The sequence below is a fragment of the Callospermophilus lateralis genome, chromosome 6 (genome assembly GCF_048772815.1).
Source record: "Callospermophilus lateralis isolate mCalLat2 chromosome 6, mCalLat2.hap1, whole genome shotgun sequence".
Lineage (NCBI taxonomy): Eukaryota > Metazoa > Chordata > Mammalia > Rodentia > Sciuridae > Callospermophilus > Callospermophilus lateralis.
This window is the reverse complement of record NC_135310.1, coordinates 40,609,366-40,849,346: the sequence shown is the minus strand read 5'-3', so window position 1 is coordinate 40,849,346 and position 239,981 is coordinate 40,609,366. Positions and strand designations below refer to the sequence as shown.

The window sequence follows — 239,981 nt, the reverse complement described above, 5'->3', positions numbered from 1 at the left end:
TTTGTTGATTCACTGAAAGTGGCTTCATGATTTTTTTATAATTCAAAATACCTGTTTATATATTCTAACAATGATTCTTCAATTACAAGAAAAATAATTTGAATCTGAAAACCTGAGTAGCTGGAGAATATGCTGGCTGCTGAGGAATAGGGGTGGGGGGGGCAGTCAGCGTGCTTTAATGGACCATGTGCTGCTATGTATGCCTGAAGTACCTGAAATGCAAATTTGGGATGACTTTGCCATCTAAATGCTTGGCTGGATTAAGCATCTGATGAGGATGGTTTTCAACAAGTTGGAGTAAGCAGGCAATCAGTGCTTTGGTCTGAAAAACCATATGAATTCATCTGGAAGTACCATAAGGAAAATTGTTACTAACTTATCTCTAATTCCGTATCATAAGAGTTCAATTTCAGCTGTGCAACAGAGTGGAGTCCCAACCATCCAGGAAAGGAGGCAGCGTTGTCTTTTGCTGATATTGGATGGGTAGCCACAGAAGAAGGAGAGTAGAGAACTCAATAAGACTAAGGACAGAGGTAAGGTCAAAGCCACCTCTTCAAAATGACCTTCCTTTCTTTAAGAAGCCCCCAAGTAGGCATATTTCCTTACCAAAGACTGCAACCCTGACCAATGAGGAAGCCCTGCAGAGAAGATCCATGCACTTGTAAATGAACTTGCTGTATTCAGACCTCGGATTACCAAAAAGTGACCCTGCAAGAGCAACAGAATCTCACTGCAGTAGATGCCTTGGATTCTACCACATCTATTACCACAGCCCCAGCACCACCACCACCTCCCATCCACCACTCCACTAGGGCTCCAGCAAAGTAAATCTGATACTGATCTGATTAAAGAGTGAAGAGAGCAAAAAGCCAATGCTGGAAAGATTTTGGCTAAGAATAATCCAAAGAAACCAGATGTGCCAAATTTGCTAGAGATCCTTAAAAAGATGGATAGTGTAAAACTTCAGTCAGTCAAGAGTCAGAGGAAGATGTAAAGCCCAAGCCAGTGGGTGCTACTGGCCCTGCTGCTCTCTCAGCAGAAGCTCTGAAAAAGAAGTGTGCTTATGGATATTGAAGCAAGGTGAATTTGAAAATGGAGCTACAAAGCCTGAATCAGAGGCCACCTCACAGACAGCATTGTTGGGACCACACATGTTGAAGGCTAAAGGAAAAGTAAAGGCTTTAGTTGAAATGTTTCAAACTCCTACTAGACAATGAACTGAGAAAGACTCCTGTTTCAACTGGTGGGTGAGGGCTGAATTTGGCTGGTAGAAATCAACACTCTTTAGTAAATACCTGACTTTAGTATTCCGTGGTCTCCTTTTAACCTTGGGGATTAAGCAATGATAAAAGCACCATAACTTTGTTTTGCTTTTATGCTATGGTCAGTTCTGGAACTTCCCACAACCTACTGAATTCTCACGTTTTTCACAAATAGCCAGGATGTAGAGGTTTCGAATCTTGCAAACATTTGTAAGATTTCAGAACATAGAAAGGACATTTAAGGATTTTACTATGCCTTTTAAAAATTCTTAACACTAATTTATCTGGAATAATGTTTTATATACATATATTTGGATCTAAAACAGTTCAAAAATTGTTACTGAAAGACAAGAAAGAAAAATAATTTAATAATAATAATTTGTCTTCCTCATTAATAACTTATTTACTTATACATTATTTAATAATAATAATATTTTGTCTTCCTCACTAATAAGTTGTTTATCTGAAGTTTCATATGATGATGGAATTTTTTCTATCACTGCAACTACATTGTGTAGGTTTAATTTCTATTTGTAAGGCTATGGATATTTGTATTGCAGTGTTGCAGTAGTTTTTAGAACTAGAGACTCTGAACTCTTTCACCAATTCTAGTAACTCTCTGACATGCTTTATTGCCACATGCATGAGTTTGCTTTTACTTTGTAATAATTTACTGACAGAGTCTATTGCCTGAGCACCAGAGAATAATTGGGCAGGAGCTGCAGGACTTACTCTCCTGGGAAACTGACAGTCTTATGTTTTCAAACAGTTTGGGTCCCTTTTATTCCCTGGATACAGCTGTTGCTTATGTTGTTGTTGCTTCTGTCCCCACTGCCAGTCTAGGCTCCTATTCCTCCCCAGTCACCTGTTCAGCCCACTGGCTCCCTGAACTGCCCAGAAGCCCATGTGTTCATGCGGGGTGGCAAGGCCAATTGGTCTGCACACTGTATATACCCAGGACCCTGAGCAATGTCACTGGGATCACAAACATTTGCATGGGTATCCCCTCTGCTCACTGCATGCTCAAAATAATATTTCATGAACAGGTCTATAAAGTACCAAATCTTCTGAGAATGGGGACCACGTGCAACTGCACATCACAAGTCCATGAAGCCAGTCCCGCTTGCTAGAGAGGCCAAGAGCAAATCTTTCCACACCTACTGCCACTTCATCCTTATCCCCAATTTTTTACTAACATATTACACTTGTTAGTGAAAATATTCCTCGGATGCTTTCCTAAGAACGATGAATGATTATGTTTCCAAAACGTCCAATGTACTGGGTGCAGTGGCACATGTTGAAATCCTACCTACTCCATAGGCTGAGGCCGGAGGATTGCAAGTTCAAGATCAGCCTGGGCAATTTAATAAAACTCTGCCTCAATACATATATACATACAATACACACACACACACACACACACACACACACACACACACACACATATTATGTGTTCAATCTCCAGTGCTGCCATCCCTATCCCAAAAGGAAAAAAAAATATATGTATATAGATAGATAGATAGATAGAATACCTTGTGTACTAAGGCTCAAAACTTTCAACTCTGGTTACATGAAAAATGAGTCATGTTTTTATTACACTTCTATTAAAGAGATTTTATTTGGATACCTGAAATTTATTATATTGCATAGGTATTAACATTTCATGTTTACAATATTTTTTGGAGGGGAGGTACTGAGGATTGAATTCAGAGACACTCAACCACTGAGCCACATCCCTGGTCCTATTTTGTATTTTATTTAAAGACAGGTTCTCACTGAGCTGCTTAGCCCCTTGCTTTTGCTGAGGCTGGCTTTGAACTTGCCATTCTCCTTCCTCAGGCTTCCAAGCCACTGAGATTAGAGATGTGTGCCACCATTCGGCCATGTTTAAAATTTAACAAAGCAATTCTGGCTCTGTAAATTGAAGAAAGAATTTAAAACAAACAAGGGTTATTTCTTAATAAAATTCAATAGAATTGTACAAGAAGACATGTTGAGTTAATCATAGTATGTTCCCAATGCATTTGAAATAAGATGGATTTGTTGTTTAAAAGCATGAAGAAAATACACAACTAATTATAAGGACTTGAATTGAGATGTCAAATGACTAAATTGATATTTGTGTAACTGAGGATTACCCTTCTTTCTTCATATTTTCTTTGTGGATATACTTTGGAAACATTAACATGCAAAAGCCCCCTTATATTTTTTCTCTTTTGTAATTTCCTGCAACGTAAGATAACACTATTAAGTATAGAATAAGTTTCATACAATATTCTGCATGGTTGCTACATCTAAATGGAAGACCCAAATTCTACACCTAGTTATTCTGTCACCAACTCCTCAGTTCCAATCTCTGATGAAATGTCCAGAAAGTAGTTCATCATGCACATATAAGTAACTACATTTTTCTTTAGAATGTGAGACCCTATCTCTTTGAATAATGTCAATCTCACTCACTCAGAATTGATAATTCTACCCTATTCAAGGAATAACATCTGTTCATTCTACTCCCACTCTCTCCTCCCACAGAAACATTCAATTTGAACAAGAAATGGAATTTCTTGATAACAAGGGCCATTGTGCAGAGAGTAATACAGAAAGAGACTAGAATGATCCCTCCCCTGGCTTCACTGTGGTCCTACCATGACCACAAAACTCCTTCACAAACACAATTTCCCTGTCTGCTCAGAGAGAAATAAAAGCACAGTCAATCCTGGGGAAAACATGGCACTTATAGTATACCATGTTAATAAATTATCTTCTCCGTCCGTTCCACTCGTGCTTGACATTTAAACTTGAAACTAGCAGAGAAGTGCTGAGCTATAACAGAAAGACACCTAGAGAGGAGCAAGCCAGTTCATGTAAAGTATTTGTTTCCAGTGTCATTTATTCTTTTTTAACATATTTTTTTAGTTGTTGATGGACATAATACCTTTATTTTATTTGTTTATTTTTATGTGGTGCTGAGGATCGAACCCAGAACCTCACACATGATAGGTAAGCACTCTACGCTGAGCCACAAACCAGCCCCCACTTCTTTCTTTTGATACAGGACAGTGTTGAGTTTAGGCTGAAGACAAGTAGAAGTGCCACCGTGAGGCCCTCGGGCCACTGTTATTTCCACTGCATCATACGGTTGCTGATGATGTCATATCCAGCCCATTTCCAGTAATTTGCCCCTGAAGACTGGATGTGACGCAAAGAAGAAAGTCTCTAAAATTGATCAGCTATCTACTTCTAAAATGTTTATGAGAGTTTGTTGTAATATTTGCATAATCTATCCATTGGGATTCACATCAGTTTAGAAAAATATAGATTTTTTTATAAAACTGAATATTTGTCAGAGAATCATAACCTAATTGACTTTTAAAGAGTTCACTATAATACAAACACATGCTTAAAATGTAAGTACTACAGAAATGTATAAAATGACAAATAGGTCTTTCCCCTGCACTCATGCCTCCTTTCATGTACATTTTCCATGTAGTTAGTTCTTTGTGTGGTACTTAAAAGTGACAGAAATGAAACCTGGCACATGCCATTCTTTGCTTTTGTTCACTTACTAATTTACCTATACCCTTCTCCCTCGCTTTTAAAAAACAGATGGCAGAGTATATTCCATTGCATGGAGCACCATAATTTATCTAATTATTCTTCTATTGATAAACCTTAGGTAGATTCAAGGAGGTGGGTATCTAATTATTCTTCTATTGATAAACCTTAGGTAGATTCAAAGAAGGGGGTGTTTTTGTTTTGTTTTTTTAGTAACAGAACATTTTTGGAACATTTTTATTATAATTACTAACACATATTAATTATACAAATTGACACTTTGATATTTCTATTCATGCATAAGTCATGCATGAAACATGTCTATCCAACCTCCTCTATTTTTTTTAAATCAGGAATTTAACCCAAAGGTGATTAACCACTAACCCACATCTCTACCCCTTTTTATTATTTTTTTATTCTGAGACAGAGTCTTGTTAAGTTGCTTAAGGTCTCACTAAGTTGCTGAGGCTGGCTTTGAACTTGTGGTCCTCCTGACTCAGCCTCCTGTGTTGCTGGGATTACAGGTGTGAACCCCAGCATCTCTTACTCTTAGCCTCACCTTCCCCCCAGCATACTGTCCAGTCATTGTAAGTTCTTCTTAATTATATTCTGTCCCCGATCCTTTTTCCCATCTTTAGTGACCACTATTCTGTTCTGTACTTCTTCAAGATTGACTTATTGGTTGCCTTAAATAAAGGAGAACATGGTATTAGTCTTTCAATGTCTGGCTTGTTTCACTCACCGTAATGTTCCACTGTTACATCCATGCTGCTGGAAATAGGAGGATTTTATTCTTTTATGACTGAGTAGTATTCCATTGTGTCAGTATATCACATTTTCTTTATTCTTCATCTGAGAAAAGACATCTGGGTTGATTCCATATTTTGGCTATCATGAATAGTCCTGCAATAAACATGGAAGTACAATTATCCTTTTGACACAAAGATTTTAACTCCTTTGAATATATACCCAATAATGAAATTGCTGAGTCATATAGTAGTTCTATTTTTAATTTTTTGATGAATTGCTGTTTTATTTTCTACAATGGCCATACTAACGTACATTTCTACTAGCAGTGAATAAAATTTCCTTTAACATCCTCACACCATTTGTGTTTTGTTTTGTCTTGTCTTGTTTTTGATGATGGCCATTCTAACTGGGGTAAGATGGTATCTCATTGTGGTTTTGATTTGCAGTTCTCTGATCACTATTGACATTGAGACATTTCTCAAAAGAAGGTATATAAAGGGCAAAAAAAAAGACATGGAAAATGCTCAGTAACACAGAACTTTTTAAATGTGTCACTTTTATGAATATTCACTGTTTTAGTCAGCTTTTCATTGCTATGACTAAAGAACCCAACCAGAACAACTGTAGGGGATGAAGAAAAAGTTTATTTGAGGGCTCACAGTTTCAGAGGTCTTAGTCCACAGAAGGCCAGCTCCATTCCTTAGGGCTCATGGTGAGGCTGAACACGATGGTGGAAAAGTGTGGCAAAGGGAGGGAGCTCACACCATGATCAGGAAGCAGAGATAGTCTCTACTCTCCAGATATAAAATATATTACCCAAAGCCATGCCCCAATTCCCACCTTCTCCAGCCATACCCTACCACTTCAGTTACCACTTAGTATGTCCCTATTGAAGGACTAAATCACTGATTGGGTTAAGACTGTTATAACCCAACCATTTCCCCTCTGAACCTTCTTGCCTTGTCTCACATGTGAGCTTTTGGGAGACACCTCACATCCAAACTGTAACATTCACATTAAATAAGATATGTACTCAGTTAAAAATCAAAAATGTCCTTTACCCCTGTCCCTTAACACCTGGCTTCTCTTCTTCAGGTAAATTATAGTTATACATTCCATGGGCATCCTTCTTCAGAATGTCTATGAATTTGTAGGTACTTATTTCATAACCATACTAGACCATTGTTCTGCACCTGACTTTTCTTCACTTCACAAAATACACTGAAGATCTTTATGTGGCAGTGTTCACAGTCTTCAATGAGATCTATTTCATATCCTTTGATTATCACCAGCTCTCATTTTTAATGAGAATTTCTGGTTTTGCTTCTTATTTCTAAAATGAGAATTATATATTTGTCTATGATAATTTGAGTCATAAGTAAAATGACCAAAATTTATTAATAAGAAAAATCTATTCTGCAAACCACATTTGTCACCCATTCGGGGATTTTAACATACCTTCATTCATGCCTGCTTGAAGTGCACTTTATAGCAATTTGAGCTCATTGACATTTATTTTATATTCAGTGAAGACTTAAATGGCTGTGTATTACCCCCCTATAAAACGGTAATAAACATTTCTTATTTTAAAAATCTCCATCACATAGGATTTCATTTGTTTCTTGATGTTTCACAACAACTCTAATGTTTGATATAATATATCAGAATGGGAAGCATTTACATCTGAACAAAAAGCAAAGAGAACCACAAATAGTTCTATTCTAGGATGGAGCACACAGAAGAGAAAACGAATTACTGACACGTGCAGTAAACTGCAGGCAAGAAAAGAGGCAGGAGTCACTGTCTCCATCAATAAGAAGAAATTGATGACTAAGGGTCTGTGCAGAGTTTATATGTTCAGTTACAATAGAATTTGTACATAAAAATCATGTTTAACACTCAAATGAATCTGTGATATATATTTTCCTCTATTGATAATGCAAAGTTAGAAGACAAGCTTTGAAATATATCATCATTTTTGTAAACGTCTCATTGCTTAAATAAATGCCCACTTCACAAAAATAGGTATTTTTTTTTTGCTGAAATATTATCACATTATCCACCAGATATTTCAGTTGTAAATGTCCATTATGCCATTCGTGTGCAATGAATCTCAAATTTTCCAATTGAGATTATCAATGAATTTGAACATATCCTATCTTTCATAGCTATATAAATCAACTCGTCATACACATTAAAGACCTACAAGTACTATAAACTCTGATGAAATATGAAGAAATTTTAAGATTGAGATTTCTGTCTCACTAAACATAAAAAAATTAATATATGGTAAGTATGCACTAAGCACTGTAGATATCATTGCCAATTGAAACTGTTTATAGCTAACAACAAACAGCCTAAGTTTCAATGATTTATTTCCTGTGCATGTTACTGAGATTCTACTAAGCAAATAAGAATGAATGTTTTTAGTGATGAAAAAAAATACATCTAATGACAGGCACTTATATTATGAAAAACTTACAAAATTCATAATCTGGTATTGTTGAGAGGTAGGAAGAATGAAGTAGTCCACTACATAAAATGTAAAGTCCGTTTTGTCCTCATTCTTCTTTCTATCCTGTCTTGTCTCTAAGCCAACTGCAGAGAGAAAGAAAGAGAGGGACTTTCATTATGCAAAAGTTTTCCATCTTTTCTATTGTATTTTCTCACTTTTGAAATAGTTGAAGAATCATAAACCCCTATTCTAGTCCTATTTGTACGAAGCCAGAGGTTTTCCCCCAAGTGTGTGTTCATTCACACACACCACAGGATCAAAATTTTAAATGGAATGAAATGTTCCTCATTTTAAGTAATGAGAAAAAACACATTAGTTTTCATGTTGGATACACTTGAAAGTTAAAGCTCTGAAAGACTAAGTGGAATGTTTGGTTTATGTAGTAAAAGCAGTAACTTCAATTTTGTGTCACCGCCATTAGACCTGAGTGGGAGGCAGTAGATCTACGATTAAGGCTGGATCTTCAATAAATCGTGCTTCTCAGAGCTAAGTGCAGTTTTACACTCATCTAAATTAATGGAGGCATGTCACCTCTCACTGTTGTTACTGAGATTCTCTTCGGAAGTCTTCACACACAAAGGCTGCCTGTCACCCATATCTCGTGTTTTGGGGGCATTCTGGCTGATGTAGGCTTCTTTCTCACCAATTTCACCTCCATAACTTCCCTTCCTTTATCCTTCTTATTTCAAAACCCCAAATAGTCTGAAGTGGACATTTATTAGGCTTTACCACTTTCCACCTATCCTTGTTGCTATGATCTGCGGTATTGTAGACCCCCTTCTTCTTTTCTTAGTGAGGATGTCAGCATCTCTCTTAAGCCCATCTCTAGCCCAATTCTTTTTTATTTATTTTTTGTTAATTATCTGAATTTAATTTTTTATTTATATATGACAGTGGAATCCATTACATTTTTATTACACATATACAGCGCAATTTTTCATATCTCTGGTTGTATACATAGTATATTCACATCCATTCATGTCTTCATACCTGTACTTTGGATATTAATGATCATCACATTCCACCATCATTGATAAATTCAGTATCCATGTACATGATCCATCTGTCACCATGATTCCTTCCTTCAGTGACTTCAAGATCCTTAGTTCCTCTGTTCTGCACTACTAAGGTCATGCCCCACTTGTTCCTTTGGAACCCAGTGGCTCTTGATCTCTAATGTCCAGTCAAACTCACAGGCTCTGTCATTCGGCAGAGACTAGCTCTCAGACTGTGTAGCCTGGGCCATTTTTACTACAGCTCAGCCTTCATTTCCGGTGTTCCTTCTGGCTCCCTTCTAGAACTGCTTCCCCAAATCAATCTTCTTTTGCTTCCATCCAGGTACTTGATGCTTATATTGTCTTCCTTCCATCCTTTGCTGAGGTGTAACTATGACAGGTTCAGAATGCAGGATGACTGTGGGGATGCCCTAGCATGTACACTGGACACACAAGATAAATTTATTAATATGCTATGTGACAATAGGTAAGTCTCTACTCTTTGCATCAGTTTTCATATTTATAAAAAAAGAGGTGGGTAATTTTCTTCAATATTGTTTCAAGTTCCAACATAAGTTACCTGGTACTTATACAGAAACATAAAAGGAGAATGAAGCTTCAAGCCCACAATCTGTGATTCAAAGAAGAAGGCAAATCAGCAATCATTTGTACATAATTTTAAATCATATTAAATGAAATTAAAGGTTTCTTAATGAAAAGTGATGATTTATTTCAAGATTGTACTGTTTTCCAGGCAATTTTATCAACATTGTTTTTCTCAATATTTTAATCCTTTTAAAACATATTAATAGCTAAACAATAAAGAAATAAACTGTATCATGATCAAATGTCAAGTTTTTTAGTACAGAGGAAAATAATATGACTAAAATTTTATAGCTATCTTTTTTTATTAGTTGCTCAAAACATTACAATGATCTTGACATATCACACATTTGATTCAAATGGGGTATAAATTCTTATTTTTCCACGTGTACAAATTGCAGGATCACACTGGTTATACAGCCACGTATATACATAAAGCCATACTAGTGTCTGTTGTATTCTGCTGCCCTTCCTATCCCTCGTCCCCTCACCTCCCTTCCCATCACCTCTCTCTACCTAATCTACTGTGACACATTTCTCTCTCTCTTTTTTTTCCTTCCCCCTCACACCATCTTATATGTAATTTTGTATAACAATGAGGGTCTCCTTCCATCTTCCGTGCAATTCCCCTTCTCTCTCCCATTCCCTCCCACCTCTCATTCCTGTTTAATGAAAATATTTTTCTCATGCTCTTCCTCCCTGCTCTGTTTTGAGTTGACCCCTTATATCAAAGAAGACATTCAGCAGTTGTTTTTTAGGGATTGGCTAACTTCACTTAGCATAATCTGCTCTAATGTCATCCATTTCCCTGCAAATGCCATGATTTTGCTATTTTTAGTGCTGAGTAATATTCCATTGTGTATAAATGCCACATTTTTTTTTATCCATTCATCTTTTGAAGGACATCTAGGTTGGTTCCACAGTCTAACCTTTAAAGAAGAACTAATACCAATACTTTTCAAGCTATTTCAGGAAATTAAAGGTTTTATTGGAAGTGTTTAGACAAGTACAGAGGCAAGAGGGCAAAGAAACAGCATTAAGTGATGTCATCAGTACTACTGTCTTAGAAAGGAAGAAAAGGTAATAAATGAATTGTATTATCTTTTCTGAAGGTATTATTGTATTACCATTCCTTCAGAAAGAATTGTTAGGCTGGGGTAAAATGGAATTCTTTTCTTCAGAAAAGGCAATACATGGATTGGTAGAAGTACAGTAGGAACAAGGTCTTTAGATTAACCAGTTCACTTCTCTAACTTCATGACACCATAAAATTGACCCAGAGGACTCAGACCAATTGTCCCTGGAAGATTAAAGTCAACTCTAAAAACTATACACACACACACAGACACACACATATATGTGAGTGTGTGTGTGTGTATATATATACACACACACATATATATAGTATATGCCAAAACTGTATTAAAATCAACAAAAATTACCATATTTTTGTGCCCCTGTTGTATATTATCCCTGGGGTTTACCTTTATAAAAAGCACTAGAGAAATTTTTAAAATTCTTTGAGCATAAAAGTAAAACTTTCTGCCATCCAGGAGTGTACTGTCTGAAGGACGATAAACATGGAATTACAAGAAACAGTTTTAAAACAACTCAGGAGTGTATATAATTAAATGCCAAACTGAACCTATATAAAAACCATCAAGTTAAACAGTCTTTTGGAAGAATTCACTTCTTGAAAGATTGAGAGGAATTTGGAGACTAGTTAATTTGTTTCCTTAGGAGAGAGACTTCTCACACCCCGTGACACTCTTTCTCCTCCACCAGTCTTAAGGAAGTCCTGGCAGCAGTCAGAGCCCTTTCAACCTATCCAAACGCTGGCTGAGGATCCCCTCCCAGAGTAGTGCTCTCACTCCCATTCCCACTCCAGCGGTTCTCGGGAGACCTCCTAGATGTTGTCAGGACTAGCATCTGCCCATTTAAGAAATGTGAAATTTCAGTTGTCCCCTCTGATCATACTCTTGTCATTAGTGCCCTCTCATGATCCAAGACTGCCTCCCAGTGTGTGATTTCAGAGAGAAATCCTGATCCTTCCATGTTCCCCCAGCGTACAAATTCTTTCTCCCTAATTTCTCAAATATCATAGGCGCCCAGTATTCCCACACTTTGAATTATTTAGCATCCCTAGCTTCCAGTTACTCTAATACAGCAAAACCTTTCCTCTACCTTGTGTGTGTGTGTGTGTGTGAGTGTGTGTGAGTGTGTGTGTCTGTGTGTGTGTAGTACTGTGAATTCAACCTAAGAGTGCTCTACCACAGAACTACATCCCAGCCCACTTTATTTATTTATTTATTTATTTATTTAGAAATAGGTTCTTCTGAAATTGTCACATCTGGCATCAAACTTGAGATCCTCCTGCCTCAGTCTTCCAAGCTACTGGGATAATAGGAATGTGCCACCAAACCTGGTTTTTCATTTATTTATATTAAATCAAGCTACAGGTTTAAAATTTTTTTAAAATCTAAGATCTTGCTAATTGGTACCACTGAAAGCATATTTTTCAATTTCAGATGGCTTGCAATATTTGCCATCAATTGTTTCAATTGAATGCTTTTCTCATTGTTGCATTCTTTTGGCTATGGGAGCATGAGTGTTGAAATACAGCGGGGTAGAGAAGTAAGTCATCCAAAAATCTAAGCTGCCAGGTTTTTTGATGGTTCATTCACACGGAGTTTACAACCTGAGGGCTTGGTGCAGGAAGATCATGGCCCAAAGGACAGCAATTAGCAAGAAGATAAGTGATGAGGAAGAGTTTAAATGACCCTCGAAGCTTAGCATAAATCTAGAGCTGAGCAACCCAAAATGATCTACAGGTTTAATATAATCCCTGGCAAAATAGCAATGGCATTCCTCACATAACTAGAAAAAAAAAATCCAGAAGTTCATATGGATCCACAAGGGGAAAAAAATCAAATAGCCAAAGCTGTGAGAGCAAAAACATCAAAGCAGGAAGGATTATATTACCTAATTTCAAAAACACACTACAAAGATACGGTAATTTAAAAAGCATAGTATTGGGATGAAAACGGACACACAGACCAGTGAGACCAAATTGAGAGCTGTTTTTTTTTTTTTTTTTTCCTGTGCCCAAAAGTCCTAACAAGAACAATTAGTGAAGGAAAAATTTATTTGGGGGCTCATAGCTTCAGAGATTCAGTCCAGAGATGACCAACTCCATTGCTCTGGGCCTAAGTGAGGCAGAACATCATAGCAGAAGGGTGTGGTAGAGAACAACCAGCTTGGGACACAGCACCTGGAAGCAGAGGAAGTGAGCTCCACTCACCAAGAACAATATATAAACCCCAATGACCCACCTCCTCCAGCCATACCCTACCTGCCTACAGTTACCACCCAGCTAATCCCTACTAGAGGATCAAGGCACTGATTAGGTTAAGGTTCTCATAATCTGATCATTTCACCTCTAAACTTTCTTGCATTGTCTCACACGAGCTTTTGAGAGACACTCATGTCTAAACCATAACAAGAGCTTAAAGGTAAACCCATATATCTACTGCCGGTGGATCTTCGACAAAGGTGGTCAGAAAGTTCGCTGGTGAAAGAGAAGTTTTTTTAATAAATGGTGCAGGGAAAATTGGATATCCACATGCAGAAGAGTGAAAAAAAGACCCCTACCTCTCACCAAACACAAAAATCAACTCAAAATATGTTCAAGAACTAAATGATTAGACACCAGTTACTCTCAGACCGATGGATTTTCTCTACCCGAAACTATGAAACTACTTGGAGAAAACATGAACATCAATCACTTCAGGACATGGACTGGGCAAGGATCTTCTACATGAAAAAAAAAAAGCAAAAGTAAACATGGACAAATGAAGCTTCATCAACTAAAGCCTTCTGCACAGTGAAGGATATCATTGTAGATTGAAGAACAATCTACAGGATGGAAGAAAATATTTACAAAAACACCTGACCGGGGTTTATATCCATAATATATAAAGAATTCTAAAAACCTAATAACAATAAAAAATGAATAAGCCAACTGAAAATGGGCAATAGTCCTAAGTAGATATTTCTCCAAAACATACAAATGGCCACCAGGTCTATGAAAAGCTGCTTAGTGTCATGAATTATCAAGGAAAAGCAAATCAACACCATAGTGATACATTACCTTGCCCCAGTATGAATGGCGAGTATCAAAGAAACTAAAGATTGCAAGTACTGGTGAGTGTAGGAAAAAGGAATCCTTATATAATGTTGTTAAGAATTAGATCAGTATAACCATGGGAAGCAGTTTAGAGATTCCTCAAAAAATTAAATCTAGAACTACTACACAATCCAGCAACTCCACGTCTGGGTTTAGAGACAAAGGAAATAAAATCAGCACGTCAAAGAGACATGTGCATCCCCTTGTTCAATGCAGCACTTTTTAGGGGAACTGAGAAAGGGAAACAAATTATGTGTCCATCCACTGATGAGTGGAGAAAGAAAATGCAATGGGTATACACAGTTGAATACTGTGCAGCTACAAAAAAAAAAAAAAAAAGGATAAAATCCTGTCATTTGTGAAAACTTGGATGTGAAGTAAGCCAGACACACACACAAAAAACAAGCACTACATGATCTCACTCCCATATGGAATATAAAAGAGTCGATGTCACAGATGTTGAGAGTAGAATGGTGGTTACCAGAGGCCAGTAAGACTAGAGAGAAGGAAGAGGTTAGGAAAGATTGATTAGTAGGTACAAAGTTCTAGCCAGATGGTAGAAAGAGGTTCTGGTGTTTTGTTCTATTATGCAATGTATTGTCCATAGATAACGTACTGTTTACTTTAAAAAAAAAAAAAAAAAAAAAACTACAAGAAAGGATTTTGAGTGTTTTTGTCATAAAGAAATGATAAATATTTGGGGATATAGGTAAGTTTACCCTGATTTGTGCGTTGTACAGTGTATACATGTGTCTGAACATGATGTGGTACTCCAAAAATATGTACAGTTTTTAGGCATCCGTCAAATTAAATTAAAAGAATAAACTAGAGGGCTGGGGTTATGTCTCAGTGATATAGCCCTTGCCTAGCATGTGTGGGGCCCTGGGTTTGATCCTCAGCACCACAGAAAAATAAATAAATAAAATGGAAATATTGTGTCTATCTAGAATGAAAAAAATATATTTTTTTCAAAAGAGAATAAACTACAGCTGAAATTGGTAAAATCAAGGTCCATTAACTGTACTTCTGAGAAAAGTGAAGAGTGTTTAACCACGTCCCAATTTAAGGCAAAGGCGATATGGGAGAATCACAAGCGCCTTAAAGGCAGGAGACTACCACCCAGCTCTCAGTCTTCCTCCTGACTCTGCCTTTCCCTGGTGGCATCTTTCATGATGTAAACATCTATGTGAATAACCTATCCCACCCCCCATCCTCTTGGTTCCCAGAATGCTTCACCTTTAACTTCTTTTTAGCCATACAGCCCATGGACAATCCTGGAACCTACCTGCAGTAAACACAGATGAATCACCTAGGTTTCCTTTCTCAGGACTGAAACAGTCATTTGTCCAGCTCCTGAAAGTGTTGGTGACTAAGACCATCCCTGGGACATCCTTTTGGCTCAGGTGAGCCAGCTCATCCAAGATCACACCACCCTCCCATCACCCAAGCCCACATCCAACAACTAATCAATATCAGAACCAAATACCCGAGGCCCCTTATCTCAGTGTGGAAGGACCATCCAACCCCAATTGCCTATACATAAACTGAATCTTTAGTTTTGATTCTAACATAGTTACACTTCTCTCTCTGCATAATCATGCCTCCTTCACGATCACTCAGGTATTAGTTCTCAGAGCTCTCCCCAGTACATGGTCTATACTCCAATATCTTTTTCAGATACTGCATCTCAGGGGATCTCACCTGAAACAATATCAACAGCAAACAGTTGCAGAGCTGAAATGCAATTTTTGTTAGAGTCCTTCTAACTACAGACCTCTACCCACCGACTGCTCCCAAGTGCAGATGCTCACCTGCACTGGTATTTACACTAATCACTTGTTATTTGGCTATGCTTCCTCACTGACCATCATATTCTTTCTATCTTCATTATCCCAGTGAAAGTCCAAGTTCCAGAATTTCATTCCTCTTTTTGCAAATATCTGATATTCACTCCATATTGTTTTTCTATTAAATCTATTTGAGATTCAAGCACGTACCTTCTCTAGGCTCATACCAAAGCTATTGATAGGACTACTGTAAAATCCTATGGTCATCAATCGCACTGAGCTCCAATGCCCCTTTGCTTAGGCTAGCTTTTTTTTTCATGCTCCACAATAACCATTTCAAATATATTGCATATGTCTCAAAAAGCTTCTATCTTACTACTCCCTTCTCATTCTCAGCAAATGTTCTCTTTCTACCATTTTAAAATGAAGTATAGTTAACGTGAACCATACAAATTGTCTATAGCTCAACTATTTTTACATTGATCATGCCTGTGTGATAGGCATCTAAATCAAGATGTACTTTGTCAGCACACACAGGCTCCCTCAGGATATCACACTGTTACCATATCCCTTCCTCATCCCCTTAAGTAAACCGCTCTAATCTCTAATCAGCATAAATTCAGGTTGCCTGGGATTAGACTTCATGTAAATAAAATCACATAGTGTAGACTCTTTTATTTGGGCATTGTTTTACTCTGATTGTTGCCAGGGGTAGCATTGGGTTCTTTTTCTTACTATTTAAGACACCATTATGTGAATATACCACAATATACTCATCCATTCTTCTACAGAAGATATTTGGATAATTCCCTGATTCAAACTGACGTTTGTGGATACATTTTGAGGAGTTGATTGCTCAGTTATTGAAAATAGATTATAGATGGATGATAGATGATAGATAATAGAATATGATCGATAGATACACAGACTGACAAAAATTGGAGATATATATATATATACATAAATGTAAATAAGTTTTTTCAAAAACTTTTTGGCAGTATCTATCCATCTTTTCATCTATCTGTCTCTTTAAAAGATGCTGACAAATGGTTTTCAACTTTTGTACTCATTTATCCTCCAGTCAGCAAAGGTGCTCCACATCCTCCCAGCAGCTATGATTGTCCATAAATTCTATTTATTATAGCCATTGTGGTGGATATGGTGTTGTGTCTTATTATGGTTGTTTTAGCATTTTCCTGATGACTAGTGTTATGTGGGTCCATTTCCATGAGCATAATGGCAATTTGGATATATTTGTGAAGTCTTTTCTTCATTTTTATTGAACTTTTATCTTGGAAAATATCTTGCCCCAGTCTGTCTTCTTGTCCTATACATACTGTCTTGTGATGAAAAAATTCCTAATTTAAATGAAGTCCAATTTTATCAACCTTCCCTTTCATGATAGTTAACTTTTAATCTGACCCAATATCTTAAAAATACTGTCTTAAATTTTCCTCCACAGCTTCCTTTATTTTCCTTTAACATTTATGAAGCATTTTGAATTTGTTTTTTGCTGTCTATTGTGAGGAAGGAGTTAGAATATTTTTTTCAAATTAATATTCAATTGATACCATTCAAAGTATTGAAAATGCCTTTCCCTACTAATTTTGGTTTGCAATTTTTTAAAAAAAAATCTGGTGACTATATTTTAAATTTTTTTTAGTTGGTGATACACCTTTATTTTATTTATTCATATGTGGTGCTGAGAATCGAACCCAGTGCTTCACACATGCCAGGCAAGTGTGCCACTGCTAAGTCACAGCCCCAGCCCCAGCCCCTGGTGACTATTTTTGTGTGGGTCTGTTGAGACTCTTTCATCTCCTCCATTGGTCGATTTGTGTATCCTTGTAACAATTCTATATTATTCTAAATGTCACAGATTTGCAATACAACTTGATATTTGATAGTATGTATTTTATAGCTCTGTTGTTAATGTAAGGTACCTAAGCTAACCAAGGTCCTTTCCATTTTCATATAAAATTTAAAGGCAGCGTATCAGTTCCTAAGAAAAGATAAAAACAAAACCCACTGTTTAGTCAGTTTTTTCACTGCTATGACTAAAGGACCCAACCAGAACAATTATAGAGGAGGAACAGTTTATTTGGGGTCTCATGTTTTCAGAGGTCTCTGCTCATAAACAGTTGGCTCCATTCTTTGGGGCTCAAGATGAAACAGAATATCACAGCAAAAGAGCATGGCAGAGGGAAGCAGCTCATATGGTGATCAGAAAGCAGAGAGAGAGACATCTCCACTTGCCAGACACAAATGTACACCCCAAAGCCACGCCCCCAATTCCCACCTCCTCTAGATACACCCTATAACTTCAATTACCCACTCAGTTAATTCCTATCAGAGTATTAATCACTGATTGAGTTAAGACTCTCACAACCCAATCATTTCTTTTCTGAACCTTCTTGCATTGTCTCACATGTGAGCTTTGAGGGGACTCCGTATCTAAATCATAACACCCACTTATTTATTAGCTGGGATTATGTTCAATTTATACATGATCAATACTCATAATTGCTGCTCAATTTGATTATTAATCTATTTATATATTATGATTTTTCTATTCATACAACCATATCTTCTGCAATGTAATGATCTTATTAATTTTTTCAATAAGAATGTATTTTACTAACTTTTAAAATAAACTTTATTATAATATTGAATAGAAATTTTGATAGTGAACATTTTTGTGTTTTAATTTCAAGGGAAAAGCTATGGAAATTTCAACATTGAATAAGATGTCGTCTGTACCATTTTTGTAGGGTTTCTTCATCATATTTAATTATTTTGTTTCAATTATGATTATCTGAAAGTTCATATTATCAAATACTGAACTTTACCAAACTGTTTGAACTTCATCCAGGATAAATGACCTTTACTGTGGTTCCACATGAAAATAACCTAGAGAATTAGGATGAGTCTGGGTCCAATCAGGAGACATAAATCACACAGTAAAATGGACAGGCAACATTCAGTATAAAATGTTAACAGAGCCGGGCACAGTGGTGCGTGCCTGTAATCCCAGCATCGGGAGGCTGAGGCAGGAGGATCTCCAAGATCAAAGCCAGCCTCAGCAAAAGTGAAGTGCTAAGCAACTCAGTGAGACCCTGTCTCTAAATAAAATACAAAATAGGGATGAGGATGTGGCTCAGTGGCTAAGTGCCCCTGAGTTCAATCACAGTACCCCCAACCCCCCCCCCCACAAAAAAAAGGTAACAGTGGCTTGAATAGTGACAGATTGGGTATGTTATAGGAAATATAGCAGATATGGGAGGTAGCCACTATTTTTAGAAATAAAGAAGGAAGAAGAGGCCACCTCTTCCCAAGTTTGATGCACAGACCTCTTTGGAGAGGGCATGACTGGCTCACTAGATGGCCAAGAAGTTCACACCACATGAACAGAATTCACTGCAGAACTCATTTCTGAAGGCCTAAGGAAGCTGCAGTTGTCATGTTTCAGAACTGACTGTAAAACTTCCCTGCAGGGAATCATAGAAACCATCCAAGAGAATAATGTACCCCCCACCCAGGCTCTCCTCCACAAAGCCACCTGATGGTGGCATACTGGGAGAAACCAGTCATGGAGACTCTACAGGGGCACCCCTCTCTTTAACAATGTCACTTCACCAGGAAGCCATTTGAGAGTTATATCAGCAGCTACTATCCACAAGAAGCCAGGCTATGTTGTTGTCCACCAAGAGGTAAGAAAAAGGAAATGTGTTGCTACAGGAACATAATGATAGGAGCACAGTATAATCAGCAAGAGAACCTTCCTTTTTCTTCCAGGTCCCTTGAGTACTCGCTACTGCAAAACTTAATATACTACTTAAAGGTCCCAATTCCTTAAGGCAAGGCAATTAATAAAGGCTGGATTTGGAGACAAGAGGAAATAAATTGATTAATAGCCAGAGCTCACAGCTTTTAACCACATATTTACCAGCTTCTTTCCTTCTCTGTAATCCATACCCTGCTCTCTCCACTTCTGTTTGATGAAATCATCTTCCAAATAAACCACCCACACTTTAGCCCTTGCATTAGGGATACTTCCAGAGAAAGCCACAGTAAGAAAAGGGTCTATATGTGTTCTTGTGGCAATAGCCATATTATTTATTCAAATATAATTATATAGTTTTTACTTCAGCATCAACAAATCACTCTCTTATCTTGTGCATCATCCTTCCCTTCTCTGCTATATTATGTTCATTAATATATAAACATTATACCTTTTATTTACATAATTATTGTTCTCTTTTCCCTACTTTTCCCTCTACTTAATGATTGATTTTATTCCTCCCCTTTGGAGAAAAAGTCCTTGAGAGACATATTAGTCAGGGTTCTCTAGAAGAGTAGACCCAACAGGATGGATGATTATAAAAAGAGGATTGATTAGATTAGCTTATACAACCAGAAGCTGGATAGTCCACAGTGGTCATCTGTAGGCTGAGAGTGGAGGAACCAGTAGCTGCACAATCCAAGGGGGATCAAATGTGCTATACCAGTCTGAGACTGAAGGCTTCTGGAAACTCCCTGGAGAATCACTGGCAGAGTCCTCTTTGGAACAGTGAAGGAGCGAGAGTCTGATGTTCTAAGGTGATCACAGCAGCAATCAAGAACATGTTCAAGAAGGATTGAGCTTGCATCTGCATCTGTTCCCTTGCTCTTTCAACTTGTATTCCATCCAAGCCTTCAATCTATTGGATGATGCTGCCCACACTTAGGGAAGGCCTCCACTTCAATTCATCTTGCTATACCACATGCCAGTCATTCCTAGAAACACCCTCACTGACACACTCAGAAGCCTCTTAATCTTTGGCATCTCTTAATCCAATCAAGTTGACAATTCAAATTAACCATTAGAAGTCCACACCTTGTCAACTTGATATCCAAACATGACTCTTTATATATTTAATCTTCAAATAAAAACAATAACAAGGCCATAATTCTTTCTACCTAACACAACAGAACTATTCTTCATACAAGTGAAAATATATTAATTCTTCCTCCAGAATAGAAGGGAAAACAAAAATATCACTTAAAGTACTGATATTAAGTCAGTTTGATGAATGATGAATAACAGGAGGGTAACAAACATGTCTTCTTAATGCATGTGTAAATATGCATAAACATATTCTTAACAGAATAGGGAAGAAATATTAATGGCAATCACAATGCTCGTTTCTATAACTGGTCACATGGCCATAGTTGGTATTTTTGACTACCTCTTTCTGCTACCATTCTGTATTTCCTCTACCTTCAACAAGCACCTCAGCAGGTCTTGGCTCTTTGGCTGGAGGTGTGTCCCACACCTTCATTCTTGAAGAGTCTGAGACATTAATCATCCTGCCTGGATTGGGTTGCTGTAGTTTCCCATCAATTATAATAACAGGACAGGGTAATACCAAGAGACACTCTTAGGGATCTCCTGCACCCCAAGAGTATGCTTTCTTACTTCCATTGTGGAATAATAGTCCAATATTTCCTTAGTAATCTGAATCAGTCACGCCCACAGCACCATAACTCCCTTCTTAGCCTGTTGACTTAGAGATATGAGAAGACCAAAGTGAACAGGGGAAAGTCTTAACTTCCAGTTTAATAAAACCATTGTTATACCTCATGGCAGAAGAATTCCTCCTCTGAAACTAAGACGCCTAGGTGAGCAAAGCATAAGGTTTCAGGGACAGGAAGTAAAAACTTCTAGTGAGTAACTGGGGGTATTGGTAAGTGGTACTACTCCTGTTTCCACCCCTAGATTCCTGGAGTCATGAATTCTAGCAATAGGAGAGAAAGTAACACATATAGTGGATGCTAATTTAGAGTAAAGACAGCCTTCTGAAGAACCTTGCCCCAACCCTGGAAGGTATTGCCACCTAGCTGGCTCTGTAACTGCATCTTCAAAAGTCCATTTTATCGTTCTATAGCAAACCAGCTGCTTCAGGATGCTGGTGAACACACTAAGACCAATGAAGCCCATAAGCATGATCCCACTGCCTCAATTCTTTGGCTGTGGTGTTCCTTGGCCAGAAGCAATGCTGTATGGAATAACATGATGATGGATACAGCATTCTGTAAGTGCATGAATGGTGACATTGTCTGAAGCATTATGTGCAGGAAAGGCAAATCCATACCCAGAATAAGTATCTGTTCAGGTAAAGACAAACCTCTGCACCTTCCATGATGGAAATGGTCCAATATAATCAGCTTGCCACCAGGCTGCAGGCTGATCTCCCCAGTGAATAATGCCACATGAGGGGCTTAGGGTTGGTCTCTGCCACTGGCAAATTTGGCACTCAACAGTGACCTTAGCTAGATTACCCTTGGTGAGTGGAAGTCCATGCTGTTGAGCCCATCCACAACTACCATTCCTGCCATCATGACCACTTTGTTCATGAGCCCATTGGGCAGGAGTAGCTGGGGAAAGAGACTGACTTCTATCCACACATCAAGTCATCCTATCTACTTGATTATTAAAGTCCTCTGCTGAGTTCACCTTTTGGTAAGCAATTACCTGAGATATAAATATCTTCAAAAATCCTTTGCCCATTCAGATAGGTCTATCCATATACCTCTTTCCCAGATGTCCTTGTCACCAATTTTCTAATTATGTTCTTTTCAGGTCCCTGGCCAGTCAGCCAAACCATTGGCCATAGCCCATGAATTAGTATACAGTCACAAGTATGGCCATTTTCCTCCCAGGTAAAATGCACAACCAGATGCACTGCCCAAAGTTCTGCCCATTGTAAAGATTTCCCTTCACCACTCTCCTTCAGGGTTCTTCCAGAAAAGGCAGAGTGCTATAGCTGTCCACTTTCATGTATTGTGCAGAACCATCTGCAAACCAGGCCTTAGTTTTCTCTTCCTCTGTTAATTGACCATAAGGTATACCCCAGGAAGCCATAGGTTCATGCTGAAGGACAGTAGGTATTGTAACAGGAGTAGGAACCATGGGCATTTGGGCCAATTCTTCAGGCAACCTATTTCTGCCTTCAGGTCCTGCCAAGGCCCCATCACATATGAACCACTTCCATTTGATGATAGAGTGCTGCTGCGCAAGTCCAACTTTATGGATTGGTGGGTCAGTTAGCACCCAGTTCATGATGGGAAGTTCAGGTAGCATAGTAACTTGGTGACCCATGGTCAAGCTTTCAATTTTCACTAAGGCCCAGCAGCAGTAGACACTTTCTCAAAGGGACAGTAGTTGTCTGAAGATGATGGCAGGGCCTCGCTTCAAAATCCCAATGTCCTTCTCTGTGATTGACCTATGGGAGCCTTCCAAGGGCTCCAGACAGCATCCCTATCTACCACTGACATCTCAAGCACTACTGGTTCTGCTGGATCATGTGGCCCAAATGGCAGAGCAACCTGCACAGCAGCCTGAACCTGTTGCAGAGTCTTCTCGTGTTCTGGACACCACGCAAAACAAGAAGCTTTTCTAGTCACTCAGTAGATGAGCAGAAGTAACATCCAAATGAGGAATGTGCCGGCTCCAAAATCCAAATGGGCCCACCAAGCATTGTGCTTCTTTGTTGATTTTAGGAAAGGCCAGATGCAACAACTTATCCATTACCTTAGAAGGGATATCTCAGCAGGCTCCACACAACTGGACTTCTAAAAACTTTCCTGAAGTTGAAGGCCCTTGAATTTTAGTGGTATTTATTTCCCATCACAAATGCTCCACTAGCAAGTCCAGGGTGGTTGCTGCCTCTTGTTCAGTTGGTCCAATAAACATACTGTCATCAAATTAATGGACCAGTGTAATACCTTGTGGAGGAGAAAGGTGATCAAGATCTCTGTGAACTAAGTTGTGACACAGGGATGGAGAATTGACAAACCCCTGAGGAAGGACAGTGAAGGTATATTGCTGGCCTTGCCAGCTGAAAGAAAATTGCTTCTGGTGATACTTATGGACAGGGATGGAGAAAAAAAAGCATTTGCAGATCAATAGCTGCATACCAGTTATCAGAAGAATTAATCTGCTCAAGTAAAGAAACCACATCTGGTGCAGCAATTGCAATTGGAATCACCACCTGATTCAGCTTATTATCATAACCATTATGCTTCAAGACCCAACTGTCTTCTGCACAGGCCAAATAGGAGAGTTAATTAATAGGGGGATGTTCTGGGAATCACCACCCCTGTATCCTTCAAGTCCTTGATGGTGGCACTAATCTCTGCAATTCGTCCAGGAATGCAGTATTGCTTTTGATTTACCATTTTCCCAGGTATAGTCAACTCCAGAGGCTTCTATTTGGTCAATAATAGCCCTCACTCTATGGGCTAGAGAACCAAAGTGGGAGTTTTGCCAAGTGCTGAGTATATTTATCCTGATTATACATTCTAGGACTGGGGAAATAACCACAGGATGAGTTTGGGGAGCCGCTGGAACCACTATGAGTCAGAACTTGGCCCAAACTCCATTGATCACCTCCATAAGCCCCTACTTTTACTAGTGGGCCACAATGACATTTTGTGTCTCTCAGAATCAATGTCAATTTAAAGCCTGTGTCTGGTAGTCCCCCCAAAAGTTCTGATCATTGCCTTTTACCCAATGCACAGTTACCCTGATAGAAGGCCTTAGGTCCCTTTGAAGAAGAATGAGAGAAAGATTAACAGTAAAGCTTTTTGGTACTGTATGAGGGTCCTTCCACCAGGGAACAAAGCCACCCCTTCATTCAAGGGGTTCTGGATCTGTAAACTGACTCAAATCTGGGAAGTGGTTGAGGGGCCATGGTTCTCTACTGTTATGATCTAAGGCAGACTTTTGCACATTTACCCTCGAATTTTCTGCTTATATAAGAAAGTATTTTGTGGGTTTCCCATCTATTTGGCTTCTAGAAAGACTGTGATTGATTAGCCAGCACCAGAGATCTACATGAGTCAGAACATGTTCATTTCTTCCCCTTTGCTGTCCATTATGGTAACTATGACTACCCTCTCTTTGGGGATTGAGTGCTGCCTCTTGGCTCCTTTCTCCCTGGGTTCCAATCATTCCCATTGCATTTAAGTCTCCCAAGGGATTGATTGTAGTTTGCATGGTAAGGTCTGGCATAGAGAAGAGCAATGACAAAGTTCCTCAAGGATGCTGATCCTCCCATCATAAATTTGTTTCTTATAGTTTTGGTGAAGGATCCATCTTCTGGATCCTCCCAGAATGGAGAAGGTCAGATGCCACAGATCTACTCCAGCATTCCAATATCTCTGAGCCTCTGAATTCCTTCATCCTAGTAAACCAAAGGAGATCAGGCATTTCCAGCTCACTCACCCTAGGCCACCTTTGGACACATTCTTGAGCCAACCATCCAAACAAGCTATTAGTACCTTAATATTTTATCACTGCAAACTACTCTATTATATCTAGAATCTGTTTAATGGGCCCATATCAATAAATTCAGCCTGATCTAATTTTATATTCTTTCCACCATTATCCCACATCCTTAAAATCCATCCCCAAACATGTTCCCCAAACCTCTGCTTATATAAATTAGAATACTCAAGAAGTTCCTTTGGAGTGTAGTGTATTTCCTTGTGGATCATACTCTATCTCATCTCTAGGAGCCTGCTTAGACTTGGATCTAGTTATAGGCATAGAAGCAAAAATGGGTAGTAAGGGTGGGTCCTGTGTAGTACCAACATTTTAATGCTGATCAATAAATCATGAAATGTCAGTGCTATTTCCACAGCCAAAGCAGGATTAGTTTCCTCCAACGGAGGTGGAGAAGCCAATGTGACAGAGAATGGGGGTAGGAATGCATCAGCCATAGATAAGGGTGAGGACTCAACAACTTCTGGCAAAATAAATGCATCATAATGTAGGAGTTTAATGTCCCCAGCCCCCTCAGTCTCCTCCCATACACCACCATCCCAATTAAAAGGATCCCATTCTTTTCCAAGCAGCGGCCTCCCTTTAACCGCAGATACCTTTTGAGACTGAGAGCTAAGCTTGCATCCTAATTCAGTCAATTGCAAGATGAGGGTTTGTGTTTGGTTTTCAGCAACCTCAGCCCTATGACTAAAAGAGAGAATATTCTCCTTCACAACATACTGATCAGCTTTCAGATCAGTTATGAGCGTCTGCAGCTGAGAAACTAAATTTCTGAGCTCATCCTTCTCCTTTGTTACTTTGTCTATGGAAGCCAGAAGCAACCAACCAATATCGTCGTATTTCTTAGACTTCCAGAAGTATTCAAAAGTATCATGTATAGAGTCATTAAACTCCTTGATTTTTACAAGTGCCATACTGGGAGCATCATCAAATGTATTCACTTTATAAAGTTTTAAAAAGTTTAAAGTTCACACCATAGATTACCAGTGTTCTCCATAGTAACAGTAGGATAGACTTAGCAACTTTAGGCCTAACCATTTGGACAGCCAACTCCAAAAACCACAAAACAAACTAAGGAAATTCATCCTTAAAATTCTGTTTCTCCAGAACGACTCCAGGTACCAATTTCTGTAGTAGTCAGGGTTCTCTAGAAAAACAGAACCAATAAGAGGTAAGATTATAAAAAGGAGATATAATAGATTATCTTCTGCAACCAGAAGCTGGATAGTTCACAATGGCTGTCTGCAGGGTGGAAAGCTGGAGAAACCAGTGGCTGCACAATCTAAGATGCTAAAGCCTCAGAACAAGAGGGATCAACTCTCCGACCCCAGTCTGAGACTGAAGGCTTCTGGAAACTCCCTGAAGAATCACTGGCAGAGTCTCTCTGGAAGAGTGAAGGAGCAAGATTTTAATGTCTTCAGGCAATAACAGCAGCAATCAAGAACATGTTGAGTTTGCATCTGCTGCAGCCTTCTTGTTCTTCCAACTTTTATTCCATCCAAGTTTCCAACCTATTGGATGGTGCTGCCCACTTCAGTTTGCTATCCCACATGCCAATCATCCTAAACACAACCTCACTGACACACCCAGAAGCCTCATAATCTTTGACATATCTTAATCCAATCAAGTTGCTAATTCAAAGTGACCATTACAAGAGAATTTATGCACTTGCTCTTTTCACCACTGTCTCTTTAATTCACAGCAAACAAACTTTACCCTCAACATACAATGAACATTGCTTTGCTCAAAGTTAGCAGAACTTCCATTTAGCTGAACCCAGTGGCCATTACTCAGTCTTCATCTTACTTGTCCTACCATTAGCAGTGGAAATCATTTGCCCCTCATTCCTATTGAAACATTGTTTTCATTTGGCTTTTAGGATATCACACTGAACTGATCTTAATCCTACCTTCATGTATTTTTTTTTAACAATCTCATTTGCTAGTTACTTTTTATATTTCCATGTTCTAAATGTCCAGAATGTCCCATTGTTCAATCACTGGATTTTTTTTTTTTTCTTGACTGTGTAAACTGTCAACCTAGATTATTTAACCAGTATCTCATCTACAAACTTAATGACAACTTGAAGAATTCCAGAACACTATATTATTTCACTGTGTAATAAATATTTCCCAATAAGCACTATGCCGCAGTCTGGCTGGACACAAATCACGAGCCACTGAAGCAGGAACAAACTTTATTTCCAAAACTCCCGCGAATTCCAGGCACGCTTTCTCCCAGGACACACTACACCAACAGGAACTCCCTCCTCCGGAATTCCCTCCTACCGCACTTCCCCAACCAATGGGAACTCTCTGGGAGTCCTGGAGAGAGCTCCAAAGTAGCAGGCCTAGGCAGACAGCAGGGGTCTAATCTCCAACTGAATGCACATCTTAACATAATCATTATCATCTCAATGGCTTGCTGGGGTCACCTTTCAACCAAAAATGCCATGCATCATTCCTACTTGGCTATGGCTCTCAGTAGCACAAAACATAGCTTTTAACATTTATCCCCAGATGAGCTTTTTGACATTTTCCTTGTCTTCATTGATGTAACATTCATTCTACCAATTTGCAGAAGCCAAAAAATCATGATGTCAACTTTGCCTCTTCTACTCTTCTCATGTCCCAAATATGATTCATCAGAAAATGTTAATTCAGTGCTATAAATTTCAACTTCAAAATGTATTTACAGATTGAGAGTTTCTCCTCACCCCTACTGCTATACTCTGATCCAAGCCATCAATACCTCTGGATAGGTACAAAGGATGCTATCCTATACCACCTAGATCTTCCTTTAGGATATAAGGAAGAATATCCCCAGATTCTGGGAATACTTCCAGCAAACAGAAACTCAAGTGCCAGCCCTCTCTGGGAATTTCATTCTTGGGGTACTGTCTATATTGAGAGAGAACCACAATTTTTATAAACAAGCAAGAAAACAACCTTTTTCTTTTTTTCTGGGAGTCTTTGATTGCTACAGATTTTATTTGAAATATAAGACCAATACATTAAGAATTCAAATAAATAAGCAGAGAAAACCATGCTGTGGCCATCAGGTAAAACAACTTTCATGTATCCTTTAATTTAATTCACACATTTTTATGGGTTGCCTATGACGTATAATGAACTGTGCTAGGTACTATAAGGGACAAAAGGTGGGTAGGGTTTAGGCCTTCATCAGCAAGTTAAGAGACCAAGAAGAGAAATAATGGATGCATAAATATATATAATATGTACATAGAAATATGTCACAAAAGAAATAAAGATATGTTTTTGTAAATGATGGAGAAATTATTCTTGGCCGGCTTGAAGTAACATGGAGGTTTAAAGGAGAATTCAGAGCCCTTTTCTTAGAACATGTATGAACTGTGTCTTGAAGATCCATCTAAGTAGAAATCAGAAAGGCAATACCAAAAGATTGGAAAAGGCATTAAAAGTAAAGAGAGAAAGAGAGAGCACAACAAAAACAGAAGCCTAGTAGTAAAATAAATAAATAAATAAATAGATAAAATAAAAATAAAAAGCTGCTTGGAATATGAAAAACTCCTTTTTAATAGAGATACAAGGTAAATGGCTGAATGTAGATAAGACCAGAAAGTTAAATAACCAGACATTAGCAGGAACTAAAAGGAGTTGGAGGAAGAGCATGAGAAGAAGATCACCATTAAAAGGAGTTGGAATAGAATGGATTCATATGTGTACAGATGGGAGCTACATAGTTTTTAAAGCCCCTATCAAAGTAAAAGAATCCAAAGTTAAATATTTTTAAAAAATGAAAATGTATTTTGAAGGAGAAAAAAAAGTCTCACAACAAATCAAAATCTTTTAACATCAGACAAATATTACAAAAATCACAAGAAACTATTGTAATGCTCAGAATACTTTTATCATCTGACACACTCCATCTACTAGTTACAATGTTCAATCGTGTCTCCATATGACAAAAAAAAAAAATTAATTCAGTTTTTCCTCGGGTGCAGCTGATTCAAATTTGTTATTGTTGATAGCATATAAAAGTTTCTATCAGCTTTACAAGAATCATAATGGATGGTCGTAAAATTTTTGGAATACTGTCAAATTTAGGAAAGCCTTAAAATTGTGAGATTTGGGGGAATTTCCAACTATCCTGTGCAGTGACTAACTGTACATATCACTTGGATTGACAAAAGACTTGTCACTGATGTTCTCTTGTAGTGTTATACTGTTAGTTTTATGTTATCTTTGTTAAAAGAAGTATTGTTTGTCAAAAACTTAAATATTTTCCCAGTGTGCTTTATGATTTATTTCTTATAATTTATCAGACTATCCAACAATTCAAGACCTATTCATTATTTTTATTTGCAGTGTATTTCTTCTTCTTAGGGAATTCCAAAGAAGCAAACTCATGTGATAAAAACAATTAATATATGGTGCTATCTTAAGCCAACAAAGTAACACTTTGAATAATTCCTAACTAAATATAGTGTACTTCTACAGTTTTGATAATATTATTTCAATAATCAATGCCACTAGTAGAACATCCTTAAATTTTTTATTTTTAAAAACACTACTAAAGAAAGCACCATCTTAAGTGTTCAACAAATTATTAATACGATCTCATGATGAGCACAGAATTTATCATGATGTGTTTTAGTGCCATCTAGTGTTTAAAAAGTATAAATGAACTTTTAATTTAAAAACTTCTGATAAAATAAACAATTTAATTTTTATTTTTGTCAATATTTTTCTTGGGTTCTACATTTCAGTGATTCTAAGATTTTATATGAAAACTTAGCAATTAAATAACTGTACAGCCATATGGGCTTCTAGGAATTTCTAAATTATCAGGCAATAAGAAGAATGGAGCCATTCCCTTACTATTCTGACAGGAAATTTCAGTCAAGACTTAAAGATACCATTAAGACAAAAAGCTCAGTTCTGACTGAAATGTCCAACCAGATATTTTTCACAGCATCTTAAGTCTAGAAATATAGATTTGATTCAAATCAAGTTCAATCTAAGCTATACATGATATCTTTTAAAATAATGATTTATTTTATGACTAACTTTACAGCTCTGTTAAAATAAAAAAAAAAAGTCTTATTTAAAAGACCAGTTGATTTATTATTATCCTTACCCAAGGTAGACAGTTAAGTTCTTTTATTTTATCAAAATAATATAACTTGGGGCTGGGATTGTGCCTCAGCGGTAGAGCACTCGCCTAGCACAGGAGGGACCCGAGTTCGATCCTCAGCACCACATAAAAATAAAGGCATTGTGTTGTGTCCATCTACACCTAAAAAAGTAAATATTTTAAAAAATAATAATAATCTAACTTATTTTGTTTTACTTTTTTAGTTCTATAAAACAATGCTACATGAGCAAAACAAAAACTTATTTAAGCTATTTTAGTGTAATGTGTGAAGCATAAAACTAAAAATGAGAAAAAATTTCTACAAAGTCAACATGAAAAATAACGAGACTTGTTTTTTATCTTTCTACTATTAATTTATTGACAGTATAAAACAACTGAATTTATTATATTAAACTCATATTGCCCTTTTATAGGAGACTTTCGAGTGAGAAACAAGTTTATATTTTTTCAAAACCTGATTCTAACTACAAATATCACAAGACCCAGAAAATATTATAAAGTAGAATGATTTTTTTTTTTTTAAACTCAGAGTAGCAGACTACACTCCAATCACTCACAAAGGTGTTTTGAAAACCCAGCAGTGTCACACAGTGATGGTTACCATGGTACACTGGCAGGATGGTTTATTTTATTTATCAACTTGACTAGGCTAAAAGATACCCAGATAGCCAGTAAAAACATTTGTGGGTGTGTCTATAAGGATGTTTCCAGAAGAGATAAGCATTTGTGTAAACTGGGTTAAAAAAAAATCACTCTCACCAGTGTGGGTTGACATCATGCAACCATTAAGGGCCCAAATGGTACAAACATGAGGAGGAATAGTAGGTTTGCTCTTTATTTGGAGTTGGGACATCCGTGGTCTCTCTTCTGGGACATCAATTCTCATTCTTGAGCATTTAGGCTTGAACCAGAGTTACACGACTAGCTTTCTCAGGCTTCTAGTTTGCAATGATAGTAGTTTATGGCATTTCTTAGCCTCTGTATTGATGTGAACCAGTGCTTCATAATACAGTTCTTTCTATGTATCTATGCATATCCTATGGGCTCTGTTTCTCCAGAGACCCCCAACTAGTACAACTAGTGCTTCTAATATAGGTGGAAGCTTGCTGTTTGGTCATTTGCAGATTCATCCAAATAATTCATCACCTCTCAGTTTGTCACCCTAGATTAATCAATCTTGTACAGATCTACACTATGCTAGGCATTGTAGGACTAAATCTTCATGGCCCACCAGAAAGTCATGGAAATATGAAATTAGTTATTTCCACTAAATTGTCTATCAATCAATAGATTGGCAGTACTGAAACCCAGTCAAACCCAGGCGGAAAGAAGGGAACATAGGCAGGTGAGTAGTTCCTGGCTGGAAAGCCGCTTGATTAAACTGAAAATTGGGTAACAAGAGTAGCAGTGGTGTGTGTGGGTGTACGTGAGAATCCATGTACATTAAGTGACAAGCAACTCCAAGAAGCCTCTCTGACTAATAACCCCATAGAGTACGTTTTTCTGTGAATTCATCTCTGGTCCATAACTGTAACTGATATTTCACATGGCAGGCTCTCTATTACTCTGCTATACCCTCGAGCTACTTGATAAAAGCCTATGAATGATTTCTCCCTTTAAAAAGAGTCAGTGCAAATGAGAAAAAAAAAAATATGTATCTAGAGAGGAAGCAATTTTTTACCTTATTAGTTTCTGATTAATCCAGGTGCTATTAAATTCCACCTGCTGATTAGAGTTGCAATATTAAAAAAAAAAGCTCTGAGAAATATTTCCTGAATTATTCATCTTTAATCTGAAATTTATTCTAGTTACAATAGTGCATGGTTGAATCTTGGCTGATAATTCCTGTTCATAATCTATTATTAGAATACTAGTTCTCCAGCTGAATATAGAAACAATAAACAAACAAAAAATGAGTCATAAATTCTCATAAATTTTACTTGCTGCTTGGTTTTGATCATAATTTTTTACTCTAAACACCACATTAAAAACTGATGCAAATATGATATAATGCTATTTATTACATAATAAAAAGGTTAGAACATTTTAATTGCACATTATATTGTCTTCAAAAATAAATTTATGGGAAAGTCAAATCTTAGTTGTACCTTTTATTTGTAAAATATTATTTTTATTTAACCATCTATTCTATCCTGTCCACATAGAATCACAAAAAAGTGGTCTCAAACAGAGGAAATCAAGTTATTTTAAAGAATCACCTAAGTCTAAATCAAAACTACCTTCATTGATCTCTTCCAACATGTCACAATTTTATCTGCATAGAAATTCTTTCTAATAAATACCTATTGTATTCTCCATATTTCTAGTAAATATGCAAGCTTACTTTCTAAGTCCCTGTGTTTGAAGACTATCAATATTAAAGCTCTACTCCCTTTCTTATACATGAAAAGTAAGCTTTAAAATGTTTCATGAAAAGCTGGGAATGGAACCACCATTTGACCCAGCTATTCCTCTTCTCGGACTATACCCAAAGGACCTTAAAACAGCTTACTACATGGACACAGTCACATCAATATTTATAGCAGTACAATTCACAATAGCTAAACTGTGGAGCCAACCTAGAGGTCCTTCAGTGGATGAATGGATTTAAAAAAACGTGGCATTTATACACAATGGAATATAACTCAGCACTAAAAAAGAATAAGATCATGGCACTTGCAGGGAAATGGATGGCATTAGAGCAGATTATGCTAAGTGAAGTCAGCCAATCCCTAAAAAACAAATGCCGAATGTCTTCTCTGATATAAGCGGGGCGGGGGGGGGGGACTCAAAGTGGGGTAGGAAGGGAGGAAGATTACCTCTAGATAGGGAATAGGGGTGGGAGGGAAAAGAAGGGAGAAGGGGAATAGAAAGGATGGTGGAAGGAGACGGTCATCATTATACAAAATACATGTATGAAGATGTGAATTTCGTGTCAACATACCTTATATACAAACAGAGATATGATAAAATGTGGTAAAAAGGTGTATTAAGAATTGTAATGCAAAAAATAATAATAAGAGAGCTCATGTATAATGGCATAATTTGGCGTAAACATACTTTATATACAGAGTTACAAAAATTGTGCTGTGAATGGACAGTTATGAATGTAATGCATTCCACTGTTGTCATGTATGTAAGAAATAATAATTTTTTTAAAAAAACCTCACAAATCAGGTCACAATACACCCCTGCTAAATTTCTTACAATATCTTTTCACTCTACAGACTATTGAAGGCATTCTTCTCTTTAGCTTCTGCCTATTTTCTGTCTTCCTTCAGAAACTTCTTCCTCATCCTCTGTTAGTAAGATGTAGTAGCAAATGCCTTCAGATAAGAGGCAGGTTAATCTTCTGTTGTGTAATTCAGGATAAACCAGTTTCCTTTTTCTCTTTCCTAAACTCATTTTTTAAATTTAATTTTAATTTATTTTATTTTTAGAGCCTTTGCAAGTGCTTCAGTATCTTCCAGCCTTAATATACCTGGTGAGCTCAAATGTCACCTTCTCAGGTCTTTTTTAACTCCCCTCTGTCTATTGCTGGTCACATCCCTTCCACTTGTTCGCTATCCTGTGAGCATGTATCAATTAGTTTTCAGAATATAATTGTCTAATGTGTTTATTATGAATCATCCACACAAAAGTTTAGCCCTTATAGCATAAAACTTATCTCTCTTATTTACTGCTGTTTTTCCAGAACTTTAGTGGTACTTGAAATATAGTATGTAGTTTTTTTAAGCATGTGTTTAATAAAGAAATCTGTTTATTTGTCAAAAAATAAATAAAAATAAAAATGAAATGTTTTATGAAGCCCTCCTCTGTAAGATAAGTAATCCTTCCCCAACCTGGTCTTTACTATAAACCTTCTAAGACATCCAAGGCCAGCCTCTTCAACTTAGCAAGGCCCTAAGCAACTTTGCAAGACCCAGTCTCAAAATAAAAAATAAAAAGGTCTGAAGTGATACTCCATAATAAAAGTGTCCTGAGTTCAATCCCCTGTGCAAACATAATAAAATAAAGTAAAATAAACCTTCTAAGTACTTTATTTATGTAAATGGCACATGTTAATTTGCTTGTTCATTCATTTCATATTGAAATCCTTTCTTGATTTCAAAATAGCTGGAAGTATTTTACAGATTTAAAGGATTTTTTTTTTTTTTTTTTTTTTTGCCAGAATAAAGCATAAAGAAAAGCAAGTACAAGTGAAATGAAGAGTACCATAAGCAGAAGAGCAAATGCCTTCGGATAAGAGGCAGGTTAATCTTCTGTTGTGTAATCCAGGATAAACCAGTTTCCTTTTTTAAAGTTGTAAGATTCCCACAATGGTGAGAATCGTTAACCATGCCTGGAACATAACACTAAGCAGCCCACACAAATCCTCCACGTACTTGTGCCCACACCAGCTCAGCCAACTCTCCAGGAGCAGACTCTTATTCTCTGGTACCTCCATCACCAAGGTGAGTTCACCCAGGCCTGCTTGCTCAAGAGACCAAAGAACATATTGGGGAGGATTCTATATAGAAACAGAGAATCATCAAGGCTTGAGTAATGGGTCCAAGCCCCACAGATCAGTGTCAGAGGGCAAGAAGTGTGTTATTTTCACTTTGGAGAGACAGCATATATGCGACAGATGACATTTTATGAATCCAGTGAGCAGCAAGAGATGAACATGATAGCCTGGTGAGCAAATCAGACTGGCTTATTTGGAGTGGTGAACCACCCTCTGGTCTGTAGGCTCCACCTTAAAACTGTGCCCCAAATATGGCAATTCTTAGTATCTCTGCCTCCATCACCCTAGAGCAAGCAGCTAGATTCCCTCTCCAGAATCACTCTCCTAACCGTCTCACTAGCTTTACAAGCTTCCTGTCTTGGCCTCGATCGAATTCTCCACTTTGTAAGTAGAAGGATGCATTTACAATATAAATTACATCATGTCACATCTTCTACCTTAAACCTCTTTAATAACTTCCTCATACGCTTGGAATGAAATCAACTTACCTGACCACGACTTGAAATCTGACCATGACTTGAAAGACAGTCTCCAGGCTAGCCGCAGGCTACATATCCAGCCTCATTTCCTACCACCATCTCTCCAGTTCATAGTGTCTCCCTTTGTGTTTCTCAAATACATTAAAATACTCCCACCTCGGCCTCTTATGGTTTCTGTATAGGAGAAATGAGCACTCTGAGAAAAGCAGAAGCAGAATATGTCTCTGAAAAGAGAATAGGGCATCTCTTTCACTCCATCTGATTTCATATGTGTTTGTAACACACACACAAAAGGAACCTAAGGATACTGATAGGGGAAAGGAGAGCAAAGATGAAGCAGTACATCAGGAATAAAGAAAGGAAGAAAAAGAAAAGCTAGACCTTGGTCATGACTTTGTATTCGTATTAATTTGCTATTTCTGTCATAACAAATTACCACTTACTGAGCTGCGTAAAACAACACTATTTTACCATCTCATAGGCCTGTAAGTCGGAATGTCTCTAAACTTAGATAGTTCTCTGGGACCTACCTAGTTCAAATCAAAGTGTTGTCAAGAGTTCATTTGCTTCTGAAGCTCTGGAGATGAATCTGTGGATATTCGCTGAGGTTGTTGGCAGAATTCAGCTCCCTGCAATTGTTGGACGGGGGTACCTGTTTCATGGCTAGCTGTTGGCCAGGGGTTGTTCTTAGCTTCTGGAGGCTGCCCACATTCTTTGGCTCACAGCAGCACTGGATCACATTTTATTCATGGTTCAGATGTCTCTGACTTCTCCTTTAGCCGTCTCTCTCTGAGTGATACTTTTGTGGCTTTCACAGACTCCTGTGATGAAAGTGGACCAATCTAGATAATAAAAGGTAATCTCTGTTTTAGGGTCAGCTGATATGTAACCTTAACCACTTCTAGAAAGCTCCTTTCAGGATAGTGTCAGATTAGTGTTTGGTTTAATAATGAGAGATTAGGAAACTTGGGCAGACATCTTCAGAAATCTGCCTACTACGACATCAAATACCAGCTGAGTGTTTTTCATACATTAGGAAGTTTAATTTTCCTAAAACTAATATAACCAGGCAATAGGTCCTGTTATCACTAAAAACAATAGGAGTAAAAAAAAAAAGAAAAAAATTTAATATTTTTTTTTTATTTTCAAACCAAATGAATATACCTATCAGACTATTTTAATATACCTGTAACTGGATTTTACTGTGTAAAGTTTACACACACACACACACACACACACACACACACACTAAACTCCATGGAATACATCTATTGCATATGCAAGGGACAAGTATAACAGGTTACTTTGGATCTCCTGTTATCTAAAATCTCAACTTGCCTTCCCTCTATGCTCATTTGAATAGTGTGGCCAAAAATTCTAATGCTGAATCAGTGATCATGGCATTGCCATGGCAACCCAGCGGGGCCCTCCAGCCTGAAGCCACCTTCACTTAACTGCAGCATAAACAATTCACCTGATTATGGGCTATTAAGAGGCAACACACAAGAGCATGTGAATAGAAAAAGAAAAGAAGGGTTTTGGTAATGTACTTTGAAATACATTCTGGTAATCTCTAATAAGCCAAGATGAAAAAAGAAGATGCTGAGAAAAATGGCGAAGAATCCTTCCCATAGATTTTGCAAAAATTGGACAGGTTCACAGCTAGCTGACTTTGTGGAAGTGCTTCTGTGAGATTTCATGATAGTTTTTTCACTGAATTTTGCAATATTTCTCTCTCCTTTTCCCTCATTTCACACACACACACACACATCCATACACACATAATCCTTTTCTCACCACATTAAAAAAACACAAAAGTGAGAAAGTTTATGTTATTTTAAGCTAGGGAAGAAGAATATATATGTGTGTGTATACACACACACACACACACACACACACACGCACACAATATTTCTGATATTGGGTTCCTGATACAAGAACAAAGCCCAGGAAGAGAATGACTTTTACAAAACAAAACTCACAAATATTTCTTTAAGCCCATAAATTTATAACACTGTCCTGAGAGATGCCCTGCTACATGTCAGAGCAGATAGCCCCTCACCTCTGACTTGAGAATTTCTAGGCAGACCCCTCACGGAATATCTACCCTTGCCTAGGCTGTCAACTAATGCAGACATTTCTGCCTAGAGGAAATGTGTTAAGTCACATTAAAGTTAATGAGTTTTATCTAGCATAGTTTCTTGCTACCAAAATGTTTATAGCTTACCACCTTCCTTTTTAAAAAGGAGGGAGAACTCTTTCTTCAGGCACACACTTCCCACATATCTCCTAGGCTGCCTTTTCTTAAATTCTTCTCCCAAGGGTAACTGTGCAGCCCCCACCTCAACTTTATCCCACCCACTAATCACCCTGTGTTCATACACCTGTGCACAGCTTTCCTGAGGATGAATTTCAATGATCTATACATGACCCCATCATTAAAGTTTTAATACAAAGGATACTTTGTTCTCTGACAATGACACCATTTTACCAGGAACTCATCAGTGAAATTATTATTCAACAAGGTCAAGACTTTGATCTGATGGAGCCTTACAGAAAGGACAGAATATTAAGCAAAGACAATACAGCCTTTCAATATGAGCCTTTGATATGACCTAGCAAAGCACTCTGTGGTGATCAATCTACAAAGTAACCAAATGCAGCCATTTAAAGAGCTGTTAGCATTCATGAGTAGTTGCATCAGGGAGACCTATGTTTCATTTTGAAAATGGAATTATATTTTATGGAGAACGTTTAACTGCAGTTATGACTTAGCCTGTAAAGTCTGCAAGATAAGCAATAAATCATATCTCTCAAAGAGTAAAGGAAGGTAAAGAATGTCCTGAAGAAATTCTGGAGATGTTACAGATGGACACCATCTTGGCAGCTTTAGGGTCAGGCACAATTTTCTTCCAGTTGCAGTATTGGACAATTTAGAAACTGGTTACCTTGGATAAGTTGTTTAACTTCTCTGGCCATGGTTCCCACCAGTGTGGTACACAGATGATTAGAAAAACACAGACTAGATTAGTCAAATTGAGATACTTTGAACAGTGAAACAGGGGGCATTATTAATAACTACATCCAGACAATAGGAGTGACCAAGACCACTGGGGCAGGCCAAATACATATGATTTTCCTGTCTAGATAATGAAAAATCAATGCCTCCACAACAACACTAAATGCTGACACAGATGGGGAGCAACAGGAATTTGCATTTGTTGCTGAAGGGGTTGCTAAAAGGGTTTGACTACTTCAGAAGGCCGTTTGGAAGTTTCTTTAAAAATCAAACAAATGCTTTTTGGCAACAGGGTTGCAGCAGGAACACAAGTGTTTTGGAAACCATCACTAAATCAAAGCCAAAATGGAAAAGGAAAAAAATTGTATTGACATTGTTGTCATTGGACATGTCGAATCAGGCAAGTCCACCACTACTGGCCATCTGATCTACAAATATGGTGGGATCAACAACAACAACAACAACAACAACAAAACATTGACAAAAGTGAACAGGAGTCTGCTAAGGTGGTAAGAGGCACCTCAGTATGCCCAAGTCTTGCATAAACTGAAAGCTGAACATGAGCATGGTATCACCGTTGACATATCCCTGTGGGAATTTGAGACCAGTAAGTGTCATGCAACTAGAACTCTTGCCCACAGCCATGGAGATTTCACCAGAAACCTGATTACAGACACATCTCAGGCCAATTGTGCTGCCCTGATGGTCACTGCTGGTGTTGGTAAATTTGAAGCTGGTATCCCCAAGAATGGGCAAATCCCTGAACATGCCTTTCTGATTTACACACTGAGTGTGAAAAAAACTTATTGTTGGTGTTAATAAAATGAATTCCACTGAGTGACCCTAGAGTCAGAAGAAATACAAAGAAATGGTTAAGGAAGTCAGCATCCACGTTAAGAAAACTGGCTACAATTCTGACACAGTGGAGTTTGTGCCAATTTCTGGTTGGAAGGGTGACAGTATGCTGGAGCCAAGGCTAATATGCCTTGGTTCAAGGGATGGAAAGTCACCCGTAAAGAGGGAAGTGCCAGGGGAATCATGGTCCTTGAAGCTTTGGATTCATCCTACCACCAGTCCATTCAACTGACAAGCCTTTGCATTTGTCCTTCCAGGATGTCTACAAAATTAATGATATTAGTAATGTGCCTGTGGGCCCAGTGGAAGCTTTGCTCCAGTCCATGTCACAACTGAAGTCAAGTCAGTTGAAATGCACCATGAGGCTTTGAGTGAAGCTCTTCCTGGGGTCAATGTGGGCTTTAATGTCAAGAACGTGTCTATCAAATATGCTGATCATGGCAATGTTGCTGGTCACATCAAAAATGACCCACCGATGGAAGCAGCTAGTTTCATTGCTCAGTGATTATCCTGAACCTGCCAAGCCATCAGTGCCCCTGTCCTGGATTGTCACACAGCTCACAATGCTTGCAAGCTGCAGAGCTGAAAGAAAAGATTGATCATCATTCTGGTAAGAAGCTGGAAGATGGTTCTAAATTCTTGAATTCATCTGAAACTGACATTGTTGATTTGATTCCAGGCAGGTTATGACAGTCCAGAAAGCTCAGAAAGCTAAAGAAATATTACCCCTAATGCCTGCCACCCCAGACTTAATCCATTATGAAAGAACAGTCTCAAAACTTGTTGTCCCAATTGGCCATTCAGGTTTAATAGTAAAAGACTGGTTATGATAACAATGCATCATGAAAACTTCAGAGGAAAGGAGAGTGTTTTATGGACCACTGGGGCATTTTTGGTGTATGTGTGTATGTGGCAGTTTTCAGTTATTAGTTTTTTTAAATCCATACTTTTTAATGGAAACAACTTGACTGAAAATCTGTCACAGAATTTTGAGAGCCATTAAAACTAAAGTTTAGAGGAAAAAAAAAAAAAAGCTAAACCTACTCTTACCATACTATCCAGCATTGTGCCACTTGTTATTTACTCAAAAGTGGTGGAAACTTATGTCCACACAAAAATCTGCACATGGGTGTTTGTGACAGCTTTATTTAAAATAGCCTAAACTTGGAAGCAACTAAGGTGTTCTCTGGAACTGATAAACTCTTATATCCAGGCAATGGAATATCATTCAACATTTAAAGAAATGAGTTATCAAGCCATGAAAACACATGGGGCCAATTTAAATGCTAACTATTAAGTGGGAAAAAAACATTCTGAAGAGGCTACATAATGTAGGAGTTCAAATATAGAAATTTCTGGAAAATGTAAAACTATGAAGACAATAAAAAGATTGGTAGCTGCCAGGGATGAAGGATGAAGGTAAGATGGATACATGGAGTACATTTTTTTTTAGTTCTGGGAAACTACTCTGTACCACATAATAATGATGGTTACATGTCATCATGTATTTGTCTAAATCCACACAGCACCAGAAGTGAACCCTAATGTAACCATGGACTGGATATAATGCTGTGTCCATGTAGCTCCATCAGTTGAAACAGGTTTGTGGATAAGAAGGAAGTGGTGGATGGGGGCAGGGCAGTGGTACATAGGGATCCTCTATCCCAAATTTTGCTGTTAATCTGAAAATTCACTTACAATTAAGACTGCTATATACTCAGAGGTCTTAAAATCAGCATAATTTAGTGATGCAGCCATATCAATGTTTATAGTAGCTCAATTCACAATAGCAAAGCTATGGAACCAACCAAGGTTCCCTTCAACAGATGAATGGATAAAGATAATGTGACATAAATACACAATGAAATATTACTCAGCCATGAAGAAGAATAAAATTATGGTATTTGCCAGTAAATGAGTAGAACTGGAGACTGTTATGCTAAGTGAAATAAGCCAGTCCCAAAAAGCCAAAGACCAAATGTTCTCTCTGATATGTGGATGCTAACCCAAGATAAGTGGGGGAGGGGAAAGTTCATTGGATTAGACAAAGGGGGATAATGGAAAGGGAGAGGGAATCAGAATAGGAAAGACAGTAAAATGAATTGGACACAACCCTTCTATGTTCATATATACATATATATACAGTGAAACTCCACATGGTATACAACCAAAAGAATGGGATCCTAACTAGAATAAATTATATTCCATGTATGTATAATATGTCAAAATACACTCTATTGTCATGTATATCTAAAAAGAACAAGTTTTTTTAAGAGAGAGAGAGAGAGAGAGAGAGAGAGAGAACTTTTTAACATTTATTTTTTAGTTTTCAGTGGACACAACATCTTTATTTTATTTTTATGTGGTGCTGAGGATAGAACCCAGTGCCTCACATATGCCAGGTGAGCGTGTTACTGCTTGAGCCACATCCCCAGCCCCAAAATAGAACAAGTTTGAAATTGTCAAAAATAAATAAAATATTCTTGGGTCTTTTATTTTAATACAATCTATCAGCCTTTGTCTTTTGATTGGTAAGTTTAGGCATTTAATAACATTTAAGGTTATTATTGAGACATGAAAAATTGTATTACCGGTCATTTTTGTTTATTTTTGGTATTTAGTTTGACTTAGTTTTTCCTTTAATTGGCTTTTCCTTTATTGTAGTTCTACCCTTTGCATATTTTTATCATTTTTCATTTCCTCTTTGTGAAATATTTTGCCAAGAATGTTCTGTAGTGCAGGCTTTCTTGCTGTAAATTCTTTTAGCTTTTGTTTATCATGGAAGGTTTTTATTTCATTTTCAAAATTGAAGCTTAATTTTGCTGGATATAAGACTCTTGGTTGGCATCCACTATCTTTCAGGGCTTGGTATATGTTGTTCCAGGATCTCCCGGCTTTGAGAGTCTGGGTTGAAAAATCTGCTGAGATCTGAATTGGTCTTCCTTTATAGGTAATCTGATTTTTCTCTCTTGCAGCCTTTAAAATTCTATACTTATTCTGTAAGGTAAGCATTTTCATTATAATGTATCTTAGTGTAGATCTGTTGTAATTCTGTACATTTGGTGTCCTAGGCCTCTTGAACTTGATTTTCCAATTCATTCTTCATGCTTGGGAAATTTTCTGATATGATTTCATTGAAGAGATTGAGCGTTCCTTTGGTTTAATTTTCTGAACCTTCTTCTATCCCAATGAATCTTAAATTTGGTCTTTTGACGGTATCCCATAATTCTTGGATATTTTGTTCATGGTTTCTTACCATCTTCACTGTGAGGTCAACTTTATTTTCAAAATTGTATATTTTGTCTTCATTGTCTGAGGTCCTGTTTCCAAGTGATCTAGTCTGTTGGTGATGCTATCTATTGAGTTTTTTAATTGTCTTATTGTTTCTTTTGTTTCAAGGATTTCTGTTTGTTTGTTTGTTTGTTTGTTTCAGTATTTCTATCTCTTTCATGAAGTAATCTCTTGCAACCTATATTTGGTCTCTTACCTTTTTGTTGGTTTTATTGATGGTCACTAGTATTTGTTCTCTTATCTCTTTGTTGGAGTGATTGATTTTTGCCTGTATCTGCTCATTTAGGTCATTCTTTAATTCCCAAAACATTTTAGTTATGTATATTCTGAACTCCTTCTCTGACATTTCACCTACTGCACTATCTATGGATTCTATTGTTGTAGTATCTTGGTTTGTTTGGGACGCTTTCCTCCCTTGTTTATTCATGATAGCTATGTGTCTTCCTCTCTTTCAGTGTAGATCTGAGGTATTACAGTTTCTGCTCTATTGTCTTATAGTGTCCCTATAGGTTACCAATACCTCACTTTTAAGGGAGAGATTGATATTACAGCACTCAATGTACCCAACGTGCAGCCATATATCAGTTAGCTTCTATTTTTACATTTACAGTTTTGTCACTATAATCAGAAACGATGAGTTCAGTTATCTTCTTACCATCTTCAATAGGTAAGAAGATACCATCTAGTCAATAAGTTTGCCTAATGATTTATAGTTTCTAATGGTATAACAAGGACCTGGGGGGTTGGCTGAGATGTTTAGGAGGTAGGATGTGAGAATAGGGAGGTATATGATTATATGACTAGTGAGAGGGTAATCATAAGAAGTTGACTGTTAGTAGAAACAAGAGATAGGCAACCCCATGCAAGACTCCCTGTTACCTCAGCAGCAGGATAAATGTTAGCACCCCTAATAGAGAAACTTTTGGTGCAGCCAGGCCAAAAGGGACTTTAGTTATGTCCTACCAGGTCCTTATTGTTGTCCCTTGATGTCTGTGTCAGCCTCAAGCCTGTACCCTGATGTTAGATTGTGAATCCATGCTTTGATAAGTAAGGAACCCCAGTTCAGGGTGGCTCTCCACTCAGGCATCTTATAGGAAAAGGCACCCACAAAATGAAGGTGAAAGTTTGGGATAAAATATACCATTCACATGGTCTACATAAACAAGATGGAGTTTCCATCCTCATATCAAGTAAAGTAGACTTCAAGCCAACATTAATCAAAAAGGATAAAGATAGACATTTCATACTGCTAAAGGGAACCATACATCAACAAGACACATAACAGTTATAAATATATATACCCCAAACAATGGAGCATCTACATTCACAGAGCAATAGTAACAAAAACAGCATGGTATTGGCACCAAAACAGACTGGTAGACAGAATAGAGGACACAGAGACTAACCCATATAACTATAGTTATCTTATATTAGACAAAGTCACCAAAAACATACATTGGAGAAAAGATGGCCTCTTCCACAAATGATGCTGGGAAAACTGGAAATCCACATGTAACAAAATGAAATTAAACCTCTATCTCTCAGTATGCACAAAACTCAAAGTGAATCAAGGACCTAGGATTTAAACCAGAGATCTTGTGCCTAATGGAAGAAAAATGTAGGCCCAAAATCTCCATCATGTCAGATTAGGCCCCAACTTCTTTATTAAGACTCCTACAGTGCAAGAATTAAAACCAAGAATCAATAAATGGGATGAATTCAAACTAAAAAAGCTTCTTCTCAAAAAAAAAAAAAAAAGAAAGAAAGAAACAATCAGTGAGGTGAATAAAGAGCCTACAGAATGGGAGCAAATCTTTACCACAAGCATATCAGAAACAGCACTAATCTCCAGGATATATAAAGCACTCAAAAAACATTAACATCAAAAAACACAAATAATCCAATCAATAAATGGGTCAAGGAACTGAACAGACATGTCTCAGAAGAGGGTATACAATCAATCAACAACATATGAAAAAATGTTCAACATCTCTAGCAATTAGAGAAATGCAAATCAAAACTACTCTAAGATTTCATCTCACTCCAGTCAGAATGGCAGCTACTATGAAGACAAACAACTATAAGTGTTGGTGAGGATGTGGGGGAAAAGGCACACTCATATGCTGCTGTTGGGACTGCAGATTGGTGCAGCCAATATGGAAAGCAGTATGGAGATTCCTTGGAAAACTTAGAATGGAACCACCATTTGACCCAGCTATCCCACTTCTCAGTTTATACCCAAAGGACTTAAAAACAGCATACTACAGGGACACAGCCATACTAATGTGTATAGCAGCACAATTCACAATATCTAAATTGTGGAACCAACCCAAATGCCCTTCAGTAGATGAATGGACAGGGAAATTTTGGTATATATACATGATGCAACATTACTTAGCATTAAAAGAGAATAAAATCATGGCATTTTCAGGCAAATGGATGGAGGTGGAGAATATAAGTGGAGTAAGCCAATCCCAAAAACCCAAAGGCCGAATATTTTCTTTGATATGAGGATGCTGGCTCATAATGACAATGGGCAGGGAACATGGGAGAAATGCAGGAATTTTAAATATGGCAAATGGGAGGAAATTTAAAGGAGGGGACATGGGGTAAGAATGATGGCAGAATGAGATAGACATCATTACCCTAAGTACATGTGTGAAGACACAAATGGTGTGAAAATACTTTGTGTACAATCAGTGACTTGAAAAATTGTGCTCTATATGTGTAATATGAAATGGATTGCATTCTGCCATCAGATATAATAAATTAGAATAAATAAATAATTTAATTAAAAGAAAGTAAATAAATAAACAAATAGATTAAATAAAGACTGCTAATTTTTTTTAAAAGGAAGAAAACAGTGATGCCTAACCGGCTGTTGTGGCAATTAATAAAAATAAAATACATAAAACACTTAGCATGTAGCTGGCATTGTGTAAAAACTAATATCTATCTTCTTCTCCTATGACTTTTGAAAAAGGATAAGAGCACCAGTTTTAGTAAACATAACTATGTCATGAAGAGATTATCTAACAGTATTATAACTGTCTCCCAATTAGGATATTAGAAATTAGATCGTATTTAAATTAGTTTTGAAATGTATACAATTCACAAATCTAACCTTGCTTGTTAGATGAGTAATTGAATAAATGAGTCACAAACTCTTCTCTGTCTCTTTTGTCACTCTTCTGCTTGTCTCTATCATTTTTCATGTAGGGAAGGACAGACTTTGGGATTAGGAAGACTGGATGCCTGGCTCTACCAGCTATGTAACTTTGAGAAAATAATGGTGCTTCAGATTTTTCATCTGTCAAACCAGCAACCATTGAGATCTTCGAGAAGATGGCCAAGGGGTTCCTAGCACTTCAAATGACATACGATTTTGACTCCTACATATAAGCATTTTAGAAGCTTCTGCTACACCCAGTGGTTCCTGGTCAGCCACATTGTACTTCAGATAAACTGCTAATTACTAGCTATTAAAATTAGATAGATTTCAAAAAATTAATAACGGATATAGAAATTCTGACCCAATCTTCAAATTTGAGGATAGGAATAAGAATTTCTCATACCTATTGGTAAACAGAAGAGGGAGCTCTAAGATTGGAATTCAAACTCTGGTTTTCATGCTAAAGTTTTATCACATTTCACTATAAGCAAACTCTAAACCAAAACATCTAAGGTACATAATAAATCCAGAAAGACAGCAAAAATATAAATTCCGAACCATTATCCAAGGATTTAAATATGGGGTAATTTATTTTTTTTCCAAATGAAATACAAACTTTAATGATATTAACATAAACGCTTTCTTTCAATACACGTTTATTTTAAAATATCCATTTATGTGTTAAAATATACACAAAATTGTACAAAGTTTCCTAATGTATGACAACATGAAATATCTACTTTTTGGCACTGGAGAGTGAATGAACCCAGAGGTACTTTTCCACTAAGCTACACCACCTGTCTTTTTTTGTTTGTTTGTTTTAAGACAGGGTTTTCCTAAGGTGCTTAGAGCCTTGCAAAGTTGCTGAAGCTGGCCACAAACTTGCAATCCTCCTGCCTCAATCTCCCAAGTCACTGGGATTACAGGCATGCTCCTCCATGCCCACCTAACAATGTGTACTTTTTGGTGTTAAAAAAAAAAAAATCGGGGGAAGGGTACCAGGGATTGAACTCAGGCACTGGACTACTGAACTACATCCCCAGACCTATTTTGGATTTTACTTAGAGACAGGGTCTCACTGAGTTGCTAGCACCTCGCTTTTGCTGAGGCTGGCTTTGAACTTGTGAACCCCCTGCCTCAGGCTCCTGAGTCGCTAGGATTACAGACATGTGCTACCAGGCCCGGCTAACAATTTTTGGTAATTTGTAAAGGATGAAGTTGTTTTTCCTTTTGTTACATCCTTCTTCTAGCCTGATTTCTCCTTATTGCTAAAATTTAGGGACACAAAAAATTTCTAAGGCTGCCAAGTGGCCAAGTTCTGATTCTCAGTCTTTTATCCACTTATGGTCAGGCTCCGACTCCTGCTGTTTGTTTCTAATAGCATCTGTCATCTAACTGTAATTTCATCAGTTCAGACTGCATAGCCTAAGTGGTCGTAATTTATCAGAGATCAACCAGGAACTACGCAAAACATAATTATTTTGTGACTTATTTTTAACATTGTTACATATACAACAGAAAGAGTAAAAGGAGATTAGTGCACAGATAGCTTCAAACCACCTGAAGTATCAAAAGAAGAAAAAAAAAACAGACTCCATTCAATCAATAATAGGGCTTAATCACATTTTTCTACAATAAAGTAAAAAAAAAATGGGGAATTAGGGGGTTTTTAAATGGCTCTGCCACTGATGGTTTCTCTGACACAGATTTTACTTATCTCAACTCTGAAATGAGAATAGCCACTGTTCCACAAGGCTCCGAGGCAGGTTGAATGAGAGAGCATATGTGTAAGATCCTTTCTCAGTGCCTGTGACACAGCTGCTAAATATAAGTGACTTTCTTCCTTTCTAATTTTACACGACCTCTCGTTGAAGGCTGTGCTTTGACACCAACTGCGTACAGAAAACTATCAGTCAAAATACTCCATATTAAAGCTTTCCCATTAATAGAATTGATGGTTGATTATAAAGTGACAGCAGCAAGAAAATGTCAAATTGTAGTGAAACCTAACTTTTTTTTTTTAACACTGTCTACTAGGCATTGAATGTTACATTGTCGTGAACATGCTGTCATTAACCTATACCAAACACTGTTGTGTCTCTCCACAATGTCAACATTTATTGAAAAACAATAAATTCACAGGTTATACCACTTTCATCAGTGGCAATTCACTGAATTCTTGTGGGTCACCTGTAAGTCATCAGCCAGGAGAGAGAGATATAGAAGACAGAAAGGCTAAGAAAGGGTTGAGGCAGCCACAGGGTTTCAGGAGGGTGAACTGAGTGCCAAGGCAGAGAGCAGATATAGACACAGAGAGTCACTACAGGGGGTCAGATAAGATTATGAGCTCGCCAAGGAATTGTTCAGGGCACAGAGCTATCAATATACAAGTACCGGTTCTAGACCAAGGTCTGGAAGGTGGTAGCTTCTCAGTGTATGCAACTGTGGTGATTTTCCTAGGAAAGGCTCCTGACAAGTGACCAGGTAAAGGGGTCAGGGTGCCGCTCTGTCCAGTCTCAGGGTGTCCCTCCTTTTATGGGCCTCTAACGAGGGTTTGCAGCATTTGGTGATCTGGAGTGCTTGATAAGCTCATGGGCCTGATTTTCCAATATGAGTTTGATACGCTTAATTCAACAAGTTCACAGTGGTCATTCTTATTAGCAGGATTAACTTATTTATCAGTTTATGTCTTATGATTGTGGATGGTTGATTATTTGTTCAAACAGGATGTGGCAACACACCACCTCAGCCCTTAAACTGAAAATGAAGTAGCTTATGGCAAGCTACTGCCTCACAAAATGGAGGAACTCAGATGTAGACAGCCTGAATGCACTGTTCTATCCATCATGAGCAGCTCAGCAGAGCACAGAATGCTGTCCTTACACAGGCTAGAGTTAGGCAGTCTTCATTCTTTTGAGGTGGGTCATTTTATTGTCACCTTTCATTCACGAAAGCAGGGAGACACTTTAACTACCTCAAAACCAAGCAATTAGTGGTCCACAAAGCAGGTGTCTTTGACCATGAAAGTGCGGATTCTGAATCATCTCCCTTCACTGCTCAAGTATCTTCTGAAATAGAAAATTTTCCTAATTGTTCTTTGCAGTATGGTTTAAATACTCGATAAATTTTAGCAAATCGGTAAACAAATTGATTGAATCTGTTGTAGTTGTACTGACTTGTATAATCTAAGCATCACAGTCTCCATCTCTTTGATTTGAATCAGAGATTACGATAGCATTATTATAATGTTGTTCTAGGAAACAGAAAACGTAGTAAATAAAAGTGAATTAAGAATAGTTGTAAATTTATTGACTTGGACACAATATATTAATAAATAAATGAATTGGGGCATCCCCTTAATTCACTATTGATTAAAGCTCAACAGATACTATCTGTGCAAATACACCACCTTTGAACTATATTTAAATGGAAATTATGTTGAGTGGTTCTCACCTTCCTAAAATCAATAATTAACTCTAATGCTGAGCCCTTTGTTCTATCTATAACAGTGACTTCCCTAGAGAAGCTAACTTATTTCATTTATCCTTGAACAAAATTTCTCTTTAGTAAGCTATGTGTCAGGGTAAAATGTTCACTTGTTGCAGTACATACAGAGTTTTATGTAACTGAACCATTAGGCTACTCTTTATCACATGGCCTACTAAGAATTTGTACAAAACAAAAGCTTTCACTCTTAGTATCAGTCTATTTGCATTAGTTGTCTGTCAATCAATCTTTCTGACCTGTAGGTGTGAATTTTGCTCTTCCACAGGATGAAATTTTATACCATTTTCAGGCTTCGGTTTGCTTTTCTGAAAAGCAATTCCCCTTCAAAGTGTTGCTTTTGCCTGAGGCCTGGGATCATAAACCCAATTGAACAGGACACACTTAAGTATTCAGCAGATATCTCAAACTCCCCTGTCCCCTAAGATAGAAACCTCAGACTCATTACTAAACCCCACCTCCACAAATCCCTCACACCTTCCATAACTGAATCCAGAGGATTCCATCAGTCTCTTGAGTATGGTTTTTCTTCCTGTTCTTTAATTTCAGCCTTTACTGATAATTTATATTTTCTATCTCCTCATCTTTCCATACTACATCCAGGTCAATTTTCTCATACCTTTCTGGTCAATTCTTTCCTGAATTATGCCTAATCTTCTATTTTAATCCACTCACAGAATTCATTTTATTCAATATACTTTTATGTCTATACTTTTTAATAGTTTGTCTATTCAATCCTTCTGTTATTTTCCAATGTTCTGGATTAACATTTTCTTGTCCTCTTAGTATTTCCTTGAAAATTTTGAACATCCTAAGTTAAAAGTTTTTCAATGTGTTCTATATCAAATTGTTGGATATAAATCTCTTATTTATTGCATCTACTGACATTATTTTGTAGTACTTCATTTTCTCAATGTGGCTTGAAATTCTTGATCCTGAGCTCCTTTGTAGTAGTATTTGCAGATTTCTAATGAATTGGATTAGTGCCCTCATGAAAGAGGCCCCAGAGAGCTAGTTCCTCTCTTCCAGCATGAGGAGAAAGAGCTAGAAAAGTCACCATCTGTGAACCAGTCAACAGGAGCACACATCAAATCTGCCAGAATGTTGATCTTGGACTTCCCTTGCTCCCAAACTGTAAGAAATAAACATCTTTTGTTTATAAGCACCCAGGATAAGGTATTTTGTTACAGCATTTCATAAGTGCTAACAGTGATGTTTTCATAAACTAAGGGTTTCAAGGGGGTCTGCATTGTAGAAGCATTTCTACAGAGTAGTTCCTCACTTTTCTTTGGTTTGTTTGGTACTACAGGTTTCACCAGCTCAAGATCAATTTTTTAATTGAAAACTTTATTGAGAAAATTGTAAATTTGCATATAGTTGCAAGAAATAATACTATTGCAAGAAATAATACTGAGAGATCCTGTGTACTGTTTGCTCAATTCTCTTAAAATCGGCATCTTGCAAAATGATAGAACAGTATCATAACAGAGATACTGACATTGACTAATTTACTTAATTAAGATTTTCCCTATTATTATATTCATTTCTGAGTGTGTTTTATATATCATTTGCATATATGTCCAAATTTAGTTTTACAGTTTTAGCTTTGATGTTTGTTTTCATTTTGAGTTGTTAAGCAATATAAGATTTAGGTAGAGATTCATTCGTTAGCCTATGAATATTCAATTTTTCAGAATACTGTTTCTACCATTGTTGAAAAAGCTATCCTTCTGCAACTGAATTGTTTTTGTGCCTTTGTCAAAAATAGTTGAGTGTATTTGTGTGAGTCAATTTCTGGTTTTTACTCTATTAATCCATGTTCATCTCCTAGCCAACCTCACTTCTTGAATAATATAAATGGTAAAACTTTTCATTAAGTTGGGTTATTCCCCCCACATTTTTCTTTAAAAGGATTATTTCAGCTGTTCTAGGTCTTGTGCCTTTCCATATAAATTTTAGAATAAACTTGTCTATGTCTAAAAATTATGTCACAGAGATTTTTATAATAAATCTGTACCTCAATTTGAGTATATTGGCATTTTTACTGTGTTAACCCTTTCAATTCATTAACAAGATAGGTCTATTTGTTTAGGTTTTCCTTGATTTCTTTCATCAGCATGTTTTAAAACAGATGCTTTACACATTTCATTCAGTACATACTTAAGTTTTTAATTTTCTTTTTAATGTTTACAAATATTGTGTTTTTAATTTCTGCTACTGAGTCTTTCTTGTTCGTATAAAGAAATACCATTGATTTTTGTGTGTTGTTCTTGTATCCTACAACCTTGCTAAACTCATTATTGTAGAGGTATTTTGTGTTTTTTTAAAGATTTATAGATATTTTTTAATGTAGACAATCATTTTTTTACAAATAGATTGTTTATTTTCTCATTTTTAATCTATATGTATTTTATTTCTTTTTCTTGTCTTATTGCTGTGTCTAGAATTGTAGTACTTTGTTGAGTGAGGGGAAAGATAACAGAATCTTTGCCTTGTTCTCTATCTTATTCAGTCTTTCAGATTAAGCATAAAATTAGTTGTGGGTTTATTTATTTATTCATTCTTTAACAAGTTGAGGTGATTTCCTTCTACTCCTAATGACTAAGTTGTTTATTTTTTTAATCCTCAGTAGATGTTAGATGTGAACAAATTATTTTTTTATGTAATCTAAGCATTGATATGATCATATGAATTCTTCTCCACTAGCCTGTTAATATCATGGATTATGTTGAATGTGAGTGAAATGTTGAAATAACCTTGTGTACCTCAACAAATGCCACCTGATTATGGTATACAATTGGTTTATGGATTGTTAGATTCAGTTTGCTGACATTTTACTGAAGATTTCTGCATCTAAGTTGATGAAAGATGTTGGTCTGTAGTTTTCTAGTTTTTTTTCTTTCTTTCTTTTTTTAAAAACTATTTTTGATGGGTTTTGATATCGGAATAATACTGATTATGTAAAATGAATTGGAAACTGAATTCTTGTCTTCTGAAAAATGTTGTAAGAAATTGATGCTAATACTTCTCTAAATGTGTTACACGATTCACTGGTGAAGCCATCTGGGTTTGGAGATTTTTTTTTTCTTTTGTTCCTTTTTTTAAGAGCTTTATAACTGTGAATTCAATTTCTCAACTGATTGCAAGTCTACTTAACTTTTTTCTTGTTGTAGTTGTGGTAATTTGAGCTTTTCAAAGAGCTGGTCAACTTTACTCCAACTATAAAATTCATGATTGTAAGGTTCCTTTCTTCTTCTCTTATCAGCTACAATATAAGTAGTGAAATCTTCTGTTTCATTCCTGATATTGGTGATTTCTAGTTTTCACTTTTTATTTTTATCAATCTTATTTTAATTAGTCTTGTTAGTTGTTTATCATTTTCATATACTTTTTTAAAAACCAGCCTTTTTCATTAATATTCTGTATTTTTATCTTATTTTCAATTTCAATGATTTCTGCTTCTTATTTTATTTCCTTTATTATGTTTGTTTTGGGTTTATTTTGCTATTCATCTTATAGTTTCTTAAAGTAAAAATTAAATTACTGATTTGAAAACTTTATTTTCATGCAAACATTTAATACTACATTCCACTTATCTGATATACTGTATTTTCATTTTGGCTGTATCTGTCATTTCTTTTTTACTTACCTCTTAATCCATTAATATTTATAAGTGTATTATTTAATTTATAAGTATAAGTGTATTATTTAATTTATAAGTATTTGAAAATGTTCCTGTTGTCTTTCTGGTATTAATGTCTAGTTTGACTTCATCAGGACTAAAAGGACTATATAATTTCAGTTTTTGTTTGTTTATTTGTTTTTTAGTTCAAAATATGATATATCTTGATTACTTTTCCACAGGTACTTTTAAAAATGTATATTCTGCTTTTGTAAAGTGCAGTGTTCTTGCATGTCCATAGATCTGTTGTACTTGTTCAAGTCTTCTTCAGTCTTGATATTCAAACTTTGAATTTGTTGCCTTCCATTTCCAACTCTACTAATTTTTGCTTTGTAGTTTTATTTTTTCTTTAAGTATATTTTTGGACTATATGCAGTTAGGTTTGTTTCATCTTCCTGTTGGGTTGGTCCTTTTGTCCTTACATAATATTCCCACTTTGATAATTTTCAGTGCTCTGAAGCCAAATTTATCCAGTATTAATAGGCCACTTCTTTCTTTTTTAATTAATATTGGCATGGTGTATCTTTTCTCATCTTTTTTTCTATTGATTCTTCCCTATCAGTGTGTTTCTCATACATAGTCTGAATGTGGATCATTTGGGAACAGCTTATGTTTATTTTATTGGCTTAAAAATCTGAACATTGTGGCAAATATTAATTATGACTGATCCACGGCTGTTTTCCCTACTTTCTTTTTGAAGGTGACACTTTGACCTGAGCAACTGTATCAAAGAAAAATGTTCTTGTCACACCTGATACAACAGTGTGTAGAGATTTTCTGGACCCATTTTCATAGATTGAGCACCATTTCACTGCTTCTAGCATTTCAGGGAGAACTTAATTGCAGCTTTCTCATGTACACATCTTGAAGCTGACATCTCCATCTCTTGGACATCCTGACCCTCAGCCATCGGCTCCAGATCTGATTTGGATACCCGTGTGTCTTTGTGCACATTTCAAGCTCACCTACATTAAAAAAAAAAAAAAAAAAAAAAAAAAAGTAGTTGTAGAAAGACAGAATGCCTTTATTTTATTTGTTTATTTTTATGTGGTGCTGAGGATGGAACCCAGTGCCTCACACATGCTAAGCAAGCAGGCTGCCATTGAGATACAGCCCAGCCCCAAGCTCACCTACATTTTAAGCACTACTGTCATTTTATTCAGACTTCTCTATAACTTTTTACCAAATAAATTTCCAAAGTCAAAAGAAAAAGGAAGAATTATGGCCTTTAAAACCTTGCTCTCTGTGATCTAATCTTAAATTCTCATGCTCACACTTTCTAAAGTGTCAAAACCAGCAAACTTGGAAACAGCTGGAAGAAAATAGAGGATCAAGAGAATGCAGCCTCTGCCTCCTCTAGAAAAAAAAAAGGAAATTTGCCAGTGACTCACATTTGAAAACCAATAACCACTACAGACAAATCCATATAATATAAAAGTCCTCATTTTCTGACCCTAAACTACAACAGTACTTCTTCCAAACAAGATTCAGGGCAGAGGGTGGAGTTGTAGCTCAGCGGTAGAGCACTTGAGGCATTCCATTCCATTCCTAGCACCACATATAAATAAGTAAATAAGATAAAGGTCCATCAACAACTTTTAAAAAAAAATTAAAAAAAAAAAAAGATTCAGAGCAACTTATTTAAGTTGCTAATTCTTCATAGCCAGGTGTTAACAAATGGCCCCCACAGAGCCTGAGGACAGAATATTTTATGAGGAGAAAAATAAATGGATAAAAGTTACTGGAGAATAGATGTGCCGCCAGATTACCATTTATAGAACTGACTCACCATGTACCCTTAGACACACTGGGTAGTTTCCCTATTTATAACACGGGGTTCATAGAACTTGTCGGCAAGAATGTGTGAACCCTCAAGTAAAATCTAGTACGTGGCGCCTAGCGCTCAAAGAGTTATCATATTATTACCCAAATTGGAATTGGCTTTGTGACAGATTTCAAATACCAGAGTCCTGCAAAGCAACTGCGACAAGTCTGTACATTCCTAGGAAACCTGAATGCGCATTGGAGACATGGGTGCATCTGGTTTTCCCTGAGGCAGCAGCTGCAGCTGCTCAAGTTGCTGTGGAATCCGAAGTGACAGCCCCCTCCTGGCTGGCAGTGTCACTGTCATTCAGGAGAGAGATCACAGAGCCTGTTCATTTCTGCCTTTGAGGTGGCAGGAGACCAAAAGGCCTGTGGGGCATGAGGTTAAAAACCTGCAAAACAATAATGCCTTCTCCTCGGCATGGAAATTCCACCATTCCTGTGGGTCCTGGGGAAATCCGGGACTGAGAGAAAAATGTATCTGAAATCCTTTCCTTAGGGTTTCAACAACAGGAGACAAGCAAATCCAAATGCAGGAACCTGGGTGGTGAAATTTGTTTTAAAAAAAAAAAAGTGAGACTTTATCTTCAATGGCTCCCTGAGAGGGGCAGGAGTTTAAGAAAACATAAGCAGGCTGCATTTTTTCCCCCTCCTTTTTCAATGACTTTTTTTCTACACAGGATTTCCTGGTCACATCATGAGGAACTAGGTAAATATGCCCCCTTCGACTGAGTGGCAAGAATCATTTCCTGTCCGTTCTTTCAAGGAAGAAAGAAAAAGACCCCCAGCCACCCCAAAATAGAAAAGTACAAATTGTCATTTGAAATTTGATCAGGAAATTCATTTAATCATGAATAAATAAATTTGATCATGAAATTATACTGTAATTTGTTTTTAACTTGGTTGTTTGTTTTGCTTTTTTTTTTTTTTTTTTTTGGTCAAATACACGGCCTACATTGTGAGATTCACTGCCGTTTCTATCTCGTGATCATTGCTCAAATACATGTCATTTCTTGAAATGTTTGGGCCTACGTCAAGCCCACTAATTCATTCTGAAAATCACTTCTCTTGCTCTCCAACCTCATTCCCACCTTGTTTTATTTATTGTGAAAATAGGAAATCTTCAGCTGACACAGAGGCAGAAGGATCCCAAGTTTGAAGCCAGCCTTAGCAACTTAGAGAGACCCACAGTAACCTAGCAAGATCCTGTCTCAAAATCAAAATTTAAAATAAAAATGACTGGGGGTGTATCTCAGTGGTAAGGTTCTATCGCCAGGACCAATAAAATAAAATAAACAAATAAATAGATATCCTTTGAATCATATTCAGTCTCAGGCTGGCAAGCAGAAGTGTGAGGACAAAATGTTACTACTGGTGTAACATGTGGTGTTTTGTGGGGAACTAAGTTCTATGGAACTCTTATTGTAAAACATTTCTCAAAGTGTTTCATTAAAAGAGAAGACCCCTGCATTAATATTAAGAAAGAGAAAAGAGACTGTGGTCAGGAAAATGTAAACTACTCTATGCCACATAAGTCTCTTGAAGATTTATAATGCACCATCAAATCTTTGTATTAAAGAGAGAGAGAGAGAATTTTAATATTTATTTTTTTTAGTTTTCGGCGGACACAACATCTTTGTTTGTATGTGGTGCTGAGGGTCGAACCTGGGCCGCACGCATGCCAGGCGAGCGTACTACTGCTTGAGCCACATCCCCAGCCCCAACACCATCAAATCTTAAAGACAATAGTAAAGATCCCACTTTGATTCTTTAAAACCAATATTTTCAAAAGTTTACAGGGAAGCTTTTTAAAAACACAATGCTTATTAATACTCTATAGAGTGTATGTTCTTTAAAACGCTTCTTAAGTATAACAAAAAAAAGTATCTAAACTGCCTCTGAAGAAAAATTCTAATCATTTTTGAAGGATTTGACATTCATTTTCAAGATTATAAATTATGTATCATTTTCCCCAATTAGCTCACTCCATTGACTTACTACGTCACTTGCTGCCACTTTAAATGATGTATTCCAAGTTCACCCCAAGAGGCTTCATTGTCCTCCCATTCCTGTTATTCCACAGAAGAACTAAATGTTTCCACCATGACAAGGTGCCTTCTTCAAGTGATCCAAAATGTAAGTTCTATGCAGTGACAGAGAATGAGACACCAAGAAGACTCTCCTTGAGGTTGAACTATTTATTAAGTCAGTGACATAAAGTGGTTAAAAATGGAAATGCTAGCGTAAATATTCCAGAGACAGAAATGCTTACTCCTTTTTAATCGGAATTCACACTTCAGCTCTTTTCTCTTCCACTAAACTCTATTGCACAGTCACATCTCTCCTCAGCAAACACCTGGTTCGTAAACTGATGTTTGACATTAAAATATTTTGGGCTGTGTGTGGTGGCGCATGACTGAAATCCCAGCTAGGGAGGCTGACACAGAAAGATGACAAGTTCAAGGCAAGCCTCAGCAACTTATCGAGGCCTTAAGCAACTTAGCAAGATTCGTTCTCAAAATAAAAACTAAAAGGACTGGAAATGTGGCTCAGTGCTTAAGCACCTCTGGGTTCCCCAAGACAAACAAAAGAAATTTTGAATGAGGATGTTACCCAATCACAGAGATCATTAGGCAGGATCCTTAACCCATATGCTTTCAAAATCTATAGATGGAGAAGATGTATAAACAAGTAATAACTGAACAGAGTAATAAACATCATACTAGAGGTTTATAGAGGTGTATGCAGAGGCAAAAAACATAATTGTATATTGGGGACTTTCTATGTGGATGAGATGGTAGGTTGTATTAAAATTGTCAGAAGAAGCTGGAAAGCTAAATGGGGGCCCTTGAAGAGGTCAAGAGCATTAGCATACTGATAACCAGAGAACTGATATGAAGGGATTGCTCTTTTTCTTATTTCAACTGTTCATTAAATCAGACTTACTGTCTCTTCACATGCTTACATACACAGCAGAAACCAAAATAAAACCAAGTTACTAATCCATGTCTCCCAGACAGAAAACTTGATTAAAGTTCTCAAATAAGAATTGCGGCTCCCTATTGCCTGTAAAAAAAAAAAAAAAAAAAAAAAAAAAATACACTTCTTTCAACAATTTTTTTTTTTTGATGGTGGGGGAGGTGGCTACTAGTAAAGTACAGCTTTAGTCTACAGACAGTTTTACTTTCTTAGTGCAAAGTCTGTTGCTAAGTAGAGGATGGATCTCTTCATCCCCTGAGACAAAGCAGACTTGTTAATATCAGAAAGACACAAGATCTTTATTAGATAATTCCAATTGGTTTGAGACAAAATACAGACATGAGCATATAACTAGTCTAATACCTTCAAAATCTCTCTCTTCTTTTCTGGCCAAGGTTGAACCTTAAATCCTTAAACAGCCCTAAAGCAATTAAGATTCTACTGAGCAAAATTTGATGGTGTGTTCAAAAAACCGGACAGTTACAGCCTGGTTATTATTGCAAACATACTGTAAAATCCCAAATGTAGCATATGGAATGTAGGAAGAACTAGAAGAGACAACTAAAGGAGAGTTGACATTCCTGGCTTGTTTTTAGCTCCTTACTGCTATACCCAAACAAACAAACCCTCTTCTTATCTGTCAGTTCATCAGTCATGTGTGAAATGGGAGAGGAGTAGGGCCTTCCTACAGGATGCATGCCAGGGCTCAAATGAGACAGAGTGCTGAAGAAAAGCACTCTGGAACACCGACTGCCTTACAAGCTTAGGTTGTTCGTACTGAGTAACTGTGACTGTGTGCCTCTGACCTTTTAGACACTGGCCTACAGAGCCATTTCCCTTCTGCTGTCATCCCACGAACCAGTTGTGCACAGCTCCTTGGAATGAAATGTACTGATTCCAGAATTTTCTGTCTGATTCATCATGACCTAAGGCCAAGGTATTTCTGGCCTCCATAGTCAGGGACTATGAGAAAGGTTTAGTGATAGAGGACTTAGAGGTCTATCATTTTCTATTCTTAAGATCTTTTCTACACCCAGGCTGTTGCCTTTCCCTGAGATCTTCCTATTACAGCTGACCTTCAGAGCTCTCCCTCTTCTGGACTTTGGGCATCCTACTGACCCTTTCTTTTGCATTCCTTTAGGCAATGTCTTATCTTCCTCACTGGGCAGAGCCTCCCTCAAACAAGGATTCTGGTTATTTTCTTCCTTCCTGAGAAAGCCCATCTGTTTAGGTCTCTAAGCCTTCGTTTTTTTGTGAATGATTTACCTACTGACCCCTAACCCCACCAAATCCCACATTTCTTCCTGTTTTCGGATGGGTGACACCTTCTGACCACCCTGTCAATGGAAAAAAAGATAAACACCAAAGTCTGTTTCCTCCCAAGGCTGTTCCAGTCTCACAACCTGGACTGTTCTCAATGGCTCTGAGTCTGTGGAATCATCTCCCTTTCCTCTGCTGTCTCCCAAGAGCTTCTTTTACCGCATCACACTTAATAATCAGTGGCCAGATTTGCTGCTCTTTCCTCTGTGTTATCTTGGAGATCTGCTTCTTCCTCTGGATGCAACAGACAGATACCTGAATCTGATTTTCTCATCTTTGACTAAATTGTCTCTCATTTTCCTGCAAGGAGCAAGTCCTAATTTTCAAAGTTTTCAATTAAAAAGAAAATCAGTTCAATCAGCTGTTATACCCACTTCCGTGGTTGTGTTTTACTCCAAGCTTTATTTCACTCTGTACTCAGTTCTTTGTTATATGTACTTTGTTAGGAGATCTACCTCCAAAGCAGTCTGCAAACACTATCTGTCTTCTTCACACCCCTCTTCTTTACATTCTGTTGGGGAAAGCTTTCTCCCAATACTTCACAACTAACTTGATCTGGAGTCTACAAACAGTATCACTCTCTGAAATTTCATGGCTGAAAGTGGCCTCGATCAGTGCTATTTAATGAAACTTTGCCTGATGATGCCAGTGTTCTCTATTTGTGCCCTTCAATATGGCAACTACTACACACCCATGGCTATTGGGTCTCAGAAATGGGCTGGTGCATTAAAAGAACTGAACTTTTAACTTTACTTAATATTAATTAATTTAAATGTAACTCACCACATCTGGCTAGTAGCTACTGTACCAAACAATACAGTCTCAATCCAGGACCTAGGTGGGTCTGTGGAGCAATGGAGAGCACATTGGACTTCTAGTGACGAAAGAGCAATTCAATCTAGGACCTAACAAATCAAACCATATTAAATATAATGTAAGCTTTTCAGGGGCAAAGGGAAATACATGAGACCTGAAAAAACTAGTTTTACAAAATAAAACTCATAATCAAAATTAAAAAAAAATAAAACTCATAATCAAAATTAAAGGACATTTTGATTTAGTATGATTAAATATTAACATGTCATTTTGTCAACTTAAAAATATTCAAATAAAAACTCAAGAAAGTTGTTTTATTTTTCCAAATAATTTGTTGGTTATGTCTTTCTTCTTCACAAGAATTTCCAAATACACATAAAAATTGCCACAAAATCAAATCATGGCCAATTGTAAATTAAACAAGTTTCTCATGGCCAAATTCTATCAGAAAAAGAAATATAAAAAATTCTTAATATTTTGAAGCAAAAAAATAAATACTTAATGTGGTACATTTTTCATGTTTTACATGGTGTTGGGTGAGACCTCTACAAGAGTGCCTAATCTATGCCCAATTCAATATCATATATTTTACACTGGCAATAGTATATAAATAAAATTAATTCACCTGCCATACACCCAGTCTCTCCTACGCCTTTACTCAAGTCCACCCTTAGCATGGACAGGATAAGGCAAAGGTGTAAATGGAGGTGCCTGCCCCATGTCCACCTTCCTTTCCACTTTATTTTGTCATGGGCCAAGAAAGACCTCACATTCAAGCCTATGAACAGCTTAGTCTGGTCTTCCTGCTTCATCTAACAGTTCTGGAAATGTGCACATCTGTAGCTCACTCTTTTTTAAAAATACAAACCCTGCCCTGGGAGCAGGGAATTCTGAGACTGCTGTTTTGGAGAGTGCAGGACTCCTAACCCCAGGGACATTTTGCTTCATGGGCAAAAGTGTAAGAAGAAGGTTCTTACTGTTATTTAAGGCATGTGGACTGGTAGTATTATTCTTACCTTTCTATATTTATATCACAGAATTTAGCACTATCTGAAATGATATTGTTTTGTTTCATTGACTTGTTGTTGTTGTTATTATTATTATTATTATTATTATTAGGTGCTGAGGATCATACCCAGGGCCTTGTGCATGCAAGGCTGAGCTATAGCACTAGCCCTAGTTATCAATTTTTAAAAAAAATATTGCTACTGAGACTACAAATAAACTCTGGTTATCATAATACCTGGAATCACAATGTTCCTAATGCTAGAATACTATCTGGTTTATAGCAGATGCTAAATAAATATTTACTGAGAAAATAATTATTTTTCTCATGATTTTCCTAGAAATTAATGGTATTCCTATGAAAAGATTATAGGCTTTAAAACTGCATAAATTAAAATTGAATTCCCTCTCATCCTATTATTAGCCATGATCTTGGTTAGTGGGCAAAAAAACAAATCTAGCTCAGTGATGTTGCTTCAATTTCTCCTACCTTTCCTTCTTTTTCTATTTTGTTTTTGGTTTTCTTCCTTATTATATTCTCTTTGTGAAACCCAGGTCTGTCACCTGTTGGGGGGTTATCAAACCAACTTAAGTGTTACAGTTCCCAAAGTTTAGACTATAAAGCCCTGGGGATCCAAACACTTTCCAGGAGATCTATGAGGTTCAAGTTACTCACAGTGGTACTGACACATCATTTACCTTTGCCGTGGTGTTGACATGTGTACTATGATACGAAAGGAACTATGGGTAAAATTGTTGTGTCATTGAGGCCCATGATAAAGTTCAAGACGTCAAGCAGAAATTGGAACTTTGGAAAACTTATATCCATCACTGTGAGCCTGAGAGCTTCCCAATAACTTAATGATTTTTTTTTCACATGAGATGCATGGTAATACTAAGACATGTGACTTTTTGATATTATAAAATGAAGTTTGAAACATTTGGAAAATAATTCAATAGATAAATATTTTCCAAATGACCAACTCAGGGTATTCCCAAATCACATGTGGTTAAAAGATCCATTAGACATCTCGCCCAGTGTACAGGCAGGTAGGTAGGTACACATGTATTGTCCTAGCTACTTGGGAGGTGAGGCAGAAGGATCAACTGAGCCCTGGAATTTGAGACTAGCCTGGGCAACTTAGTGACTCCATATCAAAAACAAAGAAATGAAGTCCAAGATAAGCCAACGAATTATAATGAAAGTACACTAATGTAGACAGCCATCCTCCATGGGCTGTGTGTTGACTGTCATATATCACAACCCAGTGAATAGGAGAATCTGGTGTCTGGGATCTTCCAGTTGACATTTCCTCTGGTTGACTGCCCAGACACACTGTGAGTCCTATTCAGTTTGATCCAGGTCCCACATAGCACTGGAGATGGAGTGACCTGCTGTAGCTGCACAGCCACTCCGAGATAGATGTGACCTGCCAAGATGCCATCCACCTGCTGCCTGCAAGAATCCGCCCCTGTAACCTTACCCCTGCCTTTGATGTACCCCCTTAAATAAACCACAGGATCTATTTTCGAACAGTCTGGTTCCAGCTTCTGTGTGGATTGGACCTATCAGGCACTCCAGTCCTTTAAATCTAATTCTGACTTCTCTTGTTCTTCACTGATTATTGTAGGCTTTAATTTCTCAGGTGGCTTACACCCTCCTCGGCAGGAAGAAGAACCCTTTAACAAGGCTCTGGCCACTTGCCTGTACACTAAAAGCTCATCAGCACAGTTTCAGATTCTATGAGGCAGGTAATCTCTAGGAAACATATTTTGAAGTTTTGTATAACAGAGAATATCAACAATTACCTTCAAAAAGCCTATTAAAATTCTCTCCCTTTTAAACTACAGACAGTCCTTGAGTAACAACGGTTTGATTTATAATTTTTAAACTTTTTGTTGGTACAAATAGGATCTCGCTCGTGTGAAATCTAAGAGTTGATTGCACAGAAGTTGAGTGTAGAGGAGTGGTTCCCAGAGGCCGGGGAGCACAGAGGGAAAGGAGGGCTGGGGAAGACGGATCAATGGGTGCTAAGATGTAGTTAGATAGGAGACGGAAGTTCTGGCGTGCTATTGCACAATAGGGTAACTGGATAGCAACAATGTACTCTACATTTGGAAGAAGTTAGAAGAAAAAAATATTGAATGTTTTCATTACAAAGAAATAAATGTTTGATGAGATAGATTTTCTTAGCCATGTTTGAACATGACACAATCTATGCATATATTGAGACTCTACAAGGTACCCCAGGCTTATGGATAATATTTATGGGTCCATTAAAAATGCTTTGAAATTTAAAAATAGAAGTTTCAAAATGTAACAAAAGATAGTGACAAAGCCATATGTACCCAGGGGAAGCCATACTTCTAATATTGAATTGTTATCTTTTCCCAGGCTAGTGATAGGCAGCATGACTCTCTTGCAAAGTGGGACAGCAGCAGCAAGCTGCAGTTCCCAGGCAGTCACACCTCAAGAAGAAAGAGGTGGTGCTTTCCAGTGTACTCTCAGTCTAAACTACGATGCTTGGAGGGTTAGGTGTGTAAGAGGCATTTTCAAGTTCCAATATGCTCAATTTACAATGGGTTTATCTGAATAAAACCTTATTGTAAGTAAAGTCCATCTGTACTAGTTCTATAAGGCCAAATTTTCTTGGTATACTTCAATTAAAATAGCATATCTCAACAGGATGAAAGTCAGAAGGTTTGGGAATCTAGCTGTTTTATACATTAGAGGAATTTGAAAAAATATATAAACAATGCATCTTTGAATTAACTTCTTTTAGGTTTTCTTTAGAATATTTCATTAAAGTGGGTATTTTACTGGCAAATGCCATAATTTCATTCTACTTTATGGCTTAGTAATATTCCATATGTACCACATTTTCCTCATCCATTCATGTGTTGAAGGACAACTAGGTTCATTCCATAGTTTAGCTATTGTGAATTGTGCTGCTATAAACATTGATGTGGCCGCGTCACTGTTGTATACTGTTTTTACATCCTTTGGGTATATAGCAAGGAGTGAGATAACTGGTACAAATGGTGGTTTCATTCTAAGTTTTCTAAGGAATCTCCATAGTGCCTTCCAATCTGGTTGCATCAATTTTCAGTCCCATCATCAGTGTATGTGTGTACCTTTCTCCCCACATCCTCCCCAACATTTATTGTTACTTTTATTCTTGATAATTGCATTTGTTGGTAAATGGATGGGACTGGAGACTATCATGCTAAGTGAAATAAGCCAATCCCCCAAAACCAAAGACTGAATATTTTCTTTGATATGTAGATGCTAACACACATAGGGGAAGAACAGAAGTTCATTGGATTAGACAAAGGGAATGAAAGGAAGGGAGTCAACTTGGGAATAGGAAAGACAGTAGAATGAATTGGACATAACTTTCTTATGTTCATATATAAATACATGACCAGTGTAACTCCACATTGTGTATACCCACAAAAATGGGAAGTTACACTCTCTGTATGTACGATATGTCAAAATACATTCTACTGTCATGCCTAACTAAAAATAAAAAATTAAAATAGAAAAAATAGGTATTTGAACATGTAATGAGCACATGATTGTCATTTTAGATGAATTAAATAAACTTTTAATTATCCATTTTAATTTATAACATAGTAAATCTTGATAGGTATAACCCACATAAACAAATGCTCTTTACTTCATTCCTCAAATAATTTTTAAGAAAGAAAAAATTTGTGAGACCAAAATGTATGAGAACCACTGATTTAATGTATTGTGACCAGCATTTTTAAGGTGAAATAGAATATATAAGAACATTATATTTTAGTATTACTAAAGTCACTTTTCATATGAACTTTATGCTTTATATTAATACACACTATTTAGGGAAGTATATACTTGAAATCTTTCTTTCAATTATGCAGATACAAATAGGTGTCTGCAGGTAACGGGTCACAGAATCAAATGTATTTTTTATTTGTGAAGTCAAAAGTCTGAAAAAAAAAAAAAAAGATGTACTAGATCATTTGCTCCTTAGGAGCAAGAACTATGCTTTTTTATCTTTCTAGGCCAAGGTATTTAGCACAATGTCTAACACGTATACCAACTAACAAATATAGAATGAACCTTGTGTGTCTCTTAGTTTCTGTATCCTATGTATCAGCACATCCTGTCAACTCTGCCTTCAAAACCAGTCCAGAACCTGCCCACTTACCTCAAAACCCAGGCCCTGTCTTTTCTGCCCTGGATTGCTGTGGTGGCCTCCTAACTGTTCCCCTTGAATTCAGCTCCTCTTGTTATAATCCATTCTTGATACATATGCTGGGGTCTTCCTATGTTTATAAATTTCCCCATCTCTAAGAGCCACCCCTGTTTTCTTCCCTCTACTCCTTCCCCACCCTCCTGTTCCCAGAACATGCAGACTGTGTTAGCCAGATTTGGGTGCCGTGACCGAAATATCTGACCAGAACAACTTAGAGGAGGAAAAGTTTATTTGGGCTCACAATTTCAGAGGTCTACATCCATGGTTGGCCCACTCCACTGCTCTGGGCTCAAGGTGAAGCAGAATATCATGGCAGCCAGGAAAGAGAGGGGGTTGGGCACCAGGGATAAAATGTAAACCCCAAAGGTATAACCCAGTGACCTATTTCCTCTAGCCCTATCCTACCTGCCTAAGTCACCACCCATTGCAGTGGTCCTTTCAAATTATTTACCCCTCAAATGGATTAATCCACTAATTAGGTTTCAGCTTTCATAATCACTTCACCTCTGAACATTCCTGAATTGTCTCACAAAAGAGCTTTCAGGGTAACCTCATATCTAAACCATAACGCAGCCTGTGGGTTGGGCTCAGATTTCACCATCATCAATTTTCCATTTACAGAATCACAGTCAGAACTCCCTTCTTTTGTCACTGCTTCCCTATACCACAGTTTCCATCAGTGGTCTCATGTCCTTTGTTGAATTCCTCCACTATTCCCTCAAATCCTACTTTGCCACCCGTACTCGTCTTTTCAGAACTAAGATAATGGTGATGCCCAACCTTGTCATTGGATCAACTCATCTGAGAGCTTGTCAGAAATTAGTGGAGAAATGAGCAGCCCTCACATCTGTATATTGTCCATAAATCAGCTCCCAACATGTACTAAAATAGAAATTTAGTTGAGGTAATGTGAAATACGGTAATAATGCAATATTATTTTCTGGAATAAAAAGCAAAATTCTTCGGACACACCAGTTCTAAAATAGAAAATAGGAAAGTTAAAACACAGAAATGCAAACCAATAATCTTCTGTAGGGGGATATCAAATGTTCCCAGTACCATTTATTTAAAGAGTATGCAGTGACACAGCCACATCAATGTTCATAGCCGCTCAATTCACAATAGCTAAGCTATGGAACCAACCTAGGTGACCTTCAACAGATGAATGGATAAAGAAAATATGGTATATACACACATTGGAATATTACTGAACCATAAAGAAGAATGAAATTATGGCATTTGCCAGTGAATGAATGGAATTGGAGAACATCTTGCTAAGCGAAATAAGCCAATTATAAAAACACTGAAGGCCAAATGTTCTCTCTGATACGCAGATGTTAGCATGCAAATAAGTGGAGGATGGGGAAGATAGAAGTTCACTGGATTAGACAAAGAGGGATGAAGGGAAGGGAGGGAGGATGGGAATAGGAAAGACAGAAGAATGAATTGGACTAACTTTCCTATGTTTATATATGAATACACCTTGGTAACTCCACATCATGTTCAACCACAAGAATGAGATCCTAATTAGAATAAATTATACTCCATTGGTGTATAATATGTCAAAATATACTCGTATATCCAAAAAAAAAAAAACAAATAGAAAATGAAAAAAAAGAGATTACATTCCTTATTTTTTAAACAATGTCCCTTATTGAATTTTTTAAATTCCAAAATTAGATCAAAGATTATGCACTATCTTTGGTTGATATTTAGTTATAGCCATAAACTTATTTTAAAATAAATGATAATGTTATTAATGCATAAAATTTCAGGGCCAAGTTTCTTGAGGTAGCTATGCCTCTACTACCTGGTCATAGGACAGAGTTCTCTGTCTTTCAAAACTTGATTCACGTATTTGTAAGCTCAGAAGTTTAATATCATCAGTTATCAAAATTATCATGCTTGAGGCTGGGGACGTAGTTCAGTGGAAGAATGGAAGAACACTTGCCTGGCATACATAGGGCCCTGAGTTCAGTCCCAGACACTACAAAAATTAAATAAATAAATAAATAAATAAATAAATAACTTTGTGTATACATATGTCATCTACTTGTCAACCTATCATCTTATTTTGTACTGCATTGAGACACCATCTTCTACAAGGCAATTCATTTCTGTTGGTAAAGTGGCTGTGGACTAGCGTCCCTATTCTCTTTTCTCAAATCGTTCTATAATGTAGCATTAGGAACTCAAGTTTTTCAATCACCAGTGAAGAGTGCTGTATCCATACACATGTGGTATCCATCCTCTATGAGTTCACTAAGAGAATGGCTCTAGCGCACTACAATGATATTGTAACATATCTGTCATCTAGCCCTAAAAGCGGAAGCATTTTGTAATCAGGAATGGTATGGGGCTGTCACCCCAATGACAGGTTTTTCTTAGCGTCTAAATGGCAGACTCTAACCTCATGGCAGTACAACAATCACTTCAGAAGACTTGAAGCAGGACATTAGAAGTGTGGGATCCTTCTCATCTTGCCCGTGGAATCTTTGGTAGAAAACTGTACTTTTCTTGACCTGGAAGGAAGAATGTGTTTCCTCCCTTAGAGCAGTACTGGTTTGAATCATTATCAACTTTACTTCACTGAATTCTATACAAAATATAACGAGGGAGAAGAGTTAGCTGCAAAGCTAGTTTCAACACACAGATTCCAGTATTAACATCTTTCTTAACATCTTGATCAACATGTAATTCAACATGCAAAGTGTGCAATTAATTGGGTTTTACTATATTCACCAACAACCACAATTTTAAAACATTTTCATCATCCTGAAAAACAATCCTATACTCATTAGGAGTACATTTCCTCCCAGTCTTCCCTGTCTGGCCTTGACAACCTCTAATCTACTTTCTGTCCAATTTTCCTGTTCTAGACATATAAACATAGATGACAATATACAGTAAATGAGCTTTTGTGAGTGGCTCCAAAAGTTAACATAATGTTTTCAGTGTTCATCCAAATTCCATATTGTTGAAGTATCAATACTCCGTGCATTTTCAGACAATAATATTCTTTCATGTAGATATATTTTGTTTAGACATTAATTAGTTGAGAGACATGTGGGTTGTTTCTACTTTTTAGCTATTATGAATGATGCTACTATAAACATTTTGCAAATGTTTTGGGTGAGCATGCTTTCATTTCTCTTGGATATACCGAGGAATGGAATTGTTAGGCCATGGTTACTCTATTCTAAATACTGGAAGGAAGCACTAAGCTATTTTCCAATGGGGCTGCCCCAGTTGACCTTCCTACCAGCAGCGTATTAGCATTCTAATTTTTCCACATCCTTGCCAACACTTGTTATTGTTTATTTCCATCTTACAACCATCTAAGTAAATATAAATCAGTATCATATGATGGTTTTAATTTTTACTTTCCTAATACCTAATAATGTTGAACATCTTTTTGTGGACTTTTGGTCACTTATCTATTTTCTTTGGGAACGTGTCTATTCATATTCTTTCCTTGTTTTTCAATTAGTTGACTTTTTGTTGTTGAAGTGTAAGAGTTTTATATATTCAAACTGTAAGTTCCTTTTTAGATGCATGACTTACTAATATTTTTTTCCATTCTCTGTTTTCTCCTCAATTGAGCCTTTCAATTCATGAACATAATTTACCTTTTTAGATCTTCTTTAATTGTTTTCACCATCAACACTTCTTTTTCAAATTTATTCCTGGAGATGGGGTGTATCTTAGTGGTAGAACACTTGCCCAGCTTGTGTAAGCCCTGAATTCGATCCCATGGCACTGAAAAAAATGATAATAAATAAATGACTTTATTCCTAAGTGTTTTATGCTTTTGGATGCTATTGTAAATGAATTGCTTTTCTTAACTTCATTTGTACATTGTTCCTTGCTAATGTGTAGAAATACTATTGATTGTTATATATTAATCTTGTATCTTGCTGAACTTATTCATAATCATTCCAATTTTTATGAAATTGAAGCAGTATGTTTAGATGTGAAAATCTGCATTCTAATATTTCAAAAGCTGCTGATGTCCTGGACTGCATGAAGGACACCAACTTCGTACTTAGTGTGTACTTTGCTCAGTTTTAAAATGCAAACTGATGTTTTTACATAACAAAATAATTTTCATGTAAGGGATTATATTAATCCTCAACTAATCTTTTAATGAAAGAACTTAATCAAAATAATAGTACATAAAGGATAAAGCTCCTTGGCACATAGTAAATACTCAATCTTAAAATATTAATTCAATGTTAACTAAAAATAATTATCATTTTTCTCACAAAACCAGGAGGTTTTGTTGTTGTTGTTTTTAAAATATTTTCTTAGTTGTCGATGGACTTTATTTTTTAGTGGTGCTGAAGATTGAACCCAGTGCCTCATTCATGCTAGGCAAGTGCTCTACCACTGAGCCCCAGCCCCAGCCCCAGCCCAAGTTTTTGTTTTAAACTTACCTTTTTGGTCTGTTTCTACCCATACTCCAGGTTAGATCTTTTTTTTTTTTTTTTTTTTTAAAAAAAAAAAAGAGGACATGAATTTTTAAAACATGATTAGTGGACAATTTCATTAGCAAAGACGATTCAGTTTATTATTACTTCTCTAGTTCATTCTTTTATTTATTTGACCATTTCATAATCATCTATTGTGTGCCTACAACTATGGTTGCAGAAGCAGAGATGAGAAAAAGTTGTTTTCTTGAAGATCCCCCAGTCTCCTCTCTGGCTGTACCTGCAAACATCAAGATACTATAGCTAATAAGTTTCTAACGTGCATAAATAATCATGAATGTTTGTTGTTTAATATCTCTTAACTCTTTTAAAAAATGTACAGAATATCTAACAATAATATCTCAGCACAATTCCCTAGACATTTGAACCAGAAACTTGGTGAACACAATCCACAAATAAGAAAAAAAAAAAAGTTCATAGAACAACTATATAGCTTTAGAATTGTAATATCATGGGCATTCTCTAGAATTTTTTAGATGAAAGAAACAGAAATAACAAGAGGGTCATTCCACCAGGCCATCTAACAGTAGAAGTGGACTGTGAAGAAGGCAGATCTGATCCCATCTGTAGTTTGGCATAACCCAGAGAATAGGACTAAAAGGTCCTTTTGAGATTTCCTAAACTTTTGTTTTTTCCTCTACTTATTATTTTTGTGTATTTTCCTATGGTGAATAGTAATAAAACCCCTAAGTGATAAGAATCATGGAGGAAGAGGAGTACTTTGGTGAGGCTGACCCAAGGAACATGGTACACTGAACTGGGTTGAAGAGAAGAAGCCAGAGAAAATGTTCTGTGGTTTGCCAGCAAAAAAGAAGAGCAAGGGGTGTATTTAAAGAACCCTAAGACTGTACTCCACTTCCTGAACTCCTGCCTATTTTCCTATGTTCCCATCTCCCAGAGGAAAATATTTTGGCTTTTCAAGAATGTATTTCCATTGCACCCTTCCCATATATTATGATAAATATATTCTGATAAATTTATGAAAAGTAAGCAAACAAACTCCTTCTTTCCTTACGGAATAGATAACATTGGATTACATACCAAAGGTAAACTCTGATAGAGTGCATATCCTGTGCCACTCTGTGTGCCCTATCTCATTTAATCTAAGAGGAACTCTATAATGCACACCTTGCAATTAACCTTAATTCACAGAAGACAGAAGCTAGCAGTTTGCTGTCCCTATCCTGTAGCCACTCAGTGCTGTGACCAGGAATCACAGGCTCCAAAGTCTCAGATCCTGTACCTGCTTCTTTCAGCCTTGACCTAATCCTGTTTTCCTAATGACTGTGCTGTTTACTGAATGCGTCAGTGCTGTACTTTGTCTTGCTGGTTAATGTGATTTGCACCACAAGTGTTCTCAGCCCTGAACCTCCTGGCTTCTGGTAAAGCAGTCATGCTATGGGACCCATCTGACCCATCGCATCACCAGGCAGCTGTGTTATCTGCTCAGGTCACGAAATCCCGCCGCCCGCCCCAGGCCTCTGGGAAACTCAGGAGATAGATTTGATTATCTTTGAGCTCCAGGCCTCTGTTGTTGATTTTCCATTCTGGTATAAATTATAGACATCACAGATGCTTCCAGAGTCTAATTGATTTAATCTCACTAGATCATGTTGTTCGTGAGGAAGGTCCAGAAAGATGCTAATGAATGTAAGATAAAGAAGGGAAAATATGTCTTCTCTTCAAATTTACTCTGAGGCAGCTAAGAAAATAAAGACATGAGGCTGAAGAGCAAACATCAATTTTTATGGTAAAAAAAAAAAAGTAAAATATAAAATGTACATTTTGACCACAGAAGGATACAGATCTATGACATTAAATACACTCAGATTGCCCTGTGGCCACCACCACCCACCATCCTCTTCTTCCTTTAATTTCCCCACTGAGTTAAGCAGTCATTCCCCAATCCTCCCTTCTCCAGCACCTCGCATCCATATTCTACTTTTTGTCTCCATAAATTTGACTAATTTAGGCATCTCATACGAATCATACCGTCTTTGTCCTTTTGTGACCGATGTACATCATTTAGCATAGATCTTCTCCTTCCCTTTTTAGACTGAATAATATTGTGTGTCTATGCATATGTTGTATGTCTATATATATGTGCTATATTTTGTTTGTTCATTTTTCTGTTGATTAAAACATGCATTTTTCTCTATTTTGGCTATTTTAAATAATCCTACTATGAACATGGGTGAGAAACATCTTTTCAAGTTCTTGCTTTTCATTCTTTTTTTCTTTTTTGGTACTAGGGATTGAATCCCTCTGAGCTACATACCAAGTCCTGTTTTTTGTTTTTTTTTTTTTTTTTTTTTTTGGAGACAAGACAGGGTTTTGCTAAGTGGCTAAAGTTCTTGTTGGTTTGCTGAGGCTGGCCTCAAACTTGTGATCCTCTTGCCACAGCCTCCCAAGTTGCTGGGGTTACTAGTGTGTGCCACTGTGTCCAAGAGAGTCCTTGCTTTTCAATTCTTTGAGGAATATACTAAGTGCAACTGATAATTCTATCTTTAACTTGTTGAGGAACTGCTGTAATATTTTCCACAATGGTGGCCATTTTACTTTCACACCAACAACACCCAAGGTTCTTGCTTTCTCCGAGTTTGCCAAGACTTGTTATTTTCTGGGGTTGGTTGTTTGTTTCCCTTTGTTTGGGTAATAGGTATCCTTATGGCTGTCAAGTAGTATCTCTTTGTGGTTTTATTTGCATTTCCCTAAGGAATGGTATGTTGAACATCTTTCCGTGGGTTTGTTGACAATTTGTAAATCTTCTTTATTATTTCAAGTCCTTTGCCTGTTTTTAAATCATAATCATTTTTTGAATTGTAGGAATTCTTTATATACTTTAGATATTGTTCCCTTAGAAAATATATGACTTGCAATTTTTTTTTCCATTCAGTGTGTGTGTTTTAACTCTGTTGATAAGGTCATTGATGTACAAAAAAATTTAATTATAATGAAGTTCACTGTGATTGGACATCCAAAAGTAAGAAAAAAACTTTTTCATTCATTTTCTGTTTAGTTGGTGTCACATCCAAAACATCATTGCCAAATTTAATGTCACTAAGTTTTTTCTTTTTCTAAGGTTTGTCATTTGTAGCTGTGAAATTTAGATCTTTGGTCCATTTTGAGTTAATTTTTGTGTATGGTATAAGGATCTAATCCAAATTATTCTTTATTTTTATTGTTCACTTATTTTTTTGCATGTAGATTTCCAGTTTTTTTAACATTATTTGTTGAAAGGATTATCCTTTTCCCATTGAATGTTCTTGACACAATTTTCAAAGATCTTTGACCATGTAAGAATTTATTTGTGGACTCTATTCTATTCCAATGGTATATTATCTGTCCTTATGCCAGTACCACACCATATTGATTAGGGTAGCTGTGTAGCAAATCTTAAAATCAAGAATTATGAGATATTCAGTTTTGTTTTTCTTTTTCAAGATTTTTCGGGCTATTCAGGAAATGGTAATTTTTAGTGAGGAAATAAACAGACTTAAAAGTATTATTAAGATAAACATTTTATCAGAGGTAATATAAAATAGTTTATATTAAACTGTTTTATCTCTGAATTAATAAATATCATTGTCAAAGAACTATTTCTTTGGTCGGGCAATACATTCTTTTTTTTTTTTTTTTAAAGAGAGAGTGAGAGAGGAGGGAGGGAGAGAGAGAGAGAGTGAGAGAGAGAAAGAGAGAGAGAGAGAATTTTTTAATATTTATTTTTTAGTTCTCGGCAGACACAACATCTTTGTTGGTATGTGGTGCTGAGAATCAAACCCAGGCCGCACACATGCCAGGCGAGCGCGCTACCACTTGAGCCACATCCCCAGCCCAATTATTATTATTATTATTATTATTTTTATTATTTTTAGTTTTCGGCGGACACAACATCTTTGTATGTGGTGCTGAGGATTGAACCCAGGCCGCACGCATGCCAGGCGAGCGCACTACCGCTTGAGCCACATCCCCAGCCAGGCAATACATTCTTAATGGGACTCAAAGTAAAAGAATAATAAAAGAAACTAATAAATAAGCAAATTTCAGGGAATGAGGAATTATTTCTGGTAAAAGTAATAAAGAAGTTAATGGGGGAGGCACAATTTGAAATGAGTCTTTTTAAAAAGGCTAAGATGGGAAGGTTATATTTGTCATTGATCAGCTCTTCTACCTTATACTTCTACCTTGATTTCATGGGCCATGTTGGATGTTTCTAATGTGCTCTTACATTATTTTTAAAGCTGTAGTTAAAAATGAAAACTCAAACTGGGCAAAGTAGTATGAGATAATAATCCAGCAACTCGGGACACTGAGGCAGGAGGATTGCAAGACTGAGGCAGCCAGCCTGGAAAATTTAGCAAGACCATGTCCCCAAATTTTAAAAAAGACAAAGGCCAGGGATGTCGCTCAGTGTAGACCTATTCTGAGTGCAGTCTTGTTATTCCAATATGGGGGTGGGGGAGAAAACTCAACAACTACTTAGGCAATGTACTATCATTTGTTCCATCATATACTTTCCAACCTTCAAGGAAGAGCTGCACAAATGTTTCAGCATGCTTTTAGAACTAATGATTTTAAAAGTCTTATTTTAAAAGGCCTTATTTGAATTTCTGTTTGGGATGATGGAAAAATTCTAGAAATATATAGCAGTAGTGCTTACTCACCTTGTGAATGCATTTAATACCACTGAGTTGCACACTTAAAAATGGTTAAAATGGTCTTTTACCACTGTTTTTCATAAAAGAGAACTTTTTAATATCTCAGATATAATAAATGTTTACTAGAAAAAACTCTTACAGATTTTCTCCAGAATACACACACACACACACACACACACATCCATATCAACTACCTGCATGGATGTGTGGGAAGTATGAAACCTATGATAAATGGCATAGAAATGTTGGGTGTATGGTATCAAACTAAAAAGCTTCTTCATAGCAAAGGAAACAATCAAGAGCAGGAAGAGAGAGCCTACAGAATGGCAGAAAATTTTTGCCACCTGCACCTCAGATGAAGCATTAATCTCCAGGATATACAAAGAATTCAAAACTCTTAACACTAATAAATCAAATAACCCATTCAACAAATGGACAAAGGAACTGAACAGGTACTTCACAAAAGAAATACAATTGGTCAACAAATATATGAAAAAAATATTCAATATCAGTAGTAATTAGAGAAACATAAATTAAAACTACCCTGAGATATTCTCTCTCTCTCTCTCTCTCTCTCTCTCTCTCTCTCTCTCTCTCGTGATAATGGCATTATTAGGAATATAAGTAACAATAAATGCTGGTGAGAATGTGGGGAAAAGGTTTCATTCATACATTGCTGGTTAGATTGCAAATTGGTTCAACTACTATGAAAAGCAGTATGGAGATTCCTCAGAAAACTTGGAATGGAACCACCATTATCTAGTTATCGCACTCCTTGGTATATACCCAAAGATCTTAAAATCAGCATACAATGACACAACTACATTAATGTTTACAGCAGCTCAATTCACAACAGCTAAATTATGGAACCAACCTAGGTGCCCTTCAACAGATGAATGGATAAAGAAACTGTGATGTATATACACAATGGAATATTACTCAGCCATAAAGAAGAATGAAATTATTGCATAGGCTGGTAAATGGATGGAACAGGAAACTATCATGCTAAGTGAAACAAGCTAGTTCCCAAAAGACAAAGGCCAAATATTCTCTCTCTGATATGTGGATGCACAGTAAGGGGGGTAGGAGAATAAAAGTTCATTGGATTAGACAAAGGGGGATGAAGGGCAGAGAGAGGGATAAGAATAGGAAAGACAGTATTATGAATAAATAACCAGTGTAACTCCACATCATGAACAACCACAAGAATGGGATCCTAATTAGAACAAGTTATACTGCATGTATATATAATAAGTCAAAATACACTTTACCGTCATGCATATCTAAAAAGAACAAACAAACAAAAAGAAATGTTGGCCATTGTATGGGCGGATTTAAATTTCATGGTAGGTAAACATGTGGTCTTACAAAGAAACAATAGGGCTGCTAGAAAATTCTGGTAAGTAAAATTGATGAATTTTTAATTTTAGCTCTAAGTTTAAGAGAGAAATGCTCATTTAATTTCTCAGGATAAATTCCAGATGATATATATGCAAGTTGGAAAGTCAAATAGTCCATGTATATTTAAAGTAAAAATAAAGAAAGAACACCTAGTAGTGCCCTTTCAATTTTTTTTTTTTTCTCTAGAAATCCACAGGATTAGATAGGAAAGCTCAATTCAGTTCTGGGAGTCCAACCAGAAAGCACCACAGAAACCTGCAGCATCTTCTCACTGGTCAACGTGTCCTCTCTCCCTCATGGCTCCTCTCAAGAGTGATGGGCCTGTGCAACACATTGCCCTTCCGTGGCGGTCCTCCAAACAAGCATTCTAGATCAAGCATTTTAGATCAAGCCTTCTAGATCAAACCTGTCACAAGAAGTGAGGAAGGATACTTGGGTGCTTTAAAACAATGCCAGGCTGCTGGAGAAGTTGGAGGCTGTGGGCCTCTCATTCCACTCCATGATGGGCCTTCGGAATTTGCTCCTTCACACTCCTTACCGCTGAGGTCCTGATGTGCTCTGGGCTTGACAATATTAAGAGTATACTTGTATTTACCAAATATTGGTTAAGCCCTATTTTATGGGATGAAGGGAAGAAAATGCATAAGATAAAAGGCCACTGTATCAAAGGTCTTTCAGCTTAAAAAGGAAAACTGACATTAATCAATCTCTGCAACACAGCTCAGTGTTAGACTTGTGGTATGTTCATTCAATCTGTGATCTCTGACTAAGCACTGCCCGTGACCTCTGATGGTTGCAGGATACCAGATGATCTAGATAATATTGGGCACGTGAGCAATGGAGGAACCCTGGAGGATGGTTGTGATCATAGAACATAACAGAAGCAAGGGCTCTGGATAACATCTAGCATTTGTTGGACTTCCTCATCCATATTCTAGTCACTTTACGAAACTTTTTGCTTTTAACTCATCTAATCCTAATCAAACTTCTTTGAACAGAATTAATATCCTCATTTTACAATTGCAAGCACTAATGTGTCAAGAGGTTAAGTAATTCACCCCATAAGTACATAATTTTCAGTCACAGTATTCCTGTCAAATAAATCCGACCCTTGGGACTGGGCTATAGCTCAGTGGCAGAGTATTTGCCTGGCACATGCAAGGCACTGGGTTCTATCCTTAGTACCACATTAAAATAAATAAATGAATATAATAGAGACATTCTGTCCATCTACAACTGCAAATTTTTTTTGTTAAATAAAATAAATGTAACCCTTTTTTAAAAAAAAAAAAAACTCTTCCACCTGATGAAAAATTATTTTGTATGAAAAAGTCAGTATGGGCATATTTGTAAATATGGTTTCTTCTGGGCTGCAAGACTAAAAGGTAATTTTTACTCTTTATTTCTTATATGTGATTTTACTATTTTTATTACAACTATCAGGCATTATTTTGTAATAAAAATGTTTTGTTGGAGGTAGAGTTCAAACCCTGAGTTATCTAACTGCAAATATTATACTCAGGCACCATATTGTTTTGCAACCCATGTTCAGTATAAAGAGAAGTCTTTACCCCTCACAACCAACCACGTGGGACAATTCTGCCTTCTTTCTCATGTGTACTTGCTTGTTTGTTTGTGGTGCGTGGGATCCAACCCATAGCCTCACACATGCTAGGCAAGTGCTTTACCTCTGAGCTATATCCCCAGCCCTTTTTAATTTTTATTTTGAGACAGGGTCTCACCAGGTTTGCCCAGGCTGACTTCCGGCTTGCTATGCTCCTGCCTCAGCTTCCCAAATAGCTTGGATTATGGGTATGCGCCACTGCGCCTGACTCTCACTTGTAGTTCTTAAGAAGAGTAGTTGAACCTGCTGGGAAAGCCACACCCTGAAGTGCAGGAGAGCTGACTGGAACACCTGGCCTCTGATCCAGCCCCCTTGAATGGTTGGTCCAGGTAGCGTTCCTCACAATGATTTCTGGCCTTCCATTGTTCCTTGGGGCTCCTCTGTGAGCAACAAACCAGATTCATGTAACTTGCATGAGTGGGTGTTCTAGCTCATCAAACTCAAGACACGTTACATAGGCTTAGTGAATCTATGCTTGACACCCCTTTTGGAATAATTCATCAGAGAAACGCCTCAGGCCCCTATTTGACTACAAAGAAACCCTGTTTGTTGAAAACAAAGGAGAAAGTTCTTATTCATGTTCAACCATGTTCAAATGCGCCCACTGAGCCTTCAAGACCTCTGGCTGTGGAGAAAATTCTACCTTTTAAGAGACAGTGTGGACATTATGCTCTGAGTGACATCACGCACCGTGTCTCTTTTGTTGTTTATGGTTTGATTTTGTTTTCTTGACATTAGGAAACAATCTACATAATTCTCTGGGAAATATTTACAATCACTTCAGAAATAAAAGAGACCTAGAAAAGAAGAAAACAAACATAGCAAGAGACTTTACATTTGCAGAATTATGCTTTCCGTACAAAAACAGATGACTGTTTCTTTGTCTCCTCGATCTAAGCTAGGTTAGAATTATCTTCCCTTAGAAGCTAAAGTAATGGGGGAAATCAAACAATTAGCATACGATTGCAGAGAAAAATAAATATATGAGAAACCCTTTCATTGGGTGCTACCATAAAGTCATTCCCTTTCTCTCTTCAGTTGCTGAAGAAGGATTTTCACTGGACACAAAGAAATCATCCAGAGTAAAAGGCTTATTAATGGTAAAAGCCAAGCTGGAGGATTCAGGGTTCAGGATGTGACTCAAAAATAGTCATTATATCCTTCTTTCATGGTAAACTTTTTAATGCATTAATAAGCTTAGAATTATAATATTGTAGCCTAACTTCTATTCAGTGTCCTTTCTCGGCTTAAGTAAAAGCGATCAGTACGTCCATTTTCTCTTTCCCTTGAGCTTGCCTTCCCTAATTAAGGGAGATAGTAATGGCACTTGGATTTCATCTCATCTGGCTTTAGGTAATTATGGTTCATTGTAGCAATTACAAGTTACATTTATAATGAACAGTAAAGGGAAAAACCTTTCAAGTGCTGTTTATCAGGCTTTGAAAACCCGCAAAAAATGGACAGTCAAAATATATTTACTGGGCAATCAAATTCTTTAGTGAAAATGTTGAATCCTGTCTAAGAATTCACATCCGTAGCTCTCTTTACACTGCAACTCCCAAACCATTTCCTCCTCAATCCTCCCCTAATTAACCCTGAAATAGCACAGCCATTCTCATGCTTCCCCGGCATTCCACATGAACAATCCACAGTATTAATTTGTATAAATTGGTCCTTTTAAATATTTCATGCTTTTTTGGAATAGTCTTTCCACTTACATGTAAGTTCTGTGAGGGCAGAAATTACCATCTTTAATTTTTTTTTTTTTCTTTTTGCAGATCTGTGCCATCTTCCTTGTCCCTTTACTTTTCCTCACTGGGCCCCTTGGTCATCTCAGAATCCAATGAGGAACCTATTCCTTTGAGTTCCTCCTGACCATTCTAAGATCAGCAATTTCTTCTACTAATTACCCACATGCCTTACATCTACCACTTATTTTCTCTTATAATATATTGTCTAGTATTATTAAAAGTTGTAGTTACTTAAAAAGAAAAATTTTTTTTCTTTCGCTTATCTGCCCTGTCATGAGTTATCCAACCTTGCCCATCCATTAAAAGAGCATGAAATTTTTATGACAATCTCAGACCCCAATCTTTTCATTCTAGACTTTCTATCTGGCATAATCTTATGTAATTTAAATCTTTATCTACCATCTATAGGCCATCATCTTCCAGTAACCTCCATTCGGATCTTTCTTAAAAGATACACACACACACACACACACACACACACACACACATACACACATATACATATATATTACATATATACACATATGTATATAGTTTACTCTCAGTATTTTCAGTTGAATATTCCATGAACACATAAAATTTAACCAATCAAAAACTGAAGTAATCATCTCTGCCTGCTGTATACATCCATCTCATTGTTCAAGTTAGAAACTCAAGTTTCAACTATCACCTCATCTGTCCTGTTGTTTGACCAACCATATCCAAATCTGACTAACCTGTCCGAGAAATTCCCTTTTTTTATTTGCATTTGCTACTGCTTTAGCCCAGGGAATCAATATCTCAGATAAACTACTATCATAGATCCCTAACTCTTCTACCTCAGAAATATATAAAGTTCAGCATCCTTAAAAGGCCCTATAGCCGGACATAGTGGCACATGCCTATAATCCCAGCAGCTCAGGAGGCTGAGGCAGGAGGATTGTGAGTTTAAAGCCAGCCTCAGTAATTTAGTGAGGCTCTAAGCAACTCAGTGAGGATCTATCTCTAAATAAAATACAAAATTGTGGCTAAGTGCTCTGAGTTCAATCCCCAGTATCTCCTGCCCAAAAAAAAAAAAAAAAAAATTGCCCTATAAAAAACCTCAGGTGGCCACACCCTTCCCTACCTTTCTAACCCAGCTTTTGCCACTCTCCCCTTTTATAATTGTTGTCTAGCCTCTTTGGACTCTAATAAGCTTGGTCCTTCCCAGCCCAGAGTTTCCACATGCTATTTCCAGACCTGGAAAGTTCTTCTTCCCCTCTGCTCTCTGAGCTGGCTCTGTGAATGTATTCAGCTCAACATTCTCCCACACTAGGTTATTCCCTCATTGGACGCTTGCTAATGCTTCATGGTACTTATCATGTTGGATGTTATATATTTGCCTATTTCTCTCTTCTTCACTGAGGACAAAAAAGCATGGCTATGTAGCTCACTGCCATATCCCCAAGCCTCAAAAAGTGCCCAGCCAGTAAGAAGGGTTCAATAAGCATTTTCTGAGTGATTAGTTAATAAGTTAACCAACTATTTGATAATTTAATACTATATCTGCTATTTTCTGTGTTCCCCAAAATTTGTATGTTGAGACTTAGTAATTGGTGTTACAGTCGTCAGAGGCAGGGCCTGTACAAGACAATGGAGTAGTAACGGTACAACCTCATGAACTGGATAAAGGGCCTTAAAAATGAAGTGTGCCAATCTGCCCCCAAAAGACAAATGCTGAGTGTTTTCTTTGATTTAAGGAGGTTGACTCATAGTGAGGTAGGGAGGGAGAGCATGGGAGGAACAGATGAATTCTAGATAGGGCAGAGGGGTGGGAGGGAAAGGGAGGGGCCAGGGGATTAGCAAGGATGGTGGAATGTGATGGACATCACTATACAAAGGACAGGTATGAAGACTTGAATTGGGTGTCAACATACTTTATATACAAACAGAGATACAAAAATTGTGGTGTATATGTGTATTAAGAATTGTAATGCAAAAAAAATGTACATGTATAAAGGCATAAATTGATGTGATCATACTTTATACAGAGATACAAAAAAATTGTGCTCTATTTGGGTAATAAGGATTGTAATGCATTCCACTGTTGTTGTATATTTTTAAAAAAATAATAAAGATCAATAAAAAAGAATTGCAATGCAAAAAAAAAAAGTACATGTATAAAGGAAAAAAAGGAGTAGCGTTACCTTAGATTACCTTAGATTAGGTAGAGGGAAGTGAAAGGAGGGGAAGGCAGGGGATGTGGGGATAAGGAAGATAGTAGAATGAAACAGACATTATTACTTTATATAGGTAGGTGACTATATAAGCAATGTGATTCTACAATATGTATAATCAGAAAAATGAGAAATTATATCACATCTATGTATGATATATCAAAGTATATAAATGCATTCTACTGTCAGGTATAACTAACTAAAACAAATAAAAATTTTAAAAATAAAATAAAATTACTCACTTTAAAAAAATAATGAAGTGCGAGGGTGCCCTTCTTCCCTTTGCCTAGCCATCCTTTCCACCCTACATAATGCCATCTGTAAGGAGTGAACCTTCACCAGACACCAGACTTACTGGTACCTTGATCTTGAACTTCTTGGCTTGCGAAACTGTGAGGGATTCTTTCCTTTTTTGCGGGGAAGGGAGATTGGGGATTGAACTCCGGGGCACTCAACCACTGTGCCACATCCCCAGGCCTATTTTGTGTTTTATTTAGAGACAGGATCTCACTGAGTTGCTTATCACCTCACTTTTGCTGAGATTGGCTTTGAACTTGGGATCCTCCTGTCTCAGCCTCCTGAGATGCTGGGATTACAGGTGTGTGCCATCACACCCCACGAAGGTTACTTTTCTATTGTTTACAAATAACCCATGTCTCCCAGACTTGGTTACAGCAGTATAAATGAACATTGATAATACCCTGTAATTCTTTTTATCAATCTCCCTCAACAAAATGCAGCCAATAATAGTTGCTGATGCAGGGTGTTGTAGTGAACAATGCCTGCCCCATAGTAAGCACTGTGTGTCTGCTCATGTTTACTACTAATGTTTGTTTTTATATATATATATATATATATATATATATATATATATATATATATATATATATATAACAAAGAACAAGAGTTGTTTTGAGTATTTTAATCTAAACTTGGCCACTTTTTAGACAGCTAACTTAGGCAGATCTTCAAATTTTCTATTCATAGATGGATGATTGATTGCACATGGTGACTCTTTATAAAATTATGTCCAAATCCTACTATTTTCAATATTTTTTTGTGCTCAGTATTCTTAGCATGAGTTCTACTCCTTTTACAACTTTTAAGGAAATAATATAGTACAGCTAGCCACAATGTTAAACAGAAGAATTCCAAAATTAACTATCTTGCATAACTGAAACTTTATATTCATTGTTAAAAGATAAGATTTGGCATATTAAATTTTAAAATGTTTTACTTGAGCCCACAGAACTCATGAGTTGGAAAGCTCCAAAGTGAAAGTGTTCAGGGGTTCTGCCAGTGGGGCAGGAGGGGAGGTCTTTTATAGGGTGAACATAGTAGCCAAACAAAGAAAGCATTTGATTGGTAAAAGTGGAGCAGTATCTTTGGATCATTCCAGTGGAAAGTCACTAGTTAAAGTGGATTGGCACCTCTGGATTGGTTCATCTGCTGATGCTGAGTTGGGTTTCCACTGTAGGAATCCATCCAGGGCATTGGAGTTGGCTAATTTCCTCTCAGGTATTTGAACACCGCTTAACAGCAATTCCTTGTGTTCCTTGCTCCTGTCTCTGGTAAGTACCACTCTACCCTGTTTCTATGAGCTTGACCACTTTAGAGAACTCATGAGAATGGAGGCATGCAATATTTGCTCTTCCATGTCTACATTGTTCCATTTATCGTAATGTCCTACAGGTTCATCAGTGTCACTGAACAGTATTCCATGGTTTGTACTTGCCACATTTCCTTTATCAGTATTTCATGGTTTGCACGTGCCACATTTCCTTTATCCAAAATTTTACATGAATTCCTGAATCATAAATTTAAGCTCTGAGTGAAGCATTAATACTAGGAATCTCTTAAGCACTTCGCCTATTATTTTGCAAATATCTCAAAATTGATGAGTAAACTTCTGAAATTGTTCTAGTAAAACTTTTCTGCAGTATATTTAAATCATTACTGTGCTATCACAAGAAAGTATAGTTTAGGGGCTGGGGATGTGGCTCAAGTGGTAGCATGCTGGCCTGGCATGCGTGCGGCCCGGGTTCGATCCTCAGCACCACATACAAATAAAGATGTTGTGTCCACTGAAAACTAAAAAAAATAAGTAAATATTTTTAAAAATTCTCTCAAAAAAAAGAAAGAAAGTATAGTTTAGTATTTTCTGTCTCTACTGTATGTTCTCCTGCCAAAATATTGTTTTTCATTTTTTATATTATACATAGTTTAAGGAACAATGTGTTAGATGCCATCTGTTTGGGGCAAAATTTGGCTATGGTGTTGAAATTTGCAACTAAGATATTTATCTTTTCCTACCCTTACATGCCAAGAACTCATCAAAATCTTATATCTTGGTACAAAGCTATCCCTATTTTTCAAAGATTAACATCTTTGTTAATTAAGACATATAGTTTTATTATGGCAGCTGGTTATTAAATGAATGAAATGAGAATACGCCACCCTGTAATATGCCACTTTGGCAAAAGATTACATTGAGCTGTAGGCAACTGGGAATCAACAAATACTGAAAAGAAACCTTCTGCTTCCCTTATCTGACCAAAAGCCATAAGCACTAGAAAATAAATTCCTACAGATTCCCTCTTCAAGGTGGATCTAATCACAGAAGGAATGAAGTGAATAAAATCTATCCCAAACCCCTTTCTTGAAAGAGGTCTATATCCCTAGTGAGGGAAAGACTACTCATACATGTATAGACAAATGTTATTGCAAACGTTTTTATTTCCAGTTTATTCTCCTAAAATCCATTCGTCTTTCAAAAAAAAAAAAAACCCTTTTGTGTTCTCATGAGTGTATTTTCTTCCCCCACCTTCCCCCCTTTCACCTACTAAACTAGGTATGCAAGTCTAACCTTAATCATTTTGTGAACTGACTACTACTTTGATGGCTCCTTTCTGCCTACTAATAACCCTCAACTTCCTGTTAATCTGTCTTTTGTCAGTTTGATTCATGGACCCCCAAGAAACAAGCATAATAGGATAGAGAAAAAAATTTTTTTTTTCTTTTCCTGTAAAAAAAATATTGTTACATTATCAAATAATAAAGCCAGAGACTTGTAGTCATGCTGACCTTTAAAGCCTTACCATGTGACCTTCTTTTAGGAGAAAGCACTTAAGAAATCACTTAAAAACTAAATCCGTCTATCTGACCCATCAACAGATGTATTAACAAAGTACTCTTGGATAAGGCCCCACATTAATCAGTGAGATCAAAGTCTGTTCTGTGCAGGAACTGTTAACATGGCTGTCCTGCTATTCTCTTTTAGAAATGTGGTGCTGAGGTAGGAAGGGCTGTGTGATGGCCTGGCTCCTGGCTGTGCCTGGGAGATGTGTCTGGCAAGTGCTCCCTCTTCTTAAAGCAGACCATGCTCTGCCTACCCTCCTTCACCAAGTTTTTGCTATGTTTCTTTAGCCACCATCCTCACCCACCTTCAAACATGTACTCAGTCTTGTCAACCTATTTCCTTTTACATGTTTAATGCCCCAGAGACCTAATAAATGACAGGTATCCTTTGTACATATTTGACTTTTAACTCGTTTGGCCTCTCAAGCAAGTTAACAGCATGACAGATTTTGCAGATCAATTAGGGAGAATATGTTTTCTTACAGTTCTAGGTAGCATTTCCCTCTTTCTTCCTGTCTGAGAAGGGAAATTTTACAATAAACAGTGTTAACTTGCTCCTGTTAATTAGGTCTTTTTTGTACTCTATGAAATTAATGCTTCAAACACTAAATATTTGGGCTTGAATGTGCTGTGTTTTGTAATATTAAAGAGACAGAAACAAAATTAAATGTGAAAAAGAACTCCTGAAAAGCAGCATAAAGAAGTATTATTTCATTATTTTCTTGGGCACAGGGACAGGGTTGGCATTAAACTCAGGAGTGCTCTACCACTGAGCCATATCCCCAGCCCTCTTTATTTTTTTGAGACAGGGCCTTGCTAACTTGCTTAGGTTCTTTCAAAGTGCTGAGGGTGGTCTTGAACTTACAATCCTCCTGCTTTAGTCTCACAAGTTGCTGGACTTATAGGCTTGGGCACCATGACTGGCTCCTGTTAAATTCCAGCAGCACAATCATTTTGGAGATGGTTAGGGACTACTTATATGATATGACATCAGTAGGATTTACTTCCTAGGCAAATTGTCAAATGATGCAAATAAATGAATTTAATAAATAAAGCGTCCTTAAACCTGTAAAATATTTTTGAAATTTTAGTCTTGCAAATGTACATTTTTTTTATCTTTTATTGACTATTTTTTTAATACATGACAGCAGTGGAATGCATTACAATTTTTATTACACATATAGAGCACAATTTTTCGTATCTCTCTATATAAAGTATGTTCATGCCAATTTATGCCCTTATACATGTACTCTGGTTTTTTTGCATTACAATTCTTAATACACATATATACCACAATTTTTCATATATCTGTTTTTATATAAAGTATGTTGATACCAAATTCAATTCTTCATACATGTACTTAAAATACATTGAAATTTTTCTTACCCTTCTACTTTCAAAGAAATAAAAGGACTTGTATCAACCTATGTCATACAACAAAATTGTTTATCACTTTTCTATCAAGAATCCTTTGATTTTCAGTTAATAAGAAGATATTTCTTCAATCACTATTATTTTACTCACAGCATAGCTAATAATGCAGAGAATCATTCCTTGGGGCCCCAAATTCCAGTCCTCCTGATAGGATACTATGATTTGAAAGTTGGTGTCCCCTTCAAACTTCATATTGAAACTTAATCCCCGATACAACAGTATTAAAAGATGTGAGGCTTAGAAGTTTATTAGTCCATGAGGGCTTTGCTCTCGGGAAGGTCCTCATCAGACACTGAATGTTGGTGCCTTGATCTTGGACTCCCCAGCATTCAGAACTGTAAAAAAAGAATTTCTATTCTTTGTAAATTAGCCTTGGGTGTTTTGTTTTAGTAACACCAACAGAATAAGATAAAGACCCACTAAATTGCAGTCTGACTCAATTTTGACCTTTCATTCTCTTTCCTTGCTTTGTTTTCTTTTGTTTGTTTGTTTTGTTTTTTAATTCCTCATGATTTAAGATTCCTAGAAGTAGTCACTGGTCATCCTGTGAGCTTACATGCACCTTGCTGGACATCGGTGTGCATGTCCCTCAGGAAGATAGTCTAGTTTCTATAAAATTTCATTATATCTAACCTAGGACACATTAATATAATACACTGACATTTGTGCTTATATCCGCTGGTTTTATAATTCCATTTAAAAACAAGAGTTGAGAACTTTTGTACAAAGTGTGCTTGCAGTAAATGCTTTAGAAGTAAGACAAATGGGTCCCACACTCAATTGCCTGTGTCCTGCAGTGTAGAACAGAGAAGGAGAGCATGCCTGGCGGTGCTGAGGTACAGCAAACCTCACAACGGGGTTTCTTTTGAAATGTGGGGGCTGCGTTTTGCTCTGCACTCTTAAATACCCTGCAGAAGGTCAGGCTCTCATTTGCCAGCCTTTCATACCAGGGTAATTTGAAGCATGCCTCTCATAGTCCTCCCTTCCCCCCATGCAATGACTTTTAGCCCACAGAGCAGATTTCCCTGAGAAAGAGACGTCTGTAGCTCTGCCATTACCCAGGCGTCACCTCAGCATTCCTTTCTACCTACCAAAAACTTTTTGAAAAAGGAATTCATTTAATCCCTTCTTAATGTGACCCAATATGTTTTCACAAATGGGAGATTTTCTCAAACGTGGCTTTCATAACCTTCTGCGTGGTTTTATGTGGCATGAGTAAATCAAACAGGGACCTCACCATTTTGACAGTCTGATTTAACTGGACCATTTTAACGCACTGTGAGTGGCAAGAGCAAACAGACACAATGACCAAGGAATTTTTAAGCTGGCCCAGTTGAACCACAGATTTGTTCACACAGACAACCTCGATCACCTGAAAAACTCTGAATTTAATTATATTCCATGCTTTTAGGGATTTCATTAGAGATTTTAAAGACAAGATTTTACTCTGTGCCCTACCAAAAGAAATATTGTGGTTAGCATGTGCCTGCATGGTCTAGATCCATGGCTCCTACTGCATCATCTTTTCAAAATGCTCCAGAGAACATGTTTGGGCCAAAACTATTCATAACTGTTTGGGTAATTCCATACAAAGCTTGATTGAATTTAATTTGAGCCAGTCAACACGATTGATTTTCTTTTGTCTTAATTGTTTGATTTTAGTTATACATAATAGCATAATCTATCTTGATATGTTTATACAAGTATAGAATATATCTTATTCTAATTAGAATCCTACCCCTGTAGATGTACATGATGTGGAGATTCACTGTGGTGTATTCATATACGTACATAGGAAATTATGTCAGATTCATTTCATTGTTTTTTCTATTCCTATTGCCCCTCTCTTCCCTTCATTCTCCTTTGTTTAATCTAATGAACTTCCTGCCCACCCTTATTGTGGGTTAGCGTCTGCATGTCAGAGAAAACATTCAACTTTTGGTTTTGACAGACTGGATTATTTCACTTAGCATGATTGTCTCTATGTCCATTCATTTATTAGCAGATGTCATAAAAACATTCTTCTTTATGGCAAAGTAATATATATATATATATATATATATATATATATATATATATATATACACACTACAATTTGTTTATCTGTTCATCTGTTGAAGGGCACCTAGGTTGGTTCCATAACTCAGCTATTATGAATTGTGCTGCAATAATAATTGAGATGGCTGAGTCACTGTAGTATGCTGATTTTAACTCCTTTGGATACCGAGGAGTAGGGTAACTAGTTAAATGGTGGTTCCATTTCCAGTTTTTTGAGGAATCTCCATACCCATACTACTTTTCAGAGTGGTTGCACTAATTTGCAACCACTCATACACCAATGAGTGTAATGTTTTCCCCTACATCCTCACCAGCATTTATTGTTACTTGTATTCTTGCCATCTGTACCTCAGACAGGACATTAATTTCCAGGATATACACTATTGGTTTTCTATGTAAGCACCAAGAGGCAAATAATTCAGTTGTGTTTTATATAGAAAAACTTGTTCATAACTTTGTTCATTTAAACAGAAGACTGACCTAGAGAGACCAGCTTTACCAGGCTGATTCAATCCAAGTGTGTACAACCTCCATGCCAGTCCTACAGTTTGATGACTTTGTATTTGAGGCTACAGTTTGCATTGCCAGGTCCTAATCCTGTGAAGATGTACTTGGGTCTACTTGAGGATCCCAGAGAGATAATCAAGAACACATATTCCCTCCAGAAGCCAGTTAGCAATCTTCTGGTTACTCAAGAGAGAGGAGAAATTCTCTAGACCTTCCAGTCAGTTCTTAAACTTTGTGGTTTATGAAAAGGGAGGAATTAGTTACTGAGAAATCAGAGTCTTTTTACTGTGGCTATGTGTGCAATAAGGAAATCTATAGATAAATTATGATGAGAAAATGTAGAACTTTCAACTCCATAAAAATACTGAACAAAAAAGGGAAACGTTGTTGTTTCTTTTTGGGGGGTGGTGGGGATATACCAAGGATTGAACTCAGGGGCACTCAGCCACTGAGCCATATCCCCAGCACTCTTTGTATTTTATTTAGATACAGGGTCTCACTCAATTACTTAGCATCTCACCTTTGCTGAGGCTGGCTTTGAACTCATGATTGTCCTGCCTCAGCTTCCCAAGCCACTGCAATTATAGGCATGCACCACCATGTCCCGCAAAGGAAGGAAACTTTAGACAGAAAAATTAAAAACTACATATAGGTTAAAAGAAGGATGAACATATTTGACCAAAGGGAAGAAAAGAAAAATCCACTCCAGAAATATTTGATATAGAAGAGAATTCATTTCTTTTACATGTTAGAAATTAGCTTAACGGGAAGCCACAGCGAGAAGAGTTTTTAAACATTGTCCCCTTTTAAGAATTCAGGCCTTTATATTTAAGCATGATACGATTGACTCGATAATAGTTTGGACAATTTTTGCACCAATTAAATATATGTTCTGAAAGGGATTACTATGTGCTCAGTTCTGCTTATCTTTGACAATATATTACATTTTTTTCTTTTTGTTCTTTTTAAATATACATGACAGTAGAGTGTATTTTGACATATGATACATACATGGAGTATAACTCGTTCTAATTAGGATTCCATTCTTGTGGTTGTACCTGATGTGGAGTATCACTCGTCATGTATTCATATATGAACATAGGAAAATAATGTCCAATTAATTCTACTGTCTCTATTTCCATCTTCCCTCCTTTGCCTTCATTTCCCCGTATCTAATACAATGAACTTCTATTTTTGAAAGTGAAAGTTCTTGTGATCTTATTCCCTGAGAGAGTTATGATACCTACCTTATGCTTTAGTCCACTTTATACCTATGAGTAGTTTTGTCACTTATTTGCCTTGGAATTCCATTTCCTTTACATTGTTTTGGGCTCAGGACCTAAAGCCAATAATACCCAAATTTGAATCCTGTTCTAGATATTTAATACCTCTGTAACTTAAGGCATAATTTTTAATGTTGATAAGTTTCAGTTTCCCCAGCAGCAAATGATGATAATACAATAGTATTTTTTTTTCTTATATGAAGATGAAGTGAAGCAATCCTGGAAAGCCTTTATAAGGCGGAATAAATGCAGTCATGCAAAAGAAATTTTTTGATTCTTATAGAACTAAAAGCATATATGTTTTCATAAAGCTTAGGTTCTGTCCTCAGAGAGGTTATATTTTCATGGACCAATCAGTGGATCGCATAATTCCAGGTAGTGAAAAGTCCTGGGAAGAGAAGTAAAACAGGATAACGGCATGAGAGTGAGGTAAACAGGAGGCCAACCTACAGGGTAACAAGTCAGAGTCCTAAGCGGGGTGCAATGTTAGCTATGCTTTTATCTGGGAGGAGCCATGGAAAAGCCAAAAGGGCAGGATATAGACTTCAAGGAGGAAATGATCTTGGGGGAAAAGTCCCAGAGTCCACGGTGGAGGAGGAAAGGACTTTGTAGAGGGGTCGGGTGACCTCACAGCCATGGAGGACGTTTTGTTTTACTCAACCTTACAAAGCCATTCTCCTGCTGAGAAAGAACAGGACCTGATCTAAGATGGCTCTGATGACTTCCTTCCTTCCTTAGATTATTAAAGATGACTATACGTTTGGGGGTGTTATTTCTTTCATTCTTGTACCTTAATATGTCTTTTCCCAAGTACCTATTTTGTCTCCAAAAAGACTCCTGATTCTGTTCCCAAAACACCATAAAACAAACAAACTAACTAACAAAAAAAAACAAAAAACATATTTATGACTGGGCTATCATGGTCTCAATTCAGTATGTCTTTAGATGAAATGGTACCTTCTTAGATGAAATATACAAAACTAATGTTTTAAAGTGAAACCTGTAATTTTAGTTATGTGAATAAAATCTTTTTCTAAGTTTTCCCCATATTATCAACAGTATTTACAATCCTTATGAAACTCACATGAATGTATTGATCAGGGAGCTACTGGAAGTAAATTACTATAACTGTGTATGTAAAAATTATGTGTTTTCAAATTAAGATGCTGCAAATTTATAATTGTCTTTAACATTAATGTTTAAAGAATCCATTTTTAATGCATACTTTAATACTGTTCAGTTTACTGAGCCTTAGTTCTAGAGCCAAGAAGTCACTTCAACCATGCTAGCTAGCTATGTGACAGAAAGCAAATGTCTTACCCAAATATAACCTTGATTGCCTCATCTACAAAATGAAGACAAGAGATAGATAATGGTAGGCTTTTACCCCATGAATGTTTTTCTTAGTAAGTTGTAAACATTTGACTTAGCAATTATTCAGCATGTTTTTTATCCGTTTACTTGGTATCTTAGTTCATTTTTTGCTTCAATAACAGAATACCTGAAGGTGAGAGATTTTCTCTGACCTATTCAGAGTCTCACCTTAAGTTTGCAACACATGAACTTGAGGGACACAAAGCATTGCACTCCTTTAGTCTTCTGATTTAGTCTAACTTTCCAATGTGTCAGTTAAACTATTCATTATTAAATTTTTATATAGGTTCTTATTTCTTAAGCAATACCTGACCAATTCCATGTCAAGTAAAAATATTTTTTAAATTAGTATTATTCATTTATGAGTTTTTCTTATATTTCCCCAAAATCAGCTTTCTTGATTTTCCTACATGACACTATATTTCTTATAAATTCTCAATAGAAACTTATGTTGAGCAAATTATTGGGAAATGATATAATGGTATTCTATCCTCATTGAACTTTTTTTTTTTTTTTGCCTGAACTTAAAAATGTCTTATATGCTATGTTATAAACCCTAAGCAAAGTGACCCATACTTCAAAATGCAAAAGAACTAGTATTTTTAAAGTTAAACCTATTTTAATTACCTATATTACAAATCATATATTGAACATCTTAATAGTATATCTTCAAATCTTGTGCCTGGAAGATTTTTACTGCTGAATTTCTTCTCCTGGAAAGCTGGTCTTAATTTGCATTGAATTTCAATGACTTCCTTAAGCAAACACCTGGAGGTCTTCCAGTCTAATGGAAATGCGTGTCCACACAGACAATTCTGCAAACACAGTGAGCTCTTTGGCAGTTTTAGAAAGGTTGAGGGTTGGCCACCATCCAGACCTCAAGCTGTCCACACTGTTATTCCCAGACAGAAAGAGCTAGCAAGGTACAATATGCCTCTCTTGAGCAAAAGGATTAGAGCCCAGATACTGCTAAAAACAGGTATTTGTACTACAGAGTAGTTCCATTGTTGTGATGGGTAGTGTTCATGTCTTGGGAGGCTCCTAAGCACTAAGCACTGTGCCTCTGGGCCTCTGCCAAGTCTCCCCTGAAATGCCACACTTTCCAGAGGTATTTGGGTGGTCTGACTGAAGGACTGTTTAAAGAATGGAAGAATAGAGCACACCCCAAATGCTCTGTTTTTCTGCTCCTATTTAAAAAGCCTAGGTCTAAGGCTATCTAATTTCCTTTCTTCTTCTATAACAGACCAATTCCAAAAGTTAGAGTGCATCCAGAGAAAAACAAGCATTGGTAGTGGATTTAGAAAAAGGAGAATTAATAAGGTTAACTGCTCAATTGCAACCCAAAGGCGAAATAGAGTAATGCTCCAAATGGAGAATGTTCACTGCATGTCTGAAAAATATTAAATGATGCAGAACAATGAGAAGTTTAGATCAAGTTGAAAAAAAAATAAAAGCATAAATCTGGAGAAAAGAAATGGACATAATCAGACTAGATTTTAGATGAACATTTCTCAATTATAACATGCTGTGTCCCATCATGTTACTGAGAATATTCTGGGAACTTCAAAGTACTTTGTAGAGTTCTTTCAAACTTTATAGTGTGTAAAATCATTTCTCTTATAAACACACCTATATAATATTACAATATGAACACAAGTGAGTAACTTGACAAAATGAGATAAAGCTGGTTCTAAGGAAAATATCAATATATTGTCAAGTACAAAGGATGTTAAAAAAAAAGTCATGTGTTTACAGGGATAGGCAATACATTTGTTTGGTAAGCATAAGACAGATTCGAGCAATGAGGATTTTTTCCTCAAAGGCCCAGTTCAGCAAAGGAATCAAATTAACAATGTGGTGGCTACAGATATTTCTAAACTGTGTATTGTTATAAGCATGAATGTTTTTATTGTAAATTTTCCTTATGTGTTTGGAGGCTTTCAATTGTTCAAAAATTCCAACGATATTTTTGTTTCAAAAGGGTGTCCCAAGTACAAAACGGTTGTGAACCAATGACCTTGATTTTTATTTTTGAATAGGGCAAAGAAGTACCACTCTAGCCCATTTCTGACTCAGCCACCAAGGGACCAGGCTACCAAGACCTTTTGCAAAAGAGTTTACACAGGCTAGAGGAAAAGAACAATTTTTAATTGAAAAAGTTTTTTTCTGAAAAATGTTTCTAATTTGTGACCAATTTGATTGTGATTACCTGTCCAGTCTTTTAACACATCAAGGAATTGTGTAAAATGAAACTTACGGTATCTCTATACTATATGTTATGGGTATCAAGCTAATAAAAAATAGAAGCAATTTGTGGTGGTGCATGCCTGTAATCCCAGCAACTCAGGAGGTTGAGGCAAGAGGACAGTAAGTTCGAGGCCAGCATCAGCAACTTAGTGAGGCCCTAAGCAATGTAGTGAAACACTACCTTAAAATAAAAATTAATTAAAAAGGGATAAAGATGTGGGATGTGTTTCAGTAGTAAAGCACCCCAGATTCAATCCCTAGTACCAAAAAGAAAAAGAAATAGAAAAAAAGAAATGAGTATATAAACTATAACTTTTTCCATAATATTGAAAGATAATTTATTTTTGGACTTAATTTTGTTATTTTAGGAGTTAACAAAGTTATTGAAATTTAGCTCAGAGCACTCATTACCTTAAGATTTGTACTATAATTAACAGATAAGCTTTGTAGAATAAAGTGAATTTCTTTGGGAAGCAAACAAAATATCTGGAATCAGGTGATAAAGGAAGTTTTATTTCAACCAATTTATACTGGGTCTTCTATTTTTAAAAAATTAATTCTGAAGGAGAATTTTTCATGAGGAAAAAGAGAAATGTATTAAAATTGCAAATTTGAACATCCCATGTATCCATACAGATTTATCATCTTTAATTGCTTAATTTGATCATATTCTAGAATATTTTTAAATTATTAACATTGTGAAACTCTTATATTCTGAATGATGAAATGGTGTTTTAAAATATTGCTACTCTAATGAATCTTTTACAAATGTTCAGTGCTTAATAAGGTTTCAAGTAAAGGAAAAACTATACAAGGGGAATGATAATAAGAATGGCTGTTCTGTTGAGAATTATACATGATCCAATTTAGATAATACAGTGACTTAGTCTTAATTTGTTCCAACATTCACTTGTATATTAGAATGAACAGCTGGTTAATTTAATAATTTCTGCTATAATTATTTGCTTCTTGGTTATGATTTTCATCTTCCTGTTGTTTGTCAGTTAGTACTATGGAAATGTTTAATTCAAAAAAGATTGCCCAAATATTTCCTCTTTTGACAAAAAAAAAAAAAAGTTGGTTCCTAATATATGGATTCTTCTCATGTGTTTGCAACTCTAAATTAGATTATCATTTTAGATTTCTCAAACAGCTCTGCTAAAAAATACAAAATCGGGAAAAGTCCATTCGATTTGTTTCTACAATTTGAGTTCTAAAACTATGTGCTCATTTTATTTTGTCATTTTGGTAGTGACAAATGTCAAGACAACCCTTTTAAGAAAGCCTCTTCTATTTCTCTGCCGAAGCAAGCTCACAATAGTTCTTTTCTTTCCTTTACTCTTTTCAGGTACCTGTTGAAATTCTGACTCTTTCAACACTGAATTCTTGAAGGATGAAGTCCTGCATGCTGGAAAGCATACACAAAGTGTGACACATCAAACATGATTGTTTGGAAAAGAACCATGATGAACTTAGACGTAGAGGCACAGAGAAAACATTGCTGTAATCCTGGTGGTCCACATAAGTAATGAGGAACTTAGAAAGTCAGAGCTTGTTAGAAAATGCATATGAGCCCTTTAGAGATATTTCCTGTGGCTACCGCTCTATAGGTTTGCATCTAACTTGTTACACCAGTAAAATCATGGGTGCCTATAAGGAAAATCATTTTTTAAAAAAATGATTGGCTAACATGAGCTTGCTCATCTACAGTGCAAATTAATATATCTATAATAGATAACAGGTTAATTTTTTAATGTAAATAAACCAATAAGTAGAAGAATGGCCAAAGATTACTATCAGACTATTAAAATGAGAGTTAAAAATAGTGAATAAGCATGCAAAAATATTCAACGTCACTAGTAATTGAAGAATTGTAAGCCAGTTGGAAAAGAGAAGAACAAGTTAGTAAATTAAAAGGGCAAGGCATTCTCTCTTGATTTTGTGGAAAAATGTGTCTATACCATGTTATGTGGAAATTCTTTTGTCTCCTATCTTTATAGGAATTAAAATCATTGCTTCAAACTCTCTGTTTTGACTGTTACATTTTGGTCTTTAACAATAAATATAATTTAGGGATAAAATGAATTGGGAAAGTTTTATTTTGGATTTACTTTATACTTTAGTTTTTGAAAATTCTACTAAAAATGCTGTGTGTTTCATTTATTAGGCAGTAAAAGAAAAAAAAATAAACATTTCCAGGGAAAATAATTAAGAAATTAGGAAATGATTAAAGGATCTGGCACAGTGGAATGTTTTAAAAAGAAAAGACTATTCAGTGGACTATGTATCTTAATAGAAAAACTAATTTATTGCTTATATGTTTACATTCAGACTTCTTTAACTCTCAGTGAGATCATAGAAATCTCGGAGGTCTACTCTTCATCACTTAAACATAAAAACTGAAATCATGAAGGCTAAGTAATTTGTGCAAATTTTACAACCAATTACCAGTCAATTTGGCACTAAAATATCATGTTCTTTTCACTAAACCCCAACTTGATTGGGTTGATCATTTAATTGATTTAAAAAGAGGTGTAATTCTGTTTTTTCCACTCGTTCCCATGTTCTAATGCTCCAGGAAACCTTGCTTTCCTCCCAGTAAGTCACCCAGGATACCTAGGGTAGGTTTCAGTAAACTATGCCTCTCTTCCTTCTTAAGATGGAGTGGAACTGTCATGAGCTCTGTCTCAGCTCCTTACCTATAAGCATGACATCTCTTCTCTGAGATCTCTTCAGTATCTCCCAATGAAATATTGCACAACATTCTGGAATGGGAAAAGGAGGGACTCTATGAAAAGGAAAGATAGTGAAAAGTCTCAAGAAAAGAAAATGAATGAAGTGCAAATAAATGGAGAATATCCAGATGCAATTACACTTGAGAAAGGCAACAGAAATACATTTGTGTGGATGTTCCTTCTGGAAAATCAGGTCAGACAACTTAGTCCATTAAATCACAGTAATTTATTCAATATTTTGCTTGCTAAGGAAGTAAAAGGAATTTTTAATACCAAACACTCAAGCTCTTCCAGAATACTTCATAATCATGGTTTCAGTAAAACTGTTTCTTCTATCCAAATCCTTGGCTCTTACCTTTTTAAAATTCTACCTTCCTTTTTATCCCACTTCCCCACTCCCATACCAAGTGAACATTCTCCTGGTTTTTTGTTTGTTTGTTTGTTTGTTTGTTTGTTTTTGTTTTTGTTTTTTAATTTTTTACCTCTCCTGCTTCCCTTCACAATTCCTTGCCAGGATTCTCCACTCTTTTTCTCCATGCTCAGTGTCAGTGAGGGGTTTGCACCATAATTTCGTCGCTGGGTTAACAAGTGCCCAAACGTCCTGTTCCTTACTGCAGAATAATCCCACAATTTTAGGTGTATCGTGAGCCTCTCCTTACATGAACCACCGTTAAACAAACAAAATGGAGCTGGGGATGAAGAAGAACAGAGAAGCGCTCTAACCCAAAGTGCTTACAGTGCGCTGGAGATCATAACAAATGGACTGGCAAAGGATGAGAAAACTATAGAAGATATTGGTAGATGATAAATTTTATTTTTTTTTAATTAGAGCATTATATTTTCACATAGTTGTTGGGTTCATTTTGACGAAATCATTCAAGCTGGAGTGAGGTTTCAATCCTGTTCTCCACCCCTTTTCTTCTCCTCTCCCTTCCCCTTATTTTCCTTCCTCTAGTCTACTGAATTTCCTTTCTCTCATTTACTTATTTATTTTTGATTGGTACTTTCTATATATACCCAAGGGTGAAATTTCCTGTGGCACGTTTGTATGTAATGTGATTTTGTTAAATTCATTCAACATTCCTTCCCCTTTCCCATTCCTTCTCTTTCCCTCTTAATCTCCTTCTAATCCACTGGTCTCATATCCTTACAATATCCAAGCCCCCCAACACTGTTTTTTTTCCCTTATTTTGCTCTAGCTTCCACCTCTGTGTGAAAACATTTGACCCTTGATTTCCTGAACCTGGCTTATTTCACTTAGCATGATGTTATCCATTTCCATCTACTTACTAGCAAATGCTATGCTTTCATTATTTATAGCTGAGTAAAACTCTACATTTTCTTGATCCATTAATTTATTGGTGGGCATCCGAACTGATTCCATAATTTGGCTATCAGGAGTTGTGCTGCTATAAATATCAATATGCCCATATCTATAATATGCTGATTTTAGTTTAGTTTAGAAGTGGGATGGCTGGGTCCTATGGTGGTTCCATTATAGTTTTTCAAGGAATCTCCATACTACTTTCCAGGGTAGTTGTACTAACTTGCAGTCCCACCAACTATGAATCAGTGTATATTTTCCCCACATCCTTCCCAGTATTTATTTTTATTTGTATTTGGATGATAAAATTTGAAAGGTGATGTCATAAGGCTGAACATGTTCCCAGAACTCTAAATATCAGTGTATGTATAAAGAGGCGATAGAAACAGAATACTGCCTTCTGTCCTTAGTCATTCATTAAACAAATATATTTGAGGCCTACTATATGTGAGACATCTTCTAAGCACCAAGGCTGAATTTATAACAGTAAAGAAAATACAAGCAGTGAAAGTTGCATTCAAATGGAAAAGTCAACAAGTAAACATACATAAGATTAAAAAGAGAGAGAGCATCGTTGTTAGTAAGCGCTAGAAACAAAATTACTCTGGCTGACCTGATAGAGGATGACTGAGGAAATTATATTTGGGCTGAGACCTGAATGTGGAGAAGGAAACAGCAATTCATAAATGGGGAGAGGAAAACGCAATCTAGGAGGAATCAGCAAATTCAAAAGCCCCGAGGTCGGGATAACCTTGGCCTATTGGGGGAAGAGAAGGCATCTAGATGTGGAACACAGTTTAGAAGAGAAAGTTATAAAGTTGAAACAAAATCCAGATCATTTGGGTCTTTGTCCAAATAAGAAAATTGAATATTGATTCAGTGATGGCAGTAACTCGATAATACTTTATTTTATAACACAGCTATTGAATATGTCAGAAATGAGATAATCAGATAACTAGAGGGGGGATAACAAAGCGAGAGAGAGAGAGAGAGAGAGAGAGAGAGAGAGAGAGAGAGAGAAAGGGAGTGAGAAATAGAGATAGAAATTCAGAGAAGCACAATATCTATTAATGTTTAACCAGTATTGTTTAAGGTTCAGAAACATAAAGATAGTCATTAGACAAATGTGTTCTTTACAGACAGGGACACTTCACCAGAGGTTAGGTAAATAAAATCCAAAGCATCTTTTGATTGAAGCTTCAGTTTTCCAGGGATCTTGATACCAGGAAGGGAGTTTTCTTTGAAAGGGGCTATAGCAGTTTGGGGCCTTAGGTAGGATCTCCTGGAATTGGTTTCTTTGGATCAAATTACAAATTAATAAGTTGATATTGACTTTTTCTTTTTTGCTACTTTGAATTTTCTTATCTACATTTCTTCATGTACTAGGCCAGTTAAATCGTATTGAATTAACAATGTTTATTCATTTGTTCTACAAATGTTTACGGCATTCTTTCTATGTGACTGCTGCTATGCTACAGACTTGGATCACAAGACATAGTGATGACCCTCCTTCAAAGAGATTACGGTCTGATGGGGAAGTGAGATGAGCAAACCATAGTGTTAGAGGTAAGCAGTGAGCACGGAGTGTGTGAATACTGATAGAGCTCAAGAATAACTTGAGATCAGGCCAGAAAGGGGAAGGAATAGGAGGGAATATTTGCTTAAAGAAACAAATATTTCAACTCCATAAGAAATATAATTTATTTTCTTAAAACTGAGAACATGATGCTATAGATAAGCAAAAATAAGCTGTATTAGTCATCTTTGTCACTGTGGCAAAAATACCTGACCAGAATGACTTAGGGTTGATTTTGACTCGTGGTTTCAGAGGTCTCTGGGGATGGTCAGCTAATGCCACTGCAGAAACATCATGGCAGAAAGGCATGGCAGAAGGAAGCTTCTCAGCTCATGGCTGCCAGTAAGCAGACAAAATAGCGAGGACCAGGGAAAAGATGGACCCTTCCAGGTTCTGCCTCTCCTAACCTACTTCTTTCAATTAAGTCCTGCCTCCCAGTAGTCCATTCACCTATCACCAGATTAATTCATCAAAGGAGTTAATCCACTGATGAGATCAGAGCCCCATACATTGCCTAAAAACCCCACCTCTGAACCTTGCTGCATTGGGGACCAGCCTCTCAACAAATGTACTTTTGGTGGAACATTCCAGATCCAAAACAAAACATAAACGATATCATGTAATTAAAATTTATATTAGCAAATACACATTTGGAGAAGAAATTATCCTAAAATCAGTGGCATGATAGTGAATGTTAGAGTCACTACCTAAAAGTACTCCACAAGAAAGGCTCTACATACTCTTTGCTGAGTAGTACAATACATGTCATAGGCCTGGGCCATCTGTTCAGAAGATTATTCATTGTCTTCTGGATCAATTGTCAGATGGTTTAGTCATATGTGAAAAACTCCCTTTCAAAACCATCATCAGAAGTTGCAAAGGTGTAACAATTTACAAGATTTATATATTTAAAAACAGAATATATCCCATGCATTTATGTCTACATTTTTATAGAGAGCCAGGCAGAGCAGGGAGACATGTGTTTCTGGACAATGCCTTTGAGGGGTTCCGAGGTTCTTCTTCATATGAGAACCTGTTTGGCTACATTTCTCCCAGACCTGTCTTCTCAAGTTTTGACATTGCATTAAGACTGAACTTCTATAGATACAAAAAAAATTAGATCTAGTTTGTACTTTCCTCATCCTTTTTCCATAAAGAAATTATTTTGTCTTTATCTGTAAGTTATTAAAGAATTTGTTGATAATTTTACAGTGTTATTAGAATTAGCTTCAAGATTCTAACAATTAATATGAAATTGAATCTTCCCCCCAAGCTAAAGTAGTTGCACTGAGTACGAAGAGGTTTCTAAAATACCTTTAAGTAAATTCAACAAGAATTAAAAATAAGCTGAACTTTTAGTTGTGTACATAACATAATTACTAATTAATAATAATCCTAGTTTTGATTTCCCCCTCAATATTTTATTATAAAAAATTTAAAGAAAATTTAAAAATAATAATAAACACTCATATACCCACCACCTAGATTCTACCATTAACATTTTACTATCTGTGATTTACTATTCATTTATCTTTCCATCCAGTAACCCATCTTACACTGTTGTCACAATTCAAAGTAAATTGCAAATACTTCAGCATGCATATTTAGGGTTCAGTTTTGTTTGTTTCTGAGCTTTGATAAATGTGCATCTTAGTATAACCTAAACCGCACTAAGACATTATTATCTCACCAAAATGTTCCTTGTACTATTTTTCAAGGAATCCTCCATTCATCCCCAAAGGCAAGTACAGTTTCTGCTATGTATGTCAACGTGTATATCAAAATTTTTTTATTTCTGGGTGGTATTCCATTGCACAAATATGCCATGAGTTCTAAAATATATTCCTATATACCTTCTGTTTGGGGCTAATATGAATTACATTCTCCTGACCACATTTCTACTAGTATTTTTGTAGACATATTTTTGTTTTACTTGGATAAATACCTAGGATTGGAATCCCTGGGTCCTATGATATGACAATGAATTATACATGTTTACTTTTATAGTCATCTGTTATCATATGATTTTACATTACCATGCAAGTTTGAGAATTTCATTTGTTCCACTTGTTTGCCAACATTTGTTATCATTATTCAACTTAGAAGTTTTAATTCTATCTATTCTGGTGGATGTGTAGTAATAGCCCCTGAGGTTTCAATCACATTCCCCTAATGACTAATGATGTTTATACTTTTGTGTGTGTGCACATTAATGATTATTATGTCCTTTTTTGCATAAAATTTTCCCTTCAGATTATTTATCCATTTTTATTTGATTGTTTTGATTTTTTTATTATTGAGTCATAGGAGTTATTTGTATGGGCAGAATACCAGTCTTTTATTATCATATATGTTTTTAAAATATTTTCTCCTTTATACCTCATTTTTATGATTTGGGTGTGTCTTTTGATGAATAGGTTTTAAATTTGATAAATTGATTTTATTCTATAGTTTGCCTTTTATAATTTAAAACACCTTTTCTATGCCCAAGTCACAAAGATATTCTCCTTTGGTTTCCTTAAAATCCAATGAATTAGACTCTTGCATTTAGGCCTATAATATTTCAAATTAATTATTGTCTTTATCATATTACTCAAGGATTTTTGTTAAAAATAAATGACAGTGTAAAGCATGTGTTTATTTGGGGGCATTTACCTTCTCTGTTGCCCTCTTGGTGGACCCTATGCCAATACCACAATGTCTTGATTAGTGTAGATTTGCAGTGAGACATGAAGTCAGGTCATACATGTCCTTCAGCTTTGTTCATTTTCAAGATCGCATTTCAATACAAATTTTTGAATCATCTTGTCAATTCTTAAGAAAAACACAATTGTCTATGGGGTAATGATTGGTATTTTTTTTTATTTATTTTTAGTTGTAGATAGACACAATACTTTTATTTTGTTTATTTATTTTTATGTGGTACTGAGGATCAAACCCAGTGCCTCACATGTGTGAGGCAAGGGCTCTACTGCTGATCCACAACCCCATCCCCATGACTAGTATTTAATGATGTTAAATTTGATGTAGTACTTGTTGACATCTTTTGTCAAATGTATTGCCATTTATTTTATGTTTCTGACACTATTAAAAAATGATTGTTAATTTCATTATCTAATTGTTGCTAATACATAAAAATACAAAGGATTTTTCTTTTTGACTTGTATCTCATGAGATATCCATTACTTCTAAAAGTTTTTAATAGATTTTGTAGGATTTATAGGATTTTCTTTGTAAATAAAAACATCAGTTTTTGTAAATAATAAGGGCATCTTCTTCCTTTCCTGTTATCATCTTCTTTTCCTTACTATACTGGAAAGAACTTCCAATGTAATGTTGAATAGAGATGTGAAGTTGAACCCCTGACTTGTAAGATAGGACACTTTAAAACTGATAAAACAAAAAAGGGCGCGAGGGCCAAGAGCAGAAGAAGGGTGAATGGACCTGGTCAATGTGTGATGGATTAATGAGGGAAATAGCACAATAAATCACACTAATGTGCACAGTTAATATGTATTAATAATTATTATAATAATAAAAAGAAAATGGAATAACCTCAGACTAGAAATATATTTCCCAGAAAACAATATCATAATTTTTGCTTTAAACACTCATATGTAGCTTAAAGAATTTAAAGAAATATTTTATACTTACAGTACACAATGCCTTTTTTTATGTTTTATTTTTAAGACAGGATCTCTCTAAGTTGCTGGGACTGGTCTTGAACTTATGATCCTCCTACCTCAGCCTCCAGAGTTGCTGGGATGTCAGGTTCCTGACAGGGTATCAGGGCTCATTTTTATTTTTAAAGGATATTATTTTTATTGGTTACATAATTCTGAGTTGACATTTTAAAGACTGTTTTAAGTTGTTGTTTTAACACTTTCAAGTTGTTCTTCCAGTGTCTTTCGGCCTTCATGGTTTCAGATGTCAATAGTTGTTTGAAGCAGTGTTAACCTATATATAATGTGTCTCTTTTTTTCCTTTAAAAATATTACCTTATATTTATGGTTTTCAGCAACTTGACTATGATAAGCAGAGGTTAATTTTTCTATACATTCATCCTGCTTGAGGTTTATTGAAATCTTTTGATTATAAAAATAGGAAGAATTTTGAATATTATTTCCCTAAGTATGTTTCACCTCATGATTTCTCACCTCTCCTTCTGCAACTCTAGTTACTTGCATATCAGATATTTTGCTATTGTCTCATAGTTGCCATTTAAAAATATTTCACTTTTTCAGATTAAGTAATTTGTATTTATCTATCTTCAAGTTTTACCAACTCTTTCCATTCTTTTGTCCATATGGTGAATTTTAAAATTTCAAGTTATATTTCTTTCTACTAGGTTCTGATTTGTAATATCTGTACTTTTGCTGAAATTTTAAAAATTCAACACAAAAACCAAAGTGCATGTATGAAGACATGAATTGGCGTGAGTATATTTTATATACAAAGATATGAAAAATTGTGCTCTATATGTATATTAAGAATTGTAATGCATTCTGCTATCGTGTATTTAAAAATAAAATCAATTAATTTTTTTAAAAAAACTAGATAAACATAAAAAAAAGAGAAAGAGAGAAGATACTTCACTGACCATAAGTGATATAATAATAATGTCTGCTAATTCCAACTTCTGGGTTGTATTGCAGATGTTCTCTGTTGTTTTGTCTTCTAAAAATTGATCGCATTTTTCTCGTTGTTTACACCAAGCAGTTTTGTATTAAATCCCAAGTATAGAAATTAATATGTTGTAGAAACTCTCAATTCTGTACAGTTTTTCCAAATTGTTAATTTCTTTTTCTTATCAAATGATTAACCTAATTGGGCTCAAACTATGAACACTGTCTCTGTGTAGGATTTTGCATCTCAGTTTAACTATTATCTCATTAGTGGAGGTGTTTGCAGTCTGCCCTGCGCACATGTGTTTCAAGGTCAGCCAGAGATTTTAGAAGAATCAATACATAGAATTTGTGGCTTACCCTTCTATTAGGATTTCTTCTTCCCTGTGCCACATAGACCATGCCCTGCCCTCAGGTTAAGCCAATATAAATAGGAGGTGAATTAAGAGCTAGTTACATCTTCCAGTGTCAATCCTCTCCTCTCAAGAATTGGATATCACTGTGTTTTTTTCATTGTATAGAGCTTTCAGATAGTTGGTGTGTGTGTGTGGGGGGGGTGTTGTTTTCGGTTTTGAATGAGAATTTATAGCTGTTATATGAGAGAACTTACATGGCCATAGAATTAGAAAAAAATCAATGTAATGCCTTAAATGTCAAGAAAAGTAAACATGTATTTAGAAAAGTTGTATTTTCTATTGAATTAGACCATAAATTATTTTCATAAGTTTGGGGAGAGTCATGAAACTCCCTTGCAAAAATTTATTGTAACAGAATATTTCAGACCTCAAAGATAATTATCTGCAATTTGGCTAGTGTTGACATTTAAAGGTATATGGCCTTATAAATTAGGATAGATTCAAATGATCCAGGTAAACATTCAACTTTACATAAAAGAAGATGAAGACCAAATGATTATGTGGTTTAAACATTAAAATACATTACCCTAAGTTTCTTAATGGTTCATATCCAGTATGAAGTACTTGGAACATATTCTTGAGATTTTACTCTGTAATGTGTCACTCCATATAACTACTACTTTCTTTCTATTGGGTGTAGTTAGGACCATATGATTTTGTTAGCTATGAAGAATCACAAGGTATTCTTCAGTTCTACACATAGATTAATATAATAGGCAATACAGATATTTATTGAGAATCTCAAAATTCTTAATATTTGCATACAAAAGTACACCTGAGAACAATTGATACAAAGGAAATATCTACTAAATACTTATTCTTCATCTTCTTTTAACTCCTCATTCTTACTATTAATTTTTCATATCTCAGAAAAAAAAATAGTACTCTTACCCTTTATTTAGGGGAGGATCTTTTAATTAGTCTTTAAAGAAAAATTTAAAGTGAAAGGTTTTTAGCTTTTCATTTATAAGTAGCTTTGCCTTTGTTTATTCATCTGGTAATAAAGACAATGATACTTGCCTAAGGTGGGAAACTTTATCTGTAAAGTGACACATAAAATAATTTTAGACTTTCTGGACAAGACTTTGTTGTCTATTCTTGTTTGTTTGTTTGTTTGTTTGTTTGTTTTTGACAGGTCCTTTAAAATATGCCAATCTTAGCTTGAAGGCCTATACAAAAACAGGCAATGGACTGTAAATTGCCAACTCTATACAGTAGACATTCCTATTGTGTAATGTTGTTGAAAATCCAGATGGGAGAATGCAAGTAAAAACATATTGTAAATCATGCTACAGATATGCAAGATATTATTATTAATGGAACTAATTAGTCATTGTTATTTGAAGAAGAACACAAAGGCCTGAGGGAATTAAACAAAGCTAATGTAAGTTTAGATGGGGGAAGAATGCAGGAAAATCCTGGATCTTGCCAGACTAATATGGCGAGAGAGAGAATTTTTCATATAGAAACGTGTGATCCTAGCATGTATACCGTGAGCAAAGTAAACACTACTGCACACATTATTTCACAATATTTCTCTAAAGCCAACTTTTATCCAAAAGAATTTTATTGCTTTAGGACTAGAGGGGAAAAAAAGCCAAAATCAACCATCTTTATCTTCTCTAGGTAGATATACACTATAATTTGCCTTTCTTACAATTGGATCTTAATGTATAATTTTTCAGTGATTAAAATTCTCCTTCATTTCCTGTTTTTAACTTTTATTTCATAGTCTTTCAAATGGGTATTATAAATTTAAATGTAAAGACTCTTAACTAGAGGCTTTCACTGCTAATTTTTAATAGACAAAAAAATAAGAATAACTTTTATGTCTGAATTTTAAAATATTATTAACAATGATTCTCTAGGAGGAATACAGAAACCAGTTTTGTCAAGAATCTGGTCTTATTTAACTTAATTTTACTGACACTAGCTTATCATTGATAACTTTCAAAATCACCCTAATTTTATTTACTCTTCCTATGAATTTAAAATGATTCTTAAAATAATAACATATCATAATCTCTAGGGCAAGGGACTGAGAGGCCTTGCATATTTGTGACTCACTATGACTGTCAGAGATCAGCAGATTCTGTCTTTAATATGTGGTGGAAGATCCTGCAGATGCCACTGTGAGGAACAAGGAATGCAGGCACCATGCTGGCCGGAGTGTTAGGTGTGGGAAAGCCTATGCTGGTGAAGTTGCAATTTCACAATATCTCTTAGTCATGTCTAAAGTTGGAAGCAAAAAATTAAATAACAAAATCATGCATCATAGAACAAGCTGGATAATCATGTTAAACACACTGACTAATTTTCTAACTTAACTATTTGATGAAAAGATGGGAAAATTAAGTCAACTGATGATGCATAGGCATAATAAGTACATGAAATTAAGAGAAAGGGGGGAAATGCCCTAGAACTTCTAGCTGTGACCTACAGTCAGAATAGTATCAATAGAATGTGTCAGTAGAATAACGACGTACAGATCAGAAGCACAACCTTAAAAAAGTGTTTTATGAGTCACACAACCTACTAACATTTTTTCTCATAGGAACCTAATTTTTATGACTAACATTAGGAGTTTAGAATGACATTGGAAATGAAAGAAACTACTTTTCAAATTATAAATCTCAAAAATAACTAAACTGGTTTAGCAAATCTTGCTTTGTAAAATAGGCATTAAAAATTACTTGTATGAGGGCTGGGGTTATGGCTCAGTGCTAGAGGGCTTGCCTAGCATGAGTGAGGCACTGGGTTTAATCCTCAGCACCGCGTAAAAATAAATAAATTAAATCAAGGTATAAAAGATACAATAAACATTAGAAAAAAAATGTACTTGTATGACATCAGGACTACTCAAGAGAGAGAGGAAATAACTGTGGAATCAGGTTTAATTTCTTCCCTGTCACTCATGACTATATTATATCTATTATCATACCTTATAGATTCTGTATCTAATGGTGACTGCAATTTAATAAATGTGTATTGAGTACCTACTGTATGTCAGGCACATTTTTAACACTTGAAGTTAGAATAGCAATAAAGAGAAACAGCCCTCGTTTTCATGGAGTTTAAAAATCTAAAAATGGATTAACAACTAATAAATATAAAAATTCAAACTTATCGAGTTGGTTGGGTTAGTACTCTAAAGAATAAAACAGAGGAAAGGGAGAGAGGTGACGGTGGATAGATAAGGTGTTGGAGGGCAGGTGCTGTTTAGGGAAGATCTCTCTGACAAAGGGGTGGTCAGCATGTAGGACAGAGAGCAAGGGCACACCAGACAGAGGCAACACAGTCTGTGGAATGACTGGGGAGAAAGCAGGCAAAGGGCTGCCAGAGAGAGTGCCATCAGGTGAAAGGACTTAAGGAGACTGAATTTGACTATGGGCCACTGTCAGCCACTGGTGCCACTGGTGCCCCCTCCTACTTCCCACTTCCATCATATCTCAACATAAAAATGTGACATAATAGTGGGTTATCACCTCATATCTTTTTTCCTGAGGCCCCTTTCTCTAATGCCTATTTTTACTTGGCCATAATACCTATTTTTTCTTAAACCCAGAATGGATCTTGATTTTTCTGTTAAAATTATCCTACTGTCCAAAACAAAAGCCGGCCAAATAATTTTAAAGGCAATCAAATCTGTACTGTTAGAATCTCTGAAGAAAACAAACTCTATTTAGGAAAGCTTATTAATGGGACCAATTACAAAGTCTGAACAGGGCTTTGGTTTTGCATATGCCATAGTGCAGTACCTTAGGATTAGAAACTATGGGGGAACAGTTACGTCCTGACAAGATGAATTGTTCGTGTGTGTTACTTCAAAAGATATGTAAGTCTTAACCCTAAGGTCTTCAGAATGTGGATTCATTTGGAATTAGGAATGTTGCAAGTAGAATTTATTCAGATAAGATCTTACTGTAGTAAGATGGGCTCTTAGTCAGGTATAACAGGTATCCTTACAAGAATAGGAGAAGAGCAGGGCTTGGTGGGTCACATCTATAATCCAGGCGGCTCAAGGGGCTGAGGCCCTTGGCAACTTGGTGAGACACTGTCTCAAAAAATAAAAAAGGACTGGGGATGTTGCTTAGTGGTTAAGAGCTCCTGGTTCAATCCCTGGAAGAAAAAAAAATAGAAGAACAGACACAGAGACAGATACTCTGGAAAAGGATGCCACGTGATGATAGAGGCAGAGATTCAAGTGCTCCATCGATAAGGCAAGGAATGCCTTAGAAAATACCCACGACTAGAAGAGACACGGAAATATTTCTTCCAACAGTTTTCCAAGAGGCACAGCCCAGTCAACATCTTGATTTCAGACTTTGAGGCCCCCAAATTACTACGAGGCAACAAATTCCTTTTGTTTTAAGGCATCCAATTTATTTTAACACGTACAGGCTGTTACTATTTACAATAATCCTAGGAAACAAATACATTTCCCTTTAGTCCAAAGAAAGAAACTCTTAGAACACAGAGATGGTAATACCCATGGCCTTCAATAGAGGACAGAGATAACCCACAGGGGCCTGGAAGATTAAATCTGGAAAAATAAATACCCCAATCTCTGATCACGCACTCGGGATGTTCACTGGTTGAAGTGACTTGGGGGACAGCAGGGCGTTGAAGCTCTTGATGTGTGTCTCTGTGGGTCAGCTTCCAGGAGCACAGAGGGTAGACCAGCAGAGAGACAAGATCTAGAAGGGCAAATGGAATTCTGCTGCACAAAGTCCCTAAACAAGTGTGTGTGTGTCAGCTTCTCTTTCCTGTCTTCACAAGGGACTAGGACCTGCCATTTCAGGCAGCTGTCACCATGTGTTCTGTCACCACATGTTTGCTGACATAGTCACTTCTAAATACTGTCTTTAACACCTTCTTCAACTATAAAAATTGAAGTCCCCTGCCAGGCCCTCCGTGAAACTTAATATGACTAACCTAAGTAGAAATCAGCCCTGTTCTGTCACTCTCATAGTGCTAAGTTTATAGTTCTAGATTGCACCCGCAAAATCTGTCTGGTTAAGATAAAATTATGGTTAGGGATCTGTTGTCTTGACTTGACTGAAGGATTCTTCAAAGCTTGGAATAAGTTACCGTCCCCTGTATTTCAAAACCATAGTGCACAAAGTAAGGATTAATATGTAATCATTAAATTGAAAATGATACTTTTAGTACTAAAATGAACCCTAAAGTCATCCAGTTTGAGATGCCCATTTTACAGAAGTAAAAACCAGGGCCCAGAAAAGTGCAGGTGAATGGATACTCATTGGCAAGACAAGGCTAGAACACAGATGTCCATTTGCTCAATCTGGCACTTTTCCCATAATTATGGAACAAATATAATTCTCATGATGCTAATAGTTATAAAATATAACTCCAAAATTATATAAATATTAAAAAATAAAATGTGAACGAGTTAGAAATATGTGAATAAAAAGCTTTTTAAGATATTTGCATGTTGAGAACATTTTTTAAAGTATTTGAGAAAAATATTTTGAGTTTTATTGATTCCACAGTGTTTAAGAAACAGCTTGTGGTATTCATCATCCCCCAAAGGCAGCTTGGATCTCCCATTCCAATTTGGTAGCAGTATGTTAAAAGATAAATAGATAAAATTATTTGCCTTAATTCTAAAATAAATATTACAGAATGGCTTAAGCTGGTGGCTTAAAAACTTTCAGAATCTGATCCTCCTGCTAGATTTTGTCACATGAAATGTCATCACTAGTTTCAAGTAGACCTCAAATTGAAATGGCCAGTTTCTGATCTGTGTTATCTGAAAAAAAAATCAACTTTATTTTGTGACAAGAAAAAGGAAATTTGTACTACAGTAACACAGCCATATCAATGTACATAGCAGCACAATTCACAGTAGCCAAACTATGGAACCAACCTAGATGCCCTACAATAGATGAATGGATAAAGAAAGAAATATATATATATATATATATATATATATATATATATATATATACACACACACACACACACACACACATATATACATATATTCACACACATATACATACATATATATACACACACACAATGAAGTATTACTCAGCAATAAAAGAGAATAAAATCATGACATTTGCTGGTAAATGGATAGAGTTACAGCATATCATGCTAAGCTAAGTAAGCCAATCCCCCCAAATCAAAAGCCAAATGTTTTCTCTGATAAGTGGATGCTAATTCATAATAAGGCAGGTTATGGGATGAGTGGACAACCTCTGGATGGGGCAAAGGGGAAGGGGGAATGGGGCATGGGGGTAGGAAAGGTGGTGAAATGAGATGGACAACATCATCCTATGTACATGTATGATTGCACCAAGGTGTGACCCTACTTTGTGTACAACCACAGAAGTCAAAAATTGTGTTTTATTTATGTACAATGAATTGAAGATCATTCTGCTGTAATGTATAACTTAACTGATTAGAACAAATAAATAAATTTTTAAAAAGAAAAAGATAATTCATTTTCTTTTTCCATACTGAATTGTCTTACTCTTGAATTACCAGAAGCCAAACCCTCTCCATGACATCTTACCACTTGGGATAATCAGGCAAATAGAAACTATGAAGGTAATGGACTTGGCTTTCCAAGTGCTATAATTTGGGAAATTCTCAAGACTGCCCTCAGTTTCAATTGCTCTCTGGAAGAACTCACAGAACTCAGCAAAGTGACTTACTTACAGTTATGGTGTATTACAGTGAAAGGACATAGATTAAAATCAACAACAGGAAAAGGTACATAGGGCAGGCTGAGTCCAGGGAAGGCCAGGCACAGAGTCACTGGTTGTCCTTTGCCAGTGAATCTGAGCAGACCATGCTTTTTTCTCTCTGCAATGGTGTGTGACCGTATGCACAGAGTATTGGCAATAAGAAAATTCACCCAAGCCTTGGTGTCTAGGGTTTTTACTGGGAGTCAATAACGTAGACATAGCTGACCACCCACATAGTTGACCTCAGTTTCTGACCCTTCCTGAAGTCAAGCTGATATCACATGACTCAAAGCCCCAACCATAAATCACATTGTTAGCACAGAGTAGATGGCATGGCCAGAGGACCCCAGGTAATACTCACCCAACAGGCCATTCCAATGGCTTAGAGGTTACCTCCCGGGAATTTGGGGCAATGGTCAAACCTTTGTTTGGTCAAGGTTAATGCTTTATTACACATGTGTCTCCTAAATTTAAATTTTAAGTTTCTAGAAATCAGGGTCTCTACCTCATAGTTTCTACCCTATGCTTGGGATTTTCAACCAGAAACCAACTAAACTCTCTTGGTTTATGATACCTTGATGTCTCAAGTTATTTTTCACAGAGCTCTTTAAGCCAAAAGAATTTTCTCATAGTAATCAGGTCCAAACAGCTTAGCAGTAGTTTGTATAGTATTTGAAGGGATGATGTGATTCCTGCAAGAATTTTAAATATCCCATAGTGATCCTATGAGTTTACTACATTTCAGACTACTTTGGTACACAATTTGGAAACTACAGTTCTATATAATGTTTCAGTTATTATAGAATATTTTTTTGTTTCCTTTAAAAATATTTTCTTGGGATCTAAATATATGCAGAATGCTAGGTACCGGGCTTCCATATATAGATCACACCTGCTCTGGATAGTTTGAAGTGTTTTATAGATGTTAACATAGTTAACAATAAGGAAAAAATTGGGAGTACAATTATTTTCTCCTTTGAAAAAAATTAAGAAACTCCATTTTCCAGAACTTGACACAGAATCTAATAGATATTTGAGAAATGTTTGAATGGAATTATAACAAGGAAGGAGGACTTATGTACCTTAATTTGTCATGAACATGCATGCAAATAATCATCTTTAATAATTAACCTATTTTTCTGTTCATTGAGTTAAAACTATTTTACTCTTTGAAAAAATCTTCTTTGGGGGCTAGGGTTGTAGCTCAGTAGAGCGCTTGCATGAGGTATGCATGAGGCACTGGGTTTGATCCTTAGCACCATATAAAAATAAAATAAAGGTATTGTGTCCACCTACAACTAAAATATTTTTAAAAATCTTTTTTTGTTCATGTCCATTATTAGAGCAGAAATGGATAATTTGCATTGTGGGCTTAAAAGTATTAATGATGATTAAGTTTAATTGATTACAATATTATTGTCATTAGAAGAGATAAAGAAGAAATTAAAAAGAGATGAGAAAGGGATGCTGTCAGAATCCTAACCTTAGTAACAGAGAACCGTTTACATACATGTTAAATTGTAAATAGAGGAGGATTGAGAGTTAATATTAGATTTACCCTTTTTTATTTTAAAAAAGTATCCACTCATTGAAATTGTCATATTATGCATAAAATAAATCTCCTTAGAATGATTCAAGTGCTATCTTATACCCACATTATTGATGGGATTATAAATTCATGATAAATTTCTGGAATGATATGTATCAAAAGCCTTCCAAGTCGTCCACCATTTTTTGCAGCAATTTAATTGTTAGGACTTTTCTCCTATTGTATATTAAGAATGTACACAAAGGTTATGTTACAGGTTAATATAAAATATTTAAATGACATGAATGTTAAACATTTTATTAAAATTATAAGTGATCTATTTTTAGTACAGTAGAATTGGTTAAATAAGTCACCACAATAGTGTATATAGTCAATGTTATATGGTCACAATTCAGGATCATGTACAGGGATATTTGTAGTATGAAAGGGTTCAGGATACAGCACTAAGTAAGAAAAGGCAGAAAAGCAGAAGAAAAAGTATTAAAATTTCATATACATTTTATACACACAGATGCAAACATAAGAATGAAACACACCAATGTATTAAGTGGTGTTTAAACAGCTATTTAGAGTACTGGAGAGGAGGTAAAATCCTTCCCCACTCCCAATCTCCCCTCCTCCCTCCCTTCTCTTTGCCTCCTCCTCTTCTTCCTCCTTCTTAGTTTCTTCTGTTTCATGAGCATTTGGACATTTGTTACTTTTAGATTCTGAACAAATTACACTGCTTTGTCAGAGTAACTTTTCCATAAATTTTGCTGTTTGGATTTTTCTTCGTGATTTGGGTGGAAAATAAAGTGAAATGGTATGTTCTCTTTTCCACTTCTTTTGGGATTCCAGGTTTTCTTCTTCCACAGAAGAAGGGGGGGGTGGAGATAGGAGAGGAGGACTTTTCAGAAGTAGGCCCAGAAGCCATTCTGCTCCTTCATTCCTCTTCAGCACACAGATTTCTTTTAATTAAAGCATTTCTGTTTCTTTTTGGATGTTCTGATAATTGAGGGACTGTTGTGGACAAATAAGTCAGATATTTTCTATACAATGTTTCATGGTCTTAAAATGTTGTGTATTCCTTCTCCTCAACAGTTAATAAGAAATTCATTTTAGCTTTAACATGAAAAAGTAAAATGATTCATAGCTTCTCATATGTCATATCATTTTTCTAAAAGTTAATAAATCTAGGCTTTTTAATTGTCTAGTTAATTTTTGCATTAAAAAAAATTAAGGGGCCAAAACCAAGCTATGTTTAAAAGCCAAGATAAGAAAGGTGGCAGCAGAAAAAATAGCATTCAATAATGATCAAAAGCAATTGCCTGTCACTTCTCAAACTGACAATTCTAGATCTGAGGTAGTCTTCTGATATTGAAGTCTACATAGTTCATTGCAGATTAGGACGTGCTGAGAAACTGGTAGGGGCAGAATGTTATTGAGAGTTGCTATACTAACATTTTATAGAGCCTGCCATCAAACACATTGTTCAAGTTTTGAGAACATTAAGTTTGTGGGAGGTAAGTGGAGTTTTTACTACAGTAACTCTATATTGAGTCAATCCTTTTTGTTTGTTTGGTACCAGGGATTGAACCCAGGGGTACTTAGCCACTGAGCAACATTATCAGCCCTTTATTATTTTTATTTTGAGACAGGGCCTTGCTGAGGCTAGCCTCCAATTTGAGATCCTCCTGCATTGGCATTCTGGGTTCCTGGGATTACAGGTGTGCACCACAAATCCCATAAGTGCAATCATCACTGGTGCTTTGTGCATTCTGAGGAAACTGATGTTAGAACAACCTTTTTGACCTTATGTCTTTCAACTAATTTCTCCACTTTTGGGATTCTGCATGCCCCACACTGGATGTCAGGAGTGCTGGGTCCTAAATTCAGTGCTGGGTCTACTTGAAGGGTGAAGATAGGGTTTTATTTTCACAAAGGGCAGCTAAATCCTGTAGGAGAGAAGCCATGGCAAGGAAAGGGGAGTCCATTGAAACCAAAGTTATGGGTAGCATTCAGGAATCCCAACAATGACTTATAGTTGGTTACGTGTCAAGAGAAGCCACTTCCAGAGAGATGAAACCTATGGGATAAAGAACAAAGTGGATACTGGAAGATCAAGTTCTCAGAACTCCAGCGACAAGTGTGTGTGGGAAGGAGACACAAAATTATGGGACTTTGAGTGGTTTGATTTTTTACAGATGTTGGGAAACATACATTTTTGTATCTATTATTGTTACTCTGGCCTTATTCTCAGCCTGTTCTCATTGGAAAACGGATTTTTTTAAAAAATGTCCATTTGGAAAGAGCAGGGAGAGAAGTTTATGACATAGCACATACAAAAGGTACACCACGTAAGTGGGCTTCTTGTCCCTATGCTATGGTTTAAATGTGAGGTATCCCCAAAAATTCATGTGGGAAATAATGCAAGAAGCTTAGATGTGAAAGGATTGGGTTATAAGAACCTAAAACTAATTAGTGTATTAACCTTCTGATGGAGATTTACTGGGTTAATTGCAGACTGGTAGGGTGTGCTGAAAAAGGTAGGTCATTGGGGGCATACCCAGGGAATCTCTCGGCTTCCTGGTGCCATGTTCTGAATTGCTTCCCTTTGCCACACTCTTCTGCCATAATGTTCTGCCTCACCTGGGGCCTAGAGTGATGGAGTCAGCCATGTATGGACTGAGACCATTGAAATGGTGAGCCCCCAAATAACCTTTTTTTTTTTTTTTTTGTCTCTAAAGTTGTTCTTTTCAGGTCTTTTGGTCACAGCAATGAAAAGTTTACTAAAATAAACAATAAGCACTGGGGACGAAGGGTATGTTTCAGAGAAACACAACAGTTTTGAGGAAATCATTGAGCAAAGATGAAAAAAATTTTTCATCTTCAAAATAAGAATTCACCATTCATGGGTCAGACCAATAAATGATATGGCACTTGGAGTGATCAAATTTATCCCTTCCAGGTGCACCTGAGCATTGGATACATATGATGGAAATGTTCTTTGGTGTTACATTTCTTTCTTAGTACTGTGCAGCTAGTCACCTTGATGACATTTGCATCTAATTTGGAAAATATTTTTAAAAAACCAATAACAACTTTAAGATAGAATAAAAAATTCGACACACTTAACAGCTCCTTCCTATCACATGAATGTGTAAATTGAATTCCTTCCCAAGATAAAGTTAAAAAAAAAAAAAAAGACAAAACAAAAAAACCCCCAAAGATTGGTTTCCCAAAAATGTTTTCATTGGCTTTAGGGAACTAAAATACACCAGTGTATGGGTGACTAATACTTCCTGTATAATAAAGATAGATCAACACATAATTAAGTTCTGGCTCAAATATAATTGTTGTCCTGGAAACAGTTTTGGGGATGAATATGGTTATGTTAATGAAACTCCTCAAGATTTCCACTAATGATCCAATTTATTAATTAGGCCAGATCATATAGTTACCTTGTGTTGCCCATTTAAAAAAGGTTTAGGGAAAAAAAAATCAAAGAAACACACATACAAAATTTCCTGAGAGAACACTGGGGAGAGAGAGAGAGAACACACATACAAAATTTCCTGAGAGAACACTGGGGAGAGAGAGAGAGAAAAAAAAAGAAATAAATCGCTGATCAGTTATTAGCCCTTGTCCTTACTTCCAGCTGAAGTAGATTGAAAGTGCTTCTTGGATTTCTTGTGGGTTTCAAAGATCCTTGCCTCACTGGGCAGAAAACAGTAGTACACAACAGCATTTTGAATAATCCTTAGCATTGTGTCTTCCAGTCCAACATCCTTAAGTAGTCTAGTTCCAGCTCGCAATATTCAGTAGTTTTGTAGGAAGTTCTACTTAATGTGTAGCCCAAAGGAGAGTCTGCCTGACCTGAAGGGTTTTGTTGAGACCGAGTGTGAACTCTGGGCGCCAGAGCGCATCTCAGCTCTTTAGATCACACCCACTCGGGTGTGTGAGTGTGTGCGCGGGTGCCTACGCGCGTGTGTACGTGTGGGGAGGTGTGCGCCAGAGGGGTGGGGTGAGGGGTGGCGTGGAGGGCTCTAGGTGAAGCTCGAGGAGAGGGAGGTCGCCCGCTCCGGCCTCTCCCCCAGGGGCCCAGGCGGCTGGCTCGAGCTCCAGCACCTACTGGTGCCTGCAGCCGTGGCGCCACAGGCCCCTTGACTCTCCGACCACCGCCCCCCGGCCCCGCGTCCCGTCGCCAGGACCCGCGATGGCGCGGGACTGACGGCCGCCTCCTCTGGGACTCCTCTGCCCCGCCCAGGGTTCGCGGGGGCCGCGGCACCGCCCCAACCTGCATGTGGGGCGGGCGCCCCCGCGCCCCGAGCGAGCGGCCCTCCGCGCCCCCGAGGCGGTGCCTGGCCGCTCCAGAGGACGAGAAGGAGGAGCGGCGGGCCGGGCCGGGCTCCCCACGCACCGCGGCCCGGGAGCACGGGCTCCCTGGAGGGAGCTTGGGGCGTCCCAGCCCCGGAGGAGGGACCCGGAAGCAGAAGCGGAGCCGCGAGTGGAGCCGAGCCGCTGCCCCCGCTGCCCGCCGGCGCCGGGTGGGGGTCCCGGCGGCTGGATGGGCAGCGGCGGCGCGGGCCGCGGGCGGCGATGGGCGAGGAGCAGAGCACGGTGAGCGGCGGCGGCGGGCCCCAGGAGGCGCGGGGCCCGGACGGGGGCTCCGCGGGCCACCCTGAGTCCCCGAGGCCGCGGGGGGACAGTGCCGGGGCTCCCGGGCCGCGCGGCGACTCCTCGGAGTCGAGCGGCGGCGGCTGCGGAAGCGACTCAAGCTGTGCGGACACCAGCGCCCCGGAGCCCACGAGGAGCCGGGGAGCGCCCGAGTGGAGGAAGAGCCAAGCACTGGGGCAGCCCGCGGGACTGGCACTCACCGGGCCCCTCAATCCCCAGACTTTGCAACTGCAGCTGAAGCAGGAGGAGGAGGAGGAGGAAGCTGGGGACCGAAAAGAGAGCGGGGATGAACAGCAGGAGGCGTCCCCCAGGGAGGAGACGGAGCCCAGGACCCACGCCGTGGCTCCCGATGGAGTGGTCTTGGACATGCTGGGTCAGCGGCGCCTGCCCCCAGCCAAGAGACAAGTCTTTTGCTCTGTGTACTGCGTGGAGAGCGACCTGCCGGAGGTCCCCACCGCCGAGAAGCTCTCGCCACCGGCGTCGCCACTTCGGGCTCCGCAGGTGCCCAACACCTCCAACCCCCAGTCCTCCTTCCCCAGCCCCAGGGTGTCACTCCCAGCTGACCCCCTTTCCCCCGACGGCGGCAGCATCGAGCTGGAGTTCTACCTGGCGCCCGAGCCATTCTCTGTGCCGGGCCTGTTAGGAGCTCCACCCTACTCTGGCCTGGGCGGGGTAGGGGATCCCTATGCGCCCCTCACGGTGCTGATGTGCCGGGTGTGCCTGGAAGACAAGCCCATCAAGCCCCTGCCCTGCTGCAAGAAGGCCGTGTGCGATGAGTGCCTCAAAGTCTACCTGAGCTCCCAGGTAATGTCACCTTTTTTGTACTCCCTCTGCTTCCCTTTCATCATTTCAAATCTCTGGCAAGGAGGTCCCCTTTCAAGCTACCTACTAAGGGAAGAGCTGACAGGACACATTAATGAAGACTGTAAGATCAGGTGAGGCAGGTAGCAACCAAAGGAAGCAGATTTAAAAAGGCCACCGAAGGAGGCTTTATTGAGCTATCACTCCATCAGACTACAGAGTGGTCAGGAGAAGGGTCTGAGGAGAAACCACAGTGGGAGCTCTACTGGAATGGGATTTTAAGGGGTTCACTGCAGGAAGGGAAGGGATTGGGACTGGAAAGGGGATTTTTAGGGTCCCTTGTCCTGCTGGAGTTGCTCTTGGGAGCTGGCTGAACTCCAGGATTGGCCAGGGGGTCCTGCTGATTGACAGGCATTAATCAGGAGATCCTGCTGATTGACAGGCATTTTGGCTGGCGCCTGATTGATGTTTCCTTTCCCTCGTGGGCTACAGTCACTGCCACTGACCTAACATCCCGGTCCTTTTTGGTGATACAGGTCAGCTAATTTCCTCTAGCTACTTCCTGCTGCTTAGGGGGCTGGGGCAAGGGGATGGCTCCGGTGTAGGTTCGGTGGGTAGGCGACTGCAGGGGTGTAGGAGCATCTGGTTGTAGGTCACTCTAGCAATTTCACTCAAGCACTTTTGAGCTAACCTGAGGAGGCAGAGAGCAATCATTAATAGAAGTCCTATTACTACTGTAGGAGTGAGAATGGGAGTCAGCCACGAAATGAAGGTTGAGTTTAGCCAGCCTGGCCAAGGGTCATTTGATTGTTGCTGTTTAAGCCTTTCACCCAAACGACAGAGGGTGTCAACATTCTCTTCGATCGATCCAGTTTCATTGATATAATAGCAGCATTCTTCTTTCAGGGACAGGTTCCTCCTTTGTCTGCTGTCAGAAGATCTAGAGCTGAGACTTGGGCAAGAGATGTTATTTGCCTTTGTAGGGAAAAGACTGATGCCTCTACTGCTTCCTGAAGTTGTTGTTCAAGCTTTTGAGTAGCGGTTACTGCATAACCAAGTCCTCCTGTCCCGAGTCCAGAGGCAGCAAGGGAGGAGGCCAGGGAGAGTCTAACTACTACAGGTAGAAAGACTGGAAAAGGAGGTAGTAACGAGTCCTGGAAAGGGAGGTAGTAACAAGCCATGTTCATTCAGCTTCACTGTGCAGAGTTAATTGGGGGACCAATGTGGAAGGAACACAAAAAGCAAACAGCATGTTGAGGCTTAGATTTTTTTGTTAGGGTACCATTGCACCAGAAAAAGAACCCAGGTGGAGCAAGGTTAAGGAAGAAATTCAAACAATATGGTTACAGGGTGCTTAACTGAGGAAGTGTAGCAGCAAGAGAAATTCCCTGATGAGTTATGAAAAAGAGGTACTTCCTCAAGGGCTGGAGAGGGGGGTCCTTAGGGTCTAGTTGAGGTATTGAGCAGAAAATCAATGGAATTGCAGTTAATGGAGTATGATCCAAACCTGCGCAGAGGAAACAGTCTGAAATGTTATTAACTTTGGACAAATTGAGAAGCTGAAGGCCCTGATGATTAGGGCCATCCACGAGAAAGGGTCAGCTTTAGGATGGGCAGCTGCATCCAGCTAGTGTTGGAGCTCCTTCTCTTGCTCCTGGATGGTTATGTGAATTTGAGGGAATACTTGTATATAAGTTCTCCATATTCTGATAGAGGCTGAAGGGTGTTTGGCAAAACCCCAAGAATAAAATTTACCATCAACACCAGAAGCCCATTTTGGGTCCCATGGGTCCCAAATAGTTAATTTGGTGTATGCTTGATTCTCATCACAAACTTATCTAGGAAGTGCTTCTTTCATGAATTATAAGGGCACTCGCCATAGGTGTCAGGCCAGCGCTTACAGGATTCTTCTATTTGGTGTATTATGAAGCATAGCATTGCTGAACATAAGTGGGATGAGGTGGCCTGGTTGAATCCAGTAATATTAAGGGTGACGGTCCAATTACAGCCAGTGAAAGGGCAATCGCCTTGACCCATAAACTGAGAGCTAGTGGTGCCATCCTGCTGCCATGTCGCTTGGGTGTAGAAACACCATCTATGGGTTGGGATAGAAGCTTGAGAGAGATTAATGATTAGTAATACAAGGAGAGGGTTGGCGAGAAATCTTGAGTTTGGTGGGCCCCAACATGGTGGAAGTCCAGGACTGTACATTTGGAACCGGTTCTTTTTTAAGGCAGGAGACATGGTACCAGGGGGAGTGGCCCAAGAGTTTGGCTGCCGTTGGGATAGCAGGTATGACTGTATGGGGTCCTGTCCAGCGAGGTTTCAACAACTGAGGATGCAGCTCTTGAATTAAGACTGTGTCACCCAGTTGAAGAGGGTCCGATTCAATTCCTGATTGTGCTGGGACAGAAGTAATGGAAGGTGCAGGAAGACACCCGTCTGCGTGTTCCCTTAGGAGTTTATGTAGAAGTGTGAGATAGGGCAGGTAGGACACAAGGGGAGGAGGAGTGACAGGAAAGTTTTGGTTGATTAAGAAAGGGCACCCATAGAGCAACTCAAAGGGGCTAAGGCCTGAGGGGGCTCTAGGGGTTGCCTGAATTCAGGTGAGGGCCAATGGCAGAAGATTGGGCCAGAACAGTCTGAGTTCAATAGCAAGTTTAGTGAGATGATCCTTGAGAATGCCGTTAGCCCTCTCAACCTTACCACAGGATTGGGGTCAGTGGGGGATGTGGAGCCTCCAAGTGATGTTGAGGCCTTTGGAAACTAGTTGAACAACCTGAGAATTGAAGGCTGGACCGTTGTCTGACTGAATGTTGGCGGGAAGTCCAAACCTGGGAATGATCTGCTCAGTGAGGATGGAGGCGACGGTGTCAGCAGTTTCCCTGGAGGTAGGGAAGGCTTCTGTCCAACCTGAAAAAGTATCAACCAAAGTAAGTAGGTACCGCAGCTTTTTGTGCCTAGGCATGTGAGTGAAGTAGATCTACCAGTCTTCGCCTGGTTGGTGGCCTCTCATCTGATGTGTAGGGAGTTTAGGTTTGATGCTCCCTTGTGGGGATACTGTGGAGCAGACAGAACAAGTCCAGTGGACCTGCTGGAGGGTGGTTCTCATTCCTGGGAAGTAGAAGAGGGGTGTGTAAAAACTGGAAAAGGGGCTTGGGGTCAATATGAAGAGAGTTATGTATGTCCATTAATAGGCTGTAAGCTTGCTGTTTAGGGAGGGCAATTTTATCCCCCAGGAAAATCCAGCCATCCTTTCCGAAATGGCCACCTTGGGTAATTAGGTAGTGTCGTTCCTGTGGAGGATAGTTAGGTTTAATTGTGGTGGATAAAAATAAGATACGAGCTGCTGAGAATTTTGTTGTTAGTTCCCGTGGCTATAGAGTCTGCTTTGTTGTTGCCTATAGCTCTAGGGTCAGAGGGATTTTTATGTCCTCTGCAGTGTATGATGGCCACTTGTGATGGCAGTTGTAGTGCCTGTAAGAGCTTGGAGATGAGAGAGGCATTGACCACTGGTGATCCTTTTGTGGTCAAGAATCCTCGTTCCTTCCAAATGGCTGAATATGAATGAGCAATTAGGAAGGCATATTTGGAATCTGTTAACCTGTTTGCCTTTGGATAAAGTAAAAGCCCTGATAAGTGAGAAAAGTTCAGCCTTCTGGGAGGTGGTTCCTTCAGGAAGGAAGCCGGCTTTCAGAATTGAGGCAGCAGTGACTACTGCGTATGCAGCTCTACGGTGTCCGTCGCAGCCCATCACTGAACTGCCATCCACAAAAATGGTTAAGTCAGGTGAGGGAAGTGGGTAATCAAAGAGGTCCTCATGGGGTGATTGTAGGGCCTTTAGCACCTGTGGACAGGAATGGTTAGCACTTGAAGGGGGCTGGGATAGTGGGAGGAGTGTGGCTGGATCGAGAGGAGACGAAGAACAGAGGGTAATGGTGGAGTTCTCTATAAAGAAGAGGTGGAATTCTTGAATTCTTGAAGGGCTCAGAAGAGGAAGACACTTATGGTTTAAAAGGTCCTGCAGTTGATGAGTGGAGAATACAGTTATTGGTTGGAGCAAAGTAAGTTTTAGGGCTTCCTTAGTTAATTCTGCTGCTGCTGCCAATGCTCGGAGGAATGGTAGCCATCCCCGAACCATAGAGTCAAGCTGCTTGGAGAGGTATGCCACCGGCTTATAGGAGGGTCCAATTGGTTGAGCGAGGAGGCCAGTGGCGATACCCTGTCTTTCATCCGTAAAGAGGTGAAAAGAATGGTTAGGGTTAGGAAGAGAAAGAGTGGGAAAAGAAGTAAGAGCATCCCTGAGCTTGTAAAAGGAATTGGCTACTAAGTTAGGGGAGGTAAGGGGCCCGAGAGGAGTCTCCTTAGCTGCCTGGTACAAAGGTTTGGCAAGAAGTGCAAAGTTAGGAACCCAATGCCTGAAAAAACCTGCCAGACCCAGGAAGGAAAGGAGGTAGTCCGCTGTTTCGGGTGGCTGCAAGTCACCGAGAGCTTGAATCCTGTCCGTTGTCAGGCTTTTAGAGGTTGGAGTGAGAAGTATACCTAAATAGGTCACTGAAGAGGTAGTAAGCTGGGCTTTGGCTGGAGAGACTCGATAGCTCCGGGACCCCAGGAACTGAGGAGCTGAACAGTGTGTTTGGGAAGCAGTAAGTGATTAACTGTATAGGAGGAGGTCATCCACATACTGTAAGAGCGTGCTGTCCCCCAAGTCACAAGCAGTTAGGTCCCATGCCAACGCCTGCCCAAAGAGATGGGGACTGTCCCTGAAGCCTTGGGGTAGGACTGTCCATGTTGGCTGTTGAGACCTAAAGGATGAAGGGTCTTCCCACCAGTGGGAACAATGGGAGAGAGTTTTAGGATTTTTTCTAGCAAGGAAAATTGGGCAGTAGAACAGATAGAACAGAAGGTGGGACCGGAGCAGATGTCCCAAAAAGCCTGAATATAAGGAATTTGTACCCATTTCCCTGTCCGCGACAGAAGTTATCTAAATCAGTGAGGACTTGAAAGTCAAATGTTCCCCCTGGGGGCCATCTTGACCCATTGTCCAATTCATACTGGGGCCAGGCCACAGTAGAATAAAAGACCAGGCGTTTAAGGCGCAGGTCTTGAGCAAGTCCTAGTTTGGTAAAATTTGTATATAAACAGCCCAAAGGGGTTGTGGGGTCCAAAGAGGATTTCATGTTTCCCATGACCTTCCAGCACCCTTGGGGGTGAGTGGGAGCAGAAAAAGGCGTCCCAAATTCGTCTCTCGCTCACCTGAGAAACGGATAAGGGCTAGGTGGAGGTTGAGGTGTCCCTGCGCCTCCGTGGGCCCAAACGGATCGGGAAGCTCTCAGGAGGACTCGGATGTCTCCACAGTTCCCGGAGCCCTGAACAGAACGGGCAGGGCTTATGGCAGGCGCGTGACCTATGGATAGAAAGGTTCTGGAAGGTCAGGGGAAACGAACTTACCCTACTCCTGTTGGCCCAGAAAGAGCAGCTTAGAAATTTCCCGGTTCATTTCAAGGGGGAAGGGATGGACTTAATCCCCTGAGGGAGAAGCCCAAAAATCCCTTCCCAGGTGTCAGCACCAGATGTCAGATCAGGCGAGGCAGGTAGCAACCAAAGGAGGCAGATTTGAAAAGGCCACCGAAGGAGTAGGCTTTATTGAGATATCACTCCCAGGCGGAACTCGATCAGACCACAGAGTGGACAGGAGAAGGGTCTGAGGAGAAACCTTGTGGGAGCTCACCGGGCCTGAGATTTTATGGGGCTCACGGCAGGAAGGGAAGGGATTGGGACAGGAAAGGGGATTTTTAGGGTCCCTTGTCCTGCTGAAGTTGGTCAGGGGAGCTGGCTGAACTCCAGGATTGGCCAAGGGGTCCTGCTGATTGACAGGCATTAGTCAGGAGATCCTGCTGATTGACAGGCACTTGATTGATGTTCCTTTCCTTCGTGGCCACCGACTTAACAAAGACCTCTATAAAATTTTTATTTCATAGTTTTTGCTTAAGTGTGCTTGGTTCTCAACAGTTTACTTGACTGGAATTTAACTCGACTCTGAGCTTCAGGTTTTGGTTGGCATCTGTAGGAGCAAGGTACACAATGAGTTGCCTTCTACTTATTTCTTTTACTACATTGCAAGCAAGAGCTTGCTCAGAGGAGGGCATTGAGACTGCCTCATTGGCCTGGTATCCCAGATACTAACAGGCAGTGGGCACAAGATAAACATTTATGGACCTAGTGAAGAAAAGGGTTAGAATTAGTATTTCAGTTCCATGATAACTGATTTCCAAATTGTGTTCCCTTCATATTTTCCAGAAAAGTGAAAGTAAAAAAAAAAAAAAAAATATATATATATATATATATATATATATATATATATATTTACTTCTTATATATTTACTTCTTGGCTCTTGTCCACTTTCAGTTTTCTTTTTCTACAGTAAAGTTGAAGTACTTTTCTTCACTTAAGTTTTAAGCCAGCATAGTACTTTGTTTCTTTAAGAGAGAAACAACACAGAAAGAGCAAAACAAAGTAAGAGATTTAACTAAACAAGTACTGGTGGAACTTTCCTTCTCACCTCCTCTTTGAGAGTATGTTTCTTTTCTTGGAAAGCTTGAGAAACAGAACAGTTTTCCTTTACTGGTGGTGAATGTGTTTTTCCAGCCATTTTCAATTTGTGATGTTGCAGCCAGTGTTTTGCACAATCCATAATGCCCTTTGATCCCGTGTCTGATTGTCCCAGGCCTATTCATCTTTCAAAACCCTGTCTGTTCAGGTGCCAGCTCTTCTGTGAAGCCTTACCTCATCCTCTAAGCCACTGCTTATAGACTTTTCAAAATACTTCTTCCTATCATACATGCACTGAAGCTGTTTTTCACATGTCTGTCTTGCTAGACTGTCTGGACAATGTCTTGTAGTTTGAAACTAATAGTTTCACGTGGAGTCCCTTTCACGTAGTAGTGTTTAACACTGGTTAAAGTGAACTGAACAGGGTTTCATACAGTGTGGTTTTTCTATGTTTTGTGGTTAAACCATGCCTGGGTTTAGACTGAAAGTGTGTATTCTGCCCAGCTGAAAATGCAGAGGGAAACTTAGACAAAATGGAATGTTACATGAAGAGTAACTTGGCTGAGATTAACCAAAGGCCTATGAGAGACGATGATGTCTCTTTCAGGCTGTATCCACAAACGGATACTTCAAACAGGAGGAATGTCTGCTGCTTGTTGTGGTTGTTTCTATGACATCACCATCAAACAGATATTGCTGCTCTCCACGTGCAAAGCCCTGTGGTGGATTTCAGACATTCCCCCAATATGGGCCTTGCTCCAGAGAAGTCACTGTGAGAGCAGATGTGTACACAATAATAATACAAAGTAGCATATAATGAGATGTCAACAAAATAACAAGGCCAGGGAGCACTTAAATATTAAATGCAGGATACAAGTACCAGTGGGTTTAGAAGTTGGAAGGAGGTGGGCATTGTGGTTTGGGTACTCTGCCTGCCAATTTGATTTACTTGAGGTGGACTTTTTCCTCAAAAAAAAAAAAAAAATTGCTTTTTTTTTTTTTCCTTTTTAGTCACCCTAAGTTAGCTTTTGGAAGTTAGTGTTTTGATTTGTAATGAAGAAGACATGGGCAGGTGAGGGGGCACGTAGCAAGGTGAATCCAGTGGTCATTGCAACAGGTACCCACAAAAATTCCTTTGAGAGGGCATAGTATCTGAAACTTGTCTACAGTGTTTATTACATGTATATTCCTGACCTCCTCCCAACATTTGACAGAAATTTCTATAAAGAAAAGTATGCATTATCTAAAATAATAAGCAGCAAGTCCTGAACACCAGGACTACTTCCACCTCAGGTCTTTTATACTTGCTGCTTCCTGTCCCCAATATGTCCCTCTCTGGTCCCTTTGCTTTCTCTCCATATCCCTCCCTCCTTTCAGCTCTATTCAAATACCACGCCCTGTGGTCTTCACTGACCCTGCACTCACCCCTTATCTCTCTTCCTGGTTCTTATTTTCTCCATAGCAGGAATTATGCCCTGTCTTGTACTGAATTGGTCAAGTTCCTTGAGGACAGGAGTTTTCACATGCTTTTTTTCACTTTTTCATCTTTAGTATCCATAGGGTCATCTGGCATATAATAGATGTGCAACTAATAGTTATTGAATTTATGAAGAACCTGAGGTTGCCCCAGAAACCAAGGCTGGAAAGTGGTATTCTACCTCTGAACTAAATTCTACCTTGCACTTCTTGATATTGAAGATGATAAGACAAAAACTGAAATCAAAGGTTTACTAAATTTGTTTTTTTAAATTAGGATTAAAAGAGTTTAGATGAACTTTTGACATAACAATTAGCCTTTTTTCAGTTGGATAAAAAGAAGCTTGTGATTTTAAAATTTCTAATTTGACTCAATGCTGAGGTCTCTTGGCATCAAAGGATCTCTATTTCCCTGCCACTTAAACCTTCTATGCCTTAATTTCCTCATCAGTGAACTATAATGGCAGGCAATGATCCATAGTAACCTAGGGGCACCAGAGCAAAACAACAACCTCCAACTGCATGGTTGTTTTGCTGCCCTGGTGAACTGAATCAAAGAGGCATGGTGAGCTCTTTCTTTCTCATTAATTTTTTTTTTTTTTAAGTTTAACAGAAGCAAATGTGTCAATTCTTAACTTTCAAAGTTTTTATGACTGGGATGGGGGGTGGGGATGATAAACTTAAATACCTATTTGACTTTTTTCAGATTCTTTTGAGTTTGTGCCATGTACTTAATACATTATTTAACATCATTTAAGAAAATAAAGCAGAGTCTCTAGTAAGCATTTTATGCAAACATTTAAAATGCATATTAAATGTGAGTTGGAATATTGCCTGGTTAAATGAATTTTCTTCTAAAAGGAGATGCTGAGTTCTTTGAAAGAAGATATGAACTTGGAAGATAGGAATGCAAAATTTTCAATGATAAAGTCTATTTCCAGTAGTCCAGGGACGCACTATATTGTAAAGGTTGATGGGTAGGTGTCATCAATATTTCAGTACAAAGCTAACAGTTGACTTAAATACCTCTGTGCTCTTTTATTTTTTTCAAAGCACAAATATTCTCCAGTTATCACTGTGAGTGGAGCTAGGGGAACTTTCCTAGTGGAACGACTTTATACTGCAGTAGTTTCTGATTGCCCCAGTGAAGGGTTGAACTGGTGAATTAGAACTCTGCTGCCATAGTAGGTGTTGATTTAGAGGCTACAGTGCATCGAGACAGAGATAGTGGAAGTAACCTTGGTGTACATTTCCTTGGAAACATACATCCTTCATACTACAGCCTAGAAGTGCATTTCCACAAAAATGGCTGACGCACACAGCCCCAGGAATGTCTGCAGTCTCCTGCAGGTTCCCAAGCTCTCCTACGGCTGACCTTCTCAGCTGGTGTGGCCTTCCCCACATTCTCTTAGGAAGAATGCAGCCTTCTTTGTTCCATACAATACTATTGCTCTTTTTAGAAATCCTCTGCAAATGTATTTCCTTTATGAATTTGGTTTATATAAAAATGTATTTTTTAATATGAAATTTTATAATCCACACTTTAGATAAAGGAAAGAACTGAGCATGCTAAAGGGCATGGTAAAGGTAGCAGCTGTTGTGGTTTCACCACTCTGCTTAAAAGTGCCAGGGAATTGGCAGATGGATGTAACTTGGAATGCATACACCTGTCCAATGAGTATTAATAGAGCCGAGCAGAACATTTCTTTTGCAGATTGTGAGCTAAACAGCTGCTGGATGGTAATGTCCTAAAATGACTGCGATTATAGTCACTTCAGAATCAGTGACCTAGGGCCAAAGCTAATATATTCTGTTATTAAGGTCTCTAAGTCATCCAGATCTTCATGCGTAACATGGAGTTTTTTTTTTCACTTCTGTAAACCCTAAAGCAACCTGAATATTTTTAGAAATCATGGCATTCAATAAGCATGTGAGTTTATAGATGTTATCATGCCAGGTGTGATTTTGGTAGTCCTAAAAGTGTGAAGAATAAGACTGAAATTTATTTTAAAGTCACTCTACAAATTTTGAAAGTGATAATTAAGGTGTACATAAATATATAATTTTGTGTATAAAATTGATATGTACATGCCTGTGTGTGTGTGTATATCGGTTAGGAGAGAGGTACAGTAACATTTGCTTTTACAACTTCCTTACTCAGGCCCCTTTCCCCCTCTCCTCTCTGTTCTACATTTCTCTTAATAATTCCTTTGCTTTTTTAAAATCTGGTTTTAATTGGCATTCAATTGCTGCAGAAAAATCCTCTGTGGGCCAGCAGAACTTGATCTTTCTGCTCCATGGATATTTCTCTTCCCTACCAGTTGTCTCTTCATGGTATAGAGACACCCTGGGTTGTGGTCTGTTTCCTAAAAGATTGCAAATTACATTGAAAGTACTACTGACCTAAGGAATCAAATCAATATCTTTAGAGCATGATTTTTAAAAATTTCTCCCAGAGTAAAGCTGCTTTTATACTTGAAAACTCTTCTAATATTCCTGGTATGGGAGACATAAAAGGAGATCATTAGGACTTGAATTCTCAGCTCTGTATAAATAATTTTTGATGGGCAGTGTAGACAGATAGCTGAGGCTAATTATTTATAATTAACTTATTTACTTATTAGTGTACCACTTAGGGATTTAACAAATACTTATTGGGTACAAGTATGTGAACCACCAAGAAATACTTTATAACTATATTAAATGTCCTCAAAGAACCATCTTACAGCCTTTTTGTCAGTATTTTCCCAGCTTTATCTAAAAAAGCTTTTCTTAAAGTGAACAGACACCTATTGGATCTCTTTTCTGCTTCCTCTCTGGGAGTTTTTATTAAACCACTCCTGGGACATCAGCTAACCTTTTATTAAGCACATTGCTTTTCCTCTTAATATGTTTTATCCAAAATAATTAATCTGTTCATTCCTCATGTTTTAGTGTACATATGGGATGAAGGAAAATGAGTTAAGGATAACTTGGGTTCTGAGCCCAAGCAATTAGCGAAATGGGGTCACCATTTCATAGAGTAATATTGTAAGAGGACGAGAATGAGAGGAAGTACAGAGTTTGAAATGCCATTTTAGACATTCACAGGGGGATATTGTAGGTCGTTAGTGTTTGGCATTTAGAAGACAGATCTGAATATAGTATAAAAATTTGGACATTGATTGCATGTAGATGGAACTTAAAGTCATGAGACTGGATGAGATCACCTTGGGAGTGATAGTAGATAGAGAAGGAGAAATGAGGATTGAACCTGAGCATACCAGTGTGTACAGATGTGGAATCTGGAATGTATGAAAGAACCAACAAGGTTGGTTAGGAAAAGCGAGAGGGCCAGTTAGGCAAGAAGAGAATGAGATACAGTACTTACCCGTAAGTCAAACAAAGGTGGTGTTTCAAAAGGGGAGGAGGAATCTTCTGTGTCCAGTGCTTCTGAGTTCTAACAGGATGAACACTGACATTGGCCAACAGATTTCCCAACAAGGAAGTCACTGGTAACCATGAGCAGGGCTGCTTGCATCAGCAGTGTTGGAGCTGGCCTTCTGATTAGAGTGGGTTCAAGAGAGCAGGGACAACGCCATTCTGTACTGTAGGTAGTACAATGCTGCATGAGGAAACTCAAGGCCAGAGACATTCAGTAACCTGCTCAAAGTCACAAAGCTGGGCGACGTCGAAAGTGGGATTTTAATTCAGATCCATTGGCTCTTTTTTACGTTTCAGAAATTTATTATAGGAAAGATTAGTATTAATAAACTTCTTTTTCTTTCAAGTTAATGTCTGTATTGTACAAAATCACAAGTCTTCTAATCAGAGCAAGAGAAGAAATTTAATTATGTTTGTCAGAAACTTAATTTCTACCAAACTTAGCCTCATCTAAGAAAATCAACAGAAGTCCAGTTTAGAAAAGCACGTTTGGCTTACGGCTCAGGTTTAATGGCAGTATATGCTCTTGTTTCCTCCTGTACTTTTTGGTTATTATTTCTGTTTTCATTTGAGCTTTCTCTTATTTAAATATGTCTTAAAGTTTGTGTCCAGATGGCCTTATATCCTTTCTTACTTTAAACACTCTTAGTGGGTCATCTCATATTCTCCCATGGTTTTAGATAACACCTGTGAGCCATTGATTCTCAAATCTTCATTTCTAGCTCCATCACCCTCTTTACCTAAGTACCATACAACCATCTCCAATTATGGTTGGATGTCCCACCCACGGACAACTTGAACTTACTTAACCTCTCAAATTTAGTTCCCTCTTCTTCCACACTCCTGAAACCTTGTTCCTCCTTTGGGATTCCCTGTTGCCACCAGTTCGTACTCAGATCTGAAACCTGGGGTCATCATTGAACTTTTCTTCTGTCTCACCACCTACCTTTCAATTCTACATCCTAAAAATATTTCTTTATTCTTCTCTACCTTTCTGTCTTTCTGCTGTCATTTCCCTTGCTCAGGCCACCACCACTTCCTGCTTTCTAACAACAACTTCCCCTTTGGTCCAAGTGCTCCAGCCTTGACTGTCTGCATTCTGTTCTCCACACTGAAGCCGGAGGAGGTTTCTTTATATAATGTGAGACCATTGTTGGCACTCTTCTCCTTGCCTTTCACTGTGGGGCTCTGGCTTTGAGGGTAGAATGTAAACTAACAGCAGTGTTTACATGTCCCTGCGTGATCTGACTCCTTGCACCTCTCCATGCTTTGTTTTTCATCAAGTACCCCTCCAGCTCGTAGCTGTTACTCAACTTCTTTTTGTTCTTTGAACACTTCATGACATTCAGAATGGTGAGTCTTTCCCTGTGGTGGCATGAACTTCTATCTTAGGGGAATCTTCTTCTTCCTTTTTTTTTTTTTTTCCTTGTGATTCTAGCTCTCCTTGCCTCTCTATACGTCTTCATTCTTCTAGACTGAACATAAACATTTTTCTGAGAATTCTCCTTGACCCCCTGTATCTGGATTACACAGGCTTCCTCTGTTCTTGGGTAGCCCTCTTGAGGTCACCAAACAACACAGGAATCTTGCTGTGAGATTCTGTTTTATTTCACTGTATGTGAGTGGCCCCTTTTCAGTTCTGTGCTGCATTGTATTCAGAAGCTTGTGTTTGTGTGAAGAACTTAGTGATTTGTTGTTGATGTTGATTAATTTTCTGGCTCTTTGTGTGTTGTAGGTATGGAATGAGTATCGTGGGATGGACTTCTGTTTTCCATATGTAATTGATACACAGGCTGGTGCTGTCAGTATGTAAACTGTTGGAGTAGATAGTGCTGTAGTTTGGATCTTGAATGTCCTCCAAAGGCCCATGTGTTAAAGGCTTGGACACCAGCCTGTGGCACTGTTGAGGGGTCGTAGAACTTTTGGGAGGTGGGACTTAGTGTAAGGAAACTAGGTCCTTGGGGGCATGTCCTTCAAGGAAGAATTGGGAACCTGTCCCTTCTCTCTTGCTTTCTCATCTGCTATGAGCTCTAACCATGATGTATTATGCTGCTGCAGGCTCAAAGCAACAGGGCCAAGTTGACCACATAGTGAAGCCTCTGAAACTGTGAACCCAAATAAAACTTTCTTCATTTTAAGTTGATTATCTCAGGTATTTTGTAACACAAAGCCAACACAGATGGCCAAAATGATCTTTTAAAATGAAAAATTCAATACTTAATTATCTTGCTTAAAACCCTGTAAGACTTTCCCACTATCTTATCCTACTTCCTAGAGCTGTAGAAAAGACTTGACCTCTGATCCTCTCACTCCCTTCTGGCACTTCAGCTCTCTTTTCTCCAACCACAGTGTGGTAATTGCTCCTCAACCTTCAGATGTCTTGGATTTAGGTCTCAGGCCTGAACCCGTCCTGCTCTTAATGCTTTTAGAGTCCTTCTTACTCTGTCAGCGTTGTATTTTTCGCTTCGTGTAATTATATGTTTGTGTGGTGATTGATGTTTGATTAATTTTCTGGGGCACCCCCCTCCCCACTCCATCTGATATTTTCTGAGCTGCTTTCATAGCTAGCATGTAGCACTTAGTCCAGAGCAGAGTTGGTGTTCAGTAAATATTTGTTGAAGACTGAGGGAATGATTAAAAATAAATGACAGTATGCTTAGGTTGGTAGAAAAAGTAAGGTGAATTATTGAGTATGAACTTGTGACATCTTTTTGCACAGTATATTTCAATTTTGAATGCAATGAAATCTCATGCTTTATCCTAGAGCATCTCATCTATCACTGAGGTATGTCTTTAATTATAATCCCTGTTCTGGTACAGTGCCTCCTGTTTAACAAATTCCCTAGGACCCAGGGGCTTAAGGCTACTATTTTATTTTGACCATGACATTGTGCATAAGGAATTTGGGAAGGGCTCAGCTGGTCAGTTCACGCTTGGGGCTTCTCATAGGGTTGTAGTCAGGTGTCCGCTCACTCGCTTGGCTGGCAGCTGATGCTGGCCGTTGTCAGGGACTTCAGCTGTGGCTCTCTACCAGAATGCTGCGTGTGGTCTTGCCAGCATGGCAGTCTCTGGCTTCTTCCTTGGACACTGGCTTTCCCCGGAGATAGTGACCAAGGGAGCCAGGTGGAAGCTGTATGATCTTTTCTATCTTAACTTGGAAGTCCCTCAGCATCACTTGAGCAGAGCAATCTGCCCAAATTCAAGTGGAAGGACTCTGAACCCCAACTTCTTAAGGGCCTATGTCAAAGGTTTTGGAGCTCTATTTTAGAACTACCATACAAAAAAATAAGGAATGTTGTGAACTTATGTAGTAAAACTTTGAAGCCTGAATTTTGGTCTGATTAAAAAAAATGTCAATCATTTAGTTGAATGTATTTCCAATTCGTATCATTATACTGTTTAATATACTTTAGTGTTGCATTCTTTTTTGTACTTTACTTTTGAATTATTGTAAGGATTCACTTGGTTTTAAGCAAAGCTTATGTAAAAGCTATTATCTTTTAGAATTAAATGTCTTAGATTATATCATTGTAAATGAAATATATCAGGGTGCCAGTCAGCTTTTAATTATTCTGATTAGCTCCATTTAAAATTATTCTGAACAATACAACTTTCTTTTCATCCTATCAAAATTTTAGCTTAATGGTAGTTAAAATATTATTTTGAAAAATTTAGGAATATTTTCTGCATGAAAAGAGTTGATGTAATAGATGTTGTGTTTTTGTTTTTTTTTTTTTTTTTTTTTTTTTTTTTTTAGCACAGGCACATTCTATAGAAAAATGGTATACCATTTAATGACACATTAGAATTATCCATTCTGGTTATCTGTGTTAAATTGAACCACTGTCGAATTTTTATTGCTTATGATATTTTAGTTTGTGTGGATGATTTTACCTGTGATTCATGTCTTTTTGAGTAGGTAACTCTTTAAATTTCCACAAGTGTGTAGTTTGCACTCAAAAGTTTCTTCCTGATTAAGGATCTGTGAATCCTGAAATAGAGAAGATATATTGCTTTTATGACGTGGGCTTTTTTCCCCCCTTTTCCTTTTTTTCACCTGGCTCAGGTAACTGAATTCTGCTCTTATTCATTTACACGAATGACTAATCCCTTTAAAAATCTTCCTAAGCCATTTGTCTCAATAATAGTCCCTACTATAAGATTCAGAAGCTAATTATAGGCTCCATAGCAAATTGCTTCCCTTTTAGTGGTGCTCATTTTTGGCGTATTTCCTCACGTGATCGTCGCCCATGCTCGTTGTTGGTGAGGCTCATCAGCCCTGAGTTGTATGTGGCAAGTTCAGTCACCACATCTTTTCCCACTGGTTGCCTAACAATTTAAAACAGCAGGGAAAATGGAACAATTGACTATAAGCTGTTTTTCCTAATGTTTTGAGTTTAGTTAATTAATAGTTTATGTCTAAGTAAAACTGTTGGAGAAAATCAGAAGAGACTTTGATGTGCCCAGAGTGCCATCCCTACTTTTCTGTATGAATGCGTGACCTAGGTGGAAAATGCAAAGTCTCGTCTCCTGCCAGAGATGCCCTAGTGTTAGGCACAAGCCCATGAGTTCTCCTTTAATCCTACTTTTAACTAGTTTTACCCGAAATGTTGATTTTTTTCTGCCCTGTGCTATCATTTTTTCCTAAGATTGTTTCTGAAAGAAACCCTGAAAATGAAAGGCTCCTAAAATTAAACAAAGAAATATTCTGTGTATGTGTTGGTACTCTAGGTTAAAATTATATGTGTGTACATATGTTTGTGCACATGCACATACACAGGCATTCAAATATACACATACTGTCTGTCTGCCTATCCAGTTTTCAAAGTTATTTGTGTCACAAGAGGAATATTTACTGATGTTGAGTTTTAAAAATCTAAATATATTCATTTCCAATTGAGTTTGTGTTTCAGGTGTAATTTGTCTCAACCAAAATAGATAGTCATTGGGTTTACCATTTTCCACATTGTTGTTGTTCTGAGTTTTAATATGTCACTTTGTGAGTCTTTGAGACTTCACACTGAAGATGAAGGAAGAGCTCAGAAGGAATGCTTGAGAGGGAAAACACTGAAAGGATAGCATTTTCCCCCTGAGGTTTGCTTGTATTTGTTTTCAAGACTTTTGAACAAAAGTGTTCAGTCATGCTTTTCTCTTTAAAAATCACTAGCATATCTAAGACTTCAAAAGCTTGGAAACAGTCTTTTCCTGTTAAAAATCATCCAAATGAAGAACTTCAGAGAGATTTTTAAATCACTTGTATGTAATTTCAAAAGTTAAAAACTATTTTTAGTTGTAAGAGCAGTTGATAATCATCAGGGAAGTTGTAGATCTAGCTGAATTTCAGCAGCAGTCTTTGCATAACTAATAGGTGAGACACAAACGTCAGTAGAAGGATTGAGTAAGCATAGGCAACATGTGCTGTGTTGCTGTGGCTGTGTGAGGGGTCTTTTCAGTTACAACAGTTGTTAAAACAAATTGTCAAAATAAATATAGAAGCCCAGGATCATGTAATGCTGAACAAAAATTTTCAAAAATAAAAAGCCAGTTCTGTGATGTTGCTTTTACAATGAGTAGTGATAGCAAAATGTTATTATATGACCAGTTAACAAGATGGAATTAAAATTAAGATGCAGAGGAAAATCACTATAACTTTTGGATTGTTCTTATATCCTTTTGGTGTGTTATAATCTAGGTAGATTAAACAGAGCCCAGTTGGTTTGTTCAGGGTGGTAATAAGGCCAAGGTCAAGCAAGCAGTCTGCTCACAGTCTGGGTAACAAATAGCATGCTGATCTGTGGCTGTAGACTATCCCTACCCCCCCCCCCCATCCCCCGGTCATTTCATGAAGTGTCTGCTTTTGATCATAAGACTGTAGGTGAAACATTATGGAGGAATTGCTATTAATCTTCTCACCTCTTCTGGAAAAACAAATTGAAGCCCATACTGAATCACTGGTGTTTGTGAATTACAAACTTGTTACATAGAGAAATCTTTTCTTCCACTAACTGAGACTTACTGTCTTTCACCATAGGCAAGGTTTAGAGAATTGGTTCTTTTCTATGCAATTAGTTTTAGGGAGTTAGAGGGAGGGAGAACTAAAGCATTGTTATTCTATTAAAAATATTTACTGAGCACAAAATATTTGCTTAGCACCCGTTCTAGTCACCATCAGAAGAGACAGTGTATCTTTACAGAGCAGTAAACTTTCCATCTTCTTGGAAAGTTTTGGTATTGACTATTGATTTAAGTGGTTCTAAGAAGAAAAAGCTGTTTTTGTAGGAGCAGAAAAAGTTGAAACTTGGCTGCTGTGAAAAGTGCTGATTGCTGCCCAGGGGAGGGTAGGAGAAGGGAAGGGAGTTAGGGAAGAGAGCTGTCTAAGTAAGTGAGCTGGAGTGAACAAGCACACATAACACACTCAAAACCCACAGGGTGTGCAGGTGATCATGATTGGAGAGGGGTACAGATGGTGAGTGTGGCATATACAAATGAAGAGGCGAGTACTGCCTGGGGAAAGCAAGAGTCAGCAGAACAAAACTCAATACAGAGCTGAACTCTCCAGGCAGGTAGCTGAGTGTGCAGAGCCCAGAGTGGGCACAGGAATGGCAGGTTTCAAGAACTGAAGGGACAGTGCAGCTGCAGCAGTGCAGCGGGTGGAGAGGAGCAGGAGATGGCTTGTGGGGGGTGGGTGTGGGTCCGATTGTATAGCTCCTCTGTGGAATCAATAATTCATTCCAGCTGTGAGGGAAGTCATTGCACATTGTCAGTGTGGCAGAGCTGTAAAATGATCATTAATGGTTTAAGAAGATTCTGGCTTCAGTGTGGAGAATTGAATTGTGTGTAGGGGTGGGAAGGTGTGTTAGAAGGCAGTTGCAATAGACAGAGCAGAGGCGACAGTGACTTACACTAGAGTTCAAGCAGTGGAGACAGTTCTTTCTCACATCCTATTGTTTTCTGGATATTTTGCCTTTAAAAGGTGTTGTCAGGGCACAGCTTCTCTGCAGCAGCAGCACAGCAGTCCTGGCAGCCCTGTTCTGTTGGAATTCCCCAAGTGGGACAGCCACATGCATTGGCTGCAGCCTGCCTCTTAAGCAGTATAGACATAGCATCTTTTCATCTTGAATTTCACCTGTCTGGAATGGATTTGTTTTGTTTTGTTTTTTAACTGGTTTCAGAGATGCTCATGTGAGGAGTCACTTCTCAAAAAATATGGAAACATCTATTGAAAAGATGTACATGGGGGCTGGGGATGTGGCTCAGGCGGTGGCGCGCTCGCCTGGCATGCATGCGGCCCGGGTTCGATCCTCAGCGCCACATACAAACAAAGATGTTGTGTCCGCGGATAACTAAAATAAAATGAATATTGAAAAATTCTCTCTCTCTCTCTCTTTCTCTCTCTCTCTTTAAAAAAAAAGAAAAAGAAAAAGAAAAGATGTCCATGGATGTTCTTTTACTGATTGCATCAAAAGTAATTTGTCAATAAAGTTGGCCATTTTCTCCGTCACTTTTTTGAAATTTACTTTTTATTTTATTATTATTTTTTTACTGTTTCCTCCATTGGATACAGTTTGCCTTCATCATCATGTAGAACGAACGAGTAGGAACTGTCACCTCCCCTTCCCTCAGATAATAAAGGTCTTACTGGCCAGCAACCTTTAGTTCTCAGAGGATGTTATTAGAATTTTTTGGTAATTCTCTTTAGTGCTTGTTCTTACTTTGTTGAATTGTTTTAGTAACTGTCATTTGCTTCCCCGGTTAATTTCTGTTTGATTACGCATATTCCTCTTTTCCTTCTAAATCTTGTTTTTGTAACAGTGTTGCCTTCTGGTCTGAGTTCCACTTCCTCTGCCTTTAGTCACAAAGGCCCTGGGGTCATGGCTTAACTATACAATGGCTGTTTTATTTTGATTGTGGCTATCTTTTTCATTGTTTTTAGTAAGAGTATAGCAATAAAATAACTACTTAAACAAAGATTTGCTTTGTTGATTTTATGCTGAGCAACTGAGTTGCCCCTCCCTACCCATGATTTAGTTCATAACTCCTGAAGTTGTTTCCTCTCATTACATCCGACACTGATCATAAAATATGTAATATTTCAGATAGAGGTAATGTCTATGTGATTTTTTTTTTTAACTTATGAGGAAACCTCAAATGTTTATCTAATTTGTCCCATGGTATGTGTTAACTAGATTTTGGAAGAATATAAATATGTATGTTTGTTTCATATTTCAGTTTCTCAGCTTTCCTCCATATAATCCCACTGGAAAATAAGTTAAGGGGAAGTAGTGTTTTGTAAATTGAAAATGCTTTTAAATTTGATGGTGCCATCCGTCACAGATTCTAGGTAGTATCCGGAAGTACTTTGGTGTCTTAAATGTATATAATACAATTTGGGGAAAAGTAGTTTAAAATTTGACTTTAAATTGTTGCTTAGAACATTCATTGAATTTGTAATACCTTCTTTCAGTGCTTTGCAAGGAATTTACTTTTCCCCTTATATTCATCTTTATGTCAAGAATCTTCTCATTTAAAAGGGAAGTCAATGTTTGCAAAAAATTTCTTCATAAGTGTGAATGGATTTAACTTTTGGATTCCAGCAGCTTAACATTTTACCATAAAAGAAACATTTTTCCTTTATATAAAAAAGAAATTTCAGAAGGGTAATACAAGATTTTTTTAAGTGTTTATTTTAACTTTTGATAGATAAAGTACTTTGGTATTTTCTATAACAAAAATGTCATAATTGGTATCTCATGTTGTGGGAAAATTCAGTAGTCTAAAAACCCACACAAGCCACCAAAAAAAGAAAAGTATTTTTGCATTTTTTGTGTTTAAATAACACATTTTTGTAGTAATTTATTATTCATCATTAGTAGGATATTAATATATGATGCTATGCACAATCCAACCTGGAAACAAATTAAACAAATGTTTTACCTTCAGAAGGCTTTTTAAATTTCTAGATGCTATGCAGACACTTGTTTTCCCAATCACCTTTGGTACATCACTGATACACTGATATCATCACTGATATATATCACTTAATATATATTAAGAAAGCCAAATGTTGATGACTTTCTGGCATGTGAAAGTAAATTACTGAGTTCCTGATGAGAAGATTGAAATGGAATTGCATTAGTCATATACTACCTTTGAGCAAAACTGAAAAACTGTGCTGAGAAGTCATTCATCTTTCCTTGGCTGTCAAGTTTGCTGTTGGTTCATGGGAAGATGAGAGAAAGAAAGAAGCAGATATAACTGGTATAGTAAAAGACCACTTTTATCTGTGGGAGGTACATTCCAGTGAATGCCTGGAACTATAGATAGTACTAAATTCTCTCTGTACTGTGTTTTTTCCTATACATATGTACCTGTGGTGAAGTTTAATTTATAAATTAGGCATAATAAGGTTAACTGTAATAACTCTTAATAAGATTGAAAAATTATAATCACATACTGTAATTAAAATTATGTGTATATAGTCTCTCTCAGTGTACTGCTGTGCTATGCTCACTCTTATTGTAATGATTCAAGGTGATGCTGTTTCTGAATGATAAATAACTGCAAGAAATAAAAAAGCTACAAGAAAAATGATAGTATAGTCCTGTTTGCCTTCTTAATACTAATTTTAAAAATCCTAAATAAAATACTAACAAATAAAACCCAGCAAATGCATTATAAAGGAAAAAAAGAGAACTCCAACATCACAGTCAAGGAGAATTTTAAATAAAGTATGCTTTATTTAACATCAACAAAAGATTTCATATTATTTATCACATCGGTAGATTGAGGGAGAAAATTTATATCATCTTAGTAGATGAAGAAAGGCATTCATTAACAGTGAAAATAAGAAGATCCGTGGGCTGGGATTGTGGCTCAGTGGTAGAGCGCTTGCTTAGCAAATGTGGGGCACTGGGTTTGATCCTCAGCCTCACATAAAAGACAATAAATAAAACAAAGTTATTATGTTCATCTACAACTAAAAAAAATTTCAAAAAAAAGATCCTTTGACTTTTTGAGATGTACTGAAAGATTACATTAAATATTAAACTTAATATTAATTAGGAACTTTTCCACTAAATTTAGGAAAATAAATGATTTTTGCTGTCATGGTTTCCATTTAGCTTAGTTATGCCAGTTCTAGTCAATGCAGTATAAGAAAGAAAGAAAGACTTGCAGTTTGGAGGGGAATAAAGGGTCATTATTTCCAGAGGATAATACCAAAACCAATTAGAAAAAGAAATTGTGTTCAGACATGTTCCTTGAAGTGAATCTAAAGACATAGGAGATGTTTACAAAGAAAATCATGATAAAAGTAAATGAAAGAAGACCTGAAATAGTGGAGAGATAGGTTCCATTGAATGGGAAGATGAAATATTATAAAGAGGTGAGTTTTTCTGAATAAATTATAATATAATGCACATATGCAGATTTATTTTTGTGTGCACTAAAGAATAAAAGTCCAAGATTAACAAAATTCTCTATAAGAAAGTAGGGAAATTTTTCTCTACAAATATAAAGACGTGCTTTAAAGTTAAGTGTATGAGTCCATTTTGGGCTGCTGTAATAAGAAGTCCCTAGATGGGGTAACTTATAAAGAGCAGAAATTTATTACACATAGTTCTGGAGGCTGGGAAGTCCTAGATCAAGATGTCAAGAGATTCTGAGTCTGGTGCAGGTCCGTTCTTCATGGATGGTGTCTTCTGTGTCCCCATGTGGCAGAAGGGACAAATAATCTCCTTCAAGTCCCTTTTATAAGGATACTAATTCTTCATTTGGCTCTTTCCTAGTCACATACCAAAGGTCCCACCTTTTAATACTATTACCTTGGGAATTAGGTTTCAGCATGAATTTTGGGAGGAAACAAATATTCAGACCACAGTTGTGCTAATCAAAATAGTGTAAAATTTTTATAGGTATAGGCTGATTACCCTTTATCAAAAGATGCTTGTACCAGAAGTGTTTCAGATTTCAGATTTTTCAAGATGTATAGCTTTTAGGAGGTAATTAGGACATGAGGATTTTGTCCTCATGAAAGAGATTGTGCCACTACAAAAGTGGCTTAAGGGAGCTCATCTGCTCCTTCTGCCATGTGAGGACACAGGAGGGGGCCCTTGTGAGGAAAAGGCCCTTACCAGACATGATCCTGGCTCCTCGATCTTCGACTTCCCAGCAAAGACAGCCAAAAGAAATGAATGTCTTAGTAAGTTACCTAGTATGGGGCATTTTGTCATGTCAGACTAAACAGTCTTAAGACAAATACTTTTTATTTTATAAGTTTTATTTTCAATACTCACAGGTTCACTTGTAAAGTCAGGGATATGAACACTATGATCACCAGATTTCTTCCAACTCTAATAGTCTATAATCATCATCCTCACATTGGCTTATTTTGTAAGTAAGCTAGCTTTTTTTTTTTTCTTTTTACTTGATAGCACACTTTTACAAATCACAGCGTAGCATATTTCAGTAGAGATGATTGGAGTTAAATTCACCATCTTAAGTCTGCTGCTTTCTGAACCTATGACTAACGCTCTGGGGAGTCTCTCCAGTGGAAATTAAGGACAACACTATAAAATTATTCATGTGTGTAATAATTTTATAGTGTTGTCCTTTAATTGCATTTTAAAGCAAATTGAGATAAGTCACAGAAGTAGAAATTGTCATCTCCATTGAGGGAGTTCAATTCAAATTGCATTCCTCAATGACTCCTCTAAGTGCATTTGTTTTTTTCTGCCAGCTTGGCATTATTCTTGATCTTTATTCCTGCTTACCAAGTCAAACATGACCATTTATATACATGCTTTCCCTTCTTTTGTAATCTTGTTATTGTCAGGTTGACTTTTCCTCCCAATTTGAGGAGATGCAGTTTCATGGTAGAGGAAGGGGAAGACAAGCATCAGGCAACAGATTTCCTCTGAGGTTATTCTCAAATACTGGTCTAAAGTGTCCTTTAGGTCTTGTACTTTATCCATGGCTTCTCTTTGAATGCTTCCTCTACTTGTCCTCAGACTTTCCTTTAAGGTATTTTGATTATTATACAGCGTACATTTGTTTTAAAAATTGTACATTTCAAATAGAATTGTTTAAAGGTCATATTGAATCATTGGTGCAATAGCTTGCCTATTCAAAAAAAATTTTTTTCCAACATCTATTCCTTCTGTGTGCTATTATCAGCAAACATTTCCTGTAAAAGACAAGAGAGTAAATATTTTAGTATTTGCAGGCCAAGAAGCAAAATCACAAATATCACACAGGTAATTATATCATGTCAGAGAAAAGACATAACAGTTGCACAAATTTTATTAACAAAACTAAAAATCTGATAGTAATACTAACAGGATATTTTCAAATTTACAATGCATATCTATTAATATATAAAACAATTGTTTCTTTTGAGATAGCATTTTGCTTGATTATAGTTCAGTGCTAGTGTTCCCTATTAATATGGGTTGTAAATATTCATTATATTGATCTGTATTGAAACTTTAAAAAATTTTTCATCATGAAAACATCTTTTCACACAGGTAGGTAGTGCTAGAGATTGGTAACAATTCATTGGCTTGTTTGCATATTCATAATTTGAAAGTCCTTCATGGGATACTCTTAGCTGTAGTGTCCCTGTAAAATAAACCAAAATGCTTTGCCATCCAATTCTGTAGCCAGATAATCCACACTCCACTCTGTCTTCAAAGCAATTTGTCTTCCTTCTTCTTTTGACATATATGTTGATAATAAAAAAAAAAAAATGTGTCACACTCGGCGATATGTGTGGCACTTGAAATGCTGTCAAGTTATAATTGTGTCACTGTGATTCACAGTGAATTGAGCAGTGGTGGGAATCAGTGGTAGGATGTTATATACTAGCTCTGTCATAACAGTTCAGCTCTGCTGCTGTACTACAAAAGCACACATAAGATAGTGAATGAACCATGAGCGTGACTGAGTTCCAATAATTATTTGTGGACACTAAGATTTGAAACTGATATGATTTTCATATCATGAACTATTCCTTTGATTTTTTTTTCTTTTCAGCCACTTGGAAATGTAGAAGTAAATCTTACTTCATAGTCTATTAAAAAACAAAAACAAAAAACAAAACAAAATAAAACAAAAACAAGCAATCGGCCGAATTTGGCACTTTAGCCAAATGGTTGCCTGAACTCTGTCCTCTATCATTGATTTTTCTCTTTTATTGGGTCTTTCCTATCAGCATACAAACCAGCTCTTATTGCTGTCTTCCTTAAAAAGAAAAGAAAATATAGACAAAAATTCTTGCTGTGGCTTTTTGTTTCCTTGCAGATACAAAACCTTTTCTTAGCTCTCCTTATAATCCAGTTCCACAAAACTTGGCTGTCCTCCTTCTCATTTCTTCTTTCTATTGTCTCTTGAACCCACTTCAGTTAAGCATTGTCTCTACCTTTCTACTTGTGACTATTTTTGTAAAGATCACTATTGATCTTCATGTTACTTAATCCATGCTTAATTTTTGTTTTTATATTACTTGATTTCTCAACAATATTTGACGCAATTGATCATTCCCTTCTCCTTGAAATATTTTCTTCAGGTAGCTTCAAGGACACCACAGTCTCTTCCACATTGGATATTTCTCTGTGGTTTTCATTATTAATCCCTTTCTGAGACACTTCTTAACCTTTATTTTAACCTTAAACATTCTTGGTCCTCTTATCTTCTCTATATATGCTTACTACTCTCATGATATTGTTTAATTTCTGTTAAGTATTCTCTATGTGTCACCAATTTTCTAATTGATATCTATATTTAGGTTATTTTGTTGAATTCCAGATTTATTAGTCTAAAAATATATTTCAACTTGGATGTGTAGTATACAACTCTCCTTTGACATGTCAAAAACTGAACTGTTTCCATCTCAGTCTGTTCCACCTATGGTGCTACCATCTAAGTTGATAGCTACTCCATTTTTCTAGCTGCTTAGATTAAAATTTCAGAATTGACTCTGACTTTTCTCTTTCTCTTACACCACAGTCCTATACTTCATGCTCTGCTGTTAACACCTTAAAATATATCCTGAATCAAGCCACTTCTCACTATTTCCACTGTCAACCAAACCACCATAATTTCTCTTCAGGAATTCAGTAAAATCCCAATCTCCCTGCTTCTGCCCCATGCAGTTGTAGAGTGTTGTCTAGAGTAGAGCCAGAGGAACCATTTAAAATTATGTCATATTTTATATTGACTCTTCAGAGTAAAGACCAAACATCTCACAGTGATCTATGAGGCCTTACATGATACAAGGTGTTGATAGTTTGAATTTGCAGTGTCCCCTAAAGGCTCATGTGTTGAAGGCTTGGTCCCCCATGCAAACAGTGTTCAGAAGTGGATTAATTCATCCATAGCTGAATGGAGAACTGGTAGGTAAAGGAAACTATAGGCAGTGGGGCATCATGGAAGAAGTAGGTCACTGGGGATATGCCCCAGAAGGGTATTTATTGTCCATGCCCCTCCATCCCTTTACTTATCAGCTGTCATGAGCTGGACAACCTTCCTCTGCCACACCCTTCTGCCATGATATTTTTGCCTCACCTCAGGCCCACAGCAATGGAGCCAGGCTGACCATGGACTGAAACCATGAGCCAAAATAAATCTTTCCTCCTTTAAGATTTTTATTTCAGGTATTTGTCACAGTGATGAAAACTAACTACGACAATGACCCTATTCCTCCTTTTGTTTCCTTTCTGACCTCTGTGACTCCATCTGCCATTACTCCTGCCATTGCTCATCAAGAAAATCAGCTTCCTTGGACTCCTTGCTGTTCCTTACTCTGTTCTTCACTCACATCAGGCCTTTTCCCTCATTAGGACTGTTAAAGTAGCTATTCGCTCTCTCTGGTGACTCTTTCTGACATTTACATGGCTAACTCCTGCTTCTAGTCCTTGTTCAAATGTCAGATTCTCCTAGTTGTCTCCTTTTAGCATCCCACGTATAAATGCCACCAGTCTTCATCCTCATACCTGTGGTCTTCGTTTTCTTTTAATCTGCTCTATTTTTTCCATAGCCTCATTATCTTCAAGTAATGTTGTGTTTTTAATTATAATTATTTTTATTTTCTTTCTCTGCACAATTGTGAGCTATGATGACAAAGATTTTGATCTGTTTTGTTCAGTCGTGAAGGCTGAGTACTAGCCACAGAGTAGGTGCTCAAATAATAATTTAAGTACTCTCTTGAGTACAACTTTAAAAGTCATTTTTCTGTATCTCGAGTTTTGAGACTTTAGAACTGTAAGCGATTTTATATTATAGTCTCTAGACCTGTGTGACTAGCCACATGGTGCTATTTAACTATACATTAAAATTAATTACAATTAAATAAAATTAAAGATACATTTCTCAGCCCCAGTTGCAACATTTCAGTTGACCCTGTGACAGTGACTGCTACTGTGTTTGATAGCACAGGCAGAGAAATTTTTCATCATCATAGAAAGTTATATTGATTATTATATATGCCTCGCTGTAGGCCCTTGGATTCCACAAAGTCATATAGGTCATAATCTAGTACTAGCATTGAACCCAGGGGATCCAAAATGATATAGAAACACTGCAAATCAGCGCTTCTCAAATGAACACCCTGGAGGTCTTGTTAAGGTTTCAAATTCAGATTCAGCAATTCTACGAATTTATACGTGGGATGCTAAAAGGAGACAACTAGGAGAATCTGACATTTGAACAATTCTGCATTTCTAAGACGTTCCAAGATGATGCCAGCCCTGCCAAACTGGGGCATCATACTCTGAAATGCCAGGCTGTGGAGCATTACAAATGTTAAGGATTACTCTTTTTAGTATTATTTAAGTAGGACATGTTTTTACTCATCTTTATCACAAAGGTGTTCTTTTGTAAGTAGAATAAGATTTCCTAAGTAAAGCTTCTGATATCTTAAATACTGATCTCCTACAAATCCACGTATATTACAACATGTTTCCTATTAAATGAAAACCTCATAATTATAGTGTAGCAAGAGAAAACAAGAGACTGACAGGCTGAGGCTCTATAACATTCATTTTAAGTACGTACTTGACACAAGATGCTTGGTGGTACTTAACGTTTCTATGTAATATGATGTTGTTTTGCTGATTCCTATAGCAAAATAGTGGATGCTGTCAGCTCACTCTAGTTTATAGAATGAAAAGTTTAGAACAGTCAGAGAGAGGGCAGGAGGCTTTTGTGGTTGAAATTGGCTTGGTTTCTTTTGGTAAGAGTTTAGTTGTTTAGGAAAGTATATTAACTTTTTGATAATAAAATTACATTTATTGTTCTTCCAAATCTTTGTAAAGAATAATTATTTAGCAGGTCATTATTCTTTGTTGTAAAATAATTGGTCAAATTTCAATGTAAAGTAATCAGAATACTTTGTTAAATTACTAACACAATAAATTACTAATTAGCAAATTTAATAAATTCATCTTTAGTTGCTAATAAAGTTGAAAAGCCATCTTTTACCTTCAACAGTTTATTTCTTTGATGATATCATAGTAAGATATTATAAAAAGACACTACTGTGGAATCTTCTAATTTCTTCCATTTAATGCACTACTTGTCCATTTTATGGGCTAAGAAACTCATGTCATTGGATTTGTCTGTGATAGAATTATTGCCAGATTTCTACAGCATCATGATATAACATTATTTGGCAACAGTGAACTTCAAATTGCACCATGTGTATGGTGTCATATGAACTTTCTTTTGCTCTGGACTACTAGGCCAGCTATTCCTAATGTTTATTTACGATCATAAATGTGAGAGACATCTATTAAAATGGAGACCAGGATTGTGTAATTTTAAAAGATATCTTGGGTTTTCTGAATAAATGAATTAATATAAATAGAATGCTTAGAACACTAACGGGCAGATAGGAAATACTAATGAATATTAGTTCTTCTCTTCTCCTTTCTCCCTTTCTAGCACTATGATTTAAATTATCTTTAGACTATCTTAACCAGAATTTGGTTAGTTCTTCTTTGATGAAGAGGCTGAGGAAATATAATAAAATAAGATTATTTGCCACTTGCAAAAACATTCACTTAGGGCTTTTTAGATGCTTCTTGCACTTTTTCTGATCCTGGAAATTCAAAGGTAAACCTGTCATGTTTTGAAGTCTAGGAATTACCTCTTCGTCAGAGCTACATATAAAATCACTTGTCTTATAGTATAGTGGGAGCTATGTAGAGCAGGGTGCAGGTTGATGGGTGCAGCATAGACCAGGGACATGGACGCTGTCAGGGAGGGTTTTATGGAGGACCATGAGGCCTCAGGTGAGATATGAGTGTAATTAGGAGTTAGCCAGATAAGAAGGGGCCAAGCCAGATCTGAGAGAACCCTGGCTGCAAGAACATAGCTCCTCTAGTGAATTGAAGTGGCTCAAGAGAAGCAGGGGGACTCTGAGACATGTGTCAGTATCTGAGCCCTTATTCTATGGCAAGGTGTATGAGCCTTCAGCCAGCCAGCAGTGGGAAGTCAATGAAAGTACAGAAACAACACTTTGCATCTTAGAAAACAGATTACTCTGACTAGAGTGTAAAGAAGGGATTGAAAAGAGGGAAGGTGTCGTGCCGGGAAGAGGAGAAAAGAGCCAGTCTAGAAAAAAATTAAGTTTGAAATGTTAGGTGAGAAAAAAATATATATATGTTAGGGGTGTGTGTGTGTTGTTTCTCCCTTATGCAAAATTTTAAACATATTTTTAAATTAGCAGAATAGCATGATTCTCATATGCCTGTCACACTAAATTGGAGGAAAAAAGTTATTAGTAAGACTTTTTAGATAAGCACAGAATTTTCTATAATCTTCTTTTATATATATACTGAAACTACTATATCTTGAGCTGCCCAGTGTCTTCTGTGCCAGAAATGCTGTATTAGGCAGTTGTATGGCATCATATTTCAAGTTATGCTTTCATCTTTTTAGTAGTAAGAATTATACTTGAAAAACCTTACACCTGTTACTTGACCCTGAGTTTTATAGTTGTGTCTGACTATTGGCAGCCCCAGGGATTTGGAACTCACAGCCTGAAAGAGATAGCCCTGAGATAGTTAAGGATATGATACAAGAATGTTTGATGATCCAGGGGTATACAAGTTCATTTGTAAATTTAGGCTACCAGGACTGTGCTAAAATCGGATGGTGAGTATTCAGTTATTACCAAAAGATAACTTATGATTCCATTTTGAAAGAATTAAAGCAAGATTACTGCTAGTTTTTGACTGTATTGTTAACCTTGAATAGGTTATCTGTGGCCTGTCAGTTTGTTATGCAATCACCTTCTTAAATCATAATTTATTAAAGATTGCCTCTCCCTTATCCCTTATTTTTTTTAATTTTGTGAGCTAACATATATACAAAGAGTATATGGTATATGTAACATCTAGTCAAGAGTTTTTAAAACAATAGTAAAATGAATGCATAACACCACTGTTCCTAAGAAATAGAACATTAATTATTTCTGAAAACTATTCCAGTGCCCATCCAAAACATGTCTAGTGCTCTCAGACAGACTTAACCAACATCCTGGATTTTATGAAATCGTTTATTAATGTCTGCATTCCTAAATAGTTTTGCTTACTTCAGCCTGATTTTAACTTTATACAAATAAAAAATACATTTGGTATATTCATTTATTGGAAAATTTTTTAAATTCATAGTTGTAAACTTCAGACATTCATCCCTATTGAAGTATGTGAGAGTTTTCTCATTTTCATTGCTCTTTTGAAGTTGAATACGCCCCCATTTCACATAGACCCTGTACTGTTGAAAAACTTGGATTTTTTCTGTTGTTGTTTGCTGTGTCCTTCACAGACAATACATATGCCAGGAGTTTTTATCCAGGAAAGGTATTGCTGCTTCACAAGTCTGTGCATTTTTCATTTAGCTTGGTATTGTCAAATTATTTTCCAAAGTAGTTTTGTCAACTGATGATATTTGCTCTCACAGCTGATGAGTGTTCCTTTTGCTCCACAATCTCAATGGCACTTTGTCATACCATACTTTGGTCAATATTCTGGGTATGAAAAAATGTGTCATGATTTAATATATGCATTTCTGTGATTTATAATGAATTTGAATGTTTTTGAAGATGATGGGTCATTTATTGTTTACTTTTTTTTTTTCCTGTCTTTAACCTATTCTTTTATCTGTCTCTTGGATCATCTCTTTTTTAATTGATTCATAAGAGTTCTGTTTTTAATGCCCAGAATACTAAACCTTTGTTAATTTAACCCATTATGTCCCATCGTCCTATATATAGAACACCTATGAAAAACAAATTGAGCAATAAACATACCACTTATGGTCACTTTGAAATAAATATTATGTCTTTAGAGTTCTCTTCTTTTGAGAAAAGTAATGGATGAATGACTATAGCATTTGAAAATATAGATTTCATGGAAAATATATATATGTGTGTGTATATATATAGAGAGAGAATATATAAGGTATAAATTATAATTTCTAAACAATTTTAATCACCACTGTCAATATAGTTAAAATATTTACAGAATCAAAAACATAGGGCTTAATGGGTTAAATATGTTGTAAAGATCATCTCCTGATTTGTGGTTTTCTTTTCTATTCTTTCTGTGGTGTTCTTTTTATAGCGTATGGTGCGGGGGTGCCAGGGATCAGACTCAGGGCCTTACGCAAGCTAAGCATATGCTCTTCCACTGAGCTACCCGCAGTCCCTTTTGAAGACTTTTAATTCTCTTCAATCCATTGTAGTCTGAAGTTCTAACCCATTTCTAGGGATGTCACTCTCCTGAAGACAACATCTAAAATCTGAAGTAGGTCAGGTTTTTTGTAATTCGAAGCTTCTGTGGTGCAAGAATATTCTTTAAGACAAAGAATACTGTCATGAATATGAAAATTATGTGTAAAAATAAATTATTAGAATGAGAAAATAAATCATGACAATTAAACACTTAAAAAACTGCCAAATGCTATAAATATACTAATTTAAAATATAATATTTCTGTTAACTGCTTTTTATGTCTTTATGTTACTTATTACCATTTTTTTTTTTTTTACTGTATACAGTCTGATTACATTTGTAAGACAGAAATTTTGTATAGCTTTGAGAGATGGACTATAAGATGACCAAGGTTTTCCTCAAATAGTTAAATTATGTTTTTTAGTACCGATTGTTTACATGTAGGAAACATACCTTCTCACAAAGATTAACTTATAGTTGTCTTTCAGGTTTGTGTCTTATAAACTCAGACATGCTGATAAATTCTATTTTCTATAATTTTTTTAATCAAAACATAATTTTTCTTTTTCTTTCTTTCTTTGGCTTGGTATGTTTTTAATTGTTAATTGTTAAACTGATGGAAGTGAACTTCTGTTTTGACCAGTCATGGAGAAGCAGAGCCTCTTCCTAATTTGTTTCGTGTTGATGACGATTGGAAGGGTTTTTCTACACACAAGTGTTTGGCTGTGTTTCAGACCTTGTTTCTCCTTCAGTCTTCAGAAGCTTCCCACATGAGCTCTGTGGGACACATCATGATACAGTCCTTGTACCTGAAGTCGTGACTCCAGATGAGTCAGTACAGAAGGGTACAAGGTATTCCTGGAGCTTATTCTCCCTAGGGCTCTGCCAGTTACTTCACTACATCAAAGTGACCATTAATCACATAGATCCTCAAAACTCAGAGTTAAGACATCCCCACCTCAAATTCTGCTTGGGCAAACCTGAAAAATGCTTCCTCACAGCTGCAGTAATGGCAACCAACACAGCGTGGAGGGGAAGTCAGAGCAGAAAATGACCGAGTTTTTGACCAGTTGCAGCTATAACATCTTGCTTCTTAGAAGCCCTCCATGAACACATCCCCAAGTCCCTGGAGAAGCCTATGCAAATGACAGACTCTGTCTGCTCCCTTTGAAGCCCTGAGCACTGCTGTCTTTGTTTGTTTTCTGTACATTCTCTTCATTTTTACTTTCTGTCTTTCCCGAAAGGCCTCTCTTAACCCTGTCTTCTCAGTTAATTTATTTCTCCAGTGTCTGTTTTTTGCTTTAATTTTTCTGCCCTGTAAGTACACCTTTCTTTAACTTCATTGATTCCTATCGCTTTAGCTGCCCTTATGTGGAGATGATGCCAGAATTTCAATATTTAGCTCTGATGTGTCTCCCAAACTCCAGCAACCCTTTTTTTGGTGGTGACCTGCAGACATCTCCTAATACACATTCTTCCTTAGATACCTCAGCTATGTCCAAAAGGAAAGCTTTTCTGTTTTCTCCAGGTCACTCCTCTCTGCCTCCTTTTCTGTTTCTTTCTCAGTTCCTGTCATTTCCATTCTCCCAGCCACTTCCTTCTGTCTTGGTTATCTGTGTTGATTCACCCATTTTTCTGTGGGTTCTACCTTATGTTTAGCTCATACCTGCGTTTTCCCCATTTCAGGCTTCAAGGGACAAACTGCTGTGGGATATGGACAAGAAGAGTGAGGACCAGTTCAATTGGTTTTCTCAAATGCTAGCGTAAACCCAAAGTTTATCTAGATTTTCACTTTGCCCACCATCCCCAAATTCAGAATTCCTTCAAGTACCATTTCCTCCTATACATTGTTCTTACATCAGTCATAACCCTTATCAAATTTGAACTAACCATTTGTCAACATAACAAAACAATGCCTATAAATTTGAAGTGGAAAAGGAATCTATATGCTTATTTTGGTGAAAAACAGTGCCTGACATATAATAGGCACTGAATAAATAGGTGATGAATCCATTCCTTCAAAAGTGTTTTTTGCTGCTATTTTTTCTTTTCAAATACAGGTTGTGAGCACCCCTAATTTGAAAATCCCAAACTCAAAATACTTCAAAATCCACAACTTTTTGAGTGCTGACCTGATGTTCAGAAAGTTTTGGGTTTGGGGGCATTTCACATCTCACATTTTCAAATTAGGGATGTTTAAGGTTTATGTAAATACTCTAAAATCCGAAACAAACAAACAAACAAACAAACAAACAAACCTCTGACATCTGAAATACTTCTAGTCCCAAGCATTTAAGACAAGGGATATTCAGTCTCTACGGATATGTCTGTTTATACCTTCCTGTATATTCTAGAGCCTGTAGTTGACTAATGGCAGTATTTGACGTCAAACACAATTTAATCTTTCAAGGTGACTTAGTGCCTCCAATAAATAAGGAATAAATAGTCTTTACTTTGGTGAGGACAAGCAAGGCCTGCCAGGTCTTGTTAGCTCTGGTTCAAAGTCTCCCATTCAAGTTCAGAGAATTGTTGGTCTTGGGATATTTTATTTTAAATTTCCTCTTGCAGGAACATCATTCCCGTTTTAGCCTGCTTGTGACATCAGTGGTTAACCGCAGGTGCACGAGGAAGTTGGCACTTGGAGCTGGCAGGGATTCATTTCTTCCTGAGCTGACGCCCCAGCAGATCTCATCTCCAATTTCACTGGATGCTTTCTGTCTTGTGAATACCATTTAAGTGTATCTCTTCTCTCATTTCTTCTACTCCTTTTTTTAAAAAAAGAGCAAAAACTAATGGTCTTTTTTTTAATGTGTTATTTTTCTAAACTTTTAAAATTGTAGTTCAAATTCATTGTTATGTGTAGTGTGATATTATGGAAAAAGCATTATACTTTAGGTTTACAAATTGCCATTCTGCCAATGCCTAAAGTGTAATTAGAGACCAGTGAGGTAACCCACCTCTGCTCCATTTGCCTAAGCTTGAAAATGCGGTTGAGCCTTATTGGACTCCTCTGGGTAGCAGATAAATGATAAAGACTCCTTTGAAAAGTTTTAAGCAGTATTTTTTTTTTTAATATTGAGAAATGTTCAGACCATCTTTAAAGGGAAAAAATATACAGATTATCTGGTTTTGACATAACACTATAATATACACTAAATGTATTTATACTTTTCACATACCTTTGCATATTTCTCTTAAACAGTTATATAGTTATAAACTGAAACATTTACAAAATATGATAGATCCTAATTATACCACCAACAAATTATCTGCAAATTCACAAGATTAGAGTAATGAACAATGTTTTTTTTTTTCCTTCTGAACATAAATCAGTGCATCAGAGTGTGTCATTGATTGCTGTCATTGATCATGTGATGATTCCTTTGCTCTAAAGTCTCATGTCTGTTTAAGCTACCAAGAACACTTAGAGTATGTAATGGGGTTCATCATTCAGTACTCCCACTCTCCATTTATATCTCTATTCCTTCCTCTTTATTGATTGGCAAAGTATAAAACCTTACCACATTGTGCCAATATCTTGATCTTAAATAAGTATTTTAATATATTTGAGAATCTAAATGCCAAATATGCATTCTATTTAAATGGTGACAAAAAATAAATAATCACCTGAAAAGTTTCATGTAACTAACTGGTTGAAACAAAAAACAAACGAAAATACCTTTGTGACCACAGCTAATAGTCATTATACATTAGAATCTATTTTGAGAAACACTAACCTTTAATGTTATATGGTATGTTATATATAACCCAACACATATAAACACAAGAGCATATGTAACAAATGTCAGATGACAGCTCTGATTTGTTCATCATTTTTTTATATGAATATAAAATGATGTAAGGAAAATTTTATTAAGTGTTTGAAAATCACCACTGTTCATTCTTTCATTCTTAAATATATAATCTTTCATAATATCCTAAGGAAATTTTGGTCCTTAAGTTAATTAGGTATTCTAGGAAAATGGAATACATTTCATATTTGTATGCATATTAGAGAAATTGACACTCTAGAATATAATTTATCTAAATTTGTTGCCTGAGATATGTGAGTGTCTGAATGCCTGCATTCTAGGGAAGCTTTTTCTGTCCCTGACTGAGTATTCACACCAGCAGTACACTACATTAATAGAAGGGGGTGATAGTTCTAAATTGATTACATTAGTAAAAAGATATTTTCAGAATTGAATAAACTCCTTAGTTCTAAGAATAATATACTTATCTCAAGCATCTTTTGTTTTTTATGTTTTATGCCATAAGGTGTTTTCAGGACACCTATACTTAATAGAAGTATAATGTCTAAAAAAATATCTTTGAGTTGCATGTTACCAATACAATCTAAAATGAGCTTGGAACATAGAATCTTAATTTTCCAGTGATCAACTCAGAGATTACCTTTTATTTATTGATTTGGCATTTTGCAGAATACTAATTTTTAAATTGGCCTTTGATTTTTTTTATTGATTAATATTCACTGACTGCTTATGAAATTTTTCTCATAAGGAAAATAAATGAAGGCAGAAGTATTCTAGGGATTAGAGGTCTATTAGGGAATGGTGACTTCAGTATAATATTAAATTCCATGTAAATTTCCTAATTTTCTTCCTGTTTTTTTTTTTCTTATCATTCTTTTTATGCCCCTATTCCACCACCTTGCCACCATTTATTTTTTAGAGGATACACGTTTGAGGTCAGTGGTGAAGGGAGTTGTGCTTTCAGGCTTGTTGGACTTAATTTGAGAACTGTAGAATAAAGGATCTAGTAAAACCTGTGGTGAAGAGTATCCCATATTATTGTTAACCCCTATCCGTATCTTATAACTTGGCAGATAAAGATGCAACAGTCAGATTTCTCGACTACTGATTAAAATGTGATAACAAATAAATGGAAATAATTGAGTGGGTTTCTTCCATATAACTCTCAGAAATGTGTCCTTTTCAAGTCTACAATTTTGGACAAAGTGTAAGATTTCTCCCCTATGTGATACAAGTACATGGTAATGGAATCCTGCATGCACCACTGCATAGATTTTGTATTATTTGTGCTGAGAGAGGGAAACAAACGATTATGTTTTAATGCTGAGTGGTGTGATTCAAACCAATGATAAGTGAAAAAAATGCACAGCAGCTGAAGAACAAGTGTGACTCCCATCAATTATCCCTGACAGATGGGAGAGCGTGCCAAGGCAGACCTCTAGAATTACTGTTTCCATCCAGGCAGGGTGTGCTCAAGTTGTTTTTACGTGTAGGTTTGGGTGCTGTTGTATTCTCAATAGGAGACAGGATCTTTAGTTACAAAAACTCTTATAAAGCCCAACTTCCTAATGGATGACACACATTGAATTATTTGGTTTTGTTAAAAGCAAAATACTGGAGAGACTGCTAATCCCCCCAGTGGCCTACTTTGGTTATCCTCACTGGGACATCTTTCTCTTCTTGTTAAAAGTGTCTTTCTTTCTGGTCTGTTGCTACCAAGTGTTGGGAAGCTTGTTTGGCTGCTGAGGAATTTAGCTTCCACTTTCCAGGCACTGGAACAATGTGCTCATTGGTGGATTAAGTAAACCATGACCTCAAGCCTTCTAATCCTCCCCATCACAAGTCTCATGGTCTCTAACCGGCCCAAGTCCTTTGAATTACTGTCCTACTTTTGCTTCCATTTCTGAATCTAAATGCTGTCATCGCTTCCCCTTTTCTCCCCTTGAGACTTACAGGAATTGTTTGCTTTTCTGTGCTTTATTTTGGTTTCATTCCTCATTTACTTTCTTTCTTGACTTTCATCCCAAAGGTTATTATTTATCATCGTCCTCGTTGTTATGACCATGTTATCTACTATGGCTGCCACCCTGTTTTCCTCTGCTTGCTTGGTTGTCTGCCTGGGTCTGGCCCTTTACTTTCCTGTTTGAAGCTTTGCTGATCCCTCCCTCCTCTCCTTTTTCTGCCAGCGTGCACATGACTTTTGTGCCAAAAAAAAAAAAAAAAAAAAAAGGAGCTTAGGAGAAAGTTCATATTCCGTGTTATAGTGGAACTTTCCCCATGGCATTATTTTTGCAACTAAGTACTAAATGAGTAGTGTGGAATCCGTTTGGTTCTGTTATATCTAGGTGAAGGAGAAAGTACTGCAGTCAAGTGAGAGGAGGCAGCTTGGTATATTATAATGATTCTGGGTCCACAGTAAAAGGCAAAAATATAAACCAGAACAGCCAAGAAGCTGTAGAGTCAGGAAACTTTGATATAGGAGAAGGGGGAAGTTTTTAAGAAAATTGTAGATGAGATTTAAAGTTGTGATTTTCAACACAAAGCATATGATGTAGTGATTAGCGTTGGCTTTTAGTTTACAGTACATTGATTTGAATGAAACTGAATTCTCATACTATATTGTTTTCTTCTCATTTGATTTTTTTTCTGTTTCTGCCACCAAAATGTCCCTTGAGGCACTTAAATACATACCTGTGATTGGCAATTTATTATTTATATTTCTTAAGTGAATTTAAAATACACAGTTATATGTGATTCAAGTTCAGGTCTGTAAGAAGCAGAATCAAGAGGAAACATGTTTCTATAATCTCTGATAAGAAAAGGAGCAAGCATATCATAGTGAAAAACAGCATTGGCTCTGGAGTCAGACTGATATGAATTATACACCCAGTACTGCTTCTTGGTGGCCTTGGGAAAAGTTTTTGACTTTTCTAAGCCTCAGAGTCCTCTTGTTCCAATGGAGGGACAGTAACTAGTAGACAATAAAAACTCAGAACTTCTTAGCAACATCATCATTATCATCATCACCCAAGGTGCTGGGGGAATCAGTTTTCAGAATCTATTGCACAGCATGGTTTTAAATTCCAAAATTGCTAAAAGTGTAGATTTTAAATATTTTCACCATAAAACATAAGTATATGAGATAATGAATATGTTAATTTTCTTGATTTAATCACTCCATAATGTATCCATATTTCAAAACATCTCCTTGTACCCATAATTATATACAGTTTTTTTTTGGTCAAAGGAAAATAAAGATAATTGTAGTAAAGGAAAAGGCAAAAAAAATTTGAGTGTCTATAGCTGTTATCAGATATTGTAGCATGCAGTTTCACTTTTACTGTGTCCTTCAGTCCTTAACATCTCCTTGTGAGGCATGTGGTTTTTGGAAGAGAAACAGGTTCAGAGAATTTACAAAAGGCCTGCAATGGGAACTCAAAATGAATTGATTCTAACATCTATGTTTAATTCCATAGCAGCCAAGTGAACCAAGCTCTGCAAAAACAAAACGAACAAAAAATCTGCATTTGAAATACCTGTTTTTAAATTAGATTTTTACTCTGATTTCTCTTTTTTAGGATGGTGAATTAAAAGTGTTTTTTAAATTATTATTATTATTTAAAATTCAGTAATCCAATAAGGTTATCTTTCGCAGGCAATTCTGAAAAAAAAAATGTAATCAGAATGTTAGACAGTTTCTGGGGCATGCCAGTTATATTCTGCCTTTGACTTGGAGCATGTGTCTAATTTCTAACCTTGTTATAGAGGTACAGTTCAGTTGTGTCCCCAAGGGTCAGCAGACGGCTGACCCAGGAATGGCTGTCATAGGGTGTTGGCTCCCTCCCTCCCAAGCATTAGCCTTCCAGCTCTAATTGAGTGCCTTTACCTCTGCCCTCCACTCCAGCCTCACCCACCCGCTTCCAATCAGGATAGTTTTGCTGTGGCTGAGGAGTCCCCTGGTTAGGAGGAATGAGGGTGGATGTTGAGGGGAGATAAGCAGAACAGAGAAAACCTACCCCTGGGGAGAATAAATGTCTGGCAAATTCAAGATAACCAGAATGATTGTCTTGCCTGGCTAGGGAATTGTCCCCAAAGGCAAGTACAGAAGTGTTCTGAGTCATGATAGCATCATTGGAAGAAGGCAAGACTCTTAGCCAGGTTCTGGAAAGGCCTGGATCTTTATAAATGGTTGTTCATTGTGTTAACCACTAATCTTTTGTGGAAAGGGAGCAGTAAAATTACAAAGGCAGAAATGTATGCACAAAGGGCAAGGGCCACAGCTCATGGTGAGTCTGATTTGTTTCTTAATTAGTCTTCTTACTCTGTAGTCACACAGAGGCTTAGGTTTTGTTTGTTTGGGGTTTTTTTTGATAGTTGACTTAAGGAGTTAAAAAAACTACTTTCTAAAGGCCTATAGTGGGATTTATAGCTGCAATAAGACCAATTTTGTGAACTCAGACACAAAGCTTGTGCCTGAAGTCACTTGAGGAAGTCTGAAGCATCTTGACAGTGAAATATCAGCATAGTGAGACTCAAGGGATAAAAAATAATTTGTGTGAACATGTTGACTCTGCAATTTGAAGATAGATATGTCTTGCATAAGATAAGGGTTCAAGGTGAAACTTCATAATGCTGATGAGAAAGCAGAAAGACATTCTGTTTTGCAGGCAACAGAATAAACTTGATCTCTTCGGGAATGTCACGATGAAAGCAGGTAAATCTAGATTGGATTTTTGGTCATCAAGTGCTCTTGCCTTAAACTTCCTGAAACAGATCTTCAACTATTCATTTGAACCATTTGAGAAACTTTTTCCCTTAAAACTAAATTTTTGAAATTTTGAAGGAACTCAATATTTAAGAATTCTTAAGGTGTAATGCTAGAAATTTATATGCCACATTACATTCTAAATATAAATGCATTTATTGTTTTTGTTTTTAATTTTTTAGTCCTCAATGGACCTTTGTTTTATTTATTTACATGCAGTGCTGAGAATCAAACCCAGTGCCACACACATGCTAGGCAAGTGCTCTGCCAGAGCCCCAGCCCCAGCCCTATTTATTGTTCTTGATTGAACTATATTCATTAGAAAGTTTTAAAGTATAAGTCATAAAGTAACTAAATATGTTTTTCTATACAAAATTGGGTATTAGAGCTCAGTTAGGCATTACTAGAAATTATTCTTATTTTTATGGGAGATTCGGGCTTGATTTATATCACTCTTTGTAGAAATAGCATTTAAAATTCAGGTGAACATCATTTATATCATGTCCTATAATCTTGAGGAATAGGTTAAAAGTGTTATCTGTTTGGAAGGACCCAGTAATGGGTTATTAATTCAGTGGTATTGTTTGAAGTGCTGTGCCATCTCTGACAGCTCCTGCAAGTGACAAAGACCTGAGACTGCATATCAAGAGCTCCTACTTTGTCTGAAATGGTTTTGCCCTTAGTGGTGTCATTTAAAGTGTGAATGAAGAGTAGAGCACCACTTTTGTTGGAGATGTTTATGTCAATAAAGAGAAAAGAGCTCAGAAATTTTCACTTAAGATTCCAAAATTCACATTAAAACTGTGATTCAAGTGTTTAAAAATTTCAATTGAAGGTGTTATCTAATGCAGATGATTTAATTAATTCTCTTAACTTCAGGGTAACAGAAAGGACAAGATTTTATAACCTCACTCCCTTAGCATAGTCTCTAGCATCATGTTATTTTGCTTCTAGTTACTTATGTTTTTCTGTGTGTGTTATATAGTTATTATTATTAAACAGAAATTTCCAGCATGCTTTTTCACTTAGATTTATTTCATATACATTTTCTAATGTGCTTTACAGTCTTTCCTTTTCATCAAAGCTTACTATTCTACTAAGTGAATTCATAACAATTTAATAGTCTACTATCAATGGACATTAACATGAGTTCTCAGTTTTGAATTTATTATTAAAATGGTGATGAACATCTTTTACATATAGCTTTATCGGTATTTTGCGTTTGTTTTGTTATGATAAACTGACTTCCCTCATGTTCCAGGTGAGAGAACCATACTGACAAAGAAGCTAAGTGTTAACCAGCCCTGGACAGGTATAATGCATTGTCATATCTGCCTGGGGTTACAGCAGGGAGTCTCAGGCATCATGAATATGGACATCTCAACCATCAGCACTGTCCAGGCTTCTACTTCTTTACCATTGGTCAGGGCTGACACTCTTAATGGGGTATTGTAGTCTGTCCCTTGAATATACCCCCAAAGGTTCATGTGGTGGAACACTTGGTAGGTAACACCAACCTATGGTGGGACCTTTAAGAGGTGGAGCCTAATCAGGGGAAGTTAGGTCATTGGGGTGTGCCCTTGAAGGAGATATAGGATCCTGGACCCTTCCTATCTCTCCTTGCTTCCTAGCTGCCATGAGGTGAGTAGGCTTCTGTCGCCACCCACTCCCTGGCTGTGAAGTGTCCCCCAAAAGCTCCAGTGTTATTATAGAAGGTGAAGTGACAAAATTTTACGAGAGCCATAACCTCATTAGTAAATTAAGCCATTTGATGGATTAATAATTTGAATGGGTTACTGGGTGGTAGCTATAGGTAGGTGGGGCATGGCTGGAGGAAGTAGGTCCCTGGGGGCAACCCTTGGGAATTATGTGTTTTTTCTATGGCTCATCATGTTCACTGCTTCCCAGCTATCATGAGCTGGGCCGCTTTCTTCTGCCATGCCCTGTGCCATGATGTTCTGCCTCACCTCAAACCCAGAGCAATGGAGCCAGCCAACCATAGATCAAACCTCTGAGCCATAAGCTAAAATAAATTTTTCCTCCTCTAAGTGGCTCAGATATTTTGGTCACAACAACTATAGCTTACTAACACATCTAGTGTGATTCACTGTGCTGCCACAGGCCCAAAGCAACAGGGTCAACCAACCATGGACTGAGACCCTGAGCCAAAAAATATTTCCTCCTTTTTAGATTGATTTTATCAGATATTTTGTCACAGTAATGCAAAGCTGACTAACACAATAGGGTTTTATTTAATCTTGAAAAATGGAGCAACACTTTGTGGCTTTGAGCATTTAACTCGGGTCAAGCCTTCCTTTAACCTCCTTTGACTTTTGCTATAACTTGTATCTGATCCCTGCCTTGCAGCTAGCCACCTCCTCGCCATGACTTTTTTTTTTGTTGTTTTTTTTTTTGAGACTTTTCTCTCTTGGTTTCAAGCTTAATTAGGTAGTAAAAAATGTTTTATCTTATTCAGTACTTGTTTGTGGCTAATGGAGAGATTTTCCTCTAAAATTCAATTCACCATACTGAACTGAAGTTACTAAATATTTTCTCAAAAGGTTTATATTATACCATCAGTAACATATGACAGTATTAATTTTTCTCTATGACAGTAGCATTGATTGTTGTCATTTAAAATGGTTCTTTCCCTCTGATTTAATGGTTGAAGATGATACTTTATTATATACATTTCTATACCTCATTATATGCAAGTTTATATCACTCATTCCCAGAGAATAAGGGGGTAGATAGAATGGACCTCCCTGAACAGACACATCAGAAATGTACATGCATACAAGGGGTTTGTTCTTTGATTAAAACCATTTTTCTGTAACTCATATGTGTGGACCTGTTGCTGGTACTTGGGTCAAGGTACAGAATTGGAGAATCAAAAGACTGTAGTAGAACTGACTTTCTTCTTACCCATCCCCATAAGTCAGTTCCTGAAAGGGATAAGGACAGGTTATGCAGAAGGACACACTCACTGGGCTGCAGGAGCCCTTGTAGTTTCTTCAAGACACCTCATAGACATCAAGCCTGGAAAAGCAGCTTTTTTCTTTCTTTCTTTTCTGGAAGGAGAAGTGATTTTCTTTCAATGGTTGTGATCTCTTTCTAGGAAGAATATAAAAAAGGAGAGGGAGAGAGAAGGAGGAAATAAGAGAATGAAATTTTGTGGTGGATCATGCAGCAGTGTATCATGATGTCTAGGACATCACTGCAGGGCAGCTGATTACTTGTAGTATAATTAGGTATAGGCTTACTTTCCCCTCCCTGCCCCCTCCTTGCCCTTCTCTTTTATTTTTCCTTCTATTGTGCAATCCCTCTGAAAGACATGGAGAAATATCAAAGCCTTTGCTTTCTAACTAGTATCAGAGATAAACTGCTGACAAGCTGCATTCCATTTCCATGCACACACAGGGAGAGATTTCTGCAAAAACCGTTTAAAGCCTTGCAGTTTTATTTCCAATTGACCTTACCCATGTTCTATTATAGAATCTTTAAACAAATATTTAGATTCCCATGTTTATCTCACTATATTAAACTAGTTTCATTTAATAGTTTTTTGGTTCATGCTTGTCTTCTTTCACCCCCTTTTGATGATGTGAAGCCAACTCAGCATTCTTTTTTTGCTAAACCTGAGGGTCAGACAAATTTTCAGACTGGCAGGTTTGACCTTCACAGAGAAAAGAGGAAGAGTAGTAGATGGAGTTGGCAGGCACCCTCGGGGAGTACTGTCTGTTCTCTGCATCTCATCCATTTCACATAATTGAAATTAGCAACATTTTCTTAAGTTATTCTGCTGGAGCATTTGCTGTGAAGGAATGAGGATGGAGTTATTAAGTAGCAGATACACTCTGTTTATTGGGACTAGAAATTGTTTCTTCTTAAGATGGGAACAGCCAGAGCATAATGATTTATAATGATTTTATTTATTCCAGCTTATTAGTATTAAATAAGTCCAACTTTAGTTTCGGTTGAAACTTCTCATTGTATGATGCTAATCAGCTAAAATGCATGAACTGACTTAATTAAGAAGTTGTAATAAAACTTTAGATATCTGCATTACTATTATTGTCTTCTAAATAAACGGTTCATGAAATAGCTCAAGGGAACATTGTTTTTGCAGATTTGAGTGACTGAACCAATTTCTGTTATTGGGATGCAAACTATTTCACATTGAATCTCCAGGAAATGTTGTTCAAACGTGCTTCAATTAAATTTATTTTAGTCAATAAAAATAGTTCAGGGCTGGGATATAACTAAGTGGTAAAGCGTTTGACTTGTATACGCAAAGCCCTGGGTTCAATCCCCAGTTTCAAAAGAAGAAAAGAAAAGAAAAGAAAAAAAGACCAATAAAAATATTTTGTTATGTAAAAAAAAAAAAATTAGACTTTGAGAATTCAAGAAAAAGTACCTGCTTTTGTTTAATATGTACTTTGACCTAGGCTACTCATTTCTATAAGCAAAATTTACAGAAAGGGTACTTGTGTGTTTGGTCCTGACCATCCACAGGGACTTGGATTTCAGTTCCCTTAGTAGTCTCCCTGGTAGGGCTGTGTCTGAATGCAGTGCAGTGGTTGAGGAGCTCAGCAGTGATCTAAATCAGCCAGCTTCAATGACCAGCCCTGCCTAAGGTTCCTAAAATTCTTATACTCAAAATTTCAACTAAGATGGACCTCCAAAAAGATGAAGGGTGAAATTCACCTATAACCTGAACAGGTTAACACACTAAGCCATTGATTGACTTATCTGACACATTAGAAAACTCTTTAGATTTGATAAATCACTTTAGAAAGTGGTAATTTTGAAGGTGGTGTGGTATTGGTATAGGTAACAAAAAACTCAAGAAGTGAAATAAGGATGTTAAAAGGGAAGGAAGCAAAACACCTAAGATAAAATTGTCTTATTGTCACCTTGAATAATATAGATAATAATAAACACCATTTCTGAGGCTGTGTGTCAGGTGTCATCACATTCTCTTACCTTGTGAGAGCATGACAATTTAGGCAATATTATGTTCACTTGAGAAGTCATAAGCCAAAGGCTCAGCAGCTTAATCACTTTCTGGACCAGAATAAGTATTGAGCTGATTTGCAGACCTGGAAAGGTCTGACTTCAGAGCCCCTGGCTTTGCTCCTCTCATTTCATGTATTTCAGTTCTTGATTCATTGTTCTAGTGTGGTTATTGATTTTCATTATGTAATTACTCAAAAGAAAATCACTTGGTTTACAATGTCTTAAAGTTTGTACCAACATTAGTGTGGATGCATCTTCTGTTTAAATAGGTTCAGCAGTTTTACATGAAGAGCAAGGAAGAGTTGGTTCTGAAAAAGATAACTTTAATTTAAAAAAAAAAAAAACTTAATAGAAACCAAGTATGGTTTCTTTCATGGCATTTTTCTATCCAGTCCTTTACATTTTGTTTTACTTTCCTTTATTCCTTCTCTGTGTATCCACTTCCATCAGTGCTGGTGTTTAAAGACATTCTTTTTGGTAGGATATTAACTGCCAGCCATAGTTTTTAGTGCTGAGTCCTTGACTTTTTCCTTTGTCTTAATAAGCATTTTAGTGTGAGTCAAAGGGTTCACATCAGGAGGTGCTGGCCAAATGCCATTTTTAAATAAAAAAACACTTTCTCCTTTTAAAAGAATAGTCATTGAACAAATATATATTGAATTTAACATGAAGGCCTCATTAAATAAAAGAGGCAGGGAGAGGTGGTTTGGTATCTAGTCATCAAGAGATATAATTAAAAAGAAGCAATAAACTATGAAGGAATAAGAAGGAATTGGAACATTTTAGATAAGTTCAAATATTTAAAATATAGTAGACATGATACTAAAATAGACGGCTTTTCTAAGAGTTACCCTTCTCAGAATAACAATGAGTATTTTTCAATTTGAGTAGCTTACCTGTCAGAATATGAGAGGGGTTTTTGCAAATTAATATTCATGATAAATATGAGGCAACTACAATGAATATAAGATTTTAAATGTACTCTATCATCTCTTCAGCACATTTTTATTTATCAAGTGTTTTAAAGTTCATATCCCCATTATGGATAATGGTTCAAATTGTTTATAAAACTTTTAGTTTTCTATTTAAAATATGTTTTCATAATGATTTTAATTTTACATGGCCCTTATTAATAAAGGCGGATTTACAACTAGGGTATTGTACATATTCCTAATCTTAGTTTTGTATTTTACAGAGATTTATTGTACTCAGATTTTTCATGAATTTGTTTCTCTTTTTCCCTCGGTGATACTTAGCACAATACAGTAGCCCATGGCCTGTGCATTTATTTTCACAGTGTGATGATGTCATTAAAATTGAAATAAATTGCATGTGATGATTCACCTGAATTTGATTTTTGGTTTTATTGGCAATTTTATGACCATAGTTGAATTTCTTATGCATGTACATTATGTTTGTTGACTGTATTCCACTTCCTTTATAAATTGTCTTTCATAGATCCTTAAATTTGAGGTATCATTTCAGAGCCTGAATTAAAATATATTTGAACCACACAGTGTTTGTCAAGGGTAGTTTTTCAGATACAAAATATTAATTTTTTTCTGAAAATTATCATTTCTATCTTGATTTTTCTTAAAGAAACATTAAAAAGGGAATTAAAATATTTGAAATATTTAATTTAATTTTGGTTTATTTCATTTAGTCTTACTTATTTATGGAGCATCTACTGTGTACAGTATCAACTGTTCATTGTTCTGGGGCCATAGCAAGTAACCAGAATGAGCCCCTACTTTTCAAAGCTTATATTATAGTGGAAAAGAAACAGATAATAAGCAAATATATGTAGCAAGACAGTAAAAATAATGATTATTACTAACAGAAGAACAAAACCAAGAGGAAGATATACTCCTTATTTATTCATCATATTTCAGCACCATGCACAAGTCACACCATCTGTCTCTGTTTACAGAAGGAGTTCATTTTATTTAAGATTTCTGCTTGTCTGCTTGTTGCTAAATGGGAATGGTTTCTGGACTAAACTCGGGACTGATATGTGCAGAACTTCAGAGGGCACTGTCACCCAGACAGCCCCAGGGAGTTCCATTGGGTTCCCTGGAGTCAGGGGGCAGGGGGTGAAATGGCTGGTCCTAAGTAAAATAAGTGGCTCTTCTCTGCTGTTATCAAAATACTAACTACTGCAGAGAAGGTAGGAAGAGATTGTGAATAACGATTATAGCAGTGACTTACTGAGCTGTGCTGCATTCCAGCCTGTACTCAGAATGCCTTGCATGGTTTGGTTCACTGAATCCTTTGGACAGCACTGTGAGGTGCCTGCAGGAAAGGAAACTGAGGGACACAAGACAAAAATCAAATTATAACTGAGGTAAAGCCCTGATTTCTCCCATATTTAATAATATGATTAAATTATTTGGTATAGCTATTAATTAAACAATTTTGATACAGGAACTAACACAGGAATCCAACTCTGTGCTGATTATCTCTAATGACAAATGGAATAATTAGCTTCAAGAGGTAACTGAATCTCAGTTATGATCAGAAGCAGTCCAAACTCAAACACATCAAAGCCCAAGTTTCATTCTTCCAGTGACTCATTCATTTACTGGGGTTATAATTTTCTGAAGAACCTATTTTGTGGTAAAGGAAAGTTACTTTCTAAATTAAAAATTAATACCATTTTGTGCCAAGTTCATTTCCTACATACTTCATAGCGTAATATTGTTGGGAACTTAGTTTTGTGCTAGATTGAATTTTTGAGCAAATTCAAAGCTGCTTCTTAAGCCATCCTGCTCACAATCTTACTGTTTTAGGCCACTGTGAACTGAGATGAAAGGGCTGTGACTATGTGAATATACTAACCACATGTTTTTATTTTCCAAAAAACCTACCTTTGTGCCTTTTAGATACTTAACCATCTGAAGCATTGCAAACTTTCACCCAACTCATGATAGCCACTTAGCAGTTTTCTTCTCCTCCTTCTTCTTCTTTTATTATTTCAATTTTCTTGGTATCAGTGTGTACACTGTGTAGCTTTTTATTAGAAGATCACTTAAAATTGTTGATATTCTAGACAGGAAGCAAAGGGACCCATTACTTAAATAGTCCTAACTCACATCTTCATAAAGCTGTAAACCTAGGCTGTGTTGCTTTATTTTCCAAAAAGGGGGGGGGGGGAAAAGCCCTCTTCATAAAATTAGTGTTGATTTTTAAAGTGGCCTTTAAAAATACTTATATAATCAACAACTTTATAGTTTTAAGAAAATAATATTATATAATAGGCAAAATGTGGATAGCTGAAATGTTGAATGACAGATTAAATATAGAATGGAACTCATGGACATTTTAAAATATTTTATAAAAGAAAATTATCATGATATAATAAATGTAAGTCTCAAGTTAGTACATTTATAATATGATTCTTGTTTTCCTTACTTTTGTACATAAACGCACTAATCATGTAGAATTATAAATAAGGACATTATAAAAGAGTTATAAATATGGATATTGCTATATGTTGTGATATTTTCTTTGTTCTTCAGATTTTCACATGCTCTGAAATAATAATAGTGTCAGAAAGGACATAAGACCTCCAAAAATCATTTATAGAGATGATATTTGGAAACAACCTCACAATGCACCAATAAGAGAATGTATTAACACAATATGGTTTGATGGAATATAATGTAACATAACCACTTGAAAAATTAAACATTTGCATGTCAATATTACTAGGTCTCAAAATACATTTGAGTCTAAAGAGTGCAATACAGAACCAGGTATGTCAGTTCTATGTGTGAGTGAGTCTTTTGTACAGGAAAGGAAAAGGAGGCTGGCCAAGCTGATGCAGGGGAAGAAGAAATAAGGAGTGAGCAGAAATGGGGCTGGCCAAAGGAGTCTTCAACAGGTAGATTATTAGACCAATAGAAATCTGTAAGCAAATATAGCAACTTGATAGTAGTTAGAGGAATATGCTTCTTTCATTGTATTCTTTCATTATTTGTGCTTGTGTAGATCTTAAGAAATGTTTCCAAAAACATTGGAATTGAGAAAATACAGATGAAATATAGAACATTCTTACAAAATTTTATAGTAAAGAAGAGCAGAGGAAAAAAAAAAAAACCCAGAAACTTGAGGGGAATAGAGTGTCCATTGAGGGATTTTTTTTTTCTTTTAAAATGGGAGGTATAGTAGCTTTATTTTCAAAATGAGTTATGACTCATCAGTGGGCTGGCAAATCAACTTAGTGTGTCATTGATACATTTGTTTTTAATGGAATTCGTGCAGAAAAATAATTGAGGGGTTGAGACTGCTATCCTTAGAAAGTCAGACTTGCAGGTTTGGCCCTCAGTCGACATGGAAATATGGCTGGTAAGCTTACAGTGATGTAGTTTTCCCTAAATGGTATGAGTGGCTTGCTGTCTAACTTGTTTGTGTACATGGTATAGTTAATACTGAAAACTCACCTTTGGGAGTCTGGGATTTTTGGTGCTTTTTAGGTACAGAAACTTTTGTGCCCCCCAAAACTTGGCTTGCTCTTTTCTATAATTTTTTTTTTTTTTTAACGTAGGGTCTCGCTAAGGGGGAAAAAAAGAAAGAAAAAAAAAGTGTATGTCAACCAACAATAAAAAGATAAATAAAAAAGAAAAGAAAAAAAGTGTATGTGGAAATGGGAGGTTGGGTGTTGGGTGGGGTTCCATGAAAATAGAAGAGAGATCAGTGGAGTAGAGAAAGTAGATTGAAGGGGAGAGAGGAGGGACAGGAAAAGGAAAGAGTGGAATGAATCCGATCAAACTTTCCTATGTACATATATTAATAAACCACAGTGAATTTTACCTTTCTGTATGTATATTCATAATACACTCATTTTTGAAAGCTATGGATAAATAGAAGAAACATCAGTAGAGAAAAGGAATGGGCAGTGGGGAGGGAAGAGGAGAAGGAAAAGGGAAATACTGGGGACTGAATTGGAAAAAATTATATCCCATGCTTGTATGATTATGTCAAAATGAAGCCCAAAGTTATGTTTATCTATAATGAGATAATAATAATAATAATAATAATAATAATAATAATAATAATAAACAACCCCTTGGGTTCTGCTTCTCCACTGACAACTTTCCTTGGCAGACAGCTCTTCATAGGTCTGTTGCTGGGGGTGTCATGCACATTCTGTGTGCCTCCACTGGGACAGGACTCCTGGAAACTGGAGCCTGCCTTGCTCGACTCCACCCCATGCCCCTTTCCCTTTGCTTATTTTCCCGTTTGCAGATCAGCCTTAGATCTGAGTAAGTATAAAATGAAAAAAAAAAAAAAAAAAGACTTGGTCATATGAAAATATGTTTTATAAACTACTTTTGACAACATTGCCTTCCAGGGTATTCAGAGTGTTTTGTATGAAGCATTATGATATTTTCTTTCGAATTTCATATAAAAAAAAAAAAGTTTTGCTTTCCCAGTGAACTGATGTCCTCTTTGGGACCCAAATGACCACATGACATTGTGTTTTCTATTTGCCTTGGCCCTGGCAGACTGTTAAATGTGGGGATTAATTGGAGTTGTTATCCTTTGCAAGTTTTTTTATTCAATAGTATTAGCTCTTTGATGAACTAGCAAGTGTTCTTTTACCTCTGTGTTGCAGCTTTATTATATTTGTCTCTCTTATCATAAGCTGCTTTAAGGTTGTACTGTGGAATTATAAAGTAGGTATAAAAATGAATACTATACAAACACATAAAATAACAAGGATAACCTATTTCAGGGGAAAAAAGACTTTGTGTATAGGGTATATTATTATGGGAAGTGTACACATTTCTTTCTCCTTGGTAGTAGGATCATGTGTTGTATAGGCCTTTAAGCTCAAGTGTATAATCCTGTAATTAAAATAGAGGTTGAATTCCTTCCTTAATTATGTATACTTAAATATCAGTGACTTTGGAGGAAATAATTACATCTTAACTGAGTATATATTTTTACAGTGTGGGCAATAGTCACTTTAATCTTTCTGTCAAATTGTGTTCAGTAGTTATTTTGGCACAAGGATAATATTATAAGTGCATTAACACATTTGGTGGCAAAGGTTAAAATGAAACCTGTAGAAGTACAAAGCCAGTGTTATAGGAAAGCATTTTTTTTTTTTACTTTACAAGTTACCAGGTATTTTATTCACTTTACAAAAGAGGTTACTATTTATTTCCATTAATCAGATTTTTTTTCAGGTGCTTTTAAAACATTCTTGGTTACACTCACCCCTCCAATAGCACATAATCGTTTAAATTAGAATTGTTCCAACTAGCTATTTTTAAGACTGGCTATGCAAAAGTTTGAGCTAAGGTAACATGGAACTATTAAGATTTATAGAGTCATGGTATGAAGGTGCCTTGCTTTGGCATCAACAGAGATTGAAGGTGGTATGGAAACATGTAGTGGTACTGCTTTACATCTGTATTTTGTACAGCATTTTAAATAATTTCTTAACCAAGCCTCCCACTTTAAATTTGAGGAAAATAATGCTTATCTTTATTTTAATCAGATCAAGTGACATTAAGATCAAGTGAAATCCAAGGGGCACTGGTTGAGTGTTTGTTTATAATAGTTTCTTTCCAGAATTTGCCTTAATTCATCCCTCATTTTGATACAACACAATGAGCTCATTTTATTTAAGGGCAGATCTTCTTGAGCATAAGGATTTTCATTGAAAATATAGCATCTTGTTTGTTTTTGTTGAAGGCTTTCCAAATACATTAGCATTCATGGAACTTGAATTTCAACTTACAGAGACTGTGAAAAAAAAGGGAGAAGATAACAGTAGACCAGAAATCCAGACTCATTTTAGGAGAGAAGTAGTTGTAGTGGGATGACTGACTTAACAGAGATATTTAAAACTTAGATGATTAAAAATGGAAAACCAAGAAGAAAGGTGTGTGTTCACACCACTGAAGCTCAGAAAGTCTTTGGTATAGATGATAATAGAATATTCAGGTGAGAGTGGTGAGTTGTGGGGCTAAAAGCAGTAGGATTAGTTGAAAACCTAAGTACAGAAAAGGAATGCCATCCCCCATACCCCACCCTACCTTGCAGAGCTGGGAAGACTTGAAGTCTAGCAGGTGGGCTCAGGTACACTGTAATAAGGCATTCTGTACTAAAAATAGGAATTTACGGGAAGTCAATGTAAAGTTGGTAAATTCCCCAAGCTCCTGTGGCCACTTGTTCTGGCACCAGCCAATGTACCATTTGATCAGCCGGTGAGACCAGCTCCCAGATCTTCCAATGACCTTCTTATTACTTCACTTTTAAATAATGGATTTCATGAAAACTCTGCAAGGATCTCCACCAAAAAAAGGGGAAATCAAGGAAGAGAGTGGAAACATGGATTCCAAGAAGTAGAGGGAAAGTAGCAGGTCTAGCATCAGTCTGTGTAGCAATGAGACAGAGGCTTCAGAAGGGGTGCTTCAAGAAAGAAAAAGTGGGACTTGATTGACTAATTCATCTAATTTTGTGGGGAAAAAAATCATTTTTAGGGAAGTTTTAATTCAATTGGAGGGTCTTAACAAGTATTAGTGATTGGAATATGCAAGCTAAAAAGATGGATTAAAAATGTTTACTAAGAATGAAATTATAGTAATATAATAAATGAAATGTAATGAATGATACACTATCAAGGTAAATAGTTAATATTGCTTATTTAGTCGTTTAATGACCTAGATGTGGATTATTAAGGTATTGGACTATAACTATTAGGAAAATGGATACAAGTAAATAAAATGGCAAGATATGTAAAACAGTTCTAAATTCTAACCTCTAAGAATAAAAATCCAGCAGGGGGCTGGGGATGTGGCTCAAACAGTAGCGCGCCTGCCTGGCATGTGCGGGCCGCTGGGTTCCATCCTCAGCACCACATAAAAATAAAAAAATAAAGATGTTATGTCCACGGAAAACTAAATAAATAAATAAATAAATAATTCTCCCCCCCCCCTCTCTCTCTTAAAAAAAAAAAATCCAACAGATAATCTCTAATCTAGGAGCATAAGCGCATATGGGAATGTGAAGGTAATACCAAAAGAAGTAGCTAAGATTTGAAAGTTTTTTTGCCTCTGGGAATAGATGTTAGGATTGGGTCTCTTTTTTATTATCTACTTTTTAAGAAATATTTTGACTTTTAAAACCAATGTACATGTTTAATATCGATAAAAATAGAGTACACAATCACATGTGAATGACCTAAGTTTTAAGTTTCTTAGACACGATTGAATTACTCTGTGACTTTGCTACTTACCTTCTGAAAATCCTTAGTTGTATCATTTGCAAGATGGAGATAATTATAGTAATTATCATAATAAAATAACCCCTAACTAATATTATAAAGAGAAAGCAAAGTGATACATCTAAATCTATTAGTATAGTGTTTGGTACATCTTACCAGTGTTGGGTATTATTAATATTATTTTGATATTTTTCTTTAAATATATTTGGCACTCTAATGCATTGAATTTTTGTTAGGCTAAGGGAAGTCAAATTATATCTGAACAACACTTTGACCTTGCTTTATTATCTGTAAAGTAAAAAATATGTCTGAATATTTAATAAAATTTCCATTAATGGTCCTATCATTACTGCATTTTAATTACAGATTGGTGGATTTAATTGTGACATATCCTCATGTACATAAAATCACAACTTGATAAATTTCACTCTCCCATGCATTCCCCACTATCCGTCGTTCCCTGCCTCTACACTAATGGGATAACTCTTCTACTTTCATGACATCCCCTTTCCCACCTTTTCTTCCATCTAACTTCCACCTATGAAGGAAAATGTCTGATACCTTTCTCTATGAGCCTGTTTTATTTCACTCATAATTATGTTTTCTAGTTCCATCCATTTTTCTAAAAATGACAGTTTTGTGCTCATGGCTGAATAAAGCTTCATTGCATACATATACCACATTTCCTTTATCCATTCATCAGTTGATGGATACTTAGGTTGATTCCATGACTTGCCTATTGTGAATTGTACTGTGATAAACATGGGTAAGCATGTGTCTCTAAAGTATGCTGACACTAATTCTTTGGGATAAAATAGAAAGGGGTAGTATAGTTGGATCATATGGTAGTTCTATATTTAGTTTTTGAGGAACTTCTATATTTTCTATATTGATTTTTATAGTGGCTATACTAATTTACATTCCCATTAACAATGTTGTGTTAGCTTTTTATCACTGTGACCAAATACCTGACAAGAACAACTTAGGAGGTAAAGTTTATTTGGGGCTCAGGATTTCTGAGGTCTCAGTTCATGGTTCAGAAGGCTTCAGAAGGTGACTGATCCCATTGCTCTGGGCCAGAGGTAAGGCAGAAGGATGTGGAGGCAGAAAGCTGCTTGGCTTATGGCAGCCAGGAAACACAGAAAGAAAGAAAGAGTAGGTGAGCAAGGAGCCAGGAGCCAGGGCCAAGATATAGTCCCCAACAGCATGTCCCCAGTGACCTGTTTCTTCTAACCATGACCCACCTGCCTATAGTTACCATCCAGTAGTCCATTCAACTATCAGTGAATTAATCCAGCAAATGGATTCATCCATTGATAGGGTCAGAGTCCTAATCATTGTCTAAAAGCCCCACCTCTGCACATTGCTGCATTGGGGATTATGCTGTCAAAATATGAGGTTTTTTTGGGGGAAATTCCAGATCCAGATCATAACAAGTGTACAAGAAAAACTCTTGATTGCAAATTTTCTATTTTAAATTGGAGTTAGTTGTATTGCATACTATTTTATTTTATTTTATTTTTTAAAGAGAGAGTGAAAGAGGGAGAGAGAGAGAGAGAGAATTTTAATATTTATTTTTTAGTTTTCGGCGGACACAACATCTTTGTTTGTATGTGGTGCTGAGGATCAAACCCGGGCCGCACGCATGCCAGGCGAGCGCGCCACCACTTGAGCCACATCCCCAGCCCCTGCATACTATTTTAAAGTGAGCTTTTAGCTTATGTTTACTTAATTGAATTTCAAAAACTTAATTCTAAGGCAATTTTTAATGATTTCCAGTGTCTTGTGATTTTTTCTTTTTAATCTTGCTTCCTTTTTATCTAGTGCATGGCACAGTGTTTATGCTCATTTGATGGTTAAGAATAGGTGTGCACAGTGACTGCAGTTTCTTTAGCATTGAAAATTCTATTCAGGAGAGGGGTTGTGGCTCAGTGGTAGAGTGCTCGCATAGCATATGCGAGGCCCTGGGTTCGATCCTCAGTACCACATAAAAATAAATAAATAAAATAAAAGTGTAAAAAATTGTTAGAAAAAAGGAAATTCTATTCAATTAGTAAAGAATTTCTTTGTGTTATGTATTTGGTAATGCAAAACTTTGGATTATTATGGCTTTTTAGATTGAGTGTGTGATTAATATGATTGTCAAAATCTGTCTCTGAACACTTCTTATGGATATACTAAAGAAAACCACAAGAACATTTAGTGGTAGTGTATCTATTTTCTGTACTATTTTTGCTACCTATACTCTGCCTTATATTCCTCAGCTAACTTTTTAGGTGGAATTCTTTATTTCTTCAAGTAAATTAAGAGTACATAGGGGGAAAAACAAATAAAATAAGAATACTTGCTGATTTCTGCAAAGAGAAACTTAGGAATGATAAACTAGAAACAAGGAAATGGTTAATCAATAGAAGTGTGTGGGAATGAGGTGGAAGGATTGTCTGTATAAATAATGAGTGAACTACATTGAGAAAACTCTGGGTATTCTTTTCATATAGATTTTTTTTAGGAGGAGGGGTACCCAGGCTTGAACTCAGGGGCACTCAGCCACTGAGCCACATCTCCAGCACTATTTTGTATTTTATTTAGAGACAGGGTCTCACTGAGTTGCTTATCGCCTTGTTTTTGCTGAGGCTGGCTTTGAACTTGGGATCCTTCTGCCTCGGCCTCCCAAGCTGCTAGGATTACAGATGTGTGCCACTGCACCCTGCTTATTTTTCATATAGTTTTGATTTTTGGATCATATTAATATTTTACTTACAGAAATAAAATGAAATCCAAGTGGAATTTTAAAAAATGCAAGCCTGAAAATAGAATAAGAATAAACAAAGGAACTAAACTCTTTCTCAAATAGATTGCATAATCAATGAATGAGTTAATTGGGACAACTTTTAGATGTAATGCTTTAACTATGTACTTAGGGAGGTATGTTCTGAGCAGAAAAATAATTTCAAATCTTTATTTTTATGTAACAGTTTTGTTTTGCAAGTTTTCTCATGTGGTAATTATAAAACTTTTATACATATTGGAAAATAAAACAAATAAATAATGTGTTCATATCAGCTTTCTGACTTTTGGAGGAGAGAATTACAAATATGTAATGATGGAAAGTGAAAAACTATACTATTGGGTTATAATTGGAGGCATATGCCTGAAATTATGATTGAAAATACAGGAAAGTATATAGGTATGTGGACAGGCAGGTAGACAGGTATGTTCACAAATAGGTAAAATAGCTGTGATCACTGAAAGGCCCTAGGGCCATTGTACCACAGCACAAATAAGTGCATTTCTAAAGCTTTCATCTTGGTTTCAAAATTAAATTTTCCGCTTCGATAAACAGGGTTCTATGGAGAATCAGCTGATTATATCTGTCGGGCAAGGAATTACTCAAGACTAATGCAGACCTGTCAAAAGATGCTAACTTAAAGAGGTCTCCACTGGCCATACTTTGGGGCATAATAAATACCAAAAAAAAAAAAAAAAAAAAAGGAAATTTAGAGTCTGTAGTAATATTTTTAAAAGTAGCATGAAAAATTTTGCCTTGTGCAAGAGAGTGTCAGTTAATGCAGAAGAAATAGCAGAACCATAAAATCCACCATTATGGATCTGCAGTGCAATGTCTGATGCAGGAAAGACCAGAAATGGATGGTACTGCCACTGGGTAAAGTGTCATTGGTAAACAAGAAATGATCCCATCATCGGGTACCAACTACAAAACGCATGTAATTACAATAGAGACCTGGCAGACCTCACCATGAAGAAATGATCAAGCTTGTCTTGGGCAACAATGAGAGAAACAAAACATGTGTGCTTCTTGATTGGATGTGTGAGAAGGAAACTCACCACAAAGTGTAACTCGAATTTCATCATGGGGACATAATCAACAAATCCAGATTGTGGGACATTCTACAAAACAACTGGCCTGAATTTTTCAAATTTTTAATAACAGAATACTTCCTTAAAAGCTGAAGGACTAAAACAGCTGAAAGAGAAATGACAAATGCACTATGTGATTCTTGATTGGATTCTAAGTGATTTTAAAAAAAATCAGCTATAAAGAACATTTTGGAGAACACTGGAGAAATATGAATATGGAGTTTATAGAAGGTAAAAATATTTTATCTGTACATAATTTCCTGATCAGATGATTATATTGTGATTAAATAAAGCAGTCCTACTTTAAATGGCTATGCAAAAAAGAAAAGAAAAGGTCTTGTGTGTGTATGAGAGAGGGAGATGAAATGTTTCAAAATCGAAAGATGGGAGTAATTTCGTAGATAGATTATGGAATCATGACCTTGGTTATGTTGTTCTTTTTTTTTTTCTAAGTACTTTACTAAATTCTTTACCTATATAGGGACTTTGTGAAGACTTTTAATTTTGCAAAGCAGATATAACTTGGATCTGAAATCAATCAGCGTTTTTCCTAAAGTGTGATCTTAGCTAAGTGTTTTGAAAATACACCATTAAATTATTTTGAGAGATTAAAATGAAAATCTAAGTTGTTACTTGAAGTATACACTGAAAGCCACCTTTGAAACTTTCTTTCTCTTTGGAAATTACCTGTAACCAATTTTTTTTTTTTTTTTTTGGTGGGAGGAGGATGCTAAAATAATATATCTTAAAATAATGTATTGCCATTTTCACATTATCAAATTGAAGTTGCTGTTCACCTTATGGCTCCTTCAGCTTACACAGAACAGCCCCACAGACCTGGGCAAAGGACTATAAGTGGTGTGAAGGCATCCCACCTGCCTTGGAGGCCAAGTGCTGTTCTCTCTTCATGGTGTTCTTCTCATGCAGTGCTACTGGTGAGAGTTTCCTTTGACAGACTTCCCACCATCAGCAGAACTTGAGACAGAACTATTTATCCTGATGATAAACAGCTCCCAGTACAATTAAGAGACACCCTCTGGCTTGGGTCAGATGTCTGCCAAGATCTGGATTATTCTATTCCAATTTATTTCAACAAATAAATTCTAAGTGCTGACTGTATGCAGGACAGAATCCTAGTGCTCCCTAGGATACCAAGAAAAATAAAATGTGGTATGTGCCTATGAGAAGCATATAGCCCAGGGAAAGAATGCTGAGACCACTAAATCAATATCTGCTATTAAAAGTACAGAATGGAAATGATTTAAGAGGCAGAGGAACAATATGCTGTAAGCTCTTGGTATTCAGAGGACTCTTGTCTTTAGTGCTATCATGCAGGTCTTTCTCAAAATGGAGGGTTGTTTCCCAGTCATCCAGATGGTTTACAGAACCATGATTCATGGATGTGAGATTTGACTGTATATTTTTTAAATTGCCCTGCTTTCTGATGTTAATTATTGCAGCTAAGCTGCCAAATAAACATCTGTTCAGGGTCAGATTCTGGATAAAGACTTGCTGTTTTGGCTTGTCTTGCAGGAAACTCTTCTGACTTTACATAGAATATTATATAATCTCCATGAATACTTCATAGTGTATTTGAAGCATCAGACTGACAGGTCAACACATGCTAAAAAGTTCACAGAGCAGGGGAAAATACCAAATATACTGATCTATATTGAAGCCTATAATTAGAGAAGTAAACATAAAATAAAGTAGTAATATTGCCATTTTTTGGTTGCCAAATTAAAGGCAAATGTTTTGAAGGTTTTCTTATGTTGTTTTTGCTTAGACAGTTGCCTTTTAGTGGTAGTTCTTTGCAGAGCAAGATGTGGTAAAATGATCATTGTTATGGAGTGTAAGTAATTATGACATTTAGAAAGCAGTTTGGCAATACGTGTTAAGAGTCTTGTAATGATCACATACTTTGGCCTAATAATTCCAATTCTGGGAATCTATCCTAGGGAAATAATCTGAAGTACAGAAAAAGTTTTATAACCAAGTTACTTATTGCACATTATGTAAAATAGTGTTAAATTAGAAACAGTGTTCATGAAGTTAACTGTGGTTCGTCTACTTTTTGAATATTACACAACATTCAGAAACAGTGACCACGCATGGCAATAACATGGAAAAGGCTCACATTGTGCTCCATAGAAAGGCAAGGTAATGAATAAAATTTAGAGTACATGCATGATATATTTTGTAAGGAAATACATGAAAATATTCATCATAATAGTATTTGGATGATAATACAAAGTATGATTTTCCCCCTTTTCTATTTTCCAAATTTCTTTTATAAAACCATGTATCAGCTGTGCAAATAAAAGTTCCCAAATTTTCTCTGTATAACTGAAAAATATGACTAGGAAGATAAAACATTGTGCTGTTCAGTAAATAAGTCTACCTGCCCCCAGGATTGTCATTAAACACTTCCCAATTCTCCAGGCCTCCAATATGCTGGGAATATTTTTTATTTCTAGAGAATGAGACACAAACCAGAACTTTTTGATTTTGACAGGGGCCAGGGAGGGTATGTTTCTGTTCTCATAAAATGATGAGATTACTCAATAGTTAGATAAAACTTACATAGTTCCATTATATATGATAGGAATCCAGTCAGGCAGTAAAGGTGAAATTAGTGCTGTGATTAAAAAAAATATTATAACGATCATGTTATTTTCATCTAAGTAGCCTAAAAGCACTTCAGGGGAGTTGGACTAGGAAAAATGGCAGACCAATAAAGAGTGCCCTTTTCTGTATCTCATCTTTTCCTTTCAGTTAGCATATTGTATATGACGGCCGAAGCCATATTTAGCCAAGAGTGTAGCCATTCCTTCTGGGGACCAAACTTCCAGCATGAGTGAGGTCTTTGTCCTGGTAGCTATGACTGATTATTTTGTCATCTCCACAATTACTGATCAAGACCGCTTTGACTGTCATCTCTCCCTCCAGAACTCCTTAAAATAGTCTAGAACCAAACACTGACCATTTAATTTACAAGGCCAATGTATATACAAGGCAAATTCACAAAATCATGTTTTCTCCACTTTAATTGATTTTGTACTTGGACTAGTGGCCTGGTCTCTATTATTCCCATATCTGCCCTCTGTTTGACCTTCACCTTCTCTGGCTAAAGACATATTACCCAATCATTATGTAGAAAACCTCACACAAGCTATATTAACCTCTTTTTTGAATTTCTACAAATATTAAGAACCTACTCTGCACCATGGGATGAGCAAGGGATTAGAGATGTAATAGTAAGTGGTTCCATCCTCAAAGAGCTCACTGGATAATGGGAAAATCAAACAATTATTGAGAACAGAATAGATAAAATGATAGGACTAAGCATGCATTGCTACAAGAGCACTTATTATTTAAGGATCACCTGTTGCAATTTTGAGAGTTTAGGAAAGACCCTCAAAAGGATTTAACATGTAAGCTAGGACCCAAAGGATTTAGGCAAGAAGAATGTGTGTGAAAGAAGTATGTCCTAGGGCTGGGGTTGTGGCTCAGCAGTGGAATGCTCACCTAGCATATGCAGAGCCCTGCATTCAATCCTCAGCACCACATAAAAATAAATAAATAAAATAAGAGGTATTGTGTCCAACTACAACTAATATATATATATATATATATATATATATATATATATTTTTTTTTTTTTTTTTTTTTTTTTTTTAAAGAAGTATGTCCTAGTTGCAGGGATCATGTGTCTGTCTATGGGACTGAAGAAGATGAACAAACATTAGACTTGTGTTTTTGTTGCCATGACCAAAAGATCTGACAAGAATAACTTAGATTTGTGAAAATGTATGGCTCATAGGTTCAGATATTCAGTTCATGCTTGGCCAATTCCATAGCTTTGGGGCCTGAGGTGAGACAGAACATCATGGCAGAGGAATGTACAGCTCAGGACAGGACAGAAGGTGCACAGAGAGAGTGAGTTCCACTTATGAGGAACAAAATATAAACCCTATAGGCATATACTGAGTGACCTCTTTCCTCTGCCCACACCCTCCCTGCCTCCAGTTAACCCATTTTAGTGGATCAAGCCACTGATTAGGTTACAGCTCTCATAATCGAATCATTTCACTTCTGGTCATTCTTGCACTGTCTCACACTTGAGCTTTTGGGAAACATGCATATCCAAACTATAACATTCCACCTCTGTCCCCCCAAACTCATATTCACCTCACAGTGCAAAACATATTTATTTCATTTCCAAGAGACCATAATCTTAACAGTTCTATCGTTTGCCTAAAGTCCAAATACAAAAGTCTCATCGGAGTCTGAAGGCAAACTCTTAGATTTGAGTCCCTGTAAAGATCAAAGCAAGTTACATATATACAATATATAATGGCACAAAGTAAACATTTCCATTCTACAAAGGAGAAATAGGGGCATAGAAAGAAGGGATAGTACCAAAGCAAGACCAAAATCCAGCCGGGCAAAGAAATCCTGTAGCTCCATATCCAGCCTGGGCTACGTGGCATCAGGATGTCCTCTCGGAAAGTTTTGTTTGCTGGTTTCAGGCCACATGGCCTCTCTCTTTGCTTGTTTCTGCTTGATTTCTGCAGCTTACCTTGGCAGATGTTCCACATTACTGGCATCTCTTAATCTTGGGAGTCTCCATTGCATTTTTGGCTTTCTTCTCACATATTCATGAATCACCACCTTAGAAACTGCCTTCAGGATTTCCAACACTGCTACTCTATTTCTTACCTTCCAGGCCTTCCTTTGAAATCTCAGTGGAAGCCCCCACGACCTCTCAAGTTTAGTATCCTGCATTCCTTCGAATCCAACATCATGTTGTTGATTCCAAGGTCTGCTGCAATTTTAAGCCTTAGCCAAGCTTCCTGGGACCATGGCTGCAGCAGCCCTTGAGTGCTTGAGTGGCTGAGCCTAACTTCCTAGGCCCCCTTTGCAAGCAGAGTGCCCTCATGGTCTCTTCTCAAAGGATGGTTTGTTTTTACAACCTTGAGCCTGAGGTGGGTTTGGTCTTGCTAATTCCTGAATTATCCTCAAGCAAGCTTTCTTATTGTTTTTAGGTAAAGAACTTCCTTTTAGTGGCTGTAATCTCTTTAACAGCCACACCTTCCTTAACCCCGGTTTTACACATACTTTACAGGACAAACTGTACGTTTTTTAAATCCTTCAGCTCTGTTTTCTGCTCCTGCTTCTCACAGTAAACCTAGCTGAAAGCTTCCAGCAATATCCATGTCGTTTCCTCAATGATGTGCTGCCTTGAACTGAATTAAATAGTCCATTGCCTTCAAATCAGCCTTACAGAAAGTCTCAGGACATGCATAAAATATAGACAATTTCATTGCCAGAATCTTATTAGAACAGCCTCTAGTCCAGTTTTCAACAGAGTCCTCCTCCTCTGGAACCTCACAAGCCCAGTGTTTACTGCCCGAAATCCTATCAGCATTCTGTTCTTCCAAGCTCTCACCAGGATTGTCCATTAAGCTCTGCTTACAACATTCTAAGACTTCTCCAGCCTGCATCTCTAAACCTTTCCAAATTCCTCTCTCAAACCAGTTTGAAAAGTTTCTGAACCACATGGTCAATTAGTCACAACAATGCACTCTCTTTCCAGTACTAATTTCTGTTTTAGTCAGCTTTGCATCACTGTGATCAAAATACCTAAGAAGAACAATTTAGAGAAGGAGAAGTTTATTTTGGCTCACAGTTTCAGAGGATCAGTCCATGGTTGGCTGACTCCATAGCTCTGGACCTAGGGTGAAGCAGAACATTATGGCAGATGGGTGTGTCAGAGAAATGCAACTTAGAGCACTGATAAAGCAGAGGGAGAAAGCTCTGCTCACCAGTGACAACATATAAACACCCAAAGATATATCCCTAGGGACCTATTTCCTCCAGCCACACCCTACCTGCCTATAGTTACTACCCAGTTATTCCTTTTGTGAATCAATCCATTGATTAGGTTACACCTCTCTTTTGTTTTGGTGGTGGTGGTGGTGGGGTGATACTGGGAATTGAACTCAGGGGCACTTGACCACTAAAACACATCCCCAACCATTTTTGTATTTTATTTAGAGACAGAGTCTCACTAGTTGCTTAGTGCCTGGACATGGCTGAGGCTGGCTTTGAACTAGCAATCCTCCTGCCTTAACCTTCCGAGTCGCTGGGATTACAGGCATGCAACACTGTGCCAGGTGAGGTTACACTTCTCAATCGAATCATTTTTACCTCTGAACATTTTTGCATTGTCTGACATGTGAGCTATTAGAAGATATCACATATCCAAACTATAATACACTGCTTATGCTTATCAAAGTATCATACACAAAAATCTGCCTTTAAAGCATATAAGAATTCTTTGTGACTGCTAGCAATATGTCATTGTTAGTCCAGGTGGCTAATTTTACAGAGTCTGGGTAGGAATCTGCAGTGGCATAATAGCAATGTGTTCAGGCTCTGGCAGTGACTAGGTATGAATTAAGCTTCAGAATGTCTTTCTAGTAACTGGGGAAGTTACTTGTTATATGTTTGGGATCCAGGTAGGTCTTGGTCAGGATTAAACGAGATAATTGATAGAAAGTGCTTAGAATAGTGCTTGGTACATCTTAAACATTCAGTAAATGTTAGCTGCAGTTACTGTCTTTCAATTCATTGTGACAGTGGCAGAAGTTCTTGATACGTATATGATTGAACTCTTTAAAGCACTGAAAGCCCAAGGAGATCATCAGATCTGTGGTAGAAGAATGATAGTTAAAACTGAAACAAATAGTGAGAAACATTTCTCTGAGAAAAAGGTAGCTGTTATTAATTTTTTTTTTCAGTATATGAGGTTTCATGGTTAGACCCTTAATTCTCCAGAAATCACCCGACTTTTCTGGAGACCTGTGGCCTCATGGAAGGCAACATGGATGTATGAATGATGTTTCTGCCTAAATATTTCTCCTTTGCTGAGTGAAAAAAAAAGAAAGCAAATGAAAAACAACAGTGATAAAATCATAGTATGATACTATTATATTTAACATGTAAAGAGTAATAGTGTCTGTGACTTAGTGAATATTTATTAAATGGATTTGTTGAATGAACATGCTATCAGCTACCCTATTCTTGGTAACTAAGTTCATCTGTTTATCTTAATCTCCCTTTTTTTGGTTCAATATCCTTTTAGGTATATGATGAAAACTAAGGTTAACTGCCCCCAACAATACAGAGGTGAACAGCACACAGAGATGATTTGAGGATTATAGTTTATGATATCCTGATATACATACCTGCGTTTCTGCACACACACACACACACACACACACACACACACTCACACACACACACCACTTGTTAGCTTTTTATAACTGACCAAAACATCAACATAAAGAACTGAAAGGAGAAAAAGTTTATTTTGGCTCATGGTTTCAGACCTTGGTGTACTAGCTTCGTTGCTTTGGGCCTGAGGTAAGACAGAACATCAAGGTGGAAGGCTGTGGTGAAGGAAAGCTGCTATAGCTCATGGCAGCCAGCAAGCTGAGAGGGTGGGAGGAAGGGTATGAAGACAAGATAAACCCTTCCAGAGCACTCCCCCAGTGTCTTACTTCCTCCCTAGGTCCCACCTCCCCAAAACCCATGTAAATTATTAAACCATTAAATGGATTAATACACTGATGTTGTTTGAGCCCTCATGAGGCAATCTTCTCCAAACCCTCACCTCTGGACTTTGGAGACCAAGACTTTAAGTACATGAGTCTTTAGGGGACATTTCAGGTCCAAACCATAACACAGATGTGCACGCATGTGCACACACATACAGAATGTTATGCAGTTCCAAAAGGACTTACTTTGTAAGAGATGTGTTAAGGAAAACACAACTCAGTATGATAAATGTGGTAAGAGCATAAAATAAAACTGGAAATAACTAATACAAAATTGCAGTATATAAAACACTTAGATTATATCCTTGTTCTGTCTTTACATTTGTACTTATATTCACTTACCAGAAAAGGTATGAATTTTTTTTAAAAAACAACTTAATATTTAGTTTTATTCTCTTGAAATATCAGGTTTCACTGTTCTTTTCCTGTTCATGTAAGTCTAATTATGTCTCTGTTTTATGATGTCCTATGTATTTACCTTAGCTAGTTTTGTTAATTGAATTGTTATTTCAGTGAAGAACCCCACATTTCATCTATCTCAGTTCTAATTCATGAGCAAATATTTACCTTGTTGACCAATAGCAAAGTCAAGAGGTTTTAATTGTATTAGGATCATCCAAAGAAATTACAAAGTTCAGTTACAACAGGGATTTCTAAAATGTATTTACAGTGAATCAGGACATTTCATCCTGAATTTTCTAGTCTGTTTTCTATCTAATCACAGCTTTTCATTTATAGTGTATTCATTCACTACCTATATCTTATTGACACCTTCCTATTACATTCATATTTTGAAGACATTGCTGTACTTCTAAGTTTTCTTCTTACTTTGAAGGCATTAAATTCTTGCATCAAAAGAGAAGACAGTTTAAAAAAAAAAACTTTTCATTTTTAAGTACACTTTTATTTTGTTCCTGAGAGATATTAAGAAAATTTGGTCCTGACCCTCCACTAAACAGTATTTTGTATCTGGAAATAATGAGTAGAAGCCAGGAAGAAGGAAAGTCTTCTTTATTGAATCTAAAAACTCCAGGTAACGAACAGACTATTCCTAGAACTGGGTGGACTGTGCACAAAGATACTTTGTTTTGGCATGAAAGGTTCTGTTGAAACTGCTGTTTTTAAGTTTAAGAACTATGTTAACTTGGTTTAACGTCTAGGAAAGCATTGATACTTGCCAATTTTTAAAGACCAAAATCTTTAGAGGGAAAAAAAATGAATAATTCTGAGTTAAAATATAAAACATGTCTTTTTAAACGTGTCAAACTTGGATTACCTCCAACTTTACAAGTATTATCATAAGGAGGAATTTTGTTGCTCTATTTGTTAAACAAATTGGAAGGACAGTTTTCGGATTTTTTTTTAATTAAAAAATTATGTTGAAATCAGTTACATAAAAGGCACATTGCTTTCTGTGAATTAGCTGAGATGATGGCATCACTGGGTGGTATTCCCTTGGGGGTAAGTCTACTTATGACATAGCTGCTTTCTCAGCTGCACCCTAACAAAGGTGGGGACATAGCCCAGAATCCATTGGTACAGAGTCATAGGATGTAAACTGAGACCACTGCATATATTTAGAAACAAACTTAAATAATGGTCATAACTTAATTTTAATAACTGTAATCTGGTGATTACTAGTATCTTGTCTTATTTTCAAGATGAATTCAAAGATTTGATTGCTGGTTTTGCCATCAGTTCTGGATCTAACATAGACTGAGGCCAAGTCTATGATGCCCTTAATACTTAGGCAAAAAGTAAATTGTACAATCAAAATTTTAACAAAATGCCAGAACATTAAATAAGAAAAAAATTTTCACATTCTAGAATCAATTTTGAGAGGTTCTTTCTCTCTCAGTTCATGTTTCCTCATATTCTTTTACACTTTTGCAAGTATAGCTTTATTATGTTTTCTCATCTAACATTTTTATATTATTTTTCAAATTTTTTCTACTTAAGATATAAAATTGCCAGATGTTCTCATCAAAATTCTTTTCATTATTCATGATTTAACTAAAAGCCCTCTTCTTACATGAGCAGTCTTAACGAGTTCTCCTGTGTGTCTGTGTGCCCGGACTGTGTTATTAATGCCCATATCTGTTTCTCCTGATTAATGGGAAATAACTACAGGGTAGCAGATTAATCATCGTAATATTCCCCATTGTAACTAGTCGGGCGCTTCGCCTTTGTGTATTGAATTGAAACTAATCATTTACAGCAAAGTGACTTAGTAAGAAGTTGAAGTAAGAAGTGAGCAAAGTCACAGGAGTAAAATGTCAGTCAAAAGAGGGCAGAAGTGGCAGCATTTGTTTCTGATGAAGTAGAAAAATAATTTAAGTGTAAAAACAGCAAATAGGGAGTAGACAATGAAATATGAGTCATAAGCTTGCACGCACAGAGTACTGTTGTAATCAAATATATAAACCAAAAATGACTAGAAGTGCAAAGATAATTTGAAAAAGTTACAGTAGTAAATTTTAATACTTTTCATTCAGAATCAGATTAAGTAGACAATTTATAAGTGCATAGTAGAATAGACTGAAATAAAAAGTGTGACTTTAAAAACCATCTGTATAGCATCTTACATCTCTTTGTTAGAGCTAAAATTTGTAATGTCTATAAAAAATTTTGTTAAAAGGTCATATAATTGGCCAAAAGTAAGGCCTTTTATTTTTTGGAAATTAAGATTTTATATTATGGCTACCCAATTCATAATCAAATGAAATTGAAAAAAGATAATAGAAAAAAGTTAAAAACAAAAAAATTTAGCTGCATAGAAATTAGCAAACACCTAAGGAGAAAATGCACACATATTATAAACTTCCCAGAACATAATGAAGAAATGATATTTTATACCCCAGTTTTTTTTGTTGTTGTTGTTTTGTTTGTTTGTTTCTTTGTTTGTTTTTTGGAACACAGCAAAAACTATTCATTGCTAACAAGTAAAAGCAGAAATGAAAGAGACTAAAAACCTATCTAATAAAATGAGAAAAGAATAGAAAAATGAATCAACTGAAAATAGAGAAAAATATTTAAGGGTTAAAAAAAAGGAAAACAGAAAGAAAAAAGCAATACAATGGATAAGCTAGTTCAAAAGCTGATTACGTGAAGAAATAATCACCCTTAAGAATGAGATTCAATGACTAAAGAAAATAAAAACAGACAAGATGAGTTGACAAAAGAGAAAACACCAGAGAGAAAAATGGAGGACATCATATTCCATTACAATAGAGGTGAAAACTGAGAAAGTAGAAGCTTTCCTTGGAAGAAGATGGGCTCTAATATCTTTGTAGTACTTGGATCACTCAAGTTTTCCACCTCTTCTTGGACTAATTTTGGTAACTTACAATTCCAAGGACCTGTCTTTTCTTTTTCTTTCAGTTTTTACCAAGGTTAAAACAGAAAACTTATTTTCCCTCCAGTAGTCAGACCACATCTGCACAATGGCTTTGGTTTCTAGGTGTCACATGTATAGAAACCAACTAATCTGAGAAGAAAGACTTCAAATGATATCTAAGAAAAAGTGGGGCTTCACTTTAGTTTGAATTTGAAGTGTCTCCAAAAGACTCATGCTAAAAAGGGATGATCCCTGGCTGTGGCACTATTGGGAAGTGGTAGACCTTTTTGTATGTGGAGCCCAGTGGAAGGAAGTTAGGTCATTTGTGGCACGCCCTTGAAGAGATATGGAGGCCCTAACCCCTCCTGTCTTTCTCTTTGCTTCTTGGCTGCATATCAGGTATTTTGTCACAGGGAGAAAAAGCTGACTAACCCAGGATGTTTACTTTGAAAAGACTGAAGTGGTGTGATAGCTGTCTTCAAGTACTTGAAGCTCCATTACCAAGAAGATGGGGTAAAAACATCTCAGAAGACCAAAGAGAGAAATAAAAACACCCTGTCATGGGGCTGGGGTTGTGGCTCAGTGGTAGAGCGCTTGCCTTGCAAGTGTGAGGCACTGGGTTTGATCCTCAGCACCACATAAAATAAATAAAAAAATAATAAAGGTCCATCAACATCTTACAAACATTAAAAAAAAACAAAACAAAACAACAACAAAAAAACACCCTGTCATGAACAGGAAGAGATTTGGAGGAGCTGCTAGATTACTGGCCCAACATGTCTTGTTTTATAATCATTTCCCCTTAATCTGTTACCATTAATGTGCCCATGCTTGAGTCAGTGGTTCTAGTGTGCCTACTTACAAATCCTCGAAACTGCTTTGTATTTACGGAGTTCAATCTCATATTTCATTGTTCAGAGTTGCTAAGAGAATTTTCTATGACATTTTCAAAGGCACAGTTATTTTCCATGACTAAACCAATGACTTTTTTTTTTCCTTTTTCCTCATTGGTGCATTATAATTGTGAATAAGGATAGGATTTGTTGTTATGTTTTTGTATGTGCACACAATTTAACAATATAATTTGGCCCATATCATTCCCCAACACTTACTCTATCCCCCCTCCTCCCACCCCCCTGGTCCCTTTCCTCTACTGATCTCCCTTTCATTTTCATGAGATCCCTGCCTTTCTTTTCCTTTTCCCTCTCTAGCTTCCACAAATGAGAGAAAACATACAACCCTGGGCCTCCTGAGTTTGGCTTATTTTGCTTAACATAATGTTCTCAAGTTCTGTCCATTTCTCTGCAAATGAAATAATTTTGGGTTTTTTATGGCTGAATAAAACTCCATTATTTATATGTACCACATTTCCTTTATCCATTTATCTGTTGACGGACACCTAGGCTGATTCTATACTTTGGCTGTACTGAATTGTGCTGCTATAAACATATAAATCAAGGACTTTTACTTTGGGCATTTTTAAGATATATAAACCTATCATAAGGGCCAAGAGAAAGAAACTAATGAAGAAGAGGAGAGAGAGAGAGAGAGATGAATTGCAGTTTCTTGTGGGTCTATGAAGTCTTTTAAAACTTAAAAGTTGTTTCATGAACTAGTACCTAGCATTTTCATGTGTTCCTATTCACCAAGATTGAACATGTGGGCAAGATGTTTTGTTAAAGCTTCCTTTTCCCACTGAAATGATGTTAATTATTGCTTTGTGGTATTGGTTCAGCTGAAAATATTTCCTATGGTGTACCGTGCTTATTACTGTGCATTATGTAGTTTGTACTTTTGTTTATATGCCTTTAATAATATGCTTTTGGAGGGAGAACACTGAATTATGAATGAGAATACTGAATTATGAATGATTGCAGAATTCAAAATGTTCTCCTAAAATGAGTAATAAGCACAAAAGTGTTTTTAATTTCTAAAATTAATTTTGTGAAATACTTTGTGTAAAATGCCAACAAAGACAAATCTTTACTTTTACTAAGTATTCCCTATCTACCAGGCACTGTCCTAGGCATTTTACATACATTAGCTCAAGACAGCTCTAATCCTCCCAATTTGGCTGGTTTATTTCCATCCCAGTTTACAAATGCAGATTCTAGTGAAGGAAAAGATTAAGGACAGAAGAAGATTAAAAGAGGGTCAGTGCTGGTTTGACTCTGGAATCTATTCTTGTGATTAGATCTTGTGATCTACCTGCGGCAGCTTTTTAAGCTAGAGCTAAAGCTTTAGAAGGCTTAAATGCAGTTTTGATTTTGTACTGGACATCTCAGAATTCTTTGATTTTTGAGCTAGAAGGGAAGGGATGTGTAATAATGAATTAGTCCATCTCTAAGAAAGTTGATTTTTGTGACCCTGGTTATCCAGCACACACAGAACAAAGGCAGCAGCAGGACTTTGTGGCTGATTCCCACGTCAGGGTTCTATGAAGAAATGACCTATATCGTGTCTTTATTTTCGGTTCTGAGAAATTGGAGTATCTCATTTAGATTAGTGATGCAAAAAAGTATGTAACATTTCAACAAAATGAACTCAAATTTCTTCTTTAAGAAATTTCCCCACTCTAAAATGTAACCAAATATCTAGTCTCTTTTTCAAATTCTGCCTTTCAGAAAGTTCATTTTATCATGGTTGACTATGTACTCATTCCATTTAATCTGAGCACATGCCACACATTCGTGTGTCAGTCTATTCATTTATTAATTTGCATAAAAATACCCTTCATAGTAATATTCTTCAGCGATTGCTTAGAATTAGGGAGTTACCTTCTCAAAGACCCAGTATTTACTCTTAAAAAACAGATTGTTTACCATCTAATAATACATCTCATTGTGTTTTCCCCAGAGAAAATTGAATTATAGTTATGATTCTTTCTAATAATTAAGGAAGAAATGTTTATTGCCTTTTCAATTCTGAATATTAACTTTTTACTCACCTATTAAATAAAACTTTTTTTAATTTACCTTAAATTATTCTTATCATGCCTCTTTACTGTGAGATTTCCAATCGTTTTAACTGTGCAATGGAGAGCAAGTTAGAACCATTCATTAAAAATACAAACATGATCCTTTGGATCTAGCAATTATGATCTAGAGCAATTCATCTTACTGAAATAATTGCACACATGTGAATAATATATGTATAAATTTATGCATTGCAACATTGTTTGACACAGCAAAATATTGGAACAATCAAAATGTTCATCAAGATAGGAAGGAAGACAGACTGGTTACAGTAAAGTAGAATACTGTAGTAGGCAGTTATTAAAAACAAAAGACAGGAAAACTCATTGTAGGCTGGTATGAAAAATCTCTAAAATATTTTATCAGTTAAAGAAAGCAAGAAAAATAATATTTTCAAACTTTATTTTTAGTTTTAGATAGACACAATATCTTTATTTTGTTTTATTTGTTTTTATGTAGTGCTGAGGATCGAACCCAGTGCCTCATATGGGCGAGGCAAATGCTCTACCACTGAGCCCCAACTCCAGCACACCATTTGGGTTTTAAAAAGCCCAGACTATATATTTGCATTTCTCATATATGCCTTAAAAGTTTCTGGAAGAAAACCCCAATCATTTGTCATATGAGTGGGGAAAAGAGGACACTTATAAGACAGACTCACTAATTGTGTATCTACTTTGTACTCTTTGGTATTTGAACTGTGAGAATTTATGATCTTATAAAAAACTGAATTAAAAATTTTAAATGTACATACGTGTATAAATGTTTGAAGCATGATAATTAAGGGTGAGAAAGGGGAAAATAAGTTTAACAAAAAGGTATGACTGTATGTAGGAAAATACATTTAGACTGGTTGTAGAAAACATTAATACCACACTAATTCTATAGTTATGATCTATTTAAACATTGTTTTGATGAATCTTTAAGTGCTAGGAGAGCTCAAGTAATTCATTCCAAATTACATGTCATTGAAGTTTAAATGTGTTTTTGCAGATAAGTCCTGAAGTTGAACACTCTTTCATGTGTTTACTAGTTATTTGGGTATTAAAATGCATGTTAAGTCTTTACTGTTTTCCTATCAGGTCGGTTGTCTGCCTTTTTCTTAATATTTTAAAGTTCTTTATATATTCTAGATATGAAAGACTTAGAAGGTATATCAAATACCTTCTCATGCTTTGTATTTTCACATTCTTGACAGTGTTTGTTGGTGAACAGAGGTTTAAACTCTATTTAGTCTTATTTATCAGTTTGTTATGGTTAGTGTTTTGGTATCTTTAAGAATTCTTTCTCTTCCCTAAAGTTTTGAAGATAATTATCTTCATATTCTTCTTGAATATGCAGAAGTCTTCCTTTTTTCACCTTTAATTCACTTATACACCTGGTTTGAGGTAGGAATCATGACTGATATTTTTTATGAATATTTAAGTAACCCAGAACAATTTATTGAAAAAAAAAAAAAAAGATCTTCCCCATTGCTCTATAATATCATTTTATCTGATGTCCAAATGTAGGTGGTTTTGTCCTGTACTCTTTTCTGATCCAATGTTGTTGTTGTTGTTTTTAATAATCTAACCTTGTGCCAGGGTCAAACTATTAAAATTATTGTAGCTTTATAATTAGTCGTTTATCTTGTAGAACAAGTTTTACTACTTTTGTAAAGAATGTTATCCTAGTTCATTCAGGCTCCTGCAGCAGAATACCATAAACTGAGTAACTGCTGTAGTTTGATCTTGAATGTCTCCCAAAGGCCCCTGTGTTGAAATCTTGGTCCCCACCTTTGGCACTATTTGGAAGTGGTGGAACCTTTAGTAGGTGAAGCCTAATGGAAGAAAGTTAGGGGCATACCCTTTAAGGGCATGTTGGCACTGTAGCCCCTTTCCTTTCCTTTTTCTTTCTTTCTTTTTTTTTTCCTGCTGTCTGGACGTCATGAAGTAGACAGGCCCCTTTTGCCATGTGCCTCAGCCATAGTGTACTGCACAGTCCCAAAGCAACAGGGCCAATCCCCTCTCCTCTGTGCACTGAAACCATAAGCCAAAACATACCTTTTATTAAGTTGATTATCTCAGGTATTTTGTAACAGCAATTGAAAGTTAATGAACACAGTAGCATATAAACAACAAATTTGTTTTTGATAGTTCTGGAGACTGAGATCAAGACACCAAGAGATTGAGTATCTGGTGAGGATCTCTTCCTCATACACAGCATCTGTGTAATGTGTCCTCACATGGTAGAAGGGGCGAGGCAGATCTCCAGGGCCTCTTTTGTAAGGGCACTAATCCATTTATGGGGACTCTAACTTCCTGACATAATCATGTTCCAAAGACCCAACCTCTAAATACCATTGCATTGATAATTAGGTTTCAATATAAGAATTTGGGGGAACACATTTAGTCCATAGCAAGAATCATGTCTTTCCACGCATATTTTAGAACTGACTTGTAATTTTGAACCAAATTTTCCTCAAAAATAAAAAAGAAGGAAGGGGAGAGAGAGAGAGAGAGAGAGAGAGAGAGAGAGAGAGAGAGAGAGAGGGAAAGAGAGAGAGAGAGAGAAGGGGGGTAAGAATACTAGGAAAGGTAAAACTGAAAATTATATTGAAATTGCCTTGAATCTATAACTCATTATGGGTTGGGTTTACATCTTAGTATAGAATCTACTAATTCAAAAACAAAGAATATCTCTCCATTTATCTGCTGCTTTAATTTCCTCAAAAATATTTCAAGTATTTATATGTGGAGTTATTGAACATCTTTTGTTAGATTTATTCATATTTGATGTGTTTAATAGTGCTATTGACACTGTCTCTTAAGTATTTTATATTTCTTGTTACTGGTATATAGAAGTACATTTGATGTTTTTATCTTGATCTATTCAACAAATTGGTAAACCTACTTTTAAAAATTCCGATACTTTATCTGTAGATTATTTTGAATTTTCTGCAGATACAATCATGAAATCTATAAACAATGAGGGATTTTTAAATTCTTGCTTCTAATTGTTTTATTTTCATGTCCTTTTGTCTGCTTGCATTGGCTATGAGCTCTCATCCTTGCTGATAATAATGGCAGTTGGCATGATGACCCCATGCCCAACTTACGAAGAAAGCATCAAATATTTCACAATTATGATGTTTATTATAGATTTTCTTGTAGAGCCATTTATCCAATAAAGGAAATTTTCATTTGTTCCTATTGTGCTAAAATTTTATCATGAGTCAATTTTAAATATATCAAAAAATTTTCCTGTCTGCTGGGATAATCATGTGTTTTTTCTCTTTCTTAATATATGAGTTATACCAATAGATTTGTAATGTTAAACCAGTCTTGCATTCTTTGTATATAGCCAGCTTTATTGTGATATGTTACCTTTTTATGTATTGTTGGCTTTAGATGCTAATATTTTGTTTAGCATTTTGTTTAGGATTTTTTGCATCTGTTTTTATTAAAGAGATTGGTCAATAATTTTTTTTTCAATGTCCTGTGCAGGTTTGCTTACCTTATATAGCAGCTAGTGCAATGATTTCCTCCTTTGCCTCTTTTTGTCTTTTCTATAAAAGAACTCATGTAATATTGGTGTTATTTCATCCTCAAAACTTGGTAGAATTTACCAGCAATATACCTGGAGCTGAAGTTTTCTATTTATAATATGCCTTTTTCTTCTGATTGCTTGTGAATAAGTTTCTGTGTTTGGTATTTGGCACTTTCATGTAGTGTGTCTAAGTGTAGCTTTCCCTGTGTTTATCATGCTTAAAACTGACAAAACTTCTGGCCTGGTGTTTTTCATCATTCTTCTTCTTTTTGTTTTTTTAAATCAAGGTATGTATCACAGGGCCCTGTAGTATCTGCTGAGTAGACAAAAAAGCACATATATCAGTAGAACATCTACCTCCCAATAATCACTGATGATAAAGTTACAGGGAAAGCTGAACCTGAAAACAAATTTGGCCCTATGGTGCTTGGCAGAACAATTAGTATGCACTAAGAGCTTGGAGCTGTGCTCTGCATGGGGTAGATGCCATGTGTGTTTCATGTTCATGTTTTTATTGTGGTATTCTCTTTTCCTCTGCCATATGTATATGTTCCATGTCTCAGGACAGGAAATCTGAAATCCCTTGGTATTGAGTGAGCAAAAGGCCAAGGCACTATACCTTCTCTTAACCAACCTTGTAACCATGATAAATGTCATACATTATACATTCCACAAAGTGAGTCTTGAGGCCTCAGGTTTATGCTTTTCTCTGTCCTTTTCTTTGGAGGATTTAATTAATTAATCTTCCACTTCAGAGGTCCTCTTTACCTGAGTCACTAAATTACTTTGGAGCGCTCCCAAGTTCCAAATTAGCCATCTACCTCAGGTGTTAAGTGGATAATAATGTCTCCTACTGACACCTTGGAGACTGTTTTAGAGTTAAGTAATTTATTCTTACAAGAATGGACATGATTTTGTTCAGCAACTCAGCATATTTTGCCATGATATAAATAGTGGAATTGATTGGTGAGTGTTCAATCATCAGTTAGCCTTGACCACAACAAAAGAGCAAAATAACTTGGTTTTCGGTATGTTACTATGTAAAACTCCTGTAAAAAAGCTAAATAACATGTTTGAAATGTTAATATGGTATTAAAACATTTTGGGAGATATACAGATAGCTTTTTAAAAGACATCTAATTTTTTAAGCCCACATGGAAATACTTATGAATGCGGCGTCATGATATCTGGTATTTGCTTCAAAATAGTATGATAGGACCAGATGAGTGAGGGCACAGAAAAAATAAGAATGGCTATATATTGACAATTGTTTAATCTGGAGTATGACTACTTAAGGATTTTAATATTAAACTGCCAACTCTTACATATGTTCATAATTATTTCTAATGAAAGTTTTTTTTAAAAAAAATATTAGATAAATATCAAGTAAATTAGTGCCATCAAGTCCCAATTTGCTAGAAGAGACTACCAAGGCTAATTTAGTTGCTGCATTCTGAGATTCCATGAAGGCAAGATTTATGGCATAATATACTTTATATCATGGACTTCTTATATTAACTATCATATTGTAGAAACTCAGTATTTCTTAATACATCAATAATCTTTGTTTCTATTACTATAAAAATGGTTCTGAATCATTTCCAGCAAATATATCTTTGTAAACTATATTTTATTAGAAATTTCTCAGTAAGTACACCTACCAGTCCACAGGCTATTCAAGTCAAAAACCTAAAATTGATTCCTCCCTTTACTTGATTTCTAATATATATATATGTATATATATATATATATATACACACACACATACACACACAATATAGTAAATATGTGTGTTTATGTATATGTATATATAGTGTGTATATATATATGTATACTACCATATAGCATATGTATGTGTAGTATATATGGTATACCGTGTGTATACATATACATGTATATGTATACACACACACACACACACACACACACAGGAAATAAAATCAATGTGTAGAAGAGGGATTTGCACTTCCACATTCAGTGCACCATTGTTCACAATAGCTAAAATATGAAATTGACCTAAGTGTCCATCATTTAGGATAATAGAAAAAAAAATGAGTTATATATGCACAATAGAATAGTAGTCTTTAAAAAGAAGGAAATCCTGTCATTTGTGACAATATGGATGAACCTGGAGGCCATTATGTTGAATAACATAAGCAGAATGATGTCAGAACCATAATTATAATGGAATCTAAAAACATTGAACTCATAAAAACAGGAAGTAAAATGTTAATTACCAGGGGTTTGTTGGTGTGGGGTGGGGAGGATTGGGAGAGGTTGGTCGAAGGATTCATACTTTTACTTAGAAGAAATAAACTCGACAGATCTGTTATACAACATAGTGACTAGTTAATAACAATGTGTTATAAGCTCCCAAGGATTTTAGTGTTCTCACTAAAAAAAAAAAAAAGAAAAGAAAAGAAAAAAAGTGAGATAATGCATATGTTAATTAGCTTAATTTAACCATTTCATTTCACAATATATACATATTTTAAAACAACATGTTACATACCATAAACATACAATTTTTATTTGTCAATTTTAAAACATTCCAGTTGGTTCTCTGGCCACCTCTTGCTACCAAGTTCAGTCATCCATTATCTACTACTTGGACAACTGGTGGTAAGAGAGTTGCAATCTGAGAGCCACTATTCTTCCAACCTGCACTTCTGCTCCTGCACAGTGCATCCTCCTAGAAGAGCCTGATTCTTTTTTTTTTTTTAATGTAAATCAAGACATTACTCCTCCCCTTAAAACCTTTGATGATTTATATTGAACTTAGAATACAGTGGAAACTTAATCATTGCCAACCAGGCCTGTGTGATCTGTCTCCTGCCTGACACTCCAGTGTCATCACATGCTGTTCCCTCTCTCACTTAATATGTTTCGGTCACTCTGTTCGTTGCTTTGAGCACAGATATATCAGGCACATTCGGCACCTTCTTCCCTGGGGCCATTGCCCTGGTTTGCTTTGCAGGCAGTGTCTTCCTCTGCATGTCAGGCCCAGGCACTTTCCCAGACTCTCTCCCTATGTGTACGTAGTTCATGGTAACACTGGTTACAATCTTTTTGTTTGTTTGTTTACTTATAATGCATTTTCTCCAATGTGATGTTTCTCTCTCCTGCCATCTCACCAGAAGTTCATCTCAATGCCTGATCCATAAAAATCACACTTCATTGAAATTTAAAAGAAATGATCAATTGTAGGATGCAGTATCATGTTATGTCCCACTAACAAAGTAAAAGCAGTGCAAATTAAACTGTGGCTAATGACTATTGATTCTGAAACAGTCTTGACTTTTTCAGATGTCAAATGATTATTTTAAAGTGCATCTTGAATTAATGGAACACTTATTTGTTGACTAAATAAATGAATGCACTTTGCTTAGTCAAGATATTTTGTTTGGCAGTGATCTTTTGAGAAAATTATTTTGTAAAAAAAATACACATATAGAAACCAAGAGATCAGACAGATCATGAATGACACTATCCATGAAAAAGGCTGATAGTGTTAGTGTGAAGAAATATGAGAGATTGGAAATATTATGAGAGTGATTTTTCAGACCACCAATTATTGGCTTCTTGGAAAGAATTCCAACTCTGAAAATGAAATTGTCATTTGTAGGGAAATGGATGGAACTACAGACCATGTTAAACAAAATAAGTCAAACTCAGAAGGTCAAGGATTGTATGTTTCTTTCATATGTGGAAGCTAGAGAGAAAGAAGGAAATGGGAGTGGGGGGCAGGGATCTCATGAAAATCAAACGGAGATCAGTAGAGGAAAGGGACCACAGCTGAGAAGTCTGGAGGGTAGGGGGAAGTGCTGGGGATTGACATGGGCCAAATTATTTACTTATATTGTGTGCACATATGAATATGTAACAAAAAATCCCATCATTATGTACAGTTATCATGTACCAGTAAAAAAAAAAAAAAAATGTGGAAAGAAAAAAATACTAAAAAAAAAAAAAAAAAAAAAACCCAAAATACAATAATTTCAACCTTGAATATGTAGGTCTTGAGTTGGCCAAGAAACTTGAATTCTCAACAGACATTTCAAGCAATTTGTATGCAGTTGTCCTGGAAGTAGATTTAGCCTTCTAGAGATTCTAGCCCATCTTATTTGAAAGTTGTTTATTTCCTTCAGCTTTCAAGGAAACAAGGAAGAAAAGATGGGGTCAGAAGTTGATACACTGATAAAGGTGGCAGTGGGAAGACAGGAGAATATGCATCTGATTTTTGCATGTTCAATAAAATACTATGTAAGGCTATTGGATCAATAAGGTAGGCTAGGGATTTTGAAAGGAAGAGAAGGTTTGGAATAGTCAATAGGAGAGTATGTAAGCAAAGAGGAATTTTCTATGGGAAATAAAATGAGTTTACAGACAAATTTGAGAAACATCAAAATAGAAGACAAGGTGCTTGTTGGATGTTGAGGGGTAGCCCTGTGTGGTTGACAAGCACCCACTGCTGAACGAGTGACAAGATGGCCTGGTCTCTTGAGCTGCAGAAGATGGTAGTCCCTAAACTACATTCCATTTCCCTAAGACATGACTATTCCCAGATGGCTGTGAAATTGCTGCATCAATGGTTATCATGTATTTAGATAAAATAAATAAACTTATAGGTTGAGGGAGTCTGGATGAACACTGACATGGGAATTGAAAACTCCGTCTCCAAAACCAATAAAGTGTACTGCTCCCCAATAAAAAGGAGCCCTTAAAGTGACTGAAGTGAGCAGTGTGTGGTGTGTAATGAAAAGAAACTCTCATGTGCTACAAATGGAATAGTTTTCTAGTTTTCTAGGACAAAAAGGCAGATTCCCAAGGTAGCAATTCTACTCTCATCCTCTGGTCCAAGTTCATCTGCACAGCCTCAGCTTTCCATACTCACACACTTGGGCCATTCTTCCTACGCATCTTTAATCCCCCCGCTAAGGTGGTGATCTCTAAATTCAGATGCATGCCCATGTGCTGTTTAAGTTGATGGGGTTCAGGGATGGGAACAATATGGCCATCCCTGTTCTGTGTGCTCTGCTGTATTCCCCAGGCCTTTGTCTGTGCCGTTTTTTCGGTCTGCTTGAATACCTTCACCCTTGCTTGCCAAGTCTCACAGATCTTAAGATCTTATCTGGAGCCTCCCTTCTACCCAGAAGCCTCCTCTGAACCTCCCCAGGCGAGGTTCCCATGCTTCCCCATGCTGTCCTCTGACACCTGTGCTCATCGTGCCAGGTGTTGGCACTCACTCTGTCCTCACTGCCTCTTGATCAATGGGCACCTGTGAAGCTTCAGTCCCTAACCTAGTAGGAGGCTCAGGATTGGCCTTCAAAAATGTCAACAGAATGTTGAAGGGGAAATATTTCATCATTTTTGAATGTTTAAGTTATATATTTCATCAAGCCAGACTTCTTGTTTTGTAGTTTTGTCTACATGAACTCTCTTGAGGACTGCTGTCTTAAAATAATTTATTAAAATCATAAGTGGAGGCCAGGTGTGGTGGTGCACACCTGTAATCCCAGCAGCTCAGGTGACTGAGGCGGGAGGATCATGAGTTCAAAGCCAGCCTCAGTAACTTAACAAGGACTTAAGCTACTTAGCAAGACCCTGTCTCTAAATAAAATCCAAAAAAGGGCTGGGGATGTGGGTCAGTGGTTAATTGCCTGTGAGTTCAATACCCAGTACCAAAAAAAAAAAAAAAAAAAATGGAATCAGTATACCATGATAACACCACAATGTATAATAGAAAAATTTGAGTCTGTAAACAGACTCATCAAAAAGAATTTTAAAAAACTGGGTAATTATTTTAAAAACAAAGCTTTTTGGACCACATTTTATACAGTAGTAGCATCAAATAAGTATCATTTTGTACTTTCGTCAGATCCGTAGTGGTGCAGGGGTTTACTCAAAGTCAGACTCTCTTCCTCAGACCCTTCCACTTTGTATCATTTTTTGCTCATATCCTTCACGGTATTAAAAACGTGTCATTCTCATGCACCCTTCACCCTCCAACTTTGTAACTACTTTTCTCAAGTTCGCACAGTATAAACAGTAAAGTTCAAAGTTACTGTGAATTTAGGCTTTTCAAAGTTTCATTGCTCTTTGTGACGATTTTCTCCCACAGAGCCTGTGGCTTCCTCCCCTTCCTGCCTCGGCCTTTAGGGTTTGCGTTTCTCATTCAGGTGGATGTGTTTTTATTTCTCAGAATGTCAGTCACACAAGGGAGAATCATCATTTGCCATGTGGAGTTTTCAGTGCCTGCCTTTGCTATTTTAGGAAGGGCAAAGAAGATTATTATGTCATAGAGGAGTTCCTATTCACTAATAAAGGAGAGATTCTAGCCCATCTTATTTGAAAGTTGTTTATTTCCTTCAGCTTTCAAAAATTGGTTGTTTTCACATTTTGTGCTTTAATAAATTTTACTGTTATTTTCAACTTTAGCCATATCTAGTATCCTGTACAAAATGCTAAATACATGTGTTCCTCTGAATAAATTCATTTTGTGAATTTCATCAGTAATAGCCATTTTTTTAAATTTTATTTTGCACCTTTGTGTTTGATTTATTTTTCTTCCTTGCTCCTGAGCTTCTGGAGACATAGGAGCAAACGTAAAATTAAAATCATAAGTGGAGGCCAGGTGGAAGGATCAGAAAAAAAATGTTATTTTTTTGGCAATGATTTTCAAACTACAAGATATATTGCGTAATATACTTTACAAAATATCTTTTGTCCTTTTAAAGTAAAATGTGCCTAAAGTTTAGTGCCGAAATATTCTACAGTAATGACATCTGAAACACCTTGTAGTTGGCGCATGGTCTGAATGTGGCTCACCCTGCAGTTCCTATCATTGGCACAGGGTGTGAATGCTGGCTCATCATGGTGTTTCTAGGATGGGGTTGAAATTTGTTTTGTTGGCAAGCCTGCGGCTTAGGTTCACAAATATGATCAGAGAAAACTAAACATCCAATAATAAATCAGTATGGAAACATAGTGATTATTTTGGAACTGCCTAATACAGGTATCAAAGTGATTGCCCCTCATTGTTATCTTTAAAAATAACAGACAACCCTTTACTGTAATCAAGATATAACAATATTTAATGCAAAAAAGAGAAAGAAATTTAATAACCAATACCACCTGTTCTTTCACACAGGTACAACTTGGCCAAGTAGAAATCAAATGCCCTATCACAGAGTGCTTTGAATTCCTGGAAGAAACAACTGTTGTCTATAACTTAACACATGAAGACTCCATCAAGTATAAGTACTTCTTGGAACTTGGCCGCATTGATTCCAGCACCAAGCCGTGTCCTCAGTGCAAGCACTTTACAACCTTTAAGAAAAAAGGACATATTCCCACCCCTTCAAGATCAGAAAGCAAATATAAAGTAAGCATGTTCACCAGAGTTGTGGGTTAGATGTCACATGATGGGAGCAGCCCTATTGGGCCAACTTGTGGTGGGCATTAAGTGGGCTTCCTTCCCTTCCCGGAGCTGAAGGTGAGCATACATTGCCTGTGATTCTGAAAATGTGTGGTCTGGGGAGACTGATGCTAAGATGGCACTCTTGAGGATTTAATTAAAGATTTTTTTATTGACTTTAATCATGTTGAAAATTCATCTGGTAATACAGTTGGAAAGATAATCTTTATTAGAGTAATACTCATTACCATTACCAATACCAAGTTAATACTAGGGATTTTTTTTTTTTTTAAAAAAACTATGAGCTTGATATTGAGTTTCCTAGTGGTCCCAGTGAAAATCTCTTCTAACTCGTTATTAAAGGAAAATAATATAAAATGTTATTCATTTTTTATTCAACAAATATAGAATACCAGTGTATGCTTGGCATTGTGCTAAGTTTAGGGGACACAAAAGTAAAGGTGACATTGTCCCTACTTCAGAAAATCTAATAAAGATGTGTTAGTCAGTTTTCTGTCAGTATAACAAGTAACTGAGATAATTGACTTATAGAAAAAATGTTTATTTTGTCTCACAGTTTTGGAGGATTTAGTCCATGACTAACTGGGACTCTCCTTGTGATTAGGGAGCAAGAGAGAGCTAGGGGAAGGGACCAGGTCACACAATCTCCTTTGAAGTCACAGGCTCAGTAACCTGAAGACCTCCCACTAGTCCCCACCTCCTAAGGCTCTACTAACTCCTACTAGTGCCACCCCCGGGAGCCAGTCTTTAGTTACCATTCAGGGGCTGCTTAAAAATCAAACTATAACAGAAGATAAAAGGAGACATATTCTCTAAAATGACAGTTCACTGTGATTAGAAAAGAACAAATACCACCCCCACCACACACACACACACACACACACACACACACACACACCTATTTATATAGGGTGCTTTGGGGACACTTGCAGGAAGCTAGGCACTAGGATGTCAGGAATAGCTTCACTGAGGAGGTGGGGTCCAGGCAGAGTGGAGAGCATTTCAGAGCTCAGAGCAAGGGGTGAGTAAGAGCTCAGGTGCAGAGGCTGAAGCCAGGCCCTAGGAGGCAGCTTTGCAGAGACAATGAGGAAAGAATAGTGAAGAGCAGTTTGGCGGGTAGATTAGAGCAGTCCTATGGAGTCTTCCACACTATGCTCAGAAGTTTGAATTTAATTCCATGAGCATTACAAAAGATCATTGTGGCAGCATTCAGAGGCTGTCACAGGAGGCCAAGACTGAAGGCTGGGAAACCAAGGCAACAGCTGTGGGAGGAATCTTTGACTCATGGCTCTGAGTATTGTAGAACTGCTAGGAGAGTTTTTAAGATGCACAGGTGCCCCCAGGCCTACCCTAGAACAATTGTCTTGCAGAGTTTTGAGCCTCACCAGGTGACTATTAGTCAGCAGAACAGGGAACATTTTCAGTAAATGAAGCAGAAAACTAATGAGGCTGTGGCAGTAGTTTTCATCCTTGTTATTACAGTAAATGGCAGGATGAAGTGGTTTCAAAGGCTGTTCGAAATCATCTCCATTTAAGGTAACTTTTGCCCATGTTTTGAGTCTTGGAAGCAGTGTTCTGTACATTATTCTTCCTGTGGCTTTGAGGGAACCCTGGTGTGGTTTAGCAAGTACCTTCTTCTGCCTTTACAATGATGAGCTGGAGTATTCCTGAGTTAGTCAGAGCTTCTTAGTGACTAACTGGTCTTTGCAACTGCTTGACTCTCATGGTTAATATTTTTATTTCTGGTTTTTATGTAAGCTAGTGTCTTTTAGGTATAATTGTTAGGGAAAATCTCATTAATTTTCTATAAGAAATATCATTATTGACATTACAAAAATGTAAGACTAAAATAATTACCCTACAGTGATACTGACTACTGACTTGATATGAAATACTTTTTTGTTACTATATGTCTTTATTTATATTTATATAAATATATTTACTTATATTCCAATTGTATGTTAAGTGATTTTATCAGGAAACTTGTAGTTTTAAAAGTATTTGTTATTTTAGAACATAGGACATTTTACTTTTTTCTAAATTATGTTTAGAATAGAGATAAGTGAGGTTATTTGTGATATTCAAAATGTACACATAATTGAACCAAAATGGGAATAATTGAATAATGTCAAAATGTATTGTTCTTATTAAATGAGTAAAAGGATCATTTAGATACAATTACAGCAGCATAAAATGTTATAAGTCTTATTTCATCTGAAATCATGCTGTAATGAGCCTTACTTATCACAGTGCACATGTATTGAGAGTGAAATATGGAAAAACTGCAAATATAAAATCCTGTATGTGTATGATTTTTGAGTGAACCAAAGGTATCCTGATAACACTTCCCAATGATCATCCCCTGATATCTGTCAGTGGGTTATAGGTTAGGAAGAGAAGCAGGGGGCAAATAGATCAAGATATTAAATCTTGCAGATGCAATTGTTTACTTCTTATAAGCACAGGAAATGTAAAGTTGCTCTGGGAAGAGGAGAAATTCAATACATAGTAAGTGATAATAAAGTATTTAAAATCCTCAGGGGGCGGTATGGGATAGAAATCTAAATATGTGTTAGTCAACTTTCTATCATGTGGCAAAATACCTGAAATAATCAACTTACAAGGATATATCAGGATTTCAGAGGATTCAGATCTTGTTGGCTGACTTCATTGCTTTTGGGCCTCTGGCCATGCAGACATCATGGAGATGAGTGGGTGGTAGAGCAAAGCTGCTTACCTTACGGAGGCAAGAGAGCAGAAAGAGCAGGAACCAGGATCCCAAAATGCCCTTCAAGGGCATGTCCTCAGAGACTTAACTTCCTTTCCCTAGGGTCTCCCTCCTAAAGGTTCCACCACCTTCCATTAATGCCACAGGCTGCTGACCACACCTTTAGCATATGGGCCTTTGGGAGACACTCCAGATCCAAGCTATAGCACAATATAAAAAGAAACTATAAAGCCATTTCCAACCAAAGTAAAACTACCACCAAATGTGGGGATAAGTCCCCTTTTCTACATTGTACACAGTTGTAGGTATGATTCAAACACTTCCTGGGTCTATGATGTGTACTATTTTTAGTGTGACCTTTATATAGCGTTTATCATCATTAAACTCTAAGCTCTACATTAACATGACCAGATTTATATGCCCATACCTGTCTGGATATTATAGGCAGGGAAGGTTCTGACTCCAGCAAACTCCTGTGACGTTCATGGTTAAAGTATAGTACTCTACACTGGCACTAAGGTCTTTATTCTTTGTGGTGAACAGGGACATCTTTCGTTTTGCTGTTTTTTTTTTTTTTTTGTTTTGTTTTTTTTTAAATTTTAACTTCAGTTTCTCCAAAAACAGAACTCACTTCCAAACTGTTATAGCTTATCATAACTTCAAAAGTAGTGAATTCAAGTACTCAAATGCAACAAGCTGCATCCTAAGGCAACTGCCTTATGTTTATATCCTTAAGTGGGTTTTGTAACTGTTGATAAATCCCTTGTAATGTTTATCTCAATTGTACTAGTGCTTTTGTTTTGTTTTGTTTTGTTTTGTTTTGTTTGGGGGCAGTGCTGGGGATGGAACTCAGGACCTTGCACATACTGGGCAAGAGCTCTACCACTGAACTGTATCCCCAGCCCAGTGGTACTGCTTTTGAGTCACTGAGTTACAGTATCTTGTTCTAATGTTATCTTTTGAGCATTTATTATTGTTTTTTTTTCCTGAAAATTTAGAAGCATTTAATATAGTAGGCTAAAGTTGTTTGAAAATGTTATGGCTGAGTAAATGCTTCTCACATGAAGGTTGAGATCTAAAATATTATATTTGGGGATTTCATTTTCATGCATAGCTTTGTAAAGACCACTTGTTAATTATTGTGTAATCAGAAGATGGGAAAAGGTTGAACAGAGTACAATCAAGAAGCAGTAACCAGAACTCATTTTCATGTTCATTTATCCTTAGAAGCACCAATTCAGCAACCTCAACTGGAAAAATTTCAAGTAATAGAGCTTTTCATTGTGTTCTGAACATTGTCAACTCATACTATATCAAATTAAACAAGTACATTCCTGAATTGAGAGATTTACATTGAGACAGCCTTGCCTCTGGTCAAATCCAATTTTATTCTTTCATTCATAATATTTATGTCTTCTCTCTGAAACTCACGTCATGATGACAAAAGGTTTTATGATCCCATTTCTACAAGGTTGACTTCAATTTCCAATTTGAAATTTAATTTCTAACCTAAATAGTTCCTAAAATTTATTAATGCAACACCAACTGCCCATCAATTTGGAAACACATTAGTGGTGGGAAAATAAAAAAAAAATTAAAAAAAAAAAAACATAATTGTGACTGTTATGTGCTCATGTGATGCTTAGAGACAGACATATTACCCACATCCAAAGTGTTTCTCCATAGCAACTATCATCTAGGATTTTATGGCATATATCTATGCCTATTGCTTTAAGTCTCCCTTACTAGTCTCTAAGAGGCCAGGTCCTGACTTGCTTCATTCCCTACTTCATTCCCATTCAGTCTACAATACCATATCCGGTGGAGTTTGCATTCCAAATACCTCTGTTGAAGGAACTAATAAATTGTCCTATATGTAAATAACATTAGGCACTGTAATAAATGTAGATGGAAAATTCTGAGTGTATAGGGAGAAGAAAGGACATGGAAGACTGGAAGGAAATCACTGAAGGGCAAACACACTAATCCTTGAAATGCTGAATTGACCGAAGAGGAAAGTTGGGTGAGAGCAGTGGTTTCAAACTAGATTTAAATTCTCAGCCTGCCACATACTAGCTCTGTAACTTTGAGTACCGTTTTCACATCTTTCAATGGGAACAGTAATGATATCCATGTCCTAAGAGTTTGGTAAGAATATAATGAAGTCACCCATATAGAGTGCTTGGCATTGCGACTGACACATAAAGTGCTCAACGCATGCTAAAAATTATAATGCTCATTATCATTTAGGCAAGGGGAGCAAAATGAGCATCCCTGGCTATGGAGAAAAGAGTAGGGAGTCAAAATGAACAGAGGTCAGTGCGCAGTGGGAATAAAGCAAGGAAGAAATTGTGTCTGGAGGAAGAAAGAAGGTTTTGGGGAGTGGAAGAAGGTTTGGTTTGAGATATGCTAATGGTGTTAAGTTTGAAGACTTTGGGGGGCATCAAGAAATAGATGTCATGAAACATTGTTCAGGAGTGACCTGATAGAAGTCATCAACCCTGAGGTGGAAGAGAAGGAATTTTGACAAGGAAGTCATGAAAATGAAGAGCATATGGTTTTCGGGGAAAGAGCAGTGATAGTTGTCCTGTTGTTCTTCGTGGATGAGAGGGGAGGGTAGAGGGTTGCACAGGATTAAAAGCCACTAAGTTATTTCACTCAGGAGTTCACTGTGATAGGTGCAGTTCCAGGTTCCTTTCCCATCCCAAGCGTAGGCTGCTTTGGAGTGAGAGTTGAAGGTCACGCCTCTCCACACAGGAACATGGTGAAGGCAATTCTCTTTATGGTTTCCTTGAGGCAAAACTAATAATAATTCCTCCTGTTCTTCCCACAAATGTTAAGCAGAACCGTCATCATTTACACAAAGGAGCTGTGACTCATCGTAAGGTGGAAGAAAAGAACCAATAAAATATCCCTGAGAAACTCTCTCTGTTCTGACCTTATATCTTTAGCAGTCTTTTATTCTCTTACAATTACAAGCCCTCTGGGTAGAAATCACATTTTATAAAACTGCACAGATGTGTTATTTCCTTGTGTAGTAAAAGAATTTTTCTAAGGGTTTTCAGAACACCATAGAGTCCATAGGTTGTCCTTAATTGGTGTGCTTTACAATGTGCTAAAGTTTTCTTTGGTAGAAATGATTTGAGAATTTCTTTTCATATATAGAGATGTGTAAAGCTTGCCCATGAAATTGTGATTAGTGTGCTCCTTTGCTCTTTTGTTTTTCCCTGACACCATCACTTTAAATTGACAGTGTTTACAAATTTGAGAATCGGTCCGTGATTCAGCTCTGCAAGGTCAGTCTAGCTTATGACACATGCTGGTTTCTCTTGGTATTAATGCATCATCCGTGTCAGAAAACAATAGAAAACAAGTGTAGTTTCTTGAATGATTGCTGCTGGCATAGATTTATGAGGGAGATAAAGACAAGTCGTCTAGTCCAGTTAAAGAGGCCAGTTAAACAAAGGGGGTGTTATATCTCCCTTTGAAAAAATGTCTAATGCCCAGCTCTGATGCCGGCCTACTAAATTTTATTAAAGTGCATTTCTCCCTTTAGTCACTAATGAGGTGTTTTCTAACCTTTTTCTTTGTTTTACACGCGAACTGGCCATGATATTTTCAGAGTTTTTGCTTGGGCTTCAACTTCTATCCATAGCTGAATGTTGGAATGCATCTAATATTTTAGCCTATATCTGACTCTTAAAAAAAAAAAAACAACTAGATAATTGTAATAATTAAGACCTATAGGGCCTACACATTGGCCTATAATGTTGAGAACTACCGTTTTTGTTTTCTCTTTTTGTTCGATTCATCTTGTTTTCCCTTGAGTCTTCAGCATAAGAGACAAGGGAAGAATCATTTCTCTCTGTTGCCTAGCTGGAAAGGGAGTGAAGTTAGCCAGTCAGATTCTCATTATAAAATGCTCAGAAGATGCTATGGAAGAAGGTTGGTCTGTGCACTTTTTGTCTACTACCCTCTGTATTTCTACCTTTCTGTAGAATCTGTAGGTGCTTAAAGATGATTCCAGGTGGACTGGTATGAACATTGACTCTCACGTTCAGGGGAGACACTGCAGAGAACCCCATCCCCAAGTTCCAATGTGTTGCCCTGGAAGAGAATGCCTGTCACTTAAAAATAAAAGCCAGGAGGGTGTATTATGCAATAAATAATGTGTTACATATGTAAATGGAGCCAGGAAAAGAATATTGAGGGAGGTCTATAAGATTATTTATATAAATATGCACTGTAATTTGATATACCTTATCTTGTCATATGTTACCCTGAATTGTTATGTGTGCTTTTGGTCCCCAAACTTTAGAAAAGTTTTTTCTTTCCTTTTTCACCCCAATTTCAGCTGTGCTGTGAGACATTAACACAAGGGTTACTTGGCCACATCTGGTATCTCTTTTAAGGAACAGTGCCTTGTGGAGCCCATATGTAACTGTGCTCCTATGCAGGGAGAGATCCCAGGTAGGCACTGGACTCCCAGGGAATAAGAGCAAGGCAGGGAGTCGAGCCCATTTTCCTATGTGGGGACTCTCCTTTGATGGCTGTGCTTCAGCTTTAGGATTTGATATTATAAAGGAACACATGGCTTCCTTACAGGTATTTGAAGCTGTGCATCAAGACTCCTTTTCTCATCTCTGGAACACCCTACACTTCTTTTACATCTTCTCCTGTACAGGAAATGCATCTTCAGTTCTTAAACTTTTTATAACTGTAAGATTTCCAAGTCATTTATTGTATTGATTAGTTTCTTTAGGAAATTAGCCTGACAGCTGTGATTTTTTTAATACTGAGGAATGGAATCCAGAGGCACTCTCTAGCTGAGCTACATCCCTAGCCCTTTGTATTTTTTTTTATTTTGAAACAGTTTGTAAGTGTTGAACTTAGGATCCTCCTACCTTAGCTCCAGTGCAATTGAGTTTCCAGGCTTGTAATGCCATGCCCAGCACGACACCTGTAATTTCTATACGGTTCATATAAGAAATTTCTGAATCACAATATATTTTGGCAGACAAGCCCAGACTGTAGGTACTTACTAGACCCTATTTATTGGACACTTCATCAAGGTTCAGAGGTGAGCTGGTGAAGTGATATCTCTGTTCAGCCTACATTGGAACACTTTTTGTTTACACGTGTGCCCTGAGACCTCTGAGTGGTGACTCATGCTGCACCCTCTGCCCAATGTGTATTTTAATGTGTAAAAAGGGTTAGCACATTAATAAAAATATTTAGTAAACATCATCTGGGAATCTAAGAAATGGTAATGCCATCTCAGCTACTGTTTCTAAGTTAGAGATGTTGGTTTTTCTTTGAATTCATTTAATTCACTTTACAAATAACTTACCGAAGTGTCCACCATATGTCAGAGGGTCTGTGTTACTTGACTCAGGAAATACAGAATGAATGTGACCCAGCTTTTGCCCTCAATAAACGTGTAGACTCTTAAGGAGATTGCATATCTACCTGCCCAACGTAAATTCCCTAAGAGAGAACTGCATCTCATAGGGAGGAATAAGGAAGATATCTTGAAGTAAGAAAAATTTTATTAGGATAAGATTACAGACACAGATTGTGTTAATGGTAGTCTTTCCAGTGATAGATAGGAAGTAGAGATGTGCTGTTTCTTGTCCTGCCTCAATGAGTGAGGTTTGTTGAATGCACCACAGGAAGTGGGAAGGACAGGAAATCAGTCTCAGCAGCCACCCAGGGAGGCCTCATGGAGAAGCAGATAGTTCTCTGGTGGTGTGAGAGCCCCTCTGTCATCTCACCACAAGTCAATGCCTATTTCCTTCTCCAGTGATCTTCACTGTGGACACTCGGCTCCTCTCTCTCTCATTGGCAAACGCAGCATGTATATGTGCCCCCATTGCACTTCTCAGGAGAGAAAAATCTTTTTGGGCTAATCTACATTCAACAATGAGACCTCTGCTGGACAAAGCTCATGGCAGCTGCCTCTTAGGCAGTTTGCCAACGTGCCAACCAGAAGATACATGTTTTTTGGCCTTTCCTGATTCTATAAATTGTGTACAGGACGAAACCATGGGTCACTTGGTATAGAAGAGTGTATTTCAGACTTCAGCATGCATATGAATCCCCTGAGGACCTGGTGGAAATGTGCACTCTTGATTCAGTGGTTCTGGGGTTTCAGGAATTCTCTGTTTCTAACAAGCTCTTAAGCAATGCTGATGTTCCCTCTTCTCCTGCTTCTGTATGAATATGACTATGCAGAAGGCAAGGCACTCCATGTGGCAGACTTGTGGTTGTGAGGTGGCATTTCATGAGGGGAATAACTGTGAATAAAAGTGTGAAGGAAGGTGTGGTGTTGAGGTCTATATGTGTTTATATAAGGCCAATCTTTGAATATAGTTAAGGTCAATAAGGCATCTTTAGACCAAAAAGTCAGTATTTAAACAATTCAGATGTAGTTTCTAAATACCAGTGTTGTTTAAGTTGGCAGTTAGTCTTTTCATAATTTTAATCCAAAGCATGGTAAGCAGCTGAGTATGAATTTTCCTTATTCATATTCACTTGAGAGCTTGCTGCATGACTCCTGTCAGTTTGTCATTAGTTCTGTTTTGTTGGTGAGAAGGGTGGTAGGACATGCAGTAGGACTTATTTATCCCAAGCAGTTGAGAGTCACCATGCCTAGTTTAGACACCAAATGTCAGATTCCTTCATTCTGGTACCTTGGGAGAATTGCACACTTCTCATTATCTTTGTTGGAGATCCAAAGACGTGAGTTCAACATTTGTTCACAAGGATCCTTGAACTATAATAATGTCTGTTACTCATAGAATGAGTCCATTTCAAAGTTTTATTTCTATTCACTTCATAAATAAAATCTAAGACTGATTAAAAAACCAAAGAGGCCTTTTACACATTTATTTAATGATACTAGAGCCCAGCAATTTCAAATCATGGATTATATCTAATAGAAGAGAACTGAATTAAGTATTCAAGTCTTCCTGACATATTGGTAGGTACAGGAGGAAAAGTGACATCATTTTTTTTCTTTGCATTTCATTCACTGTCTTCAGAAGGAAGGCTCCATTGATAGTAATATCTGTTCTTCAGTGTTCAATGACATAAGGGAATAAACATAATATTTTATTTTCTGAAACACACCCATTTCAACTCATTCTTCTTTGAAAAATGACTTATTTTAATATTCGTCGTCAAAAAAGGCAAAAACAGTTATTTTAAATAACTGAATCATGAGATCTTTTTTTTTTCTATCCAAGGAAACTTCTAATTTATATGAAAATCTTGAAAAGGATTTTCATAGTTCACCTTTCATTGGGATTCATGTAGAATTTTGAATTACTGAATAGTTTAACCACTTAACAATCTTTGACTACTATGTTTTAAGTTGTCAGTTATTAAAGAAGGAACACTGCTGAGTGTGAGAAAGTGTTTCTGCACAGTTAGAAAGTGCTGACTTTGGAGTCAGACAAACGTATATTTAAATTTCTTCTTAACACATACCTGCTATGTTACCTTCCTACTTACTTTGTAGGATTATTTTGAAGATAAAAATAAATAATGCATAATATTCCCATTTAACAGATTTTTTTAAAAAGACATGAAGTTTTTTTTTAATTTAATGACTAATTTCTATTGTTTTATCCAAAGTTAAAAACAGAAGTACTTTTGCATTTTCACATTTGTGTAGGAAAGCATTATTTATACTTGACGTAAGTGAAAACTTCAGTACTTTGAGTTATAAACAGAAGAGCTGTGATTGTAATTGTCAGTTAATTTATGTAGTGGAATCTCCATTATCAAAACGTGGTGATCCAAAGAAGCAAGTGGTGATATTGTGTACAGTTTACCAAAAGAAATTCTAATTGGTCTTCAAAACATTAGTACATTCACCCATGCTACAGTGTATGCAGGAGCCTAAAGAAGAAAAGTTATAAATGTCATTCAAAGTGATTCATTTTAATCACTTTAATTCATTCATTCAAAGTGATAATTCATTTTAATCAAATGGGGCTGGGGAAAGTCCAGTATGTCTATATGACTTTAGAGAGTGAGGACTATAAATACTCTGTGAGGGTGGCATACTCCACTGCCATTCATGGTAAAGGAAGGCAGATAAAACATTTCCATGTCAAGTGGAAGACACAGATGCTCATATACACCTCCACATAGTGAAAATATGAAGACCTCTTTTTTTATTTATGTATGACAGTGGAATGCATTACAATTCTTATTACACACATATAGCACAATTTTTCATCTCTGGTTGTATATGTAGTATTCACACCAATTTGTGTCTTCAAACCTGTACTTTGGATAATAATGATCTTCATATTCTACCATCATTAATAATTCCATGCCACCTCCCTTCCCCTCTAAACCCTCTGCCCTATTTGGAATTCATCTATTCCTCCCATGCTCCCACTCCCTATCTCACTATTAATCAGCCTCCTTACATCAAGAGAAAACATTCAGCATTTGGTTTTAGGGGATTGGCTAACTTCACTTAGCATTATCTTCTCTAACTCCATCCATTTACCAGCAAATGCCATTATTTTATTCTCTTTTATTGCTGAGTAGTATTCCATTGTGTATATATGCTACATTTTTTTAATCCATTCATCTGTTGAAGAGCATCTAGTTTGTTTCCACAGTTTAGCTATTGTGAATTGTGCTGATATAAACATTGATATGGCATGAAGATCTCTTTTTGATGGGTTTCCTCAATACAAGCCACAGGGTCACTATATTGATACATTTCTAATTATTTTATTTTTTGCATTATTTTTATAGCTAGCTTCCTTAGATTGGTAGCAAACCAAGAGTACCCATTATTTTGGATGCTGCTTCACAGCAGATGGTTAGTATAGCAGTGTATTGGTTAGTGTGTTTTTCATGTGATGAGTATCTGCGGGGCTTTGATTTCATAAAGTGAAGCAAGTCATTGTTATGATGAGAATGAAAAACCTGGGAAATTGATGGAAGGGAAAAGTGAGTTAAAGGGAGCAGAAGTGTCTGGATCTGGGGCATTGAGAACCATCAGGTTTTACTCAGTGCTTCCATCTGGAGATGTTCATAAAGGCAATTTGATTTCTAGAACTTCCCAAGTGTTGAATTCCAGTGTGGTCTATGAACAGCCACATCATCTTTGCTAAATCAATTCATTCATCTTTTAATAACAGAATATTCATGTCTTATTCCGTCTCTAATCTTGTTGAGAGGGAGGCATTTTAAATTGTAACACTTTTGCTAACTTCCCAAGCATCTCCATTCTTGTTCTTTCAGTCTGTCCACTAGTACTTAATATTATTTTTCTCTGCACAGATCCAGTGCCCCACTTGCCAATTCATCTGGTGTTTCAAGTGCCACTCTCCTTGGCATGAAGGTGTTAACTGCAAGGAGTACAAAAAAGGAGATAAACTGTTGCGTCACTGGGCCAGCGAGATCGAGCATGGGCAGAGGAATGCCCAGAAGTGTCCAAAGTGCAAGGTGAGATGACCTTTTGGAAGAAAGGGAAGAAATGTGTACGTCTGAATGTAATTGAATAATATCCACGATATTGAAGTGAATCATATTTATAATTATCTGAACACAGGTATGGAGAAAGAGTATTTGCTGTTTCATTTTAGAAGAGAAAAATATATCATGTCTTAAACTTAACATTTTATATATAAACAAGGTATATTCTTATGAGTTATTATGTATTTGCATTACGTTACAAAATTTAAGGAGACTACTTGAATTAATTTAAAACATCAAAATCTTTATTTTTTTCTTTTAAAATTAAGAGGAAAAGCTAGTTTGGAAATGATATAAACGTATCATTTCTAGCTTGCCACACTACTGTAATCCCTACCCAAGTAATTATGCAGGCTTTGAATCCTTACCGTCCTTTGCTTTTCTTGTCCTTTGGCCGTTGCGTATCACTTTAGGATTACTTTAAATTGATCATTTCATTTCTTTGTATATCTCTCGAGGTAGACACTAATACTCAAAATCAGGACTTATGGATTTTATGAATCCCACTTTAATTTCCCTCTTATCTTTCAAGTAATCAAGAGTTAATAGACATTTGAGCTGAAACCTGGATATTGAAAGTTAGCCATGCAAATAGCAAGGGAAGATCCTCCTAAAGAGAGATCTCCAAGTAAATTCAGCCAAAACAACAAACAAACAAACAAACAAAAAAAAAACAACAACAACAACAACAACAACAACAAAAAACGGTTCTTATAAGATAGGGATCTGTTGAAGTTTTTTTTTTTAACTTACTTTAGAAAATTTTATGCGTGTATATATGTACACTCTACCATATGTGGTTTTTATCTGTTGCCAAATTTACTTTTGGTTATCATATCCAAATTGAGCTTAATTTTCTTTTAAGAATAACTCTGCAAATCCTTCTTTCCTGGAGACTTAGAACAGATAAGTGAAATTCAAATTATCAGAAATACTTAAAATTTTAATAATTGTGAATCCAATTTGAAGTAGTAAAAGTATTTTATAAATCCTATTATTGAGAATAATACTAATATATGGATCTACTATTCCAAATTCACATACTGTTTTATATATACCGTAAGTAAAATGTATAGCATGAAATGATAATGTTGTATTTTTGACAATTGGAAGAAATTTTGAAGTAGTTTAATTGAACCATCTCTGTAAAAAATGATGTATAGAGATGTGTGAGCTAAAGCTTTGTCTATTTTCCCTGTAGGAGGCAAATTCATTCAGTTATTATTATTTTTTTTAGGTCTATTTCAGCTCAGTGCATCAATTGTTCAGTACCCTTATATTTTTCGTCCCATTGAAAAACAATTTAAAAGGAGGACCTTTTTCCTTTTTTCTTGCCTTTTGAGTTTATTTGAAGCTACTGCTCAATTTTAAACCACAGGCTAGTGGGAATTTGAGTGCTGTTAAGTCATTCTACTTAGCAGTTTGCTCATACGTATACTTTATATCTCCCTGGAAAACTGTAAAAAACAATTGCCAGTCAGCCCTTCTGGGACTGTTCTCTGAATGAACAATACTGCAGCATTATGCCTTGAGGAAATTCTGATTGAAATGAAGTCATACATAAAAACATACGCTTATGACTTCAATCCCTTCATTAAAGCGACCCTCGTGTGTAAAAGAAAAAGCAATGAAACATAAGGAATTTTCTGAGCACACTAATAACCTCCCACAGTTTTGACAAATATAGGTAATCAGTTAAAAGAAAGCCTGCATGCTGATTCCCTCTTGTAGAAATAGCTCCATGGTCTGGGCTTTAAGAAGAATTACCTTTTAAATAGATGAAAGGAAAAGAGCCAGGGAATTCGTTTACATGACTACATTGTAGCTGAGAACCTGTTTTCTGGTCAAATTCACATTTATGAAATTTATATTCATCTAAGTCACGATTTATGACGTGTTTATGAGTGCAAACTTTTTTATTCTTTTAGGTGCAGCTTAAAAGATTTTGATTATTCTGATTTTTGTTGTTGGACCTTAAAATTATGTTCCCCCCATGAAATATTTCTATATTTATGATAGAAATTGAGATAAAATTAATGAATTCATGTTTATTTTACTTGCTTAGGCTCTTTCCATAAATATATCTCTTAAAATTTATAAATATAAAAAAGGAAGGTGGTAGGAGTGTTGGTAAAACAAAACTTTCATGTATTATCTTCAGATGGACAAAACCATTGTTATTTATTTTCATATAAATGCTTTTAATAATAATAATCAAATATATGTAAAATTTTGTTGTGAGCAAAGTATATTTATATTTTTGTATCCTACTATAGTTATATTATGTTTTAATTTCAAAATTGTAATTGATTTTGATTTTAAAATAATCATTTTGTTTATAAAGGTCATAAAACATATGCTGGAAATTTGGGCAAAGAGGGAGAGTATTCAGTCCTGGACTTTAATCTACTCACTGTGTCAAATGGGGGTTTTTGCCCCATTGGAATTACTTTTTGTAATGTTTTATCTAAAATATGCCAATAATTTGATACATTAGTTTCTTCATTTAACAGCCCAAACTATTCTAAAGCAGTTTTCAAAACATTTCATTAACTGTGTAATATTTGTGTGACTATTTTACCTTTCTACACCACAGCTGGTTTAGGTTTGGGTCTGTATATTATGTGTTGATGATATTTATCTCGAATGTATCGTCTTTCCAAGTTTTGAACCTCTAAAACATGCATGAAGGTAGAATTATTGGTTAAATATCAGTGCTTTTAGTTTTGGGCATGTACTGCCAATTTGCTTTCTAAAAGGAATGAAACAATTTGTAATTCTATGAGAAAAATTTTGAGGATTTGTTTCTGTGTGAACACTTCTTTAATTCTTTTAAATTTAATAGTTTTAAAATGCATTGTTCTCACATTTTGCATTTTCTTATGAACTGAATATAAATATTCTTTTAAAATACAATATGTTTGTAGTTTATAATACAACCTTTTTAAAGTTTTCTGTTCATATCCTTTGCCTATTTTTGTGGCCTAGGTTGGGGCATAAATTTCATTATCAAATTATGTGAACTATTTATTTGAAAATGTTTTCTGGTGTATTTTATTTACATATTTTCCTTTTTACTCAGATGATAGTGTTTTTTGTTTGTTTATTTCTTTTTTTTACTTGATAGTCCTTATTTCTAGGTTAATCCTTATCTTTAGGTTTGCATATATATTTTTTAAATTTTTTCAAATTTTTCTTTTACAATATATACCTTTCTCTTACCTTTTGGACACACACCTTTTTTATATATTTACAAATCTTTCATACATATTTTTCTTCTAAACTTAATCATTTATTATTCATATGTTTGATAATAAAGGTCTGTTTACTTCCTGTCTTTAAGCCATTTGATTTCCAAATATTTGAACTCTTTAATTGGCCCATAATTTATTTTGGTGATTATTATACATTGAGTACTGAAACTAGTTTTTCCATCTTGGAATGGTTATTAAATAATTCTCCTACCAACTGATTTGTAATTTCTATCTAAGCACATTTTAAGTTTTGATACATAAGAGTCTCTTTTCTTAGCTACTTAATCTTACTGCTAATTTTTCATGAAATTTATGTATCCATACTGATGAGTTTTAAATGATTATGTCTTTGTAAAATCTGCCCGTTCGGCTGGGGTTGTGACTCAGAGGTAGAGCATTCACCTAGCAGGCATGAGGCACTGTGTTTGATCCTCCACAACACATAAAAATAAAGATATTGTGTTCACCTATAACTACAAAATAATTATTTACAAATTGCCCATTCAAGCAGAGTTTGATTATCTAAAAATTCATTTAATTGGTACTCTCAATAGAGTAATTCTTTTCTCTCCTTTACTTCTCCCATAATGAGATTTTTACCTTTTTCTCAAGTGGAAAGACCAATTTGATACTTGGTATGGTATTATGAAGAAATTGACTTATGCTAAGAAGTCAAAATTATTATTTATAATTCATTTTTGACAGATAATAAGTATTAAAAGTTTTCTCTCACATTTATTAGCAAGATACTTATTCATAAATGTGATTTTTTCATACTAAGGTAAACATATACAAACATTTCTGGAAGTTACCTATTTATAAAACATTTTATGAAAATTTTTTGTTACTGTATTAAGATCAACTGTGGTTAGCATTTTATTTGAATGTCATTGCCTTCTAATACAGAATTTTGTATTAGAAAGTTTAAAAAAGAATGGTTGATAAGCCATCCATCTGACTCAGTTAGTTATGAAACACCATTTGTTATCTTACAAATAATTTTTATAATATTCTTACTCTATAGAAAACCTGTGCTAATATTGAGTTTCTTTTTTACTTAGTTATCAACAAAACTAAATCTAGTTTATAAAATTTAATGTTTAAAATAAATTTAAAGAAAGTAAGGAAATTAAATTTTGTTGAAAATATGAAATATGTTCATTTTCATGCAAAAAAATTCATTTTGAGACTGTTTGATGAGATACTAAAATCTGAGTTACATGAACACCTAAAAATAACAGTAATATACAAGATAAAACAAATAAATACCATGTACACAGCTTCACACACACACTTAAACTTTAGCTCTCCATTATTATTAAAGTTATTATTTGTTAGTAATTTTTTTTTTGTACTGGACAGTGAATGCAGGGACACTTAACCACTGAGCCGTATCCCCATCCCTTTTAATATTTTAAATTTTAAGACAGGGTCTTACCAAGTTGCTTTGGGTCTCAATAAGTTGCTGAGGCTGGCCTTAAACTTGCAATCTTCCTGCCTCAGCCTCTCAAGCCACTGGAAATTTGGACATATGCCACCATGCCTGGTTGAATTTTTTTTAATTGTGGAGAATTCAATATTTTTTTTAAAATCATGGTAAAAATCATGTTATATAACTTATGCTTACTATTTTCAAATGCAAATATGGTTTTTAAAAATTTGTATTTCATTTGAAAATTTTAAAAAATTCCTCAACTAAAGTGCCCAGTCATTACAATTGTCTTTTTAAAAAAAAAAAAAATATGTTTTGGGTCCTGGAGATTTAACCCAAAGGCACTTTACCACTGAGATACATCTCCATTCCTTTTTATTTTAAGATAGGATCTTACCAAATTGCTGAGGCTTGCCTCCAACTAGCTATTATCCTGCCTCAGCCTCTTGGGTCACTAGGATTATAGGTGTGTGTGTACCACCTGGCCCAGCCATTGTAGTTCTTTAAATAATAGAGTAATCTACCACTGACTAAACTAAAGGAAAGCAACAAAACAAATATTTCATTGTTTCCTTTCCATAAATGACTGCCACACATAGTTTTATTGTTCAGCATACTTTTTAAGAGAAACTTTTAAATGAATATTTATTATTAAATATGTCTCAGGTAGTAGCATATACCCTTTGGATGTTTCTAAAGGCCTAATAGTATTGCCCAATATGATAACTATCATGAAAAATAAAAACAGTTATGAAACCATCAAGAATGTGGGTAAGGAATCTTTAAGAATAGTTAATAAGGGCTGGGGCTGTAGCTCAGTAGAAGAGCACTTGCCTAGCTCGTGTGAGGGCACTGAGTTTTATCCTCAGAACCACATAAAAATAAACAAATAAAATAAAGGCATTTTGTCCATACATAACTACAAAAGAAATAATTTAAAAAAAAAGAATAGTTAATAAGTCATCCATCTGACTCAAAAGGTTTACTATTAGCTAATTAGTATTGGTTATTCTCCAGTTAGCCAGATTTTGACATCTAGCACTACTATGTTTTTCCCTAATGAAGTTCAAATTGTTAAAACACCATTTTTCCAAAGGCCAGACTTCTGAAACCTCAGTATATATTTGTAACATATGAACTTTTAAAATGCAGGTAAAAAATCCAGGCCCTTTTACCTGATTATGTGAGGCAAGCAAGAGTGTAAAGCAAGCCGGAAGTTACAGTCAAGAAACATTAAATATACAAAGGAAGCATTATACAAAGCAAGAATTATCGCTTCAAAAATATTTCTGAAGCAAATATCTCAATATGTTAACATAACTAAATATGTGTGGTGAGTCCCTATTTAGCTGTTACATTGTTATCTATAGTTTTTTTTAAATGTTTGAAACAGTTAAATATTAAAAATAAAATCTAATCAGGAAACAGGCGGTCCATACCATCACAGCTTTTCCAGAACTGTGGAGCTTACAGAAAAACAACTCTTTCGAGATACACACACACACAGACACACACTTTTTTTTCCCATTCTTCCTTGGGTAAAGTTTAAGTGTTGCTTGGAATACTGAACTTACTAAACCAAGGTTAGGGTTAATGTTTCTCAGAACAGTTTGCTTTTTTATTGATTTGGGAAATTAAAAGGGAATTCATCAAATTCTCTTCTCAAAATTATCTTTTTTCTTAATGTCAGATTAAATAAATATTTATTTAAACATTTATGTAATGTGTTAGAGATGTAGTCACAATTGACTAGATTACCTGGAGTTGACCACCTTGATTTTCCTCTTATAAATAATTTCACATCTCTATGTAAAACATTTAACAAAACATTGAGTAGAGATCATCAATTAAGAAATTATGCTTTTTTTGGCTGGGGACAGTGTACTGGGAATTGAGGGGAACATTACCATGGAGCTACATCCCTAGCCTTTTTAATTTTCTTATTTTGACACTGGGTCTCACTAAGTTGCTTAGGGCCTTACTAAATTGCTAAGGCCGGCTCTGAACTCATGACCCTCCTGCCATAGCTTCCTGTGTTGCTGGGATTATAGGTGTGTGCCACCACACTTTGCTAGGAAATTATACATTTTCTTAGGTTTATATACAAGTAATGTGATTTATGAATTAATGAGCAATTAAGTTATTTATTTTATTCCAGGATCAACACGTTTCTGATTTCTAGGTGACAAGATAATCACTTTTCTGTTATTGAAAGAACATCCATGAGTGGGTTTAGCTTAGTGGTAGAGGAATTACCTAGCATATGGGAAGTCCTGGGTTCAAGTGTCAGAACCATGAAAAAAAGAAAGAAATGCCCAAATACTATTAGGGGTTGCCGAATTCTGATAAGCCATATTTACAAAATGCCCTTGTCCAGTGATCTTTTTTGTGGTATTAGCACAGTAATAACACTGTTTAATACCTATTGACATTTACTGTATGTCTGTCTTTATTACAGTTATTATAATTATATTTTCCTCATCAGATCCTCAGGGGTGATAGTAAGATGCTAATTTTAGTATGCTATTGAGATCTTAATAATTACTTGTCTTTTGATAAAACTTTGAGATGTTACACAGTAAAAATAAGATGACAGCCTCAATAGTGTGTATAGTCGTCTAATTTAATTCTCAAAAGAAAGTTGTAAGGATAAAGTATTTACCACCATTCTAAGACATAGATCCAGTTTCAGGTCAATTGAGTAACAACCAAAAGGAGGACTAAGGAAAATAAACTATGCTAATTCACAATTTATTGTGAATTTGCAATTAAGGGAAATTACTTGTAGAGATATTTCTCTTTAGATGTTTTATCTTCTTAAGTGCAATAATAGGATGCTTTGGGCAAGAATATATTGATTCAGAGGAAATGATTAATTTTCTTCTGTTCACATAAGATTACACAAAAGCTATGTCTTTGGTCATTTATATCTGAGCCATAGCTATGTAGCTTGTGGTTGCTAGGGAAAAGGTTGGCATATCCATGTTTGCTCTTATAGATATCCTACAGTTCTTCAGTACTTTATTTACTACTGCAAAAGCGCAGGGACTGAGGGTACCTTCCAAATAGTGCCACTCAGGAAATAAAATAGCTTCCACTGGATCACTGATTTACCATTTTTAATTCTGCATATTGCATGAAATATCTTAGTTTGGAGCAGTGGTTATTACTGCTGTTTTCCTGGTGTGCCAAAGGATGAACTGTAGACATGAGAATAGCCTGATTGTTTGACAGTAAATACTTCCTGGACTTAGATTGTGTTGCCTCTAATGCCCTATTTTTAATGCCCAAAAAATTAATGCTTATTTACTATCCCAAGATTTAAATATATAATGTGACCACCTGTTACATTTCCTTAAAAAGTCAGAAAATTCTCCTAGTTTGAATATAATATAGAAATAATTAAAAATATAATATAATATATATCATTGTGTAAATACTTAGGTAACATAACATTAAAACAAATAATGATGCAATCAGATTTATACATACCCATGCATTTAAGAAATCTTAAAGTGACATTCAAATTCTATTGATACCTGTCCTTTGGATTTAACATTTTAACATAAAGACAAAAAGAACATTTATGTAATATGTATGCATATTTATATGTATTTATATTTATATATGTATGTAGTTGAAGTACTGGAACTGTGTTTTGGGCTGATATATAAAATGGAGTTATGCTCTAAATGCAATCAATCTTTCTTCATTTTATACAGTAATAGCGTAACAAAAAACTTCATTGCATTTGAAAACTGTATAAACATACTTTTGTGTTTATATGTAAAATAGAGTTAGGTTTCTAAGTTCAGATATTTTTCAACAGATTTTCACCAACACAAACATCTAATGCATTTAAAAATTTTACAGAAGGAGTCTGATTCTTTACTGTGCAGGAGATCCCAAGCATTGCAGGACATCCATAATGCCAACATTAGCCACCTATGTGAGTTAATTATCCCCTGACTAAAAAGAAAAAGAAAAATCTGAAACATCTCCAGGGAGTTGAGTGCCCTGTTGAGTCTGCTATAGTTGATGAGGGCTTCTGAGAAGGATGAAGTCCAGTGAACCATGTCCACAGGGGAACATTTGAGTCAAAAGCTACTTACTCATTTTCCCCTTGGAGTCTGATGGGGCCATTTTTTTTTTGCTAGCAGATCTTAAGCTCTCTTAGATAATGCATTCATTTCATTTCAAGTTTTAAGAGTTGCTGTCTCTGTCTGTAGAGCAAATTCAAACAAGAATTCAAAACAGGGGCACTGGGGTGATTCAGTGGTATAGCACATGTTTTGCATGTGCAAGGCCCTAGGTTCTAGCACCAAAAACAAACACCAATAAAAAAAGGAATTCAAAACAATACAAATTTTGCTGGTGGCAGCAGTTGACATATCGTAAAGTTTTAGGGAACTGTGGGGAAAGGTGTATATCCAAATACCTATGCAGCATCTTCTCTGGGCTCTAATAGACTTCTCAAATGCAATAATAATTTTCTCCCCCAAATAGTTCTTCCCATAACTCCCCATCTCTCTAAATAACCATTTAATCTTCCAGCTGCTTTGAGCCAAGAACTTTGTGTCATCCCAACTCTCTTTTATAACTCACTTCCAGTCAATCGATTATCTGATTGAAATTTATTCAGAATTTGAACTCAAACCAGGACTTCATCATCAGTAGTCTGGTGCATGACATCATCTTTCCCTTTCCAGGATTCTTACAATAGACTCCTAACTGGTTTCTCCCTCTTTTCAATGTTCTTAACCCAGCACCCAAAATGAGGCAGTTTCACGTGAGACAGTTCACATCATCCCTCTGATCCCTCTGATTCAAACTTTGTGGTTCTCATCTTTAAAAACGCAAATGTTAGTCCTATGACAACCATGTGACAGTTCACAGCCTGAACATGCTTCCACCCCATTACTCCTCTAGCTGCATGTACTTCCTTCTCCCTGCCACAGCCATGATGCCCTCCATGCATGCTTCAAAACATCTCAGGGTCTCTGCACTTGTTCTTCCCTCTGTCTAGACGTTCTTTTCCCCAGACATCTACATGGCTAGTTTGTTCACTTCACTGTCTTGGAGTAATATTCAGCTTCCCGATAAAGCCATATAATTTCAAACCTCCTCCCCTTCTTCAGTAGATAATATGGAGCTAAAATAAAGCACATGTCATATTACTTATCTGTAGCACTCTATTTCTTATTGTTCTTTAAGGTAATGGATGTATTTTCAGCCATGAGAGTAAGAATTTTTTTAAATTAATTTTGTTCTCTTGAGAGATACTAGAGATACTTCTAGTGTTTATAGCACTTGTTGGGCACTCTGTAGCACTAAATAGATAATTATTGAATAAATGAATTTCATTTTTCATTCTTCCTCATATGGACTTCGAATATGGATCCTTTATATGCTTTGTAAGATGTGTTCCTTTTTCTCATGGACTCACAGAAGGGAGAGACTGTTGTTAGACTGACAAAGATTAAACACTATTGTAGGGCTTTGCATAGAATAAGGATGATGACTTTGATTTTGCCTATTTGGCCTAGGAATGCCTCCCAAAACATATAGATATGTGTGACTAGAACACAGCTGCTGTTTGAGTCTGAAACTTAGGAGCTAGGTCTACAGTGGAGATAAAGAAAAGAGATCCTGCGGAGGGGAGTCAAAGCCAGGTGAATGTGGAAGCAATCACCAAGGAGCTTGTGCAACGTGATGGATGTGGATGGGAGTAAGGGATAGGTGAAGGGCTAGCAACCTGGGGGGGATCAGAAGAGAACCTGGAAAAACAATGTCACTAAAGCACAAGTCCATCAGAGGTCTGGAAAGGATGGTGATTGACTGATTAAATAATACTGGAAGCTGCAGTACAATAAAAATTACAAGTGTGTTCATTGAATTTGGGAGTTAGGAGATCCTAGATAATGCTTATTTATTCTTTTAATATGTAGTAATTGAGAATATGCTGTGTATTGGGACCAATGCAAGGCCCTTTATTAAGGAGTGAAAAAGATATGCATGATCTGGGCCCTTGTAGATTTTCTTCCACCCATTGATTAAGTGGAATCTCTATGAAAATAAAAAACTATATTCCACTTTTATTTTTTAGATTCTATATGATCATTTTATTAAACTAAATGTAAACAACTTGAGGGAGACTGGTACTATTTTATATATGTTCTTATGTGTAATGGTCAATCTCTTATTACTGGTTTTTGGTCTGTGGGATGAATAATATCATAGGCACAAAAATAAACAGTTGTGTCTTTTTGTGTCTACTACAATGTGAACTTAATATCAAACTCTTACTGAAGAAATGTCTGGCATATTCTGAACATTTCATCTCATGACTTTAAGTGTACAGAGGTGTCAGCAACATTTGGGTCATAAGTATTCAGTTCTTTAAGTAGTCATCCTTATCCTGATGGAGTGAAGAAAATGTGTGTGTAATAACAAATCAAGTAGCATTTGGGACGGCTGGGGGTGCAAGTCAGTGGCAGGGTATTTGCCTGATGTGAGCAAGGCCCTGGTTTCAATGCCCAGTAGCGCGCACACACACATGCACACATACACATAACATCTATGGCTTGTGAATACTCAGTTTAAGCTAATGAATTAGAAATACCTAGTCTATTTCCATCTTTTAAGTAAAAACAGAATTTTGATGCTGAATTGTAGTCAGTTGGGTAATTAGTTTATTTTTTAGTGAGCTAAGCTGATGAATGTTTTGAAACTATAGCAAAAAAAATAAAGTCAGCTTCATTGGGGAAAAAATGAACCATATGTGAATATAATTTTAATCTATTTTAAATCTTTATGTTTCAAAAACAAAGATGACATTGTCACAAGCATGCCACTCAAAGATATACCCAAAGAACTCATTTAGCATGTGAAATTTATTTCCCACTAAGTGTCAGAAGTTCAAAATTGCAAATTGCTTAGCAAATGTAAAAAGTTGTGTTTTCTGTTGTATGCTAACTGATGTCATATCTGTTCATTTCTCTATTGGTATCAAATAATAAAATATTTATATATAATCAAGATATATTCAATCCACAATAGTACTAAAGAAAGCACTGTGTACTTCAGAGTTGGTAAATCATGATACCATTTTCCACAATTAAATCCCTACTTTTATGTGTGTAAAATATTCAAATTAACCTATAGAACCATATATTCCTACAGTGTACAGAATTACTGAACATCCTTATTAGACCTTACTTTTTCAATTCCTGTGTGGTAGGACCAATAATATTTTAGTTTCATGCTATGTTCAGAATATTATAATATAATAACAATATTAGTACTAAGGAAAAACCTTAAAAGAGAGAATAGAAATAGCAGTTTGGGTATTTAAATGGAATAATAAATAGGCCACATAAAGATTTTAGAACTCAGTGAAGCAATATTATAAACCAATATAAAATGACAGAACTGCATGTAAAATTTTGAGGCATATATACTATCAGTGACAAGTTTAACTTATAAGAACAAGTTTCCCATCAGAAAAAGTTTTGATGCCATTTTGAAGGAAGAGTGTGGATCCAGAGAGCAGCAAAAACAAGCAGAAAATCTTAGAAAAGCAGATGTATTTGTCTCATAACCTCTACTGTGAAGATTACACTGTTGACTAGCAAAGAATATTTTGACCCTCTGGTTTTACCTTTAACTTCACAATAAAAGGTTGCTTAGCATAAGAAATTTGAAATTTTTCTCCACTAACTAGGATTGTTATTTCAGCAAAACACTTTTCTGAGTTCCCATTAAGAATAAGAATGTCCATCTCATGGTGCAGTTTAAAGAGCTAATCTTTGTATGTAGGATGCTTGGCACAAAATAAACTCTAAACAGATACCAGTCCTCTTCCCTTTATAGGCTTCATACAACACTGCTGAATGATGAGGAAATCTGTTGAGTTGTATCATTTCCATTTTAAGATCAAATGCAAAATACAATCAAAAAGTTGAGTGTAAGATGTTTGAGGTGCACAGCAATTATCTTCAGATGTGTTTCTTAGTGCCCAGATGGTTTAAAGAATCATAAAAGGTTGAAGGGTCCAGTAGAACTTTGGCCTGGGTTATACTTTCATGCCACCTACTGTGCTGAATTGATATGGACACACAATCACTAATAAACAGGCACAACTAGGAAAGTGCTGTTTTACTAGGAAGCTAAAAAGCTTGAACTCTGGAGACCCTTACCTGCACGGCCCCCATTTTTGGCCTTGTATCTAATTTTTGTTTGTAATTTGCACTCTTTTTTTTAAAGAGGGTCCCTGAAATTAAATAACCTCAGGCCTCATAAAACCTGTATTCACTATAGCTCCACTGTTATATAAAGTAAAATTTTAAAAATTCAGTATGACTATAAAGGAATAGGGTGGCCAATAGCAAGAAATGTACTTTTTGTTGCCAAAATAATAATTTGTTTATAATCCTTGAGCGCAAATGTTCATTTACCCTAGACCACAAACACCTTGCCTATATGCAGGTACTCTAGTCCAGTGTCAGTCCAAGAAAGGGAGAGAGACCACTTGGCAAGGAAGAGGTCTCTAGTTATATTACCCAATTATTTGATTTCTTACATGTTTAGGTAGATAAAGCTTGTGTGTGCCAAACAATGGGTTCATGAGAGGGACATCATTAAAACTGAGACTCAGGGGAAGTAAGTGGCTTCATTTTAAGTAGCTAGATGAGCTAGTACTGACCCACAGGCCACCGGAAGTCAAATCCCAGGTTCTTTCCGCCTTCCTGTGGGGCTGAGATTTACCTGCCCAGAGTCACTGGAGAGAGCAGGCAGTTAACCTACAATTCACAAAACAATTCTGGATACCTGAGGTCCTGCTGGCTACTCAGCTGACTTTTCTACTTACTTATTCTTCAAAATTGTCAGATTCACCTAGAAACTCATTGGTAGGTAGATTAGGATATGATAGATAAATTCACATGTGTGTGTATTTTTCTGATGAAAATTGTATCATTAATATCCATTGTTATTTTAGTCTCATGAGTCCTTTTAAAATTCCTTTAAATTGCAGTTTAATCACAAAACAAATGTGGCATGTGATTGGAGATAACAACTTCCAAAATTTTTATGCTCACACCTATAAAATAAGTTATGTTTTGAAATGAGCAGTCATTTTCATCTCTCAGCTTTTTCTTTTCAGAGATCTCTTTTACCTGGATGATTTTATCCCGTCTCTATCATCACTGACCAGCTTTTTAAAAATGTGAATCTAACCCCATTTCTGCTAGTTCAGAGAACTGCAGTGTGCATTAGGGGAAGGAGAGCATAATTTCAGATGAAATGTGTCATGTTGTAGATTGGGATTGAAGCTTTACTGACAGGAGCCAGATAACTCTTGGAGGTTTTGACTCTGGTATGAAGGGTGAAGTTCCCAATTGCATTGAAACATTCACTGACAAACAAATCCCCAAACAACATCATGGATAGAAGCTGACAGTAGTAAAAATGGTAATGGGAACAATTGCAATGAAATTTCTAAGCAAATGACTTTTGTGTGTGGTATATTTCATTTTATATAAAGGAATGAGAACCCAGTGCCACCACTGCAAATATATATTAATGAGTGAAGATGGCCCTTGAATGTAGTAAGTGCCTACTCTATGGTGAAATTATATTTTTAGGTGATCCCATTTGATTCACAAGAGTTAGGCAGTATAAGGAAAGTATGTGTATTTTGATGAAATAATTGCCGCAGTCCGGCTGCAGCAAAATAAGGGGGGGGCGGCGAACAACTTTTGTAGATTGATACAGCAGGAGTAGGAGCCATTTATTGTAGGGGAGTGGTATTTATACATTCCACACAGATTATCTTAATTAGCATAAAATAGATACAACAGTCAACCAATAAGGAATCTCCACACTTAATGGCTTGCTTTTGTTACTTCACAAACCACTCCCTCTGGCATTTTGCCAGGCGCCATCCAGACTTTTTTACAGACCCTAACATTTCTCTGGCAAAATGCCAGCCGCCATCCTGACTTGTTTACAGACTCTAACATTTCCCCCTTTTGTTTAATTTAAATAACGACCATAGTGGTTTTTACACAAACACCATAAATAATCTGCTACAAGCAGAAGGGGAGGATACAAAATGCCACAATACCAAGCCAATTGATGGCTCCATGCAAGAAGCCCTTGGGAAAATTATACCAGCAATGACACCGTTAGCAAAGATACCAAGTTACAATTTGTTGTAGATTACAGTTTGTTATCTCAGTCCAGGTAAAACAGTGTCTCAATAGATTAACTCACGGTCCAGGTAAATCACAGTCCAGGTAAGTTCTGCAGGCAGCTAGCTTAAGTCACAGTCCAGGTAAGTTCTGCAGGCAGCTAGCCTAAGCTGTAGCAGCAGAAACAGCAACAGCTCCGGAAGTCTCCTCTGTTTCTCAGCCCAAGTTTCCTCCGGTTCTCAGCAACACTGTAAATTCTTCCACCTTTGTTTTCACCGGCACTGGGAGGAAGGCAGGAACTCCAGATGGCTAAGGAAAATCCTATAGCATTCCACTAAGAAAACAACCTTCTGAACAATTTAGTATATTATCTCAAGGTTTTTTACATTTGAAATAAGCCTTAATGGCGCTCATTACTCATTAGCTTCCAGGTGTGGGAGAACCATTGTAGTTACTGGCCTTGGAAATGCTCGAACTTCAGGGACGCAGGCCGTCTTCCACCTGCAGCGGCCTGGGCAGCCCCAGATGGCCCTGGAGAGAGTCCAGGACTCAAACTGCTTCCGGGCACAGGGAGCAAAAGCTTGCAAGACTGTGCCTCCGGGTCAGGTTTGGATTTGGGCTCTGGGCAGTGGCATCTTGCTCCCCAGGCGGGGGCGGGGAAGAGCCAGCTGCCGCAGCTTGGAAATTCCTTGCTGCACTGTGATCAGCTTGTGCATGTGGCAGTGGCCATTGCGCTGATTCACGCACCCTCCGGTAATGAAAAGTATTCAGTAATAGCCTTTTGCTGCAACTTTTTTCCTGATAATCCTTCCTCCTCTGAACTTTCTTCTTTTTGACTAGAGTTCCTGGGCTTCACATGCCCTAACTATTCTTGGTTCCACTGGGATGCCTCTTTTCCTTATCAATTTACTTCTCACCCCTTCCATATTTTCATCATAAAGACAATACAATACACTGAGACAAAACAAGACACAAACATACTGTATCAATCTTCTCCATTTTCTCAAAACGGCCATTTTTCCTCTCGCCCTATCTAGGAACCAGCAGATTTGCTCCCGTTCTATCTATGGACGTGCAGCTTTTTTTCGTCACTTACCCCCGAGTGTCCCAGGGCTCCCCGTACGGGCCACCATCTGCTGCAGCTGGACTGCGGCAGCAGATAATGTTGTATATTTAGAGTTTCTTTCATGATGTTTCTCCTAACAGGAAAAGTGGGTAACATTTAAATAAAAGATGGCTCCAGGATCCATGGATACAGGATCCATGAGGACTCAGAGTTGAGAGTCCATTTATACCTAAAAAGAGCAATATCTTGATTATAACATGATCTTAAGCACTGAGGAGTGCTTAAGACAGTGACTACACATTGACTATATGGACTGTCCAAAAATCATGTCCTTGTAACATTATGGGTGAAGCTGTGGCTACACGTAGCTTGACTGCTACAGTAGGAGAAGGTTTGAATTGCATAGAAGGCATTTCACAGTCCTATGAACAACATATTTACAAATAATATAGATAGTGAATGGGTATTGCATATACATGTGTATTTGTTATAATTTCTTTGAGCAAAGAGAAATTTCTGCTCCTTGATATTTATTCACAGAAATTTTTATGTAATTGTTTCTTTTAAAGAAAACTCTCCTGTCTTATTCCCCCTGAGTCACCTTATTCTTGCTGGTCATAGCATAAAATAAAAGATAAAAATACTTTCACAGCATTTTAAATTTTCTCTTGTCCACTGAGTTAGATGTGTGCCTGGAAAGACAAATGAATCTTCTGTGGGCAGTGTTTGTTTATATGTTGATCAAAATAAGTCAACAACTTGAGTACCTGAAAAATTATTGAGGTTTCCATACACAAAAGTACTGAGTAACAAATTAATCTTGCAGAATGTTATTATAAGTTAATTGGATGCCTAAGGGATGCCGTGTGACACTTCCACTTTGGTAAAACCTGTGTTGTTCCAATAAAAGTTGCCAGATTTTACTTTTTAAAAACTTTAAAAATCTTTTCTTCTCTTTGCCTCTTTCTCCAATTCAGATCCACATCCAGAGAACTGAAGGATGTGACCACATGACCTGTTCACAGTGTAACACTAATTTTTGTTATCGATGTGGGGAGAGATACCGACAACTCCGGTTTTTTGGAGACCACACATCAAACCTCAGTATATTTGGATGCAAATATCGCTACCTCCCAGAGAGACCTCATTTAAGGAGATTAGTGAGAGGGTCAGTCTGTGGTGAGTATCTGACAAGCTTATGGGAATCTTCCCTCAGAATGAAGCTGTAGAATTTACAATATCCATGATAATTCTGAGCACTTACTGTCTGCCAGGTATTCTAGATAGGGCTTTACCCCAAAGCAAGAGGAGAATATTCTCTCTCCTTTTGTGAACAAAATTGGAAACAACTTGGTGCAGTGGCACCTACTTATAGTTCCAACTACTCAGGAGGCTGAGGCATAAGGATCTTTTGAGCCCAGGAATTGGAGGCCATTCTGGGCAACCTAGCAAGATCCTTTCACAAAACAAAAACCCCCAAATTGAAAGCTTTAATTTGTTAACAGGACATTAGTTATTTGAGTAAGCAGATTTTATTTACAAAACAAATCATTGATTACATGGAAGAAATCTGAAGTGATTAGCCTTTTAAATTTCTGAAGCCCTAGTATACGCCACTTGATCAGAGGGACAATATCTACACACATCCTCTGTTCATTGATGAAGTACTGCAGTACAGTATAGCATGGAACATGGTCTAGCAGGATGGAAAGAAGCACATGTTTCATAGCCCTATAACGGAGTTCTATTATATCTACATAATCGATGCCATTGTATATGTTTTCCTATCATACTCATAATTAAGAGCCAGAAATTAATAGAATGAGTTTCAGAAGTCCTCATTATTTTATATATAGACCCAAGTTTAATTACGCAAGCGTCAGTGCTCTTGTAGACTGGTTTTCTACCCCTTCTTCCTCAGTAACACAGCCTCACACATGACTTCTACACATGCACACCCATAAACTGATATCTGCTTGTAACCAAATCCCCCTGGCCTAATGCCACCACCTTCATTCCTGTGACCTAATATGTTGTCTTCCCTTAGCTCCCTGCACCTCTGTAATGTATCCACTGTGAGATTTCTTCCTCTCTTTTCACAGTATTGTGCTATATTATTTCTGGCAATCTTGTTGTGTGTATAAGATACTTTTCAACATCTTCCACACTTACCCTTTTCTATCTAGTTTGGCTTAGTGACTTCATGAAAATCTCTCTGTAACTATTCTTAGCCACTACACTGGTGTGTGATCGCCCTTTCCTTTTTTGGAATCATGATGGCTGACTAGAACAAAGCTGGTGCTAATGACAGATTTCTGTCGGGAAAAAGAACATACACCTCAAATGCACTTTAACATGAAAACGTCTAAAATCTTACATGATTACTACAAAAATATGCTAAATTTTAATTAAACACAATTTTACAGAGCCAACAGCACCCAGTAATCAAGATTAGTTTTAATAATTTTCAGCATTTTTTTGTTTATTTATTTTATTGGTTGGTAAACATTATATCAGCTATATTTGCTAGTTAGTCATATAGCCTTTAGAGATAGATAAGGAAGCTCCCCTATTTATAATGAATATTATGAGAAAAATAATTGCAAATAAAGTATTGAGCAGTACCCTATTTGTAAGTCTATAGAAACAGACAGCAGTCCCAAATACAAAACCTTTATATTTTCAGCCTGGTTAGTCTTTTTTATCCTATTTCAGTGCCATTTTAGATTTTATTGTTGTAAGATGTTTCCTTCCATTCTTTATTTTAAATATCTTTGGTTTGGCCAGTCATTTTTTTTCTTTCCTTTTTCTTTTTCTCTTTAGACATTCTTAATGAAGGAAGTTATTTCGTGTTCTATCTTTCCAGCAGTTCTCAGGATATATCTCTTTGGGCCTTCTTGATATTTGCCTGGACACCCCGAGAATCTTCTCTGGTCAAAAACTGGGTTGAGTTATCTTATAGCTTGTGAAGTGGACATTGAGCGGAGAATACCATAGACATTGTCAGCAAGACAATATTTTCTCTGTACCTTTTCTGTTTTCTTATTTTTTTTTTTTGTCAGATTTCAGTAAATGGTTTTCTGTTGGGTCTTCCTGTGCGTGTGCACATGTGTGCTCACATGCATGTGTGTATGTGCAGCCAAGTCAAGATACACCTGACAAATAGGGAACAGCTGGCTTAAGATCAGCTTTCCCTCCAATATGTATTCTCCCACCCCAGCACAATATCCTCAACTGCTATTGACTTTAACTCCCATGGAGGAGTCCCCACCTCTCTCCATGAAAGTAGGAAAAGGAATTACCTTGTGACTCAAAATCACTGACTCCCTGCCATACAAGAGAGATGATGAATTATAGGTCAACCCTTCTAGACACTCTTCTTGTGTAATGTTACACAGCTTGGCCCCTCAGCCTTGGATACAGCCTCCACGTGTCCTTGGTCAGAAGCCGAGGTAGGGCATGCATTCCTCCCACATCTGAGGAATGGGAAATATGGTGTTCATTGCACATTACCATTTGCCCAGCTAGAAACCAAAGTTCTACTCACAAGAAAGGGGATGATGAGCAGACTCCAACGCGGGCATCTCCATGGTAGGGCATAGGCAGATAATTCAGGTACTAGAAATGAAAGTGCTTAAGGAAACATCTTAAATCCTTGTAATATTTCACACCAAAATTTGAAGGTTTTAAGTAAATCATATAATTTTTTAAAAATCAGTGTTTAAAGTGATTTCTAGATGACAGTTTATATGAACAAAAGCAATGGCCCTCCCCTTCAAAAATAAATACCCAAGTTTTTTAAAAAAGACAACAGAGTGTTGAACCAGAATTAAAGAAATATGAATAGATCAAAAACATGTTCAAAAATATTCAGTATATCCAGGAGCAGTGGTGCATGCCTATAATCCCTGTGATTTGGGGGGCTAAGACAAAGATCACAAGTTTGAGGCCAGCCTCAGCAACTTAGTGAGGCCATAAACAACTTAGTGAGACCATCTCTTAAAATAAAAAATAAAAAAAAGCTGGGTATGTAGCTCAGTGATAAAATATCCCTGGAGTCAATCCACAGTACGAAAAAGAAGGAGAAGGAGAAGGAGGAGAAGGAGGAGGAGAAGAGAAGGAGAAGAAGGGGGGAGGGGAGGGGGAAGGAGGGAGGGGAGGGGGAGGAAATTTTCAGTGTTATTGGTAGAAAAATATAAATTAAAATAAAATGAGATATTTGGGACTCTTGATTATCCAATACTTTGTAAAATTACCACTCAATGCTGAAATTTCATACTGTACTGAGCAAATTGGAAATTTTATACCATTCTTTTTTTTCAAAATGAGTAATATTTTAATGCAATTTTTTTAAAAAATCACAATTAGTATTTAAAAATCTATGATGGACAAAATATCAAAATGTACCAATCTTTTGCAAACAAATTTGATAGTAATGTGAAAGATTTTAAAACATGATCAACTTTAATAGTTTATGTGCAAGTAGAATGTTTAATAGCAAAAAAAGGAGCACATAATTAGGCAAAATTAAGTTATAGGCATATGAATAATAGAGTATATGTACAATATTATTTCAGCTACTGAAAATGCTATTTTTAAAAAATGTGTTACTGTTCTAGGAATAAGAAAAAGTGTATTCACTCCCTCCAGACATTTTCAGAAATAGGAATACTAAGTTTTCAACGTGGATCATCCTTAGAATAAGCTTATTTCATCCCATAGGAGGGAGCACATGTTCCTTGATGTCTGTGATTTTGAAAGACAAAAAATCAGTGACTTTTCTTTATAGTCATGCTCCATTACTGTGATGAAAATATATTTATAATTATTTTTAGAGGAAGTTTGGATGAAAAGACTGAGCTATGTGCATAGGAGACAAACAGGGTATTTTAAAATATACAGTCCTAGATTCTGAAATTCCAACTTTTAACCATAGCTCTAAGAATATACAAAGGTCACCACCATTCAGTGGGCTTCTGCATTATTTAACTGATTTATGTCACTGGTGAAAAATAAGTAAAACTCATGGTTAAAATAATAATAATAAAATAACCCAGTGTGGGGACTCACTCCAAATGCACGCACCTTTAAGTCCTAATGCACCAAGCAGATCTGAAAGATCAATGTAGTCTGGAGTGGTAGTGCCATGACTCATGACTTGGTCTTTTTCCTCGCTTGGATAACAGTGCTAACAAGGTGTGGCCCTAGGAGTAGGCAGCACCCAGAGGGGTAGAGCTACACTCACCTATTCCTTTGTAACCCTACCCTATGTTTGGGATAAGAATGTTTCATGGACAATCCCTTAGTTTGTCCCCTTCTCTTGCTCTGCCTTTGGGCTTGGCCTTCCTAAATGTCAGTCAATCTGATGACAGCAGACATCACATCACAAAGCTAGACTCAACTCCCCTGAAACCTGACCCTTGCCTTGTTTGAATGGCTTCTTCCCAATAAAAGGGTTCTACTACTACTACTACTACTACTTCTACTACTACTACTACTACTACTACTACTACTACTACTTCTTCTACTACTACTACTACTACTACTACTACTACTTCTACTACTACTACTACTACTTCTACTACTACTACTACTACTTCTACTACTACTGCTACTACTACTACTACTTCTACTACTACTACTTCTACTACTACTAGTAGTACTACTTCTACTACTACTACTACTTCTACTACTTCTACTACTACTACTACTACTTCTACTACTACTACTACTACTACTACTACTACTACTGCTACTACTACTATTCTTCTTTTTCTTCTCTTTCTCCTCCTCCTCCTCCTCCTCCTCCTCCTCCTCCTTCTTCTTCTTTTTCTCTCTCTCTCTCTCTCTCTCTCTCTCTCTCTCTCTCTCTCTCTCTCTCTCTCTCTCTTTCCATGGACCCTTAAGGTTAGAGGAACCATCACAGGACCTAAAGAAAGAGATATTTCTCTGTCTCTGTGTGGTTGTTTAGTGTATCCCAGTTCACCTAGAGTGACCTTGAGTGTTTGATGGTGGAATTCGACAACCCAGTCAATAAATGGGCTAAGGAATTGAACAGACACTTCACAGAAGACATACATTTGATCAAAAAAAATATATGAAAAATCATCCAACTTTTGTAGCCATTAGAGAAATGCAAATCACAACTACACTGAGATTTTACCTCACTCCAGGCAGAATGGCAATTATCAAGAATACAAGCAACAAAAAATTTTGGCGATGATGTGGGGGGAAGGTCCAATCATACATTGATAGTGGGACTTCAAATTAGTGCAACCACTATGGAAGGTAGTATGGAGATTCCTCAGAAAACTTAGAATGGAGCCATCATTTGACCCAAATATCCCACTCCTAAGTTTATACCCAAAGGACTTAAAATCAACATATTATAGTGACATAGCCACATCAATGTTTATAACAGCTAAATTCATAATAACTAAACCAAACTAGGTGCCCTTCAACAGAAGAATGGGTTAAAAAAATGTGATGTGTATACATATGTACACACACACAATGGAATATTATTCATCCTTAAAGAAGAATGAAAGTATGGTATTTTCTGGTAAATGGATGGAGCTGGAGAATATCATGCTAAACAAAATAAGACAATCCCAAAGAAACAAAGGTCAAATATTTTCTCTGATATGCAAATACTAATTCACAATAAGCAGGCACCTAGGGAAGAATAGAGGTACTTTGTATCAGACAGGGGAGTGAAGGGAGAGGAGGGGTCAGGAGGGTAGGAAGGACAGTGGAATGAATTGGACATTATTACCCCATGTGCATATATGATCATATGACGAGTGTAATTTCTACATTATGTACAGCCAGAAGAATGAGATTATACTTCATTTATGTATGATTATCAAAATGCAGTCTACTGTAATGTATAGCTAATTAGAACGAATAAAAAAGAAAAGAAAAAAACTCATGTTAGACATTGCGTTAATATTAATTAGATATTGTATTAGGGTTCTCTAGAAGAACAGAATGAACAGGAAGTATAATTATAAAAGCTGGTAATACTCCACAGTGTCGCTCTGCAGGCTGTAGATCTGGAAGAATCAGTAGCTGCACAGTCCAAGAGGCTGAAGCCCCAGTACAAGAGGGATCAACCATGCTTCACCCATAAATTTCTTAAAATCCGTCCTCTCTTGATCCAATCAAGTTGACAATTCAAATTAATCATTACAGTTATTAAAACTATCTTTTAAAATGAGATATTAAAAGCTATGTTCCATATACATCTGGTCATCTGGTTCCACAGACCATTTCTAAAAAATAAGTTAATTTTTTTCTGTCATATTTCTAACCAGTAGCTGCATAGTCTTTCTCTTTTGTGTATAATTGGTGATTAAAACAAAGAAATTACTGTTCCTTGTTTATAGGATGCTATTGCTATTTCATTCTTAAACAGCTGTATGATCCTCCTGCAGATTTTTCTCCTCTTTCACTTCTCCTACCGCATTTGAGTTTTGCAGCTGTACAACTGTGCCACATGCCCTAACCCATGTGCTTCGGAATGAGCAGACACTGTTTTCTGGCCTATTTTGTGTGCGCTAGTTTCTTTCAAAGTCAGTGGGATTCCCATTGTGGATTCTGTTCTGTGTTCACATATGACTATACTGATCATTACCACTGATAAATTATTCATCTATAGAGAAAATACTGGCTGATGCTGCCAGACACAGTACCCTACCAGCATGTAGCCTTTTTTGTATTATAAGCGCCTTCCTTTTTAAATTTTTAAAAATTATTTACTTGAATTATTCCAAACATGATTTTTATGGGTAATTTTCCTTAAGAGGAGTCTTAACAACATTCCATTTGTCATTCATTCTATTAGGTAATATTATTAATTTTCTTTGGACTCAGGAAGTAAATAAACCACTTTTTTTTCAGATGTGGTCTTAGGTGGAATTTCTCTATAGTCTCTACCAGCTCTTCATTTGTGAAATAACTGGATTTTCTCCTAACTCAGAACGTGTCACTCCTTTCTTAATCTTTCAGCATCTTGAAAATGGAAAATATCCAAAGGAAAACACAAAGATGGATGGCCTTGGAAGTATAAAGTGAGCCAGTTGGTTTAGATTTGTTTTTGTTGTTAGTATGAAAGATAAGTGATTTCTGAGATGTTTGACACAGATTGCCCAGGACATCCATGATGAACTTATTTATTCATTAGCTGTTCTACACCTTGTATATTTCTTAGGAAAATAAGGTCTTAATTGTCATCAGACTTCTTTAAAAATAACCTGCACTGAGATATTTAAAAGCATTGCTGAAAGTGTTTGGCAAGTTAGCTTTTAGATACTAAATTATTTTGCTTTTTGTTTTCCAGCTGGAAAATTATTTGTTGCACCTCTAATCCTGGTCTTGGGATTAGCACTAGGGGCCATAGCAGTTGTAATCGGTAAGAAACACTTATCATGTCTGAGATTAGAATTTTCACATGACAACAGAGACAAAATGAGTGTAAATGTAATAACGTGAGTCAGCTGTTAGTGGCCATAATTTCTGTTCCATGCCTATTTTAGACAGCTACTCAGCATGTGACTTCTAAATCCAGAGTATCATGTTTCTCCTAGGATATATTTGTGTGACAGTTTTTCAGTCTTTGAACACTTGGATTCATTATTGGTTCCTCTTAATGCCAAGGACACAATTGTGTTTTAGTGAAAGAGTCAAGTGAACTAGACTTAAAGTTCTCCAATTCTTATTTCAGGTTGGAGCATTAAAGAAAAGAGGCTTTGGTGTTTGGTAGGTGTTTGGTTTGGCCTAGTAAAAAATGCCTTCCATGTATATAGGAACATATCAACATCTACTTGAGCATGGACAAATAGAAGACCTATTAATGATTTGTATAGTTTCATTCATACAAGTATATTAAAGTATGCACCTTAAACCAATAGTTTTCAGACTTTACCAAGTCTTAAAATAACCAGAAGGACTAGCTAAAACATAGATTGATTGTTTCTACCTGCAACTTCTGACTGAGTATGGAGGCACAGCCCATTGATTTTTTATTTTAAAATGTTCCCAAGTGATGTTAATACTATTGGTCCAAGGATCACACTTTGAGAACCATTGCTTTATAAAAGATTAAGTTAAACACTGTGATAAAGGCTGCTTTATTAATTGTAATTATTTAATTTTGCTAAATAAAATGATTTTTCATACATAAATTTTTATTTGGAAAGTAATACATGTGCAGGACAGATAGAATTAGACAGATAGAATTAGATTCTTTGTATTACTCTCCAAATAAAAATTTCAGTTACTGCAATAAGTCAGGACTGGATGAGGTAATTATTTACTATCTACATTTTACATTTGAGAAAATTAAGGCTCACTAAGACCTTCTTAGTCCTAAAACTGGGAGTCACATCTGATATTTGGCTCCACAAGGTGTTTTTAAATAAGATGTTGTACTACTTGAAACTGAAATGTGACTGTCATAGTGTACAAATGATTCAACTATGGATAATTAAGATTTAAACCTAAGGTTTGATATTTTGATAGAAAGTATTGTTCCCTAGTGAAACTATATCACTAAGAATGTTAAAAGGCAGAAAGAGCTAAAGAGAAATAATAAAGAATTAAATAATAATAAACATATTTCATAGCATAGGTATCTTCTCTCTTTTCATGTTCATGTATTGCTAAAGAAAATGATTATTTCGAAAGAGTATGCAAATAAATGAAAGGGAAAATTTTCAAAGAAACCAAAATATCTCTCCCCCTAATTGCCTTTATGTTTTTTTAATCCCTAGGTTTATTTGTATTTCCTATCTATTGCCTTTGTAAGAAACAGAGAAAGCGATCAAGGACAGGTATGCATTGGTAAAATGCAGATGATCTCACCCCACTAAGCTGGTCCCAGGAGGAGCTGTGCAAGATGGCACACCATCTGTGAGTTCTACCCTGAAAACACTGCGAGGAACCTTCTGCATCTCGTCTCCCCATGGCTCTCTGCAAGCCACAATGCCTCTGGCTACCGGTGCACTCCCAATATGGTATCCTGTCCTTACCCTAAACAAATTGCTGCTTTAAAAAAAAATGGTCACTTTCATAAACTATAAACATCTGTATCATATCTCTGACCTTTGTGTTTCTTGGAAGAAAATATTTTAACTAAGGACTGGTTTTCCTCAGAATTGTTCTGAGGGTGCTTCTTCTGAGCATTGCTTGGATTGATTGTCTTTGAACCCTAAACCTCCCTCCAGCCTATCTGTGGGACTCGGTGTGAATAGCTAAGGTCCTGTCTGTCCCAATAAGCAAGGTCACTTTTCAGAAGATACAAGTTCACTGATGGCATCTGTTTTCATCTGTGACTCAAACAGTATAATTCCTTTATCTTTCAGATACTGTAATTGCTAAAACTCTCAGTGCCCAAAAGGGAAATAATGAAACTAAATTAATGAGAAGAATTATGAGTTAATGAAGTGTATATGTGTAGGAGTGTGAATGTGTGTATATAAATATATGTTAAAACTAGGCCCAGTAACCTTGTGCGTATCTATTTCCATGCCTCTACACTATTTTTTTTCTTCACATTTTCTTAGACCTGTTTAGAGATGATAGTTCTTTTGTGGGCATAATTTGCTAACATATTGAATTAAAGTCAATGTAGACAACAGGCTATTTTGATGTTGACCCTTTCTATTTCTTGCTCTCTCTTTCTGTCACACACAGAAAAATTTGTGCAATGGTCATCCTGAGGTGTATTGGACTTTGTAAACTGACAAAACTAATAGATTGCTTTTAGTAAGTCCTCCAGACCCAAATATTCAGTCTTTTCAATTTCTTCCATTGTAGCACACGTGCTTTACTCTGTGGATAAATCCTTCATGTGAGATTATTTAACCCAAAGAACAAGTTTATTAGTAAGAGAATTGCTTAAGTCTTCAAACAAATTCCGTATTCTACTGTTTTTTTAATTACCAACTTGTGATGATAGATCATTTGTTTTTAGATCAAGGTTTTAAATTTTTTAATCTCCACTGTCTTCCCTATCTTCTCTTCCTATTTGTTTTTATTTGTCCTCAAGTTTTTCATGAAAACATACTAGTTTGAAAGGATTTCTCGTTTACTGCTCAAATGCATAAAGCTTTGTTGGTATCTTCTTATAGAGGGGTTATGTTCATATGTTCATCTAAAAAACCAGATATTTTTGGAGAAGGAAACCAAAAAATGAAGAAAGTGTTTTCAGAAAGTTTTTCTCAGAGGAGAAATCTTTGAAAATAAGAGGACAATTAATTAGTATATTCATTTGTTACCATCATGAACAGTAGTGTCTGTTATCAGCAGAAAGGCAGAAAAGACTTCTAAAAAGCCTAAGGTTTTTTACTTGTCTCCAAATTCTCAAAATTAGCTATCTGCCATGGATGTAGCAACTTATATGAGTTGAAATAGATTATATGATAAAAACATGCATTCATATAGATGGTTGGTCTTTACTGGGCTTCAGAGTATAAGACATTTTACCATTTTTGTTTAGCTCATGGGTGAAAGGGCAGCATGCTTGCATTTTTTTCTGAATAATTCAGAATAACTGTTAGGTTTTTGGACTCATCTATTTTCTGTTGAAGGCGATTGTGACATTTGTGATTCTAGAGTAGTATATCTTAAAGCATGACATGAGACGAGAAAAAGTGATGCTCTAGTTTCACAAATTCATCTTTCCATCACCCATACAACCATTTGACAGATATTTATTGTGTTTTAGGTGCTCTAGTATTAGTTAGGGAGAAGGAGAATCTCTAGCCCAAATACATGGCTCTGACATAAAAGTGCTCAAGTTTTTTTAATTCATCTTTCCAGGACTTAGGCATCAGTTTGGCAATGTGTGAATATGATGAATTCTAAATATAGAGGATATATATATATATATATATATATATATATATATATATATATATATATATATAAATTCATATGCCATACACATATATACCAATTAGTTGAAAAATATGTTATCTGGTCATAAATCATCTATTTTCTTAGGTCATTGTATCTGTTGTCTTTGGCTTACTCAGGGATTTTTATTCCTTTCTTTAAATAACTTATCTTTTGAGGTATTTTCATATGATTTGGGAAACTTTCCAATATGCCAGTTACAAAGTAGTGTCTGTTATCAGTGAAGGTTGTTCCTTCATTGCTGAGACAGTGTGCACTGTATTGCACAGGATTTCATTTTTCTATTGCATAGATTTTTAAAATAAATGAATGCATTTTTCTCTTTAAAGGTGGATACATATTAGGCTTTTCCCTGCAACATAAAGTAATTATTTGTGATTTTTTAAAAACTAAATTTCAAAATCTTACACAGAAAGAAGAAAATAAAAAGGATTCTTTATATGTCAGTGCCAACTTTGAAGGTAAAACAATAGTAGTAATCTTTACAATAAATTCTATAAACTGCTTTAGAAAAAGAAGTGTGCACATTAAATAAATATCTTTCTATCAAAGGCTGGACATTTTTATATGTTTTTATTATAAATTTAATATATTCTCCTTTAAAAAATCAAATCATATAGAATTATAAAACACAAATTCCTCTGCTTACCACACCCTAATTTACGAGGGGTAACCACTGTTAATGCTTTGGTATGTGTCCTTCCAGACACTTTCTACAAATTTACAAATAACTGTGTGGGGA

At 36.6% G+C, this 239,981-nt stretch overlaps 1 protein-coding gene and 3 pseudogenes across 3 annotated transcripts; 3 read left to right on the top strand and 1 right to left on the bottom strand.

Annotated features, from left to right (window-relative positions):
• The first annotated feature begins 247 nt into the window (after positions 1–247).
• LOC143401833 (mitochondrial fission regulator 1 pseudogene) lies at positions 248–1,217 on the top strand (annotated as a pseudogene).
• Positions 1,218–20,825: 19,608 nt separating this feature from the next.
• On the bottom strand, positions 20,826–25,895 carry LOC143401832 (uncharacterized; annotated as a pseudogene).
• A 12,575-nt stretch (positions 25,896–38,470) lies between these two features.
• On the top strand, positions 38,471–39,670 carry LOC143401831 (elongation factor 1-alpha 1 pseudogene; annotated as a pseudogene).
• A 76,586-nt stretch (positions 39,671–116,256) lies between these two features.
• Positions 116,257–239,192, top strand: Rnf217 (ring finger protein 217). Of its 3 annotated transcripts, none has more exons than XR_013091616.1 (6): positions 116,257–117,381; positions 198,853–199,086; positions 211,181–211,345; positions 228,298–228,499; positions 235,331–235,392; positions 235,662–235,733. XR_013091616.1 is itself a non-coding variant. In XM_076858288.2 (6 exons), exons 1-6 carry the CDS (start codon positions 116,500–116,502, stop codon positions 237,165–237,167), a joined length of 1,629 nt encoding a protein of 542 aa, XP_076714403.1. In that variant the 5' UTR covers positions 116,258–116,499; the 3' UTR covers positions 237,168–239,192. The 3 variants fall into 3 exon arrangements, 2 of the variants coding, with proteins under 2 accessions (XP_076714404.2, XP_076714403.1); XM_076858288.2 differs by lacking the exon at positions 235,331–235,392 and adding an exon at positions 237,094–239,192 and having other exon boundaries at positions 116,258–117,381; XM_076858289.2 differs by lacking the exons at positions 235,331–235,392; positions 235,662–235,733 and adding an exon at positions 230,144–230,708.
• The last annotated feature ends 789 nt before the right edge of the window (positions 239,193–239,981 follow it).

Coding starts and splice junctions, on each gene's coding strand:
- Rnf217 (XM_076858288.2), top strand. CDS start 116,500: ATGGGCGAGGAGCAGAGCACGGTGAGCGGCGGCGGCGGGCCCCAGGAG. Junction 117,382..198,852: donor AAGTCTACCTGAGCTCCCAG/GTAATGTCACCT, acceptor TCTTTCACACAG/GTACAACTTGGCCAAGTAGA. Junction 228,500..235,661: donor AGTGAGAGGGTCAGTCTGTG/GTGAGTATCTGA, acceptor TTTGTTTTCCAG/CTGGAAAATTATTTGTTGCA.